The sequence below is a fragment of the Cnephaeus nilssonii genome, assembly GCF_951640355.1.
Source record: "Cnephaeus nilssonii genome assembly, chromosome: 1".
NCBI classification, from domain to species: Eukaryota; Metazoa; Chordata; class Mammalia; order Chiroptera; family Vespertilionidae; genus Cnephaeus; species Cnephaeus nilssonii.
Window position 1 is genome coordinate 10488384 of NC_137072.1, and position 288358 is coordinate 10776741.

Consider the following 288358-nt stretch of genomic DNA (forward strand, 5'->3'; position numbering starts at 1 on the left):
TAAAGCCTAGTCAGCCTATAATCTCCATTTACAAAGATATCTCTATTAGGAACCACTATGCTTGGAATGTATTAGCCTCTGAATCAGCTGCAAAGCCCTTTTCTTTGTAGTTAATTGCCAATACCCAGTCTACATAATTCTAATTTTAGACTAAAATTATTGGGAACGAGAAGCAATTTTATCCTATTTACCTTAACTTCTTCAACAGAATCCCACCAAATGCAAAACTCATTTTTGAAGTGGAGTTAGTGGATATTGATTGAGAAATAGCAATGCTTCTGATCTAAAGACAGCAATAGCCTTGAAGAAAGTTACATAACTAATTACAGCTGGTTACTATTGTAATGGAAGTGAACTGGAAAATTCAAGGAGTTATGTTAGAACTTGTTTAATTTCTCCCAAAAATTAAGAAATGTAATCTGTTATAAATCCCTGAAGTTTAAAATATTTTACTACAGTTGTGTAAAATACTGGTTAAGAACTTTTCCTTTTACCTCATGTTGTAAACTAAAAGGCTCAATAAAAATGTACCCAATGTCTTGATTTGTTTGGTGTTAATATTAATGTTCTGATTAGGTTAACCAGGACTAAGACCATCAAATCAGGGAGCAGCAGTCCAATTGTCTAGACAGCTTTGCCAGACATATTCATTTAAAATATTTAAGTATTTCTGTATAGTGAGAAGATAAAAAGCAGAGATTGAGAGGAATGAAAAAGATAAAAAGTCTAAGAAATTCTGACAAGAAGATTAATAGCTTTATATAAAGTTAATACTAGGTGATCCCCTAAATAAATTCATAACAATTGGTGGATGAGTCTTCAGTTTTATTACAAAAATGTAGATGATCAGTTTGATCAAAATGAAAGCTTGTTCACAAATTTACATGAATATTGTAAATACAAAGTCTTCTGAAACATAAGTTTTGATACAATTTTCATTTTTTAAAGGGATGCAAACATTCGATTTTCTGATTTATAATCTCTATGCCATGACATACTATTTTAATAGTGTATCTTTTCTGCAGTTAAATCTAAATTCATAGGGATAACTGAAACACGCAGACCAAGCCTGGTCAGTAAAGGTTAAAAATCCATTTTTGGTGGGGTTTGTTTTTTCTCCTTTTACAGAGAGGTAAATCTTTAATAACCAGCCCTTTACGTATTTTCAGAATCTTGTACTACACTGACATGATTTGCAGTCAGTTTTTTTCCTACCCTTAAGGCTACAAAACTCTGTTGCAAATGCATTGCAAAAGAATTCTAGACCACTTAATGCAAAAATCAAAAAAATAGTTCTCCAATAAAAAGTAAACTTTATAAATGGTAGGAAATAGTATCTGTGGTAAGCTACTAAGTGACATTTTCCCTAATACTAAACAAATCATAATGTTACACAGAAACAGGGAAGACAAATTGTCAAATATGACAAGCTTATGTTTACATCTCTCGTTGAAAAAAAATAACTTTAAACTTTCCACACACTCCATCTGATATTTATATTTTCCCATCAAGTTGGAGGGGGAGGATAATACTGTCCATAATTCCAAGGATTCTGGTAATTGTACTGAAAGGAAAAAGCAAACATGTTAGCATACCAGAATTATGGCTGAGCTCGTACAAAATTAAAGCAGATATGTGTAAGAAAACAGACACGTATTCACTGTTGAAATTCTAAGACTTAACCACAAAGGATAAATTATACCATCTGAAACAGAAGACCTGTTTTTTTCTAAAATAAAAAAGACTGCCCTAATTTATGCTTTTCTAATAACATGAACAAAAAATTCATTTATAATTATGTAAACTCACTTGATACCAGGCACTATAATTATATGCAGCTTGATTTGCTTGTAAATCACCATCAATCAACTGCGTAGAGGATGAAGTTGTATCTTCTGTGTGTGCTTTTTTTTCCTCTGGTTCTTCTGATCTGTATAAAAGGTCAAACTGGAACTTTCAACAGCTCTTACAATAAGTAACAAATAGATAAATGTCACCTGTGTACATTTATTTTACTGAAGTTCTCAACCACTCAGTTGTATACAATTTTTTCAAATCATGAAAGTAAAGTATAAATTACCACAACATAGAGGAAACTGTTTTAAAATATATATATTTATTGATTTCAGAGAGGGAGAAAGAGAAACATCAATGATCTGCTGCCTCCTACATGCCCCATACTGGGGAATGAGCCCACAAGCTGGGCATGTGCCCTGACTGCGAATTGAACCATGACCTCCTGGTTCATAGGTCAACGTTCAACCACTGAGCCACGCTGGCCTGGCAAAGGTAACATTTAAAAATATTTGTCTTCTCTCTCTGTTCTTTTCTCTCTAAAAAATCAAACATATCCTTGGGTGAGGATAAATTATAAATATTTTTCTTTAAAGGCATTTCCACAATGAAAAATGTCTTTTAAACATCCTTTCCTGACTCAACAAATATGTACATACCCATTTTCTGCTTTCCTTTTCAAAGAATCCTGTTCTTTTAGGAGTGTTTGATGCTCATCATAAGCATTCAGAAGCCTGAGAAGGAATTTAAAAAATCCATTGAAATATATAAAACCCAAAACGTTAATTTTTAAAAGTTATTTATTTCTACTTAGGAAAACAAAATATGTTGCAATGGACTTTATTTAATTTTAAAAAGCCAGCAGCTAAATCTGTCCTCAACTACCTTTTTTTAGCTATTTCCTTTGGGAAACCATTGCCCTGTACTTTCCTTTTCACTCTATGTGGTTCAAAGATATAGGCCTGGCTAATAACATTATACCCCTGGACCAACTAATGGTTTAGAGGTCAGAATATGACCCAAAGAAGGAGTCCCAAAATTTTTTAAGAGCTACTGGAAAAGTGTTTTCTCTACTACAGTTGTCTAAGCTGATGGGATGCTGGCCAAGTTTATCATTTCTAATACATGGGGAGAACCTGCTTTCGAATCTACGACACAACTAAGACAAGGATCTTGATGTTTTTGTCCAGTGCAACACGAGACCTGACAATTCTACAATCTGTATACTTTAGGATAAAATGCTTTTTAAAATTTGGCCATGTGATAAACTGAATTAGAACTAATATAAAATTACTGTATAACTGGTTACCATTGATTAAAAAGAGAAGTTTTAACAAAATTCTGATGTGACATGTAAAATTGTTAATACCAGTAATCTCAGGTCAAATGTTTACTCATTTTCAAGCACTTTTAATGGACTAATTTCTTAAGGCCTTTAACAACCTGTGGGTTAGGCGATACAGAGACTCAACCTCCATATGAAAAAGTTTGAAAATAGAAATACACAAATCAGTAAATAACAGGACTAGGATTTAAGCCTGTATTTGTCAGACTGCAATATTAATTCTTACCAATTCATTATACTCTACCTAAATTTTTAAATGGCTCCTTTACTTTTCACATTATACCTTTTTAAAAATTTCAACAACATACTACCCAATACTAAAGGTCCTCCTTAACTGTATTTGCAAGGACCTAATTGGCATATTTGTATTGAGCTTCCGATTTGTCTGCATATTATTGCCAAATTAAAATGTCATTTAATCTCAATAAAACCGCTAATAGTTTTCTACTGTCAATTGTGTACTCCATGTTCTCTGAACTCAGGCTAGCTTTCAAAGCACAAAACAATATCACTTCTACTACTTCAGAAAACCCTCCAATCAATCTGATGTTATTTGAATATGAATTTTAACTTGCTTTTACATTTTATCCTCTCCTCCACTTTATCAGTATCCAGTAGTTAACTAAATGAAGCCCTACCTTCCCTATGAAGGATGATAAATCCATTCTGATTCAGAGCCTTAAAAGTTATGTTACCTCATACACATGTATATACTCTGATCACCATCCCATCCAACTAGACTAAAAGCTAGAATTACATATTCCATTTCTTTTATTTAATTTTTTTCAATGCAAAACAAACAAGACATTAAATATACAGGACATGAGGTGCTTAAGAACACAGACTATAAAGTACGTTCTAAATCCAGCTGGCACAATATTAATAACTAATCCCAGATGCACTATGTAATAGCTAAGTGACCTTGGAAAAATTCCCTAATCTTTCTTTAAACCCCTTTTCATCCACTGAAAGAATAACAGTACCTATACCCCTCATCAGATTGCTATGTATTTTACATTAGATAATTCTTATAAAACATTTAATTGAAGCCAAGCACATATATACCAATGTATTAAAATGTTAACTCATGTTAAATGATTTAGTTTAAAATTTTACTAAGCCATCAAGAATGTATACACACACGTGTAAATACACAGACACAAAACTAATTATTATTTTATCAACAGCTGTTTCAATGGAAATAACTCTAAATTAGAATAATTAGAGAAGGCACATGTCTAACAGGAACTGGGATATTTCCTTACTAGAATCATGTAAGAATGGAATCACAGCAATACTCTAATAAATTTCTACTCTTTTATTTTGCAAGTTTAAATCTTAAACTTGTCCTTTTCCCAAATCCCCTAGAGTGAATCCCTGTACCATCCTCAACTTTCAGCCTTTTACAATGCACAAAGATGAGGCCATTAGGTATCATCTGCAGAACCATGTCCATCCTCTTTTCCAATCTGAAATACAATGGCATTCTTCCTGATTAATCCATCCACCTTTAGTGGCCTATATACCAAATGTTTCTGTGTTTCAAGGTTCAATCCTTAATCCATTTCCTTTCTCATGGCATTGCTGCTTCCTGCCTTCCCTCATCCACTCGTTTAAATTACCATGCTAAAATTCTAAGAATAGTTTGGAAGGAAATAAAAACCGTATGTCCTATGATTAAGCACATACATACATTTGCAAAACTGAATTTACCCCAGATGTACCTGATGAAAAAGTAACCTAGGCAAACATTTTAAATTTGATAATATATTAATTTGTACTAATCATCAAATTCCCAACCAAAACTATCAATGCTCATTTACTATTCAAATAAATAATATATGATTAAGATCTTACTTATTAACATCTGAACCAAAATCTTCAAGAAATTCCACTTTTCTTTGAGAAAATGTAATTCTCATTTTAACAGGTAATGAACCATGTATAGCTTTGTCAAAACAATTTAGGATATTTTCTTCATTTTGTTTGAGGTCACCACTATATTCCATTTCAAGCAAATTGAGGTATAACTTTGTGTTCTCCTGTGTAAAAAGTAGTATCGTTAATAATATTTTTAAGATATTTTTATTAGACCACAGATATTTAAAATGCCCTAATTTTGATGTCTCAATTTGAAAAATTCAATACTGAAAATTGCGTATTAAAATGTAACTCGTGTTAAATGTTTTCAGCATTCACTGAATAAATAAAAACTAATTAGCATATTGATAGCACATCATCTTAGTATTTCCTATACAATATGTTAAATTGTTCAATGGCAATAAATTAAAGTCCTATATCCTATCTTGAGTTTAATGTGGCTTGACTTACCATAACAAATATAAACTAAAACATGAAAAAAATGATCTCTGTACTTCTCAGTAAATTAAATCTTTACAACTGTAGATAATTACCTTAAACAGCAGGAAGCAAACAGTTATAAAACCTGTCTTATACAGACCTGGGATCAGCTAAAAAATGTAAAATATGAGCTATTTCCCATACCCTGCCTCCTATCAACTGTTATATAAAAAGAAATACTTTGGAAAAGGAGAATAATCTCACTGCCACATTTCCTGTAGGATAGGTAACTGCCATGCTTTTGTTCTCCCAAGATCCTCTACTCTACTTAATAATCAGTAAATCTGCTATACAATTTCAAATAGTGGAGAAAATATAATGTAACAATGTCTGCAACCTTTTAATTGATAATTTAAAAATTTTTTTTAAAGAATGGCAACATCAGTTTAGAGGGACTGTTGTCTTCATTTAGTAATTAAATATATTACATACAGACCAAATCTTTCATCATAGTTGCCAAAATGAAAATTAAAAAAACAGAACAAAAAAATGACCACTGGTTTTTCATGGAAGATATTCCAAAAACACAAATACATACTTTGTCTCTTTCAATTGCTTCCAAAAGCACCTTTTTTGATTTTGCCAAGTTTTTTTGTATTTTGAAAAGATGCCGGGCTAGTTTAATAGCATAAAACGATGATTCATTATTCGATTTGGCATTCTTAATAGCATCTTGAAGCAAATGTTCAGCTTCTTCCATATTTCCATGTCGTCGTTCTAAACTTACTCTTCTCAAACGAACCATTGCCAATCCTAGAACACATTCTTCAAATGTTCTCAAGATATTCCTGGCTTCATTAATATTACCTAGAAATAGTAATTATATGTTTATGCTTTTGTTTAAACTTTTGAAATATCCTTTAAGCCAGGTATTGCCAAGTAACAGCCCACAGGCTAAATCCAGCCTTCTGCCTGTTTTCCTAATGTTTCTTTTTTTAATTGAAAAAAAAACTTTTTTTTTTCTTTTGAGAAAGAGAAAGGGAGAGATAGAAACATCTATGATGACAGAATCATTGTTGGCTGCCTCCTGCACACCACCTACTGGGAATGGAACCTGAAACCAGGAATTGAACTGGGACCTGATTCACAGGTTGATGCTCAATCACTGAACCACACCAGCTGGGCTGCCTGTTTGTTTTTAATTTTTAAAAACTGGAACAGACTCTTTTGTTTATGTATTACCTATGGCTGCTTCTGGGCTACAATGGCAGAGTTTTGAGGGAAAAAGCCATACAGCCTGCAAAGCCTACAGTATTTAGTATCTGGCCCTTTACAGAAAAATTTTACTGACATTTGCTTTACAATATCCCTTAACATTCATTTCCTGTATCTTTATCCAGAAGTAAAATCCCCCAAAATTCAACTATTTCCTCATTCTTACCCTGCTGTTCCTCAAAAGCTGCCCAAAGCATATGCACCACAGGTTTCTTTGGGAGATGAATAGTGCAAGCTCTGCTGAAGACATGCCTCACTCCTTCAATGCTATGGTTTTCCATGTACTTGGCATACTACATATAGAACAGAGGAAATACTGAATAATTTACAGTTGAACCAGCCATTAAATATGTGACAGAACGATAAAATTCTATTTTTAAACCCATTCAGCACCTTTATTGAACCACTAGACTAGTTTCTGTAAGGAAGGACGAAGAGAGGCAACGAGGTTGGCATATGCAGCAGTCAAATCTGGTTGCAAGCAGACCATCTCCTAATGCAACAGATATAGTTATATGAACAACATTCAACAGAAGTACAAAAAAGGTTAGTCACTAGTCAATGTTTATAATATATTCAAGTTTCAGAGCATATAATTTTCTTACCTTAATCCAAAACTCCTCATAGAGGGCACATGATATGACACATCTTTCAAAGAGAACCACAACTCGTTCATGAGTCCCATTTTCAATTTCAAATTCTAAGTATTCTTTCCAGTTTTTTAGTTGTGCCTTTTCCAATGGTTTCACATGAAAATAAGGTCTTTTAATCTGCAATAAAGTGACATAGCAATTAAACAAACACCAAAATATGTATGACTACAGTAACAATGTTATTTTTGTGTGTTAAATTATAAATATAATTACTGATATACCAAAAGTTTAATAATCATATCTCATGATTTTTTAAAAAAACACATTTTAAATTAAAAGCCTTTAAATTCCTTAGGCTTTACAAACAGAAGAAATAGACTGTATTTTCCATTTATTTAGTTACTAGAGGCCCGATGCACGAAATTCGTGCATGGGTAGGGTCCCTAGGCCTGGCCAGCGATCACAGCCAATCTGTGGGGTGACCAGAGGGGCGATCGAGGCCCCCACTGGCACCTGCCTTGGCCGGCCTGGTCCCGCCCACTCACCGGCCCTGGCCCCGGCTGCCGCCAAGGGTCGCCTCCTGCAGTGGGAGGCTACTAGCAGGGTGATCTGGGGGCCCCACCGCTGGCACCCGCCTTGGCTAGCCTGACACCTGCGGGCTGGGGGCAGCTCCTGCATTGAGCGTCTGCCCCCTGGTGGTCAGTGTGTGTCATAGCGACTTCTCGTTCTGTAGGTTGGTCATTTGCATATTAGGCTTTTATTATACAGGATTTTAACAGAACTACACAATTTTTTTTATATTCAGAAAATCTTATTCTTTGATTATTTTTTGTTTTGTTTTGTTTTTAAATATATTTTGATTTTTCACAGAAAGGAAGGGAGAGGGATAGAGAGCTAGAAACATCGATGAGAGAGAATCATCGACCAGCTGCCTCCTGCACAGCCCCCACCAGGGATGTGCCTGCAGCCAATGTATATGCCCTTGACCGGAATCAAACCTGGGACCCTTCAGTCCGCAGACCGACGCTCTATCCATTGAGCCAAACCGGTTTCGGCTCTTTGATTATTTTTAAATTGAACAATTACTCCTTCAGAACAGAAAGAAAATCAGTGGCTGCCTGGGCCTAGGAGTGGGATGGTGGTTACTGCCTGGAAAGTGGCCAACAGGATCTTTGGGATGACAGAAGAGTTCTATATCCTGATTTTGTGGTGACTGTAATGCACAGACATTTGACAAAAATCATTTTACTAGCCAGTCACAAAAAAACATACAGTTGGCCCTCCACATCCAAAGATTTGCATCCATGGATTTATCCAACCACGGATCGAAAGTATTTAAAAAAAAAAAAAATCCTAGAAAGTCCCAAAAAAGTAAAACTTGAATTTGCCACTCCAAGCACTATGGTGAATCCACATGAACAAAGTGATATGTAGGCATACCCTGCTGTATCCTATATGGAAATACTGTACCACTTTATATAAAAACTTGAGCATCCAAGGATTTGGATACCTGCAGGGGTCCTGGAACCAATCCTCTGAGGATATGGATACTGTACTATATGATTTCATTCATATAAAAGGCCAGAACAGAGAAATCTATAAGAACAGAAAGCAGATTAATAGTACTTTAAGGCTGGGCTGAGGTTAGGTGCTGTCAAGTGAGTAAAGGAATAGGGGGTTGAGAGCTAAGGGTAAAAAGTGTTTCTTTTTGAGGTGAAAAAAAGTTCTAAAATTAACTGTAGTGCCTTGGTTCGTGTGGCTTAGTTGGTTGGAGCATCATCCCATACACAGAAAGGGTCATGTTCGGGAGGCAACCAATCGATGTTTCTCTCTCACACTGATGTCTGTCTGTCTGTCTCTTAAATCAATTTTTAAAAATTTTAAAAACTGACCCTAGTGACAGTTGTTTTCTGTGAATATATTATGAACTATTAAATTATATACTTTAAATGGAAGAACTATATAATATGGGAATTATCCTAATAAAGAGGGAATATGCTAATTGACCATAACTCCATCACAAAGATGGCTGCACCCACAGCTGAAGCCAAGATCCCATAAGGAGCCTTAAAAAGCAATCAGCAGGGACCTGAGGCTACGCCCTCCCCCGCCACCAAAGGGCTTGACAGGGGACCTCAGGCTACATCCCCCACCCAGCAGGGCTTGACAGGGGACCTCAGGCCATGCCCCCCGCCCCGGCACCAGGCCAGGGGACCTGAGGCCATGCCCCCAAGGTGCACCCCCAGTGCTGGGTCGGGGACCTCAGGCCATACCCGCCACCCTGGCACCAGGCTGGGGAACCTCAGGCCACACCCCCTGCCCAGCACTGGGCCAGGGGACCTGAGGCTGCGCCCCCCTGCCTGGCAGGACTTGACAGAGGACCTCAGGGTACAGCCCCAGTGCTGGGTTGGGGGAACTCAGACCGCGCCCACCGTCCAGTGAGGCTTGACAGGGGACCTGAGGCTGCACCTCCCTGCCGTTGGGGCTTGATGGGGGACCTGAGGCTGGGCCCCCCCGCCTGGTGAGGCTTGACAGGGGACCTCAGGCCATGCCCCCCACCCAGCGGGGCTTGACAGGGGATCTCAAGCCATGTCCCCAACCTGGCGGGGCTTGACAGGGGCCCTCAAGGCACCTCCCCCGCCCTGGTCTGGGCTGGGGGACCTCAGGCTACGGCCCCCGTCCTGGCGCCGGGCCAGGGGACCTAAGGCTATGTTCCCTGCCCGGCAGGGCTTGACAAGAGTGGGACTGGCCAGGTCTGGATCTAGCCCAATGGGGGCGGGGGCCAGCCAGGTCTGGGTCTCATGCGATTTTGAGGTGCATGTGGGTGGGCATGGACTTGACTCTGGGTCCCATGGTGCGCCCCAAACTCTTGACAGGAGGAAGGTTTTCATATACATTTTACTAATTTTCTTTCATCTCTGACACTTCTATTATAGAGAAAGGGCAAATAAGCAATATTAAATTATTTCCTCTAATTAATCCCCTTTTAATGTGCACGAATTTCATGCACCGGGCCACTAGTGTATTAATAAAGCTGTTAAAAAACAAAAAAAATAAGATTTTGAAAAAAACCCTCATTTCACTGTACACCTAAAATGGGTGTATTCTGCTACATGTGAAATGTAACTCAGAGTGTTGTCTTGTACACTGAAAGGTCACACAGATATGATTCCCTGTCAGGGAACATACGCAGGTTGCAGGTTCAATCCCTGGTAGGGTTCATATGGGAGGCAACGGATTCATGTTTCTCTCCCTTCCTCTCTATAGAAAAATCAATAAAAACATCCTTGGGTAAGGATTGAAAAAAATGGAACAATTCTCAAAAGTATGATTCAGATTAAAGAAATATCTTATAAGCCTAAATTTAATAAGATTCTAAAATTGATAATGGAAAAATGATAAAATTGATAATGGTAGCAACAAATGGGAAGAACGCCTTGTTATTAAGCAAATATAAAGAAAAAGTAGCAGTGTAGACATTATTTGAAACTGAAAAATACATTATTATTATTATTGCTATACTTTTAAGACAATTACAAAGAAAAAACACTTACACCTTCTTCAAATGTCCACCTTTTACTAACTTCATGCTCATTATAATTAAACATTTCTTGATGAATTTCAATGATTCTGTGCCTCATGTTTTCTATTTCAGTAATTAGCTTGGGAAGAAAAAGAAAAAAATTTAAAATTACACAAGTTATATAATGAAATTTTAAAATATCACTACTTACATTTAGTATTATCCACACATACTTAGTCTTAGAATACTGTTGGGTTTAAACTGTCACTCAATTTTGTGCAAGTACAATGAACACTACTAAAATTTATAACTATTTCCTAACAAACCATTTCCTATTATGTTTTTTAAACAGAGGCCCAGTGCACAAAATTAGTGCACAGGGGGGTGGGGGGGTGGAGGGGAAGAGGGATTCTCAGCCTGGCCTGCACCCTCTCCAATCCGGGACCCCTCTGGGGATGTCCGATTGCCGGTTTAGGCCCCATCCCAAACCGGCAGTCAGACATCCCTCCCGCAATCCGGGACCGCTGGCTCCTAACCGCTCACCTGCCTGCCTGCCTGGTCGCCCCCAACTGCCCCCCTGCCAGCCTGGTCGTCCCCTAACTGTCCCGGTCAACCCAGTCTAATTAGCATATTACCCTTTTATTAGTATAGATATGGCTAGTACATCACAATGTAGGCAAAATATTCCTTCTAAGCTATTTCCAGATGTCTCATAGTAAACCATACCATCTAAAGAATTCCAGTTGTCTTAATCAGAAATTAACTTTATATGAGCTACAAGTCATACAACACATACAGTTAAGGGATAGTAAAGTTTATTTTCTCATACTTAAAAGGATTTTTAAGCCTAATTACCTTTGCTGGATCAGTTATGTCTTCAATTCCCGACGGCAGATCATCACCAGGAGGACCATCATCACCACTGTGCCCATTTACAGAAGCTAATTCCCTTCGCAGCTGAATAAACTGTTCACCAGTTAGAAGATCTCTAGGCAAGTTATTCTGTACATGCTCTTTAAATCTAAAGAAAGACAATAAAAATATATTGTTAATTCCTATCACACATTACTCTTTCAAAGGACCTCTGACTTAAAGAAACCAAAACACAAAACCCTTTCTTCCTATAGTAAAAACCTACTATTTGATAAAACAGTCTATAAACATCTTCATTTTCTCCCTGCCTTTGCAATGGAACAGAGAAGGCATGCACAGGCATAAATTCAAATCCTGGTTCTGTCCATTGTTTGTTGCTTGACTTAAGGAAAGTTTTCTTCTTCTCTAAATCTTGGTTTTCTCATCTGTAAAATGGCACAATACATATCTTGCAAAGTTACTGTAAAATCAAATATAGTTTTCCATATTTAAATTATAAATGACCATTAATAAATGACCAACAAATGTTTGTCTTTCCTTGCCCATCTGCCAATTGTTCCTGAATCCAAGTGTTTGGATCAAACACTCCAATAAAACTGCTCTCAAGTCATGAAGAACATCTTACATGCAAAATTAAATGGACACCGTTACATACCTCGATCCTAATGATGTCTTCAGTATTTAAGGTTGATAACCACACCTTCCTTTTAGAACCTCCTTCACCTTGGCTCTCTGGCTTTCCTCCAAGTCTCCGACTGCCCTTTGAGGGTTCCCCCTTACTATCTGTGCCTAAGTGCTATGTATTCCCAAGGATTCCACTCTGCATTTTCTTCTATTTTTTATATTTCTCTGGCTGATCTTATGAATACAGTTTAAATATATTTCTCTGGCCAATATTGTTTGAAATAATAAGCATACTATGACTCAAAACTGTAACTCAAGCCCAAACCTTTCTCCTAAATTCCACATTACTATATCCAATTGCCAACACTCTACACATAGAAATATAGATTAATTTTAAGCAAAGAGTGTTTTGAAAAAAAACTTTATTTCATTTTATTCCCATACACTAATTTACATACATACAAATTTTAATAAAAAACACCCATTTGAGGAGCTAAATATCTATACTATCTCATTTTGGAAACTTATGTCATCTTCATCCAAAAATCAACACGCTTGACATTTCTAATCGTGATTAAAGGTAACGCCAACAAATCAGTTCCCCATTTGGAATTTCCCACCTAACTTAATACTTAGATTCCACTGAATATCAGGTCTTAATGATTCTACCTTCTAAATACATCTTCATAACTTGCTCACTTTTCATCTAGATAAACATAAACTGGTCTTCTAGCCCCTAGTCTCACAATTCTCATACCCAAACCAATACTATTATCAAAACCATTATCAAAAAGTACAAATAAATTCTGGCCAGATAGCTCAGTTGGTTAGAGCACTATCCCCATATGCCAAGTTTCGGGTTCGATTCCCAATCAGGTCACATAAAAAAACAACCAATGAATGTGTAAGCAAATGGATGTTTCTCTCTTCCTTCTCTCTCTCACCAATGAACAAAATTTTTTTCAAACAAAATAGTAAATATGATAAGCCCCTCCTGCCAAAATCATTTCAGTAGGTTTAGTCTGTTGTCAAGCTAAAAATCTAACCCCTTAGATAAAAGTCTTTCCGATTCTTATCCAGCCTTTGACCCAAACCTACCTCTTCAATGTAATTATTAGATATGGCTTTACATGTGGTTGTCCATGTATCACATATTCCAACATTATGAATTTTTCCCCAAGTTTCTAAAAATTGATTTAGGCTATTGGCACCTGTATTTTTAAACTTTCACAAATGTATGTAAATGACACTGAAACTAATTTAAATTACGCAAAGTCAATAGATACAAAGCTCAACTTGACCCAGTTCACTAATGGAAGGAAAAAATGTAGAGTGTCTTATTTTTATTATATATTTACCTTTTAATTAATTTTAGAGAGGAAGGGAGAGAGAAAGAAAGACACATCAATGTGAGAGAGAAACATTTACCAGCTGGCTGCCTCCTATATGAACCCCATCAAACCTGTAACCTGGGAATGTGCCCTGACCTCCTCACATCAATGTTTCTCTTTCTCACTCCTTTCCCTCTAAGATCAATAAAAACATATCCTCAGGTGAGGATTAAAGAAAAAGAGAAGAATGGCTGAGTGTTTAATAAACATTGAGCCCTATTCCTAGGTATTAAGAATAAAAAGTATTTGTAGGCCTCAGAAACTGACAGACATGTAAAGGACACAGGAGACAGAAATGTTATTAGTGCTAAGAAAAATATAAATAAATAGGTAGAGTGGTGGCACAAATGACAAAAGATACTTTCTGTTTAGGTGAATTGAAAAAGTTTCCCCAAAGAAAACATTAAGCTGTAAGTGCTTAAGAAAGATGAATTCACCAGACAAATAGGAAGTGAAAAATGTATGATTACAGTCCGAAAAGTATAAAATACCACCTTGTAGGAAATTATCAGTACATAGGTATGTCTAGAGCTTAGGACTACCAAAAATTAGGTCTGGGAAGTTAGATAACGTCATGAAGTCCTCATTCTAAGGAAGATTTTAAATTAGATATTTTCTTAAATGGAAAATCACAGTAGAAAACTGAAATAAAATTATTTTGATTATTTGAATATATGCAGGGCTTACTACATAAAATACATACATTGCTATTTTGGAACTTAGTTGTTACACGAATCACAAGAATATACTTTTAGTGAGTCATTACGTTTTAAATAAGCATCCATTATGTGCCATGTACAGTGCTAGTTTAGTACTGCAATGAATAATTAAACTAAAGATTCTATTTTCTCATTCTTTCATTACTCCGAAATACCTCAGACAAAAGATAGGAATCTTCTTGTATGAATAAGGAGAACCTAAAGTCTAAAAACAGTAACATTCCTAAACATTTCATAAGATATATGGGAAAATATCTACACTTAAAAGTGTATAAAATATGATTATCGTGCAAGAAAATATATTCCTAAATATTAGGAATTAATTACCTGAGTAATCAAAGGTGTTTTAACTGATTTTTCCACCTACCTCTGAAAATGATGACTATATAGCTGTGTTGGAATACCAAGAATACGATCATATATAGCTGTAACTTCTCTCAGGTTTCCCTGTTCATTCTCCCAGTTTATATACATTTCCCACAGTCTGTCAGATCGGAAATCTGTTCCTGCAGCTAGAACAGCGTGCTCAAAAGTTCTGAAAAATTAAATTACCTTTAAATTATTTTTCTAAGATAAATGCACTTTCAAAATATGTCTATACTTTGCAATATATACAAATATCAAATCATTACGTTGTACACCTCAAAATGATATACAGTAGTTTCCCCTTATCCGCAGGGAATTAGATCCAAGACCCCCATTAGATGACTAAAACCACACAGTACCAATCCCTATCTATAATCTTTTTTTCTATACATACATACATACCTCTAATAAAAGTTTAACTTATACATTAGTCACAAAAATTAATAAAAAAATACAACAATTATAATATATTGTAATAAAATTATGTAAATGTGGTCTCTCAGCAAATTAGCACATATTTCTTTTTCCTTCTTCATAATTTCATGGATAGAAAATTTGCTCTTACCGTAGATTTTAGTGACCTCAGCATACGACATTGTTTTCTTTCCTTATTAAGTCGACAACTTTCACCTTTCACTTAAAGGAAGCACTTTACAGCTTCTCCTTGGCATACCTGAATCACCAGAATCACTACTCTTGCGCTTTGGGGCCAATATTAGGTAAAATAAGGGTTACTTGAACACAAGCACTGGATACTGCGACAGTCAATCTAATAACCTAGACAGCTACTAAAGTACACAGTGTGGATGCGATGGACAAAGGAATGATTGCCATCCTGGGCACACAAGAGCAGGAAGACACAAGATTTCATCACACTGCTCAGAACAGCGCACAATTTAAAACTTATGAATTGTTTACTTCTGGAATTTTCCAATTAATATATTCAGACTGTAGTTGACTGCAGGAAACTGTGACAGTTGAAATCATGAATAGGAGGGCTACTACTGCAACATGTCAATAAAACTTCAATTTTTAAAAAATTTAAAAATCAAATAGATAATGCTAAATTCAAAATTATATTCAATTGCTTCCTATACAAATAGAGATTAAAAGATAGAAGGAATTGCCCAGCTGGTGTGGAGTTCAGTGGCTGAGCGTCAACCTATGAACCAGGAAGTCAGGGTTTGATTCCCAGTCAGAGCACAAGCCTGGGTTGCAGGCTCATCCTCAGTAGGGGCCGTGCAGGAGGCAGCCAATAGATGATTCTCATCTATGATGTTACTATCCCTCTCTCCCTTCCTCTGAAATCAATAAAAACTTATTAAAAAAAAAAAAAGATAAAAGTAGTAATAAAGAAGTGTATGAGAACAGCTTTAAGAAAGTGAGAAAAGCCCAGCCGGCGTGGTTAAGTGGTTGAGCATCAACCTGTGAACCGGGAGGTTACTGTTTGATTCCCAGTTGGGCACATGCCAGTGTTGCAGGCTTGATCCCCAGTGTGGGGCATGTAGGAGGCAGCCAATTGATGATTCTTTCTCATCATTGATGTTTCTATCTCTTTCTCCCTCTCCCTTCCTCACTGAAATCAATAAAATAAAAGTGAGAAAACATAAAGTGAGAAACATAAAGGGAATAGATAAATGTACTTTTATGTAATTTACCTTATGTAAAATTACAATGCAAAATATACACACTGTAAACATATATTTGTTAAACTTGAAATGCTTGTTGAATGGATTCATTTAGGGCAGAAGACAGACACAATTATTATTAGTTTAAATAATAATTTTCTGGGAAAATAACTCCCAACAAGGGATCCAGCTGCCTTACGTGGTAATGAGAAGTATACATATATTTTAAAACTATCAAAAGTCTCTCCTGATTCTAAAATTCCACAATTATAGTTTATTACAAAAACATATTTTTAAGTACCTAATTCATGTCAAGAGATTTCTGCAAGCAATGTTAAATCATTAGATGTGAAATTCAAATGAGATAAAACCATTAAATACATTTTCAATATAAATATTTTAGAATCAAGAGGGATTTTTAACAATATAAAACTATACTACCTAAATTAATCTATAACTTTAACAAAATCCCAATAAAAGCTCTAACAAATTTTGGGTGAAAAGGAAAAACAAATTCTAGCATTCATCTGGAATACAAAAATGTAAAATATTTTGTGAAAGGACAATGCAGTTTTCCTGAAAGATATCAAAAGAAACTAACTAGGAAGCTATAGTAATTATCAAAGTATATTTGAGAATTTAGTCCATGATAAAGTATTTTTAGAATTAATGCAGAAAAGTTGGACTATTCAATAATTGAAAAAATAAAGGGTTAATCTCTTTTTCACAAAGGACACAAACTAAAAATGCCAGATGAGTGATTTTTTAAAAACTATTTTAAAAATCAGGAGAAAATACAAGGTTTATATATTCCTGGCAAGATAGGCACAAAAGTCAGAAACTAATAAAAGATTGAATACTGAACATTAAGAAAAAAAAGCCTCTATATGATAAAGATACCCTACACAAATTAAAAGTTATACCAAAACTGCAGGAAATATGTTTAAATATATATAGATAAAGGGTTAAAAGTATGTGTGTATGGGTACACACACACACACACACACACACACACACACACACACACAAGGCCCGCTGCACGATATTCATGCAAGAATAGGCCTTCCTTCCCTTGGTTTCACTCCCAGGCGCCCGGGAGCCCTAAAGTCCTAGCTTCTGCTGGAGCACCACTCCTGTACCTCCCTCCGCTGCCCCGCTTCCCCTCATAGCAGGCTTCACGCTGCTCTGCGCCTGCATATGCAAATTAACCTCCATCTTTGTTGGGTTAATTTGCATACTCACTCTGATTGGCTGTGGGCATAGCGGAGTGATGGTTAATTTGCATGTTTCTCTTGGTATTTGTGTGTGAAGTTTCCGAGACAGTGAAATACATGTAATTGTCCCTGCAGAAACTCAAAATGATCCAGTAAATCAATGCATCAGACACTAAGAAAGTGGAGGGAGTTGGGAGAGGAAGATGACAAAAAGGTAACAAAATAAAGACAGAAAGTTTAGAAGGTCTGATTAATAAATGGTAAGACACCTTAAATCTTGTTTCCTGATCAGCTATGGGAATTCAAAAACTAGGTATATTTCCCCTGGAAGTTCAGGTTATCCTTCAATGAAAAAACTGCTTCACATAGAAATCCTATCTAATAAAGAGGGAATATGCTAATTGACCATCACTCCATCACAAAGATGGATGCACTCACAGCTGAGGCCAAGTTCCCTTAAGGAGGAGCCTTAACGAGCAATCAGCAGGGACCTGAGGCTACGCCTTCCCCCGCCCCCGCGGGGTTTGACAGGGGACCTCAGGCTGTGCCCCCAACCAGCAGGGAAAGACGGGGATCTCAGGCCTCGCCCCCTGCCCCGGCACCAGGCTGGGGGACCTCAGGCCGCAACCCCCGCCCCGGCGCCAGGCCAGGGGACCTGAGGCCATGCCCCCACCCGGCGGGGCTTGACAAGGGACCTCAAGGTATGCTTCCTGTCCTGGTGCTGAGCTAGGGGACCTCAGGCTGCTCCCCCTGCCACAGCATCAGGCCGGGGGACCTCAGGCTTCGCCCCCCCACCAGTTGGGGCTTGACAGGGGACTTCAGGCCGCGCCCTCCACCCCGGTACCAGGCCGGGGAACCTCAGGCTACACCCCACACGCCCTAGCACCAGGCCAGGAGACCTGAGGCTGCACCCCCCTGCCTGGCAGGGCTTGACAGGGGACCTCAGGCCATGCTCCCCACCCAGCGGGGCTTCACGGGGTCTTCAAGGTGCACCCCCAGTGCTGGGTCGGGGGAACTCAGGCTGCGCCCCCCACCAGGTAGGGCTTGACAGGGGAACCTGAGGCTGCGCCGCCCTCCCGGTGCCGGGCTGGGGGACCTGAGGCTGCGCCGCCCCCGCCTGGTGGGGCTTCATGGGGGAACTCAGGCCACGCCCCCCATCCTGGAACCGGGCCAGGGGACCTGAGGCTAGCCCCCTGTTCGGCAGGGCTTGACAATGTTGGGACTGGCCAGATTTGGGTCTCACACGATTTTGAGGCACATGTGGGTGGGTGGGGACTTGACTCTGGGTCCCCCTTTTAATGTGCACAAATTTCGTGCACCGGGCCACTAGTAAGAAGATATCAAGATACTGCCCTGGCCAGTGTGTTCAGTGGTTAGAGCATCAGCTCTGCACCAAAGGGTCACGGGTTTGATTCCATCAAGGGCAACCCAGGTTCAATCCCCAACCCAAGTCAGTTCAGGTGCAGGAGGCAACCAATTGATGTGTCTATCACACTGATGTGTTTTTTTCTTTTCTTCTTCTTCTCTCTCTCCTCCTCCCTCCATTCCTCTCACTCTCTGTAAAAATCAATGGAAAAAGTACGCTCAAGTGAGGATTAACCACAACAACAAGATATAAAGATACCAACACTGGGAGTCCAACAAAAATTGGGTGGCCACCTGATCATTTTACTGTGAAGCCCTCCAGGCCAGCTAAAACTGGACCCCAATACAAAATACACAGAGCTTCTATTCTAAATTTATTAAAATCTAATGTTCAACATAAGCAAAAATCCAGAAATTAGACATGACAGAGATTAAAAACAAACAAAAAAAACTTCAGAGGAAACAGTGCTAGGAGCAGACTTCAACTATCCTAATACTCTCAAAGAAATGATAAAGATATGCAGCCATATAACAATAGGAGGATGTGAGACAAAGAACAAAGGGGGTGTTGAGGAGGTGGCTGATCAATGTTTCTCTCTCATGGATGTTTCTCTCTCTCTCTATCCCTTCTCTCTCTCAAAAAAACAACAACAAACAAACATTTTTTAAATAAGTAAATAAAAGTTTCCATGAGGCCCAGTTGGTATTGCTCAGTGGTGGAGCATTGACCCATGAACCAGGAGGTCACAGTTTGATTCCCTGTCAGAGCATATGCCCGGGTTGCGGGCTCAATCCCCAGTAGGGCGCATACAGGAGGCAGTTAATAAATGTTCTCTCACTGATGTTTCTATCTCTCTATCCCTCTCCCTTCCTGTCTCTCTAAAGTCAACAAAAACATATGAAAAAAAACAAAAAAGCTTGTTTGAGGAAAAACATATCATATAAATATGAGAAGAATGGTATCATACTTATCAATAGCAACACGAGAAGCTGTAAGTGGATCAAGAGATGCCTTCAAAGCCCTAAGGAAAAATTACTTTCAACTCTATACCCCAATGGACCATTAATTTGGGTGTTTCAGACATAAAAAACGGTTATTTTTTTTTTTAAATCCCAAGCATCCTTTATCGAGTGATAGGATGCTTTTCTATAAAATGTGGGCACATAAACCAAGAAAGAGCAGGATCAAATAAACTTTTTTAAAAAATATATTTTTACTAGAGGCCCAGTGCACGGATTCATGCACCAGTGGGGTGGGTCCCTCAGCCTGGCCTGTGTCCTCTCGCAATCCGGGATCCCTTGGGGGATGTCGGATAGCTGGTTTCGGCCCGATCCAGACAGGAGGGAGCCCAATCCTTTGAGTTGAGCATCTGTCCCCTAGTAGTCAGTGCGCATCATAGCGACCAGTTGTTTGGTTGCTTAGGCTTATATATATATAGATTGATTTCAGAGAGCAAGGGAGAGGGAGAGAGAGATAGAAACATCAATGATGAGAGAGAATCACTGATTGGCTGCCTCCTGCATGCCCCCCACTGGGGATTGAGCCCACAACCCAGGCATGTGTCCTTGACTGGAATCTAACCCAGGACCCTTCAGTCCCCAGGTTGACGCTCTATCCACTGAGCAAAAACCAGCTAAGGCTCTAATAATCTCTTAAATAGAGCTAGAAACCCAGGAATGAGGTAAAGACATATTCTAGAATCAGGATGATAAAGAAATTCCAAAATAACATCTGTATAACAAAAACAGAATAGAACAACCAGTCCACATTACAGAAGAGAAGATCCGAGGTGGGATAGCTTAAAGAGGGAAGGGAAAAAATGGAATTTACAGATTTCCGAGTGTAATTCTCTTTTACAATTTTCACACTAAGTAGAATATTTTGTTAAATATATTTTTATTGATTTCAGAGAAGAAGGAAGAGGGAGAGATAGAAACATCAATGATGAGAATCACTGATCGGCTGCCTCCTGCACGCCCCCACTGGGATCGAGCCCGCAACCTGGACATGTGCCCTTGACCGGAATCGAACCCGGGACCCTTCAGTCTGCAGGCTGACGCTCTATCCACTGAGCCAAACCAGCAAGGGCTAAGTAGAATATTTTTAACTCCCAAAAATAACTTACAAAGTATTTGTACATTATGTAAAGTAGTATTTAGTACTGACTACTGAAAGTAGCTGTTGGAAGGGGTGAAAATTTTTAAATGTGCAAAGAAAACCAGGCAAGTTGAATAATGGGGAGGAAGCAGTAATTAATCCAGGAAAAACAAAAGGCTATGAAACCTAGCCATTTGGAAAGATGAAGAATGAAAAAATAATATAGAAGTGAACTAAAATTTTTAGTTAACATTAGAAAATTATGTCTTCAGCAAATGAAGAAAGCAATACTATATCATACATGTTAAAAAATACCAGAAGAAACAGCTAAAATATTTGAAAAGGGGTGGTAAGACTGCTTTTTATTATAAGCAGTTTAATACTGACTTTTTAAACATTTAAAAGTTGCTGTAATTAATAAGAAAAACATAATCCAAAAGTAAAAGGAGTAAATGATATGAAGAGGCAATGTGAAAATGGCTTATCTATAATAATAAAAGCGTAATATGCAAATCGACCGAACGAAACAGCAGAATGACCATCTGGATGACCACTCTATGACACCTACTAGCGCCAAGCCAACCAAGGCGGGTGCGATGCAATTTGTCGGGGGCCCGGTCATTGCCCCATGATCGCCCTACAGAGGGAGCCCCAGGCCACCAGCCGGCAAGGTGACCGATCAATTGGGGGGCTCGACGATCACCCCCAAGAGGGAGGCCCAGGCCATTGACTGGAGGCCTGGTGAGCAGGGCCTCCCTCTGCAGGGCGTAATTGGTCTCCCCAAAGAGGGGATTGATGGAGTAGGCAAGGCCTACCTCTTTGGGGGGATTGATCACAGGGCTCCTGGAGTGAGAGGGCTGAGGGGACACACACACACACACACACACACACACACACACACACACACACGTATGCGTGTGTATGTATGTATGTGTGTGTATACACCCCCAGTGCACAAATTTCATGCACCAGACCTCTAGTATAAGGATATGAAAGATGGCAAACCAGGATAAATAATCTGGAGATATATAAACTAAAATAATGTGATATCACCTAAGGATAAAGAAAAATATGGTCTACTATGAGAAAATAACTACTCTCATACACTGTGGGAGTTTAAAATATCACTTCTGAAGAAACATTTGATGGAATTTAGCTGTGTGTTCCCTTTGATAGAGTTCCAATTCCAGCATGCTCTACATAAATACTGACTTGTATAGAGACATTAACTGAAGCACTGGTTATTTCCTATGCATAAGAATTTGGTGAAATAAAATATAACACCTGGATACTGTAAAATACTTTGCAATAGGTAAAAAATTATGGCAGAGATTCCAAAACATACTGTTAAAAAAAAAAAATCAAAGGATAATATGAACAAACATGTATAGCTGTGTGTATCTAAAAGAACACACACCAAACTATTAACCACAAGGGGAGTGGAACTGGGAACGTAAGAAAAGGGAGGTACAAAACAGAGGGGGAGCCCAGCCAGCATGGCCATGGTTGAGCATCTATGAACCAGAAGGTCATGGTTCAATTCCCAGTAGAAACACATTTCCAGGCTGCAGGCTCGATCCCCAGTAGGTGATGTACAGGAAGCAGCCGATCAATGGTGCTCTCTCATCATTGATGTTTCTGTTTCTCTCTCCCTCCCTCTCCCTTCCTCTCTGACATCAATAAAAATATACCTTAAATAAATAAGTAAATGGAAAGGGAATTATGTTTTTTTATATAATCATGCATACATTTATTACATGTATTCTTTTTAAATAGAGAAATTATATGGAATTTAAACTTTCGGTTTAGCATTCACAAACAGTTCTATTATCAACATAAGAAAAACTGATTTATAATTTATATCTTTGAACACATGTGATTAACAGAGTTTCACATACCCTCTTATTGTACTGTTTGTCTCAGAATCCCCGGGATCCAATGTTTCTTTTAAGAAGTTTATATAATGTATCCAAAGGTCAACACTAAGAGGTATTGCCTGAAGCCCCCGTCGATACACCTAAGAAGAAAACAACAAAACTGTACTTCAAATATTTAATTATTTCTTAACAGAGAGGTAACACTGTGTTATCCGGTGAACCTTAGAAATACTAATTACTGGAATTTTGTTTAAATAATCTACCATTACCATTTGGGTGGAGGTTGGATAGAACATGGCAATGTTCTGATCCCCACGTGCAGAGTCTTGATCTTCAAAGCGCAGCAGTCCCTGCATTCTGACCGGGTTGTGTGGGCAGGCTTTGGGTTACAGACCATAGGGCACAGACCCATTAGAGCACCAATGACAGCGTCTGACCAAAAATGCAATAAGACGTAGCAAATGTGACTAGCAAACCAACTATATTGTTTGGAAAATGAGAAATAAATGTAAGTGAGAGAAAAGCCCTGCCCTACTTGTTAAGCTGCAGTGTAATACAGAGGCTTGCACTGCAAAGCTTGACAAACTGTAGAGGTTTAACGCACCTGCCAACAAAGAGAGAAAATATTAGCTACAAATGCCACAAGAGTGACAAATGCAAATAAAATACCCTATAAAATTGTTTGACCACAAATCGTAGGTACTGCCAGCCAAAGAAAAAAGAAAAGTCTTTGTTTTGTTATTTGGCTTACAGTACCTAATGGAAATTATTTTATTCAGTGATGTACGCACCTCATCTGATTGTTTAATGTTGTCATGCCGCTTTTCAAGGTCTGCATACTTTTTCCAGTAACCATAGCAATACGGATAGTGTATGAAAAATTTGTCAAATGCTTTCCTGGCAGCCATCAAGTGATTCTGATGAAAATAAAATGAGGTGTTTAAATATCTTGGAAGTTTTTGTCACAACAATATTTATTATTCCTTTCAAATGTATTATCTCAAATAAAAGAAATGGCAGGTTTAAAAAGACCTCACACAGCAGTTCTTTTCCCTACAAATGCAATCTTATTCTTTGAAACAGAGGAACTAATTTTGTTAAACTACAGGGTAACCTTTTATTCACAGATTTTATCCAGATACACATGCACAGCACTTATTACGAACATTCGACTTTGACTCTACTGACTTTTCACAACACACCAATGTGATTTTTTTTTTAAGTTAAAAAAGTGTATATATCCAGTGATGCAACTTAATCTGAAAATTATAAAAAAGGCAACTTTAATTTCAAAACATTAAGACCCCGTCTAATAATGACTTGATTAATCTGTTCCTTTAGTCCCATTTAAAAGTTACTAACCTCCTGTTCTACATACTGAAGTAAATATACCCAGCCTGTAAAATCCTGAGGATTATTTTCTACAGTTTTCCAAAACTTTTCATATTCTGGAGGGAAATTTGCTTCCGTTTCTGCCACTGGAAGGTCCACAGCATTGGCTATTTCATTTTCTTCTGTAGTTGCATTCACATTAGGAGATCCATCAGGTGACTGTTCCATTTCCGTAACATTCATAATTTCAGTACTGAAATCAGCAGACTGTTCTACCACTACCTCCGAACTGTTGCCTGTGCTGCCATTACTAGAATTTCTGAACTCATCCATGTGAGAATTTTGCATAGCTGTTTATTTTGTCTTCAGTTAATGATCTGTAGAAACAAGAATAAAGAAAAACATTTTCCAAATGTTTATTTAGCATCATCAAAACCACCCCTTTTTAAAAATTATTTTTAGAGAGGAAAAAACAGAAGCATCAATGTGAGAGCAAAACAACAATCAGCAACCTCCTGCATGCCCTTACCAGGGATCAAACCTGCAACAGAGCATTTGCCCTGACCAGGAATTGAACCAGCAACCTTTCAGTGCATGGGATGACAACCAACCAGCTGAGAAGCACCAGTCAGGGAAAAACCACATTTTTATAAAACACAAGCTCTCATTAGCTATTAAAGAAATATAATAATTTGATTCTTGATATCTCTTATAACTCTTAATTAGGTTTATTAGTTTCTATATTATAAATGAAATTCTAGAACATAAATTTTCCAAAAATCTATTTTATTATTGGGTGTTTGAGTAACACTAAATAACTAAGGACTTAGTTCCTTCATCCATAAAGCAAGTGAGGGTTTGTGCCTGCTCCCTAAAGAAGCAATCATATCTGAATTCAATGTTTCTTAGCTAAAATTATAAAATTCAATGTCTGAATACCATCTTGCTATGGTATTAACCCTGGAAAACAGCAGTATCTTTAATATCTGATTTGAAGGCTAAAGGGAAAATAGCAAAAATTCTGGTCATGGATATAAATGTTTTAGAGGGAAATTTATCACTTAGCTCAGAATAAAGTTTTAGAAAAGGTTGAAATTTTTTAAACATATTAATATATTTGAAATATATTAATACATTTACAATAAAATTTAAATTCTAGCACCAAGGTTTGATTTTACTTTAGAAGTCATAAATGAAGGTATTAAAAAATTGCAAGAGCCCTGGCTGGAGTAGCTCAGTTGGTTAGGCATCATTTGTGCACCGCAAGGTTACTGATTCGATTCCTGGTCAGGGCACATGCCTGGGTTATGGGCTCAATCCCCGGTAGGGGGTGTGCATGAGTCAGCAGATTGATGTTCCTCTCTCAAATAGATGTTTCTCCCTCTTCCTTCTTCTCTCTCTAAAAATCATTAAAAAAATACATATATTTTTTTAATCACAAGAGTGACTTCTACAGTGAATATTATTAAAAACATATTTGTGTAAGTTCTATCATCTGGATAGTAATTATATAAAATTGTTCAAATTAAGTCATCTCATTGTTAAGGCCATAAAATAATAAAGGATTATATTTTTATGCTATAAGGTAGTCCCACAATATATTTTCATAATTCACCTCATCTCTTCTAACAGTTTAAATGGAAAATGAATCATTAAAGTATAGGGCATGTCTCTTTTATTTTTTAAGTGAGGGATTATCATCAAAATTAAACAATAAAATTGGTTCACTCTTTTTCTTTTAATATATTTTTATTGATTTCAGAGAGGAAGGGAGGAGAGAGAGATAGAAACATAATGATGAGAGAGAATCACTGATCAGCTGCCTCCTGCATGCTTCCTACTGGGGATCGAGCCCACAACCCAGGCATGTGCCCTGACTGCAATTGAATTGTGACCTGCTGGTTCATAGGTCAACTCAACCACTGAGCCATGACGGCAGGGCAAGATTGGTTTACTCTTAAAACATACTCAGAATATACAATTACTTAACATAGTACAATGTGACTAAAAAGATGATTAAGACTTTAAACAGAGTAATTCAAAGAAATGCAAGTGACCAATAAGCATATGAAAGGATCACATCTTTTACTAACAAAGATGTAAATTAAGATATCAAATTGGCAATAATTAAAGATATCTTTCTAGAAGACAGTCAAGCAAAATGTAACAAATGGCAATTTTACATATTTTATGTATGAAAATAAACAAAAACATTTATTTTTTAAGAACATTCACTACAACACAGTATTACCGCAAAAAAGAGGGAAGTATGGCCAAAACCGGTTTGGCTCAGTGGATAGAGCATTGGCCTGCGGACTCAAGGGTCCCAGGTTCGATTCCAGTCAAGGGCATGTACCTTGGTTGTGGGCACATCCCCAGTGGAGCGTGTGCAGGAGGCAGCTGATCGATGTTTCTCTCTCATCAATGTTTCTAACTCTCTATCCCTCTCTCTTCCTCTCTGTAAAAAATCAATAAAATATATTTTAAAAAAAAAAAGAGGGAAGTATGAAGAGGACTGCTTTAGTATATTTATATAATAGAATAATCCTATCCTATATAATAAAAGCCCAGTGACCATAACTGCATAACAACCATAACGACTGCTCCAGTCGCCATGAGGTGCATTGACCACCTCTCAGTCTCTCCCCCACTCCCAGCCTGCAGGCTCCTATTGCTGGATGGCGAACAGGGAACCGGGGTGGGTGGCGGCAGGGCGAGACTGGGGACTGGCAAGCAGGCAGAAGATGGCCCTGATCACAGGCTAGGCCTAGGGACCCTACCCACGCACAATTTCGTGGGCTGGGCCTCTAGTCTATAATAAAAGCGTAATATGCTAATTAGACCAGACAGCCAGACGACTTTCTGGATGAAGCCAGGGCTGCGAGGGTCAAGCCTCTTGCACGAATTTTGTGCATCAGGCCTCTAGTAAACAATAATTAAAAAGGAAATATGTATATCTGTGTTCATATAGAAAGATATCCACTATGTGTATATTATCCTATCTAATAAAGAGGGAATATGCTAATTGACCATCACTCCATCACAAAGATGGCTGCACCCACAGCTGAGGCCAAGTTCCCATAAGGAGCCTTAACGAGCAATCAGCAGGGACCTGAGGCTATGCCCTCCCCCGCCCCCGTGGGGCTTGACAGGGAACCTCGACTGTGCCCCCACCCGGCGGGGCTTGACAGGGGACCTCAAGGCACGCTCCCCGTCCTGGCACCAGGCCAGGGGACCTGAGACTATGCCCCCTGCCCGGCAGGGCTTGACAAGGGTGGGAGTGGCTGGGTCTGGATCTAGCCCAATGTGGGGGGGCTGGCTGGGTCTGAGTTTCACGTGATTTTGAGGCGCATGTGGGTAGGCGGGAACTTGACTCTGGGTCCTGTGGTGCGCCCCAGACTCTGACAGGAGGAAGGTTTTCATATACATTTTACTACTTTTCTTTCATCCCTGATACTTCTATTATAGAGAAAGGGCAATATTAAATTATTTCCTCTAATTAATCCCCTTTTAATGTGCACGAATTTTGTGCACCGGACCACTAGAGTGTGTGTGTGTGTGTGTGTGTGTGTGTGTGTGTGTGTATGCAACACATGTATCTGTAAGGATTTATACCTAATAAAATAAAACACAATAAAAATAATGGTGTTAATAGTTCTCCCTAAATAACTGGGCTGACGCTTTTTTCTTTAGGCTTATCTAGAATTATTTAACAGAAGTGAATGGGGGGAAAAAGGAGGGTTTTGTTTTGTTTTAAGAAAAGCTAGCTGAAGCATACCAATGTCCAGCAGGCAACTTTTGTGTGTGTGTGTGTGGGGGGGGGGGGGGGGGGGTGCGTTGTTTTTTGGTTTTTTGGCAATTTTATGCCTACTTTAAAAATCTGGGTTTCACTATAGTCTATACAGAAATTCTTAAACACAGCTCCACACAATAGTCCCCTAGTAAGCTATTTCTTAAAAATACAGATTCCTTAGCCCCAAAGTCAATGATCTTGAGGTGTAGGCTTAGGCTCAGAAAGCTGTTCTTCTATCAAGTTCTCTAAATAATTCAGAGGAACAGAAACTTATTCATGGGTAAACTCTGAACAATAAAACTGTTGAATACATGTAAATTAAATTTGGGGTGATGCTGAGAATTTATCTCTAGAAAAGTTGCATTAACCATTTGACAAGACACTTTTAGATGTCCATCCAATATCCTCCTCTCACTATCTTCCTAATAAAACATTGTTTTTGTTCTAGAGAGGCAAGATACCTAACCCTTTGTAAGAGATCATGATACTGAACAGATGTCTGCTGCAGAGCCCTGAAGAAAACTTTGCTTTTCTGATTTGAAAAAAAAGAGAGATATCCACAAGCAGTATATGTTCTACCACATTTTCTTACTTTGAATGTGAACATATGTGAAACAACTTATGTACATAAAGGCAGTGGCCAGAAAAATTAAGAAATCAAGATGTTAATAACTGTGCCAGGTTCATACTATGTGAGAAAAATAAATCCCTAGTTGTTTTAACTACTAGCAATTGACAGGTTTTCCATTACTTTCAGACAGATGCATTCCTAACTGATTAACCCACTCACAATGCATGAGAATGTCCATTTCTCCTTCTTCCCTTCTCAGCACTAGGTACCATGAAACTTAATTTTTGCTCATTTGATTTAAAAATATAAATAAATAAGAGCAGAACCTCATTTTGATTTGCATTTCTTTAACTATGAGGAGGTTGAATTTCTTTTTCTGTATTTTTTTTCTTAAATGCCTTTTCACATTCTTTGTCCATATTTTCTATTGCATTACTAATTTTTATTCTCACTTGTTTATATAAGCTTTTTATAAGCCAAGGTGTATAAGCTTTTTGTAAACCAAGGAAGTCAGATCTTTATGACATACATTGTAAAACATTTTTGTTAGCCCTAACCGGTTTGGTTCAGTGGATAGAGCGTCAGCCTGGGGACTTATGGGTCCCAGGTTCGATTCCGATCAAGGGCATGTACCTTGGTTGCGGGCACATTCCCAGTAAGGGGTGTGCAGGAGGCAGCTGATCGATGTTTCTCTCTCATTAATATTTCTAACTCTCTATCCCTCTCCCTTCCTCTCTGTAAAAAATAAATAAAATATATTTTTAAAAAAACAAAACTTTTGTTAGTTTTTCTTATTATTGGTTTAAGTTTTGTTGTGTGTGTGTGTGTGTGCGCGCGCGCGCATGCATGCGTGCAGAGGGCATCTTTTAAATTGTCATGTGCACATGAAATCCAGATTTTAAATGTTATTATTTCAAAGTAGTAGTATGAAGCAAACCTTTTCCCAACAAAAGATAAATTTAAAATGTTAAATCAGCCCAGCCAGCTTAGCTCAGTGGTTGAGTGTTGACCTATGAAACAAGAGGTGACAGTTCAATTCCCAGTCAGGACACATGCCTGGGTTGCGGGCTCAATCCCCAGTAGGAGGTGTGCAGGAGGCAGCCGATCATTGATTCTCTCTCGTCACTGATGTTTCTCTCTCCTCTCTTCTTCTGAGATCAATAAAAATAAACATTAAAATAATATTAATAATAAAATGTTAAATCAAGAGGCCTTCTGAGACTGGATGCCACTGGAAGAATTAGTTATAACCAGGTAAATCTAGGGAATAATAATTTTTAAAAAAGAACAAGGAAAATAAGGTAAGTGCAGGAAGGTCAGGTGGGGACAAAAGTTGTTTTTTTTTAAAAATATATTTTTATTGATTTCAGAGAGGAAGGGAGAGGGAGAGAGAAATAGTAACATCAATGATGAGAGAGAATCACTGATCAGCTGCCTCCTGCACGCCCCCTACTGGGGATCGAGCCTGCAACCCGGGCACGTGCCCTTAACTGGAATCGAACCCAGGACCCTTCAGTCCACAGGCTGACGCTCAATCCACTGAGCCAAACCAGCCAGGGCGACAAAAGTTTTTGATACGTGATATATAGCACTCTACTACATTCCTTGCAGAAAATATGTAGTATAAGATAAGTCGACACTCTATAAGGCTTATTAACTAGTCAGATAGAGGGAGAGGGGATAAAAAGGAAATAATGCGAGAAAGAGAATTTCAAATGAACAAAAAAAAATTAAAGAAGTCAAATGAAAATTATAGCCATCTAGAAATGCTTCATGAAATACAGAACTTTGAAAATTATAGGTTTTGAAATAAAAATATATTGTTCCAGAATAGGAAACAGCTTAAACTTTACAGAACAAACTTTCTTGACAGTACACAAGAAGATAGAAATTAGGACTGGTTCAAAGACAAGAAGACACACTGACCAGCATGAAGAGGGTTTATATTAGGGAAGTGGAAAGATAAGCAGCAGAATAAGCAAGGTAAAGCCAGGGAGATTGGAGAAGAAATGATAATAGAAGAAAATTTACAGAGAGATTCGAGAAGAAATTACAGAAGAAATTCTAGCCCTGCTGTGTGGCTCTGTGGTTGAGCATCAACCTATGAACCAGGAGGTCACGGTTTGATTCCAGGCCAGGACACATGCCCAAGTTGTGGGCTCAATCCCCAGTAGGGGGCATGCAGGAGGCAGCCAATCAATGATTCTCTCATCATTGATGTTTCTCTCTCTCTATCCCTTCCCCTTTTCTCTCTCTCTAAAATCAATAAAAACATTTAAAAATAATAAAGTAAAACATAAATCAGACAATGTCACTCCACTGCTTCTTCTTAGAGTAAAAGTCAATGTCCTTCTATGGCCCAGTGCTCCCTCTCACCATTTACTTCTTTGTCTCAATCTTCTACTAATCTTAACATCTCTCACTCAGCCCCAGACACACTGACAGCTTGCTGTCTCTCAAAAATCTACACTCTCCAGCTGTACAGCCTTGGCACTGCACTGGCTATTCCCTCTACCCAGAGTGATCTTCCAGATACCCACATGACTGCCTTCCACACCTTCTCCTTTGCTGAAATGTCACCCTCAATAAGACCTACCTGGACCATACTATTTAAAATTGTAACTTGCGCCCTAACCGGTTTGGCTCAGTGGATAGAGTGTCTGCCTGCAGACTGAAGGATCCCAGGTTAGATTCCTATCAAGGGCACATGCCCGTGTTTTCGGCTCAATCTTCAGTGGGGGGCCTGCAGGCGGCAGCTGATCAATGATTCTCTCTCATCATTGATGTTTCTAACTCTCTCCCTCTCTGAAATAAAAATACATTTTTTAAAATTATCAATTTTAAAATTAGCCTGCTAGGATCCTCCCCGACCCAGACCATGGTCAGGGTTCGTGCAGGAAGCAACTAAGTTATGTGTTTCTCTCACATCCATATTTCTGTCTTTCCCTCTTTCTTTCTTTTTTAAAATATATTTTTATTGATTCAGAGAGGAAGAGAGAGACAGAGACATCAGTGATGAGAGAGAATCATTGATTGGCTGTCTCCTGCACGCCCTACACTGGGGATTGAGCCCACAACCTAGGCATGTGCCCTGGACCTGAATCAAACCCAGGACCTTTCAGTCTGCAGGTCGACAATCTACGCACTGAGCCAAACTGGCTAGGGCTGTCTTTCCCTCTTTCTTACGCTCTCTCTAAAAATCAATGGAAAAATATCCTTGAGTGAGGATTAAAAAATAAATAACTTAAAAAATAGTAAAATAAAATTAGCCTGCTATATTTGGTCAAACATCTAATTAACTCAGCCCTAATGCCTTAGCAGGGCCAGACCAAATGATTTCGCAGACCTTATATGGCCCGCAGGCTGGACGTTCCCCACCCCTGCTGTATATTATCTTCGTCCTTTTTGTAAATGAAAAATAGAATTTAAAAACTTTTATCAGAATACGTTGCACATAGTAAAGGTATATTGTTTGGTCACATTTGTTACAATTAGATACACACATGCAATTCAACTATACATCAGTTTTAAATTAAAGATCTGGCCCAGTTACTCATTAGGGAACATTGGGCAATTACTATCATTAAACCTCATCGACAAAATAATCACACTAACTTGCTATAAAAATTAACTGTCCTGCCCTAACCAGTTTGGCTCAAAAGATAGAGCGTTGGCCTGTGGACTGAAGGGTCCCAGGTTCAATTCCGGTCAAGGGCATGTACCTTGGTTGTGGGCACATCCCCAGTAGGGGGTGTGCAGGAGGCAGCTGATCGATGTTTCTAACTCTCTATGCCTCTCCCTTCCTCTCTGTAACAAAATCAAAATATATTTTTATCAAAATATATTTTTAACAAAAATGAACTGTCCTCTTCTTTTCATTCACACTGCTATTGTTACAATTTGAATAATTAACATCCCTCCTGACTATTTTTCAAACTTCAGACTGCTTCAAACCAGCTTCCCTTTTTAAAAAAATGAAAACATGCCAAGCCATTGTAGCTCAGTGGTTGAGCATCGACCTATGAACCAGGAGGTCACAGTTTGATTCCTGCACATGCCTGGGGTTTCAGGCTTGACCCCCAGAAGGGGATGTGCAGGAGGCAACCAATCAATGATTCTCATCACTGATGTTTCCATCTCTCCCTCTACCTTCCTGTCTGAAATCAATAAAAAATATATATTATTTAAAAATGAAAACATATAGAAAAAAAATTATCAGGTTAACACACACATTAAGAGCATATTGTTGAAATAATTCAACTACCTTTTATTGGGCTGCAATGTTACATGCACATAATACAAGGTGGGGCAAAGTAGGTTTACAGTTGTGAGTACTCCAAACAGTTTATTTTCCATAGGAAATTATAAACTTACTTTTACCCCACCCTGTACAATGGGTTGCAGTCAAAATATTTGAAAAACACTGCTACACTATTACTATGATAAATTAATATTACTAAAATATTAAATTCAGTGAGAACAGAGACCTTAGTTTTGTTTATACCTTTAACTTTTAGTTATGACATATACTTTTGACTAACATTATACTTTATACATTATACTTTTGACTAACAATTCTACCTACCAACGTAAAATTTGGAGGATGACTTAAATAATCCACACATAATTAAAGATGGCAAGTTTGCCCTGACTGGGTGGCTTGGAGCATAGTCCATACACCAAAAAGGTTGCAGGTTCGATCCCCAGTCTGGGCACATGTGAGAGGAAACTGACTGATGTTTCTCTACTTCTCTCTCTCTCTCTCTCAAAAAAAAATAAAAATAGAAATAAATGATGTATCCTTAGGTGAGGGGAAAAAAAGGCAACTGTTAATTTTAAAAATACAGTAAGTTTGATCTAATACCTTTTTTTAAACTATATTTACGCCTATAGAGGTAAGTGATTATTCTTTTCATAAACAGCAACACATAAAAAACTGAAGATGTTACTAAGGACTGAAAGTCAGGAGTTTGAGCAGAACAAATTAACTTTGCAATCAACAAGTTACTCTGTGCTTCATCCACAGATAAGCTAATTTTAAGGCTCAGGATGTTAGGAAAAGATACTATCAAAACCACTGGTTTTAGCAACTGTTTTCAGAGACTAAATAGAATGGTCACAGATTATGTTCCAGAAATTGGAACGAACACACACACATCTGTACCACTCAGGTGTTGTTTTTTAATCCTCATCTGAAGATATGTGGTTGTTTTTTTTTTCCCCATTGATTTTAGAGAGATGAAGGAAGAAGGAGAGAAACATTGATGTGAGAGAAACATTAATTGATTGTCTCCCTAATGCGCCCTGATCAGGGATCAAATCCAAAACCCAGGTATGTGCCCTAACTGGGAATTGAACCCTTGACCTTTCCGTGTGTACACACGATGCTCCAACCAACTGAGCCACACAAGCCAGAGCAATGACTCATTTTTTAGGGGAAAACAATCATCATTTGGCTAGAACTACCACTTTCTCCTTTGGCTATTTAAAAAAAAAAAAAAAATCCTGCTTAATGCAGAATTGTTAACATACCATAGAAGGTTCTGTTCTTTTGCTTGAAAAGCACAAACACAGGTTTTATCATTTGATTTATAAAATTATTTTTCTTATTCAAATGTAAGTAAAAACAGTAGCACATAGTGACACTGAAAAATTTCTGCTTTTCAATTAGCCATCTTTGGTCAACCTCTAATTATTTTAGAGTTCGCAATCTAAGAAAGAAGTCTTCAGTAGAATTCCTTTTGTTCACCTTTTCCCCACCAAAGACTGTAGAATGGGAAGTTCCAACTTTTGCAACTCCAGAGTGTAGTTATAAATACGGGGGGGATACCCAACAGTAGTTGTTCTTTTTTTTTTTTTTCAAGCCACTTAAGCTCCTATACAGCCCAAAACACTCAAGTTCCAAAGTGAACTTCATATTCATAATTCCATCATAAAACTTGCTTCCTTAAGTTTCAACCTTCCTTATAGAAAAGTTTCAAGTATTCCTAAACAGATTGGATCAGTTGCCAAATAACTTGAAATCCTCAAAGAGGAGGTACCGTGAATATCAAACTAAAAAGTAACAATCTCATGACATAAAATAATCAGCAGTCACACATTAAGAGCAGCACTTATTAAGGAAGACATCGCTCTTAAACAGATTTCTTCAAAAGATCTTTAATGTCGCCCCAGCCGGTTTGGCTCAGTGGATAGAGCCTCGGCCTGCGGACCGAAGGGTCCCGGGTTCCATTCTGGTCAAGGGCACATGCCCGGGTTGCAGGCTCCATCCCCAGTAGGGAGCGTGCAAGAGGCAGGCGATCCATGATTCTCTCTCATCATTGATGTTTCTCTCTCTCTCTCTTCCTCTCTGAAATCAATAAAAATATTTTTTTTAAAAAGGACTTTAATGTCTAGTTTTTCTGCTTCTATCCTGCCAAAAGCTCTCACTTAATTTTGGGGTGCTGTGACTCAGAGCCCAAGGATTTAGCTTATGCGGTCAGAATACGGAACGCGTCCTACAAGGCGCCCAAATTAAGCTTTATTCACAGAATCTGTGTCTTCCCAATGTTCTGGCGTCAGCTATGGAGCCCTTCCAGTTCCAGGCGTCCCAGCCACACCGGTTTCCGGCTCCGGGGGGAGCAAGGGCTCCAGCCTTACCCCCAAATCGCTTCCTCAGTCACGTGGAGGCCCACATTTCCAGGCCGGTCTGAGACACGGTTAGTCTAAGAAAAGAAACCTCGCCCTGCCCCACCCAACAGGTGGGGAGGCCAGAGGACTGGACAGCTGGGCGCCCAGGCCGGGCCAGGCCGCGACCCGGCGGGAGGGAGGCCCGGCCCGGCGCGGCCTGAAGGCAGGCAGGCCCCCGCCAGCCCAGCCTACCGCCCCCCCCCCCCCCGCCAATTCCGAGGCGCCCACCCCAGCTGACCTGACGGTGGAGGCGACTCAATGCCATGAGCCGCAAACTGGGCGACGACGGCACTTCCACGGTCTCAGTGCCCGCAGCCACCGCCGCACCGCCACCAGCGCCACAACACCTTCTCCAGAGAGAGCGCGCCGCGCATGCGCCGAGTGTTTGGGACGTGAGGGGGTCACGTGACCGCACTGCGTGCGTCCCGGCTTCACTCGGCACCCAAGAGGCCCCGCCCCGCCCCGCCCCGCCCCGCCCCGCCCCGCCCGGGCTCCAGGGGCCGAGGCTGCTGCTCCTCAGTTTCCCCCCTCAGTGGGTTCTTCCCCAACTGAAAGGGTGTTGAGGTCCTTTCACACCCGTCATCTTAAACAGCCAGCGCTCAGCCCTTCCCCTACCCCCCAAGGAAAGAGATTGTTTTTCTTTTTGGGCAAATCTAATGTTTCCCAACAATTGTTCAGGTTTTACCTCTCTACCTAAAAATGGACAGGAATTAAGACTGAAAAACCCCTGTGGCCCTGCCAGAGTGCCTCAATGGTTGAGCCTCCACCCGTAAACCAAGAGGTCTCGCGTTCAATTCCCGGTCCGGGTCCGTGCCCAGGTTCTGGGCTCAGTCCACAGTAGGGGTGTGCAGCAGGCAGCCAACAATTATTCTCTCCCGTCATGGATGTTTCTACCTCTTCCTCTCCCTTCCTCTCTCTCTCCAAAATCAATGTTTAAGAAAATCCTGTTGGCCCTAGCCGGTTTGGCTCAATGGACAGAGCGTTGGCCTGTGGACTGAAGGGTCTCAGGTTCAATTCCCCGTCAGGGCACACGCCGGGGTTTTGGGCTCAATCCCCATAAGGTGTTTCTATCTCTCCCTCTCCCTTCCTCTCTCTCTAAAATCCATAAAAACATGTTAGAAAAAAGTAAATGTTTCTGTTTTGCTCTGTGGACAAAAGGGGCCACATACTAACCTGACAAGTTCAGGGAAGGCCTGCATGGCAGTCTTGCAAACTCAAAGACCAAAAGGAACCCCAAAGGATAGACTGAAATTAAACTTCAACTAAAAGCACTTACGGTGGGTAGTCACCTCCTAGGCCAGTATCTTCCCTGACAAAGATCAGCCTTTACCTTAACTGATCTGTCTTTTTGCATCTACGAAAACTTATCCTTGAAATGTCAGGGTAGCTAGTAACTTCCCTTTTTTCCGGATCTCTCAGGGCACAACAAATGGCACCTGGGAGGAAACCACAAATTCCCTCATTGTTATTATTATCATGTTAATTATCGACTGTTAACTATCCTGTACCCACCTAAGTAAAAGAAGTACCTGTCTATCATTTTACTCTTTATCCAATCCCAAAGGTCCCCCTCCCACTTTGCTTTCTCCTGCTTTTCTACTCTATCACCAATGGATTTCCTGTAAACAACCTACATCTCCTCCTTTGATTGCAATGTATAAAAATAGATGAAAAACCGCCATTCTCTAGGCAGTGGTTTTCAACCTTTCTAATGCCTCGACCCTTTAATACAGTTCCTCACATTGTGGTGACCCCCAACCATAAAATTATTTTCGTTGCTACTTCATAACTGTAATTTTGCTACTGTTATGAATCGTAATGTAAATATCTGTGTTTTCCGATGGTCTTAGGCGACCCTGCTAGCGGTTCTCAACCTGTGGGCTGCTGTAGAACCGCTAGAACCGCTAGCAGGGTCGCCTAAGATCATCGGAAAACACAGATATTTACATTACGATTCATAACAGTAGCAAAATTACAGTTATGAAGTAGCAACGAAAATAATTTTATGGTTGGGGGGTCACCACAACATGAGGAACTGTATTACAGGGTCGTGGCATTAGAAAGGTTGAGAACCACTGCTCTAGAGCATTATCCCAATCTGTTGAGATTCTGCTTCCCAGCAATTGTCGACAGTTTGGCTCAAATAAACTCACAAAAATTCTTTACAGGTTTGAATGTTTTTACCTTAACAACTCTTTATCCAATCTCAGATTTCCCAACTTTGCTTTCTCCTGCCTCCCTAGGATCTACCACCAATGAATTTCATGTAACCCCCTTTATGTCTCTTCCTTTAATTCTAATGTATATAATAAACTGTAAAACTGCCCATCTCCAGAACATTTTCTCAACCCATTGAGATTTTGCTTCCTGGCAATTGTCATCTGTTTGACACAAATAAATTCATAAAAATTATCTACAGGTTTGGACATTTCTTATGTTGACACTCTCAAATCTATGTAGTCTGAGTCCTAGTTACCTGAAGAGGAAACAATCCTATATAATAAAAGGCTAATATGCAAATGGTCCCCTCGGGAGTTTGACCGCTCTCTATGACGTGCGCTGACCACCAGGGAGTGGTGTGGAACAAAGGAAGGCTCTGGCGGGCAGCTGGGGGAAGGAAGGCCCTGATCGGCCCTGATCGCCGGCCAGGCCTAGGGACCCTACCTGTGCATGGATTTTGTGGGCCTCTAGTAGGATATATAAAATTTCCTCTGGAAAAATGGAGATTAAAAGTTGTGTTGACAATCTTAGCAGTTCTCTTCAGTTCTACTCTTTTTTGTTGTTGTTGTTGTTAATCCTCACCAGAGGATATTTTTTTCCATTGATTTTTAGACAGAGTAGAAGAGAGGGGGAGAGACAGAGAGAGAGAAACATGGATGTGAAAGAGACACATTATCTGGCTGCCTTCTGCACATACCCAGACCAGGGCAAGGGATGGAGCCTGCAACCAAGGTACATGCCCTTGAATGGGAATTGAACCCAAGACCCTTCAGTCTCAAGGTCAATGCTCTAACCACTGAGTTAACTGGCTAAGGCTAAAAAAACTTTTTAAAAATTGATTTAGGCTTAGTTGACTTGTTTTTCCATCTTTATTGTTGAGAGTATTACAGATACCCCCCTTTTTCCTACCATTGCCCCCCTCCACCTGGTTCCTGCCCTGGCCCAGGCCTTCACCACCCTATTGTCTGTGTCCATAAGTAATGCATATCTATATATATATAAAAGCCTAATATGCTAAGTGACTCAACCAGTTGCTATGATGTGCACTGACCACCAGAGGGCAGATGCTCTGACCAGTAGGCTAGCTTGCTGCTGGGGTTCGGAGGATGGGGACTGGGTGAAACAAGCCAGACACACCCTGGAGCCCTCCCACCAGTCCCTCCCCAGAGGCTAACCTCCCACGGTCCCACCCCAGCCCGCTGGCCCCCATCAGCCCTGATTGGCCTCGATTGGGACTGGGTGAGATGGCCTCTATCGGTCCCAATCACTGGCTAGGCCAAGGAACCCCACCCAAGCACGAATTCATGTACCAGGTCTCTAGTATGCATATAAGATCTTTGGTTAATCTCTTTCCTTCTCCCCTCCCCACTTTCCCCTGAGATTCTTCAGTCTGTTCCATGTTTCTATGCCTCTGGTTCTATTATATTCATTTATTTTGTTCATTAGATTTCTTGGTCATTTATTTTGATTTTTAGATTCAATTGTTGACAGATATGTATTTATTGCCATTTTATTGTTCATATTTTTCTCCTTCTCCTTCTTCTTCTTCTTCTTCTTCTTCTTCTTCTTCTTATTCTTATTCTTATTCTTATTCTTATTCTTATTCTTATTCTTATTCTTATTCTTCCTCTGCTTGAAGAATACCCTTCAATTGAATTGTTCATGTAATACTGATTTGGTGGTGATGAACTCCTTTAGCTCTTTCTTGTCTGTGAACCTCTTTATCTGCCCTTCAATTCTAAATGATAGCTTTGCTGGGTAATCTTGGTTGTAGGTTCTTGCAATTCATCACTTTGAATATTTCTTGCCACTCCCTTCCTGCCTACAAAGTTTCTGTTGAGAAATCAGCTGACAGTCATATGGATGCTCCCTTGTAGGTAACTAACTGCTTTTCTCTTGCTGCTTTTAAGATTCTCACTTTGGCCCTAGCTGTTTGGCTCAGTGGATAGAGTGTCGGCCTGTGAACTAAAGGGTCCTGGGTTCAGTTCCAGTCAAGGTCACATGCCGGAGTTGTGGGCTCAATCCTCAGTAAGGGGCGTGCAGGAGGCAGCCAATCAATGATTCTCTCTCATCACTGATGTTTCTCTCTCTCCCTCTCCCTTCCTCTGAAATCAATAAAAATATATATATTAAAAACAAACAAGCAACAACAACAAAAAGATTCTCTTTGTCTTTAATCCTTGCCATTTAATTATGATGTGTCTTGGTGTGGCCTCTTTGGATTCCTCTTATTTGGGACTCTTTGTGCTTCCTGGACTTAAAAGTCTATTTCTCTCACCAGATAAGGAAACTTTTCTGTTATAATTTCTTTTTAATTTTTGAAAAGTATTGTTGAAAGTATTACATATGTATCCTTTTTCCCCTATTGACCCAGTCTAGCCCACCCCCGCCCCCACCCCAGGCCTTCACCACCCTATTGTCTTTGTTCCTGGGTTGTGCATATACATATGCATGCAAGTTATTTGGTGGATAACTTCCCACTCACCCTCCCCTGCCTTGCCTCTGAGGTTCCACAGTCTATTCTATGCTTCTACATCTCTGGATCTATTTTGTTGTTCAGTTTATTTTGTTCATTAGATTCCACATATTATTGAAACCATGTGATACTTGTCTTTCTCTGACTGGCTTATGTCGCATAGCATAAAACTTTCCAGGTCCATCCATGCTATCTCAAAGGGTAAGAGATCCTTCTTTTTAACTACTGCATAGTATTCCAGGACAAAAATTTACCACAGCTTTTTTATCCACTCCTCTACTGATGGGCATTTGGGCTGTTTCCAGATTTTAGCTATTATAAATTGCCCTGCTATGAACATAGGGTTGCATACATTTCTTCTGGTTGGTGCTTCGGGTTTCTTAGGATATATTCCTAGAAGTGGGATCACTAGGTCTAATGGCAGTTCCATATTTAATTTTTTGAGGAAACACCAAACTATTTCCCATAATGGCAGCACCAGTCTGCATTCCCACCAGGAGTATAGTAGGATTCCCTTTTCTCCACATCCTCACCAGCACTTGTCATTTGTTGATTTGTTAATGGTAGCCATTCTGATAGATGTGAAATGACACCTCATTGTCATTTTAATTTGCATCTCTCTGATGATCAGTGACTTTGAGCATTTTTTCATATGTCTCTTGGCCTTCTGTATGTCCACTTTGGAGAACTGTGTATTTATGTCCTTTGCCCATTTTTTAGTTGGGTTGTTTGTCTTCCTTTTGTTAAGTTGTATGAGTTCCTTATATATTTTGGATATTAACCCTTTATCAGTTATATCATTGCCAAATATGTTCCCCATACAGTGGGCTCCCTTTTCATTTTGTTGATGGTTTCTTTTGCTGTGCAGAAGATTTTACTTTGATGTAGATCCATTTGTTTATTTTTCTCCTTGTTTATTTTATTTTTCTGTCAGTTAGAGGGTGTGTCAAGTTCTAAAACACAGTACAATCAGATGACCTCAGAACCAGAGAACAAAAAGATAAGACAGATGGGGAAAGATGTTATTAATGTAATGAATTTCTTCCATTTGCCTCTCTAGATCAACTATCCACCCTTCTCCAAAGATTGACCTTAATGAATTATATTCCTTTCTTCCTGGCTACTAGTTGTGTCTAGCTAACAAAGAGTCCTGGCAGAATGGATGGGAAAAGTGAGGTCAGAATGTTTATTTCCCAAGCTCTCTCCATGTGGGTATCTCAGCTCTGATCAAGGTGGCCCTCTCCATATCACTTGCTTCTTCCAGATTTCCCTAAACCCTGCCATTATAAATAGTCCCTTATTAACCACTTCTCAAATTACACTAATTTTGATATGCCATCTATTTCCTTCTTGGATCCTGACTGATAAAAAGAGCAAAGAGCTTCTTGTGATATCCAGTGTTAATCACAACATCTGAGCTATTCAGTATAAGATTCCTGTTTATTTCTTCCAAATGTAACATGCAATGAAAAAGTGCATAAAACACCATATGGCTCACTTAATTTACAGAATATATTTGCTCTGGGGAATGAAATATGTTCATTTATATTATGCATTTACCACTAAATTGTGGTGGCTCTTGTATTAGTTAGAAACATTTAGACACCTGTATTCAGTGTAACTCACCTATAACCATAGATACTTAGAGTGCTAGGTACATTCCCTTCACCAATAATTTTTTTAAAACATTTTATTTATTTACTAGAGGCCCAGTGCACGAGATCCGTGCACCGAAGGAGGGAGCCTAAGCTGTCAGTTGGACATCCTTAGCACTGCCATGGAGGCGGAGGTGGGAGAGGCTCCCGTCACCACCGCTGTGCTCACCAGCCGTGAACAGTGAGCCTGGCTTCTGGCTGAGTGGTGCTCCCCTAGTGGGAGCACACTGTTCACCAGGGAGCAGCTCCTGCATTGAGCATCTGCCCCCTGGTGGTCAGTGCACATCATAGTGACGGGTTGTTCCACCATTCGGTCAATTTGCATGTAACCCTTTATTATATACGATTTTTTGTTGTTGTTGTTAATCCTCACCTGGAGATATTTTTTAATTGATTTTTATAGAGAGTGGAAGAGAGAGGGAAAGACAGAAACAAACATTGATGTGAGAGAAATACATCATTGGTTGCCTCCTGAACAAGCCCTGACCAGGCCCTGGGCCTGGGAGGAGCCTGCAACCGAGGTACATGCCCTTGACCAGAATCGAACTCAGGACCCTTTGGTCCCCAGGCCGAGGCCCTATCCACTGAGCCAAACTGGCTAGGGCTAAGCAATACACAGGTGAAGGGAGAATTAGCATCTTTTTTATTTATTTAATATATTTTATTGATTTTTTACAGAGAGGAAGAGAGAGGGATAGAGAGTTAGAAACATCGATGAGAGAGAAACATCGATCAGCTGCCTCTTGCACACCCACTACCGGGGATGCGCCCGCAACCAAGGTACATGCCCTTGACCAGAATCGAACCTGGGACCCTTGAGTCCGCAGGCCAACACTCTATCCACTGAGCCAAACCGGTTTCGGCAGAATTAGCATCTTTGAAAAGTACTTGTGATTTTTCTCTTTGGCTGAGGATGCTACAGTTGATATAGGTGTCATGATTTCAACGGTGATACAGATTTCTAGATGGCAGAGAACTCAATTATTAGAGGCAAAAGAGGCATGATTAGGAATAGGGAGCAGGACCTTGTGGTAATTGGGTGGTGTGACCAGCAGGAATATTTAGTAATACCTAATTGATCATAGTTCTAAACCAGATGAGTAAAATACTAAAGTCTTTGTTGTTTTTTATTTTAAACTAGGGGCCTAGTGCACGAACTGTGGGCCGTGAGGCTGTGATGGGCACGGGGCAGTGGGGGGTGTCTCGGCCCATCTTCCACGCCCCAGCTGGGCCCCTCCAGCCGTGGCCCCAGTTCCCTGTCTGCCAGCAGCGCCGCACCCGCCACTGTTGCTCCCACATGCTGAGGGTAATGGTGTGGAGCCATTGGGGCCGGCACCAGCAACAGATGTGAGTGGGGCCAGAGCCATTAGCAGGTGTGAGCGGTGACTGCTGCCCCAATCGCCCCTCAGAAGCAGGGGGAGGTGGAGAAGCCCTCAGGGGTGATCAGGGCTGGCAGCTGCCACTTGCACCCGCTGACGGCACTGAGCAATCGGGCCCGGCGCCAGGAACTGGCAGCGGTGCAAGCAGTGGCTCTGGTGCTGGCTGCGGGTGTGAGTGGGGCCGGCGCCAGCGCCAGCAGTGGGTGTGAGCGGCAGGCGGACTGTGGCACATGGGAACAAAGAATATTCAGTAACCACCAGAGGCTCGCCCCGATGACAGCGACCAGCAACCCCGCCTTGGTCTGGTGCCCCCGCTCACCTGTTCCACCATCCCACCACAGCCGAAGCCTGTGTGCACCCCCTGGTTGTTTGGTTGTTCTGCCGTTCAGTCTATTTGCATATTAGCCTTTTATTATAATGGATATCCCTCCATTCTAGTGAAGGAAACCACAATCTCTCAGTTACTTCCTAGGACATCTTGAAATAAGATGAGGGCAAATAACCCTAGAGAAGGACTCTATAGTACTATCACTATGACTATTTCTCCTATTCCTCCAAAGAGACCTTTAGACATTTATTTATGTATGTATGCATGTATGTATGTATGTATGTATTTACTAGAGGCCCAGTGCACAAATTTGTGCATGGGCAGGGTCCTTAGGCCTGGCCTGCAATCAGGGCCGATCTTCCCCGGCTGCCAGTAGCCAGCACTGCCCTCCACCGCTGCCACTGCCACTGGTCACCCTCTGTGTGTGGGACAACTGGCGGGGACATCGGGGACCCTCTCGCTCGCACCTGCCTTGGCCTGGCACTGCCCACGTCCGCCGCCACCTACCCCGGGTTCCCTGTTCCCCATCAGGTGATTGAAGCATGTGGGCTGAGGGGAGGGACCGAGAGTTTGGCCAGCAGGCCCAGATCGGCTGATCAGGGCCTGCGGGCTGGGGGAAGCTTCTGTGTTGAGCGTCTGACCCTAGTGGTTAGTGCATGTCATAACGACCAGTCATTCCACCATCTGGTTGATTTCCATATTATGCATATATATATATATATATATATATATATATATATATACACACACACACACACACACACACTAGAGGCCTGGTGCATAAATTTGTGCATGGGGGGGGGTGTCCCTCAGCCCAGCCTGCACCCTCTCCAATCTGGGACCCCTCGAGGGATGTCCGACTGCCCGTTTAGGCCCGATCCCACCAGGCAGTCAGAAATCCCTCTCACAATCCAGGACTGCTGGCTCCCAACTGCTCGCCTGACTGCCTTCCTGATTGCCCCTAACCTCTTCTGCCTGTCAGCCTGATCACCCCCTAACCACTCCCCTGACAGCCTGTTTGCCCCTAACTGCCCTCCCCTGCAGGCCTGGTCCCCCCCAACTGCTCTCCCCTGCAGGCCTGGGTCCCTCCCAACTGCCCTTCCCTGCAGGCCTGGTCGCCCCCAACTTCCCTCCTCTGCTGGCTTGGTCACCCCTAACTGCCCTCCCCTGCAGGCTTGATTGCCCCCAACTGCCCTCCCTTGCAGGCCTTGAACCTCCCAGTTGCCCTCCCGTGCTGGCCATCTTGTGGCAGCCATCTTGTGTCCACATGGGGCAGCCATCTTTGACCACGTGGGGGCAGCCATCTTGTGTGTTGGAGTGATGGTCAATCTGCATATTACTCTTTTATTAGATAGGATAGAGGCCTGGGGCACGGGTGGGAGCCGGCTGGTTTGCCCTGAAGGATGTCCCGGATCAGGGTGGGAGTTCCCTTGGGGTGTGGGGCGGCCTGGGTGAGGGGCCTGTGGTGGTTTGCAGGCTGGCCACACCCCCTGGCGACCCAAGTGGAGGCCCTGGTATCTGGAATTTATTTTCCTTCTACAATTGAAACTTTGTAGCCTGGAGCGGAGCCAAGCCTGGGGCTCCCTCTGTGGCAGCAGCCATTTCTGTCGGGATTCATGTATCTTCTATAATTGAAACTTTTTAGCCTTAAGCGGAGGCCTGGGCAAGCCAAGGTGTGCAGAAAGCTTGGCTTCTTCCATCGCCGGGAGCAACCCTAGCCTCCTGCTCTTTCCAGCTCCATGGCTGCCGCCATTTCTGTTTTGTTTTTTTTTTAAATAAATCTTTATTGTTCCGATTATTACAATTGTTTCTCCTTTTTCCCCCATATCTCCCCATCACCCGGTTCCCTCCCCCCTCCATTGTCCTTATCCATAGGTGTATGATTTTTGTCCAGTCTCTTCCCATACCCCCCACACAGATACCCCTTTCCCCCTGAGAATTATCAATCCACTCCTATTCTATGCCTCTGATTCTATTATGTTCACCAGTTTACTCTGTTCCTCAGATTTTGAATTCACTTGATTTTTAGAATCACTTGTTGATAGATATTTGTTGTTCATAATTTTTATCTTTACTTTTTTCTTCTTTTTCCTCTTTTTAAAGAATACCTTTCAGCATTTCATATAATACTGGTTTGGTGGTGATGAACTCCTTTAGCTTTTGCTTATCTGTGAAGCTCTTTATCTGCCCTTCAATTCTGAATAACTTTGCTGGGTAGAGTAGTCTTGGTTGTAGGTTCTTGCTATTCATCACTTTGAATATTTCTTGCCATTCCCGTCTGGCCTGCATAGTTTCTGTTGAGAAATCAGCTGACAATCGTATGGGTGCTCCCTTGTAGGTAACTAACTTTTTCTCTTGCTGCTTGTAAGATTCTCTCTTTGTCTTTTGCCCTTTTTTTTCTTTCTTTTTTTAATTTCTTTATTGATTAAGGTGTCACATTGGTGTGGTCCTCTTTGGATTCCTCTTGTTTGGGGTTCTGTGCGCTTCCTGAACCTGTAAGTCTATTTCTTTCACCAGGTGGGGGAAGTTTTCTGTCATTATTTCTTCAAATAGGTTTTCAGTATCTTGCTCTCTCTCTTCTGGCACCCCAAAAATTCGCATATTGGTATGCTTAAAGCCATCCCGGAGGCTCCTTATGCTATCCTCACACTTTTGGATTCTTCTTTCTTTCCGCCTCTCTGGTTGGGTGTTTTTTTCTTCCTCATATTCCAGATCTTTGGTTTGACTCTTCGGGTGCGGTGGTCTACTCTGTATATTCTTTATTTCAGACAGTGTATGCATTATTTCTGACTGGTCCTTTTCCATTTTTTTGGTATTCTCATTAAGGTCCTTGAAGGTCTCTTCAAGTTTCTCAGCGGTTTTTAGAAGATTCTTGAGTAACCTTATAAATATGGTTCTGAACACTGTGTCATCCATTAGTTTGCTTTCATCTATCTCTCCTACTTGTGACATACTGTGATGTCTCCACATTTTGGCTGCCTCCCTGTGTTGATGGAGTGGCTTTGTGTGGTCAGTGACCTATAGGGGCTGGTAGCTCAGCTTCCCCAATCACCCTAGTTGGTCGCTCTTGGTACTCCCCTTTGTGGGCTGAGTGGAAAGTCTTGGTGTAGTTAAAAGCCCTGATTGCTGTTGGTACACTGGGAGGAATTGACCTCCAGGCCAATTGGTTGTGAGGGCCTGCTGTGTCTATAACAGAAGAATTGCTGTGCTGGAGACACAGTAGGGCTTTGGTGCTCACTGAGTCTGCCTCTTGAATGTGTCCCTTATGAGAGTGGTTGAAATCTGGTGTCGTCTACACCGACAGAAAAGTCACTCTCACTCTCTGACCGATGGCCGAGAGTCCCATAGGCGTCTGGGTCCCCCACGTGTCCCCAGAAACTGGAGTTCAGAGTGGTTGGGATTGTTGGTGTCACTGGCGGGAATTGATCTCCAAGCCAGTTGGCTGTGAGGATCAGCAGTGTCTCTACTGGGAGAGCTTCTGTGCTCAGCTTGGATGGGGCGGCGTCTCAGGGTGGCGCAGACAAGCTTTGGTTTCCCGTCTGCTCCGCCCTAAGAGGGGCGGTTTCTCCGTGCCCGAATTAATGGCTGCGCACCTCTGAGAGAAGGCAGCTTTTGAGCCTCTCCCGCTGCCTAACAGACCAGTTTCTCCCCAGCTGTGGCTGGATTTCAGTGCAGACCGGAGGTTTTGTTTTTCTCCCGAACGAGAAATCCAGTCACTGGGAGGGCTGTGCTCAGCTTGGATGGGGCGGAGTCTCAGAATGGTGCAGACAAACTTGATTTCCGTCCACGCTGCCCTAAGAGGGCTGGTTTCTCCGTGCCCTAATCAATGGCTGCGCGCCTCTGAGAGAAGGCAGCTTTGGAGCCTTGTCCGCTTCCAAACAGACCAGTTTCTCCCCGACCGCAGCTGGATCTCAGTGCAGTCGGGAGGTTTTGTTTTTCTCCCAAACGAGAAAGCTAGCCATGCAGCGTCTGCTGCCCTCCCTCTCTGCGCGCTGCGAGCAAGCCTGCCGCGTATTCAGCCGCCCGCCCTTTCCGCGCTCACAGATCTCCGCACCTCCACAGCTCCTGAGGTTCAGCGTCCCCCTCTCTTTTTTTCTCTAGTTGTAGATTTTCCACTCTGCCAGCTTTCCGGTGGTTCTGAATGGTGTGCGCTCTGTTTTCCAGTTGTAGTTTCAAAATTGTTGTGGTAGGCAACAGTTAGGTGTTTACCTTATGCCGCCATCTTGGTTTCTCCAGGGTCCCCCGCCATTTCTGTTTGGATATATGTATCTTCTATGATTGAAACTTTGTAGCCTTGAATGGAAGCCTAGGCCAGCAAGGGCAGGCAGAAAGCTTGGCTTCCTTCACTGCTGGGGAAACCCAAACCTCCTTCCTGCTCTCTGTGGCCGTAGCCATCTCAGTTGGGTTTATTTGCATATTCACTCCTGATTGGCTTGTGGGCGTGGTTTGTGGGCATGGCTTGTGGGTGTAGCATAGTGATGGTTAATTTGCATATTACTCTTTTATTAGATAGGATAGATTTATTTATTTTACTTATTTATTTTTTTCATGAGACCTTTAGACCTTTAAAAGCTATTTCTTAAAGTAACTTTTCACTGGGAAAAATGTGCTTACTTTTGCGAATTTATTGGACACTGGTTCTAAACTAATATCAAGTCTTCAAGGCATGGAATGCCATCAGACAGAGTGGAGTTTTAGAATATGACATATTGTAGGTTGGATCACTCACATCCATTCCTACGACCTTTCTATTATCTTCCTCTACTATTAAGACTAGGAATTAAATACTCTATTTCCCAGCCTCCCTTGAATCTAAGTATGTCCCAAGAAATGTAGGCAGAAGTACACAGAAATGGCCTTCTTTCCTAAATGAAGAACAAAATCTCACTAGAGAAACTCACTAGTGTTACAAACTTAAATGTTGACTCCTTTATCCTCCTTATCTAAGTGTGTCATCAATTCAGTTTAGTCCTACCACAAGAATACCTTCCAGGTCCATTCTTTTAATTCCCACTGCTTTTATAGTTTAGTCCTTACTATATAGAGTTTAGCTCATAGCCCTAGCTATTAAATCACTACACTCCTCTAGGAATTTGATGTAACCTCACAATCTTTTTCAACACATTGCACAGACAGACCCTATCCACCCTTTAGGCTAGAACCTTTGATGAAATCCATTTGTACAGGTAGGCTTTTGATCTGTTTCCAGATTGATTTACCTGCCTACATCTTTTCCTACTTCCATCCATCCAACTATCCCTCTGCTACTGGTTATTTTAAGTATACCACTTCCAATCTTGAAAACATTTTTTTTCCTATCTCCAGAATAAATTTCAAAATTATATATCATTCACCATTTTATTCAAGTACTATTTATTTAGTTCCCAATATAGACCATATTCCAGGCATAGTGGTGAAGAAGAAAAAAAAACACATTGAAAATTGGTCATAGTTGGGTACCAACAGATCATTCTGCCTTCAATTTTAAATAATGATGTCTCACACCTTCCATGCTCTAGTATTTTTTTAACCAGTACTTTGCTAAATCTGTAATTTACTTCAATGCCCTTTTAAATCTTGACTTGCCCATTGTTCTGCCCAGAGAAGTTTGAGTTAAGAGTATAAGTTCTCTTTTACAGTACACATTATGAGACCAAAAATTACTAATAATACTACAGTGCTTAATTGATTTTGCCTTCACTTGATATATTCAACCAGATAACTAGCAATGAAATAAGTAGGCTTAGCTTATCCTAGCACTAAAGATTTCTATAAGGTTTCTGCTCATCTTTCACCTTCATTTGCTGCTGGGAATAAATGACCTTTGTAGGAATTCGAGGTTTACAAATATTTTCTTATACATAATCCCATTTTAATTCAGTATGCCATAATAACTCCAGGATCCTATCTAATAAAAGAGTAATATGCAAATTGACCATCACTCCAAGACACAAGATGGCTGCCCCCATGTGGTCAAAGATGGCCGCCCCCATGTGGACACAAGATGGCCACCACAAGATGGCCAGCAGGGGAGGGCAGTTGTGGCCAGTTAGGGGTGACCAGGCCATCAGAGGAGGGCAGTTGGGGGGGGGGAACCAGGCCTGCAGTAGAGGACAGTTGGGGGGGTGCCTAGGCCAGCAGAGGAAGGCAGTTGGGAGATACCAGGCCAGCAGGGGAGAGCAGTTGGGAGAGGGACCAGGCCTGAAGGGGAGGGCAGTTAGGGGTGACCGGGCCAGCAAGGGAGGGCAGTTGGGGGCGACCAGGCCCGCAGGTGAGGACAGTTAGGGGTATGGCAGTTAGGGGTAACCAGGGGATGGCAGTTAGGGGCAATCGGGCTAGCCGGGGAGTAGTTAGGCGTTGATCAACTTGGCAGGGGAGTGGTTAGGGGGTGATCAGGCTGGCAGGCAGAAGCGGTTAGGGGCAATCAGGCAGAGGCAGGCAAGCGGTTGGGAGCCAGCAGTCCGGGATTGTGAGAGGGATGTCTGACTTCCCGTTTAGGCCCAATCCTACCTGGATCGGGCCTAAATGGGCAGTCGGACATCCCTCGAGGGGTCCCAGATTGGAGAGGGTACAGGCTGGGCTGAGGGACACCCCCCCTCCCGTGCACGAATTTCGTGCACTGGGCCTCTAGTATATATATAAGATTTGGCAGATAATAATAAAATTGGTTTCTAAATCCATGCTTTCTGAATCAAAGTCTTATGCTCTTTACCTTTATAATTACTTGCTTCCATCACTCATCTCCCTTCTGGCCATATCACTGTCTACCTCCTTTAGCACTTTAGATATTCACTACTGTCTCTCTTTTGGGTCATATTTTTTCTCTTCATATTCTTTATTTTCAGATTACCTTCATTTACTGTAATTTAAATTTTTACATAAGCAATACATGTTGCTTATTTCTGAAAAAATTAGAAATTTCAATATAGTACACTGGAAAAAACTTATTCACCAATTGTTTACCACCATTAATATGTTGGTGTATATAACTCCAGCTTTATTTTCTGGGTGCATATATATTTGATGGAGACACTGTACTTATTTTTTAGTAAGGCTCCCCCCCCCCTTTAACACATTATGAACATTATCCTGTGATTTCACATATTAACCTTTTGCACTCGGATGTCGAATGTGACTCAACAGGGTTAGCATTAGAATAAAGGAATCGAGAAAAAAGCAAGTGAGTGCAAAGGGTTAATGACTAAATGATATGATTTCAATTGAAATGCTTTTCATCCCCCTCTTTTTAGTTGCAGTGTTAGTGGGGTTAGATTTTTATAATTATCACTGCTTGTAAAAAAAACCCAATCTTTTAGCCCTGGCTGGTGTGGTTGGGTGTTGCCCTGTGCACCAGAAGGTTGCTGGTTCAATTCCTGGTCAGGGCACATGCCTTGGTTGCCAGCTCCATCCCTTGTCAGGCATGCAGAAGACACCGATTTTTGCTCTGACATGGACGTTTCTCTTTCTCTCCCCCTATCTCCCTTCTTCTCTCTCTAAAAATGAATTAAAAATATTTTTTAAAAACAACAAACAAAAAATCCCATCCTTTTATTCCAATTTATTCAGGCCTTCAGCTTTTCTATAGTTCTTTCAATCAGTCTTCAATTCTTTTTAAAAAGTATTTTTATTGATTTCACAGAGGAAGGAAGGGAAAGGAAGAGAGAGATAGAAAGTTCAATGATGAGAATCATTGATTGGCTGCCTCCGACATGCCCCACTAGGGACTGAGCCTGCAACCTGGGCATGTGCCCTGACCAGGAATTGAACAGTGGACTTCCTGCTTCATGGGTCGATGCTCAACCACTGAGCCATGCTAGCTGGGCTTCAATTCCTTGTAGATTTCCAAATTGATAATAGTTCTTGATAATAGAGTGCAAGACTTCTAAGTACTCAATATCAAGAAGTTACTTAAAATAGAGAACTCTTTTAGGCCTGGGACTCTATTACATTATTACTATCCTATCTAATAAAGAGGGAATATGCTAATTGACTGTCCCGCCATAGCCAAGATGGCAGCGCCCACAGCCACAAGATGGTGGCGCCCAGTCCCCGCAGCCCTGCTGGGGCCTTGCTGCGCGCCTGCCTCCGGAGTCCCCCAGTCCCCTCAGCCCCCAGGTGCCCAGGGCTGGCCCGAGGCACAGGCAAGGCTCAGATAGCGGCTGCCCAGCCGCCCAGGGCCACCCGAGGCTCAGGTAACCAGGGCTGGCCAAGGCTTGTACTGCCGGCAGGGGCAGCACCAGAGGTGGGATGGGGGCGTCGCCTTCGCCTTCCCCTGATCGCCTGGTCGCCTCCTGCCCCTGAGGGCTCCTGGACTGAGAGAAGGGGCAGGCTGAGCTGAGGGACCCCCCTTCAGTGCATAAATTTTCATGCATTGGGCCTCTATTCCTATATAATAATCCTATATAATAAAAGGGTAATATGCAAATTGACCCTAACAGAGGAACAACCGATCTCTATGATGCGCACTGACCACCAGGGGGTAGATGCTCAATGCAGGAGCTGCCCACTGGTGGTCAGTGCGCTCCCACAGGGGGAGCTTCGCTCAGCCACAAGCCGGGCTGAGGGCTGTGAGGGCAGCGGCGGTGGCGGGAGCCTCTCCTGCCCACCCCCCCCCCCAGCAGGTGGACATCCCCTGAGGGCTTCCAGGCTGCCAGAGGGATGTCTGACTACCAGTTTAGGCCCGATCCCCTGGGGAACGGGCCTAAGCTGGCAGGTGGACATCCTCTGAGGTGTCCTGGACTGTGAGAGGGCACAGGCCAGGGTGAGGGACCATCCCCCTCCCCAAATGCATGAATTTTCGTGCACTGGGCCTCTAGTTTTCTTTAAAATAAGAGAAAACAGTGGCACTCAATTGGTTAGAGCATCGTCCTGATACACCAAAGTCATGGGTTCACTCTCTGGTCAGGGACATACAAGAATCAACCAATGAATGCATAAAAATGTGGAACAACAAATTGATGCTTCTCTGTCTCTCTCCTATCCTTTCTATCTCTAAAAATCAATAAATTAAAAAAAGAGAGAAAACACATAGATTATGTAAAGTCTTCATTTCCCAGTAGTGATTATATTTACTGTAGTTTCTTCCATAAAAGTTCAAACTGTATCTATTTAAAATAACAGGTCAGCCCTAGCCAGTTTGGCTCAGTGGATAGAGTGCCAACCTGCGGGCTGAAGAGTCCCAGGTTCAATTCCAGTCAAGGGCATATACCTTGGTTGCAGGCTCAATCCCTGTGTGTGCAGGAGGCAACAATTGATGTTTCTTTCTCTCTGTCTCTCCCTCTCCCTCCACTCTCTCTAAAAACCAATGGAAAAATACCCTCAGGTGAGGATTAACAACAAAAAATAATAAAGTGGCTCCATGTATTTTAAAAAATAAAACAATGGGTCTGCTTATAGAGAAATGGTCTTTTGCCTTTAAAATTTAAACTTTACCTTATCAGCAACAATCAATGTAAACTTAGTAGACACATTTGCCATGACAGAGGCTAGTATTCAAAATTAATAAAGTCTGGAATCTGTAATTATGGTGTCAATGACACATATCATAAAGGGTTGAAGCAAATTTAATGACGCATTCAGATTTATAACTTAAGTTATACGAGTCTAAGCCAGGTGTTGCAAACTATGCCAGAGGCCTGTTTTTGTTTGTTCTGAGTTAAAATTGTGTTTTATACTTTTCAAAGGGTTATAAAAAAAACAAAAACAAAGAATATGCTACAATTTGTCCATGGCTTACAAAGCCAAAATTATTTACTTTCTGGTCCCTTTCAGAAAAAGTTTGCCAACTTCAAACCTGAATTATAGGAACATAATATACACTTAAAGAAAAGATAAAGTATTTTAAAAGTATGTTTGTAAATATAAAACAGTGCATATAAATAAAGTAAGTCTTTACTCTCCTTTCAGCTTAGCTTCAGATGGCATTAAAAACATTTTTTTTTAACTTTTAAGTCATGGATTAATAATAAAAAAAAGCAAACCCATTTTAAAATAATCTTTACCCAAGGATATTTTTTCAATTGGTTTTTAGGGAGAGTGGAAAGGAGGGAGGGAGAGAGAGAGACAAACATTGATGCGAGAGAGTCACACATCGATTGGTTGCCTCCTGCATGCGCCCTGACCAGGGCTGGGATCGAACCTGCAACCCAGGTATATGCTCTTGACGGGCAATCAAATCTGTGATCCTTTGGTCCAAGGGCCGATGCTGTAACCACTGAGAACACCGACCAGGGCAAAACAAACAAACGAACAAACAAACACAATTTAAAAAGCAGACAAATACATTTAAAAACTGGTCAGTGACATAAGAAGTAAAAGAGAATGAAGTTAGTTCACAACTGTAATAAAGTGATCATAGAGTAAACTACAACCCAGAATCATAGAATTGTAGAACAAAGTGGAACCTTAAAGATCATCTAGTCCAACCCTCACATTTTAGAAATGAGAAATCTGAGTTTTAACCCTTTGCACTCACTTGCTTTTTTCTCGATTCCTTTATTCTAATGCTAACCGTGTCGAGTCACACTCGACATCCGAGTGCAAAAGGCTAGATTTGGTGACTTACTCAAGGTCACACAGCTACTTTCCTGTAAAGGTACTATAACCCAGGTCAGTAGAAATAGGTCAACATTATAATATACACTGAGTAGTCAGATTATTATGACCTCTAAACGCATAATAATCTGGCCACTCAGTGTATATCCTCTTTAATAAAAGAGTAATATGCAAATTAACCATCACCCTGCTACATAAGCCATGCCCACCAGCCAAGCCACACCCACCAGCCAATCAGGGCGAGTATGCAAATTAACCCCAACCAAGATGGCTACCAGAAGGGAGGCTTGGGTGTCCCCGGCAACAGAGGAAGCCAAGCTTTCCACACACTCTGGTGGGCCCAGGCCTACGCTCCAGGCTACAAAGTTTCAACTATAGAAGGTGAATTAACCTCAACATAAATGGCTGCCAGCCACGGAGCGAGCAGGAGGCTTGGCTCCACTCCAGGCTACAGTTTAAATTGTAGAAGGTAAATAAATTCCAGATACCAGGGCCTCCTCTTGGGTTGCCAGGGGGCGTGGCTGGCCTGCAAACCACCACAGGCCCCTCGCCCAGGCCACCTCATGCCCCAAGGGAACCCCCACCCTGATCCGGGACACCCTTCAGGGCAAACCAGCTGGCCCCCACCCATGCACCAGGCCTCTATCCTATCTAATAAAAGAGTAATATGCAGATTGACCATCACTCCAACACACAAGATCAAGATAGCTGCCCCTATGTGGTCAAAGATGGCTGCCCCCATGTGGACACAAGATGGCCACCACAAGATGGCCAGCAGGGGAAGGCAGTTGGGAGGGACCAGGCCTTCAAGGGAAGGCAGTTGAGAGGGACCAGGCCTGCAAGGGAGGGCAGTTGGAGGCGATCAACCCTGCAGAGGAGGGAAGTTGGGGGCAAACAGGCTGGCAGGGGAGCAGTTAGACATCAATCAGGCTGGCATGGGAGTGGTTAGGGGGTGATCAGGCTGGCAGGCAGAAGCGGTTAGGGGCAGTCAGGAAGGCAGGCAGGCGAGCAGTTGGGAGCCAGCAGTCCTGGATTGTCAGAGGGATGTCCAGTGGGATCGGGCCTAAACGGGCAGTCGGACATCCCTCAAGGGGTCCCAGATTGGAGAGGGTGCAGGCTGGGCTGAGTGACACCCCCCCCCCAACCCCGTGCACGAATTTCATGCACCAGGCCTCTAGTCCTATATAATAAAAGGCTAATATGTAAATTGTCCCCTTGACCAGGAGTTCGACCAGCAGGCAGGCCGGCCAACCACCCATGTCCCCTCCCCCTGGCCAGGCTGGCCGGACCCCACCCATGCACGAATTCATGCACCAGGCCTCATACACATACACACACACACACACACACACACACACACACACACACTCACACACACTCACTGAGTGACCAGATTATTATGCATTCAGAGATCATAATAATCTGGCCACTCAGTGTATATATATTGCCATTTTAACATATATTGGAGTTGGAAAAATAGGACACTTTTCACACACCTACAGAAATAAATCCTTTTATTTTATAACAATCCTTTTCTTTTTTAAGATGCATACAGTACTTGTAGTCCAAGAATTCTGAGAAAAGCTACAGACAACCTGGCACTATTTTTGAGAATTATACAACTGGACAGCAAATTAACACCTTTATAAATGTTAGGACATATAGAAATATAATTTAGTGTTTGCACAAAAAATAGGGAAGTTACATTCAACACGTTTTCTTAAATGTGCATTTAAAATGTTTAAATGTTTTCTAAAACTTTGGTCATCATGCTTTATTATAAATTGTTAAATTTCACAATTATGTAGATGATTAAACCCAAGTGGTAAGCAAATATATCACATTAACACAAAACAGCAAAAACAAGCTAATACTGAACAATCATATTAGCAGACTGATTTGAGAATACACATTTTTCACAAATAGTACACAAAACTTTGTGATAACATAGTTCAATGACTTTTCTTCCACTTCATAAAATAAGCTTGAGTAAAGAGACATAGCAGAACATGATTACATAATAAAAGTATATTTTTAATTACAAATCTAATTGTACATATAGGGCAACAAATTGCGATTTCTATAGAATAGTGCAAATGAGCAGGACTTTTCTCAAAAATATTAAAATTGGATTCACTTCATGTTCCTCATATTTCATGAATATTAAGTTATATTATTTTAGGTTTTTGTGTGATGGGACAAGTGATAGGGTTGATATAGGTCAGATGTGTACTCATAGGCTGCAAATAAAAATAGCCATTGACTTAATTTACTGAATTAGAAGTGCAGGCACTGAAAATGTAACTTTAAAAAAGCTCCACTTGTCATCATGTAAACACTTTTGTTCATCATACCATATTTCATGAAAGATTTATAATTCATTTCAAATTGTCATATTGAGCAATTCCTCTAAACTCTTTTTAATATGTGGTGGTTGAGATGCAGCCTGATTTAACAGATTCTGGCCCATCTGTGCAAAAAGTGCTTTTGATAATTTAGCTGTGGCTACTCGTATATTTCCTCCAGCTCCAGGCAGAGAGCCACTATTTGTCATGTTACCTAAGAGGTGCCATAAAACAACCAACACTTTCTGTTCTGTGGCAAAGGGCTTCCTTTGATAGAGTTCCATAACAATATCTGAAATACAAAAATATGATAAGTCGTAAGGTTTAAAAAAAATAAATTCAAGTTCTGCTAATTAAAAAGCATCCTATCTAATAAAGAGGGAATATGCTAATCGACCCTCACACCATTGCAAAGATGGTGGCGCCTACAGCCAATAAGGAGGGAATATGCTAATTGACTGCCCCACCCTCAAAGATGGCGGCACCCACAATCAATAAGGAGGGAATATGCTAATTGACTGTCACGCCCTCAAAGATGGTGGTGCCCACAGCCACAAGATGGCGGTACCCAGTCCCTTCAGCCCTGCTGGGGTGTCTGCCTCCGGAGCCCCCCTGTCCCCTTACCCCCCCAGCCACCCAGGACCAGCCCGAGGCGCAGGCAAGCCTCGGATGGCTACTGCCCAGCCAACGCCTAAGGCAGAGACAAGCCTCGGATGGCATCTGCCCAGCCGCCCAGGGCCAGCCATAGGTGCAGGCAAGCCTCGGATGGCCGATGCTCAGCCTCCCAGTTCTGCCCGAGGCGCAGGTAACCAGGGCCAGCCAAGGTTTGCAGGGGTGTGATAGAGGCGTCGCCTTCCCCTGATCGCCGGGTCACCTCCTGCCCCTGAGGGCTCCTGGATTGTGAGAGGGGGCAGGCCAGGCTGAGGGACTCGCCCTCCAGTGCATGAATTTTCATGCACCGGGCCTTTAGTATATACATAACTTCTTCCCAATGCCACTTTTCTAAAATGTTAGGTATCTTAAAAGGAGGTCAGAAACTTCCCTCCTAAAGATTGGAATCTTCAAGTACTAGAATTCCATATATGATGATTAGTTCAGGTAAAAGTAGTAAAGATGGGAATGATATCCAAATTTCATCTCCATGTTTTCTAAATGCAGTTAATTAAAAAATCCTACACTTTCCACTCATGGACCTTTTAGCAAACACATAATTTGAAATAGCAGTTTTTATGAAACCAATATTTGATTTTAATTATTTTTATTCATTCTGTTTATTTCTACTAACAGGAAGACTAAACACTTACTGGGGAAAAATAATAAAATTCTTTTAAAGAAAATTTTTGTGTAAATGTCTTGTGAATCATGATATAATTTATTTCTACTTCATGGGTAATGATATTGAATTTGGCAGCTTTCCTTAAATTAAAATGAAATAATGAAATACCCATCAGTTTATCCTTAATTAATAAAATATTTCTTTATTCCTGACCAAATAGTTCATTGGTTAGAGTGTCGTTCCCACGCCAAGGTTGCATGTTTGATTCCCTGTCAGGGTACTTACAAGAATTAACCAATGAATGCATAAATGAGTGGAACAACAAATTGATGTCTCTTTCTCTTTCTATCTCCTACCCCTTTCTCTCTAAAGTAATAAAATAAAATTAACAAAAAGTATTTACCAGCAAGCTTTTCAGTCATATCCTGTTTTGCTTTTCCATTTAAAAACTGAGCTTTTGTGCAAAATGGCTGTAGAAGTAAGTAATTGTCTGAACAAAAAGAACAGAGACATGTTTAAAGAGTTATGACATCTTAGTTATTTTCAATTACATAGCATTGAAAACAAAAAATATGCAAATGATTGCAAATGCATTAGAAAGATTTTTTTAATCTTCCTAGATGACCACTATTTAAAATTCTCTATAAAACCTTAACAGAGTAACATTCTTAGAGCAAATGAAACACAAAAATACATCACAAAACATTAAAGGAGCTATTGTATGGTGTATATGTATAAAGAATTGTCTACATCCTAGATATCTTATTCTAAATGATACTATATATGTTTATAAAAAAAACAGAAAAATAATTGTTTTGGGTTTTTGTTTTTTTTTACCTTTACTGACTTTTCCAGTTTTTATTTTGAAATAATTATAGATTAATAGGAAGTTGTAAAGACAGTACAGAGCAGTCTTATGTACCTTTCACCCAAAGGTTATAGCTTACATAATTACAGGTGTTCTCTGCTTTCTGAAAGTACATTTTTCAACACCTTGCTTTTAAAAAAGACGTACATTATATCTGTTTTTACTAACCAAAAGAAAGCCCTAGACAAAGTCCAAAGACCAAAAGAAAGACCAAGTGATCATAGTCTTAATTTGCATTTGCATTTCCCTCGTAATTAGTGAAGTTGAAATCTTTTCATGTGTTTATTTACCATCCATATATCCTCTTTGGTAAAAAGTATTTTCATGTCTTTTGCTCATTTTCTAGTTGAAATGCTATTTTTAATTTTAATGTTGAGTTTTGAGAGTTCTATATATATTCTAGATATGTTTTTTGTCATATATGTGGTTTGCAGTATTTTGCCCCAATCTGTAGTTTATCTTTATATCAGTTAACAGGGACTTTTACAGAGCAAATGTTTTTAATTTTGATGATGTCCAATATATAAACTTTTATGGATTATGCACTTAGTGTCATGCTAATAATTCTTCACCAAGCCTTAAGGTCCTGAGGATTTTTTCCTATGTTGTCTTGTAAAAGTTTTATAGTTATGTTTTTCATTTAAATCTATGATCCATTTTGAATTAATTTTTATAAAGATGTGAGGTTGAGGTAGGAAAAAAATCGAAAAGTCAACGATAAGGGAAGAGAAAGTCAATTTCATATGATAACATTTAATTACTAATAGTAATTTAAAATATACTAATGAAGAAATTTTTTAACATTAAATGATAAAAAATTGGTTGGATTTTTAGCATTATAAAAATATGCAAAATAAGAAAGTACAAAAGTTAAGTCCAAGTAACTGGAATACCAAAGTAAGATTTCTTACCTACATGCTGACTCAGTGCCTGAACAACATTTGTGGCAGCAGTATAAATGCCTGGATTCTTGGAATTCAGATTGTTATCTACTATTGCTGGAATTAGCATGTTGATGATAGGAGATAAGTTGTCTCTAAGCAAAGGAATCATTTTGTGCATTGTTTCAAGAGCCACCAGATTTACTTTACTATTAGAATCATGAAGTCGAGATTTAAAAGCATCAAAAATCTGAAAGTAAAGTGGTAAATTATTTAAAATGAAATACTGTTTATAGCTCTTATATTGAAATTTCTTTTGGCATTTCATAGTATTTCTCCTTTAGCATACTGTTTAAAAACACATGCACATTTCATTTAACCTAAATTTAGAAAATAAAAATTTATAAAAACTTGGATGATAAATCTAAGTGTCAAATTTTCTAATAGCAAAAAGAGAAGGCTTAAAAAATCACTCCAAAAGACATCTTAATAAATTAAGCTTGAGAAATCTGGATCAGTAGGCAATGACTGATATGCTATAAATGTGATAAAAGTGATGTTTTCTGGAAGGTGCAGGTTAGCTTAGCTAACTCTAAGGAATTAAGGTTAAGTTTCTATTTTTATCTATTCATAACAAAAGTAGACATGTAAGTTTTATTATAAAAATTTCAGTTTAGGCAGCAAAAAAAACCATCAACAAAACAACAAGAAAACCCACTGCATGGGAAAACATATTTGCCAATGTTATCTCTGATAAGTGTTTAATCTCCAACATTTACAGGGAACTCATAAAACTTAACAAAAGGAAGATAATCCAATAAAAAAATGGGCAAAGGAACTAAATAGACACTTTTCAAAAAAGGGCATACAGAAGGCCAAGAGACATATGAAAACAGCCTCAAAGTCACTAATCATCCAAATCAAACAACAATGAGGTACCATCTCACACTCTCAGAATGGTTATCATCAACAAATCAACAAATAAGTGCTGGTGAAGATGCGGAGAAAAAGGAACCCTCGTGCACTGCTGGTGGGAATGCAGACTGGTGCAGCCTCTGTGGAAAACACTACGGAGTTTCCTCAAAAAGTTAAAAATGAAACTCCCATTTGACCAAGTACTCCCACTTCTAGGAACATATCCCAAGAAATCATAAACACCAATCAGAAAGAACATATGCACCCCTATGTTTATAGCAGCACAATTTACAATAGCTAAGATTTGGAAACAGCCTAAGTGCCCATCAGCAGTGAGTGGATTAAAAACTGGTTCATCTGCACAATGGAATACCATCTATACTAATAAAAGGGTAATATGCTAATTAGACCAGACATTTTCCAGATGTCCTTCCGGACAAAGCCATGGTGGCGGGGCCGAGGCAGAGGTAATTAGGGGCGATCAGGCCAGCAGGGGAGAGCAGTTAGGGGGATCAGGCTGGCAGGGGAGAGCAGTTAGGGGGATCAGGCAGGCAGGGGAGAGCAGTTAGAAGGATCAGGCCGGCAGGGGAGAGCTAGGGGAATCAGGCCGGCAGGGGGGGAACAGTTAAAGGTATCAAGTCGGCAGGGGAGAGCAGTTAGGGATCAGGCTGGCAGGGGAGAGCAATTAGGAGATCAGGCCAGCAGGCAGGTGAGCGGTTAGGAGCCAACGGCCCCGGATTGCTAGAGGGATGTCCGACTGCTGCTGTAGGCTCCATCCTGCAAGGATCGGGCCTAAACCGGCAGTCAGAAATCCCAAGGGGTCCCGAATTGGAGAGGGTGCGGGCCGGGCCGAGGGACTCCCACCGTGCACGAATTTCATGCACTGGACTTCTAGTCCTATTTAATAATCCTATATAATAAAAGGGCAATATGCAAATTGACCCTAACAGCAGAACGACTGGTTGCTATGACATGCACTGATCACCAGGGGGCAGACGCTCAACGCAGGAGCTGCCCCCTGGTGGTCAGTGTGCTTCCACAGGGGGAGCGCTGCTCAGCCAGAAACCGGCTCATGGCTGGCCTCCGCAGCAGCGTTAAGGATGTCAGACTAACAGCTTAGGCCCACTCCCCGGGGAGAGGACCTAAGCCATCAGTTGGACATCCCCCGAGGGGTCTTGGAATGTGAGAGGGCGCAGGCTGGGCTGAGGGACCCCTTCCCCCCGAGTGTATGAATTTTCATGCACTGGGCCTCTAGTGCTGCTATAAAAAAAGAAGGAACTTTTACCATTTGCAACAGCATGGATGGAACTGGAGAGCATTATGCTAAGCAAAATAAGCCAGTCGGAGAAAGATAAATATCACATGATCTTACTCATTTGTGGAATATAATGAACAACATAAACTGATGAACAAAAATAGATCCAGAGTCATAGAAACACCAAACAGACTGTCAAACCTCAGAGGGAAGGCGGAGGGGGGAGGGGAGTAAGAGATTAACCAAAGGACTTGTATGCATGCATATTAGCATAACCAATGGACATGGACACTGGGGCAGTGGGGACTTGTCCTGGGGAGTGGGAGTGGCTGGAGAGGGGTCAAGGGCGGAAAAAAGAGACATACATAATACTTTAAACAATAAAAAAAATTTCAGTTTAGGTTTCTTATAAAAATTTTAGCTGCAATTTCAGTTAAATTTTATTATTACCTTTTAACCTGATTACTTTAACAATTATTCCTTGCTTTTCAGAATTTTATAAATTTCATAAATTAAATATATAATACAGTGAATGGTAAGCAATTCTTAAGTCATGTTAGATGAGTGAAGAGTTATTCTGTGAGGCTGAGACTCTCACTAATAATTCCTGATATATATATCTATATACTAATAAAAGGGTAAAATAATATGCTAATTAAACCAGGAGACCTTACAGGAGACTTCCTGGATGTCCTTCCGGACAAAGCCATGGTAGCGGGGCCAAGGCAGAGACAGTTAGGGGCGATCAGGCCAGGAGGGAAGGGCAGTTAGGGGTGAGCAGGCTGGCAGGGGTGGCCAGTTGGGGGCAGCAGGCCGGTGGTGGTGGGGGGACAGTTGGGGGTGAGCAGGCCAGCAGTGGGGGGCATTTGGGGGCAAGCAGACAAGCAGGGTGGGGGGCAGTTGGGGTGATCAGGCCGGCAGGGGGGCAGTTGGGGGCAAGCAGGCCAGCAGGGGGATGCAGTTGGGGGCGAGCAGGCCAGTAGGCAGAGTGGTTAGGGGGCGATCAGGCAGGCAGGCAGGTGAGCAGTTAGGAGCCAGCGGTCCCGGATTGCTAGAGGGATGTCCGACTGCCGGTTTAGGCCCCATCCTGCAAGGATGGGGCCTAAACCGGCAGTCGGACATCCCCCGAGGGGTCCCAGATTGGAGAGGGTGCAGGCCGGGCTGAGGGACACCCCCACCCCATGCACGAATTTCATGCACTGGGCCACTAGTTATATATATAAATCTCTTCATGGTAAGAATAGTCTTCCCAAGACATTTTTTATTTTTTATTTTTAAAAAAATATATTTTATTGATTTTTTACAGAGAGGAAGGGAGAGGGATAGAGAGTTAGAAACATCGATGAGAGAGAAACATCGATCAGCTGCCTCTTGCACACTCCCTACTGGGTATGTGCCCGTAAGAAAGGTACATGCCCTTGACCGGAATCGAACCTGGGACCCTTGAGTCCCCAGGCCAATGCTCTATCCGCTGAGCCAAACCGGCTAGGGCAAGACATTTATTTTTACTCAACAGAAATAGAAAATCTTACTTTCTGGTTTACATGATAGGATAATGTGGTACTTTTCTTCTGAAAATTAAGAGGTAACACTACTGGAACTAAAAGAGTATAATACACTGAGTGGCCAGATTATTATGATCTCTGAACGCATAATAATCTGGCCAGTGTGTGTGTGTGTGTGTGTGTGTGTGTATATGTATGTGTATATATATATATATATATATATATATATATATATATATACTAAAGGCCCAGTGCATGATTGAATCATGCACGTGTAGGGTCCCCTACACGCTTTCGCTTTCGATCACGGGGAGCTGGATGCTTGAGTGGACAGGCACCCAGCTCCCATGCTTTTGCTTTTGATCGCTGGTGCCTGAGTGGACAGGCACCCAGCTCCCACACTTTTGCTTTCTTGCCGCCAGAGGCTTCTGAAAGGCCTGGTGCCTGAGCGGACAGGCACCCAGCTCCCCCGCTTTTGATGGTCCGCGGCAGCACAGCCATGGCGCAGACGCTGAGCTCGAGCCGCTGCTGGCGATGCGAGCTCAGCGTCCTGCCAGCCCAATCGGCCACCCTGGCCACCCCAAGTTCTGCTCCCCCGCGCCTCCTGGCCAATTGCGGGCATAGCGAAGGTATGGTCAATTTGCTTATTTGTCTATTATTAGGTAGGATGAGGCCAGTGCATGAATTCGTGCATGGGTGGGGTCTGGCCAGCCTGGACAGGGGGAGGGGACATGGGCGGTTGGCCAGCCTGCCTGCTGGTCGAACTCCTGGTTGAGGTGACAATTTACATTTTAGCCTTTTATTATATAGGATATACACTGAGTGGCCAGATTATTATATGTTCAGAGATCATAATAATCTGGCCACTCAGTGTATATTTGCCAAGTTTAATAAATAATACTAATTTTTAATGAAGTTTAATTAATAAATTACTAATAAAATTAAGTAAACTAAACTCTGATGAAGCATAAGTAACTTACGCTTTAATACCACTAACATTTATTACTATCTCTCTTTCTATGCTTTTTGTTTTCCTAAAGGTAGGTAGTTAAGCTGGCATATTTAATCTCTACCCTATATATGAAAAATGTTAATATATCCAATTCTAAAGTGATATCAAATCCCCTAAATTCTCTGGCTTTAAAAATATTTATTAATTCACTCAACGTATATTTACTGATTGTCAGGTTCCAAGAACTTTCAAGGAGTTACCATCTAGTGAGAAGATTCATACAAATAAGCAGCCATTTTGTTACTTATTTTTTAAATAATTACTTTGAATTGTTCTAGAATGCTCTTTAAAGAGCAAAACCTAAGTAATCCACCCTTTTCACTAAGGTTATTTTAACATTAAAAAATAATATATATAAAATACTAACATTTAGGGAAACGTTTTATACTAATAAACTTTATTAGCAACAGATTGAAAATGAAAATTAATTTTGATGTGTCCTTACCTTCACAATGTTTCCAACAACAAGGTCTTGATTGTTTTCAGTATCTGATAAAAGCTGCTTAATCCCATTAATACGATCACGAAAGTCTTTTGCGTTTAATAAACCTGTTATGACTTTGATATACTCAGCACTTTCTAAGGAATTACGGGGAACTGACTTTCTGGAGACTTCACGAATTTCAGTTACCTCTCTAAAGTAAAAGAAAGGTAAATTTGATTTTATTATTAATGTCCTATATAAAACACAAACCTAAAACATAATTCTCATTGTATATTTATTTTCTAAAAATTCACAAAGTGACCTGTCTTGGTCGGTGTGGCTCAGTTGGTGGAGCCTCATCCCGTGCACCAAGAGGTCAAAGGTTCGATTCCTGATCAGGGCACATGTCCAAGTTGTGGACTTGATCCCCAGTACGAGGTGCACAGGAGGCAGCCAACCGATGTTTCTCTCACTCCCTCTCCCTTACTCTCTCTCTAAAAATCAATAAAAACATACTTAAAATAATGTTTTTATTGGTTTCAGAGAGGAAGGGAGAGGGAGAGATAGAAACATCAATGATGAGAGAGAATCATTGATTGGCTGCCTCCTGCATGTCCCACACTGGAGATCAAGCCTGAAACCAGGGTATATGGCCTGACCGGAATCGAACCATGACCTCCTGATTTACAGGTCGCGAAGCTCAACCACTGAGCCATGGTGGCTGGGCAAAAACATATTACAAAAAAAATAAACATAAAAATGTGTGAGGCTTTAGAAAAACACAACAGGATGCATTTGATAGTAAAATAACACTAATACACCTTTAGGGGGAAAAGATAAAGTGACATCAAGGAACTCACTAGGTATATTAACAATAATAAAATTTATTTAAAAAAGAGAAGACATTAAGAATGATAACAGAACAGATACAAACATCCTCAACAAAAATATTAGTAAACCAAATTCAATAAATTAAAAGAACCATACACAATGACCAAGTGGGATTTATTCCAGGGATACAAGGATGGTTTAACATCCACAAATCAATCAATGTGATGCACCACATTAACAAAAATGAAGGATAAAAAGTCATGTGACCATCGCAATAGATGCAGAAAAAGCATTTGATAAAAATCAACATCCACTCATGATAAAAATACTCAACAAATTGGATATAGAGGAAACGTACCTCAACATATTAAAGGCCATATGTGATAAGCCCACAGCTGATATCACAATCAACAATGAAAAGTTGAAAGTATTTTCTCTAATATTAGGAATAAGAAAAGGATGACTCTTCTTACCACTTTTAGTCAACATACTATTGAAAATCCCAGCTGAAGCAGTTAGGCAAGAAAAAGAAATAAAAGGTATTTGAATGGAAAAAGAGGAAGTTGCCCTAGGTAGTTTTCTCAGTGGTTAGAGCATTAGCCTGTGGACTGAAGAGTCCTGGGTTCAATTCTGGTCAAGGGCAGGTACATTGGTTGCAGGCTCCATCCTCAGTCCAGGTCAGTCATGTGTGGGAGGCAACCAATTGATGTGTCTCTCTCACAACAATGCTTCTCTCTCTCTGTCTATCCCCTTCCCTTCCACTCTCTCTAAAAATCAATGGAAAAAATATCCTCGGATGAGGATTAAACAAAACAAAACAAAACAAAACAAAACAAAACAAAACAACAACAACAAAAGAAACAGAGGAAATAAAACAGTCTCTATGTGCAAAATGATATATTACATACAGAAAACCCTAAAGACTCCACCAAAACACCTTTAGAACTAATCATTAAATTCAGTAAAGTTGCAGGATACAAAATCAATATGCAAAATTCAGTTGTATTTGTTAACACAAATAATAAACTATCAGACAGAAAAATTAAAAAAAAATCCCAATTACTTAAGAATAAAATACCTAGGAATAAATTTAACCAGGAAAGTGAAAGACTTTGTACACTGAAAACTATAAGACAATGATAAAAAAATTGAAGACACAAATAAATGAAAGATATTTTGTGCTCGTGAACAAAAAGAATTAATATTGTTAAAATGTCCATAGTATCCAAAGCAATGTATAGATTCAGTATAATGCCTATAAAAATTCCAGTGGTATTTTCCACAACCCTAATATTTATATGAAACCATAAAAGACCCAGAATAACCAAAGCAATCTCCCCCCTCCCTTTCATTGCTTTTTTACTCAAAAAAGCTTCATTTTTAAAATTTAGCTTTCTGACTCTGTGCTTGTGCCTTCAATATTTTCACAACTATTTTCTGCTCCTCAATAAGGAAAGCACACTTTGATCCTGTCATGGAAGCATTTAGCACACATGGATCTAACATAAGCTCTGCTGACATATTTTTTCATTTTAGGCAACCTCATTAGAACTTTAGGTCTCATAGCACGAACTCCATGGAGTCAGCCTGGGCACAAGCCACATGCAGATTTTGGTGCTTTTCCAACCTTTTTGGTAAAAAGGTAAATAATTCTATTACCAGGGGTTTGGGACAGTGTAGTTTTTTTCTTTTAATCTTTATTGTTGAAAATATTACCTATGTCCCCCTGGTAATATTACCATTGTTCTCTTTCAGTCTGCCCCTTAAGGGAAAGCCTAGTTTTGTTAGAGGTTGTATTTTAGATAAGCCTTTGATGGTATGTTAAATGCTGGACTACTGTGAGTACCTGAAGTCACTGTCCCAAAAGAGGACCAACAAATTTTGAGAAAGAAAAACAAAGCTGGAAGCATCACACTTCCTGATTTCAAACTATATTGCAAAACTACAATAATTGAAACAGTATGGTATTAGCATAAAAACAAACACATAAATCAATGGAACAGAATAAAGAGCTCAGAGATAAACCCACACATACATGGTCAATTAATTTATGACAAAAGAGGAAGGAAAATTTCTTCAATAAATGGTATTGGAAAAACCAAACACTTCACATGCAAAAGAGTGAAAATGGGCCCCTATCTTACACTATACACCAAAAATCAACTCAAAATTAATTAAAGCCCAGCTGGTGTGGCTCAGAAGTTGAGTGGTTCAATTCCTGGTCAGGGCACATGCCTGGGTTGCGAGCTCGCTCCCCAGTAGGGGGCAGGCAGGAGGCAGCCGAATGATGATGTTTCTCATCAGTGTTTCTATCTCTCTATTCTTCTCCCTTCCTCTCTCCCTAAAAATCAATAAAAACATATTAAGAAAATTAATTAAAGACTTAAATGTAAGAACTGAAACCATAAAACTTATATAACAAAAAACAGGTATAAGCTCCTTTATGTTGGTATTTGCAATGATTTTTTTGGATCTGACACCAAAAACAAAGGCAACAAAAGAGAAAATAAAGAAGTAGAACTATATCAAACTAAAAAGCTTCTGCACAGTAAAGAAAACCATAAGCGAAGTGAAAAAGCAATCCATGGAATGGGAGAAAATCTTTGCAAATGATATATCTAATAAGAGGTTAATATCCAAAATTATAAAGAACTCATACGGCCCTAACCAATTGTCTCAGTGGATAAAGCGTCGGCCTGCGGACTGAAGGGTCCCGGGTTCGATTCTGGTCAAGGGCATGTGCCTTGGTTGTGGGTGCATCCCCAGTGGGAGGTGTGCAGGAGGCAGCTGATCGATGTTTCTCTCCCATCGATGTTTCTAACTCTCTATCCCTCTCCCTTCCTCTCTGTAAAAAATCAATAAACTATATTAAAAAAATAAAATAAAATAAAAAAAGAACTCATACGACTTGCCCTGGCCAGTGTGGCTCAGTTGGTTGAGTGTCATCTCATGAACCTGAAGGTTGCCAGTTTGATTCTGGTCAGGGCACATCAGGTTGCAGGTTCAGTCTCCAGTTGTTGTGCGTACAGGAGGCAACCCATCGATGTTTCTCTCTCTTCCTCTCCATGCCTCTCTCTAAAAAAATCAATAAAAACAACTCATATGACTCAATAGCAAAAATGCCAATCTGATTAAAAAATGAGTAGAGGAACAAAATAGACATTTTTCCAAAGAAGACATACAAACGGTCAACAGATAACATGAAAAGGTGCTCAACATCACTAATCCTCAAAGGGAAAAATCACAATGAAGCATCACCTCATTGTGATAGTCTTTTATAATAGCCTGTCAGAATGGCTATTACAAAAAAAGACAAGAGTCCTAGCTGGTTTGGCATTGGCCTATGGACTGAAGGGTCCTAGGTTCAATTCCAATCAAGGGCACATGCCCCGGTTGTGGGCTCGATCCCCAATAGAGGGCATGCAGGAGGCAGCCAATCAATGATTCTCTCTCATCATTGATGTTTCTATCTCTCCCTCTCCCTTCCTCTCTGAAATAAAAAAAACCCCATATATATATATATATATATATATATATATATATATATATATATATATATACACACACACACACACACACACACACACTAGCGTTCCCGTTGCAGGAAAAATCCTGCAATAGGATTTCCTGCTGCACTCTACCCGCCTCCGCTCCTCCCTTGTCGCCTGCCCCGCCTTCTCGGCCAGCCCGCCTGCTTTTCCCTTCACCCCCGGCCCTGCCTTCGCTCCTCCCTTCTCCTCCCCCCAGCTTGCTTGCTTCTCCGAAGCTTTACTCCCCTCTGCAGCTCTTGGGTTCTTTGACACTGTCTTGATACGCAAATTAGCCGCCATCTTTGTTGGGGTAATTTGCATACTCGTCCTGATTGGTTGGTGGGCATGGCTTGGCTGGTGGGCGTGGCTTGGGTGTAGCGAAGGTGCGGTCAATTTGCATATTTGTCTATTATTAGATTAGATGTGTGTGTATACACACACACACACACACACACACATATATGAGACAAGAAATCACAAGTGTTGGCAAGAGTGTGGTGAACCCTTGTGTACTCTTAGTGAGAATATAATCTGATACAGTATGGAGTTTACTAAAAAAAAAAAATTTAAAAATAGAACTATCGCCCTGGCTGGTGTGGCTCAGTTGGCTGGAGCATTGTCCTGTGCACTGGAAGATTGAGGGTTCAATTCCAGATCAGGGCACATACCTGGGTTGAGGTTCAATCCCTGGTTGGGGTAGATACTGGAGGCAACCGATCATTGTATCTCTCTAACCTCTCTCTCTCTCCCCGCCTTCCTCCCTCTCTAAAATCAATAATAAAAAAACAACAAACAAACAAACAAACAAAACAACCAGAACTATCATATGATCCAGCAATTCCATTTCTGGTTTTATATCTAAAAAAAATAATAAAGTCACTATCTTGAAAAGATATATGTAATACCATGTTCATTGCAGCATTAGATACAATAACCAAGACATAGAAACCATGTAAGTGTCCATTGAGAGATGAATGGATAAAGGAAATGTAGTATCTATATACACAATGAAATATTATTCAGCCATAAAAGGAAGGAAATCCTGCCATTTGGGACAATATGAATAGACCTTGATGGCATTAGGCTAAGTGAAATGTCAGGGAGACAAATATTGTATGATCTCACTTCTATGTGGAATCTAAGAAAAAATCAAACTCATAGATACAAAAACAGATTAGTAGTTGCCAGAGGCAGAGAGTGAGGGCAAATGGGTGAAGGTGGTCAAAAGGAACACATTTCCAGTTATAAGTAAATTCTGGTAACTCTAGTTAACAATACCGGGCTGTATCTTTGAAAGTAGCCAAGAAAATAAATCTTAAAAGGTCTCATCACACAAAAAAATGATGTGAGGTGATGGATATTAACTAAGCTTATTGTGGTAATCATTTCACAATATAAACATATATCAAATCATTATGTTGTATACCTTAAAGTAATATAACATTATATATCAATTATAGCTCAGTAAAATTGGGGGGAGGGATTGAACATAGTCATGCAACATTTATACACTACATTGACTGTTCAAAGTAAATATAACAAGAATGTATTGTGGAGACAAAAATAACATAAAAGATGAAAAGAAGGTATGAAAGTATACTGTTATATGTTTTTCACATTATACCTAAATTGGTCTAATATTATTTGAAAGTAGACCATGAGAAGACAAAAATATATACTGTAAAGTATGTATATTACAAAGTCTAGATCAATCACTTAAAAAAAAAGGATGAGGAGTTAATAAAATAAAACAAGAAACACATCAATCAATTCAAAAGAAGGGAGGAAAAGAGAAAAAAAGAAACAAAAACATAGGACTGACTGAACAATAATATCAAGATGTAGGCTTACACCAAACATCCTAGCTAATAAAAGGGTAATATGCAAATTGACCATCACTCCAACACACAAGATGGCCACCCCCATGTGGACACAAGATGGCTGCCACAAGATGGCCAGCAGGGGAGGGCAGTTGTGGGTGATCAGGCCAGCAGGGGACGGCAGTTAGGGGCAACCAGGTCTGCAGGGGAGGGCAGTTGGGGGGGGACCAGGCCTGCAAGGGAGGGCAGTTGGGGCGACCAGGCTGGCAGGGGAGTACAGTTGGGGGGGGACCAGGCCTGCAGGGATGGGCAGTTGGGAGGGACCAGGCCAGCAGGGGAGGGCAATTAGGGCCAATTGGGCCAGCAGGGGAGCAGTTAGGGGTCGATCAGGCTGGCAGGGGAGTGGTTAGGGGGTGATCAGGCTGGCAGGCAGAAGCGGTTAGGGGCAATCAGGTAGGCAGGCAGGCGAGCAGTTGGGAGCCAGCAATCCTGGATTGTGAGAGGGATGTCCAACTGCCCATTTAGGACATGTTGGACATCCCTTGAGGGGTCCCAGATTCGAGAGGGTGCAGGCTGGGCTGAGGGACAAACCACCCCCCCACCCCGTGCACAAATTTCGTGCACCGGGCCTCTAGTTATGAATAATTAATATCAAATATAAGTGGTCAAATACCCCATGCCCAGCTGGTGTGGCTCAGTTGGTTGAGCGTCATCCCATGCACCAGAAGGTTGCTGGTTCAAATCCTGGTCAGGGCACATGCCCAGGTTTCAGGCTTGATCCCCAGTAGAGGGCGTGCAGGGGCAGCCAATCAATGTTTCTCTCTCATTGATGTTTCTATCTCTGCCCCTCTCCCTTCCTCACTGAAATCAATAAAAATATATTTAAAAATTTAAAATAAAAAATAAATGGGCAAATACTCCAATCAAAAGGCACAGATTGTTACATTGAATAAAAAAAAGCAAGGCTTAATTATATACTGTCTACAAAATAAAAACATTTTAAAAAATACATACTAGGATATATAAGCCAAAACCACAATATGTTAAAAAAAATTATTCTGACTCCTGTAAAATGATTAAGAAAACATTATTCAAGACTACTGCAATAGGGATCATGACTATTGTAACAGGGGAGAAAAAGTGTGTTCAACTTTGAATACAGCAGAGACAAATGGGATTTATAGCCAACATACATAGTGAGGGGGTCAGTGGACAAAAAATTATTAAGAGGAGACATCAGGGTAGAGTTTCTTGCTAAAGTGGCTGAATAAGAATTTGCTAAAGGCAGGCTAGGTAGTTATATTTCAAAGGTGGAGGATAAGGAACCGTCTCAGATAACAAGGGGGCGGGAGGGAATGACAGCAGAATTCTTTGCTAAGCCTGCCTTATGTAGGACAAGAACAGTGCAAAAGAGGGCTCAAAGGAGTCTGTCTAAAGTTTGGTCAAAGAGAGAGTCTGTAAAATGAGATATCAGTTTATACCCAATTGGATAACTACAAGTGTTGATGAGGATGTGGAGCAATTGGAACCTTCTTCATTGTTGGTGGGATGTGCCCTTGACCGGAATCGAACCTGGGACCTTTCAGTCTGCAGGCTGACGCTCTATCCACTGAACCAAACCAGCTAGGGCAACAGTTATTTTTTTTTAAATATATTTTATTGATTTTTTACAGAGAGGAAAGGAGAGGGATAGAGAGTTAGAAACATTGATCAGCTGCCTCCTGCACACCCCCTACTGGGTATGTGCCCGCAACCAACGTACCTGCCCCTGACTGGAATCGAACCTGGGACCCTTGAGTCCGCAGGCCGATGCTCTATCCACTGAGCCAAACCGGTTAGGGCAACAGTTATTTTTTTTTAAAAAAGACATACCGAAATAAAAAAGACATATCATACAAACATTACAAAACTAGACATGTAGACTTTAAGAAAAGAAATAGTCTAAGAGGGGAAGAGAGAGAGAGAGACTTAATAAATGATAAAAAGGTCGATTTATCAAAAAGTCACAAGTATCCCAAATATATGTGAATTTAATCACATTAATCACATTGCATCAGTATACATAAAGCAAAAAGTGATAGAACTTAAAGTATAAGGAAACAATTTCACAAATATGGCTGGAGATATCAATACTTCTATCTCAGCAGTTGATAGAGAGTAGATAGAAAATCAGTAAGGATATAGAAGAGCTTATTTAAAAAATCAATCAACTTAACCTAACTGACATTTTATAGAACATTACACCCAATCACAATATAAATACACCTTCTTTCAAGTAGATACAAAAATATTCTCTAACAAACTATATGCTGGGCCATAAAACAGTAATTTTAAAAGAATTGAAATCATATGGAGTACAATTAATGACACAACAGAACTATTCAGAATTATTAACTAAAAGGTATTTGAAAAATCTCCAAATATTTGGAAATTAAACACATTTCTAAATAGCCCCTATATTAAAGAAGACGTTCCTGTATTAAAGAAGAAACCACAATGATATTAACCAGCATTATTTCAATACCAGGAGAAACCACCATTACATTATCAATAATAAGATAATAACAACATCCACCTCATGAAATGATGCACTAAGAAGGGCAAAATATCATTTTTGTGGTATTCCTGCCTCACCTAACTGTGAGAAAATATTAGATAAACCCAAATTGAGAAACATCTACAAAATAAGTAACTCACTAGTAACACACAGTACACTGTCAATAAATGTTAAAAAATAATTTTTGTTGGGTGTGAAAAAACATTTTTGACCAAAATATCTGATATAGGATCTTATGCGACTGTATCTCAATGTGGAAAAACAAGAGATTCTGATTTAGTAGGCCTGGGGGGAGTACAAGATTTTGCATTTTTAAATAAACTCTAGGTGATGCCAATGCAGCTGTTCTGTTGACTGTATACTTTCAATAACAAGGTCCCCAAAGCATATATTGTCACATGAATTTTTATTTTTAATAAACCATTATTTTAGCTTATAAAATATTTCAAAGATATACAAATACAGAAAACATAAAATATACCTATGTATTTACTCATATAGTTTTTTAAAAAAATATTTTTATTGACTTTTTACAGAGAGGAAGGGAGAGGGATAGAGAGTCAGAAACATCAATGAGAGAGAAACATCGATCAGCTGCCTCTTGCACGCCTCTCACTGGGGATCGAGCCTGCAATCAGTACATGTCCTCAACTGGAATCGAACCCGGGACCCTTCAGTCCACAGCCCGACACTCTATCCACTGAGCCAAACCGGTCAGGGCTACTCATATAGTTTTAAATGTTTAAAATATATCAGAACAATCATAATACTTTTGAAAGATTTTAAAAAATGAAATAAAAAAAAATGAAATAATCAACCTACTAAATGCTGTTAAAAGAATTAAAACAGATAAGACAACTACATATATAATTAGTTTTATAAAATGTTTACGAGCAGTTTTTTACTGGTTATTGGTATTACTGATTAAATTCTTCTTTTAATGTTTGTATTTCCTAAAGTTGTTTTTTTCTTTAACCATAATTATGTATTACTTTGATAATTAAGGAAAAAAAGTAAAGGCTATATATTAAAAAAAATTAATCACAGCTATCCAACACAAGCATAATATTGCTAAGTTCAATAACACTAAAGCTTTACTAATGTTTAATACATGTAAAAGCAAGTTGTTGTAAGTATATGCATAATTGCCTTATTAAATCTAATTACATCACACTTTCTAAGTCCTTAACAACTTTTAGAGTTCTGTTAAATTTTGGCAAATACCTCTGGGATAGCTTATGGAAACATCCAAATGAGACTACTATCACTAGAGAGTAATTCCTCTAATGATGTGGACTATCAAATGATTCTACCTTTCAGCTGAATTTAAAACATCTCTGGAAACAGATGATGACCTTGCATTTCCAACACTGCCAGTATGAGATCGTCTTCCTTTTGCTGAAGAAGTATCTAATGGTAAATCTCCCAAGCCCTGTAAGTCATATAAAGAAAGGCACTGTAATGAAAGTCTTAACACTAGTAAATTGAAATAACTCATAAAATGTAATTTTCATAGCAACCATTATTAATCTGTTTTTATGATTGAAAACATTTTTATTTTGGGGGGTTTGGCAATGACATTTATTTATTTTTAAAATATATTTTTATTAATTTCAGAGAGGAAGGGAGAGGGAGAGAGAGTGAAACATCAATGATGAGAGAGAATCATTGACCAGCTGCCTCCTGCATGCCCCTACTGGGGATCTAGCCTACAACCTGACCCTGTGCCCTGACCATAATCAAACCATGACCTCCTGATTCATAGGTCAACACTCAACCACTAAGCCACACCAGCCGGGCATGATTCAAAATATTTTAATAATCTGCTATGTTTATGCTTTAAAAATTATCAAGTATTAGATATATATAAAGTACCTTGTAATTAGTAGTAAATTAACAAAATATGTGAACAATTAATAGGAAATTATACTGGCTTGGTAAAGTATTTAAAATTTTGTAAATGAATATGTGAAAATTTTAAAAATGAATATGCTATATTTTATATAAGTACTCTTCTTTTTTAATATATTTTATTGATTTTTTACAGAAAGGAAGGGAGAGGGATAGAAACATCGATGAGAGAGAAACATCAACCAGCTGCCTCCTGCACACTCCCTACTGGGTATGTGCCCACAACCAAGGTACATGCCCTTGACCAGAATCGAACCTGGGACCCTTGAGTCCACAGGCCGATACTCTATCCACTGAGCCAAACCAGCTAGGGCTATAAGTACTCTTCTTAAACCTAACCTCTATATAGAAAACTAGTGGCCTGGTGCACGAAATTCGTGCATGGATGGGGGGGGGGGGGTTTCCTCAGCCCAGCCTGCACCTTCTCCAATCGGACATCCCTCTCGCAATCTGGGACCACTGGCTCCTAACCGCTCACCTGTCTGCCTGCCTGCCTGATCGCCCCTAACTGCCCTCCCATGCCTGCCTGATCTCGCCCCCAACTGCCTTCCTCTGCCGGCCTGATCTCGCCCCCAACTGCCCTCCCCTGCTGGCCTGATCTCGCCCCCAACTGCCCTCCTCTGCTGGCCTGATCTCGCCCCCAACTGCCCTCCCCTGCAGGCCTGGTTGCCCCCAACTGCCCTGCCCTGCCGGCCTGATCTTGACCCCAACGACCCTCCCCTGCAGGCCTGATCTTGTCCCCAACTGCCCTCCCCTGCAGGCCTGATCTTGCCCCCAACTGCCCGCCTCTGCTGGCCTGATCTCACCCCCAACTGCCCTGCCCTGCAGGCCTTGTTGCCCCCAACTGCCCTCCCATGCCTGCCTGATCTAGCCCCCAACGGCCCTCCCCTGCCGGCCTGATCTCTTCCATAACTGCCCTCCCCTTGCTGGCCTGGATGTCCCCAAATGCCCTCCCCTGCCGTCCTGATCTTGCTCCCAACTGCCCTCCCCTGCAGGCCTGGTTGCCCCCAACTGCCCTCCTGTATCTGCCTGATCTCACCCCCAACGGCCCTCCCCTGCTGGCCTGATCTCTTCCCTAACTGCCCTCCCCTTGCCAGCCTGGATGCCCCCAAATGCCCTCCCCTGCCGGCCTGATCTCTTCCCTAACTGTCCTCCCCTTGCCAGCCTGGATGCCCCCAACTGCCCTCCCCTGCCAGCCTGATCTCGCCAACGGCCCTCCCATGCTGGCCTGATCTTGTCCACAACTGCCCTCCCCTGCCGGCCTGATCTCACCCCCAATGGCCCTCCCCTGCTAGCCTGATCTTGCCCCCAACTGCCCTCCCCTGCAGGACTGATCTCGCCCCCAACGGCCCTCCCCTGCCTGCCTGATCTAGCCCCCAACGGCCCTCCCCTGCCGGCCTGATCTCTTCCATAACTGCCCTCCCCTTGCCGGCCTGGATGTCCCCAAATGCCCTCCCCTGCCAGCCTGATCTCGCCCCCAATGGCCCTCCCATGCTGGCCTGATCTTGTCCCCAACTGCCCTCCCCTGCCGGCCTGATCTCTTCCATAACTGCCCTCCCCTTGCCAGCCTGGATGCCCCCAACTGCCCTCCCCTGCCAGCCTGATCTCGCCCCCAACGGCCCTCCCATGCTGGCCTGATCTTGTCCCCAACTGCCCTCCCCTGCCGGCCTGATCTCACCCCCAATGACCCTCCCCTGCTAGCCTGATCTTGCCCCCAACTGCCCTCCCCTGCAGGACTGATCTCGCCCCCAACTGCCCTCCTCTGCCAGCCAACTTGGTTTTGATTGGTCAGTTTCTATGCCAGTCAGCATCAATAGCTCCGCCTCCTAGGCAGCCATTGGCTCTTCATAGTTGACCCAGATTTGGTTCTGACTGATCCAGTTTCTATGCCAGTCAGCATCAAAAGCTCTGCCTCCTAGGCAGCCATTGGCTCCACACACTTTACCCAGATTTGGTTCTGATTGGTCGGTTTCTATGCCAGTCAGCATCTCAGGGCCTATCAACGGGGCCTGATCAGAAAGGCAGGGCTGATCAGCAGCCCTGGTGGAGGCCTGGAGAGAAATGGAGGTGCGCTGCTGGCCAGACTGGGTGAGAAAGAGAGAGAGAAGTGCTGATCAAAAGCTGCCACAGAGGCAACGGATCAGTTCCTGCTTTTCTCTTCAGGCCTCTCTCTGGCCCTGATTTGCAGACCCCTCAGCAGTCAGTGCTGGGGCACGGTGCCTGCAGCGGAAGCAGTCAGCGCTGGCCCAGTGCTGACTGCAGGAATGACTTCCAGTTGGTTGAGCCTCGGTCGTTACTGGTCGTTACAACCCAGCGTTTTTATATATTAGAATAAGAACACATTACATAAACAATGAATTCCTATGAAACACCAGTGTGAGAATAAACCTTTTGATAATAACTATTTGAAACCTTTTCTATCCCCCTGACACTTGTATGTGAAATAATTCACAAATATAAAATGCATCATTTGAGTAAGATAATTTTTTCATGGTTATTTTAATAAGTTCTATGGGAATGAAGCTGAAGTCTTTAACATCAATAGGCAGAAAAAATGTTCTAAAATGTACATTACGCCCTAGTAGGTTTGGTTCAGTGGATAGAGCACTGGCCTGCGAACTGAAAGGTCCCAGGTTCGATTCCGGTAAAGGGCACATGCCTGGGTTATGGACTTGATCCCCAGTGGGGGACGTGCAGGAGGCAGCCGATCCATGATTTTCTCTCATCATGGATGTTTCCATCTCTCTCTCCCTCTTCCTTCCTCTCTGAAATCAATATAAAAATATCAATAAAAAAATAAAATGTATATTATCATATATCTTTGAAATATCCTTTCATAAATTAATCCTTTGCCCAAGGTTATCAGAGAGAAATAACATAAATTACTATATAAAAATTTTACATTATTAAACATACTTTTACAAAAACTAATATGTGAATGGAATACTTCTCTACAAGACAATTTCACATTTTAATTTACTTGGTATTCCTTGAGCCACTCATTTCATAGACATTTCTAAATCCCATTACTTATCAGGAGAAAGAGCTTACTCTCAAGGAGCTCCTTATCAATGCTCTGCAGTGTGGTGGGAGCTCTAATAGTGAAACATACAAGGTAAATAAAGCAGGCACCCAGAATAATAAACATTGTTATCCTCATTTTATAAAAATAAAAATTCTGGTTAAAGAAAAAATGTGCCTGCCCTGGCTGATGTGGCTCAGTTGGTTAAGCACCATCCCATGCACCGAGAAGGCACCAGTTCAATTCCTGGTCAGGGCACATACTCAGGTTGCGGGTTTGAGGTGCATGCAGAAGGCAACTGATTTTTCTCTCTCATGTCAATGTTTCTCTCTCTCTCTAAAATCAATAAAAAAATATTTTTAAAAATGATGTGCCTAAAATTATATTTTTTAATTTGCTAAATTCTCATAGTTGATTCAAACCCAAGTCTTGTAACTCCAATAAACCACCAAGTATCAAGCTTCTGTTCAATAAACATTTATTGACACTATGGTTGTCTACTTAACATTGTAGGTGCTGAAATGCCACTGTAGTTATATCCTAAATGATCAACAAAGACAATTGAAAAAGTAATTACTTCTATCCTTTACTTTCCTGGGCAAATAAACTTTGCTTTGAAAGTTGTTTATAATAAACTTTTTCTACATACCTTGTGTCGTAAGCTTTTAACAGATTCCTTAATATATGGCAAATCTTTAGATGGGACATACTTTTCAAGCATTTTGTCAAAATTAGGATGACACATCATGAGGAAAAGCATCTTTCGACCATAATACCTATAGATATTTGAGAAATACGTAAATAGTTTTACGTCTTAAACAAGCTCAATGTCTGTCCTTAGATATGAGGATCCAAAAGCTTTAAGTCTATTTTTCAGGCACTCTAGGATCCATTTCAAGGATGGCCTTTGGCAAAACTATGAATTAGGATAATTCTTATCTTTTTTTCTGGGCTCCTTGTCCAGTGTCCTTTTGCTGCTCATCTGCTTGTTAGATGTTTTGACCTGAGTCAACCTCCCCTTGGTTCTGTATTTCTGACTCTCTCTATTTTTTCCTAGTTACAACTTACCTGGGATCCAATTTGTCAAAAACCTATTCTCTGCTACCTAAAATACACCCAAAGTTAGTTGATAAATTGTGGTTGGTATATTAATGAATGTGTAATGCTCTCCAAACTAGAATTTTTATGATATATGAATTTAAACTAATTCTTTTAGGATAATACCTTAAGCCAAGATATCAGTCTAATGGTAGAAACTCAAATATCATGGAAGTGCATATTGGAAATATTTTTGGATAGAGAGATCATACAGTATCTCATAACATACCATATTTTATTTTTCAAGGAAGTTTGGCCCCCAAATAAATTACAGTTATAATTTTGCCTATAACTTAGGATATGTATATGGGACTAGAAGAACCAGAGAAGGCAGTGCTTTTGAGGGGGAGGGGTATAGGATGATCTCAAAATCATATATATCAACAGATTCTCAAAGATAATGAAATTACAGACAGGGTATGTAAGAGAATAAAAATTACCTTTTCTCTCCTCACAACCAGAATTAGGTCTATATCCATATAGGCAGCTCCTAATCAGTTAGTTTCAAAAAACAATTCTAATGAACTTTTGGCCCAGAACATTAAAGACAAGAGGTCTACCAGAGGACCTAATTTGGGAATGGCTAAAACAACCAAGTAAGCAGGCAATAGGAACACAAAACGTGAGAAATAGTAAAACTGGAAATTTGTAACCATTTTATAATTTTAAATTTTCAAATAAGAATCTAGGAAGTGACAAATGGATTATAAGAATTACTATGCCATCAAGAAAAAGTTATGACACAAAACAACCATTATCTTTTTTTGTTCCTAAATAGTCTATTAGGATCCAACCCTCCTAAACGGTTTTGCACATTAATGGGGTATGTAGAACTTACAAAATGGTTCCCCCAGGATGTCCTGTTCTTTCAGGATTATGTTATACTGGAGGCCCGGTGCATGAAAATTCATGCATTGGAGGGAGGGTCCCTCAGCCCGGCCTGCCCCCTCTCACAGTCGGGGAGCCCTCAGGGACAGGAGGCAACCCGGTGATCAGGGGAAGGCGACACCCCATCACACCTTCACTGCTGCCACTGTTGGCAGCGCAAGCCTTGGGCGGTCCTGGGTGGCTAGGCAGCCACCATCCGAGGCTTGCCTGTGCCTTGGGTGTAGGCTGGGCAGCCGCCATCTGAGGCTTGCCTGCACTTTGGGCTGGCTCTCGGGAGCTGGAGGGCTGAGGAGACTGGGGGACTCCAGAGGCAGGCGTGCCTGCCGCCCCCGCGGGGCTGAGGAGACTGGGCGCTGCCATCTTGTGGCTGTGGACGCCTAACTGACTGCCATCTTTGAGGGCGTGACAGTCAATTAGCATATTCTCTCCTTATTGGCTGTGGGTACTGCCAACTTTGTGATGGCGTGAGGGTCAATCAGCATGTTCCCCCTTTATTAGATAGGGTGGTACCAATGATTTTAGGATAGGGAAATTATCTAGATCTAATCTAATCACATGGGCCCTTAAAAGCAGAGAGCTTTCTGTGCTTACAGCGGAAGTCAGGTTCTTATCTTTATGGAACTGAGAGAGAACCCTGACTGACAGCCAGCAAAGAAATGGTTACTCATTCCTATAACCACAAGGAACTAAATTTGGCCAACTGTAGGAAGCGGTTATAGGGTTAAGCCTCGGACTGACCTGCTGGCAAAGTCGCAAACAAGTCCCAGCTTGGAGGGCACAGCCCTGTAAGCATAATTAAGCTTGATCTTGTAACTGCTCCCTAGATCTTTCCTGGGTAGCTAGTGGGCTGTGGGAGGGGCAGCAAGTGCTGCCAAAACAAGTGAAACTTACAACAACATTGTAGATTACCTTGTTTGTTCCTGACTATAAATAAAGCCTCAACTTTGCAGTCTGGATCTGTTCTGTGGCCACAGCCAGGCACAGAAGATCTACCTAGACCCAGCTTTTTCTCTTTGTCTATCATTTCTCCATCCTTCGTCGCCCCCGCTCAGGCTCGCCGAACCCTTGGCTATGCTGGTGCGGCACAGCCAACAAGTGGAATGAATCTGTAACCAGATTCTTCTATAGACCTCTAGGTAAGGGTCCAGCACTGTGGTCACCTTGATTTCCACCTTCTGAGACCCTAAGTGGAAGCAGTTGAGTCATGTCAGACTTCTAACCTAAAGAACAGTAAGTTAAAAAAAAAAATGTGTTGACTTAAACCACTATATTTATGGTAATTTGTTATGCAGCAGTAGAAAATTAATATAGTTACCTTCTATATTATTAGCTTTTGATATAATGACCCCCACAAGATTAACTCATTACCTCAAGTAATGGGCATCTTAAAATATTAAGAATTTGATATCCTTTTTTACTTTAGTCTCTATGAACTCAGTAGTCTCCCTCTCCCCTTTTAATCTAACTTCATATATAACTGCCATACATTTTTAGATTTTGTGTGGGGCATTATCAATCTCCAGTCTAACTTTCCTAATTTTATAGACAAGGAAACAAAGGCTAACAGAGGTTGAGTAACTTGCTTCAGGGCAAACAGTGATTGGAGCTAGGAATTGAACCTAGGCTTCTGAGTACATCCAAAATTTCTGTCACCACTACACCCACTGTACCATACACATCTTAATTATTTTTCCATCTTTCTTTGACAGTTCTTAACCTTCACAAAATTGTTCTTCAAGTACAGATAGCAATTAAAAATTTATGTAATTTTCTAAGTGCAGATATCCCATATTTCTGGAGTTAGTATGCCATCTTTGAGGGCGTGACAGTCAATTAGCTATCCATTTTTTATGTGCACCTATTTTCTTGATTTTACCTGGCTGCTTGGAAAATATATCATTTCTCCCTAAATACACTACCTTACATTTCCCACAATAAAGTTCTTTTGCCATTTTCTGCCCATTCATACAGTCTTGTGACATTTTCATGCAGTTCATCTATGTAGCATGGCATCTAACTACACAGAATTATTGTAGCGCCATCTGTAAATCTGGAGGATTCACTGTGCACTCCCCAAAGATCATTTACAAATTGGTTAAATAAAACCATTCCCCCCAGCACCAATCCCTGAGTACACCACTTGTACATTTAAAAACATGTTCATTCTTTTTTAAACATTTGTTTCTTTATATTAAGCCCTTATACTAAGAGATTCAACAAATATTAGCAACCATTCACCTGGTTTCTTGTGAGCTGTCCTGAGCAAACTTAGCAGCGGCTGGTAATATACGTTCAGCCATATCTTTTGTTCCAGATAAAATACGCTCCACTTCCATAAGTTCAACTACATCTGAAAGGTGCTGGGCTGTACATCTTCTTACTGCAATGTGTAAATGGCTATAAGGAAACATGGTGAATTAAAACAAAGTTGATGTATAAACTATTTTCCAAATATATACCTTTAAAGTTAAATGATTAAACTACTCCTAACCTTCATCACCCTTGAAAGCTAAAATGACAAATTATTTGCATTACCTATCCCTCCCCAAGATGTTAAAAATAAATGAATAAAAACTCAATCACTAGATTGAGAAACCAAGATGGCGGCATAGGTAAACACCTAAACTGCTGCCTCGCACAACAATTTCAAAACTACAACTAAAAGACAAAACGGACATCATCCAGAACCACAGGAAGGCTGGCTGAGTGGAAATTATATAACTATAAGGAAAGAGAAGAGCACACTGAGACTCAGAAGAGCTGCAGAAGGCAGAGGTACGGAGGCATGCTTGTGCGCAGAGAGGGCTGGCAACTGAGTATGCGACTGGCTTTCTCAATCGTGCGGGAGACAAAAGATCCCGACTGCTCTGAACTCCAGTTCCAGGTGAGACTCTGGAAACCCAGACTCATACGGGGAGAAACTGGACTGTCCGGCACTGGGCAAAACTCGAGGGCGGCTTTCTCTTAGAGGTGCTTGCAGCGATTACCACGGGACACTGAGACCCAGGGGCCCCTTTGGGCAGGGCTGACGGGAAGCCACTGCTGTCTGCTCCGCCCTGAGACTCCGCCCCATCCAAGCTGAGCACAGAGGCTTTTGCAAGTCTTGTCTCATAAGAGTGTCTCCAGCACAGAAGTTCTCCCAGCGTAGACACAGCTGATCCTCACAGCCAATTGGCCTGGAGGTCAATTCCTCCCAGTGATACCAACAACAATCAAGGCTTAACTACAACAAGACTGTGCACACAGCCCACAAAGGGGTGCACCAAGAATGTCCACCTCAGGTAACTGGGGAGGCTGAGCCACTGGGCCCTAATAAGACACCTAGCACACAAAGCCACTCTATCAACTCAGGGAAGCAGCCAAAATGTGGAGACAAAGAAACAGGTCACAAATGAAAGAAATGGAGGAAAGCAAATGACTGGATACAGAGTTCAAAACCACGGTTATAAGGTTTTTCAAGAATATTCTAGAAAAGGCCGATAAATTTAGCGAGACCCTCGAGGATATGAAAAAGGACCAACTAGAAATTAAGCATACACTGACTGAAATAAAAAATAATATACAGAGCCAAAACTGGTTTGGCTTGGTGGATGGAGCATCGGCCTGCGGACTGAAGAGTCCCAGGTTCGATTCCGGTCAGGGGCATGTACCTTGGTTGTGGGCACATCCCCAGTGGGAAGTGTGCAGGAGGCAGCTGATCAATGTTTCTAACTCTCTATCTCTCTCCCTTCCTCTCTGTAAAAAATCAATAAAATATATTTTAAAAAAAGAGAGAAAAAAATAATATACAGAGATCCAATATATAGAGGATCACAAGAATCAAGTCAAATATTTGAAATACAAAGAAGCAAAAAACAGCCAACCGGAAAAGCAAAAAGCAAAAAGAATCCAAAAATATGAAGATAGTGTAAGGAGCCTCTGGGACAACTTCAAGCGTACCAACATCCGAATTATGGGGGTGCCAGAAGAAGAGAGAGAGCAAGATACTGAAAACCTATTTGAAGAAATAATGACAGAAAACCTCCCCCACCTGGTGAAAGAAATAGACTTAAAAGTCCAGGAAGTGCACAGAACCCCAAACAAAAGGAATCCAAAGAGGACTACACCAAGACACATCATAATTAAAATGCCAAGAGCAAAAGACAAAGAGAGAATATTAAAAGCAGCACGAGAAAAACAGTTAGTTACCTACAAGGGAGCACCCATACGATTGTCAGCTGATTTCTCAACAGAAACTATGCAGGCCAGACGGGAGTGGCAAGAAACATTCAAAGTGATGGACAGCAAGAACCTACAACCAAGATTACTCTACCCAGCAAAGCTATCATTCAGAATTGAAGGTCAGACGAAGAGCTTCACAGACAAGAAAAAGCTAAAGGAGTTCATCACCACCAAACCAGTATTATATAAAATGCTGAAAGGTATTCTTTAAGAAGAGGAGGAAGAAGAAAAAGGTAAAGATAAAAATTATGAACAACAAATACATATCTATCAACAAGTGAATCTAAAAATCAAGTGAGTAAAAAATCTGATGAACAGAATAAACTGGTGAATAAGGGGCATAGAAAGGGAGTGGGCTGACAATTCTCGGGGGGGAAGGGGTGTGTGGGGTGCGGGAAGAGACTGGACAAGAATCGTACACCTATGGATGAGGATGTGAGCGGGGGTAAGGGCAGAGGGTGGGGTGGGAACCAGGTGGAGGGGAGCTATGTGAGGAAAAAAGAGAAACAATTGTAATAATCTGAACAATGAAGATTTATTAAAAACAAAACAAAACTCCATCACTAACATTTATTTAGTGCTAGATCTACAATAGTAGATAATATTATTAGAAAAATAATATTATTCTTTGTATGTTCGGCACCTAATATAGTGTTTATGACAAACAGATTATTTAATAAATGTTTTTCAACTGAAATAATACTGGAATCTGCTAGTTTTTCTCTATACCTCAAATTACAAACAACTGCATTTTTAGTTTAAGGACATATCAAGATTATTTTGAACATTACCTTTGTCCTCCATTGATAAGAGAAACAACTGCACGTGCAGGAGTTACATTACTGACCATAGCTCTCAAGGCTTTGTCAACATCTTCTCTTATAAATGTATTTGATTCTCCTGCCTTCTGCAACAAAACTTTTACTGTAGTATCTAGTTCTTGATCCATGCTCTTTTTCAGGTAAGTGAAAAGATCACTTAAACAGACCACAGCAGCACGAGAAACTCCAGAGCGTAAATTTTTCACCTAAAAAAAATTTCTAAAATGTACATTTTGCTGATATTCTGAAAGAAAATCAGTAATAATAACTCTGAAACCAAATTCACTATTAAAATACCATGTTTTAACATGTATTACCTTATGTACTAAAAATAAACATTTAATAATTTTTTTAAATGTTGCAAAGTAAGGCATGAGTTACTTTAACTATATACAAGCCTACTAACATCATTTAGAACAGTTTTTTTTAGAGGTAAAATAAATGTGGCATATTTATTCTTTATTATTCAAACAATCCTTAACTCAGTTGAAAATAAGTTTACCTCTTGAACTACTGCAAAATTTGTTTCATGCAACTTTGTGTTCAATATTTCAGAATGAAAAGCAGCTAAGCATCTAATAAAATTCAGTCCCTCAATTTTCTTCTCCCTATGGGAAAAAGAAACAAATGACAAAATCACTTATTAAAATGGGGCTCAACTGGAACAGGATGTCTTCTTTTGTGTATGAAATACTGCCAATGAGGACACCTTGCCTATTTTCCCTTATCATGTAGGAACTAGAAGCCCGGTGCACGAAATTCGTGCACGGCAGGGGGTTGTCCCTCAACCCAGCCTGTACCCTCTCCAATCTGGGACTCCTGGAGGGATGTCCGACTGCCCGTTTAGGCCCGATCCTAGTGGGATCGGGCCTAAACGGGCAGTCGGACATCCCTCTCACAATCCAGGACTACTGGCTCCCAACTGCTTGCCTGCCTGCCTTCCTGATTGCCCCTAACTGCTTCTGCCTGCCAGCCTGATCACCCCCTAACCACTCTGCTGCCAGCCTGGTTGATGCTTAACTGCTCCCCTGCCAGCCTGTTTGCCCCCAACTTCCCTCCTCTGCCAGCCTGGTCACCCCTAACTGCCCTCTCCTGCAGGGTTGATCACCTCCAACTGCCCTCCCTTGCAAGCCTGGTCCCTCTCAACTGCCCTCCCTTGCAGGCCTGGTCCCTCACAACTGCCCTCCCTTGCAGGCCGGGTGCCTCCCAACTGCCCTCCCCTGCTGGCCATCTTGTAGTGGCCATCTTGTGTCCACATGGGGGCAGGATCTTTGACCACATGTGGGCAGCTATATTGTGTGTTGCAGTGATGATCAATCTGTATATTACTCTTTTATTAGATAAGATAGAGGCCTGGTGCACGGGTGGGGGCCAGCTGGTTTGCCCTGAAGGGTGTCCCAGATCAGGGTGGGGTTCCCTTGGGGCGTGGGGTGGCCTGAGCGAGGGGCCTGTGGTGGTTTGCAGGCGGGCCACGCCCCCTGGCAACCTAAGCGGAGGCCCTGGTATCTGGGATTTGTTTTCCTTCTACAATTGAAACTTTGTAGCCTGGAGCAGAGCCAAGCCTGCTGTTCCCTCCGGGGCGGCAGCCATCTCTGTGGCAGTTAATTCACCTTCTACAGTTGAAACTTTGTTGCCTTAAGCGGGTGGGCCCGGCCAGGGTGTGCTTTAAAGCTTTGCTTCCCCTGTTGCCGCCGGCAACACTGGCCTGCTCTCTCAAGCTCCATTCTGTTGCCATTTGTTTGAATTTGTTTACCTTCTATAATTGAAACTTTGTAGCTTGAGTGGAGGCTTAGGCCTGCAATGGCTATGGAAAGCTTGGCTTACTCTGTTACCTGGGAAACCTTGTTCTCTGTGGCTGTAGCCATCTTGGTTTGGGTTAATTTGCATACTCGCCCTGATTGGCTGGTGGGCGTGGCTTGGCTGGTGGGCGTGGCTTATGTAGCGGAGTGATGGTTAATTTGCATATTACCATTTTATTAGAGAAGATTCCAAATTAAAAAAAATATGTAACGTGTTATTTGCTCTAATAGTTCCCTTTCATGATTCAAAATCACTATTGACAAACTAAGATCATGCTTTGTAAATAAAAAGGAAAATGTTTGTCCCCTAGTAAGAGTGCCATATTCTTTCTAAAAAAGAGGGAAAGGAAGGTAAACAAAAGGTGAGGGAAACAGTAAAACAAAAATAGGAAAAAAATAACTACCTGTTACCTTGTTGTTGAATAAATACAGTAATTCAAGAACAGAAAACCACCAAGAGGTGGTTCTATAACTTGTATTTCTTTTCATTATCTAATGTAATGAGCCAGATGAAGGGTAGGTGAATACTAACACCAACAGGGTGGATTCAATTGGATTTTAGATACAACATTTCAAATTTGATGGTTTTCATCTTGTGGGTTTGATAATGTGAACTAAGGTGAGTTTCCTAAGTTGGTAATATTAAGTTAATGGTTATTTTTTTAAGCAGTTAAATTCTCTGAATAAATTATGTAAAACAGAGAGAAAAGACCTAAGATTCTAAGGTGGTAAAAACAAACCTACTTAATAACTGTCTGGTTCAAAAATTTCATTTTATACATAAGCATAAAACAGTTTACAGTAACAATTTAGATGTAGAAGCAACCCAATTCTATACACATAAAAGTAAATAGAAAGTGGAGTTGAGAGAAGTATAAAAAAGAAATTAAAAAACAGTGGCTGAATTTTTCCAAATTTGATCAAAATTATAAACTCTCAGATCCAAGAATAAGCCCCAAAAAGGATAACCACAAAAAACAAACAAACACCCCCCCCCCCACCAGCACCACAATATGGGAAATCAGAATCAAATTGCTAAAAAGAGTGTTAAAGTGAATATTCTTAAAGGTAGCTATAGAAAAAGACACATAACATACAGAAGAACAAAGATAAGAATTACAGAAGACTTCAGGTCAGAAATATAAAAGCCAGAAATCAACTGAACAAAATCTAAGTGCTAAAAGGAATAAAATAACAACAACAAAAATAAACTTAACAAATCTTCAATTATAGTTGGAGATTTCAAAAGCCCTTTCCTAGTAATTGATAAAACAGAAAATCAGTAAGAACACAGAAAACTTAAACATTAGCAACCATTATCAACCAACTTGATCTACTTGACATTTATAGAACACTACAATCAATAACAGCAGAATGCAGATTCCTTCCAACTTCATGTGAAATGTTCATCTGAAAAAGAGAAAACATCTCTATCCTCATGGATCTTATAATGAGGAAAAAAATATATAAGGTCAGGTCACAAAATGGAATATTAAAAATAAAGCAGCAGCCCTAGCTGGTTTGGCTCAGTGGATAGAGTGTCAGCCTGTGGACTTAAGGGTCCCAGGTTCGATTCCAGCCAAGGGCACATGCCAGGGTTGCAGGCTCAATCCCCAGTAGGGGGGGTGGGTGCAGGAGGCAGCCAATCAATGATTCTCTCTCATTGTTGATGTTTCTATCTCTCTCTCCCCCTCCCTTCCTCTCTGAAATAAATAAAAATATATTTTAAAAAATAAAGCAGCATAAGACGATGGGGGAAAAACACTATTTTAGTGAGGGTCATGAAAGAAAGCTTTTCTGAGGAGGTGACATTTGACAGTTATCTGAATGAAGTGAGAGAGAAAGCCATTGGGAAACTGTTCAAAGAATGAAGTACAAAGATCTTGAGGTAGAAATGAGCTTGGGTGTACAGAAAGAAAACAGCCAGGTAGCTAGAGTGGATAAGTAAGGCAGAGCATGGTAGGGAATGAGGCTACAAAAAGATACAAGGGAGAGAACCAAGACAGAGGTGTAGGTAAATGCCAGTACTCACCACCTCCCATAACCACATCAAAATTACAACTAAATACTGAACAACCATCATTCACAACCACCTGAAAGTTGGCTAAATGGAAGTCCTACAACTAGAGAAGTAAAGAAAGTACATCAAGATTGGTAGGAGGAATGGAACGGGCTGGTCAGACACTCAGGTGTGGTTTTTGTTTTTTTAAATTGGGAGGGATAGCTTGGCTGCGGAGGCCGCCCATGAAAAGCAAGGGGTCCCAGCCCCACATCAGCCCCCCAGCCCAGGGTTCTGGAGCCAAGATGAGAATTCCCTGTAACTTCGAGCAGTAAAATCCAGTGGGGATTGTGGCTGAATGATACCAAGGCTGCTAGAGCCCCAGGCAGTTCCGCTTAAAGGGCCAGCACATGAACTTACACGTCCTGCTTCCTCTGAGCTTCAGCGTCTGGCAGTGAATTTGGGGAACCCAGGGACATAAAGGGAGGAACTGAATAGTCTGGCATTGGGGCAGGAACTCGGGGCAGCTCTCCCATGCTGGGGGAGGGTGTGCTCACAAGGGTCACTGTTCTTGTGCTGGGACTCCTCCTCCCCGCACCACCCTCCCCCCAAGCAGGGCAGACTGGCAGCCATATCTGAGTCTCCTTCTGGGTGACCCACACTGTTTGTTCTGCTTTGGTGATTCCCTGAGACCTGGCCCCATCCAATTTGCCAGCCCCACCCAAGCTGTTCGCAGTGGCTTTTCCATATGAATGGCCTGTCCTGGCTCAGGCTTCAGACTTTTTGAAAATCTCTCAAACAAGCAGCAGCTGGTGTCACCATGCCCCAAACCTATCAATAAGAGGCCCAAGAACCAGCACCAGCAGCAGCCTGCTTTGCTTCAGAGGTGGGCCTTGCCTGGGCTCTTCCAAGCCCAATACAAATAGCAGTCATCTGCAGATCTCTCTGTGGCTCCTGCCAGGTGGCCTCAGGCAGTGGCTGACTTTGCACCTCCCTGGGGGCCCCAGAGCCAGTGCACCTGGTGGACAGCTTCAGACCATACCAGACTAGAACTCTACACATCCGTAAGCAACACATTCAAGGGGCAGACTCAGTGAGCAGCAAAGCCTCATGGAAGCAAGTCCTGATCCATAGGGGTTTCTCCTGCATAGCAGCTCTCCCACTGTACTAGCAACTGGTCCTCACAGCCAACTTACCTGGAGGTCAGTTCCTCCCAGTGACACCAAAAGCAATCGAGGCTCAACTACAACAAGACTGCCCACACAGCCCTCACAGGGGTGGACCTAGCAAGCTCAGACAGCTCAGGTGACTGGGGAGGCTGAGCCAATGGGCTCTACAGGATGCCTATTACACAAGGCCACTCTACCAACTCCAGGAGACATAGCAGCTCTACCTAATACATAGAAACACAGGGAAGCAGCTATAATGCAGAGACAAAGAAACATGTCACAAATGAAAGAAATGGAAGCAGGCAAGCTAATGGATGCAGAATTCAAAACAATGGTTCTAAGGTTACTACTCAAGGATCTTAATGAGAACTTGCTCAAGGGATTTAGTGAGACTTTCAAGGATCTTAGTGAGAATTTCAAAGACATGAAAAAGGACAAGTCATAAATTATGCATACACTAACTGAAATGAAAAATAATTTACAGGAATTCAACAGTAGAGTAGAGGATTCTGAGAGTAAAATCAACAATTTGGAATATGAGGAAGCAAAAAACACCCATCCAGAAGAGCAAAAAGGAAAAGGAATCTAAAAATATGAAGAGAGTGTAAGGAGCCTCTAGGACAACTTTAAGCTTACCAACATTCACATTGGGGGTGGGGGAGTGGGGGAAGGGGAGGATGCCAGAAGGAGAAGAGAAAGAGCAAAATATTGAAACCTATTTGAATAAATAATGACAGAAAACTTCCCCTACCTGGTGAAAGAAATAAACTTACAAGTCCAGGAAGCACAGAGTCCCAAACAAGAGGAAGCCCAAGAGGCCCACACCAAGACACATCATAATTAAAATGCCAAGGGTTAAAGACAAAATATTAAAAGCAGCAAGAGAAAAGCAGTTACTTACCTACAAGAGAGCACCCATACAACTGTCAGGTGATTTCTCAACAGAAACTTGGCAGGCCAGAAGGGAGTGGCAAGAAATATTCAAAGTGATGAATAGCAAGGACCTACAACCAAGATTACTCTACCCAGCAAAGCTATCATTTAAAATTGAAGGTCAGATAAAGAGCTTCACAGACAAGAAAAAGCTAAAGGAGTTCATCACCACCAAACCAGTATTATATGAAACTAGTGGCCCAGTGCACGAAATTCATGCACATTAAAAGGGAATTAATTAGAGGAATTATTTTAATATTGCTATTTGCCCTTTCTCTATAATAGAAATGTCAGAGATGAAAGAAAATTAGTAAAATGTATATGAAAATCTCTCTCCTGTCAAATCCCTGCCCATCACCTGCATAAGCTTCAAAAATGCAGGAGACCCAGACCCGGCCGGCCCCACCCCATCAAGCCCCTCCGGGCAGGGGGCGCAGCCTCAGGTCCCCCAGCCCGGCGCTAAGTGGGGGGCGCAGCCTCAGGTCCCCTAGCCTGGCACTGGGGCGGGGTGGGGGGGGGAGGACGGCCTGAGGTCCCCCGTCAAGCCCTATGGGGTGGGGGGCGCGGCCTGAGGTCCCTTGTCAAACCCTGCTGGGCAGGGGGTCGCAGCGAGGCCCCCTGGTCCGGCACTGGGGTGGGTGGTGTGGCCTGAGGTTTCCCATCAAGTCCCGCCATGCAAGGGGTGCGGCCTGAGGTCCCCCATCAAGCCCTGCAGGGTGGGGGGCGTGGCCTGAGGTCCCTCGTCCCCCACAGGCGCCATGCAGCCTCAGGTCCCTGCTCTTCAGTCGTGATGTTGCGGCGTCCCGGCTAATTTGCATATTCCTCTATTATATAGATAGAAGATAGATGTTGAAGGGTATTCTTTAAGAAGAGTAAGAGGAAGAAGAAAAATATGAACAATAAAATGGCAATAAATACATGTGTATCAACAATTGAATCTAAAAATAAAAATAAGTGAACAAGAAATCTAATGAACAAAATAAACTGATGAATAAAATAGAACCAGAGGCATGGAAACATGGGACAGACTGACAAATTTCAGAGGAAAGGGGGGTAGGAGCGGTGCGAAGAGATTAACTAAAGATCTTATATGCATACATGCATTACCTATGGACACAGACAATAGGGTGGTTAAGGCCTGGAGTGTGGCAGAAACCAGGTGAAGGGGGGCATTGGGGAAAAAAAGGGGGAAATCTGTAATGCTCTCAACAATAAAGTTTACCAAAAAAAAAAAAAAAAAAGAGGCAAGGTTCAGATAATGAAGCACCCTGAAAGTTATAGTAAGCAGTTAAAGGACCCTGTAAACCAGTGATGGCAAACCTATGACATGCGTGTCAGCACTGACACGCGTAGCTATTTCTGATGACACGCGGCTGCTGAGGCGGCCGCATGCTGAGGATGAAACATTTGCTGCTCCTGAGGATGAAACATTTGCGAAATAATGTTTTTTCCTCAAAGTGACACACTACCCGAGTTATGCTCAGTTTTTTGGCGAAGTTTGACACACCAAGCTCAAAAGGTTGCCCATCCCTGCTGTAAACTATAGTGAACAGTTAAAAAATTTTTTGTGTGTGTTTTAGAGGGCCACTGGAGGGTTTTTTCATGAGGGAATCTGATTTATGTTTTAAAAGCATCTCTCTGGTTGTTATATGAGGTGGGCAAATAATGGATGCATGGAAACTAGTGATCACACTGCTATAGCCAGGTGAGAGGCAATTGTGGCTTAGATTAGAAGAACAGTAGCAGAGATTGCAGTATGTGAAAATTTACAGTTTTATAAACAGTAAAACTGGTGAAATGGGAAGATATGAGAAAAAGTTAACACTCACTTAGTACGAACAAATAAATGTCCATGGCAGGGGCATTAAGTAAGATGGTAAATACTGGTGGAGAAGCAGATTTGGGACTAGGAGAAGGGGAAATAAAAAGTTCTGTTTTAAGGATTTTTGCATCTATATTTATGAGATATATTGGGTATAATTCTGTAGTTTTCTCTCTTTTTTTTTTGTATGGCTTTGATATCAGGGTAATACTGGATTCAAAGAATTAGATGGAGAGTACTCTAACATCTTCAATGTTCTAGAATATTGTGTAGAGTTGATTTCTTCCTTAAATATTTGGGATAATGCACTAATGAAATTATCTGAGCCTGGAGTTTTCTTTGTGGGAAAGTTTTAAACTCAATTTCCTTAATAGATATTGAGTTATACAGATTATCTAATTTCTTTTTTATTTTTGTTAGTTTGTATATTTCAAGGAATTTGTCCATTTCACTAAGTTGTCAAATTTATGGGCATAAAGCTGTTTATTACATTCCTTTTATTATTTGTTTAATAGCTATATGGTCAGTAGTGATGTTCCTTCTTTCATTTCTGATGTGGTAATTTGTTTCTTCTTTTTTTCTTCATGTCTCACTTGAGGTTTATCAATTTTACTGATCTTTCCTAAGAACACACTTACGCTTTCACTGATTTGTTAAAAATTTCATTGATTCTGTTTTGCATGTCATTGATTTCAATTCTATATTTATTATTTCCTTTATTTGCTTATTTTGGGCTTCATTTGCTCCTTTGTTTCTAGTTTAAGGTGAAAGCTGAGGTCATTGATATAAAGCTTTTCTTCTTTTCTGATATAGGTGCTACAGTGCTATAAATTCCCGCTTTACTTAGCTGCATCCCACAATTTTTTTTTAATGTTTCATTCTTAATTCCTAATTTCTTATTTAATTCCACTGTGATCAAAGAACAAAATTGGTATAATCTGAATCCTTTAATAAAATTTGTTTTGTTCTAGAATACGCTCTTTCTTGATAAATGTTCCCTGTGGACTTAAAAATAATATGAATTCTGTTGTTTTAGATGGAGTGTTCTATAAATCTCAATTAGTTTTATAGTGTTCAAGTTTAATATATAATCACTGATTTCCTTTCTACTAGTTCTGTCAATTAATGACAGAGGGTTATTGAAGTTCCAACTATAATGTAGATTTGTTTATTTCTCCTTGTAGGTCTACCAGTTTTTGCTTAATGTATTTTGAAGCTCTGTTATATGGTAAATAAAAGTTTAGGATTACTATGAACTCTTGATGAATTACCCTTTTTCATTATAAAATGACTCTCTTTATTCCTGATGTTATAAGCATAATTTTAAAATGGCACCACATGATTCCTCCCCTGATGTACACATCTGTATAAGACCCTTTCCTTGATGGCAAATAGGATGGGATATCACTTCCCTTAACCATGTTACATTATATGGCTAAAGGAATTTTGCAAGTTTTCCTACAGCTCACTCTTTCTCTGTTCATCTTTCTTTTAGCTTCTTTAATTTTTAAAAAATTTATTGATGTTAGAGGAAGAGAGGAAGGGAGGGTAAGAGAAAGAAAGAAACATCAATTTGTTGTTCCACTTATTTACGCATTCATTGGTTGCTTCTTGTATGTTCCCTGATTGGAGATCAAACCTGCAACCTCGGCATATGGGGACACTTTAAGTAATTGAGCTATCTGGCCAGGGCTTCTTCTAGTTTCTTTAACACATGGATTAGAACTATAACTATTGTTATAATGTCCTTGTCTATGACTTTTTCTATCTGTATCCTTTTGGCATTAGTTTCAATTGTTTAATTTTTTTCTTCTCATTATAGGTCGTATTTTCCTACTTCTTTGCATGCCTGGCAATTTTTGTTGATCCTGACTGGAGGATATTATTTTTCCTCATTGATTTTTAGAGAGAATGTAAAAAAAGGGAGAGAGAGAGAGAGAGAGAGAGAGAGAGAGAGAGAGAGAGAGAGAGAGAGAGAGAAACATTGATGTGAGAGAGAGACATCAATCAGCTGTCTCCTGCATGAGTCCCAACCAGAGTGGGGTGTCATGCCTGCAACCGAGTTATGTGCCCTTGGCGGGAATCGAACCCGAGACTCTTCAGTCCACGGGCCGACACTCCAACCACTGAGCCAAGCCAGCCAGGGATGCCTGGCAATTTTTAAAAATATATATTTTTTACAGAGAGGAAGAGAGAGGGACAGAGAGTCAGAAACATCGATGAGAAACATCGATCAGCCGCCTCCTGTACACCTCCTACTGGGGATGTGCCCGCAACCAAGGTACATGCCCTTGACTGGAATCGAACCTGGGACCTTTCAGTCCACAGGCCGACGCTCTATCCACTGAGCCAAACCAGTTAGGGCCTGTCTGGCAATTTCTTATTGGATGCCAGACATTGTGAATTTTACCTCGGATATTGTATTCCTATAAATATTTTTGAACTTTGTACTGGGATGTAGTTATTTGGAAAATGTGATCATCTCAGGCCTTGCTTTGTTTGGTGGGACCAATCCAGTCTTTACCTTAGAGTTTATTCATTCCATAGATGAAGCAAAATTCTTCTGAATGTTCGATCCAAAGCCTTGTGAATTATGAAGTTTTCCACTCTGCTGGTAGGAACAGGAGGTATTCTTGGTATTGTATATGCTCTAGGGATTATTGCCTATACTTTTTTGAATGGCCCTTGTTCTGGCATCAGGTAATTTACTTACATGCATGCCCTGACCAGTTCTCAGATAAACATTTGAGAAGATTTCTCTCATGGCTTCTGAAGTTCCTTGTGGAGCTCTATTCTTTCTGGCATTCTGCCCTGCAAACTCTAGCTACCATGGACTCCCCAAACTCCCATCTCCATCTCCATCTCTGCTGATATCGAGATGATGTCTCCCTCCTTGAGCTGTGACCTGCAGATTGCGGTTCAATTCCTGGTTAGGGCACATGCCTGGGTTGCAGGCTAGATCCCTGGTTGGGGTGCGCAGGAGGAAGCAGAGAGATGTTCCATTCTCACAGTGATGTTTCTCTCTCCCTCTCCTTCTCCCAGTCCCTTCCTCTCTTTCTAAAAATCAATTAAAAATCTAAAAAAAAAAAAAAAACTTGTTAAAAAGAAAAGAATGGTGAACTTACCAATCCTCATCAGCTAAAAGCTTCAGGGCTTCTATCAGAGCTATATCTGGTTTAGAAAATGGCCGTAGTTCTGATGAATCCATTATTTCTGGACTATGAGTGACAGAAGACATCCTTTCTCTATACTGTGGAATGGCTCCAGGAGATGCTTCACCTAAAAGAAAAAACATTAAATCAAGAATCAATTGGAAATCGAGGAAGACGGTGGTGTAGGTAAACACATGTACTTGCCGCCTCCCACAACCACATCAAAATTACAACTAAAATAGAACAACCATCATCCAGAACCGCTGGAAAGCTGGTTGAATGGAAGTCCTACAACCTGAGAAGTAAAGAAGAAAACACATTGAGGCTGGTATGAGGTGCGGGACAGGCTGGTCTGGCACCCATGGGCTTTTGCACCATGTGTGCTGCATTTTTAATTGGGAGGCTACCAGTAAGAAGCAAGGGGTTCCAGCCCTACACCAGACCCCCAGCCCAGGGGTCCCAAGGCTGGAAAAAGAAGTTCCTATGGGCATTAAGAACTATGGGCTATAAAAACCAGTGTGAATTAGGGCTCAGTAACACAGAGGCTGCTGGAGACCCAGCTGTTCCTCTTAAAAGGCCGGCACCAGGAACTGATCTTACAAGGTCCCACTTCCTCTGAGCTCCCACATCATAGACACATACAAGGAACTGGATTGTCTGGCATCAGGGCAGGAACTTGGGGACGGCTTTCTCCCAGATGGAGGTCCTCAAAGGGATCATTGTTCCTATGCTGGGCTGACTGGCAGCCATTCCTGTTTCCTCCACTCTAGTGATTCCTTAAGACCTTGCCTCATCCAACTTATAACCCAACCCAAGCTGTGTGCAGCAGCTTTTGCATATGAATGGCCTGTCCTTGCTCAGGCTAAAATCTGTCAAACAAGCTGCAGCTGGGTCAGGGAGCCCCAAACCTATCAATAAAAGGCCTAAGACCTGGAACCAGCACCTGCCTGCCTTTCTTCATAGCTGGGCCTCATCTTGGCATTTCCAAACCTGATACAAAGAGGAGGAATATGCAGATCTCTCTGTAGTTCCTGCTGGGAGGCCCCAGGCAGTGGCTGACTTTGCACCTCCCTGAAGACCTAAGAGCCTTGTACCCAGAGGTGTCAGACCATACCAGATTACACCTCTACACATCCATAAGTGACACACTCAAGGGGCAGACTCAGTGAGCAGGAAAGCACAGTCTTGTGCACTGGGGGGGGCGGGGGGTGGGGGGGGGTGTCCCTCAGGCCAGCCTGCACCCTCTCCAATCTGGGACCCGTTGGGGGATGTCCAACTGCTGGTTTAGGCCTGATTACTGTGGGATCGGGCTGAAACCGGCAGTCGGACATCCCTCTCACAATCCGGGACTGCTGGCTCCCAACCTCTCGCCTGCCTGCCTGCCTGATTGACCCTAACCGCTTCTGCCTGTCAGCCTGATCACCCCCTAACTGCCCTCCCCTGCTGGCCTGGTCACCCCCAACTGCCCTCCCCTGCTGGCCTGATCGCAAACAACTGCCCTCTCCTGCTGGCCATCTTGTGGCGGCCATCTTGTGACTACATGAGGGCAGCCATCTTGTGCAAGGGCGTGACATTCAATTTGCATATTACCTATTTATTATATAGGATTATTATATAGGATTTTGTAAAAATGTGTGAATATATACCTGTTTTACTATACAAATGATAAAAGGCATTTAGAATTCTAGTTGAATTATAAAAATATCAATTTTTGCTATTGGCATAGAATCAGTAGTATATCATAAATCTTAAGCCTATGTGTAGTACTAAAACAATGTTTTTTCATAATCAATGACTTCCAGATATAAGGTATTTCCTTATATCACCCCTGAGTGCTCAGGATAATGTCCTGAGGGTATTGCACAATGTAAATTTTGCAGGGAGGTGTTAGAAATGTGTAATGGCTTTTATAAATGGATAAAGATTTATTAGCTATTTTTCATGTTAATATTACTCTTAAAATAATATTAGGTACTAGAAAATGACTAGCATAAAAGTATTTATCGATCATGCTATTTGTAAGAAAATGTTACATAAAATATATGAGATACACAAATATAAGAAATTTCACTTGATGCTACCCCCTAATTATGTATTCAGATGCATTTAAAATTCAAAGGAAACAAGGTATTAACAATATTAGTTAACTTTTAAAAAATATTTTGTGCTACAACTTATGATATCTGCTTTTACAATATTTACTACATTTAATTTTCTCAAAAAGCTGAGATAGATACTATCATCTCTATTTTGTGACTGAGAAGATAATTGAGTTTTACAGAGGCTAAAAAACTTATTCAAGGTCTCAATGATAATGAGTGGCAAAGGCAGAATTTAGATCTAAGTCCACTATTACCTTTGATTTTATATAAAGAGGTCTAAGACAAAATTCCTATTTTCAAGAAATTTACCACATACCTGACAAGAGATATTCAAATAGATAAATATGATATTTTGGATTACTACAGTAATAAATTAGTAACAGTTTTTATCAGAGTAAATCATACATGAGGAATATGATGTAGCAATTAAAGAATATAATAAGTAACCCTGGCCAGTGTGGCTCAGGCTGGGCATTGTCCATGCATCAAAAGGCTGCCGGTTTGATTCGTGGTCAAGGCACCGGGATTGTGGGATCCATTCCCAGTAGGGGGTGTGCAGGAGGCAGCCAATTGATGTGCGTTCTCACATCAATGTTTCTCTCTCTGTCTCTCCCTCTCCCTTTAAAAAAAAAAATTAAAAAAAACTTGCCAAGGATACCAATGATCTACATGTTGCCAAATCCAATAAACACTTCTCTATATTAATTTCTTTTTTCATATTGATTTCAGAGTGGAAGGAAGAGGGAGAGAGAGAGAGAAACATCAATGATGAGAGAGAATCATTGATCGGCTGCCTCCCACACGTCCCCCTGCTGGGGATCGAGCCCGCAACCTGGGCATGTGCCCTTGACTGGAATTGAACCTAAGACACTTCAGTCCGCAGGCCGATGCTCTATCCCCTGAGCCAAACCAGCTAGGGCTATACTAATTTCTTTAAAAAAAAAGAAAAAAAAAGAAGAAGAGTATAATTAAGTAACTCTGGTCCAGTAGCTCAGTTGGTTAGAGTGTCCTCCTGATAAATCAAGGTTGTATGTTTGATCTCCAGTCAGGGCACATACAAGAAGCAACCAATGAATGCATAAATAAGTGGAAAAACAAATCGCTGGATGGGGCCTGACGGCCAACCCCTTGGTCCCTTCCCCCAGGGGCAGGCTCCAATCTCTCCATTTCTCTCTGTTGATCCATGAGCCAAGAGGTCATTGGTTCCATTCCGATCAGGGCACATGCCTGTGTTGTGGGCTCGATCCCCAGTGGCGGGGGAGGGGACGTGCAGTAGGTGGCCAATCAATGATGCTTCTCTGTCACTCACCAATGTTTCTATCTTTCTCTCTCCCTTCCTCTCTCTCTAAAATAAAAACATATTTAAAACAAACAAATTTTTTTCAAAAGAATGTAATAAATAGACCTCATTTTATTTTTAAAAATTTTTTCAATTACAGTTTATAGTCAATATTATTTTGTATAAAAATATAGAATGCTTCATGAGTTTGTGTGTCATACATGCACAGGGGCAAGGCTAATCTCCTCTGTATTATTCCAATTTTAGTACAAGTGCTGCCAAAGCAAGCACCCTCATTTAAAAAAATTTTTTTTGGGGTATGATTCAGATTATACCCTTATTAGGTTTCATATCTAAGTCTGATATCCTATATAATAAAGAGGTAATATGCAAATTGACCATCACTCCAATGCACAAGATGGCCGCCCCCATGTGGTCAAAGATGGCCACCCCCATGTGGACATAAGCTGGCCACCACAAGATGGCTGGCAGGGGAGGGCAGTTGTGGGCAATCAGGCCAGCAGGGGAGGGGAGTAGAGAGGGACCACGCCTGCAAGGGAGGGCAGTTGGGGGTGACCAGGCCTGCAGGGGAGGGCAGTTACGGGTGACCAGGCTGGCAGGAAAGGGCAGTTAGGGGTGACCAGGCCAGAAGGGAAGGGCAGTTGGGGGCGATCGGGCTGTCAGGGGAGCAGTTAGGCGTTGATTGGGCTGGCAGGGGAGTGGTTAGGGGGTGATCAGGCTGGCAGGCAGAAGTGGTTAGGGGCAACCAGGCAGGCAGGCAGGCAGGAGAACAGTTGGGAGCCAGCAGTCCTGGATTGTGAGAGGGATGTCTGACTGCCGGTTTAGGCCCGATCCCAGGTTTAGGCCTGAAACCGGCAGTCAGACATCCCTTGAGAGGTCCCAGATTGGAGAGGGTGCAGGCTGGGCTGAGGGACACACCCCCCCGTGCACGAATTTTGTGCACCGGGCCTCTAATATATAAACAAAAACTTCCAACTTTGGAATTTCACAACCCCCAAAAAATTACAAATACAAAATACTAGCCATTACTGTATTTTCCGGCATATAAGACAACTGGGCGTATAGAAGATTTTCCTGGGTTAAAAAGTCATCTTATACACCGGAAAATACGGTATTTATTGAGAATTTGCCTGGTATTTTGCTAAGTGCTTCATTTACATGATCTAATTTCATTCATTCAGGAACCCTATCTGATAGTTATATTATTCCTATATTAGAGGCCCAGTGCACGAAATTTGTGCTGGCCCTGCCCCCCCGCCGCCACCCACCCCTGGTTCCCCATTCACCATCGGGTGATTGGAGCCTGCTGCCCGGGGGTGAGGGACCCGGAGGAGATGTTGGCTGCTCCTGCCCACTGGCCGTCCCCGTCCCCTGCCGTGGGTCACCCTCTGTTTGTGGGGAAACCAGTGGGGCAGGGGCCTTGGCCTGGCGCCGCCCATGTCTGCCACCACCCACCCCGGTTCCGTTTGCCATCGGGCGATTGGAGTCTACCCCCAGGGGAAGGGACCGAGAGGTTGGTCAGCAGGCCCCATCCAGCGATAGGGGCCTGTGTGCTGAGGGCAGCTCCTGCGTTGAGCGTCTACCCCCTGCTGTTCATTGAGCATCATAGCAACTGATCGTTCCGCCATTTGGTTGAGTTGCATATTACCCTTTTATTATATAGGACTAGAGGCCCGGTGCATGAAATTTGTGCACGGGGGGGGGGGGTTCCTCAGCTCAGCCTACACCCTCTCTAATCAGGGACCCCTCAGGGGATGTCCGACTGCTGTTTAGGCCTGATTCCGCGGCAGTTGGACATCCGTGTCGCAATCCGGGACCGCTGGCTCCTAACCACTCAGCTGCCTTCCTGCCTGATCGCCCCCTAATTGCCCCCCTGCCAGCCTGGTTGCCCCCCAACTGTCCCCCTGCCGGCCTGGTCGCCCCCTAATTGTCCGGAAGGAAGTCAGACGTCTGGAAGATGTCTGGTCACCCAACCTAATTAGCATATTACCCTTTTATTAGTATAGATTATGAAGAAACTGAAGCTAAAGTTTTAAGGATTCCCTTTTTTTAAAAAGTATATTTTTTTATTGATTTCAGAGAGGAAGGGAGAGGGAAAGACAGGTAGAAACATCAATGATGAGAGAGAATCATTGATTGGCTGCCTCCTGCATGCCCCCCACTGGGGATCGGGCCTGCAACCCGGGCATATGCCCTTGACTGGAATTGAACCTGGGACCCTTCAGTCTGCAGGCAGACGCTCTATCCACTGAGCCAAATCGGCTAGGGGAGGATTCCCTTTCTATACTACACCTAAGTTATAGAGAGAATAACTCATTATGAAAGAGATGTAGATGAATATCAAATTTTCAACCTTGCAGTTATATCAGTATCTTTAGCATTTTCACGTGGGGAAAAAAAAAGAAACAAAACTAAACAAAATTTTATTCTGGAATAGGAGTTGTATAGAATATAAATCTAAAGCAGTAATGCACAAACTAAATTGTATTGTTTTTTAAACTTCCACTATATTGTAGACTGATACTCTTTATAAACTACAATAAAAGTGTCATGGCAACGTCAAATTGTTAAAATTGTTCCTAAAAGTTTGCTTTCAGCCCTGGCTAGTGTGTTAAGTGGTTAGACACGGTTTCCTGGGTTGCAGATTAAATACCTGGCCCTGGTCAGGGCGCCTGCAGGCGGCTACCAATCCATGTGTCTCTCTCACCTCTCCTCTCCTCTTCTCTCCATCTCTCTTTCTCTCCCCCCCCCTCTCTCTCTCTCTCCCCTTCTCCTCCTCCTCCTCTCCCTCCCTGCCTTCCACTCTCCTAAAAATCAATGGAAAAAATATCCTCAGGTGAGGATTAACAAAAAATAAGTAAATAAAAGTTTACTTTCACTTTTTGTATTTATCCTGTAAGCATATTCTTCTGCTCAAATAATACCAGGGTGACTTCAAGGATGCACTCTCCTTATACTTCCTAGAAACACAATCTGTGAAGCCTCCATTATCGGCAAAAATAACAAAATTAGGTGATGTCTCTAACAAGAACGAATACTTAAAAATTTATAATTTGGGTTGAGTGTCAACCCATGAACCAAGAGGTCACCAGTTTGATTCCTAGTCAGGGCACATGCCTGAGTTGTGGGCTCAATCCCAGTAGGGGGCATGCAGGAGGCAGCTAATCGATGTTTCTCTCTATAGATGTTTCTATCTCTCTACCCCTCTCTCTTTCTCTCTCTAAAATCAATAAAGACATATTAAAAAAACTAATTATGATTTATTGCTATTTTGTACTATTTGGTACTGTTAACTACTAGCGTAGGTAAGACGTTTTGTGGGTTTTTCTCCCAATAGCTTGTCTACACTTAACCAGTTCTTAGGGCCATGTTTCCCTAGTAATTCTATAGACCAACATCTCTCATCAGTAATACTTTCAACAATTATTAGTTTTGAGGATACAGGCAGTCCTCGGGTTACGTCAGACTCGACGTTTATCATTTCATGGTTATGTCACCATCTCCCATTTATTTATAAAAAAAAAGTTCTGTCATTTTGACGTATGTACATATGTGCTTTATGTTTATTATTTATTTACCACAAGTAAAGGTCAGGAATTGTTATCTTTCTTTTAATTTGTTTTTACTGTTTCACTTCATTACTGCTGTGTATGTGCTCCATGTGAGTGACATAGGTGGGTTCCGACTTACGGCGAAAACCGCGTTACATCGTGCTGTAGGAATGGATTTCCGACGTAACCTGAGGACCTACTGTACATAATTTTTTCTTTTAAAAAAAAAACAAAGTTTATCTTATTTTTTAATTTAGGTATAATTGACATATAACAATATATTAGTTTCATGAGTATAATATAATGATTCAATATTTGTAGAGACTGCAAAATAATCACCACAGTAAGTCTAGCGACCATTGTCGCCATACATAGTTATAAAAATATTTTTGTTGTAATGAGAACTTTTAAGATTTACTCTTCTAAAACTTTCAAATATACAATATAGTATTATTAACTATAGTCACTACACTGTACATTACATCCCCATTACTTATTTATTTTATAACTGGAAGTTTGTATCTTTTGACTCCTTCACCCATTTCACCCTCCTCTCCTCTTTTGGTAATCATCATTCTGTATTTGAGGATACAGAATTTTAAAAAGTTTTCACAACTTCTTACATTATAAAAGAATTACAAAATAGAAAAAAAACTCAGACATTCATTTAGCTCAAATATGTTTTATATTTATCTTTGAGAAGGTTAAGTATGTTGTCCTAAATCATATTTATATATTTATTTTTTCATACTTCTTGTTTTTTTTGTTGACACCTTGACTTTAGACCCAACATAAATTAAAGAATGTTTATTATAGTTCACAAAGTCTATTCCTTAGAAGTAATTAATAATAAACCTAGCTAATAAGCAATAATCCTTAATGTTTGTTATAGTTCTCACAATATTTCAGTTCAACCTCTGATTTTACTTAGTTGCTACTATACCTAAGACCTTTTCAATATTTTTAAAAACAATATAGGAGCCCAGCATGTATAGCTCAGTGGTTGAGTGTGGATCCATGAACTAGGAGGTCATGGTTTTGGTTTCTGGTCAGGGCACATGCCGGGTTGCGGGCTCAATCCCCAGTAGTGGGCATACAGGGGGCAGCCGATCGGTGAATCTCTCTCATCATTGATGTTTCTATCCCTCTTTCCCTCTCCCTTCCTTTCTCTGAAATCAATGAAATAAAATAAAATAACAAAAACAAAACAAAACAATACAGGAAACATGGAGCCTACGCTTGGCCAGGTATGGAACCGTGTAAGTACTCAATGAGAGGACTGAATAAATGATAAATATACTTTTTTAAAAATCATGACCTAATATAAACCAGCTTCACAATCTCCGTTACCTTACCTATAAAATGGAAAAACTCTATTCAATGAAACAGGAATATTTGCAGGGAGCATGGAAGAAATCTTTGATATAATCTGGATCTTTGAGATAATGTAGATATTTATAAAGACAGAAAATGAGGCCTGTTTCCAGGTCATAAAGCTAATTAAAAGGCAGAACTAATACTTAAAAAGCCAAGTCTGTCTGATGACTCCTACTAGTTTAGTGTTCTCTCCATCACCAATGAGCTGAACCAGATGTGGTCTCGTAAGCTTAACAAGCATTGTGACATTACTCTTTACATTTAAACAGTGACTTACCTGAATCTGAAAACACTAGAGATGGTGACCTTTTTAAACTGGCCCCTCCTTTCAAGGTAATGTTTTCTAAAGAGGAACTCTCATTTTTTGATATCACCACCTCATCTCCAAAAATATTTAAGTCTAAAAAAAGAAAAACAATCAGTCACCCCCTGTTTATGAGTAATAATTATTTATTATAATAAGCTACTGGGTTTTATAAATTTCAGCATTATAGTTCAACATATTCCACTATTAGCCATATATAACCTTAACTTAAAACTAATTACAGCCGAAACCGGTTTGGCTCAATGGATAGAGCGTCGGTCTGCGGACTGAAAGGTCCCAGGTTCGATTCCGGTCAAGGGCATGTACATTGGCTGCGGGCACATCCCTGGTGGGGGGTGTGCAGGAGGCAGCTGGTCGATGATTCTCTCTCATCGATGTTTCTGGCTCTCTATCCCTCTCCCTTCCTCTCTGTAAAAAATCAATAAAATATTAAAAAAAACAAAAACAAAAACAAAAAACTAATTACACTAGCTCTAGAATATTATTGTTAAAAAAACACACCAAAAGCTAAATTCCACTTACTTTCTGATGTCATTTTTTCAGTTCCTGTATGTTTCATTTCCTCCCAGGAATTATGTTCCTTCTTTCCACAATCTTTAATGTCAAAAAGTTCCTTTTCCTCTTTTCTCTTTTGTTTCATCTTGCCAAAAGTAGATTTTGAAACAGAAAGTTTGATCTGCATTAAAAAGTTGAAATATCTGAAAGTATTCAGGGATTGTGACATTTAAAATAACTATCTTAATCTCAGACATCTGTATATAGGCATTAAATGTCTATATACAATATAAACCATACATTTCTTAGTTCTTACTTCAGGAATTATAAAGTAGAATAGAATTACATAGAGCTAATATCCAACTAAATTTTTGCCTGAGGATATTAGTCTGTTATTCATTGAGTATATCCTAGAAAACTGTTATATATATATACATACACATGTACATACATAAAGTAACATACAGGATAAAATACACCAGATGCTATATACCATGGGAAAAAATAATTTATTATTTAAAAAATTAGCATCAGAATTTTCAATTACATTGCAATTAGAAAATTTTTAACTGGAACACTTTCATCAACCCAAATCAGACATATACAAAACAATAATGTATGATAGGCTTAAAGTTATTCTAATAATTAAGCAAATAACCTTACATCTTTTTCATTCTCAACATCAAGATATGATGGAATACTTTGTTGGACTGATCTTCCATAAATCCCTGATGGTGGTTCAAAGCTTTGTTTAACTGAAAATTTATACCCATTTTCCACAGAAGATATCACTGACTGGCTGCAGGTTGCTGGTACTGAATTTGGACTTCCAAATACACCTGAAATTAACCAACAATAGACTGCCATTAAGTATCTATGTGTCCCTCTGAATAACAAAGTTTAAGACAAGGATTTGGCCTTCAAGAAATAATATAGTTAATAAGAGAAACATCTTATCTAATAAAAGAGTAATATGCAAATTAACCATCACTCCACTACATCAACAAGCCACGCCCATCAGCCAATCAGGAACGAGTATGCAAATTAACCCAACAAAGATGGCTGCAGCCATGGAGCAAGCAGGAGGCTTGGGTTTCCCTGGCAATGGAGGAAGCCAAGCTTTCCGCACACCCTGGTCGGCCTAGGCCTCTACTCAAGGCTACAACATTTCAATTATAGAAGATAAATAAATCCCAACAAAAATGGCGGCAGCCATGGAGCTGGAGAGAGCAGGAGGCTTGAATTGCCCCCGGCGATGGAGGAAGCCAAGCTTTCCGCATACCCTGGCCAGCCTACGCCTCCACTCAAGGCTACAAAGTTTCAATTATAGAAGATAAAGAAACCCGAACAAAAATGGCTGCGGCCACGGAGCAAGCAGAAGGCTTGGCTCCGCTCAAGGCTACAAAGTTTCAATTATAGAAGATAAATGAATCCCAGATACCAGGGCTTGCTCTTGGGTCGCCCGGGGGCGTGGTTGGCCTGCAAACCACCAGAGGCCCCTTGCCCAGGCCAACCCACGCCCCAAGGGAACCCCCACCTGATCCGGGACAACCTTCAGGGCAAACCAGCTGGCCCCTACCCGTGCACCAGGCCTCTATCCTCCAATCTAATAAAAGAGTAATATGCAAAATGACTATCACTCCAACACACAAGATGGCTGCCCGCCCCCATGTGGTCAAAGATGGCTGCCCCTATGTGGACACAAGATGGCCACCACAAGATGGCCAGCAGGGGAAGGCAGTTGGGAGGGACCAGGCCTGTAAGGGAGGGCAGTTGTGGGCAATCAGGTCAGCAGGGGAGGGCAGTTGGGGGCGAACAAGCCTGCAGGGGAGGGCAGTTAGGGGTGACCAGGCCTGCAGGGGAGGGCAGTTAGGGGCAAACAGGCTGGCAGGGGAGCAGTTAGGCATCAATCAGGCTGACAGGGGAGTGGTGATCAGGCTGGCAGGCAGAAGTGGTTAGGGGCAATCAGAAAGGAAGGCAGGCGAGCAGTTGGGAGCCAGCAGTCCTGGATTGTGAGAGGGATGTCTGACTGCCCGAGCAGTCGGACATCCCTCAAGGGGTCCCAGATTGGAGAGGGTGCAGGCTGGGCTGAGGGACAGCCCCCCCGCACCCTGTGCACGAATTTCGTGCACCGGGCCTCTAGTGTTAAATAATCATCTCTCTATATAAAAGCCTAAGTGACCATCCAACTGGTAGCTATGATGCGCACTGACCACCGGGGGCAGATGCTCAACGTACAGGCATGGAAACCTGGAACAGGTTGATTAATCTCAGAGGGAAGGGGGAGGGGAAAGGCAGGAAGAGATTAACCAAAGATCTTATATGCATACTAGAGGCCTGGTGCACGGATTCGTGCAAATTGAAAGGAAATTAATTTTAGAAGGTAGCTGGTGGGGCAGAACTGGGTGAGACGGGCTGGACACACCCTGGCGCCAACCTCCTGCAGTCCCTCTCTGGCTGGCCACACTTGGGGTGGCGCCATGGCTCGAAAGGTGTCTGCAGTGTAAGTGGGGTCCTTCTGGCAGGTGGGGACCCTCAGCCTGGCCTATGGGGATCATGCCAAAACCAGCTCTCTGACATCCCGAGGTCCCGGAATGCGAGAGGGTACTCTACAAAGTTGCTGTTGTACAGGGTGTGGAACGCAAACTCAAGTGTGCAGTAAATCAGGTTTGGGGCTGACAGTACCCCAGCAACAACATAACGCAGGGCTGAAGGTGGAATTGTGTGGTCTCACAAGGAATCAGGCTCCCTCCACTCTGGTTTCGGGGTGCGTCACCCGAGAATCACTGCTGCCAAGTCACTGCAGCTCAGCAGCTCCTGCGTTGAGCATCTGTCCCCAGGTAGTCAGTGCACATCATAGCGACTGGTCGGATGGTCAGACACTTAGCATATTAGCCTTTTATTTATACACACACACACACACACACACACACACACACTAGAGGGGGCCGGTGCACGAAATTCATGCATGGGGGGGGGGTGTCCCTCAGCCTGGCCTGCACCCTCTCCAATCCCGGAACCCTTGGGGGCTGTCTGACTGCCTCTCACAATCTGGGACTGCTGGCTCCTAACTGCTCGCCTGCCTGCTTGATTACCCCTAACCACCTCTGCCTGCCTGCCCCTAACCACCTCTGCCTTCCTGCCCGATCGCCCCTAACTGCTCCCCTGCTGGCCTGATCGCCCCTAACTGCCTCTGCCTCACTCTGCATCTGGGACCCAGGCTTCCCTCCTCCAGCCAGTCACAGGCACCCAGGACTGGGGCTTCCCTCCCTCTGGCTGGCTGCAGGCACCCAGGACGTTGGCTGGCTTCCCCCGGGCTGGCTGCAGCCATAGGGACCATGGGTGGGCGGCTTCGCCCGGGCCACAGCTGCAGGCACCCAGGACCACAGGGCGGGCAGCTTGTCCCTCTCCCGGGCCGCAGCCCCAGCTGCTGGTGCCCAAGACCGCAGGGTGGGCGACTTGTCCCTCTCCCAGGCCACAGGCACAGGGGCGGGTGGCTTGTCCCTCTCCTGGACCGTAGCCTGGCTGGTCCCCATTCCTCTTTCATGAGCTCATTTGTGCTTGGCTGGTCCCCCTTCCTCTCTCCCCAGTTTTGAGTGTCTGAGTGGTTATGGCGTGACAACCATTTGCATATTTGCTCTTTATTATATAGGACTAGAGACCCAGCGCACAATTAAATGTGCGTGTGTAGGGTCCCCTAGGCCTAGCCTGAAATCAGGGCCATGCCCGCTGCCCCACGATGCCTTGCATGCTCTGCGGACACTGCCAGCGCCCTGCGACACCCCGGACGCTCTGTGGATGCTGCCGGTGCCCCGCGACGCTCTGCCAATGTTGTCAGCGCCCTGGTGGGGGTAAGGTGGGGGGAAGGCCCAAGAGGTGCTCCATGCACCTCCTGGTACCGGTCCTTTGGTCGTTACGGCCACTGGCCTTTTACAATATAGAGGACCGGTGAATGGATTTGTGCACCTGTGGGGTCCCTCGGCCTGGCCTGTGGGGATTGGGCTAAAACTGGCCCAGTGCATGGATTTGTGCACCAGTGGGGTCACTCGGCCTGGCCTGCGCCCTCTTGCAATATGGGACCCCTTAGGGGATGTCGGACTGCCGGTTTCAACCCGATCCCCACAGGCCAGGCTGAGGGACCCCAGGTGCACAAATCTGTGCACTGGACCTCTAGTATGCATATAATCTTTGGTTAATCTCTTCCCGCCTTCCTCCCTTCCCCCTTCCTTCTGAGATTCATCAGTCTGTTCCATGTTTCCATGCCTGTGCGCTGAGCGTCTTTCCCCTGGTGGTCAGTGCGCATCATAGCTACCGGTCAAATGGTCAGACGGTTGCTTAGGCTTTTATATATATAGAGTAGAGGCCTGGTGCACGCATTCATGCACTGGTGGGTTCCCTCAGCCTGGCCTGTGGGGATTGGGCTGAATCTGTGCACTGGGCCTCCGACATCCCCCGAAGGGTCCCGGATTGTGAGAGGGCACAGGCCATGCCGAGGGACCCCACCAGTGCATGAATACGTGTACTGGGCTTCTAGTAAAGTATAAAAGCAAATGCCCTAATAAGAGTATTACAAGACATAATATCAAATAAGTGCTGAGTTCACAGGAAGGAAAGGCTGATGTGAGTTGGGTGTTAAAGATGGTTTCAAGAAGCAAGGATTTGCCTGGCTGGCATGGCTCAGTGATTGAGCATCTACCCATGAAACAGGAGGTCATGGTTCGATTCCTAGTCAGGGCACATGCCTGGGTTGTGGGCTCAATCCCCAGTAAGGGGCGTGCAGGAGGCAACTGGTCAATGACTCTCTCGTCATTGATGTTTTTCTCTCTCTCTCTTTCCCTCCTTGTTCTCTCTGAAATCAATTAAAAATATTTAAAATAAAAAAATAAAAGAAAATATATATTAAATAAAAAGAAGCAAGGATTTGAGCTGGGGTTGGAAGACACAATGGATTTGGAGACCAGAGGGAGGGAAGGATATCCTATGAAGGTAAGTATGCTTATAAGCAGAGTTGAACAAGTATAAAGCATGAATGTGGAGTGAATAAATTAGTTTGGTTTGGCACAAGGCAAGTAGAAAACTAACAGAAAATAAAGAGTAGGTTGGAGTCAATCTGAGGAGGGCCTTTATATGATTTAATGAGACTCTATCAGGTAAAGAAGTTAGGGAAGCTTTTCAGACATTTCATTCTTTTTACCAAAAAAAGATGTATATCCTCAATGCCTATCATCACATTCTAGTTTTTCAATCAAAACAGAGTCTAGTTGGGATGTGTTAAGTAACTTGATAGGGAATCCCTTCTCAATGTGTATGGATGTCAGCTCATCATGTTTTACACTTTAAATATCTTATAATTTTATTTGTCAATTAAATATCAATAAAGCTGAAAACACTCCATCTAGTTTTAAAGGATATTTGCAAATATGTATTACAAAAGTCCCCTAATCCCCCTAAAATATAACAGGTGTTAATTCTAATTTGGTTAGACACTATATAAGTGGTAATAAATTTATATTAATTTGTACTGATCACTAAGTTCATAAATAAGTACTACCATTTGAATTTAAACTATGGTAAAATTGTCTTAGCTAAAATTGCCTTAGACGTATCCAAACTGTAGTTGTTATGTACATAAAACATCTCTCTGAAAATTACTGACATGAGTTACTGTAGTTTCACTAGAAATGTGAACTATTCACTTCTAATTCTTTCAATTTAATAACTTTTCAAAAAGAAAGTTCTATTCAACACCTGGATCAAACTCTTCTTTATTCAGATAATTTGCTTACGAGTGAAGAACATGAAATACAATTAAAAAGCTAAATAGCTTTGAAATACCTTTTCCAACAACTACTACTGAATCTTCTGATAAGGTATTTGTGGATATGAAGTCAAAACTGGTAATATGTTGTAAATTTGATGATGACCCTGTAAATCCTAAAGAAAAAAACACACACCCACATTAAAAAATACATAGTATTTTGGGATATCATAATATGGTCTTTTAAAACTAAAAATTTATTATATACAAAGAATTTAGAATTTACTTATTCACACATGCTCATTAATTCAATAAGTATTTATAATTTGAATATCTAATATAAACTAGGCACTTGAGAGAAAAGAAACCTTCTTCCCTTAAGAAGTTTATACATGCCAGTGTTAGTGGGAAAGATACACAAGAAAATAATCACATGCCCAGCCAGTGTGGCTCAATGAAAAGACATATATCCAGATGTTATTTATAACGGCCAAGATATGGAAGCAGCCTAAGTGTTCATCAACAGATGAACGGATAAAGAATAAGTGATACATATATACAAGGGAAATGTGACTCAGCCATAAAAAATAATGAAATCTTGCCATCTACAACAACATGGATGAACCTAGAAGGTTTTGTACTGAGTGAAATAAGTCTGACAGAGGAATACAGTGCCATATGATTTCACTTATATGTGGAATCTAAAAAACAAAATAAATGAACAAACAAAACAGAAAGAGACTCATAGATACCAAGAACATTTTGATAATTGCCAAATCGAAGAGAAGGGGGTTGCAGGGATGGGTGAAAAAAGTGAAGAGGTTATGAAGTCCAAATTGATAGTTACAGAATAGTCATGGGGATGTAAAGAACAGCATAGGGAATACAGTCAATAATATTGTAATAACTATGTATGGTGTCAGATGGATACTAGATTTATCAGGGTGATCATTTTAAGCTATATAATGTCTAATCACTGGGCTGTACACCTGAAACTAATATAATATTGTCTGTCAACCATGAGAAGTAAAAAATTATTTAAAGTAAAAAAAGAAGAGAGCAGAACAACATGTATAGTATTTTTCTCTTATTGAAGACCTGTTTATGTATACTCATATCTTTGTATGAACATGAAAAAAGGCAGGAAAAAAATAATTATATATAAGTGAAACTGACAAAAATAGTTAATAAAATGTGAGAGGAAAAAATTAAGCAGATAGATTACTTTGCTAACTTGCTAAAGATGATGACTTGTTTTGCTGTTTTGCTTATGTGCAATTATGACAAAGATTAAAGAAAGAAACCCATGTAGGTTATCATCTATAAATATAAAGAGGTAATATGCAAATTAGGCCAGGACGCCATAACGGGTCACAACCAGCAGGAGGAGGTTGTGTGCGCAGGTGAGGCCCTGAGTGGAGATGGAGACAGAGACAGAGGGACTGAAGCGGATACGGACAGGGTCACGGGGGCTGGCCTGAGCCACCGCGCCACGGCTGGGGCAGGCCCGCCGGAGCGGACATCGACAGGGACAGGGGGGCCGGCCTGCAGCCTCCGTGGCCGATCGCAGGCCCAGAGAGGAAAGGGCAGGCCTGCCCACAGCCTCCGTGGCCGAGTACAGGCCCAGAGTAAAACGTTGACAGCAAGTTCTTTCAGTATAATTGGGGCATTAGAGGCCTACAGAATGATCATTTCCTTTTCTATGAAACACATAACTCTGACACACTATTTACAATTAAATTAGTTCCATATATTTTGATATTTTACAGGCCTGGAAAGTTACATATAATGATGAGCAAAGTGAGACGATGAAAAGAATTTTTAGGCTTTTAAAGATGTAACTAATTTCTGTCTAGAAGACACACCAATTCAAAAAGTGATGGTTTTATTGTCCTATAGGACATTAGCCAGATTGTATCTAATTTAGCAGTTTTACTTCAGGCTTTCATCTTTGGCAATCTTATTTGGACAGCATTATCATCCTGCCAGTCCCTTCACTGAGTTAACAGAACTTTTGCATCTGCTATTATGTATTTGAATAAGAATTATGTATTTAACACATGCAAAATTTTGTTTTGACACAATAAAACAAAAGATCATTTGATTCTTCCCTGGAACACAGAAAAGCACAAACTTGAATCATTGCTGTGGCTTAGGCTAATTTTCCAAATATTGTTAATAAAATTCATGTAGGGATCTTCACAGAGCCAAGAATTCTCTTTCAGGCCTACATATTCAGCATCTCCAAGGAGGAGGCCTGTTATTCTGTGTTTTGTTTTTTAATACTCACTAGAGCAGTGATGGGCAACCTTTTGAGCTTGGTGTGTCAAACTTCACCAAAAAACTGAGCATAACTCGGGTAGTGTGTCACTTTGAGGAAAAAACATTATTTCGCAAATGTTTCATCCTCGGCATGCGGCTGCCTCAGCGGCCGCGTGTCATCAGAAATGGCTACGCGTGTCAGTGCTGACACACGTGTCATAGGTTCGCCATCACTGCACTAGAGGATATTTTTTCACTGCTTTTTAGAGAGTGGACCAGAGGGAGAGGGAGAGGGAGAGGGAAAGGGCCTGCCCACGGCTGACGGCAGGCCCTTGCCAGCAGTCCCACCTCTGCACATGACCTGCAGAGGAAACACCTTTTCTGATTGCTCATTGGCTAAGCTCCCCGTATGCTACTTGCAGTGTTCTTGGTAACTTGCCTAATAAGAATCCAAGAAGGTGATCTAGGGTTTTTCTACCTCACTCCTGGAGGATAAAATGAAGGTCTGCTGCTGGAGGGTCTAAGGAATGTCATATCCTGCCCTAGCTGGTTTGGTGCACTGGATAGAGCCTCGGCCTGCCGACCGCAGGGTCCAGGTTCGATTCTGATCAAGGGCATGTACCTAGGTTGCAGGAGGATAAAATGAAGGTCTGCTGCTGGAGGGTCTAAGGAATGTCATATCCTGCCCTAGCTGGTTTGGTGCACTGGATAGAGCCTCGGCCTGCCGACCGCAGGGTCCAGGTTCGATTCTGATCAAGGGCATGTACCTAGGTTGCAGGCTCCTCCCTGGCCAAGGCCCAGGTCAGGACTCATGCAGGAGGCAACCAATCGCAGTGTCCCTCTCACACTGATGTTTCTCTCTGTCTTTCCCTCTCTCTTCCACGCTCTTTAAAAATCAATGGAAAAATATCCTCAGGTGAGGATAAAAAAGAAAGAAATGTCATATCCTATGAAAGAGACATTTTGAAAATGCCTAAAGAAAGTTGTCATTTTTTTCGTGGTGAAGGGATTGGAATAAGTATTGATGAAAATACCTTGGCAGCTGCGGTGGCCGGCAGTGGCAGCAGCAGTGGGTGATGGGGGTAGCGTCTTCCTCTGATCAGCCATGTTGCCTCCTGCAGAGGGAGGCCTACTGACGACTTAGGCCCGCAGGGAGCGGGCCTAAGCTGTCAGTAGGACATCCCCTGAGGGCTGTCGTACTGTGAGAGGGGGCAGGGTGGGCTGAGGGACCCCTCCCCCAGTACACGAATTTTGTGCACCGGGCCTCTAGTATTTCATATTTTTCTTTAAGTATAGTTTGGAATAATAAAAATTAATGTGCATTGTTTCAGCACATGTCAACTAACAGAAACATCTGATAGCCCCCAAAGATGTTCAGTAACAAAGCGAAGCAAATTTCAGTAAATGAAACAATTTACTCATTAGCCCACAAACATAAAATCTATATAAATTATCAAGAGATGACTAAATAATTAGATAAATCACAGGAAATAGATAAAGAACAAGTTATCTATAAGTAATATAATTTTTGTTATGAGAGGGGCTGACATAACTAATCATTTTTAATGTTACTTTTACTTTTTACACTATATTTTCTTCTAAACAAAGATGTATTGAAAGAAATATTGCTCAAATCTCACTTGTAAAATATAAGAAAAATATTCTTAAAAGATACTTTACATATAAACTATCCTTATAAATCTCTTTTTGCTACTTCTGTCCAATTCATTCAACTAGAGAAAAATATTAATGCGTGGAATCTAGTTTGCTAACACTTCAACCATTCATCATTAATAACTTTCCCAAGTTATTCATTGGGGCTCTAAGTTGTTATTATGTTAGAAAACAGGTTTAAAAGGACAACCAGCAGAGGAGAGGAATGGGAAAAAGACAAAGTTCTGAGATCTTATCCTACAAAAGTCTGAAGTTTCCTGAAATATTAATTCACTCACATATAGAACTCACTGGCATACTTCTTTTGGAAGTCTTTTCATTCCCTGCACTGCACTCAGTATTTACTTTAACCAGATTATTTGAGAATGCAATTTTGAGTGATTATGCCCAAGGCTACACTATTAATTCTGGTTGGCTCATCACCACTCCATTCCTTTAACATGTGGCACTCAGCACCTTCACTCATTCATTCATTTACTCCTCACCCGAGGATTTTTTTGATTTTTAGAGAGAGAGAAAGGGACATGGATGGGGGGGGGGCGGAGGGAGAAGGGAGGGAGGGAGGGAGGAAGGGAGGGAGGGAGGGAGGGGGAGAGAGAGAGAGAGAGAGAGAGAGAGAGAGAGAGAGAGATTGATGGGTTGCCTCTTCTACATGACCCAACAGGGATCGAACCCAAAATCTAGGTATGAACCCTGACCGGGAATCTAACCCACAAACTTTTGGTGTTCGGGACAATGCTCCAACAAACTAAGGCACCCTGCCAGGGCTGAACATCTTTATATAGAAAGTATAAGAGAGATATAAAGATAATAGTATCTTTACTTTTAAGTATCTTGTCCTGCTTCAGGCCGGTAGAGTAGGGAAAGGAGCAGGAGAGTAGGGAAAGCTTTCTAAAGAAACAGCTTTTAAACCGGTATTCTAAAAGCAGACAAGATGTGGACATACTAAGATTGGGAAAAAGAATGTAGGCAGACTATACATACTAAAAATACTACTATTAAAAAATGCTAGAGCACAGGGCATGAGAGAGATATAATAGTAAGAATTAATGCAAAAAGTTAAACTACACAGCCCTGGCCACCGTGACTCACTTGACTGGAGGGTAATTCAGTACAAGGAAAGGTTGCAGGTTTGATTCCCGGTAAGGGCACATACCTGGGTTTCGGGTTTGATCACTGGTCGGGGCACATATGGGAGGCAACCCATTGATGTTTCTGTTTCTTTCTCTCTCTCTTTCATCCTCTGAAAATAAGAGGCAAGATGTTTTATTAGATTCCAGGGTGTGGTAATGAAGGCCCAAATTAAACTGAGAATTACTTGAAGGATGGGTCACTGACTGAACTTGGAGAATAAGGAGAAGATGACTCTAAAGTTTTAAGTCTCCATAACTGGGAAATGCTGATGCTGCTAACAAAAATGGCTAACAAAGGTAGAGGAACAGGTCTGAAAAGAAAAGTAAGTTTGGTTTTGAACATGTATATTCTTATTGACCAGATCTAGTGCATATCTGGTTTAGAATTAGAAGTCTGATCCAACCAGTATGGTTCAGTGATTGAGCTTCGACCCAGGAACCAAGAGGTCGCCTGTTAGATTCCTGGTTGGGCCCGGGTTGTGGCCCGATCCCCAGTGGGGGGCATGCAGGAGGAAGCAGATGGATGTTTTACTCTCACTGATGTTTCTATCTCTCTCCCTTCCTCTCTGAAAATCAATAAAGACAAATTTTTTTTAATTGCAAGTGTTGAGTGTGAAGTAATTTTCTGGAGTAGAATTAACTGCTGGTCAAAAGATACACATATTTTTATGATTTTGCTGTATGAAAAAGAATACCATTAGCAGTGAATGAATATAATTAGCAATTATTTCAAAACAATTATGAAGCACAGACAGTATGGCTTAGTGGTTGAGCGACCTATGAATCAGGTGGTCATGGTTCCATTCCCAGTTAGGGCACATGCCTGGGTTGTGGGCTTGATCCTCAGTGTGGGGTGTGCAGGAGGCAGCTGATGAATTATTCTCTCTCACTGATCTTTCGATTTCTCTCTCCCTGTCCTTTCCTCTCTGAAATCAATAAAAAAAAAAAAAAACAATTATAAAAAGGAAAATTTAAAAATTATATGTTAGGGTAAGGATCGCCTTTGGAAAGAAAAGTATATTTTGTATTTGATTTTCTTTACATGAAAAGTAAAATATGCAAGAAAACATTAAAAAAACCTATCATTCTCTTCTTTAAATGTTTTTATTGATTTTTAGAGAGAAAAAGCGGGAGGGAGAGAAAGATAGAAACATCAGTGATGAAAGAGAATCATTGATTGGCTTCCTCCTGCATACCTGCTACAGGGGTCGAGCCAGCAAACTGATGGGGAATGGAACCATGACCTCATAGTTCATAAGTCAACATTCAATCACTTAGCAACACCTGCCAGGCTCCTGTCATTCTCTTTTATAAAAACAATGAACAACTGATCTCCTTGACAAATAAAATACATAGAATTACATTATGGATTAAATTTTAAGAAATGTACACAAAAAAAGAAAAGTTTCTAATCAATTTCTCTCTTACTCAATTTGAGTTATTTACCGCAAAATTATACATGTCCTGGAATGCCTGCACACATATGACTTAAGATCTCAGAAATAAGAAAAGTTGACCTTATTACAATCCTAGCTGCTATACATAAAAAATGATAGCTCCTTACACTTACCAGATTACAATGCTTAAATACAGGTTACTTCTAATTATCGTATTTAAATATTTATACCCTTAAAAAATCACTTACTCCTTGCCCTGTCTGTGTGGCTCAGTTGGTTGGAGTGTCATCCTGTGCAATGAAATTTGGTTGCCCATTTGATTTTTGGTGAGGTCCCAAACCTAGGTTGTGGCTTCGATTGGTGGGCATACTATTACATATGGGAGGCAACTGATCGATGTTTCTTTCTCATATTGATGTCTCTCTCTCTCTCTCTTCCTCCCTCTTCCTCTCTCTAAAATCAATAAACATATCCTGAGGTGAGGATTAAAAAAAATCACTACCCCTTAACTTAAGGGAAATTTTTTAAATGAAGCTGTACTAAGATCTCTGAAAAAATGGAAAGAGCAGTCACAGAGATGCTACTTACTACTAAGAAAAACAAACAAAGAATGTAAATTGTTAGTGATAATAAAGAAGCCTTCCCAGGTTCTACCACATGGAAATTATATTCCAGTTTCCATAGTTACTCCACTGTTACAACCTATGTAGGTATCTGAGAGTCATTTACTCACATGATTTCTCCACCCATTTTAGTGGTAAAATGTCTTTTTAAAAAAGTGTGTGTGTGTGTGTGTGTGTGTGTGTGTGTGTGTGTGTGTGTGTGTGTGTTCTGGGGGCGGGGGGAAGGCAGTGTAAGTAGGGATTCCCTAGTTTTAACCTATTGGGCAGTTGCTTCCCTGCACTGGCTCCTCAGGCAAGCCTATAAGCCAATACATGAATTATGTGTTCTCCTACTTAGTAAAATTATTTGAGCAACAACATATTAGCAGAAGGGTAAGAGAAAAAATTTCAAAACTGAGAAATTTCAATCAATGTTTCTTTAATGGCAAGCTTAGGGAGGATTCTGATTTAGAGACAATCAATCTTAAAAATTAACTTGCTATGAAATTTACTAACCTTTTGTATGCTTATGTCTTGGGTGTTCCTTATTTTGTATTTTTAAAACACTAGAGGAAATGTCATGTGACCTAACATCTTCAAAATCACCACATTCAAACCCATAGTTCATACGTTGACCAATTATGCTTACGTTGGATGTTGTAATCCCTACAAAATAAAATAACAAAAATATTTATTTGAATGATTAGGTAATATGATAGAGATACATATCTCCCTTCTAAATCTATCTTGCCTTCTACCCTTTAAAAAATGTCAGTAACATAACAATAGAAATTATAACATTATAGTAATTTTAAAAGTTTTACCTTATTTTAAATTTTGTGTTACTTTTTACTTACTAGCAGATAAGAACATTTATTATAAGCCATACTACAACATTTTACAAAACAGGCTTTAAAATGACAATGAAATATAAAATTCAATGTTGAAAGAGATAATAAAATACATATATGTTAAAAATATGACAAGCATTTCATGTTCAAATGACATTTTAAATTTTACAGCAAAAAGAAAAATTTTAAGTCTAAAATGTTTAAACTGTGTCTTGAGACATCCTTTGCATTGAAAGGCTGTTGGTTTGACACTCCATTCTTTTCTTAATATATATTTTTATTGACTTCAGAAGGGAAGGGAGAGGGAGAGATGGAAACATCAATGATGAGAGAATCACTAATTGGTTGCCTCCTGCATGCCCGTCACTGGGGATCAAGCCCACAACCCAGGCATGTGCCCCGACATTGAATTAAACTGTGACCTGGTTAACCATTCACCCACTCAGCCAGGCTATCTTCCATTCTTGTGTAATGGGTCTATACTGGTCTGGCTGGTGAGGCAATAAACTACATCGTGACTAAGAGCTCAGAATCTGGAATCTTACTTCCTGGCTTTATTTTTGGAAAGTATTTCTTTTCTTTTTAAAAAATTTAATTTAGAGAAGGAATAAGGGAGAGAGAAAGAGAGACAGAGAGAGAGAAAGAGACAGAGAGATGGAGAGACATGGGTGTGAGAGGTAAATCAATTGGTTGCTTCCCATATGAGACCCGACCAGGGATCCACCTGCAACCTAGGTATGTGCCCTGATTGGGAATCAAACCTGAGACCTTATGGTGCACAGGAAGACATTCCAAGCAACTGAGCCCCAATGGCCAGGACCCTGGCTTTAAAACATAATACCACCACTTAAAATGCTGACAGAACCTGGGCAACACACTTAACCTTATTTGTAAAATGGATATAACAGTAATACTTCTTCCAGAACTGTTGAGAGGATGAAATGAAGAAAATAGATGTAAAGTGTTTAGCAAAGTGCCTAGCATATTATAAATACCCAAACAAATCAAAACCTTAATGTAGGCCTCCTTTTAACAAATACCAAAAATTTAATCTATATGTTTGGATGTTTAAACTGACCACCCTATGCTAATACTCTGCAGCTGTGAAAACCACTGTGTACTAAATGAAAGTCCTAGGCAATATATATTTGAGTCACCATCCATTTTTATATATAGCTCCTATGGAAACCATTAAGTAGTGATAACAACATATCATGTTTTTAATATTGTTGCGGGTATTTTAATAAAACAATAATGAGGAGAGGAGATGGGTGGTTGCAGGTGGGCTAGAGAGGACTGTAAACGGCACTGGGCCAGTTCATAGAGAATGATTTAAAACTATCTGATAATAGCCTGGCCAGAATGGCTCAGCTAATTAAGTATCATCTTGTGCACTGAAAGGCTGTTGGTTTGATTCCTGGTCAGGGCACATACCTGGATTGCGAATTCAATTCCCAGTCCTGGCATGTATGGAAGGCAACCAATTGATGTTTATCTCTCACATATTTCTCTCTCTCTCTCTCTCTCTCTCTCTCTCTCTAAGCAATGTCCTCAGGTGAGTATTGAAAACAATCTGATAAATGAATTATAGAGAACTTCCAGGAATAAAATGGCTATCTTTCCAAATTCTCCTGAGTTTTGGTATTCATAAAGTAAGCTTCATAAAGATACTGGCTTTGAGTGGAAATGCTTTCTATTAATAGGTGAGACTAATCATTAAAACCAAGAGCTGGTTCTTTAGGGATGTTCTTTTCAAATATATGTATACATTTTAATTGATTTCAGAGAGAAAGAGAAAGGGAGAAAGAGAAACATCAATGATGAGAGAGAATCATTGATCAGCTGCCTCCTGCATGTCCCCTACTGGGGATCCAGCCCATAACCCAGGCATGTGCTCTGACCAGGAATCCAACCGTGACCTCCTGATTCATAAGTTGATGCTCAACACTGAGCCATGCAAGCCGGCTAAGAGATGCTTTTTTATTGTGTGTGTGTGTGTTTTTTAAAAAATATATTTTTATTGATTTCAGAGAGGAAGGGAGCGGGAGAGAGAGACAGAAACATCTATGATGATAGAGAATCACTGATCATCTGCCTCCTGCACAACACCTACTGGGGATTGAGCCCGCAACCCAGGCATGTACCCTTGACCAGAATCAAACCTGGGACCCTTCAGTCCGCAGGCCGACGCTCTATCCACTGAGCCAAACCAGCCAGGGCTAAGAGCTGTTTTTTTAAAAAAGGTAAACAAAAATGACAAACTTTTAGCATCATATGGCACTTTCTGATTTCAAACTATATTACCAAGCTAGTAATTATAGCAGTGTGGTATTGGCATAAAAACACACATAATTATTGAAACAGAACAGAGAGCCCAGAAATAAAACTAGTTATACATGGTGAGTTAATTTACAGCAAAGGAGCCAATAATATACAATAGTGAAAGGACAGTCTCTACAATAAATGGTGTTGGTGTTGGGAAAATTGGACACCACATCTAAAAGAATGAAACTGATTATCTTACAAACTTCACAAAAAAATTAACCCAAATAAATTAGATGATAAGCTCATTGACATCAGTCTTAGAGATAATATTTTGGAACCAACACCAAAACCAAAGGCAACAAAAGCAAAAAATAAGCAAGTGGGATTACATTAAACCAAAAAGCTTCTGCACAGCAAAGCAAACCAACAAAATGAAAAGGCAAATTACAGAATGAGAAAAAATATTTGCAAATCATATAAGGGTTTTAATATCCAAAATATATTTTAAAAACTCATGCAACTCAATCTCAAAAAAAAAAACCCCAAACAATCCAATTTAAAAATGGGCAGAAGATCTGAACAGAAATTTTTCTAAAGAAGATGTAAAAATGGCCAACAGGTACATGAAAAGATGCTCAACATCACTAATCATTAGGTAAATGCAAATAAAAATCACGATATATTACCTCACACCTGTTAAAATGGCTATTATAAAAAGACAAGAAATAACAAGTATTGGTGAGGATGTGGAGAAAAGGGAACACGTGTGCATGGTTGGTGGGAATGTAAGGAAGTGCAGTCACTATGGAAAAGAGTATGGAGGTTCCCCCCAAAAATTAAAAATAGAACTACCATATGATCCAGCAACTTCACTTCTGGGTATATAACCAAAAAAACCCCCACAAAACCACTGCCTTGAAAAAATATCTGCACTTCCATGTTCACTACAGCATACTTTATGATAGCCAAGATACGAAAACAACTTAAGTGTTTACCTATGGTTGAATGGATAAAGATATGATATAGATACATAATGGAATATTATTTAGCCATAAGAATAAAATCTCACCATTTGCAACAATATGGATAAAGCTTGAGGGTAGTATGCTAAGCAAACTCAAGCAGACAGAAAAGGCAAATACCGTATGATCTCCCTTATATGTGGAATAAAAAAACCTCATAGATACAGAGAACAGATTGCTGGTTGCCAGAGGGGAGGGCTGGGGATGGGTCAAATGAGTGAGGGAGTCAAAAGTACAAATTTCCAGTTATAATATAAATAAGTCATGGGGATTTAATTCATAATACTGCACTGCATATTTGAAAGTTGCTAAAAAAAGTAGATCTTAAAAGTTCTTATCCTAAGAAAAACAATTCTATACCTGTGTGGTGACAGATGTTAAATAGATTTGTGGTGATCATTTTGCAATGCATACAAATATTGAATCATTATATTGTATACCTGAAACTAATATAATGTCTTATATCAATTATATCTCAATTTAAAAAAATAGGTGATACTAATATAATGCTACAGGAAAAAAGTTTACTATAATATCATTCAGAAAATTTAGCACTATGTGTTATAATAAATAGTGGCAGAATATATCTGGAAATATTTATTGGAAGTGCTGTGTAAGGACAGATTAGGTTTATAGTTTTTACATAATTATTTTTGTTTTTGTCTTCAGATAGTCTTTATTATTTTTATTTTTAACAATTAAATAATAAACTTGTAGGAATTTTTTGCTTACTGAAAAGAAAACAAACTCCATCCCACATAAGCAAAAAATATAAACTCAAGTTTATAAAACACTAAACCATTAGCAACTTGAAATTTTGACAGCATATGACATTTAACCAAGAATATCCTATACTGAATTCAATAACAGTGTTTCTAAAACTTGATCCTAGAAATACCTAAGTTGTTAAAAATACAGATCACTAACCCTAAAGATTGATTCATTAGGTATGAGGTGAGGCCCTAGAATCTGTATGTCATATGCATTCCTGGTTATTCCTAGGCTTAGGCAAGTTTGAGAACCATTAAATATTAGACAACATTGGGAAACACAGAATATTGCCTTTTGAAGTATGTACTGTTATAAGAATGATCACTCTAACATAACTTAAATGACTCACAAGGTCATACAACTAGGTTCTGAGGGAAACACACTAGGTTTTCTAAGTCTATTCTTTTCTACTTCCAAAGATATTCTTCCAAAAGAGGGTTCCACTTTTATAAACTAGATACAGCCTAGCAATAGCATGTTTCTTCAAATGTATATAAATGTTTGTAAAGGTATAAATAAGTTACTAGGACAATCAGCTTTAAAAAGGATTAAAGAGTAAGTTTATGTATTGTATTTCTTTGTCTTTCCTTTAGGGCCGTGGTCGGCAAACTGCGGCTCGCGAGCCATATGCGGCTCTTTGGCCCCTTGAGTGTGGCTCTTCCACAAAATACCACGGCCTGGACGAGTCTATTTTGAAGAAGTGGCGTTAGAAGAAGTTTAAGTTTAAAAAATTTGGCTCTCAAAAGAAATTTCAATCGTTGTACTGTTGATATTTGGCTCTGTTGACTAATGAGTTTGCCAACCACTGCTTTAGGGGAACAAATGCCAAGTGCCCACTATGCACTAGGTGCTTTATATATGTTATACATTTAAATCTTCAGTACCCTTCTCAAGGTTTACATTATCAGACAAGGAAACTGAGTTTCAAAGTGGTTAAGTAACTTGCACAGTTCATGAATATGGTTATTAAATTGGGATTAAAGCTAGAGTCTTTCAGATTCCAAAGCACATATACATTGTCTTCTTGTGCCTAGTAAAGCTCTTTGTTGAATACTACCTTTGTGAAAGCCAGTATACCAGGAACACATGGTTGAATTGGGCACTCGTGATTATGACAGAAACTTGGTAGATAATCTAGAGGTAAATAATCTCTGGGGTTCAAGAATCAGAGTCCAAAAAAGTAAAACAACCGAAATACCAATATAAAGATGTCAGTGCAAAATTTAATATCACAAAAGAATGAACAATTTTATTTATGAATTGGGAAGGCTTGCCAGAAAGGACAACTGAACTGTTTTCACAGCTGAGTAAGTGATGTGAATTCCAGATTTCATCCAGAAGAAATAGTAGGTACCACTGCAAAGAGATAGGAAAAGGTATTGAAGGTGATCTGATTTAACTGGAACACAAGATACAAAAAGGGAAGTAAAAGATGAAACTGGAGAGGTGGGCAAGGGCCTGATCATGGAAAAATGTCCTGAATAAATTGAGACTGGGCAATACAGTCAGATTTGCACTGTGGGGAATAGATTGAAAGTGAACCAGACTGCAACTGGAGAAAAATCTTAGGAGGCTAAGTAGGCAAGAAATGAATAAGAGTGATAGTGAGAATAAAGCTGAGATGAATTCAAGACATAATTAATAGCAAGATATTAACAATTATAGCAAACAATTAGCAACATATATAGCTTTTTAGGACAGTAAAGTAGCCTTAAAATTTGATAGGAAAGAGCAGCGCAGGAGAAACCAAGATGGCGGCACAGGTAAACACCTGAAATTGCTGCCTCGCATAACCACTTCAAAACCACAACTAAAAGACAAAACGGACATTATCCAAAACCACAGGAAGGCTGGCTGAGTGGAAATTCTACAACTAGAAGGAAAGAGAAAAGCACACTGAGACTCAGAGGAGGTGCGGAAGTAAAGTGCAGAGGTACGGAGGCGCAACTGCGGAGAGGGCTGGCAACTGAGTACGCGGCTGGCTATTTCAATCCACAGGGAGACACAAGCTCCCGACTGCTCTGAACTCCAGTTCCGGGCGAGACTCTGGGAACCCAGACTCATACTGGGAGAAACTTGACTGTCTGGCTTCGGGCAGAACTCAGGGCGGCTTTCTCTAAGAGGTGCTTGCACCGATTACTGAGGGACACTGAGACCTGGGGGCCTCTTAGGGCAGGGCAGAGGATCAGCCATAGCTTTTTGCTCTGCCCGGTTAATTCCCTGAGACCCCACCCCACCCATGCTGTGGGCAGAGGCTTTTGCATGTGAATGGCCTGGCCTTTGCAATCTAAACTTACCTAACAAACTGCAGCTGGGTCAGAGAGTCCCAGAACTTCCAAAAGAAGGCCCAAGGCCCCACAGCAGCTTGCATTGCTTCACAGCTGGGCCTCATCAGGGCACCGCCAAACCCCAAACAAAGAAGAGGAATCTGCAGATCTCTCCGTAGCGCCTGCTGGGTGGCCGCACGCAGAGGATAAATTTGCACCTCCTTGGAGATCCAAGAGCCATTGTACAAGGTGGTCAGAGTGGGACCATCCAGATTACAACTCCTCAGATCCATAAGGGACACAATCAGGTGGCAGACTCAGTGAGCACCAAAGCCCCACTGAAGCAAGTCTTGCCCCATAAGGGTGACACCAGCACAGAAGTTCTCCCCGTGTAGACACAGCTGATCCTCACAGCCAATTGGCCTGGAGGTCAATTCCTCCCAGTGATACCAACAGCAATCAAGGCTTAACTACAACAACACTTTGTACACAGCCCACAAAGGGGTGCACCAAGAGTGTCCACCTCAGGTGATTGGGGAGGCTGAGCCACTGGGCCCTATGACACCTAGCACACAAAGCCACTCTATCAATACAGGGAAGCAGCCAAAATGCGGAGACAAAGAAACAGGTCACAAAGGACAAAAATGGAGGAAAGCAAACTACTGGATAGAGAGTTCAAAACCACGGTTATAAGGTTTTTCAAGAATCTTCTAGAAACCGCCGATAAGTTTAGTGAGACCCTTGAGGATATAAAAAAGGACCAACTAGAAATTAAGCATACACTGACTGAAATAAAGAATAATATACAGAGATCCAACAGCAGACTAGAGGATCGCAAGAATCAAGTTAAAGATTTGAAATATGAAGAAGCAAAAACACCCAACCAGAAAAGCAAAAAGAATCCAAAAATATGAAGATAGTGTAAGGAGCCTCTGGGACAACTTCAAGCGTACCAACATCTGAATTATTGGGGTGCCAGAAGAGTGAGAGAGCAAGATACTGAAAACCTATTTGAAGAAATAATGACAGAAAACTTCCCCCACCTGGTGAAAGTAATAGACTTACAAGTCCAGGAAGCGCACAGAACCCCAAAAAAAAGAATCCAAAGAGGACCACACCAAGACACATCATAATTAAAATGCCAAGGGCAAAAGACAAAGAGAGAATCTTATAAGCAGCAAGAGAAAAACAGTTAGTTACCTATAAGGGAGCACCCATACGATTGTCAGCTGATTTCTCAACAGAAACTATGCAGGCCAGACTGGAGTGGCAAGAAATATTCAAAGTGATGAATAGCAAGAATCTACAACCAAGACTACTCTACCCAGCAAAGCTATCATTCAGAATTGAAGGTCAGATAAAGAGCTTCACAGATAAGAAAAAGCTAAAGGAGTTCATCACCACCAAACCAGTATTATATGAAATGCTGAAAGGTATTCTTTAAGAAGAGGAAGAAGAAGAAAAAGGAAAAGATAAAAACTATGAACAACAAATACATATCTATCAACAAGTGAATCTAAAAATCAAGTGAATAAAAAACCTGATGAACAGAATAAACTGGTGAATATAATAGAATCAGGGGCATAGAAAGGGAGTGGACTGACAATTCTCAGGGAAAGTGGTGTGGGGGGTGCAGGAAGAGACTGGACAAAAATCGTACACCTATGGATGCGGACGTGGGGGGGGGGGTAAGGGCAGAGGGTGGGGTGGGAACCGGGTGGAAGGGAGCTATGGGGGGAGAAAAGAGGAACAACTGTAATAATGTGAACAATAAAGATTTACTTTTTTAAAAAAGTTGATAGGATTTTTATACTGAGATCATGTGAAAATAAGTATTATATCCTACTTTGTTATAATTTATTAATAATTCCATAGTTTACTAATCATAAAAAATCATATGCAGTTCCCATCCTAAATAGATCAGAATACAAATATTTTTCTATTTGATTATTAATAAATTATTTTTTATGAAAAATAATTATAAATTAGAGACTTCCAGATTAGTTCACAAAATGTTTAACATAAGATACACATGAATTCAACTACTAGTTAACTAGTTAATTTTTTTTTAAGAAATTGTCTTTTTCACAATTTAACTAAAAAAAAATTTAACTAGTTAACTAGTAGTTGAGTTTATGTGTATCTTATGTTAAACATTTTGCGAACTAACCTGGAAGTCTCTAATTTATAATAATTTTTCATAAAAAATAATTTATTAGTAATTAATTAGAAAAATATTTGGATTCTGATCTATTTAGGATGGGAGAGCATTATTCTAAGCGAAATAAGCCAGTCAGAGAAAGATAAATACCACCATGATTTCACTCATATGTGGAATATAATGAACAACATAACCTGATGAACAAAAACAGATCCAGAGACAGAGAAGCATCAATCAGACCGTCAAACCTCAGAGGGAAGGTAGGGGAGGGTGGGGGTAAGGCGGGGAGATCAACCAAAGGACTTGTATGGATGCATATAAACCCAACCAATGGACACAGACACCAGGGGGGTGAGGGCATGGGAGGATAAGGACACATATGTAATACCTTAATCAATAAAGAAAAAAAAATAATAAAAAAATCGTCTTTTGTGATGTCCACTGGTTCTCAAACTAAGCTGCATATTAGAGTCACCTAGAAAGCTTTCAAAAACTGATGGCCAGGTCTCTTTCCATACCAATTAAGTCTAAAAATGTCTGGGAGCTATGGGCTTACAGGGAGATCAATTATTCAGGTAAATACTTTTTATAAAAAATATATTTTTATTGATTTCAGAAAGGAAGGGGGAGAGAGAGAGAGAAACATAAATGACAAGAGAGAATCACCGATTGGCTGCCTCCTGCATGCCCCACACTGGGGATCTAGCCTGCAATCTCAGCATGTGCACTGACTGGGAATCAAACTGTAATCTCCTGATTCATAGGTCGATGCTCAAACACTGAGCCATGCCTGCTGGGCCAGGTAAATACATTTTCTTCCAAGAATAATACAATATTTAATCTTGCCAAAATGTCTTTTTAAGGAGTTAAAAGGATTAGTCTTAATTGGTAACTACAGTAGGTCCTTAGGTTACGGAGGTCCATTCCTACGGCGTGACAATTTTCGCTGTAAGTCGGAACCCACCTACATAAGCACCTACGTGACTCACATGGAGCACATACACAGCAGAAATGAAGTGAAACAGTAAAAACAAATTAAAAGAGAGATAACAATTCCTGACCTTTACTTGTGGTAAATAAATAACAAAAAACATAAAGCACATATGTACATATGTCGAAATGAGGGAACTTTTTGTTTTTTATAAATAAATGGGAGATAGCGACATAACCACAAAATGATGTACGTCGAGTCCGATGTAACCCGAGGACTGCCTGCATAAAATTCTAACTCTGAAATGTACCCATTATCATTTCTGACATCATTTAAAAATCATACTTTCTATAAATCACATTTATAAAACAGTCATACAATACCTGTACTGGGGCTTTGTTCAGCTATTTGAGAGATTTTATTCTTTGCAGAAGAAAGATTTGTTAGACAAAGTTTTGATCCAAATGTTGGTAATATGTCTGACCTAAAATGAAACAAAGTAATTTTAATAAACATTTAAGATCTAGAGCTATTCAACACTCTAAAATCAAACATTCTTTATACTTTTTATTAATTCACTAAACAAGCAGCAACAACTATAAAAAACTATGGCTCAGAATGTTTTTAAAAATATATATGTATTTTTGCATTGATTTCAGAGAGGAAGGGAGAGGTAGAGAGAGAAACATCAATGAAGAGAGAGAATCAATGATGGGCTGCTTCCTGCATGCTCCCCACCAGGGATTGAGCTCACAACCTGGGCAGGTGCCCTGACCAGGAATTGAACTATGACCTCCTGGTTCATAAGTTGACACACAATCATTGAACCATACCAGCCGGGCAAGAATGTTTCTTATTGGTATTCCTAGTTTACCTTTTGAATTTCCAATATTTTGAACATATGGTCAATTCTTAATTAATCATGAGAGGATTGCCAAAGGAACTTAAAACTCTCTAACTTGTGCCATACAATCTTTTGTTGGGTCAAAATAACCCAAAAAACCCACACAACTAATTAAAGGAGAGTCCATTCCAAACTAAACCAAATGATTCTAATTATCTAATACTAGAGGCCCAGTGCATGAATTCGTGCATGGTGGGGTCCCTCGGCCTGGCTGGCGATTGGGGCCAATTGGGACTGCAGGAGCGCACTGACCACCAGGGGGCAGCTCCTGTGTTGAGTGCCAGCCCCCTGGTGATCAGTGAGCATCATAGTGACCGGATGACTGGTTGTTAGGTCACTTTGGCTTTTATATATATACTAGAGGCCTGGTGCATGAAATTCATGCATGGGGGGGGGGTGGTTGTCCCTCAGCCCAGCCTTTACCCTCTCCAATCTGGGACCGCTTGAGGGATGTCTGACCACTGGGATCGGGCCTAAACGGGCGGTCGGACATCCCTCTCACAATCCAGGACTGCTGGCTCCTAACTGCTCACTTGCCTCTGCCTGATTGCCCCTAACCACTTCTGCCTGCCAGCCTGATCACCCCCTAATCACTCTACTGCCAGACTGATCGACGCCTAACTCTCCCCTGCCAGCCCGATTGCCCCTAACTGCACTCCCCTGCCAGCTGGTCACCCCTAACTGCCCTCCCCTGCCAGTCTGGTCGCCCCTAACTGTCCTCCCCTGCAGGCCTGGTTACCCCCAACTGCCCTCCCCGGCTGGCCCAGTCACCCCTAACTGCCCTCCCTGCTGGCCTGATCGCCCACAACTGCCCTCCCCTAAAGGCCTGGTCCCCCACAATTGCCCTCCCCAGCAGGCCTGGGTCCTCCCCAACAGCCCTCCACTGCAGGCCTGCCCTCCCCAACTGCCTTCCTCTGCCAGCCTGGTCACCCCGAACTGCCCACTACTGCCCTCCCCTGCCAGCCATCTTGTGGCAGCCATCTTTGACCACATGGGGGCGGCTATCTTGTGTCTTGGAATGATGGTCAATTTGCATATTACTCTTTTATTATATAGGATATAGATAATATCTACCTCATACATAACTAGAGGCCCAGTGCACAAAATTCATGCAATGGGGGGTATCCCTCAGCCCAGCCTTCAACCTCTCCAATCTGGGACCCCTCGAGGGATGTCCGACTGCTGGATGTCCACAGGGATCGGGCCTAAACCGGCAGTCAGACATCCCTCTTACAATCAGGGACTGCTGGCTCCCAACCACTCACCTGGCAGCCTGCCTAATCGCCCCTAACTGCTTCTGCCTGCCAGCCTGATAACCTCCTAACCACTCCCCTGCCAGCCTAATTGATGACTAACTGCTCCTCTGCCGGCCTGATTGCCCTCAATTGCCCTCCCCTGCCAGCCTGGTCTCCCCCAAATGCCCTCCCCTGCAGACCTGGGTCCCCCACAACTGCCCTCCCCTGACGGCCCAATCGCCCCCAACTGCCCTCTGCTGCAGGCCTGGCCGCCCCCAACTACCCTCCCCTGCAGGCTTGGTCTCCCCCAACTGCCCTCCCCTGCAGGCCTGGTCCCCCACAACTACCCCCCTTCCCCTGCAGGCCTGGTCGCCCCCAACTGCCCTCCCCTGCTGACCTGGTTGTCCCTAATGCCCTCCCCTGCTGGCCTGATCACCCACAACTGCCCTTGCCTTCCAGCCATCTTGTGGCGGCCATATTTTGATCACATGGGGGCAGCCAGCTTGTGTAAGGGTGTGATGGTCAATTTGCATATTACCTCTTTATTATATAGGGCAGTGATGGTGAACCTATGACACTCGTGTCAGCACTGACACGCGTAGCCATTTCTGATGACACGCAGCCGCATGCTGAGGATGAAACATTTGCTGCTCCTGAGGATGAAACATTTGCGACTAGAGTCTTGGAATTAGTTTTTTCCTCAAAGTGACACACTACCCGAGTTATGCTCAGTTTTTTGGCGAAGTTTGACACACCAAGCTCAAAAGGTTGCCCATCACTGATATAGGGTAATATAAAAATAGAGATTTAACTATATGATAAATAAGACATCTGCAACAAGTGAGTTTAGTGAATGGCACTTGCTTCTTGGACTACCATTTGTTTATTTTCCTAACTTTATAAAGGCCTATAGGCCTTATTTCACTAAGAAAGCAGCCCTACCTGGTTTGGCTCAGTGGATAGAGTGTTGGCCCTTGAAGGGTCCCTGGTTCCATTCCAGGTCAGGGCACATGCCTGGGTTGTGGGCTTGATCCCCAGTGCGGGGCATGCAGGAGGCAGCCAATGAGTGATTCTCTCTCATCATTGTTCCTATCTCTCTCTCCCTCTCCCCACTTCCTTTCTGGAAAAAAAAAATATATATATATATATCCTATATACTAAAAGACTAATATGCAAATTTACCAAGCAGTCGCTATGACACACACTGACCACCAGGGGGCAGACACTCAATGCAAGAGCTGCCCCCTGGTGGTCAGTGCGCTCCCCCCCCCAGGGGTACTGCCGTTCAGCCAGAAGCCGGGCTTAAGGCTGGCGACTGCAGTGGTGGTGGTGAGAGCCTCTCCTGCCTCCGTGGCAGTCAGACATCCCCCGAGGGCTCCCGGACTGCAAGAGGGCGCAGGCTGGGCTGAGGCACCCCCCAAGTGCATGGATGTCATGCACCGGGCCTCTAGTATATATAAAAGCAAACTGAAGAATGTTAAATCTTACTTTAAAGAAACTTTTTTTAACTAATAAAAGTAATGTCAATAAGTTCAATGATCTATAATAATAAAAGAATAAAAGTATAATATGCTAATTAGACTGGACATCCTTCTGGACAACCTTCCAGACAAAACTGGGGCTGCGAAGGAAGCTGGTGCTGGCAGCTGGGGGAAGAAAGGCCTACTCTTGCACGAATTTTGTGCATCAGGCCTCTAGTAGATATTACAAAAAGAGTTGTTATGAATGAATACAATTCTTTGTAGTTGGGTAGACATATTTGATAATTGGTCTAATGAGAAATCAATGTTAAACATTTTAGAAGAGTAATCCTATATAATAAAAGTCTAATATGCAAATCGACCGAACAGTGGAACGACCAGCAGAATGACCAGTCACTATGACATGCACTGACCACCAGGGGGCAGACGCTCAATGCAGGAGCTGCCCCCAGCCCACAGGCCTCGGGCCAGCCAAGGTGGTTCCCACTGGGGGCCCCCCAATCGCCTCACCAGTTACCCCACAGATCGGCCCAGATCACTGCCATGCCTAGGGACTCTACCCATGCATGAATTTCATGTACGGGGCCTCTAGTTTCTCTATAATAGATTACTGTAAATTTACATTTATACTCAGTATATTTCAATTAGATGAAAGAAAATATTTCAGTCTCTAGAAGAGTGGTTTTCAACAATTTTTCCTCCCCAAACCACTTAAGGATGAAAGCCCTGCATTAAGTAGTAATGGCTTTCTTTGGTCATGATTCTTAAGGTAGAATGAGAGCTGGTTGAGAATAATTGCTCTAAAGCTATTAAACTTAAATGTGGAAATACTGAATTCTTTAAAGATAATTCAGTCCGTAGATGAGGGTATACTGAACTCGCTTCTCACTGAGTTCAATATCTGAAGAAAATAACTCTATGAGACAATATAGGGAATAGTGAGTTCTAAATGTTATAGTATCAAATGAAGTTCTCTTCCCAATTGTGTACCAAATTACTTACAGGACCTTGCGACTGTAGTAGTATATAACATAAAATTTCACATTCATGGACAATAAGGGAAGGACTTTTGGTCTAAACCATAAATATATATTTTAAATGTCTGGTAACTTAATGATAAAATAGTTACATACTGATTCCAAATTCATTTTGTAAACATATAGCATTAGTCTACCTACGTAATTACAACAAGGGAAATTCTAGTAGAAAAAAATTCCAACTGAAAAATAAGCTGCTATTCAAATTAAAAAAAGATAAGGAAATCAAGGAATGAGAAACACATCCCACAACAGGACACAAAAATTCAGTTTACTTCTATAAACTGCTGAAATAAAACACCCTTTTTCATTAAAGTTACTAGAACACTAGCTCTCTTTTGATTACACAATCTGTTTACCTAAATTATTGTGGTTCTAGCTCATTTAAGTGAAAATAATATTAATTTTAAATATTTACTTTAAAAATATTTACTTGTAATAGTTTTATATAAACATGGTTCAGGATGAAATCAAAGGAAAATAAAATTAAAATTAAAAATACTGACAACATTAACTGTTAATAAGTATGTAAAAAAACCTTGAACTCTCATATATTGCTGGTGGGAGTGCAAAATTGCACAAGCAATTTAAAGTTAAATGTACATCAACCCTATGACCAAGCAATTCTACTCTTAGATTTTTGTCTAAAATAAAAAAGAAAGCATGTGACAGGGGGTAGGGGAGGCTGAGGGAAGGTCAATGGGGGGGGGGGGGAAGGAGATATATGTACTACTATATGTAATACTTTAAACAATTAAAAAATAAATAAATAAAATAAAAAAGATAGAACTCCCTAAAATCCTAGAATAGAGTCACAGAGATCTCAGAAATCAAGGTGGGATCACTGTTTAAAACTTAAGAGTTTACTGAGGTAATCTAAAAAATTTGTCAAATTGCTATGCTGAAACATATTTTCTGTCAGTGTGGGATGGCTAGGACTCTAATTCTAACACTATTGCTTTAAGAAGACTTCTAAGAGGGCTGGGAAAGCTATGGCCTAAAATCCTAAGTTTCTACAAAATAATGGAATAACAAAACATAATAGTAGGGTAGCAGCTAAATGGAGTTTATCCATAAATTAAATTGGTACTGAATTTGAAATGAAAGCAGTAATATCAGCTATAGGTCAATTGCCAAAGAGTCAATGATCCAGAGAAAAGCTAAGGAATAAGAAATATTGAGATAAATCTTAGATAGGTAAACAAAAAACTGGAGCTGGGGGAACAGACTTTATACATATTAATTTAGGTGCTCTAGATTAGAGTTGGGGTTGTGTTCTCTCTCTCCACCCCCATCCCAAACCAAAGTCAAGCAAAGTAAGATATGTAAACTTTTCCATTGTCTTTTAAATGTATTTCAACATTTTTAAAATTAGAAAATTGTTTTAAAGGTTTTTATAAAATATGATATTAGGGCTTGAGACTACAAACTACAGATGAGCATTCATTTATCAACTTAAAACATAAAATACATCATTCTATTCCCCTGGGGAGTTGTAGACAGAGAAGAAGTCAATGATTCTTGGCTGTAAACTCCACTTTCACTATAAGAGCTGATGTTTGGAGAGGAAGATCGAGATGGGGAGTCCATAGTCAAGTCGAGCTTAATTGCAGAATCAGGGCTTTCAAGATCTGAAGTACTGCCATTCAGTTTTGCTCTTTTCTTAGCTGCACTGTTACGAAGGGACCTAAGAGAGCTTTGCATCTAAGAAAAAATAAAAACAATCAACTTTACAAAATAATTATATTAGAAGTTATCCTTAGATTTTAAAATCCATTAACTGTATCTATTTCCCCCCATTAACTATATCTAGATAGCCACTCTTCTTCAATCCAGTAGTAACAAGATGGATGTTAACATATCTGCACATAGTGTTTTTTTAATATATATTTTTATTGATTTCAGAGAGGAAGGGAGAGGGAGAGAGAGACAGAAATATCAATGATGAGAGAGAATCATTGATCGGCTGCCACCCATCGGGGATTGAGCCCATGCCCTTGGCCGGAATCGAACTTGGGACTCTTCAGTCCACAGGCCGATGCTCCATCCACTGAGCCAAACCAGCTAGGGCTGCACATAGTATAAATATAGATTTCATCACGTAATTATTTATAAATAACCCACTATTTTATAAACCCTGTAAATACCGTATTTACCATGGTATTTTCAGCACTGGGTGCAAAGATTAATAAATGAATCACTGAATCAGATGGTAGATACCTGAGTGGGTTAAAGTCACAGAGGTCCAGCTAATCTTAAGTCACTTGTGTGCTTATGTGACTATTTACAAGTTTTATGAGAGTAGCAAAAAGTAATGCATTTTATAAAATTTAAAGTTCACATCCAGCCTGCCAGTGTTAGAGTTCAGAAAATAATAATTTTATTTAACTTCTCAAGCCAAGTATTTCTAGAAATGCAGAGTAAAAATCATTATCTGAAACTAATACATTAGGTTGGGAATAGAAATCTGAACAAATTAAGGAACACAGAAATATACATAACTGTGCTTTGTTTATATTTTGATTATAACAATTATAATGGTTGATTCAATAGGATGCCACTTCCCTAGTAAATCTTTGAAAGATTCAGTATCTAAAAAGAGTAGTATCCTCTTACATTTACTAATAATTATATTTTAAAAATTACCCTTTCAATTATCCACTAAAAGAAAAAGGCCTATTTTAAGTTACCGTAAAATCAATACAAAATGTATAATCAGATGAAATTTATAAATTATGTAGGTAAATGCCTTTTCTCTAAGTTTGTTTTTTTTTAAATAAATCCCCTTCCAAGTACCATTGAAATAAAAAAACAAGGAAAGGTTTTTACAAGTATTTAGAATTTGGAATGACTAACTCATTAAGAACCAATTTTGGCACTTTATTAGTTTTACACATGCTTAATGCTAAAAAAATGCTTTGAAAATAAATATGCATTAATATTTATTTTATTGAGCAAATGATCTGTACATAATGCTTACAGCTTTAAAATCAGTTAAAAAAGACCCCATAATATAAACATCTAGTGTTTCAGTTTACTTATTTAATGTAAAACACTTTTTAAACCTAAAATCAGGCAAACAAATGATAAAAAGGAAGATTTATGAAAGTTGTGCTCTGAATCCAAAGTAATATAGCAGCCACTTTCTTTATCTGGCATATTAATATGTACAGAGTTATCATATTGACAATACAGCTATATAATTTAAATGGAATAACCTAGCATTCAAAGATGGGTATTAACTATGATCTTAATTTCATAAAGATAAGTAAACTTGCACATATATGGACAAGGGACATACTCAAGAATGGGGAAGAAACTATACTATGTTTCATTTATTTAAAAATGCAAACAAATATGACAAATTGTTCATTTGGGAGGGGTTAGTGCAAGAGTATATTGCTATATTATTCTTATTTTTAATTTAAAAAGTAATAATATATGCATAGAAAGAATACTTAAAGGAAAACACATTAGTGTTAACAGTAAATTATTCTGGGCATTGGGATTTGGTGTGATGAATTTTCTTCCCAGTACTTCACTCAAGTTTCCATATTTTCTATAATAAACATGAAATATTTTTATAAGCAAGAAAACATGTTATGGGATTAAAAAATACTTGATTTTTCCTTAGATAAAACTATTATATTATAGAAAATCACAAGCATTTAAAAATTAAAAATGGTATTTGGTTCTAACCTCTTCTTGGTCCAAATCTTTGTCCTTGATATTTAATTCTGAAAGATCAATTTTAACACTATCATTTTCACTCTTCCAAATATCATTAGGCTCTTTCTTTTTGGGTCCCACTGTGCTTAAATCGGTTTTATCAGGCAAAAGGCTGATTCCCCTTGGTATGGGAGGGACAGGCTTGGTCCCATTCAGGCCTCGTCGGGAAGATGATGATCTCACCAAGGCAGGTATGAGTTGAACTGGAGGTTTTTCTTGAGAATTTTCTCCTGCATGAAAAATGCATATTTTACTTTAAAAAAAAATTTTTTTAGAGAAGTGGAAGTTTAAATCACAAATGCCTGGAATACAGTGTTTTAAAATTAAAAAGTACAGTATCTTTTATTAGAAATAGATTATTACTTAAAATGAGGTAAAAGTATCATTGGCTCCTAAACAAATATAACAAAAATGAGCCACTTCACCCAGCTGGTGTAGCTCAGTGGTTGAGCGTCGACACATAAAACAGGAGGTCACAGTTTGATTCTTGCTCAGAGCACATGCTCAGATTTCAGGCTCGATCCCTAGTAGGGGGTGTTCAGGAGGCAGCTGATCAATGATCTTTCAGTCATTATTGATGTTTTTATCTCTCTCCTCCCTTTCTCTCTCTGAATAAAAACATATTTTTAAAAATTATTAAAAAATGAGCCAACACAGATATATTTAAACACATATAACAAAAACGAGCCACCACGATTTATTTATAAAAATAAAAATATGACATACCAAGTTAAATTTCTATCTTCATATACATCACCATGGCTAGTACTTTTATGGTAAAGTCCATAATAAGGTAGAAGAGCTAATTTTTTTGCTTGATTTAATTACATAAGCAACATTTGAAGGACTACCATATGCAAAACAGAAATACTGGTCACTGGGGAGAACAGGTTAAATAATGCATCAGCTTTCAATAATATTTGATCTTGTAGGAAAGACAAATTCAGAAAGAAAGTAATACAAGGAAATGAAGGTTTATGGGATTATGGGATTAAAAAATACTTGATTTTTTAATGTGGTAACAGAAAGTGATAAAATTCACTATGAGTTAAAGTGACCTTATGTTATAAACTGGAACATTAGCATGGTGGGATAGTTTAAAGGTGAAATATCTTACCTCAGGCGCTGGGGATAGGAAAGCCTGTGGGATGAGGGGATTGCATTTAACAGACGTTTTATTTTGAGACTGAATCTGTCTTGAATAAACTTATATGCTAATTTCATAATTTAAAAATATTTTAATCCTCATCCAAGGACATGTTTAGAGAGAGGAAGGAGGGGAGAAAAAGGAAAGAGAGAGAGAGAGAGAGAGAGAGAGAGAGAGAGAGAGAGAGAGAGAGAGAAACATGGATGTGAGAGAAAAACACTGATCAGCTGCCTTCTGTATGTGCCCCAACCAGGGAACGAACCAGCAACCCAGGTATGTGTCCTGATCGGTAATCAACAGGCAACCTTTTGATGCACAGGATGATGCTCAACCAACTAAGCCATTCTGGCCAGGCAAGAAAAAAATATTTTGGTTAAAAACAAATAGAAAACCCATCAAAATAATTTTAACATATATTAAATATTCAATAAATGTTGAATGATGAATAGATACTATAGTAAACATATGAATGACATTTTATATTTGTAAAGCCAAAATTTTTAGTAGCTTCTAAGGCTGTTCATGTTCATGTCTATTATAAAGCATATTGTTTGCCTAGTTCTGAAAAGGATTTTGAAGTGGCAATAGAATAAAAAAAGGAATTCACAATTTCAACTGAACTTTATATTACACATTTAATCTAATTAACATGGTTATTTTCTTAAATATTTACTAATGCACAGAAAAATGTAATTTACAAGCTTTTAAAGACCTAACAACATAACTTTAAATACAATCAAACATACAAATGAATTTGAAAAAACATTAATTTTTACCGTCATTTCTTCCTGTTGAGCCAGATGATTTTTGGCTGACAAGCTTTTTTTGAGGACTTGGCTTTGGTAGTCCTTCAAAGCTTTTAAGAGGCCAGGAATTTGAGAAATTAACAGAATTATCTTGAGACTTCTTTGGAGACACAGTAAGAGATGTGTGTTTTGGGCTAGTTCGAGATGAGAGAGGATAGGACGGAAGGATGAAGGCTCCTGGGCTTGGATCTGGACCAGAGTATGATGAAATATGTTCTGTTTGGTTACCAAATGTTTGTTGTATCTTACCGCCAAAATTTAGGCTAGCATACACTGTAATAAAAAAAAAAAGCATATGTTTTTCCCACTAGCTTTGAAACCAATCAAATAAACAAAAATAAATAAAAGAGAATGTTATCTATATATATACAACTTCTAAGAGTTTTAAGATTTTTGCTCTTCACATTAAGGTTTTTATCCCATCTGGCATTTATATTTTTGTATGATGTGAGGTAAAGATCTAATTAACACTTTTCTATATAGATAATGCAATTTTTCCAGTGCCACTTTTTGAGCTATCCATTCTTCCCCTTTCATCTATAAATCTCCTATATATTATTTGGATCTATTCTTAGATGTTTCTTATTGGTTCTATTAATCTATTTATGTACACCTATTACAATATTTTATTTGTAATCAAGCTATCTGATAGGATAAATTCCCTTCCATTTTGGTCTACTTTAGAATTACCTAGGCCATTCTTGACCCTCCATTCTGTCATATGAATTTCAGGATCAGCCTGTCAGTCTCCATAAAAGATTCTGTTGGGACTTTGGTTGAAATGACATTTAATTTACATATTAATCTGGGAATAAGTGTAATTTTCCTGATACTGAGTCTCCTGTTCAAAAATATAGGATCTTTTAGCCCTGGCCATGTAACTCAGTTGATAATAGCATTGTCCTGAACACCAAAAGGTTGTGGGCTTGATGCCTGGTCAGGATGATAAGAGGAAACCAACCAATGTTTCTCTACCACATTGATGTTTCTCTTTCTAAAAAAAAAAAAAATCAATAAGAATATATCCTCGGGTGAGGATTAAAAAAAAATTTATTTACATGTATTAACTAATATATTTATGTAAATAAATAAATATAAATATTTATATATGGGTTCTTTTACTGGTAGTTTATTCAGGTTTTCTTTCATGTCTCTCAAAAAAGTATTTTAGCTATTATAATAAAGGACATGCAAATAATGAGTAAATTACTAAAGGTCATACACTAGGAAATTATAAAACTGAGGTATCAACCCAGGCATTCTGGCTCCCAAGCTTGTGCTCTTAACCATTACATTGTACCATGTATTATCCTATCTAATAAAGAGGAAATATGCTAATTGACCCTCGTGCCGTTGCAAAGATGGCGGTGCCCACAGCCAATAAGGAGGGAATATGCTAATTGACTGCCCTGCCCTCAAAGATGGCGGCACCCACAGCCAATAAGGAAGGAATATGATAATTATTTCCCCGCCCTCAAAGATGGTGGCACCCACAGCCAATAAGGAGGGAATATGCTAATTGCTGCCCCACCCTAAAAGATGGTGGCACCCAGTCCCCTCAGCCCCGCCATGCGCCTGCCTCTGGAGTCCCCCAGTCCCCTCAGCCCCCCAGGGCTGGCCCGAGGCGCAGGCAAGCCTCTGATGGCAGCTGCCCAGCTGCCCAGGGCCGCCTGAGACTCAGGTAACCAGGGCCGGCCGAGGCTTGCATTGCCGGCAGTGGCCGCAGCAGAGGTGTGATGGGGCGTTGCTTTCCCGATCACTGGGTTGCCTCTCGCCCCTGAGGGCTCCTGGACTGTGAGAGGGGGTAGGCTGGGCTGAGGGACCCCCCTCTAGTACATGAATTTTCATGCACCAGGCCTCTGGTCTGTAATAATGACAATTTTTGTTTCTTCCTCTTCAAATTTTATACTTTTAATTTTGAGCTAGGTATTCCCTAGATCAGTGGTTCTCAATCTTTCTAATGCCGCAACCCTTTAATACAGTTCCTCATGTTGTGGTGACCCCCCACCATAAAATTATTTTCGTTGCTAGTTCATAACTGTAATTTTGCTACTGTTAATGAATCGTAATGTAAATATCTGTGTTTTCTGATGGTCTTAGGCTCTACAGCAGCAGTACTCAGCCTGTGGGTCTTGACAAAATTTTTAATGTATAACTTACTAGTAAGTTAAACCTTGACTTTCTTTTTAAAAAATCTTTATTGTTAAGGTTACAGATGTCCCTCTTTTTCTACCTCATTGCCCCCTTCCACCTGGTTCCAACCCTACCCCATGACTTCTCCACCCCATTATCTGTGCCCCTACTAATGCCTATATGCATATAAGATCTTTGTTTAATCTCTTCCTGCACCACCACCGGCCTTCCTTCTGATAATCCTCTGTTCTATTTCCATGCCGCTGATTCTATTTTATTCACCATTTTATTCTGTTCATCAGATTTCTTATTCGTTTATTTTGATTTTTAGATTCAATTGTTGATAGGTATGCATTTGTTGCCATTTTGTTGTTCATATTTTTTATCTTTTTCTTCTTAAAGAATACCTTTCAACATTTCATATAATACTGATTTGTTAGTGATGAACTCCTTTAACCCTTTATTGTCTGTGAAGCTCTTTATCTGACCTTCAATTCTAAATGATGGCTTTGCTGGTTAAGAGTAATCTTGGTTATAGGTCCTTGCTATTCATCACTTTGAATATTTCTTGCCATTCACGTCTGGTCTGCAAAGTTTCTGTTGAGAAATCAGCTGACAGTTGTATGGGCACTCCCTTGTAGGTAAGTAACTGCTTTTCTCTTGCTGCTTTTAAGATTCTCTCTTTGTGTTTAGCCCTTGGTATTTTAATTATGATGTGTCTTGGTGTTGTCCTCTTGGGTTCTTCTTGTTTGGGAATCTCTGTGCTTCCTGGACTTTAAGTCTATTCTTTCACCAGGTAGGGAAAATTTTGTCATTATTTCTTCAAATAGGTTTTCAGTATCTTGCACTCTCTTTTCTCCTTCTGGCACCCCATAATGCAAATGTTGGTATGCTTGAAGTTGCCCCAGAAGCTCCTTACACTATCTTCATATATTTGGATTCTTTTTTCTTTTTGCTCTTCTCATTGGGTGTTTTTTGCTTCCTTATATTTCAAATCATTGATTTGATTCTCAAAATCCTCTACTCTACTATTGAATTTCTGTATATTATTCTTTATTTCAGTCAGTGTATGCTTAATTTCTGACTGGTCCTTTTCCTTTTTTTTTTTTTTTTTGGCATTCTTACTAAGATCCCTGAAAGTCTCACTAAGTTCCTTGGAGGTTTCTAGAAGATTATTGAGTAACCTTATAACTGTGGTTTTGAACTCCATATTCAATAGTTTGCTTTCATTCATTTCTTTCATTTGTGACCAGTTTCTTTGTCTCTGCATTTTGGCTGCTTCCGTGTGTTTATTTCTCTGTATTGGGTAGAGCTGCTATGTCTCCTAGAGATAGTAGAGTGGCCTGGTGTAGTAGGTGTCTTATAGGGCCCAGTGGCTCAGCTTCCCAGTCACCTGAGCTGAGCACTCTAGGTGCACCCCTGTGTGGGCTGTGAGCACAGTCTTGTCGTAGTTGAGACTTGATTGCTGTTGGTGTCACTGGGAGACATTGACCACCAGGCCAATTGGCTGTGAGGACAAGCTGCAACGACAATGGGAGAGCTGCTATGCAGGAGACACCCTTATGGAGCAGGACTTGCTTTAGTGGGGCTTTGTGCTCACTGAGTCTGCCCCTTGAGTGTGTCACTTATGGATGTGTAGAGAGGTGTAATCTGGTATCGTCTGACACTGACCACTGGGTACACTGGCTCTTGGGTCTCCCGGGAGGTGCAAAGTCAGTCACTGCCTGGGGCCACTCAGTAGGAGCTACAGAGAGATCTGCAGATTCCTCCTCTTTGTATCAGGTTTGGCAATGCCCAGATGAGGCCCAGCTATGAAGTAAGGCAGGCTGGTGCTGGTGCCAGGTCTTGGGCCTTTGACCCTTTGTACACCATAAGTGTCTATAGATGCAAGCATGTGTCTATAGACAAAAAAAAAAAAAAAAAAAAAAAAAAAAAAAAGCAGTATTACACTTGGTGATTTCCAGTTACAAGTAATCACGCAATTAATGAAAAAACATAAATTAGCACAACCTGAGAAAAGAAAACGTTATGCCACCGACCTGCCATCCAGATTATATAAATGACTTTTTTTGGGGGAGTATCCGCCGATTGGAAAAAAAAAAATCTATGTGGAAAAGATGTTTGGTATGCTCTTCTACTAGTATTGCTACAAAATAGCAAAAAGAAACCAAGTACTTTTGTAAACAATGTAATGTTCTGTTATGTGTTGTACTGTGTTTCGAACTTTATCATACACTGAAGCAATTTTAATAATAACTAAGTGGAAATAATACTTTTTTCCCACTGCATATGTGCTACATAAAAATAATTAAAAATGTCATTTGGAAGAATTAAAAAAAAAAATCTTTTCCCTATAAGTGACAGCCCTGACCAACTTTAAAATAATTTTTCGTGAGCATTTTCAACTGAAAATATTCAAGAACACCTGAATTGTGAGTTAATATATTTATTTTTATAATATTAATTGCAAATTGATTTCTAAAAATTAAATTAAAAATATCATGGTGTGTGGGGATGGTTTCCATTTTGGACACGTGACAGTTATCTGGCTAACTGACAGGTTTGGCGCTCCCTGACCCAGCTGCAGCTTGTTTGACAGATTTTAGCTTAAGCAAAGACAGGCCATTCATATGCAAAAGCTGCTGCATACAGCTTGGGTAGGGTTGTAAATTGGATGAGGCAGGGTCTTAGGGAATCACCCGGGCGGTGCAAACAGAAATGGCGCCAGTCTGCCCTGCAACCAACCCAGGAGGTCCCAGCATAGGAACAATGATCCCTGCAAGCAACTCCGTCTGAGAGAAAGCTGCCGCCGAGTTCTTGCCCCGATGCTAGACAATCGAGTTCCTCCTGATATGTGTCTGGGTCCCCCAGAGCCTTGCCCTAGTGCTGGAGCTCAGAGGATGTGGGACCTTGTAAGTTCAGTTTGTGGTGTCGGCCTTTTAAGAGGAATAGCTGGGTATCCAGCAGCCTCTGTGTCACTGAGCCCTAAGCTGCACTGGTTTTTACAGCCCGTAGTTACAGGGACTTCTCTTCCCAGCTCTGGGGCCCTGGGGTGGGCATCTGGTGTGGGGCTGGAACCCCTTGCTCCTCACGGGTAGCCTCCACAGAGACGATCTCTCTCCTGATTAAAAAAGTGATACACGTGGGTGCCGGACCAGCCCGTTCCGCACCTTCTCACCTCCCACCAGTCTCAGTGTGCTTCTTCTTTACTTCTCTAGTTGTAGAACTTCCATTCAGCCAGCTTTCCGGTGGTTCAGGATGATGGTTGTTCTGTATTTTAGTTGTGGTTGTGGGAGCCGGCGAGTACAGGCATTTATCTACGCTGCCATCTTGGTTCCTCTCTAAATCTTGACTTTGGAAGAACATGGTATCTCTTTAGCCACTGCTCTAATAGGTATTCTGAGAGGTTATAGAAAATTAGATGCACTACAAAAATCTGATTAAACACTGGGAGTGAAGGTAGACTTCAAAGGTAATGTAACCATTTAGGGATATCCTAAACAGGAACAGGCCAAGCAACACAGAGAATCCTCTCTGCTTCTTTAATTATGAGTCCCAAAAGCATCTAGCCAAGATTTAGGAAATACCTATATTATTAAGAAAGATAAATTATTTTATTAGAAACAACACCTCAAAGAAAAACTTTATGGAATTACATGGCCCTTTGGAGTGGATGGAGGAAAAGGTAGGTAAAATATAAGTGCTATATTAACTAAATCCTCTTTACTAATTTCAAACGGGCATTACTTTTCACCACCAAATACAGAAAGAAGTACATACCTTGGTATCATTAAAAAAAATTTAGTAAGTGTACAACAAAAATGAAAATATCTCTTAGAAATATTTGATTTGTTCCTACCTTTAAATAATAATTAATAAAGCTATTAATTAGCATGGAAGGAAAAAAACACTTTCAAATCCCAAATCCATGACTGACAGCCTAAATCTTCCTTTTGTTCTATATCTTTCAGACATATAAGCGATCTGAAATGAGAGCTAGTCAGGAAGTTATTGTTCCTAACAGGGAACATAATAAATTCTAAATAGCCTCAAATTAAAAACTGTTATGGAAAATAACTCTTCTACTAACACAGTACTCCTTAATGAATAATGTTACTTTCAATTAATTGGTATTAAAGTACTCATTTCCACCATGAGTAGAAACTCTAATTTTAATCAGTCATCCTATGTAATAAAAGAGTAATATGCAAATTGACCGTACCTCAGCCACACCCACAAGCCACGTCTACCAGCCAATCAGGAGTGAGTATGCAAATTAACCCAAACAAGATGGCTGCGGCCACACAGCGAGCAGGAGGCTTGGGTTTCACCGGCAATAGAGGAAACCAAGCTTCCTGCACCCCCTGGCCGGCCCAGGCCTCCGCTGAAGGCTACAAAGTTTCAATTATATAAGATAAATAAATCCCAGATACCAGGGCCTCCGCTTAGGTCACCGGGGGGCGTGGTTGGCCTGCAAACCACCACAGGCCCCTTGCCCAGGCCTCCCCACGCCCCAAGGAAACCCCCACCCTGATCCAGGACAAACCAGCTGGCCCCTACCCATGCACCAGGCCTCTATCCTATCTAATAAAAGAGTAATATGCAGATTGACCATCACTCCAATACACAAGATGGTTGCCCCCATGTGGACACAAGATGGCCGCCACAAGATGGCCAGCAGGGGACGGCAGTTGTGAGCGATCAGGACAGCAGGGGAGAGAAGTTGTGAGGGATCAGGCCAGCAGGGGAGGGCAGTTGGGGGTGACCAGGCTGGCAGAGGAGGGAAGTTGGGGGCGACCGGGCCTGCAGGGAAGGGCAGTTGGGGGGGACCCAGGCCTGTAGGGGAGAGCGGTTGGGAGGGGACCAGGCCTTCAGGGGAGGGCAGTTAGGAGTGACCAGGCCTGCAGGGGAAGGCAGTTAGAGGTGACCAGGACTGAAGTTAGGGGCAATCAGGCTGGCAGGGGAAGGCAGTTAGAGGTGACCAGGACTGAAGTTAGGGGCAATCAGGCTGGCAGGGGAGCAGTTAGGCATTAATCAGGCTGGCAGGGGAGTGGTTAGGGGGTGATCAGGCTGGCAGGCAGAAGTGGTTAGGGGCAATCAGGAAGGCAGGCAGTTGAGCAGTTGGGAGCCAGCAGTCCTGGATTGTGAGAGGGATGTCTGACTGCCCGTTTAGGCCCAATTTTTCTGGGATCGGGACTAAACGGGCAGTCGGACATCCCTCCAAGGGTCCCAGATTGGAGAGGGTGCAGGCTAGGCTGAGGGTCACCCCCCCCGTGCACGAATTTCATGCACCGGACCTCTAGTATTTATATAAAGATTATGGTATTTATCATTTTGGGATAATAGCTATTTAAGTGTTATTAAAATTTTTACTAAAATCTAACTTTTTTGATGCGTATGATTATACAAAATAACATATATGCTAGATTTGGAAACCCCACACAACATTTATATATCATATGTATCTAAATAAATTTGAAATTTAAACCTTTATCTTGATAACTGTTAGTTGTCCCCAAGTACTGTAAGTCAGAATCCACACTTCCAGTTTTACCACATATCTGTGAAAATCCAAGTTGTCCACATTTCCCAGAAGGATTTGTCTGATGAGTTCCAGTAGTGCCTTTGGAAGGAAGAAAAAAGAAAAATATAATAAAAGTTAGCTTTATTTCATGAATATATTTAATTTCATAAATGGTGTCATTTGTGTGGAAATAAATGTAAAAGTACGTGGATAGTGATCACGGCAGTCAAGAAAGGGATAAAACTTTTGCTACTGGCATATCTGATTAGTGGCAGGGATTAAAGGACAGAAAACAGACAGGTAAAGTACAGAGAAAAGCATATTGAAAAATGCAGACAAAGGCATTTTCTTCCTACATGTTCCCTTCTCTTACCATGGAATGTTCCTTCAGATCTAGTTTTCCTTCTTTCTAGTATTTGTAGTATACTCTCTACCCAAAAAGTTCTACTGCAGAACACATCTACCTTCTTTCCTAACATATAACACAGCATTCACATAGCTTCCAAGATTATCCAGGTATACTTCCCAGATTGCTTTCCCTCTCCTATGGCTAATTAAGGTTAATTTTGAGCAGAGGAATAAGCCTGAATTAAAGAAGGTAATAATGGCCTCTCTGGGATTCATCCTATATTATAAAAGAGGTAATAAGCAAATTGACCATCACTCCAACACACAAGATGGCTGCCACAAGATGGCCAGCAGGGGAGGGCAGTTGTGGGCGATCAGGCCAGGGGAGGGCAGTTGGGAGGGACCAGGCCTGCAAGGGAGGGCAGTTGAGGGCGATCAGGCCTGTAGGGGTGGACAGTTGAAGGGGACCCAGGCCTGCAGGGGAAGGCAGTTGGGGGGGACCAGGCCTGCAGGGGAGGGCAGTTGGGGGCAACCAGGCCGGCAGGGGAGGGCAGTTGGGGGTTACCGGGCCGGCAGGGGAGCAGTTAGGCGTCGATCAGGCTGGCAGGCGGAAGCGGTTAGGGGCAATCAGGCAGGCAGGCAGGCGAGAAGTTAGGAGCCAGCAGTCCTGGATTGTGAGAGGGATCCCAGATTGGAGAGGGTGCAGGCTGGGCTGAAGGACACACACGGCCCCCATGCACGAGTTAAGTGCACTGGGCCTCTAGTTTATCTATAATAATAAAAGCATAATATGCTAATTAGACTGGACGTCCTTCCGGACGACCTTCTGGATGAAGCCGGGGTTGCGAGGGAAGCCCAGGTCCCGGGTGTCAGAGGGAAGCTGGTGCCAGCAGCCGGGGGAAGAAAGGTCTATTCTTGCACGAATTTCATGCATCAGACCTCTAGTTTATATATAAAATGAGCTGATCACTTGCAGTTCTGAAACGATTTTAAAAATTCTCTTCTTATAATTTCAAGTCCCTTTTTCCTTCATGTACTGGACATCTTCTAAGTTAATTCTCACATTTATGCTTTTGTTATTCTCCCTATCTGCAATAGTCCCTTTTGCCTCATTGCCAATCACAGACCCTTCGTTCTTTAAAGTCCAGACTCTTTCTTGGTATTTTTGTGAATCACTTCAATACCTATTATCTTTTCCTTTCTTGAATTCCTATATACTTATAATCTGTAACATCCAATCTAGAATTGGGTTATATGTTGTCTTATAATTCAGTTATTTAAAATCTGTGCTACTAGGCCCTAGCAGGTTTGGTTCAGTGAATAGAACAGTGGCCCCCGGACTGAAGGGTCCTGGGTTCAACTCTGGACAATGGCACATGCCTCAATTGCAGGCCCAAAAATAAACATTAAACTATACAATCATTATGACACTTCATTTTTATATGAAAATACCATAAAATATTACTGCATAAAGATCTATAAACTCTACTAGGGTAACAATGTTTTCTAAATATTGTGTCCAAACTCATAGCCAACAAATTTCAGTAACTGATATCATTTGGATACTAAATAAATGTTAACATCTATGACAAACTCCATCTTTACATTATAAAATATTTTTCCTTTCCACCGGATTTTGTTCTGTTAACATATACATGATCATTTTTCTAATTAGTCAGGTGTTAAGTTTTGACATCTTTCTCTACTCCCCTAGTCCCGTGGTCGGCAAAACTACAGCTCGCGAGCCACATGCGGCTCTTTGGCCCCTTGAGTGTGGCTCTTCCACAAAATACCACGGCCTGGGCGAGTCTATTTTGACGAAGTGGCATTAGAAGAAGTTTAAGTTTAAAAAATTTGGCTCTCAAAAGAAATTTCAATCGTTGTACTGTTGATATTTGGCTCTGTTGACTAATGAGTTTGCCGACCATTGCCCTAGTCATCAAATTTTCCTGATTATTCCTTTTATTCCATTTGTAAATAACTTTATCACCTGGCTTTTTTCCTTTACTACAACAACAACAAATCTCCACTAGCTCCCTATGGCTTACCAGTATGAGCTCAAAATTTTAAACCTAGCTACAGGGATCCCTATATCCAAATTTATCTTTGACCTTCTACAATGAATCTTGCCTTTATACAGCTCCCAGAATATCTCAAGCCGTTTCTTAATTTAAGCCTTTGAGCCCAGCTGGTGTGGCTCAGTGGTTGAGCACTGATCGACCCAAGAACTCAGAGGTCATTGGTTCGATTCCCAGTCAGGGCACATGCTGTTTGTGGGCTTGATCCCCAGTAGGGGGTGTGCAAGAGGCAGCCAATGGATGATATTTCTCTCTCATCAATGTTTCTATCTCTCTATCCCTTCTCCCTTCCTCTCTCTCTTTAAAAAAAAAAATTCAATAATGTAAGTCTTTGCTCTTCTCATACTTCCCATCTAATTACTTGTATCATATACATCCCAAAAAGATGAAATTCAAATACTATCTCTCTTCAATGTCTTTTCTAACTGATATGGCCCATGCCAATGCCAATGTACTCTGAACTACTATAATACTTACTTTCTGTAACACTTACTTAGGCAATTAAACATCTTTCTAGTTGCTCTAACCAAGAAAACCTTATGTCACTCTTGATTTTTCCTTCCCTCCCTCCATGCCTCCCTCCCTCAATACCCAATCCGTCATCAAATCATATCAACTCTACCTTTGACATATAATCAGAATCTAATCACTTTCATTATATTCACTGCTACTCTGGACAAAGTCCCCATCAATTCTAGCCTGGATTACTACAATAGACTCCCTATTTTCACCCTTGCCCTCCTTAAGTCTATTTTAAATATAATGTTCAAGCCCTAGCTGGTTTGGCTCAGTAGACAGAACGTCGGCCTAGGGCCTGAAGGGTCCCGGGTTCGATTCTGGTCAAGGGCACATGCCTGGGTTGCAGGCTCAATCCCCAGTAGTGGGCGTGCAGAAAGCAGCCGATCAATAATTCTCTCATCATTGATGTTTCTATTTCTCTCTCTCTCTTCCTCTCTGTAATCAATAAAAATATATTAAAAACAAACAAGCAAACAATCCTATACAATAAAAGGCTAATATGCAAATTGTCCCCTGCACTGGGAGTTCGACAGGGAGTTCAACCGGGAGCTCCACCAGGGGGCGGGGCCCCCACCTGTGCGCAAATTTGTGCACTGGGCCTCTAGTCCTAAATAATAAAAGGGTAACATGCAAATTGACCGCACCTTCGCTATGCCTAAGCCACGCCCACCAGCCAATCAGGGCGAGTATGCAAATCAACCCAACCAAGATGGTGGCTAATTTGCATACACTGAGGGAGGGAAGAGTGAAGACTGAAGACACCATAGAAGGAAGAGGGAGGCAAAGTAGAAAGCAAGGCGGCTGCTGGAGGGAAAGCGCGGGCGGCACGTGCGGCCACAGAGGCGGGCAGCGGCGGGTGGTAGCGGCAGGTGCAGCGGGTCGGGGGAGCGGGGTGCAGGGTGCACCACGGAGGCAGCGGCGGCAGCGGCGGCAGCGGCGCGCGTGGCCACGGAGGTGGCGGCGGTGGTGGCCATGGGGTCAGGGCGCTCAGCGGCGTGCGGGACCGTGGAAGTGGCGGCGGCAGGCGCGGCGGGTCGGGGGAGCAGGGGGCGCGAGGCGCGCCGCGGAGGGAGCGGTGGTAGTGGCGCGCGTGGCCACAGAGGTGGCGGTGGTGGTGGCCACGGGGGCGGGGTGCGCAGCGGTGGCAGCGGAGCGCGGGGCTGCGGAAGCGGCAGGCGCGGGCGCAGTGAGGCGGGCGGGGCACGCCCCACCCACCCCAGCGCAGAGGTGGGGGGGTGGGAGAGGTGCTGGTGGCGGGAGGGAAGCCCGCAGGAAGTCTTGCAGGATTTTTCCTTCAAAACTGGCCCCTAGTAAATAACTATAATGTTCAAAACAAAACAATTGATTTTATTTCTTTCCTTAAATGTCCCTCATTCAGAGTAAATGTCAAGTTCATTCAATAGCCCATTAGGTCTTATAAATAAGAACATGTAACATTTCTTTAAAAATATGTATTTTTATTGATTTCAGAGATGAAGGGAGAGAGATAAAAACATCAATGATGAGAGAATCATTGATCAGCTGCCTCCTGCATGCCCCCTACTGGGGACTGAGCCAGCAACCTGGCCATGTGCCCTTGACCAGAATTGAACCCGGGACCCTTTAGTCTGCAGACCAATGCTCTATTCACTGAGACAAATGGACTAGGGTCCTAATAACTTTTTTTTAAAATATATTTTATTCATTTTTTTACAGAGAGGAAGGGAGAGGGATAGAGAGTTAGAAACATCGATGGGAGAGAAACATCAATCAGCCGCCTCCTGCACACCCCCCACTGGGGATGTGCCCGCAACCAAGGTACATGCCCTCGACCGGAATCGAACCCGGGACCTTTCAGTCCACAGGCCGACGCTCTTTCCACTGAGCCAAACCGGTTTCGGCCTAATAACTCTTGAATTTCATTTTCTACTTCTCTTCCTCTTACTCATTTCAGTCCAGACTTAATAGCCTCTTTGATCTTTTGTTCCATACTCTGCACTTACTATTCCCTCTTCCTGGAATTATTTGCTTTTCTCTCTTGATATCTATGTAGTTTGTTTCAAGTATTTTTATCTGAATATGGCCTTCTTTCAATACGTTATTTAACATAGGACTTCCTTTATATTCATCTTCTCTGCTTATTTTTTTCCATAGCATTTATCACCATCTAATCTGTTTTACATTAATTTAATGTCTGCTTCATTCCAAACAGACTGCAAGATCTATTAGGCACAAAGCTTTTCCTCTTTGTTGATAGCTATATGCCCAGTACTTAGGAAAGTACGTGACACGTAGGAGATACTCAATAATATTGACTTATATTATGACTTAAAGGGTTTCAATGAGAAGCCCCTCCAGGGTCTTATGAGACAATTTATGTCTAAGTGTCCACTCTTATCAGATCTTTAACAAATATTTACTGAAACTAAATTATCTACTCGATTGTAAGTTCTAGGAGCCCTTAATAAACCATAAAGTTTACAGACATCTTTCATTTAGTTAAACATGTCAATTACCTGCACCTATTACTTACCAGCAGCACATACAGGAAGTGAATCTGAGTTAAAATCCAGACTATTCTGAAATAAGTTTCTTGATACTCTTTTTCTGCTAAAACATAAATCATCATTGACTGACATTCCTTGGGAGGGCTTTAATTTTGACGAAGGGATGAAATCATATGCTGAAAACTATAGAAATAGAATAATAAGTTAGCAAATTTGTATTAAGGCTACTTGTGCAATAACTGAGACAATAATTTAGACCCAATTATGAAATTCAGATTAAAAGAAAAATCAAATTTATCAAATATACAATGATACCAAGTAAGCATCCATATTTAGTACGGTAAAATAACAGTATTTTTCATTCTATGGTAGAAAAAACAAGTTTTTCCCTCTCTTTTACTACTTCACCCCAAATCTTTTCTATATCTTACCTTCCTATAGTACACATCTAACAGCTAGGAAAGAAAGATTGTAATAACAAAAAGAGTAAAATAGCAACTTGAATAGAAAAAAAGAACCTTTTTTTTTTTTTGTTAATCCTTACCTGAGGATATTTTTCCATAGATTTTTTTTTTAGGGAGAGTGGAAGAGAGAGTGAAAGACAGAGAGAAACATCGATGTGAGAGAAACACATTGATTGGTTGCCACCAGCGAGAGCCCCGACCAGGACCTGGGCTGGGGAGGAGCCTGCAACCAAGGTATGTGCCCTTGAATGGAATCAAACCCAGGACCCTTTGGTCCGCAGGCTGACGCTCTATCCACTGAGCCAAACAGGCTAGGGTGAGAAAAGAACATTTTTTATTCAGCAGCATAGCCTGTCACACTAAAACCATCTGTGTTTCAACATCCTATCTAATAAAGAGGGAATATGTTAATTGACTGCCATGCCCTCAAAGATGGTGGCACCCACAGCCACAAGATAGCAGCGCCCAGTCCCCTCAGCCCTGCCTCTGGAGTCCCCCAGTCCCCTTAGGCCCCCAACCGCTCAGAGCTGACCCAAGGCGCAGGCAAGCCTTGGATGGCGGCTGCCTAGCCGCCCAGGTCCGGCCCGAGGCACAGGCAAGCCTCAGATGTCGGCTGCCCGGCCGCCCAGGGCCAGCCCAAGGCACAGGTAAGCCTCGGATGGCAGCCAGGGCTGCCCGAGGCTCAGGTAACCAGGGCCGGCCGAGGCTTGCGCTGCCGGCAGTGGCAGCAGCAGCGGTGTGATGGGGCGTCGCTTTCCCCTGATCGCTGGGTCCCCTCCAGCCCCTGAGGGCTCCCGGACTGTGAGAGGGGGCAGGTTGGGCTGAGGAATGGCCCCCTCCAGTGCATGAATTTTCATGCACCGGGCCTCTAGTTAGACAATAAATTGCAGCTGAAGGCCACTGAACCACTCAACTATGACTGAAGCAAGTTTCTTCTTCCTAATCTGCAGCCCAAATGTAAATGAATACATGGTCATGGTTCCCTTAAAATATATTCTTTAATTTTATTCCAATAAAATTGTATTTTCAGATACTTAAATTTCATATCATTTTCACCTGTCACAGAACATTCTTCTTTTGATTTTTTCAACTATTAAAAAAATGTAAAAACCATTCTAGCTCACAGGCTTTACAAAAAAAAAAGGTGGTGGGCCAGATTTGGCGAGCAGCTGCAGTTTGCAGACTCCAGTTCTAGAAGGGTAAACAGAGAGCTTAGTGACTAGAGCTACTGCCCACACATTAAGATAGACAGACAGGATCAAAAGTGTGAGTCCCTGATTCCATGCTGGCAGGTGTGGTCAGGGAACTGAGAAGTCATCATTTTTCTCATTCCAGTTACATACAGAAATGGTCTCTCGAGTTACAAGACGAGGAGATAGGACAGACCCCAGGGAAAGGAGAAGGGGATGGAGACTGTGTAGGGCTGCAAGAAGTCATCCTTAGCCTGGCAGGACAGGGCCACCCAGCTGGGGCCAAGCAGACGGCTGCCCCTGCCCCTCCGGTCAGCCGCTGCCAGCCACAGCCTCTCACAGGCCTACGCCCTCCATCCTCCCGCTGGTCACAAGTCTAAAATATATTCTAAAGAAGATGGGTCTTTTATTTAAAACAAAGTATATAACCCTTTACATATGTCTAGTACTTTGTTTCCAATTCCTTTTCCACATACCTCCTTTGATCCTTAAGATACAGAAGTGCCAGGATAGAATTTTGAAGTTCTACCTAATCATAGTTAAAGAACTAAATGAGAACATGATCCAAGTGTTCAGAATTCTTCACCAATGACAACCTCAATTATTCTGGATCACTTCATATTCAACATGGCTATAGAACATTTTAAAAATGGAGTAAACAGACAAGAAATTATACATACTGTCTATATAGTTTCTTGAGGTTTACTGACACAATAAAATCTAGACATGTGGTGAACTATAAGCCTTCTCAGTAATACTTCTTTGTAAACTTTGCCTATTATCAAATAGTGTTGAAATAAAACAAAATTGAAGTAATGTAGCTCTGGCTGGTGTGGCTCAATTCCCTATCAGGCACATACCTTGTTCCCTCCCTTCCTCTCTCTCTATATATACTCAGGTGAGGATTAAAAAAATTAAAGCAATGTCTATTTGAAAACTTTTTAGCTACTTGTCAATTAAAATATAAAACTATAAACTGCTAAATATACCTTAGGGACATGTTACTCCTCATCAAATTTTATGAAAAACCTATTAACTCCTTCAAAAATTAACCCAGAAAATATCAATGAGAAAAAAAAAAAAAAGAATGTCTAAAAGGCCTGACTTTACTTTCTTGAAATCTCATATTATAATTTCTATGACTGATTATATATAGTAGTCAGAATTAAAGGGACACAATGGAATAAAAATGAGGCCAATTACAGTCAACTTCTTATTAGATACATTTAAAGACATATCCAGTTGAAAGAGTAATCCAGAAAAAATACTCTAGTATGGAATACATTTTATATTAAATTTATTCTGCAATTAATTTCTGCTTAGAGAACAGAGCATTCATATGTATGCCAGATACAACAGCTAGTGGTGGTGGTGGTGGTAGTGATGGGGATAAAGAGGGCAGTGGTCAAAGTGGAAAATGTGTGTAGGAGTATAGGATTTTCAAGAATCTAGAAGTCAGTCAGGAATTAAACTTTGCTATAGAAAATTCTGCAAATATTTAAAAGCAGACTCTAGGACACACAATCATTATTAACACGACAGGCCCTTTTTGGTCTCTCTTAAAATCAGTCAAATTATTTTTCATCAGGATAAGCTTTGACGACACTAAACAATGAATAAAGGGAAAGGGAAATGACAGTAAGTGAGAAAAGTACAGATATATTTTGAAAGAGTTATGAGCTAAATTTACAGAATGTGAAGCAGTCTGTTTAGAGCACCTTAGGAAGATGGCACTGAGTTTTTGGTCTTTGAAGTTAATATCTAAAATTTTAATTTGTTTAATTCCTTTGAGTTATAGTACATAAAAATATTATAAAAGGCAAGTTTCACACTTAATATTTTATTTTATTTTATTTTTTAAAATATATTTTATTGATTTTTTAACAGAGAGGAAGAGAGAGGGATAGAGAGTTAGAAACATCGATGAGAGAGAAACATCGATCAGCTGCCTCTTACATACCCCCCACTGGGGATGTGCCCGCAACCAAGGTACATGCCCTTGACCAGAATCGAACCTGGGACCCTTGAGTCCGCAGGCCGACGCTCTATCCACTGAGCCAAACCGGTTTCGGCCACACTTAATATTTTAACAATGACTTAATTCACATAGTTTTATGTACTTTTTTTTTTTTTTTTTTAATTTCAGAGGAGGGAGGAGAGGGACAGAAATATCAATGATGAGAGAGAATCATCAACAGGCTCCCTCCCGCACACCCCACACTGGAGATTGAGTCCGCAAACCAGGCATATGCCCCGACCGGGAATCTAACTGTGACCTCTTGGTTCTTAGGTTCATAGGTTGACGCTCAATTACTGAGCCACACCAGCTGGGCTTATGTACTATTTTAATCTTGCATTTGCTTTCCTATATATTTTTCATTAAAAGATTCTTTGACCTAACAATGCATTTTATTTAATCTTCTGGCAAAGGGTATAAAAAACATAAAGATAGTTTTATTCTATTTTGGTATAGCAGCAAATTGTCAGAAAAAGGCCTTTTAATAGCGAATGCTCTCAGAAACTACCTATATTCCTGCATTTATTGAACTCGTACTAAAATGTATCTTGATTTCCAGATTGGTGAGCTTTTCATCTTCTACCAGTTCTTTCTGGTTTTACCTCGATTCCAACCTTGCCCGTTAATGGTGGTCATTTAAAAAGTTTATTCCAGCAGTGGAACGCAGGGAATTTCAATAATGTCCTGACTAGGAAACAGGTGTGTCAAACAGAACAGTAGAGGAAGTGAATGACCTTCACTACTGTTATTTTTTATTAGTTTTTCATCTTTTACTTAAGAAACTAAATTTTTTTTCTTTTTTTCTCACTTGATTTTGCCTTTTTAATTATTACGTTTTTATTTTCAATCAGTATCATTACTACTACTATTTTACCTTTTTAAAAAAAGTGTCATTTTAATTTCTCTATTTTACTTTGGGATTAGTGTTCTACATTCTATTTTCATCTTTCTTTTAGCATCATTTTACTCTATCTCAACTTTACCTTTATGCCAACACTCTCTTCCTCACTTTTCCCCTTTTGTTGTCCTCTTTCTCTTACCCTAGTCCTGCTTTAGATTTTCTCTATTCCTTCCTTTTACACCCTGTTAAATTTCACCCTACTTATATATCTAATTTCCAATCCCTTGCTCCAAGTCCATACACAAATTCTCTCTTTCTTCACTATCCAAATGTTTTTTCTCTCTGTCCCTTTGTTGTTGTTTGCTTGATTATTGATTATATTGGGGGGTTTTTATGCTTGTTTGTACAATTGTTTCACTTTTTTTTTTTATGTTTTGTTTCGTTTTTGTTTGTTTTTTGCTTCTGTTTTCCCTTGCCTCGCTTGATATTAGTTGTTGTTTGTAGTTTGCATTCATCTCTAGGTATTTCTTGCTGGCATTTGCTGGGATTAGTGGCTGTTCTATTGGAGTTTTCTCCACATATATATAGTTTTTCCCCCTCTTCTTTCTTATTCTCTTTCTTTTCTCTCTTATTTTTTTTTCCTTTTCCCAATTTCATTTTTGCACTCCTCTTTTTTTCTCTTCTTCTTTCTTTCTTATCCTCTAATTCGCTTTTCTCTGGTGGTCACCTTTATTTGGGGTTATTAGTATCGAGAAAACATTTGTGTTCAGTGCCTTGTGCATTGTACTTTATTGTGTTGTATTGTGTGCCTTTAAATCAATGCAGGAGAGAGAGAACTACATAACCAGACAACAGGAGAAGAGAGATCATGGGGAGACAAAGAAACAGCCCACATATGAAAGAAAAGCAGGCATCACCAGAAAAGTAAACGAAATGGAGGCAAGCAACCTGTCAGAGAAAGAATTCAGAGAAATGGTCATAAGGTGGATGAAAAGAATGGAAGACAAATTCGACAATATGTGTAAGAACCAAGAGGAAATGAAGAAGAACCAAAAAGAAATGAAAAATGACATCGCTGCTATAAAGAACTCAATAAAAAGCATCACCAGTAGACTAGAAGAAGCAGAGGACCGCATCAGTGAGCTAGAAGACAAGGTAGGAAAAAATACCCAAGTAGAGCAGCTTCTAGAAAAAAAATTTAAAAAGCAGGAGGAGAGCCTAAGGGAACTTTGGACAACACGAAACAAAACAACATCCGCATAATAGGGGTGCCAGAAGGAGAGGAAAATGAGCAAGGAATAGAAAACCTGTTTAAAGAAATAATGACAGAAAACTTCCCTGATATAGGGAAGACAAAACCCACACAAATCCAAGTGGCTCACAGAGTCCCAAACAAAATGAACCCCAAAAGACTGACGCCAAGGCACATCATAATTAAATTGGAAAACACCAACGACAAAGAATCTTAACCCTTTGCACTCGCTTGCTTTTTCATCGAGCTGCTACTGATGCTAACGGTGTCGAGTCACACTCGACATCCGAGTGCAAAAGGTTAAAAGCGGCCAGAGAGAGAGAGAGAGAGAAAGTTACCTACAAAGGATCCCCCATCAGACTAGTGACTGATTTCTCAACAGAAACACATCAGGCCAGAAGGGAATGGAATGAAATATACAAAGTCATGCAAAGGAAGGGTCTGAATCCAAGAATCCTGTACCCAGCAAGGCTATCAATCAAAATTGAGGGTGAAATCAGGAGCTTCACAGACAAAAAAGGACTAAGGGAGTTTTTTACCACCAAACCAGCACTGCAAGAAATGCTAAAGGGTCTGCTGTAAAAAAAAGAAATAGAAAGCGAAGAAGGAATGTAGGGGTAAAGAATAAAAATGGTGACAAACAAGTACCTATCAATAATAACTTTAAATGTAAATGGATTAAATGCCCCAATCAAAAGACATAGGGTAACTGACTGGATAAGAAAACATGACCCATATATCTGCTGTCTACAGGAAACCCACCTCAGAAAAAATGACGCACATAGACTGAGGGTGAAGGGATGGAAAAAGGTTTTTCAGGCAAATGGAAATGAAAAAAAAGTTGGGGTAGCAATACTTATATCTGACAAATTAGATCTCAAAGTGAAGGACGTAAAAAGAGATAAGGAAGGTCACTTCATAATACTAAAGGGAGCAATCCAACAAGAAGAAATAACTCTAGTAAACATATACACACTCAATACAGGACCACCCAAATACATAAAAACACTCCTGGAGGAAATCAAGGGAGAGATTGACAGCAAGACAATCATAGTAGGGGACGTTAATACCCCAATATCACCACTGGACAAATCCTCTAAATAAAAAATCAGCGAAGAAACATCAACCCTAAATGACTCACTAGACCAGATGAAATTAATTGACATCTTCAGAACATTTCACCCCAAAGCCTCAGAATATACATTCTTCTCAAGTGCACATGGGTCATTTTCAAAGATAGACCATATGTTGGGTCACAGGCAAAGTCTCTTCAAATTCAAGATGATAGAAATCATATCAAGCATCTTCTCAGATCACAGTGGCATGAAACAGGAAATCAACTACAATAAAAACAATCCAAAAAAATCAAACACATGGAGACTAAATAGCATGCTATTAAATAATGACTGGGTTAACAGAGACACAGCGAAAGCAGTCTTGATAGGGAAGATCATAGCTCTACAAGCCTACTGCAAAAAACAAGAAACAATGGTAATAAATTACCTAACCCTAGAACTCAAAGAGTTAGAAAGAGAGCAACAAGAAAAGTCCAGTGTAAGCAGAAGGAAGGAAATAATAAAGATGAGAGCGGAGATAAACGACATAGAGACCAAAAAAACAATACAAAAGATCAACAAAACCAAGAGCTGGTTCTTTGAAAGGATAAACAAGATTGATGAACCTCTAGCCAGGCTCACCAAGAAACAAAGAGAGAGGACCCAAATAAACAAAATCAGAAATGAAAGAGGAGAAATAACAACAGACCCCACCGAAATACAAAGGATTGTTAAAAAATACTATGAACAACTCTACTCCAAACAACTGGACAACCTGGAGGAAATGGACATATTCCTAGAAAAATACAACCTTCCAAAACTCAATCAGGAAGAATCTAAACATCTCAATAGGCCAATAACTATGGAAGAAATGGAAACAGTCATCAAAAAGCTCCCAGCAAACAAAAGCCCGGGGCCAGAAGGCTTCACAGGGGAGTTTTACCAAACATTCAAGGAAGAACTAAAACCTATCCTCCTCAGACTATTCCAAAAAATTCAAGAGGAAGGAACACTTCCAAGCTCCTTGTATGAAGCCAGCATCACCCTAATACCAAAACCAGATAAAGACAATACAATGAAAGAGAATTACAGGCCAATATCCCTCATGAACATAGATGCCAAAATCCTCAACAAAATTCTAGCAAATCGGATCCAGCAGTACATCAGAAAGATCATACACCATGACCAAGCAGGATTTATCCCGGGGATGCAAGGATGGTAAAATATCCACAAATCAATAAACGTGATACATCACAAAAACAAATTGAGAGATAAAAATCACATAATATTATCAATTGACGCAGAAAAAGCATTTGACAAAATCCAACACCCATTTTTGATAAAAACTCTCAGCAAGGTGGGAATAGAAGGATCATACCTCAACATAATAAAAGCCATATATGACAAACCCACAGCCAACATCATACTCAATGGGCAAAAACTAAAACCATTTCTCCTAAGAACAGGAACAAGACAGGGATGTCCACTCTCACCACTCCTGTTCGACATAGTACTGGAAGTATTAGCCATTTCATTTAGACAAGAAGAAGAAATAAAAGGCATCCAAATTGGAAAGGAAAAAGTAAAACTGTCCTCATTTGCAGATGACATGATATTGTACATAAAAAACCCTCAAGACTCCATAAAAAACCTATTAGACTTAATAAATGAATTCGGCAATGTAGCAGGGTACAAAATTAACGCCAAGAAATCTATGGCATTTCTATAAACCAATAGAGAACTTACAGAAAGAGAGACTAAAAAAGCAATCCCATTTACCATAGCACCACAAAAATTAAGATACCTAGGAATAAACTTAACTAAGGAGGTAAAAGACCTATATGCGGAAAACTACAGGACACTGAAAAAAGAGATAAAGACATAAACGGATGAAAGAACAAACCATGTTCATGGATTGGTAGAATCAACATCATTAAAATGTCAATACTACCCAAAGAAATCTATAGATTCAATGCACTTAGTATTAGCCATTTCATTTAGACAAGAAGAAGAAATAAAAGGCATCCAAATTGGAAAGGAAAAAGTAAAACTGTCCTCATTTGCAGATGACATGATATTGTACATAAAAAACCCTCAAGACTCCATAAAAAACCTATTAGACTTAATAAATGAATTCGGCAATGTAGCAGGGTACAAAATTAACGCCAAGAAATCTATGGCATTTCTATAAACCAATAGAGAACTTACAGAAAGAGAGACTAAAAAAGCAATCCCATTTACCATAGCACCACAAAAATTAAGATACCTAGGAATAAACTTAACTAAGGAGGTAAAAGACCTATATGCGGAAAACTACAGGACACTGAAAAAAGAGATAAAGACATAAACGGATGAAAGAACAAACCATGTTCATGGATTGGTAGAATCAACATCATTAAAATGTCAATACTACCCAAAGAAATCTATAGATTCAATGCACTTCCCATTAAAATACCAACGGCATATTTCACAGACCTAGAAAAAACTCTCCAGAAATTCATCTGGAATAAAAAAAGACCCCGAATAGCTGCAGCAATCCTGAGAAAGAAGAACAAAGTAGGTGGCATCTCAATACCAGATTTCAAGCTGTATTACAAAGCCACTTGTTCTCAAAACAGCGTGGTACTGGCACAAGAACAGTCATATAGACCAATGGAATAGAATAGATAACCCAGATATCGACCCAAACCACTATGCTCAATTAATATTTGACAAAGGAGGCATGAACATATAATGGAGCCAAGACAGTCTCTTCAATAAATGGTGTTGGAAAAATTGGACAGATAGATGCAAAAAAATGAAACTAGACCACCAACTCACACCATACACAAAAATAACGTCAAAATGGATAAAGGACTTAAACATAAAACGGGAAACCATAAAAATGCTAGAGGAATCCACAGGCAGCGAAATCTCAGACATATGCCAAAAGAACTTCTTCACTGATACTGCTCCTAGGACAATGGAAACTAAAGAGAAAATAAACAAATGGGACTACATCAAAATAAAAAGCTTTTGCACAGCAAAAGAAACCATCAACAAAACAACAAGAAAGCCCACTGTATGGGAGAACATATTTGCAAATGTTATCACTGATAAATGTTTAATATCCAACATTTACAGGGAACTCATACAACTTAATAAAAAGAAGATAAATGATCCAATAAAAAAATGGGCAACGGACCTAAATAGAAACTTTTCAAAAGAAGACAGAAGGAAGGCCAAGAGACATATGAAAACATGCTCAAAGTCACTAATTATCCGAGAGATGCAAATCAAAACGACAATGTGGTACCATCTCTCACCTGTCAGAATGGCAATCATCAAAAAACCAACAAACGACAAGTGCTGGCGAGGATGCGGAGAAAAAGGAACCCTCGTGCACTGCTGGTGGGAATGCAGACTGGTGTAGCCACTGTGGAGAACAGTATGGAGTTTCCTCAAAAAACTAAAAATGGAACTACCATTTGACCCAGTAATCCCACTTCTAGGAATATATCCCAAGAAACTAGGATATATGCACCCCTATGTTCATAGCAGCACAATTCACCATAGCTAAAATTTGGAAACAGCCTAAATGCCCATCAGCAGATGAGTGGATTAGAAAAATGTGGTACTTCTACACAGTGGAATACTACGCTGCTATAAAAAAGAAGGAATTCTTACCATTTGCAGCAGCATGGATGGAACTGGAGAGCATTATGTTAAGTGAAATAAGCCAGGCAATGAAAGAAAAATACCACATGATTTCACTCATTTATGGAAAATAAAGAACATTATAACCTGATGAACAAAAAGATAGATACAGAGGCAGTAAAGCATTGAACAGACTGTCACATTACAGCAGGAAGGCTGGGGAGTGTTGGGAGGGGGACTGGGAAGAGATCAACTGAAGGACTTGTATGCATGCATATAAGCACAACCAATGGACACAAGACACTGGCGGGTTGAGATGAGGGCATACGACAGGGGGTAGGAGAGGCTGGGGTAATGTCAATGGGGAAAAAAAAGGAGATATATATACTACTATATGTAATACTTTAAACAATTAAAAAAGTTTATTCCAATTACCCAAAGTATCCTTCTGGAACATTGTTGTGTATTTTTTCAAATTACTTTAAAAACATTTTTATTTTTACTTTAGAGAAAGGAGGGAAGAGGAGGCGGGGAGAGGGAGAAGGAAAAGCAGAGAGTGGGAGAGAAATATTGATTGGTCACCTCACACACGAGCCTTAACTGGGGATCGAACAGACACCTGGGTATGTGGCCTGACCGGGAATCCAACCACTATCTTCTGGGCCATGCTCCAATCAACTGAACCACACCAGCCAGTGCTGAAATCACTTATTGCTAAAAATATACATATACATCTATATATATAAAACCCTAATATGCAAATAGACCGAATGGCGGAACAACCCAACAACCAGTCGCTATGACGTGCGCCAACCACCAGGGGGTGTGCGCGGGCGTCGGCCATGGTGGGATGGTGGAGCAGGTGAGTGGGGGTGCCTGACCAAGGTGGGGCGCTGGGCGCTGTCATTGGGGCGAGCCTCTGGTGGTTACTGAAAATTCTTTGCTCCCATGTGCTGCGGTCCCGTCTGGTGCTTGCACCTGCTGCTGGCGCCAGCCCCGCTCACACCTGCTGCTGGCGCCTGGCATAGGCCCCGATCCTTGGCGCTGTCAGTGGGTGCAAGTTGTGGCTGCTGGCCCGATTGCCCCTCAGGGCTTCTCCACCTGCCCCTGCTCCTGAGGGGCGATTGGGGCCGGCAGCCACCTCTCGCATCTGTTGTTGGGGATGGCCCTGCTTGCACTTGCTGCTGGCGCCGGCCCCAATCACTCTGCGCCATCAGCGGGTGTGAGTGGGGCCGGTGCCATGAGCACATGGGAGAGCCAGTGGGAGCAGGGCTGCCGGCAGACAGGCGACCAGGGCCGCAGCAGGAGGGGCCAGGCGGGGGCGCAGAGGATGGGCTGAGACCCGCCCCTGTGCCCACTGCAGTCTCGCGGCCCACAGTTCCTTTCAAGGTGCATGAATTCATGTACTGGGCCCCTATAAGATATAAAATGAAATTCTTCTTTGGCATCCCTTCACTAGAATCCTATTGATAAACTGTTAACTTGTCTTTTTCTATATATAAACATTCTCTAATAAGCTATTTTTAAAAATAAAAATAGATCAAATAATACTCTGGCACCTAGAAAGTACTCAGCATATTGTAGCTACCCTTTCATGTTAATCCATACATATCTGCTTATTCTTTATAATGGTTGTCTAGTGTTCCACATTATGGTTGGACTCAGTTCCCTACTGATGCTCATTTTCTTTGTCACAACTTTCCACTATTATAATTTTTAAAAAAATATATATTTTATTGATTTTTTAAAGAGAGGAAGGGAGAGGGATAGAGAGCTAGAAACATCAATGAGAGAGAAACATCGATCAGCTGCCTCCTGCACACCTCCTACTGGGGATGTGCTCGCAACCAAGGTACATGCCCTTGACCGGAATCGAACCTGGGACCCTTCAGTCCACAGGCCGATGCTCTATCCACTGAGTCAAACCGGTTAGGGCTCCACTATTATAATCTTGTAGCCAACATTGTTATGCATATATCCTTGTATGTATGTATGCATCCTATTAGTATTTCTGTAGAACAGAAATTTAGTAGAACAGAAATACTAAAAATAAAATTGTTAGGTCTAAGGACATAAACTATTTTTAAAGGCTGCATAATATTCTATTGACTAGATATGCCATTCTCCTATTATGGAACATTTATTTGGCTTACTTCTATTTTTTTTAAAATATTGATGAGGGAGAAATTTCAGTGAGGGAAATGGCACATACTTGACTCAAGATAAAAGTGCTGATAGGAGATTGGAAGACCTTAGAAGGATTACCACATATATTACACAGCTAAAATGTATTTCTTAAACAACTAAAATGTTTTCTTTGCTATTGTTAGGCTTCCTACACAAGGGCAGAATACTCCGATTAAACTCTGTAGTTGTCAGCTAACCAGTTTACCCATAAAATGTGCAAATAAGACTTACTATGTCCAGTCTGCAATTTTTTTTCTCTTTTCTCATTTCTAGTTTTTCCTTGATTTAGACTATTAGTTGACTCGCTTATATGAAAGAAAATAAATTGCAAAATAACAAAATGTTTCTGACTCCTTGATTGATGTTTATTTCTGAAGGTTTCACTAATATATTCTGGGTCCTAACATGAGAATCAAACACATGGCCTGAAAGTATACCTTTTCTGAGACTTGGACCCTTTCCTCATATAACTGCCTGAACAATATGGCTCTTACACAGTAAATCTGATTCTGGGCAAAGCCTATTTCTGGCTCTGATTTTGACTGAGCACATGGACAATAGTTTCCACACAGATGGCAGTGTGGTGGAAATGGGTTTTGATTTTATAGTCTATTTGGTGATTTCTACTGGATGACAGTATTCTGGTCAGGTAGCAGCTGACAGGGAATCTGGAATTTTGTTTCCTTATTGGTATGTTCTGTTTTTAAATGTACTGGTCTCAACTCCTTTACTCTAATAACCAGAGATTACTTCCTCCATCTAAAAGTTAAGATTTTTTTCATGTTTACTTATTTTGGGCCCAATACCTGTCAACACCTACAAAAATCAAAATTCCTATACCAAAGATGAAAGGGAATAAAATCCTTAACATTCAAAAGGCAGCTTTCTTAAATTTCTCTAAATAAGTAACTAAAAATTAACATTACTTTAGAATTCTAAAGCCAAAGACAGTAAAGAAACTTAATTATTAATTAGACAAACTCAGAAAAATGATGGTTTCCCTAAGCCAAACAAAACAATAGTTTCCCAAACCTTAAGCAAGTCCAGCCTTTTAAAAACTAAGAAAATTCAATGCCATTGTTGTAGAGGATGTGGACACTGAAAACACAGGACGCCTCTCCAAATTCCTGGGAATCACAATTTCAAACTATTAGTTATTTACTGCTGTGTAATTATCCCAAAATATAATAGCTTAAGACAACAAACATTATCTTTCTGGGGAACAGGAATTTGGAAGTGGCTTACTGGATGGTTCAGGTATTTCTGAGGCTACAATCAAGATTTGTCTAGGCTGCTGTCCACTGAAGGATCACTTAAGTTCACTCAGGTGGCGACTGGCAGGAGGCTTCAGTTCCTTGCCATTTAGGCCTTTCCAGAAGGTTGCTCATGACAAAACAACTGGCTTCCTCCAGGGCAAGTTATCCAAGAAAGAGAGCAAACAAGACAGAAGGCATGTGCCTTTATATGACCTAGTTTCTTGAGCCACAAACCATTAATTTTATTTGTTTGAAGTAATTAAGTCCAGACACATTCAAGAAGGGATATTGAACTTCAACTCTTCAAAGGAAGAATCTCAAAGATATTGAAGAAATATATTTAAAGCCAATATATTCAACAATGATGGTTCCTTGATGAACCTAAAGAAACCAATGGTGCTTAATTATGTTTTTGTTTTTTTAGCTGGTCAATATTTTTTTCCTTTTAATTCATATGTATTTGTCACAACCTTTTAAAGCAGAATGTGACTTGAACACTACATTTCCATTCGCAAAACTTACTCTGAGTTACTTTCGAACAGTTTTACACCATGCCTACGTTGGTTTATAATTTTGCTACTCTAAACAATACTTTTCTTTGGAAAACAAGGTCTATGGATAGTTACGCCCATCATGTTGGTTCACCTTAGCATACTACTTTCTGGAGACTATGTGCAGTTGATAGTCTAGGGCAGTGGTCGGTCGGCAAACTCATTAGTCAACAGAGCCAAATATCAACAGTATAACGATTGAAATTTCTTTTGAGAGCCAAATTTTTTAAACTTAAACTTCTTCTAATGCCACTTCTTCAAAATAGACTCGCCCAGGCCGTGGTATTTTGTGGAAGAGCCACACTCAAGGGGCCAAAGAGCCGCATGTGGCTCGCGAGCCGCAGTTTGCCAACCACGGGTATAGGGGATGGAAGGATTAAAAATAGATCCTGGGATGAAATTGGTGGGTTTTTCTGTTTTTGTTTTTCTAATATATATATTTTTTATTGTTGATAGTATTACAGTTATCTCCCATTCCGCCCCCCCCCCCCCACACCCATTCCCCCTTTTATCTCTCACTGCCTAGACCCTACCCACACACCCTGGTCTTTCTTCACCACCCTATTGTCCATGCCCACCACCTATGCATATAAGTATATAAGGTCTCTGGTTTATCTCTCCTCGTCCCCCCAACCTCCACATTGAGGTATGTCAGTCTGTTCCATGCCTCCATACTTCAGGTATTATTCTGTTGATCAATACATTTTGTTCATTAGATTCCACAAATAAGTGAGATCATGTGATCTTTGTCTTTCTCAGATAGGCTTATTTCATTTAGCCTAATAGTTTCCAGGTCTCTCCATGCTGTCCCAAAGGGTAAGAGATCCCACTTTTTATAGCTGCACAGTATTCCATTGTGTAAAAGTCCCACAGCTTTTTTGGTCCCACAGCTATTTTATACATTCATCTACTGATGGGCAATTGGGCTCTTTTCAAATATTAGCTATTGTAAATAACTTAAGGGTCCATATAGTCTTTCTAATTGGTGTTTTTGTGTTTTTAGGATATACTAGGTGTACTGGTTAACAATGGCGGATTTTGTAATCAAAGAAAACACGATAATTTCAAGAGAAACATCAAAAGTGCTTTATTCAAAGTAATGTCAATCGCTTGCTACACATTTCCCCATCTTTCAGGTAATTTGTGGATATCGTCCCAATAGAACTTTTCTTGTTTTGAGGCAAACCATTCAGAGACCCAATTTTCCACTTCTTCGTACATTTTGAAGTGCTGCTCAGAAAGTGCGTGTGCCATCGATCGGAACAAGTGGTATACATCTGAAGGAGCAAGGTCTGGTGAATACGGCGGGTGGGTTAATATTTCCTAGGCAAGATCTTTTAACGTTGTCTTTAACTGGTTTTGAAGTGTGTGATGGTGCGTTATCATGAAGCAAAATTACTTTGCCATGTCTTCTGGCCCATTCTGGTCATTTCACGATCAAAGTGTGGTTCAACCTGATTATTTGTTGTCGGTAGCAATCAGTATTATCGGTTTCACCTGGTTTTAGAAGCTCATAATACACCACACTTTCCTAATCCCACCAAACGCAGAGCATTGTGTTCTTTCCAAGCGATTTGGCCTTGCAGTCGATGTTAATGGTTGATCTGGATCAGCCCATGATTTTGTGCATTTGGGATTCTCAAAATAAATCCACTTTTCATCACCAGTCACAATTCGATGCAAAAAAGACTTTCTTTCGTGCCGTTGAAGCAACATTTTACTGATGACTTTTCGGTTTTCTATTTGTCTTTCGTTCAGTTGATGTGGCACCCATTTTCCTTCCTTTAAAATCTTTCCCATTGCTTGTAAATGATCGGAAATTGTTTGCTGAGCAACGTTTAATCTTTTGTAAGTTGTTTTTGAGTTTGACACGCATCTTCATCCAATAATGCTTGTAATTGTTGGTCTTCGAACTTTTTCTGTTGACCTGGACGTTCTTTGTCTTTCACATAGAAATCATCACTTTTAAAGCATTTAAACCAGTGTTCACAAGTATCTTGAGATGGAGCATGTTCACCATAAGCTTCCCAAGGTATATGATAACTTTTTCTTCAAAATAATGAATTAAAACTTCCCGCAAATGCTTTTTTTTGGCACGAATTTCGACATTTTTAAGTGTAAAAATATCTGATGTTAACACCTTCAGCAAGTTTGACATATGAAGTTTTGAAGCTTGCTGTCAATACAACAAAATAGCATACATATCAAATAGAATATATATCAACAGGTGTGTAACTCCATCCATTGAAAAAAATCCGCATTATTAACTGGTACACCTAGTATTCCCAGAAGTGGGATCACTGGGTCTAAGGGCAGTTCCATTTTTCATTTTCTGAGGAAACTCTATACCAGTGATGGGTAATCTTTGAGCTTGGTGTGTCAAACTTCGCCAAAAAACTGAGCATAACTTGGGTAGTGTGTCACTTTGAGGAAAAAACATTATTTCGCAAATGTTTCATCCTCGGCAGGCAGCCGCCTCAGCGACCGCGTGTCATCAGAAATGGCTACGCGTGTCATAGGTTCGCCATCACTGCTCTATGTTTTCCATAGTGGCTGCACCTTCTGCATTCCCACCAGCATTGAACTCGTGTTCCCTTTTCTTCATGTCCTCACCAGCACTTGTTGCTTGTTGATTTATTGATGATAGCCATTCTGACAGGTATGAGGTGATATCTCACTGTGGTTTTAATTTGCATTTCTCTGATGATCAGTGACATTGAGCATTTTTTCATATGTCTCTTGGCTATTTGTAGGTCTTCTTTGGAGAAGTGTCTATTCAGGTCCTCTGCACATTTTTATTTATTTATTTTAAAAATTATTTATTGTTTACTAGGTGTACTGGTTAATAATGTGAATTTTTTTCAACAGATGGAGTTACGATTTGATATGTATGCTATTTTGTTGTATTGACAACAAGCTTCAAAACGTCATGTCAAATTTTCTGAAGGTGTTAACATCATAGATATTTTTACGCTTAAAAATGTTGAATTTTGTGCCAAAAAAAAGAGCTGCTGAAAGTTATCATATACTACGGGAAACTTATGGTGAACATGCTCCATCTCAAGATACTTGTGAACGCTGGTTTAAATGCTTTAAAAGGGATGATTTTGATGTGAAAGACAAAGAACGTCAAGGTCAATTTGAACCACGCTTTGACTGTAAAATGACCAGAATGGGCCAGAAGACATGGCAAAGTAATTTTTCTTCATGATAATGCACCAGTTAAAGACACGTTAAAAGACCTTGCCTGGGAACCCACCCGCAGTATTCACCAGACCTTGCTCCTTCAGATTACCACTTGTTCTGATCGATGGCACATGCACTTTATGAGCAGCACTTCAAAACATACAAAGAAGTGGAAAATTGGGTTTCGGAATGGTTTGCCTCAAAACAAGAGAAATTCTATTGGGATGGTATCCACAAATTACCTGAAAGATGGGGGAAATGTGTAGCTAGTGATGGACATTACTTTGAATAAAGCACTTTTGATGTTTCTCTTGAAATTATCGTGTTTTCTTTGATTACAAAATCCGCATTATTAACTGGTACACCTAGTAAAGTATTACATATGTCTCCTTTGTCTCCCATTGAGCTATCCCCGGCCACCCCTACCCCCCAACACATGCCCTCACACCCCTAATGTCTGTGTCCATTGGTTATGCTTATATGCATGCATATAAGTCCTTTAGTTGATCTCTTACATGTCCCTCCCTCCCAAAACCCTCCCCCGCCTTCCCTCCGAGGTTTGACAGTCTGTCCGATGCTTCTCTGTCTCTGGATCTATTTTTGTTCATCAGTTTATGGTGTTCATTATATTCCACAAATGAGTGAGATCATGTTATATTTATCTTTGTCTGGCTGGATTATTTTGCTTAGCATAATGCTCTCCATGTCCATCCATGCTGTTACGAATGGTAAGAGTTCTTTCTTTTTTACAGCAGCATAGTATTCCATGGTATAGATGTACTACAGTTTTTTCATCCATTCATCTGATGATGGGCACTTAGGCTGTTTCCAAATCTTAGCTATTGTAAATTGTACTGCTATGAACATAGGGGTGCATATGTCCTTTCTGATTGGTGTTTCTGTTTTCTTGGGATATATTCCTAGAAGTGGTATTATTGGGTAAAATGGGAGTTCCATTTTTAATTTTTTGAGGAAATTCCATACTGTTTTCCACAGTGGATGCACCAGTTAGTATTCCCACCAGCAGCGCATGAGGGTTCCTTTTTCTCTGCATTCTCTTCAGCACTTGTCATTTGTTGATTTGTTGATAGTAGCCATTCTAACAGGTGTGAGAGGCTACCTCTTTGTTGTTTTAATTTGCATCTCTGGGATGATTAGTGACTTTGAGCATGTTTTCATACGTCTCTTGGCCTTCTGTATGTCCACTTTCAAACAGTGTCTATTTAAGTCCTTTGCCCATTTTTTAATTGGATTGCTTATTTTCTTTTTGTTAAGTTGTATAAGTTCCCCATAAATTTTGGAGATTAGGCCCTTATCGGATATAACATTGGCAAATATGTTCTCCCATGCAGTGGGCTTTCTTATTGCTTTGTTGATGGTTTCATTTGCTGTGCAAAGTTTTTTATTTTGATGTAGTCCCATTTGTTTATTTTCTCCTTAGTTTCCATTGCCCTAGGAGCTGTATCAGTAAAGATATTGGTACGACATTTTGCTGCCTATGGAGTCTTCTAAGATTGTTATGGTTTCCTATCTTATGTTTAAGTACTTTGCGCATTTTGAGTTTATTTTTGTGTATGGTGTAAATTGGTGGTCTAGTTTCATTTTTTTGCATGTATCTGTTCCAATTTTCTCAATACCATTTATTAAAGAGACTGTCTTGACTCCATTGTATGCTCTTGCTTCCTTTGTCAGATATTAATTGAGCATAATGGCTTGGGTTGATCTCTGGGTTCTCTGTTCTGTTCCATTGGTCTATATGTCTGTTCTTGTGCCAGTACCAGGCAGTTTTGAGAACAGTAGCTTTGTAATATAGCTTAATATCTGGTATTGTGATCCCTCCAACTTTTTTCTTCTCACGATTGCTGTGGAATTCGGGGTCATTTTTGATTCCATACTAGAGGTGCAATACACAAAATTCATGCAAGAGTAGGCCTTCCTTATCCTGGCTGCCAGCACCGGCTTCCCTCTGGCACCTGGGACCTGGGCTTCCCTCACAGCCCCGGCTTCATCCAGAAGGTTGTCCCTGTTCTGAGCTGTCCCTGTTCTGAGCTGTTCTCCTTCCTCCCATGGATCTGGGCTCTATGGGGGTGTCCTGGTCTTGGCTGGGATGGTTTGATTAGACTTGTGTTGAGGGTGGTGCCAGTAACTTGTAGGATGGGGCACCAGGCCGTTCCTCTCCTTCCAATGCCTCAGCTGTGCCTCACTTGCCGGCCCCTCCTAGCTGCCACCTGTAGGGACACAGATTTCCAGCTCTGTTCCCTCTTGCTTCAGGTCACTGCAGTACAGATCAGAAGCAGATGTTTTGCAGGGGGGGAAAAGAGCACATCCCTTGTGCTCCAGGTGTGCAGGCTGATTCTCCTTCCTGGTCCTATTGTCTAGCCACACTATGATCACCAGCACTAGTTACTCCAAGAAATAAAGGGTCCCTTAGATGCAATGCTGGGTTTGTCCTTCATAGCCCTCCATTGGAGGCTAGTCCTGAGCTCCAGGCTGCATGATGGTAGGGTGCTAGCACTACTCTAACCAGGGACTTTCGCCCCAGGCTTCCACTGCTGCATCCACTCTGCAGTTTCCACAGCCAGCGCCCTCTGGGCCACCTCTCTCAGTCCCAGGTGCTCCCATCTCACCCACAGATCTGCAGCTCTTCAGTCTCCTCAGTTCTAGTAGGTCCAGGGCAGGGGAAGCTATATCCATTGACCTCCCTGGCATTCAGTGCAGTTCCTGCCTCCCAGGGTCCTGGCATTAGAGTTGAGCAGTTGGGCTCTAGGGTAGCGGTGGGAAGATAGTAGTGGTGGTACCATAATAGTGGTGGCGTTAGGTAAGTCCACAGCGTGGACAAGAGTTCTGCTGGGTCAGTGGCAGTCACACAGTGGTTGCATGGAGTCCTGCTGATGAGTTCGTTGCATGTGCAGGGGGTTTGGGCAGGGAGCACTCATGCGTAGGTTTGGGCCTGGGCCTCCATGAGTCTGGGTGGTGGCCGTGTTGGGTGCCTAGCTACTACCACTCCCCGCAGCTTCCTCCTAAGGAGGACCTTGTAAATTAAGGTGGTAAGGTTTCCAAGCATAAGCCTTACCCGGGGAGTAGTTGTGGTAGTAGCAGCTGCTCCCGGGCCAGGAGAGCCCATATTGCCCGCCCCCAAGACTCCTACATGCAATGAGACTGACCCTCACACACACACACGCACATGCACACGCACACTCATTCACTCACCCTCACTCAGATCCTACTGGCCACCATGTTGGAATCCTCAGGATTCATGAAAATTGTTTTAACCACACTTGTCTTAGAACACTTCAGGGACAGAAGATTGGTCTACTAAGGAATCTGCTTGATTGCTAAATACTTTAGACCATGAAGTTAAAAATTAGGTTACATACACCTTACAATAAACATAACCTCATTCTGTTAAAATAAGCCAACATAGCCCTGGCTGGGTGGCTAAGTTGACTGGAGCATTGTTCCATACATTAAAAGGTTGCAGATTCAATTCCTGGTCAGAGCAGTTTGATCCCCAGTCCAAGGGAAGGCAGTTGGGGGTACAGGAGACAACCAATAATTATAGCTGTTTCTCTCCCCCCACCCACCCGCCCATATTTTCCCTCTCTCTAAAATCAATATAAACATATCCCCAGAGGGAGGTTTAAAAAATAATAAGCCAACATAAAGCTAGAAAAGAAAAACTAGCTCTGCTTTAGTGCCTCAAGTATCACAGTATCATACACTTAGAAATTAAAAAAAAAAACCTTAAATTTTTTTTAATTTATTGATTTGAGAGAAAAAGGGAGAGAAAGAGAGAGAGAGAGAGGGAGATAAATATCCATTTGTTGTTCCAGTTATTCGTGCATTCATTGGTTGCTTCTTGTATGTGCCTTGACCAGGGATCAAAACTGCAACCTTGGTGAGTAGGGACCACACAAAGGCCATGAAGTAGAAAAAACTCTTATCTTTCCTTTAAATAGTTATTATCATGCCATATATTTTTTAAATGTTAAAATAAAGAAAAAAAATCCTTGAAAATATGGTCAACGTTTTAAATAGACTAGCACCTCCTTCTACCTTAAATTATGCTGCTTTATCATTGTTAGGTCCTCTTAAATTACATAGAACAGTGATGGGCAACCTTTTGAGCTTGGTGTGTCAAACTTTGCCAAAACACTGAGCATAACTCGGGTAGTGTGTCACTTTGAGGAAAAAACATTATTTCGCAAATGTTTCATCCTCAGGAGCAGCAAATGTTTCATCCTCGGCATGCGGCCGCCTCAGTGGCCGCGTGTCATCAGAAATGGCTACGCGTGTGAGTGCTGACAGGCGTGTCATAGGTTCGCCATCAGTGACATAGAAGGTAAAAACTTTCCATTTTATGAATATAAAGTATTTTTTGAGCAAACAAATTGGTATATCTTGTCTATTTATAGAGAGTATTAATCAATCAGGATAAAATACAGCAAACTAGAACAAGTTCCTGTTCCAATTGGCTTGTAAAAATCACTATTACGAGGTTAACTAAGTAAAGCCCACAAATTTGTAACATTTCTTTTATTTTTTATTAGTAGCCCATTGAACGAAGATTCCTACAATAGGACTTCCTGCTGCGCTCTCCCCTGGCCTGCCTGTTTTCCTCCCTTCTCTCGCTGTCCCGCCTGCTTTCCTCCCTTCTCCCTGCCCTGCCTGCTTGCTTCTCCACAGCTTCGCTCCCTTCTGCAGTGCTTGGCTTCTTTCTACTCTGTCTTGATATGCAAATTAACCTCCATCTTGGTTGGGTTAATTTGCATACTCGCCCTGATTGGCTGGTGGGCGTGGTATGGGCATAGTGAAGGCGCGGTCAATTTGCATATTACTCTTTTATTAGGTAGGATGATTTAAATGTACTGTCTCTTTTTTTAAAAAAATATATATTTTATTGATTTTTTCCAGAGAGGAAGGGAGAGAGATAGAGAGTTAGAAACATCGATGAGAGAGAAACATCGATCAGCTGCCTCGTGCACGCCCCCTACTGGGGATGTGCCCGCAACCAATGTACGTGCCCTTGACCGGAATCGAACCTGGGACCCTTCAGTCCGCAGGCTGACACTCTATCCACTGAGCCAAACCGGTTTCGGCTGTACTGTATCTTTAAGGGAAAAAAAATGGTATTGCCAAAAGCTGTACATTCAAGGGAAAACAGACTAGCTCTGAATTTAATTAATGACCTTGGTCACTAGAACAAGAAAATAAAAATGTTCTTAAGCAAACAAAAGGTTTCACATCCTATCTAATAAAGCGGGAATATGCTAATTGACCATCACTCCATCACAAAGATGGCTGTACCCACAGCTGAGTCCAAGTTCCCATACGGAGCCTTAACGAGCAATCAGCAGAGATCTGAGGCTACGCCCTCCCCTGCCCCCGTGGGGCTTGAGGGGGGACCTCGGACTCCACCGCCTGCCCAGCGGGGCTTGATGGGGGACCTCAGGCAGTGCCCCCCACTCAGCGGGGCTTGAGAGGGGACCTCAAGGTGCACCCCCAGTGCTGGGTCGGGGGAACTCAGGCCACATCCCCTGCCCAGTGGGGATTGACGGGGGACCTGAGGCTGCGCCCCCCCCCCCGCCAGCCTGATCACCTGCTAACCACTCCCCTGCCAGACCAATTGACATGTAACTGCTCCCCTGCCGGCACGGTTGCCTCTAATCGCCCTCCCCTGCCAGCCTGGTAGCCCCTAACTGCCCTCCCCTGCCGGCCTGGTCGCCCCTAACTGCCCTCCCCAGCAGGCTTGGTCACCCCAAATTGCCCTCCCCTGCTGGCACAGTTACCCCAAACTGCCCTCCACTGCAGGCCTGGTCACCCCCAACTGTCCTCCCCTGCTGGCCCGGTCACCACTATCTGTCCTCTCGTGCCGGCCTGGTCGCCCCTAACTGCCCTGCCCTGCCAGCTTGGTCGCCCCTAACTGCCCTCCTCTGCTGGCCCAGTCACCCCTAACTGCCCTCCCCTGCAGGCCTGATCTCCCCCAACTGCCCTTCCTTGCAGGCCTTGTCCCTCCCATCTGCCCTCCCCTGCTGGCCTGATCACCCACAACTGCCATCCCCTGCCGGCCATCTTTGATCACATGGGGGCGGCTATCTTGTGTGTTGGAGTGGTGGTCAATTTGCATATTACCTCTTTATTGTATAGGATGGCTCTTTGGACAACCTACACTCATTTAAAAAGAACTATTTGTCGCTCTCGCTGCTCAGTGGTTAAGAGCATTGGTCCGCCACAAGTTCAATTCCTACTCCATGGGGCTTTGTGCAGGAGGCAATCAATTGATGTGTCTCTCTCACACTGATGTCTTCTCTCTCTCTCCCTCCCCTACTCTTCCGCTGTCTCTAAAAAGTAATTGGAAAAATATCCTTGGTGAGGATTAACCAAAAACAAAAACAAAAAAAACGATAACGAAAACACTACACAAGCAGCTCTTTGTCTTTGTCCAGATTTTATCACCATCTGAAAATGATAATAGTAAGATATAACTGCTTGTGTAAACTTTGATTTTATTCTCAGGAAATGACTAATTAACTTAAATTTCTTTTTTAAAAATCCTCACTAGAGGATATGTTTTTTTATTTTATTTTAGAGAGAGAGTAAGGGGGGGGAGAGAGAAAAACATCCATGTGAAAGAGAAACATCAATTGGTTGCCCCCCACAGGGGACTGAGACCCACAAACTAGGTATATACCCTGACTGGGCATTGACACTGTAACCTTTTGGTGTATGGGACAATGTTCCAAGCAACTGAGCCACCCAGTCAGAGCAAATTTCTTAAATTTTCTACACTAGTTTCACATTTACCATCAATCTTTTGCAAACTATCCTATCTAATAAAAGAGAAACATGCAAATTGACCGTACCTCTGCTATGCCCACAAGCCAATCAGGAGTGAGTATGCAAATTAACCCAACCAAGATGGCGGTGGCCAAGGAGCTGGATCGAGCAAGCGGCTTGGGTTGCCCCCAGCGATGGAGGAAGCCAAGCTTCCTGCCCGCCCTGGCCGGCCCTGGCCTCCGCTCAAAGCTACAAAGTTTCAATTATAGAAGATAAATAAATCCCAGATACCTGCTTCCAGCTGGCCCTGGCCTCTGCTCAAGGAGGCGCTGAAAAAAAAAAGAAAAAAAAAAAAAAAAAAAGGAGAGGCTGGAAGCTTCAGTTGCCCGGGGCCGAGGCCAGCCTGAAAACAGTCATCAGCCCTCACCCAGGCTGGCCAGGCACCCCAGTGGGGACCCCCACCCTAAAGGGGCGTGGCCAGCCTGCAAACAGCCATCAGCCCCTCACCCAGGCTGGCCAGGCACCCCAGCGGGACCCCCACACTGAAGGGGGTGTGGCCAGCCTGAAAACGGCCCTCAGCCTCTCACCCAGGCTGGCCAGGCACTCCAGTGGGACCCCCACCCTGATCCGGGACACCCTTCAGGGCAAACTAGCCAGCCCCTACCTGTGCACCAGGCCTCTATCTATACTAATAAAAGGGTAATAAGCTAATTAGACTGGGAGACCTTCCAGGAGACCTTCCGGATGTTCTCCTGGACAAAGCCATGGTGGTGGGGCCAAGGTAGAGGTGGTTAAAGGCCAAGAGGCGAGGGCAGTTGTGGGTGATCAGGCCAGGATGGGAAGGCAGGTGTGGGTGATCAGGCTGGTGGGGGAGGGGCTGATGGGGGTAAGCGGACCAGCAGGGGGCCAGTTGGGGGCAAGCAGGCCATCAGTGGGGGTCAGTTGGAGGTGGTCAGGACAGCGGGGGGGGCAGTTTGGAGTGAGTAGGCCAGCAGGGGGGCAGTTGGGGACAAGCACACTGGCACAGGGGGCAATTGGGGGCGAGCAGGCCGCTGGCAGAGTGATTAGGGGCAATCAGGCAGGCAGGCAGGAAGGTGAGTGGTTAGGAGCCAGCAGTCCCAGATTGCGAGAAGGATGTCCGACTGCTGGTTTAGGCCCGATTCCTGTAAACCGGCAGTAGGACATCCTTCGAGGGGTCCCAGATTGGAAAGGGTGCAGGCCGGACTGAGGAATACACACCCCCATCCCCGTGCATGAATTTCGTGCACCGGGCCACTAGTAAAATTATGTGTTCCATTAAATTTTATATAGATAGTATCTTTATTAAAAGGGATTAATTCTTATAATAACACAAGTTTTATAATGCTTTATATATTAACTTATGTTGTAAGTTTCAAACCCTAAAGTTAACTTTAAGATTTTAAACTACTGTACTTTCCAGCGTATAAGACGACTGGGCGTATAATATTTTCCTGGGTTAAAAAGTTGTTTTATACGCCGGAAAATACGGTATATTGGACTATATAGATGGGATTAGATATATTGGACTACTGTATTTTCCGGCGTATAAAACGACTTTTTAACCCAGGAAAATCTTATACGCCCAGTTGTCTTATACGCCGGAAAGTAGGGTAATCTTATATAATAAAGAGCTAATATGCTAATTAGACTGAACAGCCGAACGACTTCCCAGACAAAGAAGCTGGGGCTGCAAGGGCCGGCCGAGGCTGCGAGGGCTGAGCCCCTTGCATGAATATCGTGCATCGGGCCTCTAGTCTATCTATATTAATAAAAGGGTAATATGCTAATTAGAACGGACGTCTTCCGGATGACCGTCCGAACGTCCTTCCTGACAAAACCGGGTCCGGGTGCCTGTGGCTGCAGCTGGGCCTGGGAGAAGTCGCCTGTGGTCCCGGGCAAAGAAGCCACCCCGCCTGCATTCCTGGGGCAAAGAGGCCGCCCTGCTCCGGGGCGAAGAGGCCAAGCCACCCATGGTCCCAGGGCGAAGAGGCTGCCCCGTCTGTGGCCCTGGGGCGAAGAAGCCAAGTCGTCCATGGTCCCTGGGTGAAGAAGCTGCCCCACCCGCGGTCCTGGGATAAAGAAGACAAGCTGCCGGCCGTCTCGGGGCGAAGAAGCCAAGCCACCCGCGGTTCCCGGGGCGAAGCTGCCCGCAGTTCTGGGCGCCAGCTTAGCAAAATCTTGTAGGAGAAGAATTCTGTCTGGGTTTCCCAAAATTCCCTCAGCCCTACTCACCCTTCTGTAAAGGCACAGAACAAGTGAGGTCCCCTAAATAAAAAGCAGAGGTCTCCAGCAACTGATCCAGTGGGCCTCTCTCATCACAGTCATTTGGACTGGATGGCATTTGAGTATTTATCTAAGCACCATGACAGAAACACAAGCTCAAGTCATGATCTCTGCCCTTAAATAATTCACAATCTTATTAGAGCGAGTGGATGATAAAAGCGCAGTGATGACATCAGAATATAAGGCAACAATACAGAGAAGAACAGAGGCAACTGCTAGGGTGATTTTCCAACAAGTAGTACAAAGGTATGTGCTATGAATTAAATTTTAAAAAATGTGTGGAAGTACCTGCTTCATGGGTATGGCATCCCTTCCTATTTTAAAGGAAGCTGAGTTCCATGTGAACTGTGTCCTATGCTATGATATTTGAGGCACAGAACAAGGGAGGCCCTAAGTGTACTATGCTTTGATATTTGAGACATTCTTTATTGTTCAATGTGATTTATTTCTGTATGCCTCAGTTTTGTAATAGTTAAATTACTAGAGTAGTACATATTGCTATAAAATATTACTAGAAGATCAAATGATCAGGTGACAATTATTATTATTTTCTATAAATGAACACAATCTCTGGTATGCTAAAGTGATAGGTATTATAGAAATATTCAGATAGGGAGACCTACAGTCTTGATTACAAGTGAGTTTTACTATCACAACCCAAATTTATTGCTTAAAAAAAAAAGCAGGGAGCCAACTAGAAACTGAACCAAATATAAGCCCTTGAAGGGCAAATGTAAATTGGATAAGCTTCACTATTACAAGAGAAACAAGAAAGAATTCAGAGGCAAGAATGAGAAGCAGACTGCATCCACTCTAAGTTGCTACTAAAGAAAAAGAATGGTATACTATGAAAATACTTAATAGAGATTGTAAAGAGATTTGTTCAAAGAGCATTTCATAGAGTAGGTGGTATTTGTCACTTTTTAATGTGAAGAGGTTAGCTAGATAAGAAAAAGGTCTAGGGGTCCCAGATTGGAGAGGGTGCAGGCTGGGCTGAGGGACCTCCCACAAATGTTGTGCAATGGGCCTCTAGTGTGTGTGTGTGTGTGTGTATATATATATATATATATATATATATATATATATATATATATATATAAAAGCCCAGCGACCTGAATGGTGGAACGACCAGAATGACCAGTGGCTATGACAGTGACGGGCAACCTTTTGAGCTTGGTGTGTCAAACTTCGCCAAAAAACTGAGCATAACTCGGGTAGTGTGTCACTTTGAGGAAAAAACTAACTCCAAGACTCTAGTCGCAAATGTTTCATCCTCAGGAGCAGCAAATGTTTCATCCTCAGGCGGCCGCCTGTCATCAGAAATGGCTACGCGTGTCAGTGCTGACACGTGTGTCATAGGTTCGCCATCACTGGGCTATGACATGCACTGTGGCAGCCAACCAGCCTGATCTGGGACCCAATCGGCCCCCGCCCCCTGGCCGGCCCTGGCCCAACACCCCGATGGGCCCCCATTGGGGTAGGCTGGCTGGACCCCACCGGTGCACAAATTTGTGTACCGGGCCTCTAGTATAAAATGAAATGAAAAATCTTTAGCCCTTGAACAATTTCTAATTAAGAAAAATGCAAATCACTGGTCACCAGATGTTTTTAATATATTCTTGTGTCTTATACATTGTAGAATAACCACTAAACAAACAGGTTATATAAGTGCCTTTGAATGATGTTAATGTTAATTATGTTTATTTTGCCACTTAAAATCATTATAAAAATGATATCAAATGTGTATTGATGAAGAGAATGAAAAAACAGTTCTTGGTTACATGACTTAGTTTTTTCTGTATCTGCATGAAAACAACAGTTGTTTTCTTTGGGTAAGGTTGTATGTAATAAGTATAACTGATACTACATAGCTAAAATAAAGTTATAGGGAAATAAAAATATGTATACAAAATAATATGTTTTCTCCATTTATCAAGGAAATAGTTATAGCTTTTTATTTTATTTATTTAAAAAATTTAAATTGATTTTAATTGATTCAGGAAAGGAGAGGGAGAGAAAAAGAAACATCGATATGAGAAACATCAATTAGCTGTCTCCTACATTATTGGGGACCAAGCCCACAACCCAGTTATATGACGTGACCAGGAGTCAAACCAGCTACCTTTTGGTACATGGGACAATGCTCAAACAAGGAGCCACACCAGCCAGGGCTGTTATAGCTTTTTAAAGATGGTAAAATCAGCCCTGGCTGGTGTGGCTCCATTGGCTGAGTGTCATCCCGTGTCTCAAAAGGTGGCGGGTTTGATTCCAGGTCAGGGCACATACCCAGTTTACAGGTTTGATCCTACTCAGAGCAAATGTGGGAGGCAATGGAGTGATGTTTCTCTCTCTCCCTCTCCCTTCTTCTTCTCTAAAATCAATAAAAACATATTTTTAAAAAAGATAGTAAAATCAGTATACGTTGTTTTATTTAATATGCTTTTAAGATTTATTTTTTAAGTTTATCTAAAAAGTATTTAAAAATTTTTAAATATATCATTTATACTGAGAATAGATATGATTTTTTATTGTTCATGATTTTGACAAGCATTAAAAATAAAAGTTTTTCAAATTCTTCAGACAACACAATAAAATTTTAAAAAGGAAATTAATGACTAGTTATTTGGAACAACCCAACAACTATGCTGATATTAGATATGCTTTTAGAGTTGATTATGATTTAACAATTTTTTTTTTTTTACTTATTGGTCTGAGAAAGAGAGGAAAGAAGAGAGAGAGAGAGCAAGTGCGAAAAAGAAATATCAATTTGCTGTTCCACTCATCTATGCATTCACTGGTTGACTTATGTATGTGCCCTGACCCTGGAGTACTGGTATGATGCTCTAACCAACTAAGTCATCCAGGCAGGGCAAGAGTTGATCATGATTTTGACAAACTTTAAAACTAAGGTTTTTTCTTATTCAGAAAGTCCAATATTTTTTTTAACTTTTTTTTTTTTTAAACCTTGGCTAGTTTTTAAAAATCTTACATAATAAAAAGGTAATATTTAAATTACCATCACTCCGCTACGCCCACGATTGGGCCAGCGGGAGACACAGGGGGCGGGACTCGGGGTGGCTGGGGTGGTGATTGGGCCAGCAGGACGCTGAGCTCGCGTTGCCAGCGGCGACACGAGCTCAGCGTCGGCACCATGGCTGTGCTGCAGCACAGACGGGCCTCTGGGGCAGCGAGCCGGCGTTTTGGAGGTTTGGAGGCAGCGGGGGGTGGGCGGGCGGCGTGGCTCCCCAGGGAGGAGTCTGGCGGCAGTTGGGCCGCAGGAGCACGTGGCGGTGGCCCTAGCCTTCCTGGGCGGGAGGCAAAGGCAAGACCCTGGCCTGGGCTCCAGCCGCAGGAGGACCACGCCCCCGCCCCGCCTCGCCCTAGGGGCCCAGGGACTTCGGAGCTGCCGACCAGCGGACAGACAGCTTACACGTGCATGATTAAATCATGCACTGGGCTTCTAGTATATATATATTTCTTTACTGATTTCAGAGAGGAAGAGACAGAAACATCAATGATGAGAGAGAATCATTGATTGGCTGCCTCCTGCATGCCCTGTACTGGGGATCGAGCTCACAACCCAGGCATGTGCCCTTGGCCGGAATCAAATCTGGGACCCTTCAGTCCGCAGGCCAAAGCTCTAGCCACTGAGCCAAAATGGCTAGGGCCAGAAAGTCCAATATTTTAAAAAGAAAAATAAAGACTACTTATTGGAAACAATCCAACACCCAAGGAAAATACTAATTTTTAGGATTAAGTTAAAACACATTAGTGTAAATTAATAATTTTAGATTTTCTATTACTCTAAATTTGTCATATTGAGTATTCTAAATATTTCCCACATTCTTCAAATATCTGATCTTCTATTTTCCATTCTCAGTTTGCCTGTTAGTTTACTAGAATATGGAAGCTTAGTCTTAGTTCCCTGCTCTCAAAATGTGGTTCATAAATCAGCAACAACCAGCAGCTGATTAGACATGTAGTCTCAGACCTCATTCCAGACAAACTGAATCAGAATCTGTATTTTAACAAGATTCTGAGATAATTCATATGCACATTAAAGGTTGATAGGCACTGTTCTAGAGCTCATATCTTCTTTCTTTTGACTTACACACACACACACACACACACACACACACACACACACACACACACACACACTGCTTGCTATCGCAAAACTTTTCTGTATCTTAAGTCATCTTACTGATGTTTAACCTTCAATTCTAGAGGAAAACACTTCCTTTTCTGTTCCAAAGCTATCCTCTTTCTACACCTGTCTTCTAGACTCATTCAGTCTTTATTTAGGGACATTAATTTCTTGCCTTTTTCTCTCAAATGTGATTCTCAAATATGATAACAGGGAATGAACTATACATGTCTAACATTTATCACAGTGCAAGACACAGAACAGACATGTTAAATTCATAGGTGTTTCTTTTCTCTGCCAAATCAGATGTTTCCTATTGAAAAACACAGTAATAACTCATCCTGCTGCTACATCCTGGTCCTTTCTTTCAAACTGTCAAACCATTAGATACTGTATTTTCTCTTAACAGATATTTGTTGATATTGATTGTGGATGCAGCACCATGGTTAGTACTGTTACAAAAACAAACAAAAAACCCAGTCTCTATTATCACAGTGTTTACCATCATTGAAGAGAAAAAAAGATATGGTTCACATGTGCTAAATACCAAAAGAGGAAAAAATACTAGGTAGTGCTTTAAAGAGTAGTCTACAAGCACATACTTGGCTTTGCACATAGTGGATAATAAACAAGATGTTGAGTAAATGCTTACTGTCTATATTTCCTTATCAACTCACCTCATAAACTTTTAAATTTGGTCTTTGTCAACAATATTCTTCCAAAACTACTCTTTTCCATGTCCCAACAATCTTGCAATAACCAAATCCTCTATCCTGAAGCAAATATGCTCCTTATTTTTCAGTCTAGGCTACTGACTACTATGACTCTTACTGTGTTATAGAGAAATCTGTTAGGAAAAATGTAGTTCATATGGTAGCTAGCTAGTTATGCCTGATTACTTGACCCCACTAAGCCATTGCACACTCATAAAAACCTAGAAAGAGGTGCAAAGTTAGAACATGACAGGAATCTGGTTATCAGTCTATGATATATCAGGACACAAAAATAATCAACTACATGGTGTAAACAAAAACATAATTAAAAGGTCTAAATATTCAAAAGAAAGAACAGTTAAACAGACCAACCCTCGCTGGTGTGGCTTAGTTGGTTAAGCGTCGTCCCATGCACTGAAAGGTTACTGATTCCATTCCCGATCACGGCAGAGCACATACCCAGGTTTTGGTTTTGATCCCTGGTCCGGTGTGTGCAGGAGGCAACAGACTGATGTTTGGTGTTTGTCTCTTTCTCTCTCTCTCCCTCTCCTTTTCTCTCTCTCAAATAAATAAATAAATAAATTTTAAGAAGAAAAAAGAATCTATACCTATACACATAAATTGAAATACTTGAAGTACAGCAAAAAAAAATTTACTGCAGGCCTCTCTGAGTAATGAGACTGCTGAAAATTTAAATTTCTTGTTTTTTTTTAAAAAATATTTTCCGCCGAAACCAGTTTGGCTCAGTGGATAGAGCATCGACCTGTGGACTGAAGGGTCCCAGGTTCAATTCCGGTCAAGGGCATGTACCTTGGTTGCGGGCACATCCCCAGTGGGGGGTGTGCAGGAGGCAGCTGGTTGGATGTTTCTCTCTCATCGATGTTTCTAGCTCTCTGTCCCTCTCCCTTCCTCTCTGTGAAAAATCAATAAAATATATTTAAAAATATATATATATATTTTCCAAGTTTTCTATAATGAGAACATATAACATTTTTACAATTAAAAGAATTATTAGAGAAGAGAAACCAAGATAGGTAAACACCTGAACTTGCTGCCGCGCACAACCACTTCAAAACTACAGCTAAAAGACAAAATGAACATCATCCAGAACCACAGGAAGGCTGGCTAAGTGGAAATTCTACAACTAGAAGGGAAGAGAAAAGCACAATGAGACTCAGAGGAGCTGCGGAAGTAAAGTGCAGAGTTACGGATGCACGCACGCAGTGAGGGCTGGCAACTGAGTACGTGGCTGGCTTTTTCAATCAGCAGGGAGACACAAGCTCCGGACTGCTCTGAACTCTAGTTCCGGGCGAGACTCTGGGGGCCCAGACTCATTTGGGGAGAAACTGGACTCTCTGGCAGTGGGCGGAACTTGAGGGTGGCTTTCTCTCAGAGGTGCTTGCAGCGACTACCAAGGTACACTGTAACCCAGGGGCCTCTTGGGGCAGGGCTGATGGGAAGCCATTGCTGTGTGCTCTGTCCTGAGACTCCGCCCCATCCAAGCTGTGCGCAGAGGCTTTTGCATATGAATGGCCTGGTCCTTTGAAATCTAAAATTACCTAACAAACTGCAGCTGAGTTAGAAAGACCAGGAACATCCAAAAGAAGGCCCAAGGCCCCACAGCAGCTTGCATTGCTTCACAGCTGGGCCTCATCTGGGCACCTCCAAACCCCAAACAAAGAGGAGGAATCTGCAGATCTCTCCGTAGCTCCTGCTGGGTGGCCTCAGGCAGAGGCTAAATTTGCACCTCCTTGGAGATGGAAGAGCCAGTGTACCCAATGGTCAGAGTGAGACCATCCAGATTACAAGTCTTCACATCCATAAGAGACACACTCAGGGGGCAGACTCAGTGAGCACCAAAGCCCCACTGAAGCAAGTCTTGCCCCATAGGGTGTCTCCAGCACAGAAGTTCTCCCATTTTAGACACAACTGGTCCTCACAGCCAATTGGCCTGGAGGTCAATTCCTCCCAGTGATACCAACAACAATCAAGGCTTAACTACAACAAGACTGTGCACACAACCCACAAAGGGGTGCACCAAGAGTGTCCACCTCAGGTAACTGGGGAGGCTGAGCCATTGGGCCTTATCGGACAGCTAGCACACAAAGCCACTCTATCAATACAGGGAAGCAGCAAAAATGCGGAGACAAAGAAACAGATCACAAATGAAAGAAATGAAGGAAAGCAAATGACTGGGTATAGAGTTCAAAACCACGGTTATAAGGTTTTTCAAGAATTTTCTAGAAACCGCTGATAAATTTAGTGAGACCCTCGAGGATATGAAAAAGGACCAACTAGAAATTAAGCATACACTGACTGAAATAAAGAATAATATACAGAGATCCAACAGCAGACTAGAGGACTGCAAGAATCAAGTCAAAGATTTGAAATACAAAGAAGCAAAAAACACCCAACTAGAAAAGCAAAAAGAATCCAAAAATAGGAAGATAGCGTAAGGAGCCTCTGGGACAACTTCAAGCGTACCAACATAAGGAGTTCATCACCGCCAAACCAGTATTATATGAAATGCTGAAAGGTATTCTTTAAGAAGACGAAGAAGAAAAAGGTAAAGATAAAAATTATGAACAACAAATACATATCTATCAACAAGTGAATCTAAAAATCAAGTGAATAAAAAATCTGATGAACAGAATAATCTGGTGAATATAATAGAATCAGGGGTATAGAAAGGGAGTGAACTGACAATCCTTGAGGGGAAAGGGGTGTGGGTGGTGCGGGAAGAGACTGGACAAAAGTCATACACCTATGGATGAGGACAGTTGGGGGGGGGGGCGGGGGTGGTAAGGCCATGATGTGGGGGGGACCGGGTGGAGGGGAGCTATGGGGGGAAAAAAGAGGAACAACTGTAATAATCTGAACAATAAAGATTAAAAAAAATTATTAGAGGAATTTAATAAAGAGAAAATTACCATAAAAATTATCCTACAAGTGGCAGGCTGAATATTTAAGAACAAATCATGCTTTTCAGTTTTCATTCTCCCTAATCTCTCCTGAATATAACAGTACTGATATACTTCCTGAAACTCTACTTCACTTCTAAAACCTTGCTGTTTCTTGTTCTCTTCTAACTCTTAGGCATCCTTTCTCTTCGCCAGGTTTGGTTCTATCCCCTACTGCTATTCACTAAATGGGGCTGAATGTCAAGATTGAGTCTTAAGCACTCTGCTCTTGCTCCTACATGCCCTTCAACAGAAAGACCATTCAGCAATTACTTCTCAGTACATGACTTCCAAGTTTTACATCTCCAATTCTTTCCTTCTTTCTTGAACAGCATAGTGTTTAAACTCAACTGGAATATTCTATCTTCTTTCACCTAAAATTCAATTCCCCCAAATTAATTTCCTCTTTTTGGACCTTTCTATGTGTATTCACAGATCTATTATGCATTTTGTCACCTCATTCAAATTTTAGAGTTTCCCCTCTTTCTCTTCAACTCTTAGTCATGGAATCCTTCGAAATACCTTTTACAGCAATGATTTTCTTTCCAGTCGAATCCTCACACCTAAAGTAGTCCAATAAGCGTAAGTCTAACTGATCTTCTAAGTGCCCTTAGTCTCTAAGTGTCTAGCTTCTCTGAAAAAAAGGAACACCCCCACACACACACACACAAAACTTACATATTGCTCCTGTTGTGATTAATTTTCCTAAAACATTCCTAAAAAAAATGAAAAAACAAAAACAAAAATCTAAACCCTAGTCTTAAATCACTGTCAAAATTAGAGGCTAAATTCTAGTTTCCAATCTAGTCCCTACCTCCCTCTTGTAACCTTACTTCCTACACTATGAAAATCATCCTTCCAACAAACTAGTCTATTTAGCTTCAAAATGAGTTATAGAAATTTGTAACTGAAACATTCTTGAGTTTGATGAGTTATAGAAATGAGTTATAGAAATTTGTAACGGAAACATTCTTGAGTTTTTCTGGAAGCTTTGCTATTTGACGTCACTAACCAATGATGCTACACATGGATAAGACAGAAATACTGGCAAGGAGGGGGTGTCCCTTAAAGTAGGTTTTCCAAATGTAAATGTTAAAAAGTTGACAAATTAGTTAATTTACCTGTTTTTACTTATGTAGACACATTTGTATAATTGAAGTTAAGTATTTATGAAAAGCTTAATTTCACAGAAAAGTTTTCTATATGTATTACAGTAATTTTAGATTTATACTGAACAGATCTAGTAAATGTGTGCATCGACAGTCACCTCCAATAAACAAATGCACACAGCTGGGTCATGGCTTAGCACATGTCAGAATACCTGCGGCTGGCTCGGGTTAAAACTGCTGCACAGCCCTGGCTGGTTTGGCTCAGTGGATAGAGCGTCGACCTGCAGATTGAAGGGTTCCAGGTTCAATTCTGGTCAGCACATGCCTGGATTGCTGGCTCGATCCCCAGTAGGGAGCGTGCAGGAAGCAGGCGATCAATGGTTCTCTCTCATTGTTGATGTTTCTCTCTCTCTTTCCCTCTCCCCTCCTCTCTGAAATCAATAAAAATACATTTAAAAACAAACAAACTGCTGCACAGCCCTGCCAGTGTGGTTCAGTGGTTGAGTGTCAACCTATGAACCAGGAGGTCAAGGTTCAATTCTAGTTAGGGCACATGCCCAGGTTGGTTGCAGGCTTGATCCTAGCAGGGGGCATGCAGAAGGCAGCCGATAAAGGATTCTCTCTCATCACTGATGTTGCTCTCTCTCGCTCCCTCTCCCTTCCTCTCTGATATTAATAAAAATATATTTAAAAAAACCAAAAAAAAACCCACAAAACTGCTGCACAAAGTCGCACCATACATCAACAGAACCAATTACCACCCGAGATATAGTGTGATAACATGCTAATTATTCCCTGAACATTGTTTAGGAGTGGTGCCTCTTGGGTTTAAATATGTAGACTATAGTTGTAGATATGTAATATTTATTTATGTGGGTAAAATTACTACAGTGTTTTTTCCAACATATAAACTATTTGTTAAAATAACAGTGAATTAATAACAAAAGAAATAACCTGTTAATTTAATTATAAGTAAATCTTGGTTAAAAGCATTTAAAATTAACAGGGTATTAACTTTTCACATACAACATACAGACCAGAAATTTTGTCCATTAAATCCGAAGTTTGTTAAATCAAGGTCTGCAAAATCGAGTACTTACTGTAACAGGTTAACAGTAGACTGTAAATATTAAGGCAGAGCTGGGTAAGAACCAGTACAAATCAGACCAGGGGCCATGACATTCTGGAAAAAGCAAACTATGGAGTAAAAAGATCAGTGGTTGCTAGGAGTTAGAGAGGGAATGAGGGAGGAGTAAATAGGTAGAGTACAGAGGATTTTTATGGCAATGAAACTATTCTGTATACTACAATGGTAGATAATGGACATGGATATATGTGTCCAAATCCACAGAATATACAACATCATGAGTAAATCCTAAAGTAAAGCTATGGACTTTGGGTAATAATGATGTGTCAGTGTAGGTTCAGCAATTGTAACAAACATACCGCTGTAGAGTTTGATGTAGTAGTGTGGGAAGTTGTGCATGTGTGGGGCAGGAGTATATGGGAAATCTCTGTACTTTCTGTTCAATTTTACTGTGAACCTAAAACTGCTCTAAAAATTGTTTACTATAAAAAACTGCACATATAAAAATATTTAAAAATTTAACCCCTGTCCTCTATTAAGATAATTTCCAATGTAGTTCTTTTATAGATCATTTCTGAGTAAGTAAGTATAACTTCTTAGGTAAGTTTTAACTTCACCAAAATCTTTCAAAAGCAACAAATGTCTACACTGGAATTCCAGAAAGGCACTTATTTTCAGATTCTTGGTGCTTTGGCCAGGACCATAATCTTAATACATTAACATTTCAGACTTGAAGCATAACAAGCAGTGTTACCGTCAATGCTTCCAGAAAATCATCCACTGCCAGGTAATGTTTACAATACATGAGTATAACCGTATAACTACATTATGCAAATCTAAAAATCATTTTTAAAAACTATGAACTTTGGAACTGGAAGGAATGAAAGAGAACACTTAGTTCATCTTAATCCCTCTGAGGTCAAACACAAAAAGTATGAATTCCTTATTTGCAAAAATGATTTCCATACTCTGCCCCTGCCTACATTCTACTATCATCTTCCGCTACTCCCACCGAAATGCCTTATTCAGCTATGCAGAAACTCACCATTTATTAATTTGCTAAGTCTTTTCATAACTCAGTATCTCTGAACATACATTCTTTTGTTCTGAAATTCACCAGGACCCATGCACACTTGGCAAACTCCTATTCATCTTCTATTACACTACGTATTTGAGTCATAATCACCCAGAAAACAATTTAAGAAAAGTTTGAACATAGAATTTTAACTGTGGGATATTTCTAAGCAGAAAAAATACTGCAAAGAAATCTTGAACTTTATTTAATAGGTAGGTAGTTGTGTTACTGGCATAGTAATTATTTTTTGTGTATTGTAGGATACAGCATATGAATAAATATGACAAGTGTTGGGAACCAGAATTTTATTGTGAGAGATACAAATATGGACTAAAATTAGATGAGGAAGTATCCTGTAGTGCTGAATTTGAAGGTATCAGCATGAATTCATTAAAAAAAAAAAAAAAAGGTACTCTCTGGTTCTGGCAGGTGAAAAGGCCAATATGCAATAGTAGGCAATAGTAATGAGTACACCTATACCCAAACTTTGGCTTTTAAATTCCATTCTTCACTAAAAAAGCAATTCTAGAACCCTTGAAGAAAAAAAAAAGGTTGATTCAATGTCTGGAGCAACAAAAGTGTGAGGTAAGCCTGGACATCATGTTATGTTTAAGTTAAGGAAGTGTTCACAGACTAAAAGAGCCATGTCAAAGATATAGAAGCCAAATCTTTGAGACAATTTTAGCATCAAAAGGAATACTGATGTAATTATTTACATATAGATTTAAAAAGAATGCCAGGTAACAAATATAGGAGAAATATTAGAATTTTTAAAAGAGTTACCCCTTTTTTGTAGCCCCTAATGTACTAAGTGATACAGGTAAGGATCATTAAGAAATGCTAAGAAAAGTGGGTGAAAGGTTGTCGAGGTATTATTAATAGGATCACAAAAATATCCTACAGATCATGTGCTAATTATACAGAGGAAAATAAACCTCTACAATGGTGTGATCTGGCTATCACCACCTTAAGCAAATGATAAAATTTAGCATCACCAATAGTGGGCCAACCTAGTATTATATGCCTTGTGGTGTGATGTAATGTTAAGTTCACAACATCTCTCCTATGGAGTATTTCCGCTGTTTATGTTTAATGTACTCATAAGGAAACAATAAGATAAATTAAGAATAAGTAAACAATCAGATAAATTAAGAATGTGGGAAATTCTACAAAACACTACCCCAAACTCTTCAAATAAACTCAATGCCATGAATAAAGAAACAAACAGGTGGGCATATTCTAGATAAGAGATATATATTAACCACATTACCTTGATTGGATCCTGGATGACAAAAGTAAAACAAATACTATGAAACGCACTTTGGGGACAACTAGAGAAATTTAAATACAGGCTATATGTTAGATATTACTGAATTACTATTGCTATTCTGAGGAGTGATAATGGTATGATGGTTACAAAGGAGAATGTCATTCTTAGGAGATATATGTAGAAATATTTATGAGTGAAATGTTAAGATATCTGCACTTTCAATTGGTTTGGCAAATAGAGACTACATATGGCAAGAGGATAACAAAGGTGTATATATAGATGAAGTATATGAATATCCATTGTACTGTTAAGCTATCTGTAGATTTGAAATTTTCAAAATAAAAACTTTGGGAGGGACGTGGGGGAGAATTTCAATTCAGATGTCACCTCTTCTCTAAAGGCGTTTTTGACTTCTCTAGTGGAATTATTTTTCCTGTTTTCAGTATTCCCACAAGACTATTTCTATTTTAGCACTTAACAAATTTGTAACTGCCTGTTTACAGGTCTGACTTGGTGGAATTGGTCTCATTTTCATTCCCAGAACTTAGCTCTTTAACTGGTACTTACTAGATAATTAGTGCTTGTTGTTTGAATGAGATCATTGATAAGCCAAAGTGACAGGTTAAAACTGAAATCCAGCTATTGTCTATATCACATTGTGCCTAGAATTTAATCAAATCCATCAAACAAAAAGCCTATTAAACACTCCTATGTGACCTATACCATTGTAATAGATACCCACATCAGCATTCAAATTAATTTAAAAAATAAAGCATAACAACTCTAAAGCAGCATAACCCTTAAATTATTATAGGCATACTTTCATTTTAAATTATTTTAGTATCAATACAAGGAAATTAGGGATGCATACCTGTTCTGTATCCTTCAGATTGGAGGTCTGGTTTTCTCCCATGACTCCAGGCTGCTCATTTTCCCACGGTAATTTATTTTTTCCTTTTCCTGCACTTAATACCCTCCGGGTACAGATAGTTGGACTGTAAGATCCATAAATTTGCATGCTATCCCGTGTGTGGTCACCACAGTGACAGTATGCACTCTGAGTTCTGTTACCAGTCAAAAGCCAATCTGTATCTGCTCCATGTGCCAAATGGCTTGACCTACCCTGGGCAGATGATGGCATGAGTATGGCATACTCCACAAATCCCTGTTCCGTTAACCTGGGGAGGGTTTTTCTAGCCAATCTGGCCTGCACAGCATTCATCACCCCATCTCCGTTATCTTGTAGTTCAACAGTATCCACAGCTTTGAAAAGGATGCTGGTTTTACCTGAGCCCATTGATGATGCCAACACAGCGAAGGCTTCCAGAGCTGCTTGTCGAACTCTGCGTTTGCTATCCACAAGAGCTGGGGCAAGATCAAATGACAATTTGGGTAAGTCAAAATCCTCACTGGGATAAGTCAAGAGGGAGCAAATGCAAATGTTCACTACCTCTTCTCGAACTCTGGAATGCTTATGTTTGAGATGTTCCAGGAGTAAACAAAGCACCTGTTGAGGACCTACTTCCTTCATGAGCTTGAGGAAGATTTTCATGTATTCTTGTTTGATCACCAACTTGTTGTCTGCCAGCACTTTGACAGAAGCTGCTATAACTGGTCCCAAGAAGTGTTGTACCTGCTCTCCAAGGCGAATAACCAGTAAATGCAGAACCTGAAGTGTGCCATGGACCACTCTGAAGTTAGAATCGTCTAACAAATTATACAGCAAGCTGATAAAACTGACAAGACTTGAATGAGGGTTAGAACTAGGATTAAACCGTCCCATCACCTGTTTTAGTTCCTCAACAGCCTGAGTCCGGTTCTTATAGTCTTCCTGATCTAACAATCTTGAATGCAGCTCCTGAGGAATAATCCCAAATTTAAGATTGCTGTTGGAAACGGTCACTGCACAGGGAAGGGGGTCTTCGGGAAATCCAGAAGCTTCAAGTTCCAAATAATAAGGAATCTGACTGCCAAACTGGGACTCCAGGCGGCGATTGTAGTGTCTCCTCAGGGCAGATGGCAGGCGAGAGATATAGGATTGAAACTTCTCTTGGCCAAGCCGCTCCCCGATTTGCTGAAGTGCGGAGAAAGCTGTCTCAGATTCTTCTTCGATCTCCTGATCGCCAAGCTTTCGGGCCAAGGATATTATCACTTCGGTAAGATCGAGGCCGAGCAACAAATCCTCAGGAGTAAGCAAGATAGGGAACAGCAGTGCTGTTGACGCTCTGAGCCGAGCATCGGTACTTTCCAGTCCTTGCTGTATCAGCGTTCGTAGCACCTGTCCAGAACTACGTTTCAGACATATGTGTAGGATCTGCAGCGCATCTTTCCGCAGGGCCGGATTCTCTTCTCGCAGAGAGACAACTAGTTGGGGCAGAAGTGCTAAGCTAAAGGCCTCTTCCAGCTGGCCTGCCTCCCCCTGACCTCGAAGAACGTCCAAGAGGAGTTGCAAGCAGAGTCGCTTCTCATCTCTACCTCCTTCCACCAGCACCCGGCCCAGGGCTCGATACAACGCTTCCTTCCGTCTGGGGAAGCCAAGTCGACCGCCACGCCGCGGCAAAACAGCCTGCAAAGCCTGAAAGGCCTCCGAAGGGTCTGGCGCGGTCCGCAGGAGCTGAAGGAGCCGAGTCTCCTCTTCATCTCCTCCCGACAAACCGCCTCCAGACCCTGACCAACTACTGGAGATAGCCGCCGCGGGCATCAGGAAGGTCGAGGCCAGAGGCGAAGGTGTGGAGGGGCAGGAACCGTGATCTCCCGCAGCCCCACGGCAGCAGTTTTTCTCGCCTCTCATGGTGCCCGCACCTCGACTTTCATCAGTCTCTGGGGCGGAAGGACGGCTGTGGCTCTCGGGGCGATAGGAACATTTGGCTGGAAGAGGAAGCAGCAGGAGCAGCGCGGAGGGCGCAGCCGCCATGGTGGGTCGTTAGGTGGCAGAGGCTGGAGGAAACCATCGTCTCCGAAGGGTCTGATGGAGCCCAGCCTTCTCGTTCCTCTCCGAGCCCCAAGCTGCAGAGGAGAAAACACAGCTTCAGTCAGCTTCCTGGCCACCCCCAACTCCGGAAGCCCTCGGCAAAATGGCCCCCGTCAAAGCCCCAGACCCCGCAGCTACCACCGGGCGTAACCAGGGGCGCCACGTGACCAAACCCACCGCTTCCATGGTGATGTATCCAGCGCGGACCTTTTGACCCGGAAGTCAACCTGCGGTGGTGAATGCTGGGTCATGTAGTCCACGTCAGGTGTTGCTGGGTCATGTAGTCCACGTCAGGTGTTCAGACCAGGCCGTGGTCTCTGGGAAAAGGAAGTGAGAACAAGGCGAACACAGCGAACTTAGAGAATGCCTCTAGAGCGGAGCAGTCGAGGAAGGTGTGTTGGGGGAGCCGCGGGGGAGGAGGCATTAGGCGGAAGTGACGGTCTCCAGGTTCAGGGCGGAAGTTCCCTGCCCCACCCGTAAGAGTTGAGGTTTGACTGAGGCCAGCGAGGATCCTGCCCGGACTCCAGCGGTCCCCGGCTCCTCCTCCCGTCGTTGCCTGCGCGATCCCTGGGACTCAGGTATTTTCCTTTTGCTGTCCACCTGCGGCGCGGGCAGTGGCCGAGCTGTGCCGGAGCGCCGCTGGTGCTGGAGAGAGGTAAAGAGGTAAACGGGAGTAAGCGAGGAGACAGGAGACATCTTCTGGTGCAGGACTAGTTAGCGTGGAGAACGCGTTGCTCTCTACAGCCCCGAGGCAGTGCGAGCCTCTCCCCCTGCCGTCCGTCCGCCTAAGAGACGAAAGATCCGGATCCAGACCAGGCTCAGACCTTGCCTTCTTTGTTCAAATCCGGGTTTTAGGCCCTTCCACTCCCCGCCCTCTCCCCGACCCCCCTTTTCCTACTTTGCTTATCCTCCCTCCGGCCGTGGAGGGTCCAAGGTTTTATGTCATTTTCCCTGACCACCATCACTTTTCTCTTTGAAAACATACTTAAATGTATTATTAATAGTAATAAATCTATTTTTCCCTAAAGCTAACCGCCTCCCCCGTGTTCTCGAAGTCTCCCCGTGCAGTTCCTCTGTGGGACTGACCTCTCCACCCCGCCCGCTCCCTGCGCCGCCCCAGACTCTCCGGGATCCTCATGCATCTCTGCAGCCTTTCAGTCTCCTGGAAGCGGAGATTGCAGAGAAAATCTCAGTTGAGGTAGATTTCTTGGCATCCTGGTCCTAAGAGAAATCTGCCCTGCAGATTTAAGGCTGAGACTAGACGTTTCTTTGTTTTAGGTGAACTGTGGATTTGGTGAACATTTTAACCGAAGTGTGGAAGAGAATTTGTTGTTGTTGAGGGAATAACACAATTTCTTTTGAATGATCCAGTGAGCAGCGTTTGAATTTTCATTTGAAGTCTCCAATTTATGCATTTCTGATGCAAGTGTACCTACCCTGCTCTGTGCCACAGGGGATGTTTCCTAAGTACATTTTTAAGCCTTAGAATAATTGAGTCACATGTGCCAAACCACTTTATAAATAATGTTGATGAATAATTTAAGTTTAAGAATAATTTCTGTTGTTGTCTGAAAGCACAATTTGAATATCATAGGTTTCTTTTTTTCTTTTGGGGCTAGAATAAATGTAAATGAATCTTGTGTAAACCATGCATCCTTGTTTTGCTTTTAAGTTCTGGATTGTTCCTTTAAAATTACTCATTTTGATGGGTAAGTGAATCTGCCTAAATTTGGTTTCGCTGTTTCAGTAGACTAAAGAAAAACCATTCTCTCTCTCTCTCTCTCTCTCTCTCTCTCTCTCTCTCTCTCTCTCCTTGTACGAGCAGAGGAAGGGCAGGGAGAGAAAACCAAGAGATGATTGTAACAGTTGTCAATGAGACATTATGTCTGGTTCTCTTATTTCCAATGTATACTTTTTACTCAAGTTTTCTCAGACTTCAGGAACCCAATTCAAACTAATCTAAATAAGGGAATGATTACACATTAGAATGTACACATTAGAATGCCAGTTTATGTTGGAATAGAAGATTACCCTTTCCAGTGATTAGAATTTTCAGGTTGAAGATCCAGTGAACTCTTTCATGTATCTGAGAACTTGGGAATAGTAAGTAGAGGTTGTGTGTAATCATAGAATTAAAGAAAAGGAGCTTGGAAAGTCTTGAATGGTATTCATCTTCAAAGTTATGGTAGAAGCTTAAGAATTATCCCTTATCTCTATAGAGCAGGGGTGGGGAAGGTCAAGCTGGAGGGCCGTATAAGGTTCTCGAAATCATTTGGCCTGGCCCTGTCAGGGCATTAGGGGTAAGTTAATTAAATGTTTGACCGAATACAGAAGGCTAATTTTTAAGTTGATAATTTTGTATGGCCCTTGATGTCATAAATATCCAAATGCCCCTTGGCAGAAAAAAGTTTCCCCACCCCTGCTATAGAGAATTCTTCACAAGCGGATTGGATACCCAATCCAACCAGTTTTGTCCTTTTCCTTGGAACAAAGCGAGATGAAGTTTGATTTTGACTACTTTTCTCAGGGCCTTGTGGATAGATCACTGTGTTATAGATTGCAATTTATTTTATATCTGATGAAGATTTGAAAGATGCATTAGTCTCCATGGTAGATATTTAGGAAATGGGATCTTAACAGCATCACATTATCTTACTAATTATCTTTTAGGGTTATTCTGTGGAAGATAAATCTCATCCATTTAATGTGTATTGTTTATTTCTATTACCAAGATTTTTTTAATCTTACTTTTGAATTCTACGAATCCAGGAAATTCTAGGAATTGTGTATGGACTAGAAAAGCCTTTTATATTGAACTATAAATAGAGGTAGGATAAGAAAATTAATCAAATTCTAGAAGAGTGGAATTCTCCGTTAGGTGTATTAATAGTACACCTCTGAAAGTTGAAAGCGGATAATTAAAGATACATTGAAAATAGCAAATTCAAGTAAAACAACTTAAAAATATCAATAATTTCAAAAAAGCTTAGTTGAAATAATGGATTACAAGAGTGTTTGTGATATATACCTTAATTTTTTGAACTGAATTTATTAAGCAAGTTAAATACAATTGCCCTAAAAACATCCTTTATTTCCTTCATCAGTGATAAGATATTAATTGGTTGCATGAACCACTACAGTTTTTTCTGTGTTCTTACTCAAATTTTACAGACATCCAGGAATATTGAAAATCACTGTGAGTTCTATAAACTATTATGACTTTTAAGGTTAATTTTTGTAGGTTAAGAAGTTATTGTGAAGAAATACTATGCAAATGAAAGGTGTTATTAATGTTAACAGGTAATTATAATAACACTACCATATATTGAGTGTTTGCTATGTGCCATACACTGTGTTATGTACTTAATGAATTTTAATTCATTTAATCCCGGCAACAAATTTTTGAGGTTACATTTTCTACATTTGTAATTTGGCAATTTTTATGGATGTTTCCATTGGAAAGTAATTGGACAGAGAAAAAAAGTAAAATTTAAATTAGTCATTTAGCTACTTGCTTGGAGCTTTGGGAAAGTTTTGGTGGGGGAGAGTGTTAAACTATAGGATAAAATTAGATTCTTCCATTATTATTCATTCATATCTTTTATTATATATTTGATTATATATATTTTAATATTTTTTGTTCCTGTTATGAATCTTTTTAGTTTCTTTTTTTTTATAATAAATCTTTATTGTTCAGATTATTACAGGTGTTCCTCTTCCCCCCCCCATAGCTCCCCTTCCCCTGATTCCCCACTCCACCCCATACCCTTACCCCCCGCCACTGTCTTCATCCATAGGTGTAAGATTTTTGTCCAATCTCTTCCTGCACCCCTCAGACTCCCTACCCCCTGAGAATTGTCCATCCCCTCCCTTTCTATGTCCCTGATTCTATTATATTCAGCAGTCCATTCTGTTCTTCAGATTTTTTATTCACTTGATTTTTAGATTCACTTGTTGGTAGGTATGTATTTGATGTCTTTTTGTTGTTCATAATTTTTACCTTTACCTTTTTTTTTCTTCTTCCTCTTCTTAAAGAATACCCTTCAACATTTCATGTAATCCTGGTTTGGTGGTGATGAACTCCTTTAGCTTTTTCTTGTCTGTGAAGCTCTTCGTCTGACCTTCAATTCTGAATGATAGCTTTGCTGGGTAGAGTAATCTTGGTTGTAGGTTCTTGCTGTCCATCACTTTGAATATTTCTTGCCACTCCCATCTGGCCTGCATAGTTTCTGTTGAGAAATCAGCTGGTAATCGTATAGGTACTCCCTTGTAGGTAACTAACTGTTTTTCTCTTGCTGCTTGTAAGATTCTCTCTTTGTCTTTTGCCCTTGGCATTTTAATTATGATGTGTCTTGGTGTGGTCCTCTTTGGATTCCTCTTGTTTGGGGTTCTGTGTGCTTCCTGAACTTGTAAGTCTATTTCTTTCACCAGGTGGGGGAAGTTTTCTGTCATTATTTCTTCAAATAGGTTTTCAGTATCTTGCTCTCTCTCTTCTTCTGGCACCCCAAAAATTCGGATGTTGGTACGCTTAAAGCCGTCCCAGAGGCTCCTTATGCTATCCTCACACTTTTGGATTCTTCTTTATTTCCGCCTCTCTGGTTGGGTGTTTTTTGCTTCCTCATATTCCAGATCTTTGGTTTGACTCTTGGGGTACGGTGATCTACAGTTGAGTTTCTGTATATTCTTTATTTCAGACAGTGTATGCTTAATTTCTGACTGGTCCTTTTCCATTTTTTTGGTATTCTCATTAAGGTCCTTGAAGGTCTCTTCAAGTTTCTCAGCGGTTTTTAGAAGATTCTTGAGTAATCTTATAAATGTGGTTCTGAACACTGTGTCGTCCAGTAGTTTACTTTCCTCCATCTCTCCTATTCGTGACATGCTTCGGTGTCTCTGCATTTTGGCTGCCTCCCTGTGTTGATGGAGTGGCTTTGTGTGGTCAGTGACCTATAGGGGCTGGTAGCTCAGCTTCCCCAATCACCCTAGGTGGTCGCTCTTGGTACACCCCTTTGTGGGCTGAGTGCAAAGTCTTGGTGTAGTTAAAAGCCTTGATTGCTGTTGGTGTCACTGGGAGGGATTGACCTCCAGGCCAATTGGCTGTGAGGACCCGCTGTGTCTATAATGGAAGCACTGCTGCGCTGGAGACACGCTTGTGGTACAGGGCTCGTTTGAGTGGGGCTTTGGTGCTCACTGAGTCCGCCTCCCGAATGTGTCACTTATGGATGTGAGGAGTTGAAATCTGGTGCCTCACACTGACCACTAGGTACACAGGCTTCTGGAACTCCAATGGGGTGCAGTTCAGCTGCTGTCTGAGGCCACCCTGTAGGAGCTACAGCAAGAACTGCCGTCCTCTCCTCCCTGCTTGGAGCTTGGAGGCTTTGGAGCTGTCTGTACCGGGTTGCAAGTTTACTAGTTTAAACTGCAATAGAGAAGGCCATTCATATGCAAAAGCCACTGCTAGGAGCTTGGGTGTGTTTGTAGATTGTGCGGGGCAGAGTCTCAGGGCGTCACTAGGCTAGGGCGTGGCAAACAGCGATGGCTGGCAGTGAGCTGCCTCCAACCGCGTCCCTGCGTCTAGCAGCGCCGCCAACAATTCTACCACCATGCAGCTCTGCTAGCAAGCCACCCTCACTCTCCGATCCGATGGCAGACAGCCCAGTCTCTCCCCAGAAACTGGATTTCAGAGAGATTGGGGGCTTGTCTCTCTTTGGATTGAAGAAAGCAACGCCCGCCTCCAGCTGGGCTCCGCCGCCAGCCCATTTCGCGCGCGCTCCCCTGTACCTCAGTTTTTCAGCGTTTGTGCCCTGATTGCTCCCGTCTCTTTCGGTCTAGGTGTAGAGGTTCCGCTCAGCCAGCTTTCCCGTGGTTCTGGGTGATAGACATTCTGTCTTTTAGTTGTAGTTTTGGAAATTGTTGTGGACAGCAGCAGCCCAGATGTTTATCTACGCTGCCATCTTGGATCTCTCGACTCTTTTTAGTTTCTTGAGACAAAATTTTAGGAAGGTTTAAGATATTATGAGCTTATTTTTACACATGTGGGATTAAACAGGTGCTCTTGATTTAAATCAGTGATAATGTTTTAAATTACTTAGGTTTATGTTCCAAAGCCATTGTACATTTCTGCCTGAGTCAAAACTATGATTTTACACAGAAATCCAATTTTTGTTGCATTTTAAGCAATAATTTGAATAAGTTAACAGGATTTCATATCCATTGCAACCAGTTTTTCAGTGGATGGGTTAATTATGTAACTTTTAGTTTTCAGTAATGCCTTTCTTCTGTTTTTCCTGATTCTGTGATGTAATGATTCATATGATATAATATACTCTAATTTTACTATTGTTTCTCCAGAGATAATGAAAGTCAATCTCAGAGAAAAGGCAAATATGTCAATTTGTGCCATAGGTTCACTCATAAAATTCTATGCCATCATTAGTTGAATTCTTCTGTGAGGAGTTGAACTGTAGGAAAGAAATTTAAGAAAAGAGCTGATATGATAAAATATTCTCTTAAATTCACAAATTACACTTTTACAGAAAGGTACATGTGTGTTGGGATTTTTTTCAACAATCTTCGTTTCCCTTCATCATTTATTTGCTTTTGTTGTAGCAGATAATTGCCTCCCAACTGATTTCAGCACCACTGTTTTGTAGTTTAGATGTCAATTAAGCAGTTACTAAACACACAGCTTGACCTTTATTAACTTTGTTTCAGAACCTAAAATTGTGAAGCTGCTGTAGACTCTGGAAAGTTTAATTTTATCTAACATTGTATTTATGTTGTGCATATTTATTACATATAAAATATGTAATAAGAGAGATGAATGTGATTAGAAGTGAAGTACAATACTCTTACCTTTTTAAACACTTTTCAAATGGGTGCTATTTATTCAATCTTGACTGATCCAGTTATTTGGATTTAGAGTATCCTAAATATTTGTTTATGGTATCAAAATTAAAAACAAAATAAGTATGGCAAAGATGTGGGGGAAGAAGAATCAATTCTTCTATGATATAAATAAAAGGAAATGAATGTTCCATGATCCCTCTTTATTTCCTTTTGAATCCTTTATGTATTTTTGTATCTGATCTGCATAGTGTTTGTTTATATTTTATGTGTGTGTGTGTGTGTGTGTGTGTGTGTGTGTGTGATCTATATTTTTTTTGGTTTCTACTTTGCACTTTTTTATTTTCTTGTTTGAATTAAAACTTTAATATTAAGAAATTATGAGCTCATAAGTGAGGCAGAATAACATACTATTTTATTTTAGAACTCTGGAGACAGTGTGCCAAGGTTTAACTCTTCCCTTGGACTTAATTTCTTCATGCTTCAATTTCCTCATCTGTAAAATGGGAATAATAACAGTGCCTATCTCATGGTGTTACTCTGAGGATGAAAGGTGTTAATACATGCAAAAAGCTTACTACATTATTACAATAGATGCTCTTTGTTGAATAATTTAGTCTTGTCAGGAGTGGCAACAATTATAAATAGACTCAGTAAATATTTTAAGCAGGTCAACACTGTACTACATATGTCTCCTTTTTCCCCCATTGACCTCTCCCCACCCCCTCACACCCCCCAACACATGCCCTCACCCCCTACTGTCTGTGTCCATTGGTTATGCTCATATGCATGCATACAAGTCCTTTGGTTGATCTATTACCCCACCTTCACCCTCCCCTGCCTTCCCTCTTAGGTTGGATGGTCTGTTCAATGCTTCTATGACTCTAGGTCTATTTTTGTTCATCAGTTTATGTTATTAGATTTCACATATGAGTGAGATCATGTGATACTTCGTTTTCTCTCACTTGCTTATTTTGCTTAGCATAATGCTCTCCAAGTCCATCCATGCTGTTTCAAATGGTAAGAATTCCTTCTTTTTTACAGCAGCGTAGTATTCCGTTGTGTAGATATACCACAGTTTTTTTTGTTGTTTTTTTAAGAGTATAGAGAGGTTTATTCAGAATAGCATAAACCTGTAAGGATATTTATCCATTCCGTAAAAAGTTCATCCTCCATACAAGTGATTATGGGAATCTCCTTATATGTACTTTATTAAAGTATGCATACATGCATATAAGATCTTTGTCTAATCTCTTTTCGCACCCCTCCACACCCCCTTCCCTCTGAGAATCGTCAGTCTTGTTCCATTTCCATGCCCCTGATTCTATCCCATTCACCAGTTTATTCTGTTCAGATTTTTTATTCATTTGATTTTTAGATTCACTTGTTGATAGATATGTATTTGTTGTCAGTTTGTTGTTCATATTTTTACAGCAGTTCATATATAAGAAGCCTATTTAATTGTAAAAGAAAAGTATAACTCACAAGCTAAGTTAAAATAAGACCCATATTGTTTTAACCCTTTGCACTCGCTTGCTTTTTCCCCCATTCCTTTATTCAAATGCTAACCGTGTCGAGTCACACTCGACATCCGAGTGCAAAAAGTTAAAAACTGTGTCCTTTTCATGAACTCTTCAGATGTCACTTTTCCTTAGAATGAAGGTTTGCAGATAGAAGTTGTTTCCTCACTAAGTGGTCTTCCACTATGCTAGGCACAAAGTAGGTGTGGGAGCCCCTTTCATGTCCCGCGTGTTCCCGTTCAGGTCCGGTTTCTGGAGAAGGCCGCAATCAAAATGAAAAGAGACTGGAAAAGAGTTAATTTGGGTAAATAGGGGGCCAGGCGGGAGTCTACTTCTAGGGGGAGGACTACTCCTGCTCTGGCCTTACTATCCCTTTTATTGAGGTTCTGAGATACACCTGTATCCTTTAGGCAGGAAATTCCAAAAATAGACAATCAGCAAAAGTTTACATATGGCTAACCGGTGAAAGTTGCTTTAACTACCAATGTCTCAGCTAAACAATGAGTGAATAGCTCTGACCATTCAGAGCAATTAAGGTTGACCAGCCTTCCGGATTCCCTTTTCACATTTAACTACCAATGTCTCAGTGTTCGGTTTCCGGCAAGTAGGAACTCAAAAGAGACTGTGAAATAAGCAAATTGTTGACTAATTATGAGACAGGAGTAAGAAGGCATAGTATTTAGAAAATACCCACTATTTTCTCTATGAGACAGTTTGTAACATATCTGGACAACCACCCTGTTGTATTTGCATGTACTTTAAATGTGGTAGTATATAAACTAAGGCCCTGGTTAAAGATACAAGATTGTTAAAACACTTAAAAACACAAACTTCACATTATGTAAGACTAGAGGCCCGGTGCACGAAATTCGTGCGCGGGGGGCGGGGTGTCCCTCAGCCCAGCCTGCACCCTCTCCAATCTGGGATCCCTCTCACAATCCAGGACTGCTGGCTCCCAACTGCTTTCCTGCCTGCCTTCCTGATTGCCCCTAACCGCTTCTGCCTGCCAGCCTGATCACCCCCTAATCACTCCACTGCCAGCCTGATAGATGCCTAACTGCTCCCCTGCCAGCCTGTTTGCCCCTAACTGCCCTCCCCTGCAGGCCTGGTCCCTCACAACTGCCCTCCCCTGCAGGCCTGGGTCCCCCCCAACTGCCCTTCCCTGTAGGCCCGGTCACCCCCAACTTCCCTCCTCTGCCGGCCTGGTCACCCCTAACTGCCCTCCCCTGCAGGCTTGATTGCCCCCAACTGCCCTCCCTTGCAGGCCTGGTCCCTCCCAACTGCCCTCCCCTGCTGGCCTGATTGCCCACAACTGCCCTCCCTTGCAGGCCTGGTTCCTCCCAACTTCCCTCCCCTGCTGGCCATCTTGTGTCCACATGGGGGCAGCCATCTTGTGTGTTGGAGTGATGGTCAATTTGCATATTACTCTTTTATTAGATAGGATGGCACTATATAACATATATACTCTGCTTTAAATTCAGGTAAGACAGAACCACATAATATTCCAGAGAGGTGATTTGACAAGCATCTTGGCATAAATTGTGTTAGGCCTTTCAATGTCCTTATCATAAGCAGAGAAAAAACTCTGTTTATTCTTCATGCTCAAGGGAATCAAGGACAATGATCAACAGGTGATCTTTGGCTATGCCATTTCTCAAATTTACTTATAAAAAGTAAATACATGTGGATCACTTAGAAAAAGTCCCAGATGTCTGATAGTTAATATTTTTAATTAATCTTGATTGTTGAGATTATTACAGATGTCTCTCTTTTTTCCTTCCATAGCTCCCCTCCACCCAGTTCCCACCTCACCCCAGGCCCTCGCCACCCTATTGTCTGTGTCCATAGGTAATGCATACATGCATATAAGATCTTTGTCTAATCTCTTCCTGCACCCCCCAACACACACCCTTCCCTCTGAGACTCATCAGTCTGTTCCATTTCCATGCCCCTGATTCTATTCCATTCACCAGTTTATTCTTTTCATCAGATATTTTACTCATTTGATTTTTAGATTCACTTGTTGATAGATATGTATTTGTTGTCAGTTTGTTGTTCATATTTTTTTAAAAAAATATTTCTTTATTGATTTCAGAGAGAAAGGGAGAAGGAGAGAGAGATAGAAACATCAATGATGAGAGAGAATCATTGATTGGCTGCCTCCTGCACGCCCCCCACTGGGGATCAAGCCCGCAACCCAGGCATGTGCCCTTGGCCGGAATCGAACCTGGGACCCTTCAGTCCACAGGCTGACGCTCTATCCACTGAGCCAAGCCAGCCAGGGCCATATTTTTTATCTTTACCTTTTTCTTCTTCCTCTTCTTAAAGAATGCCCTTCAGCATTTCATATAATACTGGCTTGCCGGTGATGAACTCCTTTACCTTTTTCTTGTCTTTGAAACTCTTTATCTGACCTTCAATTCTGAATAATAGCTTTGCTGGGTAGATTATTCTCGGTTGTAGCTTTTTGCTATTCACCACTATGAATATTTCTTGCCACTCCCTTCTGGCCTGCATACTTGCTGTTGAGAAATCAGCTGACAGTTGTATGGGCACTCCCTCGTAGGTAACTAAATGTTTTTTTTCTTACTGCTTTTAAGATTCTCTCTTTGCCTTTTGCCCTTGGCATTTTAATTATGATGTGTCTTGGTGTGGTCCTCTTTGGGGTTCTCTGTAGTTCCTGGACTTGTAAGTCTATTTCTTTCACCAGGTAGGGGAAGTTTCCTATCATTATTTCTTCAAATAGGTTTTCAGTATCTTACTCTCGCTCTTTCTTCTGGCACCCCCATAATTCTGATGTTGGTACGCTTAAAGTTGTCCCAGAGGATCCTTACACTATCTTCATATTTTTGGATTCTTTTTTCTTTTTGCCCTTCTGGTTGGGTGTTTTTTGCTTTCTCGTATTTCAAATCATTGATTTGATTCTGGGGATCCTCTAATCTACTGTTGAATCCCTGTATATTATTCTTTATTTCAGTCAGTGTATGCTTAACTTCAGACTGGTCCTTTCCCTTATTATTATTATTATTTTTTTTTTTTTGGCATTCTCACTAAGATCCCTGAAAGTCTCACTAAGTCCCTTGGAGGTTTCTAGAAGATTCTTTTTTTATATATATAATAAATGTTTATTGTTCAGATTATTACAGTTGTTCCTCTTTTTTTCCCCCCATAGCTCCACTCCACCCGGTTCCCACCCCACCCCATGCCCTTACCCCCCCTCCGTCCTCATCCATAGGTGTATGATTTTTGTCCAGTCTCTTCCCGCCCCCTCCACACCCCCTTTCCCCTAAGGATTGTCAGTCCACTCCCTTTCTATGCCCCTGATTCTGTTATATTCATCAGTTTATTCTGTTCATCAGATTTTTTATTCACTTGATTTTTAGATTCACTTGTTGATAGATATGTATTTGTTGTTCATAATTTTTTATCTTTACCTTTTTCTTCTTCCTCTTTTTAAAGAATAGCTTTCAGCATTTCATATAATACTGGCTTGGCGGTGATGAACTCCTTTACCTTTTTCTTATCTGTGAAGCTCTTTATCTGACCTTCAATTCTGAATGATAGCTTTGCTGGGTAGAGTAATCTTGGTTGTAGGCTCTTGCTATTCATCACTTTGAATATTTCTTGCCACTCCCATCTGGCCTGCATAGTTTCTGTTGATAAATCAGCTGACAATCGTATGGGTAACTCCCTTTTAGGTAACTAACTGTTTTTCTCTTGCTGCTTTTAATATTCTCTCTTTGTCTTTTGCCCTTGGCATTTTAATTATGATGTGTCTTGGTGTGGTCCTCTTTGGATTCCTTTTGTTTGGGGTTCTGTGCGCTTCCTGGACTTGGAAATCTATTTCTTTCACCAGGTGGGGGAGGTTTTCTGACATTATTTCTTCAAATAGGTTTTCAGTATCTTGCTCTCGCTCTTCTTCTGGCACCCCCATAATTTGGATGTTGGTATGCTTGAAGTTGTCCCAGAGGCTCCTTACACTATCTTCATATTTTTGGATTCTTTTTTTCTTTTTGCTTTTCCGGTTGGGTGTTTTTTGCTTCTTTGTATTTCAAATCTTTGACTTGATTCCTGCGATCCTCTAGTCTGCTGTTGGATCTCTGTATATTATTCTTTATTTCAGTCAGTGTATGCTTAATTTCTAGTTGGTCCTTTTTCATATCCTCGAGGGTCTCACTAAATTTATCGGCAGTTTCTAGAAGATTCTAGAAAAACCTTATAACCGTGGTGTTGAACTCTATATCCAGTCGTTTGCTTTCCTCCATTTCTTTCATTTGTGACCTGTTTCTTTGTCTCTGCAGTTTGGCTGCTTCCCTGAGTTGGTAGTGTGGCTTTGTGTGCTAGGTATCCCTATAGGGCCCAATGGCTCAGCCTCCCCAGTTACCTGAGGTGGACACTCTTGGTGCACCCCTTTGTGGGCTGTGTGCACAGTCTTGTTGTAGTTAAGCCTTGATTGTTGTTGGTATCACTGGAAGGAATTGATCTCCAGGCCAATTGGCTGTGAGGATCAGCTGTGTCTACGTTGGGAGAACTTCTGTGCTGGAGACACCCTTATGGGGCAAGACTTGCTTCAGTGGGGCTTTGGTGCCCACTGAGTCTGCCCTTTGAGTGTGTCCGTTATGGATCTGAGGAGTTGTAATCTGGATGGTCCCACTCTGACTACTGTGTACACTGGCTCTTGGATCTCCAAGGAGGTGCTAATTTAGACTCTGCCTGAGGCCACCCAGCAGGAGCTACAGAGAGATCTGCAGATTCCTCTTCTTTGTTTGGGGTTTGGAGGTGCCCAGATGAGGCCCTTCTGTGAAGCAATGCAGGCTGCTGTGGGGCCTTGGGCCTTCTTTTGGATGTTCTGGGTCTCTCAGCCTTAGCTGCAGTTTGTTAGATAATTTTAGATTTCAAAGGACCAGGCCATTCATATGCAAAAGCCTCTGTGCACAGCTTAGGTGGGGCGGGGTCTCAGGGCATAGCAAACAGCAATGGCTTCCCATCAGCACTGCCCCAAGAGGCCCCCAGGTCTCAGTGTTCCTCGGTAATCGCTAAAGGCACATCTGAGAGAAAGCCGCCCTGAGTTCTGCCCGAAGCCAGACAGTCCATCCTCTTCCCGTATGAGTCTGGGTCCCCAGAGTCTCACCCAGAACTGGAGTTCAGAGCAGTCGGGAGCTTGTGTCTCCCTCCTGATTGAGAAAGCCAGCCGCATACTCAGTTGCCAGCCCTCTCTGTGCGCGCGCATCCGTAACTCTGGACTTTACTTCCGCACCTCCTCTGAGTCTCAGTGTGCTTTTCTCTTCCCTTCTAGTTGTAGAATTTCCACTTAGCCAGCCTTCCTGTGGTTCTGGAAGATGTCCGTTTTGTCTTTTAGCTGTAGTTTTGAAGTGGTTGTGCGGGGCAGCAAGTTCAAGTGTTTACCTGTGCTGCCATCTTGGTTTGTCCTCTAGAAGATTCTTGAGTAACCTTATAACCGTGGTTTTGAACTCTATATCTAGTAGTTTGCTTTCTTCCTTTTCTTTCATTTGTGACATGTTTCTGTGTCTCCGCATTTTGGCTGCCTCCCTGTGTTTGTTTCTATGTATTGGGTAGCTGCTAAATCTCCTTGAGTGGATAGAGTGGCCTTGTGTAGTAGGTGTCCTATAGGGCGCAGTGGCTCAGCCTCTCCAGTCAACTGAGGTGGACGCTCTTGGTGCACCCCTTTGTGGGCTGTGTGCACAGTCTTGTTGTAGTTAAGTCTTGATTGTTGTTGGTTTCACTGGGAAGAATTGACCTCCAGGCCAATTGGTTGTGGGGACCACCTGCGACTACAGTGGGAGAGCTGCTATGCAGGAGACACCCTTATGGAGCCCCCCTTGCTTCAGTGGGGCTTTGGTGCTCACTGAGTCTGCCCCTTGAGTGTGTTGCTTGTGGCTGTGAAGAGTTGTAATCTGGTATGGTCTCACACTGACCACTGGGTACACTGGCTCTTGGGTCTCCAGGGAGGTGCAAAGTCAGCCACTGCCTGGGTCCACTCAGTAGGAGCTACAGAGAGATCTGCAGATTCCTCCTCTTTGTGTTGGGTTTGGATGTGCCCAGACAAGGCTCAGCTGTGAAGCAAGGTAGGCTGCTTCTGGTGCAGGGTCTTGGGCCTTTTATTGATAGGTTTGGGGCTCCCTGTCTCAGCTGCAGCTTGATTAAGAGAGTTTTTGCCTGAGAAAGGACAGACCATTCATATGCAAAAGCCGCCGTGCACAGCTAGGGTGGAGTTGTAAATTGGGTGGGAGGGGTCTCAGGGAATCACCAGGGTGGAGCAAACAGAAATGGCTGTCAGTCAGCCTACACCGGGAAGGTCCCAGCACGGGAACAATGACCGCTGAGAGCACCTCCCTCTGGAAGAAAGCCATCCTGCATTCCTGTCCCGATGCCAGACAGTCCAGTTTCTCCCCGCATGTGTCTGGGTCCCCTAGAGCCTCGCCCGACATTGGAGCTTAGAGGAAGCAGGAGTTTGTAAATTCATTTTGTGGTGTTGGCCTTTTAAGAGGGGCAGCTGGGTTTCCAGCAGCCTGTGGGTCACTGAGCCCCAATCCGCACTGGTTTTTACAGTCCTAGTTCTTACTGCCCGTAGGGACTTCTTTCCCCAGCTCTGGGACCCTGGGCTGGGGGTCTGGTGTGGGGCTGGGACTCCTTTCTCCTCCAGGCGGCCTCCGCAGAGGCGATCTTCCTCCTGATTAAAAAAGCGGCACACCCGGGTGCTGGACCAGCCCATTCTGCACCTCTGCATCTCCTACCAGTCTCAGTGTGCTTTCTTCTTTACCTCTCTAGTTGCAGTACTTCCACTCAGCCAGCTTTCTCGTGGTTCTGGGTGATAGTTGTTCTGTATTTTAATTGTAATTTTGATGTGGTGGTGGGAGGCAGCAAGTACAGGCATGTACCTATGCCGCCATCTTGGTTCTCTGTACCATAGTTTTTTAATCCACTCATCTGCTGATGAGCACTTAGGCTGTTTCCAAATCTTAGCTATGGTGAATTGTGCTGCTATGAATATAGGGGTGCATATATCCTTTCTGATGGGTGTTTCTGCTTTCTTGGGATATATTCCTAGAAGTGGGATTACTGGGTCAAATGGGAGTTCCATTTTTAATTTTTTGAGTAAACTCCATACTGTTTTCCACAGTGGCTGCACCAGTCTGCATTCCCACCAGCAGTGCACGAGGGTTCCTTTTTCTCTGCGTCCTCGCCAGCACTTGTCGTTTGTTGATTTGTTGATGATAGCCATTCTGACAGGTGTGAGATGGTATCTCAAAAACATGTACGTGTGTTTATGAGTTTGTGTACATATGTGTGTGTGTATGTGTGTGTGTGTGTGTGTGTGTGTGTGTTTACAAATCAATATTATATTATGCTCTCACTAGAGGTCCAGTGCATGAAACTAGTGCCTGGGTGCGGTCCCTAGGACTGGCCGGTGATTGAAGCACGAGCGTCTGGTGTGGAAGGGCAGGTCCCCGCTGACCTCTGGGCCCTGGACGGCACCTGGGCTCCCGGCCCCTGCGCACCCCCGTCTGCCTGAGTCATGGCGGCTGAGTCCCCACGCTGAGATGCAGTGAGCGCGGCTGGATGATGCGGGCCAGGGTGCAGCATGGGCCTCTGGGCTGCCCAGCAGTGCTGCCCGGAAGCCAGGTGGGCAGTGCACTCTCTCCCAGCTGGCCTCGCAGACCAGCTCCTGCGTGGATCCACGAGGAGCCTGACCGGCCTCTGCAGTCCCGGCGGCTGTGGCCTGGCTCACCCGGAAGAGGCCGCACAGGTGCAGGGCGGGCTCCTTGCAGACACCTGTCACCTGAGACCGGGGCCTCCCTGGTGCACGAGCCCTGGTGTCCTGGGAGAGGTTAGCAAGGGGGAGTGAGAGCGAGCTCGGCAAACACCCCACATTCTTACTGCACCTCCGTCCCCATCACTCCCACCCCCAGGTAGCCAGCGAGAGGTTGCAGCCACCCGCCTGGGCACTGCAGGAGGTTGGTCGCCACCACCCACCCCCAGTTCCCTGTCCTAGCCCAGGACCTGGCCCCAGTCAGGCGGATCAGGGCCTGCCGCTGCTGGTTGCTGTCTGTGTGGCGATTGGTCGGGGCCGGGTCCCCCGCCCAGCTCCCTCAGTGCCTGGGAGCCAGGTGGTGGCCCCGCCCCCCCCCCACTCTTGCCACTTGTCGCCCACCATCGGTGGGGAGATCAGGCCCCTGCTCGTACCCGCCTTGGCCTGGCACCACCCGCTCACCTGCTCCACCATCCCGCCACAGTCCCCCTCTTTTCGGGGTCCATTGGGGCCAGCAGTGCCTCCAATGCCGCCCGCTGCCCTCACCGTGCCGCTCCCTGGTGGTCAGCACGTCATAGTGAGTGGTCGAACTCCCAGTCGAGGGGACAATTTGCATATTTGGCTTTTATTATATAGGATATCCTATATTAATGGCAATTTACCAGTCTTGAACTGGATACACAAAAATCTATTTAAGGATCTATCACTATGTTTCCTATTTATATGAAAAATGAATCTAACCAATAACTCATTAACTTCATGTAAGAATCACCAATTTTGCAATATTTTGTGTGGCCTAGAATGTCAATGGTACAAGGTGGATTTCTTTTCTGGTAATGAAAGATGATACAACATAGAAAGCAGAATACCTTTTAAGCAGTAACTTAAAAAATTTCCTAGTAATAAGGTAACTTATTGGTAAATAAGATAATATTTATCAAGAGCTTACTAAGTGATAAGGCTCTATTTCTATTATATTATTATTATTAACTTTTAATCCCTTGGTTTTTCACATGACATCCTCAGTTATCCTTTTTTTTCAGACTTAGTGTCCTCAGTTTCATTACCCATTACACATAATTTGAATTTTTTCTCCTCATCAGGTATTAGACTTTGTTTAGCTTCCTCTTAAAGGATGGTACCCCAAATCTGTACTCTAGATATGTTCTGATATATTCAGAGCAAAGTAAGAATGTGCTAAGTCTGTATATTATAATTCTGTTGATGCAGCTTAAACTTACATAAACTTTGTGTACTAAAGTAGTACTAAAATTAAAATCCTTAAGCCCTCTAAACACATCCTACAGATGAGTTTTTTCTCTCTCTTATTCTATACTTGTATAGCTGTTTTGGAATCCACTATAGAATCTTAGCATTTATTCCTATGAAACTTTTTCTTATTAGATGTCAGTTCTTTTGGATCCTTGTTTTATTATCCATTGTTTTCACTGTACTTTGCAGCTGCATGTCATCTGCAAAACTAGGACAAATTTCTTTCTCCTTTGTTAAAATATCACAGATAGAAGATTTGTTCTTACTGTAGATCTTAGCAACCTTACATATGATTGTTTTCCCCTTATTAAGTTGAAATTCTCATCTTTTCACTTAAAGAAAGCACTTTATGGCTTTCTTGGCATATCTGAATTGCCAGCATCACTACTCTTACAGTTTGGGGCCATTATTAAGTAAAATAAATGTTACTTGACCACAAGTATTACAGTACCATGACAGCTGATTATACCTGAGACAGCTACTAAGTGGCCAATGGGCAGGCAGTGTATACAGTGTGGGTACACGGGAGAGAGGAATGACTCATGTTCCAGGTGGGCTGGAGCAGGACAGCCCCAGATTTTATCATGCTACTCAGAACAGCAAGCCATTTAAAACTTTTTTTTTCTGGAATTTTCCATTTAGTATTTTCACACCATTGGTTGATCAGGGGTAACTGGTTGGGGCATGTATAGGAGGCAACTGACCAATGTTTTTCTCAAACAGTAATGTTTCTTTATCTCTCTCTTTTTCTCTCTCCCTTTCTCTCTCTCTCAAATCAATAAACATATCCTCAGTTGAGGATAAAAAAATGCACAGGAATGAAGTGCTGTACTCCCTCCTACCAATATTTATATTATTTAATAGTGTTGGGAATTTTAATTTATTGATAATACTTTAAAAATAGGAACTAAATCTTATACTTTTTTATTTTCATAACTTGTGTTTGAGATGTGAATGAGACAGAAAGGAAACAGTTTATATTGTATAGGTGTGTTATGTTTTATGCATTCTAAGCAGCTATGATCTAGTTTGAAGTATTTATGTATTAATTTTTAAAATATTTTTATTGATTTCAAAGAGGAAGAGAGAGGGAGAGATAGAAACATCAGTGACGAGAGAGAATCGTTGATTGGCTGCCCCCTGCATGCCCTCCACTGGGAAAAGAGCCCGAACACTGGGCATGTGCCCAGTTGTCCTGACTGGGAATCAACCCGTGACTTCGTGGTTCATAGGTCAATGCTCAACCACTGAGCCACACCAGCCCAGCTAATTTTCTATTTTAATCCTCACCCAAGGACATGCTCAGAGAGAGAAAGAGAGGAAGAGAGGGAGAGTGTGAGAAAGAGAGACATCAATGTGAGAGAAAGAGAAACATCAATTGTTGCCTTCTGTACATGCTCTGACCAGAGATCGAACCTGCAACCCAGATATGTGCCCTGACCCGGAATCAAACCAGCAACTTTTTTTTTTTAATATATTTTATTTTTTACAGAGAGGAAGAGAGAGGGATAGAGAGTTAGAAACATCGATGAGACAGAAACATCGATCAGCTGCCTCTTGCACACCCCCTACTGGGGACGTGCCCGCAACCAAGGTACATGCCCTTGACCAGAATCGAACCCGGGACCCCTGAGTCTGCAGGCCGACGCTCTATCCACTGAGCCAAATCATCTAGGACTAATTTCTTTTTTTAAAAAACAATTCTTTCTCTCCCCCCCCCCCTCTTTTAAAAAATTATTTATTGATTGAATTGAGAGAGAGAGAGAGAAGAGAAACATCAATTTGTTGTCCTACTTATTTATGCATTCATTAGTTGTTTCTTGTATGTGCCCTGACTGGGATTGAATCCGTAACCTTGGCTCTGGGGACAATGCTCTAACCAAATGAGCTATCTTAGTAGCTATATATTAATTTGTTATGTCTGATGTAACAAACTCAGTAGCTTAAAAAATCAGAAATTTATTCTCTTACAGTTCTAAAGGCCAAACATCTGAAATTAATATTTCTGGGCTGCAATTAAGGTGTTGGCAGGGCTGTACACCCTCTGGAGGCTCTAGGGGAGAATTTGTTCCTTGCTTCTTCCAGCTTCTGGTGGCTGCCAGTATTACTTGGTTTGTGGCTTCATCACTGTAATCTCTGTCTCTGTGGCCACATTACCTTCTTCTCTTTTGCCTGTGTCAAATCTTCTTATAATAAGCCTGTGATTATATTTAGGGCCCACTAGGATAATCTTCCCTTCTTAGAATCCTTAATCATACCTGCAAAGCCTTTAATTGCCATGTAAAGTAACTCCAAAGTTCCAGGGATTAGGATATAGATATCTTTTTAGGGAGCCATTATTTAGCCTACCACAGTCCTTACTGCCTTTCACTTTTTCTTCTTATTTTTTCTCATCTCTTTTCTTCTCTCCTATTTTTATTTCATCTTTCAGAAGCACATAGTGCTAAGTAGATTGAGTGAGAATGATCTGAAGTTGTGATCAAGAGTTGAGTAGCCCTGGCTGGTGTTTCTCAGTGATAGCTCAGACTTTAATTTAATGAAGGTAAATAGAAGAGTTGGCAGAATTGTGATCCAAAAGTCAATTGTCAAGAGACCTTTGTGGTCTGGGGCATAAACTCGTAATCTTTGGGCCTCTGTTTCTTTTTCTTTTTAAATTGATTTCAGAGAGGAAGAGAGAGAGATAGAAACATCAATGATGAAAGAGAATCATTGATTGGCTGCCTCCTGCACACGCCCTACTGGGGATTGAGCCCGCAACCCTGGCATGTGCCCTTGACCAGAATCGAACCTCGAACCCTTCAGTCCGTAGGCTTACGCTCTATCCAGTGAGCCAAACTGGCTAGGGCGGGCCTCTGTTTCTCAATATGTATATTGAAGGAGTTGAATTATATGACTGGTTATATCCCTTTTAACTTTAAAAGCCCCTGTTGCCTGGCTGGTGTAGCTCAGTGGTTGAGCATCAATCTATGAACCAGGAGGTCATAGTTCGATTCCTGGTCAGGGTGCATGTCCAAATTGCAGGCTTGATCCCCAGTAGAGGGTGTGCAGGAGGCAGCCAATCAATGATTCTCTCATCATTGACATTTCTCTCTCTTTCTCCCTCTACTTCCTCTCTGAAATTAATAAAAATATATTTTTTAAAAAGCCTCTGTCTGGTATTTAGCATAATGTATTTAAAACACAACAAACAATGAATTTTATTTATTTTGTACTATTAGGAAAAGATATCATATTGGCAAGATTATTTTGAATTAACTGTTTGTGCTTTTTGTTTTTCTGTAGATGGACCATACATCCCCGACCTACATGCTTGCTAACTTAACACACTTACATTCTGAACAACTTCTGCAGGGTCTGAATCTTCTTCGTCAACATCATGAACTCTGTGACATCATTCTTCGAGTAGGTGATGTTAAAATTCATGCTCACAAAGTGGTACTTGCCAGCATCAGCCCATATTTCAAAGCTATGTTTACTGGAAATCTTTCTGAAAAAGAGAACAGTGAGGTTGAGTTTCAGTGCATTGATGAAACTGCTCTCCAGGCTATTGTGGAATATGCCTACACAGGAACTATTTTTATTTCACAGGACACAGTAGAATCTCTCCTTCCAGCAGCAAACCTACTCCAGATAAAGCTTGTCCTGAAAGAATGTTGTGCATTTCTTGAAAGCCAACTTGATCCTGGTAATTGTATTGGAATTTCTCGTTTTGCAGAGACGTATGGTTGTCATGACCTTTATTTGGCAGCCACTAAATATATATGCCAGAATTTTGAAGCTGTTTGCCAGACTGAAGAGTTTTTTGAGCTTACACATGCTGATTTGGATGAAATTGTTTCCAATGACTGTTTGAATGTAGCTACCGAAGAGACTGTTTTTTATGCACTTGAATCTTGGATCAATTATGATGTACAAGAACGCCAGAAATACTTAGCACAGCTACTTAACAGTGTGCGATTACCATTGCTAAGTGTTAAGTTTCTCACTAGGTTATATGAAGCAAATCATCTTATTCGTGATGACCGTACTTGTAAACATCTTTTGAATGAAGCCCTAAAGTACCACTTTATGCCTGAACATAGACTCTCCCATCAGACAGTCTTGATGACACGACCGCGCTGTGCTCCCAAAGTACTTTGTGCAGTAGGAGGAAAGTCTGGACTGTTTGCCACTTTGGATAGGTAAATAGAAGGGTTGATATTAATAGATTTTATACTTTCTAAATGTGCTTTCCATAATTTAAAAATAGTTTGATTTTCTTATTTTTTTAAAATTTGCTTCTTTTTTCCCTTCTTCCTAAACAATTACCTGATTGTTTTAATGACATTATCATCCATTCTCTACAACACTCTCAATTATTAACACCCCACTTGCAGTGTACAAACGTCATCTCTTCTGGGTACTTACTAACTTTTCTATTTTATGTCTTTTTTCTTTGTGAAACCATTTGCATCTTTATTAGAGTCACAGCAGGTCAGAGGGATTTATTATTGCTAGCTATATCAGAAGGTGCTAAAGAGGAGAGCTAGAAATCTGATGAGGGAGACTTAGGTCCAAGATTGGGTTTGAATGAATTCAGTTAATTAGAAGAACCACCAAAGAAATAAGAAAAAGTAGGATATTGATACAAATTGTAGACTTTATATGCAGTTTATTTTGTTCAATGTAAGTTTTTGTAGTGACAGTAGTAAAAAGTGCTTTCTTTTCTAATAACTTGGAGTTGTCAGACTATTTCTATGAAGAGCCAAATAATAAATATTTTAGACTTTGTGGCTATATGGTCTCTGTTATAACTACTCAACTGCCATGTGTGAGAGAAGTCATAAACAGTGCATAAATGAATTAGCATAGCTAGGTTCCAATAAAACTTTATTTACAAAAGTATTGATGAGCTGAATTTGGCCCATAACTGTATTTGCCAATCCCTGATTTAGAGCATTATACAAATAACTTTTATATATTGAAAATATAACTGGATGTTATCTTTGTTTTTCCCTTGAAGGGAATTGCTTTATGAAAACTTTTGTGTTTGATATATTTCTTCAATACTGTGGATTTCTTTCTGGCTATTTCCAAAAATGTGGTAGATTGCTTTTCCCGCCTCAATGGTAGGCTATTTTATCAATGTCAACTGATATATTCTGTATCTTTTTTAAATATCTTTTTATTGATTTTAGAGAGAGAGGAAAGAAGAGAGAGAGAGAGAGAGAGAGAGAGAGAGAGAGAGAGAGAGAGAAACATTGATGTGAGAAAGAAACATCAACCAGTTGCCTTCCGTACGTGTCCCAACCTGGGACCAAACCCACAACCCAGGCTGATTAGAAATCAAACCAGCAACTTTTCGGTGCACAGGGATGCACAGGATGACGTTCAATCAACTGAAGCACTACTCTGAATTTTCTGTGCATTATTCCTTTGTGTATAAGTTTGCGGTATTTTTTATGTGCCCCAATATATTGTTAGGTTTTACACCTTTTTTTCTTCTTCTTTTTTTAAACAATAGTTTATTGATTTTTAGGGAGAGAGGAAAAGAGAGGGAGAGAGAAACATCGATGTGAGAGTGCAACATTGATTGGCTGCCTCTTGCATCCCCCTACCAGGGATCGAGCCCACAACCCAGGCATGTGCCCTTGACCGGGAATCCAACTGGCAAACTCCTGGTGCACAGGATGACACCCAGCCAACTGAGCCATCATACCGGTCAGGGCTATACATTTTTATATAAATGAAGTACTATATATATTTTTCAGATATGTGTTTTCTTGCTCAGCAGTAAGTTTATTAAATCCATCTGAGAGACTACATGAGGAAATAGTTTATGTAGTTTCATTGGTGCACGGTATTATGTGGACATAATACAGTACTTTCTACAATGAACATGTTAATTATAAAAATAAATTGAAATGCTACACACATGCAGAAAATTTCACAAATTCTAACTGTACAGCTTGGAATTATCACAAAGTGAACCTTACAAACCAGATTAAGAAATAGGAAACATTACTAACACAGAGAAACCATCCTTGAGTTCCCTGCCTGTCTTCCCCAAAGGTCACCACTATCCTCATTTTTAATCCAGAGGTTAGAAATGTTTTTGAACTTCATATGAATGAAACTACAGGCAGTCCTCGGGTTACGTCGGACTCGACATAAGTCGTTTGGTAGTTACGTCACCATCTCCCATGTATTTATATAAAAAAAAAAAGTTCCGTCATTTCGACGTATGTACATGTGTTCTTTATTTTTTTTATTATTTATTTACCACAACTAAAGGTCAGGAATTGTTATCTTTTTAAAAAAATTTTTTTTGCTGTGTCACTTCATTACTGCTGTGTGTGAGTGACGTAGGTGCTTATGTAGGTGGGTTCCGACTTAACGGTGAAAATCGTGTTATGTCGCACTGTAGGAATGGATCTCCGACATAACCTGAGGATCTACTGTATACAGAATATAATTTTCTCAATTTTGGCTTCTTTCCCTCAATGTTATGTGTGTAAGATTCATTCCTGTTGCATGTAGCTATAGTTTGTTCATTTTCATTGCTGTGTACTATTCTCTAGTATAATATGGCACAATTTATCCATTTTTTTGTTGTTGATGAACATGTGGAACATTTAAAAACATCCAGTTTTTAACTATTATAAATAACGCATCTGTGAACATCCTTGTACATGTATATATGTGTACATTTCTCTTGGGTATACTAGTATATCTTAGGAATGGAATTGCTCAGTCATAGGGTGGATATACCATCTTATTTATTCACTAGAGGCCCGGTGCACAAAATTCATGCACTAGGAAGGGGGTTGTCCCTCAGCCTGGCCTGTGCCCTCTCGCAGCCTGGGAGCTCTCACGCCTTACCACTGCTCCTTACCACTCGGCTTGCTGCTCCTTACCTCTGCCGCAGAGGCAGGAGAGGCTCCCGCCACCGCCACTGCACTCGCCAGCTGTGAGCCCGGCTTCTGGCTGAGCGGTGTTCCCCCTGTGGGAGCACACTGACCACCTGGGGGCAGCTCCTGCATTGAGCATCAGCCCCCTGGTGGTCAGTGCGCATCATAGCAACCAGTCGTTCTGGTCATTCCGCCGTAACGGTCACTTAGGCTTTTATTATATAGATTCTTCTTTTGATGGATGATTGTGTTGTGCTGCCATGAACATTTCTATATATGTGGCCTGGTGTAAAACTCTAATATGCATTCATAGAATACATATACAGGAATGAAATTGCTGTCAGGCTTGTATATATCTTCAAATTTACCAGAAAATATGAAATCATTTTCCAGGGTAGTTTTGCAGTTTACACTCTCACCAGCAGAGTGTTTATTCCTTGCTCCACATCCTTGCCAGTCTGGAAAGTGTGTCATGGTTTATTGTGGTTTTAATTTCATGTCCTTGATTACTAATGAGATTAAACATTTTTGTTGATGGACCATTTTGATTTTTAAAATTTAATGTTTTCTGCTTATTCTTTAGTGTGGAGATGTACTTTCCTCAGAATGACTCTTGGATTGGTTTGGCACCCCTAAACATGCCTCGCTATGAATTTGGAATATGCGTTTTAGACCAAAAAGTGTATGTTATAGGTGGTATTGAAACTGATGTGCGTCCTGATTTCACTATCAGAAATCATGAAAATTCAGTAGAATGCTGGAATCCTGATACAAATACCTGGACTTCTCTCGAGAGAATGAATGAGCACCGAAGTACCCTTGGAGTAGTAGTCCTTGCAGGAGAACTTTATGCCCTAGGTGGCTATGATGGACAGTCTTATTTACAGTCTGTAGAGAAGTACATTCCCAAATTGAGAAAATGGGAACCTGTGGCACCAATGACTACCACACGGAGTTGTTTTGCTGCAGCTGTGCTGGATGGAATGATATATGCCATTGGTGGTTATGGTCCCGCCCACATGAACAGGTATTTAACTTAATCAAGCTGTAGATTTTTAAAGTATTACTAGCAATGATTTCTGGCTTTTAAACCATTTGTGTGTATAAATTAACTTCCCCTTTTAATTTTTAAAGTAATATTAATAGACATTTTGGAAATTTAATCTGCCCTATGAGTATAATTGTTTACATGGGGATTTAATACAAACCTGAGTCAAATGCCTCTTACTAAATTTTATATTCATTCAATCAATATAATTGGATAGATTTTAAAATTCAGAAATCTGAAAATAAGGTTAAGTTAGACAACTAGATTTTGGGTGGTGTGTGTGTGTGTGTAAATGGCCTGTTATTGCATTGCTTTTATTAATAGAATAAAAAAGTGAAAAATGCAATTCCTATATGCTTACACTATGTGTATATATATATGTATATTTATTTATTTTAAAATATATATTTACTTATTTAAAAATATCCTCACTTGAGGATAAAAATCTATTGATTTTTAGAGAGTGGAAGGAAGGGGAGAGACAAAGAAACATCCATGTGAGAGAGACGTGTTAATTGGTTGCCTCTGCACCCAACCAATACACACCCTTGACTGGAATTGAATCTGGGACCCTTCAGTCTGAGGGCCAGTGTTCTTTCCACTGAGCCAAACTGGCTAGGGCCCAGGCATACATTTCTACTCTTTGAAAAGTTGCTGGCAGAGATTTATAAGATGAAAGGTTAAGTATTTTAGTTTTGAGATACTCTTGAAATTTTAAGTTTTTGCTACAGTTTATTGACTCTTACCCAGTGATTTTGCCCTAAAGGTTTTTATTGTGGTGTCCTTTCAAAAAGTTATAATTTAGTGTATATTCTAGTCTAGTCTACAGTCTAGTCTTTATCGTAAATCCAGAATTAAGTTACTGACATTCAAATGCTTTAGGATCTTTTGAGAGATTAGATTAAGGCCAGAACAAGCTTTAGAAGCTTGCCTTTGTGCTGCTTCAAGGCAAAGCATAGGCTACATGGCTTTCTGGAATGTTCTAGGGAAGTTCTTTTAGAAATTCAGATTTCCATAGGCTAGCTTGAAAATGCCAAGTGTTCTCTGAAATGCAGATTTGACTTATATCCTTGAATTTTCCTAAATTACTCTGAGATTATTATGGTTAGCCAATTTATGCTATGAAATCTGCAGTGTTTGCTTTGCAATAAACCACTGTGAATTCTCCTGTAAGAAAAAATTCCTATTCTTTCCCTCTTTTCCTTTTTTCTTGGCTGTGTAGAAGAAGACTCTTAATATCCTTAGAATACATCTATATTCAGTTTGTGATTTTCAAAGTTCTTTCCCATGCATACTCATTTGACTATTCTTCTATAGATCCTTTGAAGTTGTATTATTGCCATTTTTGCAGCTGAGAGGAAATATGACTTACCCAGCATTACACAAATCCAAAGCGGTAGGACTATGGTTCATTCAGCTCTAAATATGGTGCATTAAGCACTTGAACCCAGGTTTTCTGGCTCCAAAAGTTCTATAACATTAATATACCTTGCTGCTTACACAACATAATGGGATAACATATGGCTATTTTTGCACCCATTCCACAAAGTAAACTTTTATCCTTGCAATCTCACCAGCAAAATCAAAACATTTGGGACAAACTACTCTGGTTTTATATCTATCTATTTAACTTTTAAAAGTTCAAATGTGGGGTTAAGTATTGCTTTAGTAGGAAGAGTAATACAAAGAATATATGAATTAATTCTTTCTTTTGTGAATATTTGCAGTGTGGAGCGTTATGATCCAAGTAAGAATTCCTGGGAGATGGTTGCATCTATGGCAGATAAAAGGATCCACTTTGGTGTGGGTGTCATGCTGGGCTTTATTTTTGTGGTAGGTGGACATAACGGTGTCTCACATTTGTCAAGCATTGAAAGATATGACCCTCATCAAAATCAGTGGACTGTGTGTAGACCAATGAAAGAACCCAGAACAGGTAATAATAATTTACTGATTTTGAACATATAGGACAATATTTTTATAGTGATGTTCTTGGAATATAATAATAAAGAGTATTGTTCAGAAAAAACATACTTTTGTGGTAAACTTGCAAGAGGAGATTAGACAAAACCACATAGATTTCTTTACTGTGGTTTTAATATGCCAGTGTGCATATTATCATTTCTTAAACTTGGAGAACACATTTTGAGATATGCTGGTAATAGAATGTATCTTATTGAGATATGCTGGTAATAGACTGTATCTTATACAAACTCTTTTTGTCCATATAACAAATGTCATCTTTTTATATGTTAGACACATACACACACAGACACAGAATCCTCGGATGTTCTATTTTGTTTTTTATTGCACATCAGCACCTATATGTTCACTTTCAAATGTCCTCTCCTCCTCAAGGGGTATAGTTAAGAAAATTCTGAATTTCAGGGTCCCTAGAGAAAAACAATTACATTAAGGAAAAGAAGAAATTTGAGTTCTACTAAGTAACATCATTTTAAGGGGAAAGTTTTAAGTTACTGATGGAATATGTTAGTATTCTTTGCATTTGTGACTTAAGAAACTTGTGAAACAAACATGCAAAGGAAACTGAAAGGAAAAATGGAATGAACTATTAGTTGTTTACTATAGTTTGTGTAGCATCATTGCGAGAGAAAGCCATAAAAAAAGAGAATGTAAAACATTTAGGCAGCCTTGTTCTTTTTAAAACTATAAAATACAAAGTAAAATTTTTAGAGCATAAATTATGTAGCTCAATAGATACTTTTGAATATTTTAATATATAGGTTTCCCCTGCTCCTCAAAAAAAATAGCATTATTATGAAACCTTTTCTAAACCCAAGTGGCTAAAGCCTAGAAGTAGTTACGTTAGGTGGCGTGATACTGAGATGCTGAGGGTAGTTCCCAGGGAAAGAGTGTGGCAGTGTCACTCTCGCTGCTTGGTGCATGCTGCCTCTATAACAATTTGCTGCAAAAAAACAAATGCTGAATGCTAGTTTTGCTTTTCTGTTTCTTGGGATATATTCCTAGAAGTGGGATCACTGGGTCAAATGGGAGTTCCATTTTTAGTTTTTTGAGGAAACTCCATACTGCTCTCCACAGTGGCTGCACCAGTCTGCATTCCCACCAGCAGTGCAAAAGAGTTCCTTTTTATCTGCATCCTCGCCAACACTTGTCGTTTGTTGATGATAGCCATTCTCACAGGTGTGAGATGATACCGCATTGTTGTTTTGATTTGCATATCTTGGATAATTAGTGACTTTGAACATGTTTTCATTTGTCTCTTAGCCTTCCTTCTGTCCTCCTTCGAAAATTGTCTATTTAGGTACATTGCCCATTTTTTGATTGGATTGTTTATCTTCCTTTTGTTAAGTTGTATGAGATCCCTGTAAATGTTGGAGATTAAACCCTTATCGGTGATGTCATTGGCAAATATGTTCTCCCATGCAGTGGTCTTTCTTGTTTTGTTGATGGTTTCTTTTGCTGTGAAAAGCTTTTTATTTTGATGTAGTCCCATTTGTTTATTTTCTCTTTAGCTTCCATTGCCCTAGGAGCAGTATCAGTGAAGAAGTTCTTTTGGCATATGTCTGAGATTTTTCTGCCTGTGGATTCCTCTAGTATTTTTATGGTATCCCGTCTTATGTTTAAGTCCTTTATCCATTTTGAGTTTATTTTTGTGTATGGTGTAAGTTGGTGGTCTAGTTTCATTTTTTTGCATGTATCTGTCCAATTTTCCCAACACCATTTGTTGAAGAGACTATCTTGACTCCATTTTATGTTCATGCCTCCTTTGTCAAATATTAATTGGGCATAGTGGTTTGGGTCGATTTCTGGGTTCTCTATTCTATTCCATTGATCTATATGTCTGTTCTTGTGCCAGTACAAGGCTGTTTTAAGAACAGTGACTTTGTAATACAGCTTGAGATCTGGTATTGAGATCCCACCTACTTTGTTCTTCTTTCTCAGGATTGCTGCAGCTATTCGGGGTCTTTTTTTATTCCAGATGAATTTTTGGAAAGTTCGTTGTAGGTCTGTGAAATATGCCATTGGTATTTAAAAATATATATATATTTTATTGGGTTTTTTTTTACATAGAGAAAGGGAGAGGGATAGAGAGCCAGAAACATTGATGAGAGAGAAACATGGATCAGCTGCCTCCTGCACACCCTCCACTGGGGATGTGCCCGCAACCAATGTACATGCCCCTGACCGGAATCGAACCTGGGACCCTTCAGTCCGCAGACCGACACTCTATCCACTGAGTCAAACCGGTTTTGGCGCCATTGGTATTTTAATTGGGAGTGCATTGAATCTGTAGATTGCTTTGGGTAGTATGGACATTTTGATTATGTTGATTCTACCAATCCATGAACATGGTATGTTCTTCCCTCTGTTTACATCTTCCTCTATCTCTTTTTTCAGTGTCCTGTAGTTTTTTGCATATAGGTCTTTTACCTCCTTAGTTAAGTTTATTCCTAGGTATCTTAATTTTTTTGGTGCGATGGTAAATGGGATTGCTTTTTTAGTCTCTCTTTCTATAAGTTCACTATTGGTGTAAAGAAATGCCATAGATTTCTTGGCATTAATTTTGTATCCTGCTACATTGCCAAATTTATTTATTAAGTCTAATAATTTTTTCATGGAGTCTTTAGGATTTTCTATGTACAATATCATGTCATCGGCAAATAAGGACAATTTTACTTCTTCTTTTCCCATTTGGATGCCTTTTATTTCTTCTTCTTGTCTGATCACAATGGCTAGTACTTCCAGTACTATGTTGAACAGGAGTGGTGAGAGTGGGCATCCCTGTCTTGTTCCTGTTCTTAGGGGAAATGGTTTTAGTTTTTGTCCATTGAGTATGATGTTGGCTGTGGGTTTGTCATATATGGCTTTTATTATGTTGAGGTATGATCCTTCTATTCCCACCTTGCTGAGAGTTTTTATCAAAAATGGGTGTTGGATTTTGTCAAATGCTTTTTCTGCGTCAATTGATAATATTATGTGATTTTTATCTCTCAATTTGTTTATGTGATGTATCATGTTTATAGATTTGCGGATATTGTACCATCCTTGCATCCCTGGGATAAATCCTACTTGGTCATGGTGTATGATCTTTCTGATGTATTGCTGGATCCGGTTTGCTAGAATTTTGTTGAGGATTTTGGCATCTATGTTCATGAGGGATATTGGCCTGTAATTCTCTTTCATTGTGTTGTCTTTATCTGGTTTTGGTAGTAGGGTGATGCTGGCTTCATAGAATGAGCTTGGAAGTGTTCCTTCTTCTTGAATTTTTTGGAATAGTCTGAGGAGGATAGGTTTTAGTTCTTCCTTGAATGTTGGGTAAAACTCCCCTGTGAAGCCTTCTGGCCCCGGGCTTTTGTTTGCTGGCAGCTTTTTGATGACTGTTTCAATTTCTTCCATAGTTCTTGGCCTATTGAGATTTTTAGAATCTTCCCGATTGAGTTTTGGAAGGTTGTATTTTTCTAGGAATATGTCTATTTCCTCTAGGTTATCTAGTTTGTAGGAGTAGACTTGTTCATAGTATTTTTTAACAATCCTTTGTGTTTCTGTGGGGTCTGTTGTTATTTCGCCTCTCTCATTTCTGATTTTGTTTATTTGAGTCCTCTCTCTTTGCTTTTTGGTGAGCCGGCTAGAGGTTCATCAATCTTGTTTATCCTTTCAAAGAACCAGCTCTTGGTTTCATTGATCTTTTGTATTTTTTTTTTTATCTCTATGTTATTTATTTCTGCTCTGATCTTTATTATCTCCTTCCTTCTGCTCACTCTGGGCTTTTCTTATTGCTCTCTTTCTAATTCTTTGAGTTGTAGAGTTAGATGATTTACTACCATTTTTTCTTGTTTTTTGAAATAGGCTTGAAGAGCTATAAACTTCCCTCTCAGGACTGCTTTCATTGTGTCCCATAGATTTTGTATTGTTGTGTTTTTGTTGTCATTAGTTTCCAGGATGCTTTTAATTTCTTCTTTGATCTCTTTGGTAACCCAGTCATTATTTAATAGCATGCTATTCAGCTTCCAAATGTTTGAGAGTTTTGGATTGTTTTTATTGTAGTTTACTTCTAATTTTATGGCATTGTGGTCTCAGAAGATGCTTGGTATGATTTCAATCTTCTTGAATTTGGGGAGACTTTGCTTGTGACCCAATATGTGGTCTATTTTTGAAAATGTCCCATGTGCACTTGAGAAGAATGTATATTCCGCGGCTTTGGGGTGAAATGTTCTGAAGATGTCAGTTAAGTCCATCTGATCTAGTGAGTCATTTAGGATTGCTGTGTCTTTGCTGATTTTTTGTCTAGAGGATTTATCCAGTGATGTCAGTGGTGTATTAAAGTCCCCTACGATGATTGTATTGTTGTCGATCTCTCCCTTGATATCTTCCAGGAGTTTTGTTACGTATTTGGGTGCTCCTGCGTTGGGTGCATATATGTTTATCAGGGTTATATCCTCTTGTTGTATCGATCCCTTTAGTATTATGAAGTGGCCTTCCTTATCTCTTGTTATTGCATTTACTTTGAGGTCTATTTTTTAAAAAAAATATATTTTATTGATTTTTTACAGAGAGGAAGAGAGAGGGATAGAGAGTTAGAAACATCGATGAGAGAGAAACATTGATCAGCTGCCTCCTGCACACCACCCACTGGGGACGTGCCCGCAACCAAGGCACATGCCCTTGACTGGAATCGAACCCGGGACCCCTGAGTCCGCAGGCCGACGCTCTATCCACTGAGCCAAACCGGTTTCGGCTACTTTGAGGTCTATTTTGTCAGATATAAGTATTGCTACCCCAGGTTTTTTTTCATTTCCATTTGCCTGAAAGATATTTTTCCATCCCTTCACTTTCAATCTGTGTGAGTTTCTTGTTTTGAGGTGGGTCTCTTGTAGATAGCATATATATGGGTCATGTTTTTTTATCCATTCAGCCACTTGATGTCTTTTGTTTGGAGCATTTAGTCCGTTGACGTTTAAAGTTATTACTGAAAGGTATTTGTTTGCAATCATATCCATTTTTGTGTCTGTGTTCCTTCTTACCTGTTTATCTCTTCTTTTTACAGTATTCCCTTTAGCATCTCTTGCATTGCTGGTTTGGTGGTGATAAAATCCCTTAGCCTTTTTTTGTCTGCGAAGCTCCTGATTTCCCCTTCAGTTTTGATTGATAGTCTTGCTGGATAGAGTATTCTTAGATTCAGTCCTTTGCTTTGCAACACTTTGTATACCTCCTTCCATTCCTTTCTAGCTTGATGTGTTTCTGTTGAGAAATCATTTGATAATCTGATGGGTGTTCCTTTGTAGGTAACTCTCTGTCTCTGTCTTGCCGCCTTTAAGATTCTCTCTTTGTTGTTGATATTTGCCATTGAAATTATGACATGTCTTGGTGTGGGTCTTTTGGGGTTGATCCTGCTTGGGACTCTCTGTACTTGTGTAACTTTTTTCTTCCCATATCCGGGAAGTTTTCTGTCATTATTTCTTCAAATAGATTTTCTAATCCTTGCTGCTCTTCTTGTCCTTCTGGCAGCCCTATTATAAGTATATTACTTCGTTTCATGTTGTCCCAAAGCTCCCTTAGGTTTTCCTCCTGCTTTTTAATTTTTTTCTCCAATTGCTGTTCAGATTGAGCTTGTTTCTGTACCTGATCTTCTAACTCACTAATTCGGTCCTCTGCTTCTTCTAGTCTACTGTTGAAACTTTCCATGGTGTTTTTGATTGTAGCTATATCACTTTTCATTTCTTCCTGATTCTTGCATAGGTTGTTGATTTTCTCATTCATCCGATGTATAAATTCCACGACCATTACTCTGAACTCTTTCGGTCATGTTGCATGCTTCAATTTCACTAATTTCCTTTCTTGGCGACTCCTCATTTTCTTTCCTCTGGGGATTGTGTGGTCTCCCCATTCTGACTGTCACCAGAAGGTTCAAGCTTCAAGTTGTGTGGACCTGGCCCGTGTGCCGTGGGAACTTCACACCACCCGAGTTTCACTGAAGTGCTCCCACACTAGGACGTGTGGCTGCCGTGGGTTGGTGGGAACCAGGCTTGCCCAGGTTCAGTGTTCCCAGCATTCAGTGTGGTCTCGTGTGCGCACTTAGAGAGTCAGTTATCCTGCCTACTCCACACTGTTGGCATGTGCCGAAAATGAGTCCCCTAGCGCGTGCCAGGAGTCAGAGTTTCCCTGTGTCTGCACCAAGAATTGAGTATCAGAGTCTCTGTTGTCTCGTGCGGCTTCTCATTGAGAATCAGGGTCCCCGTGTGTGCATGTACCAAGAATTGGAGTTACTGACTCTTAGTATGAATGCTCTGTGAGTCAGGGATCCCAGGTGCACACGGTAAGAAACAGTCAAGTCAGTGGTGCTCAGTGCTGCCTCTTGCCGGGAGAATTTGGGTCCCGGTCACCATGGGGGACTGGGATGCACAATAGCTCTGTGGCGTGCCTGCGCTGCGCAAAACTGACTTCCGTGTGCGCTTGCCCAGAATCAAAGTCAGGTGGCCCCCGTAGGGGAGCTGTGTCCTGCAGCACTCTCCAGCTCGAATTTCCCGTAGGGGAGGTGTGTCCTGCGCGAGTCCTCAAGCTCGAATTCCCCGTGGGGGAGCTGTGGCTCGAGTGAGGGGCGGGTCTATCAGTTACTATGGCGCTGCCCATGAGCCTGCGGGGAGGGGGATAGGCTCTTTGACTCACAGAAATCTGCTGCCAGGAAGTCTAGATTCTTGTTGTGTGTTGGTCTGAAGCTGTGGTCGCAGTTCTCTGTCCCCAGTGGCTGCAGGGTCCTGGTTTGTGTCTGAGACCAGGATCCTAGTCTCAAGCAGCTCTGTTTCTCAAGATGGCGTGGTCTCCATGCCCGCACTGGCCGCCCAGAAGTGTCTGCTTTGTGCGCGGCTCCGCCGTCTAAGACTGCCCGGGTGGGCAGCCCCTTGGAGGACCTGCAGAATCTAACTGTCCCTAGCTCATACACACACACACACGTCTACACTCTCCTCTATGGGTTCCTCACTCTCTCACACTCTCTCCCTCCCTACCTTCCTGCCGGTCACCATCTTCCCTCCTCTCATGATTTTCTTAATATTTTTTCTCTAGGTTATTTAATTGTAAGAATACAGTATATAATACATGTAATTACAAAATATGGGTTAATCAACTGTTTATGTTATTGGTAAGGCTTCCAGTCAGTAGTAAGCTCTTAAGTTTTGGGGGAATCAAGAGTTCTACTCAGATTTTTTACTGTGCAGGTGTTGGCACCCATAACCCCTTCATTGTTCAAGGGTCAACTGTAATATAGGTCTTTTGTAAAGCAAAATGGTGTAACACGAACTTTCGAAAAATGGGATACTTGTATTTGAAAACTTGATGAAAATGAATAATTTCTTGAAAAAATATGTAGATTTCAAATGAGAAGAAAACATATGAAAAGATATATACTGCATTCTTCTTTTAAATGTTCGTTCATTATTCATTAAAAACGTTGAGGCCCTGGCTGGTTTGACTCAGTGGTTGGAGCATTGGCCCAGCCCATGCACTGAAGGGTCACAGGTTTGATTCCGGTCAAGATCACATACCTCAGTTACAATCTCTATTCCCAGTCCTGGTCTGGCACGTGTGGGAGGCAACCAATCAATGTGCCTCTCTTACCTCAATGCTTCTTTCTCTCTGTCTCTCCTCCTCCCTTCTACTTTCTCTAGAGGTTAATGGAGAAAATATCCTTGGGTGAGGGTTAAAAACACACACATTGTGTTACAAACATTCCGATTCATAAACAGTTAAGGTGGGTGGTGTAGTATACTGCATTCCTTTTTTTTTTTTTACTCATCCAAGTCTTTATTAAGTACTTACCATATGCACAATTCAGTGCAAATATTAAAGGAATACAAAGATGAATTTTTAAATAGTGCCAACTCTCAAGGAGTTTGCAATCTAATAATAGTGATAGATAGCTTAACACAAACTATAGGAAAGGAATTACTGCATTTATTTATTTATTCATTCATCCATTTATTTATTTGTGTGTGTGTGTGTGAGTTGATCTTCACCAAAAAATACTTTTTTTTCCATTCATTATTTTCGTTTTTTTTTACAAAAAGTGGAAGAGGATGAGGGGGAGGGAGGGAGGGAGAGAGGGAGGGAGAGAGAGAGAGAGAGAGAGAGAGAGAGAGAGAGAGAGAGAGAGAAATATAGATGTGAGAGAGAGACATCAATTGGTTGCCTCCTGCACACGCTCCAACCCGGGCAGAGATGGAACCTGCAACCAAGGTACGTGCCCTTGACTGGACTCAAGCCTGAGACCCTGTGGTGTGTGGGCTGATGCTCTAACCACTGAGTCAGCCTGGCCAGAGCTACATTTTTAAAGGAAAATGTTTTATTGATTTTAGAGAGAGAGGAAGGGAGAGGGAGAGAGTGATAGAAACATCGATTGGCGGCCTCCTGCATGTCCCTACTGGGGATCAAGCCTGTAACCCAGGCAAGTGCCCTGACTGGGAATTCAACTGGTGTCCTCTTGATTCACGGGTGGATGCTCAACTACTGAGCCACACCCACCGGGACAGGGCTGCATTTTTAATATTTTTCTGTGGTGTAGGAGAGAGTACGATTGGAGAACAGAGGTGAAGGAAGCCTTCAACTGTTACTTTACTTTTATATTCAGGGATATTTTCCCAGTGAGCTCATGCTATAAAATAAAACCCTAATATGAAAATAGACCAAACAGCAGAACGACCAGTCGCTATGACGCGCAATGACCACCAGGGGGCAGACGCTCAACGCAGGAGCTGCCTCCTGGTGGTCACTGCACTCCCACAGGGGGAGCCCCGCTCAGCCAGAAGCCAGGCTGGCTAGCACAGCAGCAGTGGTGGGAGCCTCTCCCGCCTCTGCTGCAGGCAGGCGGTAAGAAGCGAGGGGTCCTGGACTGCGAGAGCCCTGGACTGCGAGAGGGATGTCTGACTGCTGGCTTGGGCCCAATTCCCGGGGGTATCGGGCCTAAGCCAGCAGGTGAACATCCCCCGAGGGGTTTCGGACTGCGAGAGGGCACGAATGTGCATCGGGCCTCTAGTATTACTATATTGCTTGTATAATTAATAATAGATTATTGAAATGTATTTTAAGAAAACATTAAAATACAAATTTACTTATTTTTAGTGAGAAGTCTATTAGATGCTTAACATGTTTTTTTCCCCATTTTTATTCACCTTTCCTAGGAGTTGGTGCTGCAGTAATCGATAACTACCTTTATGTGGTCGGTGGTCACTCAGGGTCTTCCTATCTGAACACCGTGCAGAAATATGACCCTATCTCAGATACATGGCTGGATTCAGCTGGCATGATATACTGTCGCTGCAATTTTGGGTTAACTGCACTTTGACAAGTGTGGACTCATGGAAATAGTGAGGTGAAGAACTTCGTGCCGCATGAAAGGATGCCCAATTTTCTGAAACCCCAAAGCTGCATTGCTTTGTTTTTAACTTGAAATGTCATGAAGACTCAACATTTTGTTGGGTACTTTGAACTGACAAGTAGCTTTGGTTGCTCTTGATTACACAGTGAATCAATAATCAAAAAAAAAAAAAAAAGGGAAGATCTTGCCAATTGAATTGTGCACTTTTTCCTCTAATACTGGCATAAAGTAGTTTCTTTTAGTGTTATTTATTGATTTTAGAGAAAGAGGAAGGGAGAGGAATAGAAATAGAAATATCGATTGGCTGCCTCCTGCATGCCCTGCACTGGGGATTGAGCCTGAAACCCAAGCATGTGCCCTGACCAGGAATTGAACCAGTGACCTCCTGGTTAATGGATTGATGCTCAACCACTGAGCCACACCAGCTGGGCTGACATAAAGTAGTTTTATGTTCATAAGTGTACATGTGAAAAACTTGCTTTTTAAAAAAAATTTTAGCTCTCTTCCTCCTTAATATGCACCATGATTACTAGGATGAATGATGTTTAGATGCTGGAGTGTAGTGAATGTCTGGACAGAGTGCTGATACTGTCTTTTGGATATAAGTTCATATGCTTCACGTTTTAAATAAAGGGCTGCTTTTTTTGGTACTTTTAAGGGGTATAAATTATATGCTCTAGCGAATCACCTGGACATTCTTCCTGCTAAATGGCTTTAGGGCTGGGGCTGTAATAACTTTGCAAGACAAATGTTTTTACTATCATGATATTTGGGGGCCTGTTAAAAGATATTTACTGTTTATATCTTTTTTACGTGGACAGGTTAATGCTGGAAGAATTTACTTATCCAGTTCTGCTATGCTAAGCATGGATAGAGTTAAGCACATCAGTTTATTTTTTTAGTAGTACAGCAAGCTTCCCAGTGTTGATGCACATAAATGACAAATATTTAGTATTGCCCTTAGTGCATATTGATTTTTTTCACATATCTTTTTAATAATTTCAGTTTTTAAGACATTTGTTTGCTTTTTCAAAGTGTTTTTAGATATAAAAATGGTGCTAACGTAGGAGCTATAACAAGGCTATAACGATGTTCTTTTGGATGTTCAGTATGAAATTTGCATGACATGTTTTGATAGTATTTTTCATTTTGACCGGCTTGATTTGTGCTTATTAAAAATGTTAGTGAATATACTAATGTTAACATCCAAAAATTACCTAAATGCCTGTTATGCTTTCCATGGTTCCTGAATAATGATTTAAAGAAAGATACATTTTTTATCTTCTTTCTTCTTGTGCTAGATATTACATGTCCTCCTATAAAAACAAAAATATATGCATTAAATATAAAGCACTAGGCAGTTATGCATTACTCTACATTTCTTGGTAACTGAATATTTTCAAGTCATTGAGGAAAACTGGAACTCATTGTTTACTTGAGTAATGGTTCTAAATTTGGTTCTACTTTGACTAAAATGATCTTTTAAAGCAAAATGGTTTGCTATTGCCAAGTGACAGCTTATTTAAAAGAAGTGGTTGATTGATTTTGTTTTAGCATGTTTTACTAAATCTCCATTAGACTTGAACACATTACCTTGCATTTTATTAGGATGTCGGTACTTTTATTTTTGTTACTATAGTAATTTCATTTTCTTTTCCATGATTTTTTTTTTTACTTGTCCACCATCTCTTTATAGATGAAAATTTGTAAGAAAAATTATACTGCGTTCTTAAGTGCCATAAGGTTCTAAACTATTGTTAAGAAGCCATTTGTAATTATAAAACGTAAGTTAATTTGTTAGCATACATGTTATTTCTTAAAAACTGGAGCTGGCAATTTGCTGTTTTCCTTGTTCTTCCATAAACTGCCAGTTGTAGATTTAAATATGTAATACCAAATTATTTAAAAATCATCTTTAAACACAAGTAGTATCATGCTTTATGAATATTTGCACAGATTATAAAACCTTGCAAGTGATTTTTAATCTCTTGTAAGTAAGAACTCAACAGGAACTACTAATAAACTTCACAGGCTATTTTCTATGTTGCTTGTTTAAATCACAATGATATATAGCAATAACTTTTTAATTGATTTGAATAAATCTTTTGGATAGAAACAAGGTGCATTATTGTGATTGGCTTAGACTTTATTTAAAGAAAAGCAATTTAAAATAGATTCCATCACATGTTTGGTTTAAATTTCCCAACTCAATTTTCTTTCTATTTATATCAATAAAGTTGTTAAATACATCCTGTTATTCTATATTTAATCCTTTCTCCCTAGAAGGGAATTTGAGAGACTAGAAAATTATTTTAATTGTAAACAGCACTATACTACACATTTTATTTTAATTATGTTTTACTCGATGTATCATTGCCACTCTCAAATTAATATAAAATATATAAATCATTTGGTAAATTAGATCAAAGGCATCTCTTGATCGTTGTTTTGGAAAAAATTTGAATTTTATGTTGAAGAAGACTAAATGTGAAATATTTGGGGCAATAATAGAAGCCATATACCAGAGAAAAAATTATGAAAACCTGTAAAATGAAGAGAAAAAAGAAAAATTTAGAAATATTTATTTCAGGTTTGCTAAAGCTGCTCTACTATTCATAACAACCATAGATATTAATGTGATTTGACAACTAATAACTTTACAGTAGAAGCTTCTTGTACAGATTTGTGAGAAGTTTCATTTTAATACTCTGCTGATAAATTGTGAATTTAAAGTCACATGTTTCTTATGCTAAAGAGGATAAAGATATTTGATTATAAATTCACAGGGTTAAAGATGCTAGACATAATCCTATCTAATAAAAGAGTAATATGCAAATTGACTGTCATTCCAAGACACAAGATGGCCGCCCCCATGTGGACACAAGATGGCCTGCAGGGGAGGGCAGTTGTGGGCAGTTGGGGGTGACCAGGCCGGCAGAGGAGGGCAGTTGGGGGTGACCAGGCCAGCAGAGGAGGGCAGTTGGGAGTGACCAGGCTGGCAGAAGAGGGCAGTTGGGGGAGACCAGGCCTGCAGGGGAGGGCAGTTGGGGGGGACCAGGCCTGCAGGGAAGGGCAGTTGTGGGCAATCAAGCCAGCAGGGAGGGCAGTTAGGGGGGACCAGGCCAGCAGAGGAGGACAGTTGGGGGCGGACCCAGGCCTACAGGGGAGGGCAGTTAGGGAGGACCAGGCCAGCAGGCAAGGGCAGTTGGGGGGACCAGGTCTGCAGGGGTGGGAAGTTGTGGGCGATCAGGCCAGCAGGGAAGGCAGTTAGGGGTGACTGGGCCGGCAGAGGAGGGCAGTTAGGGGAGACCAGGTCTGCAGGGGTGGGCAGTTGTGGGCGATCAGGCCAGCAGGGAGGGCAGTTGGGGGAGGGTAGTTGTGGGGGACCAGGCCTGCAGGGGAGGACAGTTAGGGGCAATCGGCCCTGCCAGGGAGCAGTTAGGCATTGATCAGGCTGGCAGGGGAGTGGTTAGGAGGTGATCAGGCTAGAAGCGGTTAGGGGCAATCGGGCAGAGACAGGCGAGTGGTTGGGAGCCAGCAGTCCTGGATAGTGGGATTGGGCCTAAATGGGCGGTCGGACATCCCTGAAGGGGTCCCAGATTGGAGAGGGTGCAGACTGGGCTGAGGGACCCCTCCCACCCGCCATGCACCAGGCCTCTAGTTTTATATAATCAAGGAGGAGACAGCTAATTAAGATTGCCCACAAATATTTTTTTTTAAATGGCAGTGAGATTATCTAATCAGTTGGAAGATAATTGCCTTTTATGATTACTTTATGAGGACATAATCAGTTAGGAATGTTGGGCTATTTAGTATTTGTTGAATATAGTAATAGAAGTTAAATGATTTTTAAAGTAGACCAAAGGATATTTATGTAAGTTCTATATGTTATTGCTAATATTGTTTTAGATATGAATGAATATAAAATTATAGGAAGTGGTATCAAGTGATAGAAAAATGGCATTCATTAGGTTTTGAAAATTATTTTGATAGCTTGACAAAAATGGAGGGTCTACTATCTGTATGAGATACTGTGTTAGATGCTATAGAGGCTAGAAATATAAATAAGATATAGTCTTTTCACTCAAAGAATAAAATATAGTGAGGGAGACCTATACCCAAATAACTATAGTGATAAAGTGTGAATCTAATTCCTTATCTCCAACATCATGAGTAATTAGAGACCCAGTTTATGTATAAACATTTGTATCCTTTTGTGTTCAATTCGGTTTTATTGGCATGAAAAAGATTTATAAAAGAAACCTAACATCTATAGAATTCCAAATTCCCTGGAATTTGATAATACATTTTCGAGTAGGTAACAAAATCATAGAAGCTTAAAAAAATACTATATTATCAATGCTCTGGCTGATATTGAAGGAAATATATGTACATATAATGTTGTGTTTGTTTTTAGTTTCGGTGTTGGATTTCTGGTATTGTCACCTAAGTGCTCATTTTCAGGAAAATCAGATTCCACCATAAATATACTGCTTAAAGTTCAATAAACTAGTGATAACCTCGAAAACCTCTGTAGTTTGAAAGTTAAAAATGATAAGTTATCACCTGTCAAGTTAACATCCAGTTCTACCTTTTAACCTTTTTTTTTTCTTTGTAAAACAGCACTTTAATTAGACATTTAATTAGATGCAGTTATTCTGTGGCTGGATAGATATTGGATTTTCACTTACAATATATTGATTCAGTGTTGATACATATTTGAAAAGAGTGAGAACTACAGTAAGTTTTAAAACTATAGGTTTACAAGTTTTCTTATGGGTGTGAATATGGAGTCAAATAAAAATCCAGTTTACATCTCTGCAGAGAGAAAAATTGTTATCCATATGTCTTTTATATTACACATATTTAAGTAGGGATATTTATTGTTACTTTTGTCAGGTTATCATGTGTAAGTCCCATTTATTTTAAAATACCAAGCAAAAAGTTCCAAGTTTGCCTTAAAATACAAGTGAAATTAAAGAACTGGATAATAATGCCTATATTTTTGCCTTATGAATTGTGCTGTATCATAAACCAGAAATGGTTTTGATTTTAACAGAATTTTGAAATTTTATAGAGGTAGAGTACTATATATGTACTCTCTTGCAAAGAATGTGATCTAGTGTGGATTATGTTAATATTTAAATGTTTTTGTATCTGTATTTTACCTCTGAATAGTTATCTTTTTAGCATCAGGGTTTCATTTTAATTTTGTTTACATAGTAAAGTGGCATTAACTTGTTGAAGGTTGTATTCTTTTGTCTTATTTTAAAAGTTCTTTGTATGTACTATTGTGGTAATGCTAATGACTATGTTTAAAATAAATTTGAAAAACATGACTTTGTATGTGTCAATTGTTGTGAACTGACCTAAACTAACTTCTTTATGCTCAACTCTTAGGTGCTTCTTGGTAGATAGGTAGTAGTCACAAAAGTTGAGGTAGATGTAGGATAGCCATTCATTCACACACTTATTAAAGAAACATTTACATTTATTAGCAAAGCAGGCACAAGAGTTCAGTGGGTAAGTTCAATGTTGTCCCTGCTTTCTATCCTTTAGATTCTCTAACCCAGTGGTTGGCAAACTAATTAGTCAACAGAGCCAAATATCAACAGTACAATGATTGAAATTTCTTTTGAGAGCCAAATTTTTTAAACTTAAACTATATAAGTAGGTACATTGTTATTAACTTAATTAGGGTACGTGGTATTTTGTGGAAGAGCCACACTCAAGGGGCCAAAGAGCTGCATGTGGCTCGCGAGCTGCAGTTTGCCGACCACTGCTCTAACCAGTCTTTAAGAAGGTTTACTTGAGGCAGACAAGGTAGCAGTCCAGAAGATTTTGTTACCTTATGGCCAGCGTCAGGTAACCAGCAGCCCTCCTTAAAGGGAGGCTGAGCTCCAGGTGCCATCTTTAAGTGAGTTGTAAACTATAGATTTGAATGGATTCAGATAACCTGTCCCTGCAAGGATTGGAAATGTCTCAGATTTTTAGATAACCCACAGTCTTGAAAAGGGGCTTTTATTTTCATTCTTGTTTTTTTTTTTTAGACTGGAGGGGAGGGGGAGAGATACAGAGAGAGAAACATCACATAGATTGGTTGCCTCCTGCACAGGCCCCAACCAGGGCCAGGGATTGAGCTTTCAACCAAGATATATTCCCTAATCCAGAATCGAACCTGGGACCCTTCAGTCCGCAGGCCAACGCTCTATTCACTGAGCCAAACTGGCCAGGACTCATTCTTGGATTTTAATGTGGTTTTTTTTCCCCTTAGCCTAAAGGTCTTGGTTTCTATCAAGATGGCAGGGAGTAGGTGGATGTTACACTCACCTCGTAGGACCAAACTGTCATCACTGTGCTCCATATCTATCAATAAGAGCCCAAGACCCAGCACTAGCACCAACCAGCCTTGCTTCACAGCTGGGCCTCACCTGGGCAATTCCAAGCCCAATACAAATATCAGCCATCTGCAGATTGCTCTGTAGCTCCTGCCAGGTGGCCCCAGGCAGTGGCTGACTTTTCCATTCCTGGGAGGACCCAGAGCCAGTGCACTCGGTGAACAGCTTCAGACCATACCAGATTAGAACTCTATACATCCACAAGCAACATACTCAAGAGGCAGACTCAGTGAGCACCAAAGTCCCACTGAAGCAAGTCCTGCTCCATAGGGGTGTCTCCTGCACAGCAGCTCTTTCACTGTAGTCGAAGCTGGTCCTCACAGCCAATTAGCCTGGAGGTCAGTTCCTCCCAGTGATACCAACAGCAATCAAGGCTCCACTACAAGACTGTGCACCCAGCCCACAAATGGCACACCTAGAGCCCAGCTCAGGTGAATGGGGAGGCTGAGCCACTGGGCCTTACAGGACCCCTACTACACAAGGCTACTCTACCAATTCCAGGAGACACAGAAGCTCTACCTAATAAATAGAAACAAACACAGGGAAGCAGTCAAAATGTGGAGACAAAGAAACATGTCACCATGGTTATAAGGTTGCTCAAGGATCTTAATGAGAGCTTGCTTCAAGGGACTAAGTGAGACTTTCAAGGATCTTAGTGAGAATTTCAAAGACATGAAAAAGGACAAGTCAGAAGTTAAGCATACACTAACTGAAAAAATAATTTACAGGGAATCAATAGTAGAGTGGTGGATCTGAGAATATGAGGAAGCAAAAAACACCCAATCAAAAGATAAAAACACACACCCACAAACAAGTAAAAATATGAAGATAGTGTAAGAAGCCTCTGGGACAACTTAAAATGTACCAACATTTGCATTATGGGGATGTCAGAAGGAGAAAAGAGAGAGCAAGATATTGAAAACCTATTTGAATAAAATGACAGAAAACTTCCCCTACCTGGTGAAGGAAATAGGTTTAAAGTCCAGGAAGTGCAGAGTCCCAAGCCAGATGAACCCAAAGAGACCCACACCAAAACACATCATAATTAAATGCCAAATGTTGAAGTCAAAGAGAGAATCTTAAAAGCAAGAGAAAAGCAGTTACCTCCAGGGGAGTGCCCGTAGAACTGTCAGTTGATTTCTCAACAGAAACTATGCAGGCCAGACAGGAGTGGCAAGAAATATTCAAAGTGATGAATAGCAAGAATCTACAACCAAGATTACTCTACCCAGCAAAGCTATCATTCAGAATTGAAGATCAGATAAAGAGCTTCACAGATAAGAAAAAGCTAAAGGAGTTCATCACCACCAAACCAGTATGACATGAAATGTTGAAGGGTATTCTTTAAGATGAATAAGGAAGGAGGAGGAGGAAGAAAATCATATCTATCAACAATTGAATCTAAAAATCAAAATAAATGAACAAATAAAACGATGAATAAAATAGAACCAGAGGCATGGAACAGACTGACAAATCTCAGAGGGAAGGGAGAAGGGGCACAGGAAGAAATTAACCAAAGATCTTATAGGCATATATGCATTTTCTATGGACACAGACAATAGGGTGGTGAAGGCCTGGGGCAGAGCTGGAACCAGGTGGAGGAGGGTAATGGGGGAAAAGAGGGACATCTGGAATACTCTCAATAATAGAGATTTAAAAACTAAACAAATGAAAACAAACTTATATCCAGACTCATCAAGAAAAAGAGAGTTCCTTAGCTGGTTTGGCTCAGTGAGTAGAGCATCAGCCTGTGGACTGAAGGGCCTCGGGTTCAATTCCGGTCAAGGACACATACCTCTCCCTGGCCCTGGTGTCTGCAGGAGGCAACCAATGGATGTTTTTCTCTGTCTCTCCCCCTCCCTTCCACTATCTAAAAAGCAATGGAAAAATATCCTTGAGTGAGGATTAAAAATAGATAACCCTTTAAAAAAAGAAAAAAAGCAAAGACCAAAATAAATAAAACCAGAAACGAAGGAGAAGTTACAACTGATTCCATAGAAGTGCAAAGGGTTGTAAGAAAATATTATGAACAATTATACTATAGGTCAACAAATAGGACAGTCTGTACAAAATGGATAAATTATTAGAAATAGGATAAATTAATAGAAATACTCTTCCAAAACTGAATAGGAAGATTCAGAAAATCTGAATAGACAGATCACAACTAATGAAATTAAAGCAGTAATAATAATAATAAAAAAAAAACTCCCAACAAACAAAAGTCCTGGACCTAATGGATTCCCAGGTGAATTTACCAAATATTAAGAGAATAACACCAATCTTTTTCAAACTATTCCAAAAAATTCAAGAGGAAGAAAGACTCCCAAGTTAATTTTATGTGGCCAGCATTATCCTAATTCCAAAACCAGATAAAGACAATACAAAAAAATAAAATTCTAGACCTATATCCCTGATGAACATAGATGTTAAAATTCTCAACAAATTATTAGCAAACCAGCCATGGCCAGGTAGCTCAGTTGGTTAGAGCATTGTCCTCATATGCCAGGGTTGCCGGTTCGATCCCTGGTCAGGGCACATACATTAATCAACCAATGAATGCATAAATTTGTGGAGTAACAAGTTGATTTCTCTGTCTCTGTCTCTCTCTCTTTCCCCACCCCTTCCTCTTTCTCTAAAAAATAAAAATAACATATATAATAGTATATGCATTAAAAAAATACTAGCAAATCATATCCAGCAATACATTAAAAACATAATACACCATGATCAAGTGGGTTTTATTCTGGGGATTCAACATTGGCTCAATATCCGCAAAACAATGAATGTGATACATCACATAAACCAAAAGGAAGTATAAGAATCATACAATCATATTGCCGAAACCGGTTTGGCTCAGTGGATAGAGCGTCGGTCTGCGGACTGAGGGGTCCCAGGTTCGATTCCGGTCAAGGGCATGTACATTGGTTGCGGGCACATCCCCGGTGGGGGGTGTGCAGGAGGCAGCTGGTCGATGTATCTCTCTCATCGATGTTTCTAGCTCTCTATCCCTCTCCCTTTCTCTCTGCGAAAAATCAATAAAATATATATATATATATATATATATATATAAAATCATACAATCATATCAATAGATGCAGAAAAAACATTTGATAAAGTCCAGCACCTATTTAAGATAAAAACTCTCAGCCAAATCGGAATAGAGGGAACATATCTGAACACAATAAAGGCCATAGATGACAACCCACAGCCAACATTATACTCAATGGGCAAAAACTATAAGCATTTTTCTTAACATCAGGGACAAGACAGAGATATCTGCTTTCACCACTCTTTTATTTTGAGAGAGAGAGAGAGAGAGAGAGAGAGAGAGAGAGGAAGGGAGAGAGAGAAAGAGAAACATAGATTTGTTGTTCCACTTATTTATGCATTCAGTGGTTGATTCTGGTATGTGCTCTTATTGGGGATCAAACTTGCTAACTGACGTATTGGGACAATGCTCTAACCAACTAAGCTGCCTGGCTAGTGTTTTTTTATTTTTCTGCTTTCACCAATCTTACTCAGCATAGTACTCAAAGTCCTAGCCACAGCAATCAACAAGAAGAAGAAATAAAAGGCATCAAAATTAGAAAAAAGTAAAACTGTCATTATTTGCAGATGACATGATACTGTATATAAAAACACAAACGTTTCCACCAAAAAAAATACTAGAACTGATAAACAAATTCAGCAAAGTAACAGGATACAAAATAAATATCCAGATATCAGTTGCATTTTTATACACCTACTAGAGGCCTGGTGCACAAATTCATGCATGGGTGGGGTCCCTCAGCCTGGCTGGCGATCAGGCCAATTTGGGCTGTCTTGCCCAATCCCAATCGGGGCTTCTTGCCCAGTCCCAAATGGGGCCGATCTGGGCCAGCTGGCCAGAGGGAGGGACTGCGGGAGGTTGGCTGGCCAGAGGGAGGGACTGTGGGAGGTTGGCTGGCCATGGGAGGTTGGCTGTGGGAGCACACTGACCACCAGGGGGCAGCTCCTGCTTTGAGCATCTGACCCCTGGTGGTCAGTGTGCATCATAGCTACCGGCCGGTCATTCAGTTGTAACAGTCGCTTAGGCTTTTAAATATATAGATAATGAACCATCAGAAAGGGAAACTAAAAAACAGACACATTCACAATTGCTTCAAAAAGAATAAGATACCCAGGAATAAATTTAACCTAGGATGTAAAAGGTCTGTACTTGGAAAATTATAAGACACCCAGAAAGAAATGGAAAAAGATACAAATAAGTGGAAGCATACTGGTATATCGTGTTCATGGGTAGGAAGAATTAACATCATTTTTTAAATATATTTTATTGATTTTTACAGAGAGGAAGGAAGAGGGGTAGAGAGTTAGAAACATTGATGAGAAAGAAACATCAATCAGCTGCCTCCTGCACACCCCCTACTGGGGATGTGCCCACAACCAAGGTACATGCCCTTGACTGGAATAGAACCTGGGACCTTTCAGTCCGCAGGCCGACGCTTTATCCACTGAGCCAAACCAGTTAGGGCAGAATTAACATCATTAAAATGTCTGTACCAGCCATAGCAATTGATAGATTCAATGCAATTCCTATCAAGATACCAATGGACTAGAACAAATATTCCAAAAATTTATATGGAACCAAAAAACAAACAAACACAGAATAGCCACAACAATCTTGAGAAAGAAGAACAAAGTTGAAGAAGTCACACTACCTGATATCAAACTATACTATAAGGCCATAGTAATCACAACAGCATAGTACTGGCATAAAAAACAGACATATATAGATTAACTAGAGGCCCAGTGCACGAAATTCGTGCACTCTGGGGTGGGGGGGGGTCCCTCAGCTGGGCCTGTGCCCTCTCGCAGTCCGGGAGCCCTCAGGGGATGTCTGACCACTTAGTGCTGCCTCAGAGGCAGGAGAGGCTCCTGTCACTGCTGCTGCACTCACCAGCCATGAGCCCGGCTTCTAGCTGAGCAGTGCTCCCCATATGGGAGCGCACTGACCACCAGGGGGCAGCTCTTGCATTGAGCATCTGCCCCCTGGTGGTCAGTGTGTGTCATAGTGACTGGTTGTTCCACTGTTGGGCCAACACCGGCTCTCTGACATTCCCCGAGGGGTCCCAGATTGCAAGAGCGTGCAGGCCAGACTGAGGGTCCCCACTGGTGCATGATTGGGGCTGGGGAGGGATGCAGGAGGTTGGCCATCCAGGGAGGGACTACAGGAGGGCTCTGTGGCGTGTCCGGCCCGTCTCGCTCAGTACTGATCAGTCGGACCCCAGCAGCAAGCTAACCTACTGGTCAGAGCGTCTGCCACCCTGGTGGTCAGTGCATGTCATAGCGACTGGTCAACCAATCGACTATCTTCCCCCTAGTGGTCAGTGCACATCATAGCGAGCAGTTGAACAGCCTTAGCATATCATTAGCATATTATGCTATGATTGGTTGAACCACTGAATGGACGACTGGACACTTAGCATATTAGGCTTTTATTATATAGGATGGAATAGAACACACAGCCCAGAAATAAACCCACACCTTTATGGTCAAATAATATTTGATAAATGATGCAAGAACATACAATGGATTAAAATAGTATCTTCAATAAATGGTATTGGGAAAATTGGGCAGATACATGCAAACAAATAAAACTAGACTACCTTATTACACCATACACAAGAATAAAATCAAAATGGATTGAAGACTTAGATGTTAGACTCAAAACCCTAAAAAGTCTAGAAGAAACAGGTAGTAAAATCTCAGAATTTCTTGTAGCAATATTTTTTCTAATATATGTCCTCGTGCAAGGGAAAGAAAAGAAAAACTAAACTAACAAGACTACAGAGTAGGAAACTATCAACAAAATGAAATGACAACTCACTGAATGGGAGAACATATTCACCAATGATACATCTGCTAAGGGGTTAACATCCACAATTTATAAAGAACTTATAAAACTCAACACCAAAAAAAAAAAAAAATGGGCAAAGACATGAATAGACACTTCTCCAAAGAAGACATACAGATGGCCAATAGACATATGAAAGATGCTCAATGTCCCTAATCATCAGAGAAATCCAAATTAAAACCAAAATCAGATATCTCACACCTGTGAGAATGTCTATCATTAATAAATCACTAAACAACAAGTGCTGGTGAGGATGTGGAGAAAAGGGAACATTTGTGCACAGTGCTGGTGGGAATACAGAATGGTACAACCATGTGTAAAGCAGTATAGAGTTACCTCAAAAACTTAACAATGGAACTGGCTTATGATCCAGCAATTCCACTTCTGGGAATATAGATTATACAAGGAAATCCAAAACACTAATTTTAAAAATATATGTAAAAAACCAAGGATCTACAATCAAGGCTACTTTACCCAGCAAGGCTATCATTTAAAATTGAAGGAGAAATAAAGAGCTTCCCACACACACACAAAAAAAAGCTAAAGGAGTTTTTACCACCAAATGTTACAAGAAATGTTAAAGGGATTGCTTTAAGAAGCAAAAGAAGCGGGGAGGAAACCAAACAAACAGGAACATAGTTAAAAAATAATATGGCAATAGATACATAACCTATCAATAATCACTTTAAATATAAATGGCTTAAGTGCTCCAATAAAAAGACATAAGGCAGCTGAATGGATAAGAACACATGTATATGCTATCTTCAAGAGACCCACCTCAGAATGAAAGATACACATAGAATAAAAGTAAAGGGATGGAAAAAGATGCAAATGAAACGAAAATAAAGGTTGGGGTAGTAATACTTATATCTGATAAAATATAACCAATGCTATAATAAGAGACAAAAAAAGCACACTACAAAATGATAAAGAAAGCAATCCCACAAGAGGATATAACCCTTGTAAACATTTATGCACACAATATAGGAGCACCTAAATATGTAAAGCAAATTTGATGGACATAAAGGGAGAGATTCACAGTAATTCAGTTATAGTAGGAGATTTTAACACCCCATTGACATCAATGGATAGATTTTCCAGACAGAAAACCAACAAGGAGACAGTAGCCTTAAATGACACACTAGATCAAATGGATTTAATTGATATCTTCAGGGCATTCCACCCAAAACAGTAGAATATACATTCATTTCAAGTGCACATAGAACAATTTCTAGGATAGACCATATGTTATGACACAACACTAGTGTCAATAAATTTAAGAAGATTTAAATCATATCAAGCATCTTCTCTGACCATACTGTTATGAAGCTTGAAACCAATCACAAGAAGAAAATGGAAAAACTTACCAAGACATATATATGAAATAACGTGTTAAATAATGAATGGGTTAACAATGAAATCAAGGAAGAAATCAAAAGATACCTTGAAACAAATTGAAATGAGAACACAAAAACCCCAAATCTGTGTGACACAGGGAAAGCAATCCTAAGAGGGAAATTCATAGTATTATAGACCTATCTCAGGAAACAAGAAAAAGCTCTAATAAACAATCTAACCTTACACTTAAATAAACTTAAAAATGAACAACAAAGTCCAGAGTGAGTATAAGAAATGAAATAATAAAGATCAGAGCAGGAATAAGTGAAATAGTCTAAAAAACCAATACAAATGATTAATGAAATCAAAAGCTGATTTGTTGAAAAGATAAACAAGATTGGCAAACCTTTAACCAGACTGATGAGGAAAAGAATAGAGAGGACCCCAATAAATAAAATAAAAAGTGAAAACAGAGAAGTAACAATGGATACTAAAGAAATATAAAGATTTGTAAGAAAATATTATGAACAACTATATGACAATAAGTTGGACAATCTGGAGGAAATGGATAGATTTCTAGAAACATACAACTTTCCAAAACTAAAACAGGAAGAATCAGAGAATCTGAAGAGACAGAGTACAACCAGTGAAATTGAAGCAGTAATCAAAATACTCCCAACAAAGTAAAGCCTTGGACCAGATGGCTTTAAAGGTAAATTTCCCCAAACATTCAAAGAAGAACTAACACTTATCCTTTTCAAAAGATTCCAAAAAATTCAAGAGGAGGTAAGAATCCCAAGCCTTCTTTATGAGGCCAGCATGAGCCTAATTCCAAAACCAGATAAAGAAACTACAAAGAAAGAAAATTACAGGCCAATCTCCCTGATGAACATATATGCTAACATCCTCAACAAAATATTAGCAAATTGCCTGACCAGCATGGCTCAGTGGTTGAGCATCAACCTATGAACCAGAAGGTCATGGTTTGATTCCTGGTCAGGGCATATGCCCAGGGTGTGGGCTCAGGGGACCTGGTGTGTGTGTGTGTGTGTGTGTGTGTGTGTGTGTGTGTGTGTGTGTGTGTAGGAGGCAGCCAATGAATGATTCGCTCTCTTTATTGATGTGTCTATCTCTCCCTCTCCCTTACTCTCTAAAATCAATAAAAATAAATTTTAAAAGATTAGCAAATTGAATCCAGCAATATATTAAAATGATCATACACCATCACATTATTCCAGGGATGCAAGGATGGTACAATATTAGCAAATCAATAAACATGATACATCACATAAACAAAGTGAAAGACAAAAATAACATGACCATATCAATAGATGCAGAAAAAGCATTTGACAAAATCCAACACCCTTTTCTGATAAAAACTTTCAGCAAAGTGGGAATTGAGGGGTCATATCTTAACATAATAAAAGCCTTATATGACAAACCTACAGCCAACATCATACTCAATGGGCAAAAACTAAAAACATTTCACCTAAGAACAGGAACAAGACAGGGAGGCCCACTTTCACCACTCCTATTCAATATAGTTCTGGAAGTGCTAGCCATAGCAATTAGACAAGAAGAATAAATAAAAGGTATCCAAATTGGAAAAGAAGACATAAAACTGTCATTATTTGTAGATGACATGATACTGTACATAAAAAACCCTAAAGACTCCATTAAAAATTTATTAGACTCAATAAATGAATTCGGCAATGTAGCAGGATACAAAATTAATGCCAAGAAATATATGGCATTTCTATACACCAATAGTGAACTTACAGAAAAAGACTAAAAAAAACAATCCCATTTACCATCGCACCAAAAAAATTAAGATACCTAGGAATAAACTTAACTAAGGAGGTAAAAGACCTATACACAGAAAACTACAGGACACTGAAAAAAGAGATAGAGGAAGACATAAACAGATGAAAGAACATACCATGCTCATGGATTGGTAGAAACAAAATCATTAAAATGTCCATACTACCCAAGGCAATCTATAGATTCAATGCACTCCCATTAAAATACCAATGGCATATTGCACAGACCTAGAATGAACTCTCCCAAAATTCATCTGGAATAAAAAAAAAAAAGACCCCTAATAGCTGCAGCAATCCTGAGAAAGAAGAACAAAGTAGAAGGGATCTCAATACCAGATATCAAGCTGTATTACAAAGCCACTGTTCTCAAAACTGCCTGGTACTGGCATAAGTACAGACATATAGACCAATGGAATAGAATAGATAACCCAGAAACCAACCCAAACCACTATGCTCAATTAATATTTGACAAAGGAGACAAGAACATACAATGCAGTCAAGACAGTCTCTTCAACAAATGGTGTTGGGAAAATTGGACAGATACATGCAAAAAAATGAAATTAGACCACCAACTTACACCATACACAAAAATAAACTCAAAATGGATAAAGGACTTAAACATAAGATGGGAAACCATAAAAATATTAGAGAAATCCACAGGCAGCAAAATCTCAGACATAAGCCAAAGCAATTTCTTCACCGATACAGCTCCTAGGGCAATGGAAACTAAAGAGAAAATAAACAAATGGAACTACATCAAAATAAAAAGCTTTTTCACAGCAAAAGAAACATCAACAAAACAACAAGAAAGCCCACTGCATGGGAGAACATATTTGCCAATGTTATCACCGATAAGGGTTTAATCTCCAACATTTACAGGGAACTCATACAATTAAACAAAAGGAAGATAAACAACTCAATAAAAAAACGGACAACGGACTTAAATAGATACTTTTTGAAAGAAGACATAAGGAAGGCCAAGAGACATATGAAAACATGCTCAAAGTCACTAATCATTCGAGAATTTCAAATCAAAACGATAATGCGGTACCATCTCACACCTGTCAGAATGGCAATCATCAACAAATCAACAAACGACAAGTGCTGGTGAGGATGCAGAGAAAAAGGAACCCTCAGGCGCTGCTGGTGGGAATACAGACTGGTGCAGCCACTGTGTAGAATAGTATGGAGTTTCCTCAAAAAACTAAAAATGGAACTCCCATTTGACCCAGTAATCCCACTTCTAGGAATATATCCCAAGAAACTAGAAACACTAATCCGAAAGGATATATGCACCCCTATGTTCGTAGCTATAATTTAACATAGCTAAGATTTGGAAACAGCCTAAGTGCTCATCAGCAGATGAATGGATGAAAAAACTGTGGTACACCTACACAATGGAATACTACACTGCAGTAAAAAAGAAGGAATTCTTACCATTTGCAACAGCATGGATGGAATTGGAGAGCATTATGCTAAGTAAAATAAGCCAGTCAGAGAAAGATAAATATCACATGGTATCACTCATATGTGCAATATAATGAACAACATAAACTGATGAACAAAAATAGAGACAGAGGAGCATCGATCACACTGTCAAACCTCAGAGGGAAGGTAGGGGAGGGTGGGGGTAAGGGGGAGAGATCAACCAAAGGACTTGTATGCATGCATATAAGCCTAACCAATGGACACAGACACCAGGGGGGTGAGGGCATGATACTTAGAAATAAACTTATTCAAGGAGGTAAAAACTTGTACTTGGAAAACTACAGGATGTTGAAAAAAGAGATAGAAGAAGATATAAACAAGTGGAAAAATGTACAGTGTTCATGGGTTGGTAGAATTAATATTATTAAAATGTCTATACTACCCAAAACAATCTATAGATTCAATGTAATCAGTTGCTTTTTTATACACCAACTAGAGGCCTGGTGCACAAAATTTGTGCATGGGGGGTCCCCTCAGCCCAGCCTCCACCCTCGGGTGATGTCCGACTGCCAGTTTAGGCCCGGGGATTGGGCCTAAACTGGCAGTCGGACATCCCTCTCACAATCCAGGACCACTGGCTCCTAACTGCTCACCTGCCTGCCTGCCTGATCACCCCTAACTGACCCCCTGCTGGCCTGGTTACCCCCATCTTCCCCCCCTGCTGGCCTGGTTGCCCCCAACTGCCCCCCCCCCGCCAGCCTGGTCACCCCTAACTGCCCCCCACTGCTGGCCTGGTCGTCCCTTACTGCCCCCTCCTGCCGGCCTGGTCGCCCCCAACTCCCCCCCCCACCACCATCCTGGTTGCCCCTCACTGCCTTCCTCTGCCGGCCTGGTCACCCCTCATTACCCCCCCCACCCGCCAGCCTGGTTGCCCCCAACTGCCCCCCCTGCTGGCCTGGTCGCCCCATGCAGCCTGCTGTTCAGTCGTTTGGTCACCCCTCACTGCCCCCCCTGCCGGCCTGGTTGCCCCACACACCTGCTGTTCAGTCATTTGGTTGCCCTCACTGCCCCCCCTGCCGGCCTGGTTGCCACACACACCTGCTGTTCAGTTGTTTGGTTGTGCCTCACTAACTCCCCTGCCAGCCTGGTTGCCCCACGCAGCCCACTGCTCAGTCATTTGGTCGTCCCTCACTAACCCCTCTGCCAGCCTGGTCTCCCGATGCAGCCTGTTTGTTCAGTCATTTGGTTGTCCCTCACTAACCCCCTTGCTGGCTGGTTGCCCCACGCAGCCTGTTCGGTCGTCCGTTTGGTTGTTTCGGTTGCGACAGTCGCTTAGGCTTTTATATAGATAATTTATTATCAAAAAGGGAAACTAGAAAAACAATTCCAGAGGAGGACAACCAAGATGGTGGCATAGGTAAACACCTGTACTTGCTGCCTCCCAGAACCACATCAAAACTACAACTAAAAGACAAAACAAATATCATCCAGAACCATGGGAAAGCTGGCTGAGTGGAAGTTCTACAACAAGAAGGAAAGAAAAAAGTGCATTGAGACTGGTAGGAAGTATGGAGCTGTGGAGGTGCACAGGCATGTGCAAAATGGGCTGGCAATTGGGTGCACTGTTGTTTTTTTCAATTGGGAGGGAGATACAAGCTCCTGATTGCTCTGAACTTCAGTTCCGGGCGAGACTCTGGGGATCCAGACTCATACGGGGAGAAATTGGACTATCTGGCATCAGGCTGGAATGCAAGGGCGGCTTTCTCTCAGAGGTGCTCGCAGTGATCATTGTTCCTGCACGGGACCACAGGACACAGAGATCTGGGAAACTCTCTGGTGCAGGGCTGACTGGAAGCCATTGCTGTTTGCTCCGCTGTGGTGATTCCATGAGACCCTGCCCCACCCAATTTATAACCCCACCCAAGCTGTGCTCAGCAGCTTTTGCATATGAATGGCCTGTCCTTTTGCAGCCTAAAACCTAACAAACTGCAGCTGAATCAGAGAGCTCCAAAGCTTCCAAAAGAAGGCCCAAGGCCCAGCAGCAGCAGCCTACCTTGCTTCACAGCTGGGCCTCATCTGGGCACTTCCAAACCCCAAACAAAGAGGAGGAATCTGCATATCTCTCTGTAGCTCCTGCTGGGTGGCCTCAGTCAGTGGCTGACTTTGCACCTCCTTGGAGATCCAAGAGCAAGTGTACTCAGTGGTCAGTGTGAGACCATACCAGATTATAAATTTTCACATCCATAAGAGACACACTCAAGGGGCCAACTTGGTGAGCACCAAAGCTGCACTGAAGCAAGTCCTGCCCCATAAGGGTGTCTCCAGCACAGCAGTTCTTCCATTGTAGACACAGCTGATCCTCACAGCCAATTGGCCTGGAGGTCAATTTCTCCCAGTGATACCAATAGCAATCAAGGCTTCACTACAACAAGACTGTGCACACAGCCCACAAAGGGGTGCACCAAGAGGGTCCACCTCAGGGGATTGGAGAGGCTGAGCCATTGGGCCTATAGGACACCTAGCACACAAAGCCACTCTATCAATACAGGGAAGCAGCCAAAATGCGGAGACAAAGAAACATGTCACAAATGAAAGAAATGGAGGAAAGCAAACTACAGGATATAAGTTCAAAACCATGGTTATAAGGTTACTCAAGAATCTTCTAGAAACCTCTGAGAATTTTAGTGAGACCCTCAAGGATATGAAAAAGGACCAATCAGAAATTAAGCATACACTGACTGAAATAAAGAATAATATACAGAGATCTAACAGCAGACTAGAGATCCCAAGAATCAAGTCAAAGATTTGAAATACAAAGAAGCAATAAACACCCAACCAGAAAAGCAAAAAGAAAAAGAATCCAAAAATATGAAGATAGTGTAAGGAGCCTCTGGGACAACTTCAAGCGTACCAATATCTGAATTATGGAGGTGCCAGAAGAAGAGAGAGAGCAAGATATTGAAAACCTATTTGAAGAAATAATGACAGAAAACTTCCCCCACCTGGTGAAAGAAATAGACTTACAAGTCCAGGAAGTGCAGAGAACCCCAAACAAGAGGAATCTAAAGAGGACCACACCAAGACACATCATAATTAAAATGCCAAGGGCAAAAGACAAAGAGAGAATCTTAAAAGAGCAAGAGAAAAACAGTTAGTTACCTACAAGGGAGTACCCATACAACTGTCAGCTGATTTCTCAATAGCAACTATGCAGGCCAGAAGGGAGTGGCAAGAAATATTCAAAGTGATGAATAGCAAGAACCTACAATCAAGATTACTCTACCCAGCAAAGCTATTACTTAGAATTGAATGTCAGATAAAGAGTTTCAAAGACAAGAAAAAGCTAAAGGAGTTCATCACCATCAAACCAGTATTATATGAAATGCTGAAGGTTATTCTTTAAGAAGAGGAAGAAGAATAAAAAGGTAAAGATAACAATTATGAACAACAAAGTGATAACAAATACTTATCTATCAACAAGTGAATCTAAAAATCAAGTGAATAAAAAATCTGATGAACAGAATAAACTGGTGAATATAATAGAATCAGGGGCATAGAAAGGGAGTGGACTGATAATTCTCGGGGGGAAGTTGGGTGTGAGTGGTGCCGGAAGAGATTGGACAAAAATCTTACACCTATGGATGAGGACAGTGGGAGGGGGCGGGGGTAAGGGCATGGGGTGGGGTGGGAACCGGGTGGAGGGGAGCTATGGGGGGAAAAAGAGGGACAACTGTAATAATCTGGACAATAAAGCTTTATTAAAATGACTTCAAAAAGAATAAAATACCTCAGAATAAATTTAACCAAGGGTTTAAAAGACCTGTATTTGAAATTTATGAGACACTTAAGAAAGAAATTTAGGAAGAAACAAATAAGTAGAAGCATACACTGTGTTCATGAATAGAAAGAATTAACATAATTAAAATGTCCATACTACCCAAAGCAATATACAGATTCATCATAATTCCTATCAAAATACCAATGTAGTATTTCACAAAACCAGAACAAATGTTTCAAAAATTTATATGGAACCACAAAAGACCCCGGATAACAACAGCTATCTTGAAAAAGAACAAAGTTGAAGAAATCATGCTGCCTGATATCAAATTATACTACAAGGCCATAGTAATCAAAACAGCATGGTACTGGCATAAAAACAAACATATAGCTCAATGGAACAGAATAGAGAGCCCAGAAATAAATCCACACCTTTATAGTCAATTAATACTTGACAAAGGAGGCAAAAAATACAATGGACTAAAATAGTCTATTTAATAAATGATATTGGGGAAATTGGACAGACACATGCAAGAAAATGATCTAGACCACCTTCTTACGCCACACACAAGAATAAACTCAAAATGGATTAAAGATTTAAATCTTAGATTTGAAACCATAAAAATCCTAGAAGAAAATATAGATAGTAAGATCTCAAACATTTCTCATAGCAATATTTTTTTCTGATGTATCTCCTCAGGCAGTGGAAACAAAAGAACAAATAGGACTATATCAAACTAAAGAATTATTGCACAGAAAAGGAAACCATCAACAAAATGAAAAGATAAACCACTGAATGGGAGAACATATTCACGAATGATACATCTGATAAAGGGTTAATATCCAAAATTTATAAAGAACTTATAAAACTCAACACCAACCCCCCCACAATCCAATTAAAAATTGGCAAAAGACCTGAAAAATTTCTCAAAAGAGAACATACAGATGGCCGACATATGAAAAGATGTTCAACGTCACTATTTATCAGATAAGTGCCAATTAAAACCACAACCAGATATCACTTGGCACCTGTCACAATGGCTATCATCAATAAATCAACAAACAAGTGCTGGTGAGGATGTGGAGAAAAGGGAACCCTTGTGCACTGTTGGTGGGAATGCAGATTAGTGCAGCCACTATGGAAAGCAGTATGGAGTTACCTCAAGAAATTAATAATGGAACTGCCTTATGACCCAACTATTCCACTCTGGGAATTTATCCAAAGAAACCTAAAACACTAATTTGAAAGAATATATGCACCTTTATGTCCATTGCCACGTTATTTACAATAGCCAAGATTTGCAAACAGCCCAAGTGTCCATCAGTAGGTGAGTGGATAAAAAAGGTGTGGTACATTTACATAATTTACTCTGCCATAAAAAGGAAGAAAAATTTTTACTTTGTGCAACAGCATGGATGGACCTGGAGAACATTATGCTAAGTGAAATAAGCCAGCCAGAGAAAGATGAGTACCATATGACTTTACTCATATGTGGACTTTTAATGAACAAACTGAACTACCAAGCAAAATAGAGACAGACTCATAGCATGCAGACAGCTCATGTGTATGGGTGTGGGGTGTTGGTGTGTGTGTGTGTGTAGGGATTGAGCAAAAAAGAAAAAGGACATGGACAACAGTGTGGTGATGACAAGGGGCGGAAGGGGGTTGGTTGAGGTGGAAGAGAGCATAGAGGGGATAAATGGTGATGGGAAAAAATATGTACCCCTATGTTCATTGCAGCATTATTTACAATAACCAAGACTTGGAAGCAGCCCAGGTGCCTGTCAATAGATGAGGAGATAAAAAAAAAAAAAGATATATTTACACAATGGAATACTACTTGGCTTAACAACAACAAAATAATAATAATAATAATAATAATAATAATAATAATAATAATAATAATAATGAAAGAAAAAAAAAGAGAGAGAGAAAAGGAATCTTACCTTTTGGGATAGCAAGGATGGACCTGGAGAGTATTATCATGAGTGAAATAAACCAGTTAGAAAAGACAAGTGCCATATGATTTTACTTACATGTGGAATCTAATGAACAAAATAAACAAACAAACAAAATAGAAACTGACTCATAGATACAAAGAACAGACTGACATCAGTCAGAGGGGATGGACATTGTGGGGCTGGGTGAAAAAGCAAAGCAAAACGAAACAAAATAAAAAACTCATAGACACAGACAACAGTATGGTGATTACCAGAGGGAATGTGGGTAGGGGGAGGTAGAAGAGGCAAAAGTAGTTTAGGGTAAAGGGAGGATAAATGGTGATGGAAGGAGACTTGGCTTGGGGTGGTGAACACACACTACTATATACAGAGGATGTATTATAGAATTATACCCAGAAAAACCTATATAAATTCAATAAAAAAAATGAAAAGTTTATAATTTTTAGTGTACTTGAATCCTTTATTGAGTAAAGCAGAATCTAAATAAGGATGGACTAATCACTTTTGTTATTGTGATCAGAAAGAAAGTCTTGGAAGGTATATTCTTGTGTGTGTTCTGAGGAGACTTATGAGTTTAAATAGCAGTGGTCCTAGAATCTATTTGAGTAGGTGGTTCCCACTGTATAGAGGGCTACATGTCAAAAAAGTTTTAGAGCCTGATTTTAAAAGATTTTGAATAAATGATTTTTGAGCAGGAACAAGGTAGGTTATTTCATTATTATTTGGTATCAAGAGAAATTTAAGCTGTTACATTTTTTCCAACATTTTAACTTTTGCTTTATTTGTTCTTGCATTTCAAACTAATTAATGAATTTAACATTTTTTTCCAGTTTAATATCATAATTTGTTCTGTGAACTTAATTGCCCACAGAAAGGCCAGCCAATAAACTCAAAATATTCCCAGAGCATTTAGTTTATTTTCTACAGCAGTGCTACGCACCTACTAATTTCATTTCTTAACAAAATATTAAAAGAGAAATCAACAATAACAGTAGCTAACATTTTCATGGCTCATACTATGTGCCACACACTAGATGCTATACATAATTCACTTAATCCTCACCACAAGCTTATGAGATATATTCTATTATCTCCATTTTACAGTAGAAACAGAACAGAGATGTTAAATAATAGACTCAAAGCACACAATCCGTGATCGTGTTAGAATCTGAACCCAGGCAACCTGGCTTTAGATTGCCATCCTCTTACCTCTCCCTTTGGGCATAAAATTCAGTAGTTTAGGACCGATGATAGTAAAGATAAATCAGTGGTAGAGTGGTCGCATCTCACGACTCACCTCAAAAATGCAGTTCCTTTATCTTTTTTCCTGAGTAAAAAATGTCAATCCTGAATCAGGTCTTCTGGCATTTCCATAAGATCTCCAGGAACAGAGTTTCCTTTCTTCAAAAGAAGAAAGAAAGCATAGAGGAGTCCAGAAACCATGAGAGTTGGAGAAGCAGATGAAGAAACAAACCAGAGTCAACTGACAAGTGTTATTTGAACTGGGGTGTTGTTGGCAGAGAGCATAGCTAACCTCACCAAAGACATCACCACCGAATGTTATCCCCAAACTATGAGTGTGTATAGTGTCATAGAACAGAAGGAAAATTGGACTTGCCTCACCCAAATCATAAAGTAGATTTATACTTTAAGGATGGAAAGTTCCTTTACATTCCACACTGAGGAGCGTCTGCCACCTATTGTTCATGTAGAAGACTACAGGAGTTGGAAATCCAGTCCTGCCCCTCCACAAGTGAACTCATTCACCAAGTATTCAAAGAGGACCCATCCCAATGGCCCGCCACGTTCCTCTCAAGTCTCTTTCCTCTTATTAAAAATAAAAAATATTTGAGATTATGAATCTTTGTGAATTACTTTAACTATAATAAACATCTTTCTAAATGTGCTGGTGTTTGAAAATTCTTTTAATTTTAAGATTTATATAGCTTTCTAACAGAAATTAAAGGTGGTTAGGCTTTGTAGAGGCAATAGCACTGACAGTTGCCCTTGAAATCACAAACTGGACCATCTTTCCTCCCCAAACCTCTTTGCCGGAATGCTAGGCAGCAACTGTGAAGGGCTTATTTTAAGGACTTTAACACAGATGTCTGCTGACCTCCTCTGTACTATCAAAGCCTCAGGTGCTTACCCTGCCATAGTCCCTCACTTCGTACAATCATTGATTGATGCATCTTTCCCTTTTTCTAGATGTGTACACCTTCAGGGCAGAAATCACATCTAGTTCAACTAGCAAACAGATAGTAGATAGTAAATATGTATTAAGTGAATGCTACAGAGAAAGTATGTCTGATATTAATTTGTTCTAGCTTGCAGCTCCCAAATCAAGCTTAGCTGGCTTGGGTAAAGATCTTCCTAGCCAGCAATTTCCTCTAAGCCTTAAGCATGGGGCTTCTTGACCTGAGCCCAGGTCAGCTCTCCTGTTTCCTGTCATCTTCTCTACTCCTCCCCATTTCCTTCTGCTCTAAAATTCTTATATGTTGAATGTACAGGTATTTATTGTCTCCTTCCCTTCTCTTCACAAACTCCCTCAGATAGCTTTTACCTACTCTATGTTTAAAGCAAGCTAATCATGCTCAGTATATTTTATTTTATTGATTTTTTAGAGAGAGAGAGAGAGGAAGGTAAGGTAAGGGAAGAGAGAGATGCCCATCTGTTGTTCCACCCATTCATGCATTCATTGATTTCTTCCTGTTGGTGCCCCAACCAAGGAATCAAACCACAATCTGCCACATTGGAACCACCTTCCAACCAACTGAGCTACCTAGCCAGGGCCTTAAACTTCTGTTACTTCTTTATTAGGTTAACAGGGAAACACAAAGTCTATTTCATTTTATCTTTTTGGGGACAATGTATACCATAGGGTCTTGCTTCCCAACTCTGGCAACTGGAATACTAGTTTTGAGATGTAGGTAGAGGAACATAAAGGAATGATATACTTCATAAAATAAAATAACGAGTTCGTGAAGGTTTGAGAAGAGAAAGCTTCTGAAGGGAAGAGTCTGAACAGGTGGCCACAGCTGTTTTCTTCAGTCTCACTTCTCTCTCCAAGTTGTCTCATGCTGATTATTTCCATCACCACTACGCCAGACCCCAGGAGTATACATTTCTTATTTCAAAGCCCTAACTCCTTGATTCTTGGTCCTCTTCGGTACTAGGCAGCCATGCTGGATGTTTCAAAATGGCTTTACCAGTATGAACCAATGATTTTCACTGGGTGGAGAAATCATGGATGATCATTTTTTTCTTTACACTTTTTTTCGGACTTACTGATTTTTAAAAAACAATTGATATGTTATTTTTATAATTATATTAAAAAGTAACACTACAGCCCAGTTGGAGTGGCTCAGTTGGTTGAGCATTGTCTTGTGCACCCAAAAGTTGCCAGTTCGATTCTTGGTCAGTGCACATACATGGGTTGAGGGTTTGATCTCCACTCGGGGAGTGTACAGGAGGCAACTGATCCATGTCTCTCTCTCTCTCTCTCCCGCCACCTCCCTCCCTCCCTCCTTCTCCCTCTCCCTCTCTCTAAGTCCTCAAGCTAGGATTAAAACAGGCCGCCCTAACCGGTTTGGCTCAGTGGATATAGCATTGGCCTGCAGACTGAAAGGTCCCAGGTTGTATTCCGGTCAAGGGCATGTACCTTGGTTGCTGGCACATCCCCAGTAGGAGGTGTGCAGGAGGCAGCTGATCAATGTTTCTCTCTTATTGATGTTTCTAACTCTATCCCTCTCCCTTCCTCTCTGTAAAAAATCAATAACATATATTTTAACAGAAAGAGGAAAACAAAAAGCCTGGCCAATGCGGTTTAGTGGTTCAGCGTCTACCCATGCACCAAGTGGTCCTTGGTTAGATTCCCGGTCAGGGCACATGCCCGGATTGTAGGCTCAATCTCTAGTAGGGGCATGCAGCTGATTGTTTCTCTCTCATTGAGGTTTCTATCTCTCTGTCACTCTCCTTTCCTCTCTCTATAAGGTCAATAAAAACATATTTTAAAGAAAGAAGAAAAATAAAACTACAGAATTCAAAGGGAAAACAAGGAAGTAATAGAACTAAGAACAGATTTCTTTTTTTTTAATCCCTTCCCTCCTCCCCCCTCCTGTCCCTCCCCCCCCCCCCCCCCCCGCCCAATACTTTCTTCTACCTCCCCTGCTTCTCCTTTCCCTCTGGTAATTACCATACAGTTGTCTGTCTATGAGTTGTTTTTTCTTAATTTCTTTACCTTTTTCACCCAGCCTCTCAACCTCTCTCTCCTCTGACAGTCAGTCTGTTCTCTATTAGTCATTTTCTATTTTGTTAGTTTATTTTGTTCATTAGATTCCACACGAGTGAAATAATTTGGTTCTTACCTTTCTCTGATTGGCTTATTTCACTTAGTATAATGCTTACCAGGTCTATTCATCATTTTTTATTATTTTACTAGAGGCCCAGTGCATGAAATTTGTGTGTGTGTGTCGGGGGGTGGTCCTCCAGCCTGGCCTGAACCCTCTCCAATCCAGGATCCCTCTCACAATCCAGAACCACTGGCTCCTGACCGCTCACCTGCCTGCCTGTCTGATACCCCTAACAGCTCTCCTGCTGGCTTGATGGCTCTAACTGCTCTCCCCTGCTGGCCTGATCGCCCTAACTGCTTCCCCCTGCCAGCCTGATCCCCCTATATGCGCTCCCCTCCTGGCCTGATCCCCCTGCCTATCTGCTCTCCCTTCTTCTCCACGCCCTTTGGACCCCCAGAGCAGGCGTGCTGAGAGCTCTCTGCCGCGGCCCCGCCGCCATCCTGATTGGTCGTTACATGACAGCATCCGGGCACATTTGCATATTTCTCTATTATTAGTATAGATATTTCTGTGTCCGAGTAGTATTCCATTGTGTACCATAGCTTTTTATCCACTGATTTCTAGAGAGTGGAAGGGATGGAGGATGTGGGAGTGAGAAACAGCTAGATGAGAAAGACACATAGATTGGTTGCCTCCCATACTCACCCCCGCTGGGGAACCTGCAACCGAGCTATGTGCCTTTGACCGAGAATTGAACCTGGGATCCTTCAGTGCATGGGCTGACACTCTAACCACTGAGAAAACTGGCCAGGGCTGAACTACAGCTTGGGCTGCTTCCAAATCTTGGCTATTGTAAAAAATGTTGCAATGAACATGTATATATTCTTTCAAATGAGTGTTTTGGGTCCCTTTGGATATTTCCCAGAAGTGGAATCACTGGGTCATAAGGCAGTTCCATTTTTAATTTTTTGAGGAAACTCCACACTGCTTTCCACAGTGGCTGCACCAATCTGCATTCCCACCAAAGGTGCATGAGGGCTCCCTTATTTCTATATCCTCACCAACACTTGTTTGTTAATTCACTGATGACCTTCTGACAGGTGTGAGGTGGTATGTCATTGTGGTGAACAGATTTTTTTTGGTTAATCCTCACCCAAGGGTATTTTTCCATTGATTTTTAGGGAGAGTGGAAGAGAGAGGGAAAGACAGAGAGAAACATCGATGTGAGAGAAACACATTGATTGGTTGCTTCCTGCATGTGCCCCAACCAGGCCTGGGCTGGAGAGGAGCCTGCAACCAAGGTGTGTGCCCTTGACTGGAATCAAACCCGGGACCTTTTGGTCCATGCTGATGTTCTACCCACTGAGCCAAACCAGCTAGGACGGATTTCTTTCTTTTTATAAAAAATATATATATTCATTGATTTCAGAGAGGAAAGGAGAGGCAGATAGAAACATCAATGATGAGAGAGAATCATTGATTGGCTGCCTCCTGCACGCCCCCTACTGGGGATCGAGCCTGCAACCCTGGCATGTGCCCTGACCAGGAATAGAACTGTGACCTCCTGGTTCATAGGTTGACACTCAACCACTGAGCCAGGCTGGCTGGGAGGAACAGATTTCTAATTCTACCATGGCTAACTTGTATGCACAGATCATTTGCTCCCAAGCTCCTGTTCCAGTCCATATCACTTTTAAGGGCCCTACAGAGCTGCTCACTTTTTCATTTTCAAGATAATTCTTCTTGGGAGAAACCAAGATGGCGGCATAGGTAAACACCTAAACTGCTGCCTCGCACAACAATTTCTTTCTTTTTTTTTTTTTAAATTTCTTTATTGATTAAGGTGTCACATATTTGTCCTCATCCCCCCATTCCCATCCCACTCCCCTCCCCACACATGCCCCCACGCCACTGTTGTCCTTAACCATTGGTTAGGCTCGTATGCATGCACACAAGTCCCTTGGTTGATCTCTCCCCTCTACCCCCACCCTCTCCTACCCTCCCTCTGAGGCCCGACAGTCCGATCGATGCCTCCTTGTTTCTGGGTCTGTTCTTGTTCATCAGTCTATGTTGTTCATCATTTCCCCTAGATGAGTGAGATCATGTGTTATTAGAAATATACTTATAAGAACCGAATGTGAGACTAGCAATAATAGTTATGCTGACAGGCAAATGAATCAGTCTGTAGTAAGTTTCTTTCTGGACCAACAGTTCTTTTGAGACCCAATTTCAATATCCACCAGTTCCTTATGTGTACATGTCGGCACTGACTTTTCAGCTCTGGATGGTGGACAAATGGTGGTAATGCAGGTCCGACTCCCTCTGGTTTGGTCTCGCCCGGACGCAGGGGCGCGGCTTCACCTGGACTCAGGGGCGCGCGGCCTCACCCGGACCTGGGACCCAGCATCACCCAGGCCCCGGGGCCCGTGGCCTCACCCGGACCCAGGGGCGCGTGGCCTCTCCTGGACCCAGGGGTGCGGCCTCACCCGGACCCGGGATCCAGCTACACCCGGACCCAGAGTCGCGTGGCCTCACCCGGACCCAGGGGCGCGGCCTCACCCGGACCTGGGACCCATCCTCACCCGGATCCAGGGGCGCACGGCCTCACCCGGACCCGGGACCCAGCCTCACCCGGATCCAGGGGCGCACGGTCTCACCCGGACCCAGGGGCGCGTGGCCTCACCCGGACCCAGGTGTGTGCGGCCTCACCTGGTCCCAGGATCCAGCCTCACCCGAACCCAGGAGCGCGTGGCCTCTCCCGGACCCGGGACCCAGCCTCACCCGGATCCAGGGGCGCACGGCCTCACCCAGACCCGGGACCCAGCCTCACCCGGATCCAGGGGTGCACGGCCTCACCCGGACTGGGATCCAGCTTCACCCGGACCCAGGGGCGCGTGGCCTCACCCGGACCCAGGTGTGTGTGGCCTCTCCCGGACCCAGGGGCGCGGCCTCACCCGGACCCGGGAACAATTTCAAAATTACAACTAAAAGACAAAACAAACACCATCCAGAACCACAGGAAAGCTGGCCGAGTGGAAATTCTACAACTAGAAGAAAAGAGGAAGGCACATTGAGACTCAGAGGAGCTGCAGGAGGCAGAGGTACAGAGACTCACACGCGGAGAGGATGGGTGGCTGTGTGCACGGGCGGCTGGCTTTCTAAAGCAGGAGGGAGAAGGAAGCTCCCGACTGCACTGAACTCTAGTCCCAGGCGAGACGCTGGGAAACCAGACTCATTTGGGGGGAATCTGGACTGTCAGGGAAAGAGAAAGCACACTGAGACTCGGAAGCTGCGGAAGGCAGAGGTCTGGAGGCGCGCGCACAGAGAGGACTGACTGCTGAATGCACGGGAGGCTGAGTGCGCGGCTGGCTTTCTAAAGTGGCTAGCTTTCTAAAGCGGGGGGGAGAAGGAAACTCCTGACTGAGCTGAACTACAGTTCTGGGCATTTCTGGGAACCCCGACTGATTCGGGGAGAAACTGGACTGTCTGGCAGCGGGCGAAACTCGAGGGCGGCTTTCTCCTAGAGGTGCTTGCAGCGATTACCGAGGGACACTGAGACCCAGGGGCCTCATAGGGCAGGGTTGACAGGAAACCAAGGCTGTCTGCTCCACCCTGAAACCCCGCCCCATCCAAGCTGAACACAGAGGCTTTTGTAATTTTGCAAGTATTGTCTCATAAGAGTGTCTCCAGCACTGAAGTTCTCGCAGTGTAGACACAGCTGATCCTCACAGCCAATTGGCCTGGAGGTCAATTTCTCCCAGTGATACCAACAACAATCAAGACTTAACTACAACAAGGCTGAGCACACAGTCCACAAAGGTGTGCACCAAGTGTGTCCACCTCAGGTAACTGGGGAGGCTGAGCCACTGTGCCCTAGAGGACACCTAGCACACAAAGCTACTCTACCAACTCAGGGAAGCAGTGAAAATGAGGAGACAAAGAAACAGATCACAAATGAAAGAAATGGAAGAAAACAAACAACTGGATATAGAGTTCAAAACCACGGTTATCAGGTTTTTCAAGAATTTCCTAGAAAAGGCCGATAAATTTAGCGAGACCCTCGAGGATATGAAAAAGGACCAACTAGAAATTAAACATACACTGACTGAAATAAAAAATATTATACAGAGACCTAACAGCAGACTAGAGGACCACAAGAATCAAGTCAAAGATTTGAAATACAAAGAAGCAAAAAACACTCAACTGGAAAAGCAAAAAGAATCCAAAAATTTGAATATAGTGTAATTTGGGACAACTTCAAGTGTACCAACATCCGAATTATGGGGGTGCCAGAAGAAGAGAGAGAGCAAGATATTGAAAACCTATTTGAAGAAATAATGACCGAAAACTTCTCCCACCTGGTGAAAGAAATACTTACAAGTCCAGGAAGTGCACAGAACCCCAAACAAAAGGAATCCAAAGAGGACCACACCAAGACACATCATAATTAAAATGCTAAGAGCAAAAGACAAAGAGAGAATATTAAAAGCAGCAAGAGAAAAACAGTTAATTACCTACAAGGGAGCACCCATATGATTGTCAGCTGATTTCTCAACAGGAACTATGCAGGCCAGATGGAAGTGGCAAGAAATATTCAAAGTGATGAATAGCAAGAGCCTACAACCAAGACTACTCTACCCAGCAAAACTATCATTCAGAATTGAAGGTCAGATAAAGAGCTTCACAGATAAGAAAAAGCTAAAGGAGTTCATCACCGCCAAACCAGTATTATATGAAATGCTGAAAGGTATTCTTTAAGAAGAGAAGGAAGAAAAAAATGTAAAGATAAAAATTATGAACAACAAATACATGTCTAGCAACAAGTGAATCTAAAAATCAAGTGAAGAAATAAATCTGATGAACAGAATAAACTGGTGAATATAATAGGATCAGGGGCATAGAAAGGGAGTGGACTGACAATTCTTGGGGTAAAGGGGTGTGGGGGGTGCGGGAAGAGACTGGACAAGAAGCATACACTTTATGGATGAGGACAGTGGCGGGGGGGAAGGTAAGGGCAGAGGGTGGGGTGGGAACCGGGTGGAGGGGAGGTATGGGGGGAAAAAAGAGGAACAATTGTAATAATCTGAACAATAAAGATTTATTAAATAAAAAAAAAATAAAGATAATTCCTCTTGATAGCTTCCAGTAGACCTCATTGAGGAAAGAATGGAGGTCTATAGAACTGATTGCTCATTGAGGGCAAATAACCTAATATATCCCCTCAGGTAGATATCAGCATATAAAGAAATTATTTCGCTACAGAGACTCCCCTCTTCTTTCTCAATTTCTCAGAGATAGAGTAAAAGTTTATGTTTTCCCTGGAATCAAATTAAAATTTGAAGTTAAAGGCTGTCCAGGTGACCCTAGTGAACCCAGGGTCAGCTGGGTGGGTTGGAACCTGTTAGTAAGACATCATTAAGATGCACTTCAAAAGCTATGTTAGTTTAGCTTTTAATGCAGAAACATTTGATGCTGATTTTAAATGTTGGAGCATTAACAAAGGATGATGAGAATACAGGGTGAGGCAAAAGTAGGTTTATAGTTGTGAGTAGGCGAGACAGAGTTTATTCTTATATTATTTTCCATACAAACAACTGTAAACCTACTTTTGCCGCTCTGTGTATACATGTTTGCTTTGGCTATAGTTTAATACTTGTTGCAGTCATTTTTACGTGAACTGCTTACCATTTCTTGGTATCCAGTGTATTAAAATTATTTTCAAACAAGTGTCATGAATTCATTTAATTATAAAACTAAACTGTTGATATGCTTAACAAGTACAGCTTTTTGTTTATGTCATAGTAGTTATCTGCTTATATAGCTTAGTTGTTTGTTCATGATCTGAGAATGTAATAAGATATAGAATTTACCCTAGTAAGCATGCAAAGCTTGCCTGTGGTCAGTTATCTTTAGTTTTTTTATTCTTTGATAGGATCAGATGCAGTGAGAAGGCCTCAGATATTAAATAAAGTCTAATAATTAATAATGAAAAGTCACCTGAAGAATACATCTAAGTAAGATCATCTGCTAAATTGGGAGGGAAAGGTTTCTTTTTCTCAAGAGAAATTGGAACTTCCTCCTTAAATTGGCTGTATTTATTCTTTATACCTCTCTGAGGCCAGGGTTTAAAAATCATTTTTGCTTTCCCCATAGGTATAGTTATGATTTGTGGCATTTTGATTAAAAATATATTCTGATGATTCCCTCAGATCTTTGCCTCCTCACCCCAATTTCTCCAAGGGTGTTTAAGGTTATAAAGAATGTTCCATGCCCTCACCTTAACATTCTGCCAATAATCTAATTTATTCTTTTTCACCCCTTTTCTACTATTTGATCACAGGGAATAATTTTTTCTTTCTACCAATCAACCATTACCATAAAAATAAACTACCTATTATCTTAAACCCAGCCATCTGGGGTCCAGAAGACATACTTAAATTCCATTACACATTAAATCCATTACTCAAGGAGCTACTGTCTAAATAATAAAAGATCTGAAAAGTTCATTAGTCTATGGCCAGACCACCCTGAATGCGCCCCATCTCGTCTGAAAAGTTCATTAGTAAGAATCTGGGAGACTTTCCTGTACATGAAAGAGGTAGAAAAAATATGTTTATTAGCATGTTCAAGGTAGTCAAGTTTTTAACAAATATTTAATTCCTCACAACAACCCTGTGAGGTAGGTAAGTCACTGTTTTGTGATAAACTAACATCATTCCAAATAAAGTGCAATTCCTAAAAAAATAAATCTGCAGTAGGAATAATTTTGTTAATGATACCATTTATGTATATGCTAGAATTTGTGTTTCTGTATACTTTGATTCATGCAATAAGGTGTCCCCAGAAAAGTTTACTGTAAATCAAATCCTATTTAAATACACCTGGGGAACTATTTAAATAAACTCTGGGGTGAAGTTTTTTTGTAAAATAAATCAGTATGTTTAATCTTATGTAAAAAAGGAATTTTCATAGTATTTGCTCAAAATGAGGCATTCTCAGCAAAGTTTCACACACATTTATCCATTCTTCCACAAATTCTCTCAACATGGCACTATGCCAATTTAAGACTTAATTTACTAAATTAAAACTTAGCAATTTGGTATATGGCAGTGACCTGGGTTATCATATAGAAATCTCCAATATGTTGCGCTCAATCTCAACCCAAAACCTAAGGTAGAAATGAAATGTAAATACAAAAAAATTGTTATTAATTTCAAAAAGTATTTTTCCTTAAGAACATTACTTATTTTTTTCCTTTACATCACAAAAGAGGGAGAGATCTTAGGGTCTTTGAAGAGAAACACAATATTCTGTTATCTATACAATTCTAGTGATTTCTATTGCAAATCAAAGGCTGATCTTACCAATTTACTATTTATAAGGGAGCTAGCAGATATTACTACAAAAATTTAAGTTTTTTTTCCCTGTGCCAATATGACTTACTAGGAAAAGAAATATTCCCAAGCACCCATTTTTTTTCTTAAGTATATATTTAAAGTACATTTCTACTGTCAATCCAACATTAGTAAACATCCAGTTGCCTAATTTTTTTTATGGTTGTCTTATCTGCAAAATACATTTCTACTGGAGAATTTCCATTACATTTAATTATGAAATAAATGTTTAGATTAGTTATATAATTTATTTTGAACAATAACTCCAATTACGCTCAGGAACTTAGTTAACATTTAAAATTCACTGGCAGGTTTATAATACTTTAGCAAGTGGTTAAAGGAATTTGCTATTGTAAAGAAATTATTCAAGCCCAGAAAAATCATTCTCGCCAAAAATTTTAAAAATTAGGCAAGACAACAGGTATAATAGACTAAGCCATCTATAACTTGTACATTCAAATACATACTAATCCAATAGTGCACTTTGGATTATAGTGAGGTAGGGCAAAGAAATAAAGTCAGATACACCTTGAACTGTGAAATTTATATAAACTGAAACAGTGACTTGTATCCAGGTTTTAGTTGAATATAAACAAAAACTTTGATAATTCAATGACAAAGTATTTTCTTAGATTCAAGGACAGAATTGTAAAAAAAACCTTTGAGGTACATATAAATTAAAAATACAAAGATATATTTTCTCTCAACATAAAATATGCTTGTATAAAAATAACCCACGATATAGAAAAAAGAAATACAAACATTTTTTGCATAGATTCTCCATATAAAATATTTACCAGGGGCTATACACTGGAAAAGACACCTCTGAAACTAATATAGTTGAACTATTTTTCTTGGATACCAAGTACATACAAAATAAAAGCCCTTCATCTTAGGGAGCAATGGGCAGGAGGGAAAACAATTAAATTTAGCATCAGTCTATATTTATTTCTCTGCTGCTCGAATATAAACCAATGATGACAAGAGGAGAAACTCTGGGGGTTTATTTAACAAAATTAAATTCACATTTCTGAGGCCATCATAATGCATCCAATGTCCATCAATTTGGAAAGCTGCAGAATAATGATGTTCCTCTTTGTTAAATAATGTGGCACCTTCCAACAAATACCTGTAAATTCAATGACAAAGTATAGCAGAAAATTACAATACTTTGTTCTTAAGAGAAACATTCCTTAAATTCTTCACTAAGGAAAAAAAAAAGAGATATCCATCTATAAAACTAATCCTATATAATAAAAAGCTAATATGCAAATTATCCCCTCAACCAGGAGTTCGACTGGGAGTTTTAACCAGGGGGTGGGGCTGGCCGGCCAACTGCCTGCGGCCCCTTCCCCCGGCCAGCCCTGCCCCTGATCAGTCCCCCTCAACCCCACTCTGATCAGGGGCAGGGCCAGCTGGCCAATCTCTTGTATCCCCTCCCCATAGTCAGCCTGGCCTGATCAGCCCCAATTGGGGCAGGCTGGCCGGGCCCCACCCATGCACGAATTTGTGCTCTGGGCCTCTAGTGTACTATAATAGGTAATTTGGAATAAAACATTTAGGAATTTAAAAAATTGATGTAATTTAAGAATTTAAAAAAAATATCTTAATTCATAACCTGTATGGTTCTATTAAGTAAAAGAAAACACACAAAAAACTTTTAAAGCAAAGAGTTAAAGGAACCCTGTATGTTCCAATTTGTATGCTGATATTTTAATCTATAATAATGATGGTAACATTTTATTTAAAAATTTTTTTAAAGGTGCCCTGATTGGGGATTGAATCCTGCAAACTTGGCGCATTGAGACAATGCTCCAACCAACTGAGGTACCCAGCCAGAGCCAGTAACATTTTATTTTTAAATGATGACTTCATACTATACACTACTTTAACTTGAAATACCAGTAATAATCAGAATTTACTGTTTACTATATACACTGAGTGGCCAGATTATTATGATCTCCGAACGCATAATAATCTGGCCACTCAGTGTACATCCTATATAATAAAAGGCTAATATGCAAATTGTCCCCTTGACCAGGAGTTCGACCAGCAGGCAGAACGGCCAACCACCCATGTCCCCTCCCCCTGGCCAGGCTGGCCAGACCCCCACCCATGCATGAATTCATGCACCGGGCTTCTAATATACCGTACTTTCCGTCGTATAAGACGACTGGGAGTATAAGATTTTCCTGGGTTAAAAAGTCGTTTTTTTTTAGTTTTTTTTAAAGTCGTTTTATATGCCGGAAAATACAGTATATTGGACTATACTGATGGGATTAGATATAATGGATTAGATATATTGGACTACTGTATTTTCCGGCGTATAAAACGACTTTTTAACCCAGGAAAATCTTATACGCCCAGTCATCTTATACGCTGGAAAATACGGTAAATATATATACTGAGTGGCCAGATTATTATGTGTTCAGAGATCATAATAATCTGGCCACTCAGTGTATAGATACTATCCTATACATTTTCGTGTGCTATGTAAATTAAATCCTCACAGTAATGGAACCCCAGATAGATATTGTCATTTCTGCTTTATAGATAAGAAAGCTGATAAGTAAACTGGTTTTATAAGCTATGTGACCTTACTGGTCCAAGGTCACATAGCTTATAAACGGCGGGGCTGGGTTTGAACCCAATTCTTTCTATTCCATAATTCAAGCACCTAACCAATATGCACCCTGTCAGCAACTAACTTCCTGTAGTAGATGTTGATTCTATTCAGTATACACAAATTTAAAGATAGCTATGATCTAAATAATATTTCCTTTCGGGCTAGAAAAAGTCATACCAGAATAGCAGAAAAACATTAAATTTATTTTTCACTAATTTTATAAAACCAACAAAAAAACCACCTACTTGTGATCAGATAAATCCAAATAATAGGGTACATATGCCAGATCTTCAGATTTCCAATGCTGCATATTTAAGACAACAAAAGGAGGTGCCCCATGGCAGAAAACTCGTTGGGAGAATTCTCTTAAGCCACCACACCTAAAATTGAAAGTAGGCATGAACTTTATTAAACTTGGAATAAAGCTGCCTTTTATCACTTTTGGGTTGTCTTTATTACTTCATGTCATAATAAGCATAAATATCTATTTTAGGAATGGGTAATAATAGTGTAGCCATATTAATAGCTTATACAAGGTGGGCAAAAGTAGGTTTACAGTTGTGAGTACATGAAACACAGTTTATTCTTCCATTATTATTTAGTGCTAGAGGTCTGGTGCACAAAATTCATGCACTGGGGGGATAGGGTCCCCTCAGCCGGGTCTGCGCCCTCTCACAGTCCAGTCCGGGAGCCTTCACTCCTTACCACCCGCCTGCTTGCTGCTCCTTACCACTCGGCTCACTGCTCCTTAGCACTGCTGTGGAGGCGGGAGAGGCTCCTGCCACCACCGCTGCACTCACCAGCCATGAGCCTGGCTTCTGGCTGAGGGCACTGACCACCAGGGGGCAGCTCCTGTGTTGAGCATCTGCCCCCTGGTGGTCAGTGTGCATTATAGTGACCGGTCATTCTGGTCGTTCCACTGTAATGGTTGCTTAGGCTTTTATTATACAGACTGGAGGCCTGGTGCATGAAAATTCATGCACTGGTGGGGGGGGGAGTCCCTCAGCCTGGCCTGCCCCCTCTCACAGTCCAGGAGCCCTCAGGGGTGGGAGGCGACCCGGCGATCAGGGGAAGGCGACGCCCCATCATACCTCTGCCGGCAGCACAAGCCTCGGCTGGCCCTGGCTACCTGAGCCTTGGGTGGCCCTGGCTGGCTGGGCAGCCGACATCTGAGGCTTGCCTGTGCCTCGGGCATAGGCTGGGAAGCCACCATCCAAGGTTTGCCTGCACCTCGGGCCAGCCCTGGGTGGCTGGGCAGCTGCCATCTGAGGCCTGCCTGCACCTCGGACCGGACATCTGAGGCTTGCCTGCGCCTCGGGCGTCGGCTGGGCAGCCACCATCTGAGGTTTGCCCATGCCTCGGGCTGGCCCTGGGCGGCTGGGCAGCCACCATTCGAGGCTTGCCTGCACCTCGTGCCAGCCCTGGGTGGCTGGGCAGCTGCCATCCGAGGTTTGCCTGCGCCTTGGGCCGGCCCTGGGTGGCTGGGGGCTGAGGAGACTGGGCGCTGCCATCTTTGAGGGCATGGCATTCAACTAGCATATTCCCTCCTTATTGGCTCTGGGTGCCGCCATCTTTGAGGGCGGGGCAGGCAATTAGCATATTCCCTCCTTATTGGCTGTGGGCGCCACCATCTTTGCGATGGCGTGAGGGTCAATTAGCATATTCCCTCTTTATTAGATAGATTGTATTATTTATTTGTATTCAAACTGTAAATCTACTTTTGCACATCCTTGTATATCTATTTCCAGAAGTTCACAAGTTCTGAGATTCTATATGCAAGAAATGATACTTTTAAAACTCCAGGAAAAGCTAGCTGTTTTATCTAGGCTTATAAAAGTGAGTAGCTTTTATTTTTAGATACATTTTTCTTTATCTAAGATGGTTTCAAAGGGAAATAATGACAGAAATGGGAAAATAGGATTCTTACAGGCCTCTTTAGACTGGATATAATTCCCTAATTGCTTCCTTTTGCTATTGAATGAAGCAAATTCTGTTTTCTTAGCAGCATCAGGTATTAAGCATATGGATTAGAATTCAACAAATACAGTTATACAGTAAAATCTCGATTAACCGGAATGTTCAGGGTATAGTATTTTGGTTAACAAACATCACTGACTAAACTAAATTAACAGGAAAACCATTTTGCTTTAGTATTGGTTGCTAAAATGCATTAATTCACTCTCTGAACTTAAGTACAATTAACTGAAAATATTTTATTCTTTCCTTTTTCAGTGATTAATTAGCTGTAAGATCATCATTCTCAATATTTATTCTCATTGTATAATAATGTAGATACAGAAATTAAGAGGTTGGGATGAATATATTCTTTCTGCCCCTTTGGATTTCTATTTTTTAAACATTTTATTGTGTTAAATTTTTTGGTTACAATTTACCTTTCTCCTAAATGAGGAGTGCAGAAAAAATCCAGTTAATTGAGGGTGCCGACTATCTGGGTTCCGGTTAAGCAAGGTTTTATTGTACCTACTCAGCAGTGGGGAAAAAAGAAAAGGCATTTGCTTTGTATTCATCATTAACTATCCTATATAACAAAAGGCCAGCGACCATGATGGCGTAACGAACAGAACGACCAATCGACCAGTTGCCATGAGGTGCACCGACCACCTCTTGGTCCCTCCCCCCATCCCGCAGGCTCTGATCGCCGGATGGCGAATGGGGAACCACAGGGAACCGGGGTGGGTGTTGGCAGCGGGGCTGGACTGGGGACTGGTGAGCAGGCGGAAAGGCCGACCTCTTAGTCCCTCCCCGAGGCCCACAGGCTCTGATCATGGCGATGGGAAACCACGGGGAACCGGGGTGAGTGGTGGCTCTGATCGTGGCAATGGGAAACCACGGGGAACCGGGGTGAGTGGTGGCAGGGTGGAACTGGAGATTGGCAAGCAGGTGGAAGGCAGACTTCTTGGTCCTTCCCCCCAGGCTGCAGGCTCCGATCGCTGGATGGCAAACGGGGAACCAGGGTGGGTGGCAGCAGTGCGGGACTGGGGACTGGTGAGTAGGCGGAAGATGGCCCTGATCGCAGGCTAGGCCTAGGGACCCTGCCCGTGCATGATTTTGTGCACTGGGCCTCTAGTAGTATTATATTCTACTTGGTAATGACAATGCAGAATAAGTATAGGAAACTTGAAGGTGTTAAGATTTTAAAAATGTCAGACTTCCTAAATACTTATGAGTAGCTATTTCATATAGCATTAACATCAAAAAGATATCAGTCCAGGTTTCTTTATAAAAAACAAAGAATACTTTCATCTTAAATGTCTATCATATACTCACCCCTGCTCTTCACACAGTTCAATCCTGGAACAGAATAACTCATCCACAGCCAGTCGTATCAAGTTTCCATGTGGAATTTCTTGGGGAGGACTACAAGAATTGCAAAATGCATGTAAGAACTGCTTCAACATTTTACAGGCAAATACATTATTAGGATTACAAAATTTACAGGTCATTTCATTATTAGCAAACCCAATAAAAGTATAACCTCTGTTACTCATCTTTGTACTTCTTGTAAATAGTAGAGAAACCAGTTAAATGTAATAAATGTCAATGCATGAAGCTTTCCAAGAAATATTAAATCTTTCTGTAAACTAATGCTGAAATATGCAGTTGTTGTTACTTTAAAAAAATTTCCAGCCGAAACTGGTTTGGCTCAGTGGATAGAGTGTCGGCCTGCGGACTCAAGGGTCCCGGGTTTGATTCTGGTTAAGGGCATATGCCTTGGTTGCGGGCACATCCCCGGTGGGGGGTGTGCAGGAGGCGGCTGAAAGATGTTTCTCTCTCATCGATGTTTCTGACTCTCTATCCCTCTCTCTTCCTCTCTGTAAAAAATCAATAAAATATATTAAAAAAAAAATTTCCAGAGGATTCAACAGAAGAGGGAAGAAATTAGGACCCAGAATCAGGAAAGCAGCTGATTAGTTATTAAAATTGCTAGCCTAAGTTGCAGCCACTGTTGGCCTCACTTACCTGATTTGTTAAAAAACTTTTTCCCACATATTTCAAAAGTTGTTTTAAATATAGGATTAAATAAAATATGCAAAAGCTTAAAAAAGTAGAGTATGATAAAAATATTTTATTGAGAAACACAAAATTTAGCATTAATATAGTACTATAAGTATTTCATTATAGTTCTAAAACATATACAGATTAAAATATTCGTTTTTTTAAAAAAGACAAATTCCTGAAATGCTTTAAATTGTGGTTTAAAGTAACAAAACTTTTTTGCCTGATAGATTTGAAAATCAACATCCTTATATCAGCAATACAGGAAAATGGACAAAGCATATTTCAGAAAAAGAGAGACACTGACTCTAAAAAGAATAAAATATCTTCAGTGTTCCATGATCTATACTAATAAAAGCCTAGGTGGCCCTCACACCCTCACAAGATGGCCGCCCCACATCGTCACAAGATGGCCACCTCAAGATGGCTGGCAGGGGAGGGCAGTTGTGGGCAATCAGGCTGGCAGGGGAGAGCAGTTAGGAGTGATTGGGCCAGCAGGGGAGGGCAGTTCGGGGCGATTGGGCCGGCAGGCGAGGGCAGTTGAGGGCGATCGGGCTGGCAGGGGAGTGGTTAGGGGGCAATCAGGCTGGCGGGCAGAAGCGGTTAGGAACAATCAGGCAGGCAGGCAGAAGCGGTTAGGGACAATCAGGCAGGCAGGCAGGCAGGCAGGAGGGTGGTTATGAGCCAGCAGTCCCGGATTGTGAGAGGGATGTCCGACTACTGGTTTAGGCCCGATCCCATAGGGTCCCAAATTGGAGAGGGTGCAGGCTGGGCTAAGGGACACCCCTGCAGTGCACAAATTTTGTGTACCGGGCCTCTAGTATTATAATATTAAAGTAAATGTGTAATAAAGAAATATGAACTTAATAAGTTATTGTTTGTGAGATACAGCCTTCAAAGAGAACAATCTATTAGGCTGTTTTTCTGGACCATAGGACCAAATACAATTTCTGTCAACAATGTGTTTGGGTTTGCTTTTTGGTCTTGTTTTTTTCCACTGACAATTATCCTTTTCCAGCTCATGTCCCTTGGGGGCTTTAATGTTTCCTGACACTCCACTAGGGCTTGCCAGTTTGGCCTTCCTCCCTGTCATTTTCTAGCCTGGAGGTCTGCCTTCATTCTGAAAGCCAAAAATACTTAGGCTACCAGCACCGTTCCTAATCAGTGAAAATGCTCCTTATAGCCACATCTCCAGGTGTTAAGGTTCCAAGTTTGTGGTTTCTGTCTATAATTATTGAAAGTACATGGAGTACGTTCAATCTTTTTTTTTTTTTTAATTGGTTTTATAGGAAGAGAGGGAGGGAGGGAGGGAGGAAGAGAGAGATCAGTTGCTCCCATATGTGCCCCCATGGGGGATTGGACCCACAACCTGGGTATATGCCCTGACCTGGAATCAAACCCGCCACCAACCAACTGAGCCACACTGGCCGTGGCTCAATCCTCTTATTCATGTAGAACTAGCCCACTCAACATAGATCTATTTAAAAGGTGAAACATTATATTGGAAACATATTGGATAGTGTTCTTCAAGAGGTTACATTTGTGATGCAGAAATTCATTATCTACAAAATCACATTAGTAAATCAAAGCAAGGGCAATGTATTTTGCACTTGGAATAATTCATTACTTTGCAAGCGAAATGGTTATCAGTTGGTTTTCTAAAGCAAATTCTAAAATGCTTGGATATTTCTGTCATGGGACTAAAGAATCTTGAATTTGTGTGGTTGATTTATGTGTAAGTAATTACAGTGTTGTACTTTAAGAAGTACTTTGACTATATATTTACATTTATAGCACTTCATTAAAAAAGTTGTAACTGTTTCTAAAAGTGACAAAACATCCCTGGTTGGCTTGGCTCAGTGGAAAGAGCATTGGCCTGTGGACCAAAGGGTCTCAAGTTTGATTCTGGTCAAAGGCATGAACTTTGGTTGCAGGCTCCTCCCCGGCCTGGCCCCTGGTTGTGAAGCCTGCAGGAAGCAACCAATTGATGTGTTTCTCTCACATCGATGTTTCTCTCTGTCTTCCCCTCTCTTCCACTCTCTCTGAAAGATCAATGGAAAAATTATCCTCAAGTGAGGATTAACAAAAAAAAAAAAAACAAGAAAAATTAAATTGGCTAGTTGAAACAAGCGAATATTCTAGAAAAATTAATTGTACTGGACAAAAAGTGTTCCTAAAGTGTCAACTAAAATTTTTATTGGTACTTCATCTCATGATAAAATTGTGCACTATGTAATGAACCTAAAACAGTAATACTATAGAGCAAAAAATTAAAATGTAAAAGCCATCAAGACTACATTATAAAATTTTCAAAAGCCTCCTAACATTTAAATCAAAAAAGGAGGGTATAGTAGAAGAATATCACGTAAGGAAAAATAACCTGTAAGTAAATTACTTCTGGAAAATTAATACTTTAGAAAATTAATTGTAAGGCTAAAAGCAAGACACCCATGAAAAACACACAAGGTGTCAAAACAAGCCAGAGGAAAATCATTTGGGCAAAAAATGAAATAGGATCCCAAGTCAAATTTATAGAAAATATTCCTTTATTAACTTTTGGTCGAGAATATGTTTGTATATTTTCAGAAAACAACTCCGAGACCATGTGGATTCCAGCAACAGAGAGGAATCGACAGGACTACTCCAGCCACGAAGACAGAAGAGAAGCAGTTCAGAGATGGAAGACGCTGACTTGGTCTTCCCATACTAGCAGTTAGCAGCTGTGCATCACTGCAGGTTGCCCAGGACCAAACCAGAGAGAGTCGGACCTGCATTACCACCATTTCTCCACCATCCAGAACTGTAATGTCAGTGCTGACATGTACACATAAGGAACTGGTGGACATTGTAATTGGTTCTCAAAAGAACTGTTGGCCCAGAAAGAAACTCACTACAGACTGATTCATTTCCTGTCACCATAACCATTATTGCTTGTCTCATTTTCGCTTCTTATAAGTGTATTTCTAATAGCACATGATCTCACTCATCTCCTGGAAATAATGAACAACATAGACTGATGAACAAGAACAGACCCAGAAACAAGGAGGCATGGATCAGACTGTAGGGCCTCAAGAGGGAGGGTAGGGGAGGATGGGGGTAAAGGGGAGAGATCAACCAAAGGACTTGTGTGCAAGCATATGCGCCTAACCAGCGGTTGGGGACAACTGGGGGGTGGGGGCATGTGTGGGGAGGGGTTTGGGATGGGAATGGGGGCATGAGGACAAATATGTGATACCTTAATCAATAAAGAAATTTAAAAAAAATAAAAAATAAAAAATAAAAGTGACAAAACAAACTTTGGAGCAGATAAAAGACTTTTAGAGGAACTTACTTTATATTAATTGTACGCTGCTGATCTTCCTGCACTCGAATTGGGCATCGCCAATTGGAACAGTAACTCTCTTGTATGGTAGACATGAGATTTTCGAGATTTTTTGTAAAATTATCATGTTCATTCCCAAACAAATCGATTATTAATGAAGCTTTATGAACTTCAGATTTATATTGCTGTTTTTCCATCTTGTCCCAAATCCAAAGTAGCTTCACAGTTGTAAAACTGTAGGTGTCCATTAAATAAAGAAAACAGTCTACAAACTCTCTACCTAAATGAAGAGAGAGTTCCCTGGGAAAATTTTCATTTTCATGAAGAATGACATATAATAACATCAAGAATCCATCTATGGTGCAGGTATTTTTCAGTCTTATTTCAACATAGAGTGGTGTACAGGATACTGCTTTGCGGCCAGCTTTGATAGTAAAAACACCTCCCCAAGGAAGAACAGGCCTCCAAAATGAGCGATCTTGATTATAGTTATTTTTAATTGATGCTTTGATCTCTTCAAACAGTGTCTTCATCCTGCATTTTAAAAATTAAAAGTAGAACATGTATGTGATTACATATGATATGTTTAAATGAAAATAAAGCTATCTAAAGATTTAAATTAAATTTGGTTAGATGGCCTCTCAATGCAACAAAAATATCTTAAGACAATTCTAGCTATGTCATTTTGGGGGCAATATACATGGTCTTTGAAAAGACCACTTAAGAAGTTGCAACCTTTTTTTTTGAGGTGCTGAATGGCTATTTGATAGGCTTTTATATTAATTATACTGAAGATTTTTATTTGTGATATAGGAAAACCCACTTCTAGGATATATTCTAAGAATTCCAAAACACCAACCAGAAAGAATATATTCACCCCTATGGTTCATAGCAGCATAATTTACAACAGCTATGATGTGGAAACAGCCTAAGTGCCCATCAGTAGATGAGTGGATAAAAAAGCTGTGGTATATTTAAGCCATGGAATACTATGCAGCTTTAAAAAAGAAGGATCTCTTACCCTTTGAGACATCATGGAAGGACATGGAGACTATTAGTCTAAGTGAAATAAGCCAGTCAGAAAGATAAATATCACATAATCTCACTTATATATGGAATCTAATGAACTGATGAATAAAATAAAACCAGAGGCATGAAAACATGTAACAGACTGGCAAATCTCAGAGGTAATCTTGGAGGTAAGGAGTCTGGGGGAGTGGGCAGGAAGAGACTAACCAAAGAATTTATATGCATGTATGCATTGCCCATGGACATAGACAACAGGGTGGTGAAGGCCTGGGGTGGGTGGAAACTGGGTAGAGGGGGGCAATGGGGGGAAAAAGCGGGGAGGACATCTGTAATACTCTCAACAATAAAGATGGAAAAAAAAGAAACTGCAACCTTTTTTTTGAGAGGCCTTTATATTATACCACAGATTTTTTTCGATGATATAGGAAAACCCTGTAATAAGCAATCTTAAATGAAGGTAAAACTATTTAATGATACAATCTAAATTTGGTTTTGTGTATTCCTAATGTAAACTTCTTCCACCCTCCAAAATACAAGCTGTGCTTCATTTTCTTGTTAATATGTGTGATTTTACTTATAAAATGAACTGTAATGGAACCCTTATTTGGGCTACAGAATGATGACCAATTAGCTATGAAAGATAACATAGGAAGAGTAATTGTGAGAACTTAATTGAATAGTAGCACAGCTAATACAAATATTATTTATATGTACTTTGGGATTTTTACTTACAATCTAGGACCATGCTATATATCCTACAATTTGAGGCCATGCTGTGAAGACTTTTTTTCCCCTTTTTTTTTCATGCTGTGAAGATTTGATTCAGAACTTGGTCAGTATCCTGATTCCCTTCTCTGCACAATTTGGGAATGAAATGAGGTGTCCTCTCTGTTTAAATTGGTACATATCCTTTCCCCAACTTTGAGGGTAGCTAAGTATTCTGTTTTTAAAGTCAATGACAGTATTCTAACAAACATGTTCATGTCACATGTATGATATATAGGACAAAATTTTAAAAAATTAAAGAATGATGTCTTAATAAAACTGAATAGAAAACTGCTTTACTTGGGATAAAAAAATGTCAACTGAAAACATCATAGTACTTTCCAATATATTATTTTTATGGAAAAGTATATTTTTCATGAAAAAAGGGAAGCATTTGAGGAATAGGAAAAGAGAAGTGAGTGACTGAGGCCAGTGTCTTATTTTGACCATCTTTTCAAGTGCCACACCCTCCCAAGCATAACATGAATCCAACACTCAATACTTTGGACCTGTATATTTTATTTGCGTGAAAAATTTAGTTGAAGTTGATTTTACAACAGTAGTAGACTAAAAATTCAGTTATATGATATATAAACACACGGTATTTTTGGCTTGAAGAAAGATATCCTCCACTCTAAAGTATTCAATACTATATTTAGTCTGAAATGTAGATGTTTATATATAGTCAGTAACAGGTTGGCTCTAGTCAACCAATTAGGAATAAGAGGGCGTGGTAAACCTGGAACCTAAGAAAACACAAACATATCCAGAACAGATTTGAAAAAAATCATAAGGCATTCAAATACTTTAAAAATGAAAATAAATTTCTTCATGGTTTGATTTATTTCTGTTGAATTTTAAAGAACTTTGTAGCAAAGACATAGGATCAAGAGCTTGAGTTCACACTCCTACATACTATATTGGAAAGGAATGGTAAATCTCTAGTACTTTTTTTCAAATTATCTTTTGGGCATGACCAAATGAAGAGTAACTACAGCTCTACAAAGCAACCTTTATACTTTAAGAGAATTAAATTACAATTTTATATATTTGCAATGAAACTTCTTTAGCCTTTTTCAGGGAAAAAAAAAAAAAGAGGGGGGTAGAGAGGACTGGAAGAACAAGACGGCACTTAATCTAGTATCAACACTAATGTGGTGATGTGTCCCAAAGAACTAAAAATTACTTAAAAAGATGAAGAAATGCCTTCAAAGCCCTGACCTGTTTTCGCCACACCTTCTAAGATTGTTCATTAGGCATCGTGTTAGAAATCCTGGAGGCGTTATCCTGCTGTCTGTATTTTCCTGCCTCCACAGGCCCTCCAGTTTGAATAAACCTGCGGAACTGCTCTGATCTCTTACGCTATTTCCTTGGCACAGCACCACCTTTTTTTTTTTTTTTTTTGCGGTCATTTCCAAGGGTGACAATCTGTACTCCACATTGGTCGTGCAAACCAGACCATTTCCCCAAGGTCCTGAATACCGGGCTCCCTAAAAGCTCGGAGTCCTAAAGGTCCCGCCTGGAATCAGCGCTCTGAAATAATATGAAAAACAGCCACGCGCCCCACCGCCAAGGGCGCGGGGCTCGGGGGGGGGGGGGGGGGGGGGAGGAGGGGGGAGAGCGCGGCACCCGCCGGGAGCGCGGCGGGCACCCAGCTCAGCCCCCGGCCGCGCCCACCCTGCCCCTGCCCCTGCCCCTGCCCCCCGCACCCTGGAAGGCCTGGCGCCGAGCACTGGCTCCGCAATGCGGGCGGGTCCCCGAAACAGAAGCCGGTGTCAAAGGCTGGACGCGGGCAGCGGCCCCGCAGAGCGCCTGGGACAGCTGGCCGGGGGCTAGAGGACTGGGCCGCGGATGGCGTTTCCGCACCCGGCAGCCTCCGTCCACCAGGAAGCCGAATCCTCGTACCTCCTCGGGGACCGAAAACCGCCGGTGCCACCGCACCCGTCGCCGCCGCCGCTCGCTCATGGAGAGCCCGGGCTGCCGCCGCCGCCGCCGCCGACTCATGTACTAGAACCGCCGGCTGTCTCGGCCTCCCCCGGCGAGAGTGGTGGGCTCCGGCACGGCCTCCATCGCACCCGCCGCGGCGGGAGCCACAGCAGCTCCGGCGCCCAGGCCCGACCCGACCGGATCCACGGAGCCAGGACCGCGGGACGCGTTGCTTATTACGGAGGAAGATTCGGCCTGACCTCCGCCTCCCTTCCCCCAGCCCCCAGTTCCCAGACGCCCGACGGCGCTGCTGCGCAGGCGCGAAGACGCCCCCGTCAAACGTGCGCGTGTCGGGGGCGTACACAGCATTCAGCTTTACCCAATGGGAGCGAACATCAGGTGCGGGGGGCGGGACCTCGTGGAGAGGGGCGTGGTTCCAGTGCCGGCGGAAAAGTGGAGCAGTCAAAGTGGGCAGGGTTTGCACGGAGGTGGAGCTTAGCGCCAAGCCCGTTAGGCTTTTTGAGGTTTGTACCATTTTTGGACCTTCCTTGATTTGTTTGATTCTAGATCTTGCCTTCTCAAATTCTTAACTTAGAGGGGGAAAGCTTTGTTTCTCAGTTTGTTTTAATTATTCAAGCTTTTGACTTAAGTATCTGTTTAGGAAAATTTTGAATTAGTGTATTAAATGCTGTCTATAGTGTTGAAGGTAATGCTTGGTCAAAATGCTGTAATTTATAATAGAAGTTAACACCATCTAAATAAATTAGATAGCTTTAATTCCTGATGAAAAATTTTTGGTTTGGATATGATAAGGCTCTACACATGAAGTGACAGCTAGAAATTTAAGCTCGAGTTGCTTAATGCTGTAGTCTGTGGGCTCAACCATCATAGCTGTTCAGTAGGCCTTGGTTCTTGTATTCTTCCTTAAAGAGTCAAAGCCCACATGGCTTTGCTTCTGTAGAACACAGACCACCCTGGAAAACGACCTCCACCTACAAGTAGAAATGGGATAATGTTGAGATTTTCCCTATCTAGTCATTCAACAGATGATTGTCTGGAAAGTGAAGTGCAACGCTTAGAACACACAATTCAGAGAGCTCAGTGTCAGCCCAGCACATCATTGTGGTCCTTAGTCACAGCTGAGTCTGGTGGAGGTAGAATGCCATCTTGACCAATGTGATGGTCAGCCAGACTGTGGACCTCAGACCTCTCTCAAGGAGTCTCGTGATGGGAGGATGAAGGCTGGGAGAGAAGCTTGACTTACTGAACTTAATTCCTGCTGGTGGAGATGGGAATACATGGATATCTCTCAGAGCAGAGGGGGAAGAAAGATGGCTCTGCCCCAACTAAAGGAATTCATAACTGTGTCAAAGTCTGCTCTTCTCTGCTTTTTCTTATTATGGTATTTCACAAATGAGGAAACTGAGGCTCATTAAATAACTAGTGTGTATTGGAATTCACATGCATTAAAGTTCACTCTCAATATTAAAACCATTCTGCAAGTAGAAAGTTCTTTAAAATGTTTATAAATTGGATTGTATGTTTCATTGACAATCTCTCATAAGACATGGAATTCATTTTATACTGTTTGGGTCATTCTCTTCCAGAAAACAGACCCGATAATGGGGGTTGTTACCATTTCTGGAGAATAGCAGGGCCCGTTAAATTCAGTTGAGTCTTGGCTAGGGAGGGGAATCATGAATTCCTTGCATACTTGGATAACTCACAAACCTCACTGAAGCCTTTAACCCAGATTTTCATTCTGCTTCTTTTCTGCTCCCCTTAAAGTCTGATACCTGAGTTGCAGTTTTTGAAAAGACAGTTTTATTCAGGTATAATTGACAAATATATGGAGCATATTTAAAGTATATAATTTGATAAGTTTTGACATATGTATACTCTCTTGAAACCATCACTACAATCAAGTGAATAGATCCATCATCCTCAAGTTTTCTCAGGTCCCTTTAAACTTTTTCCCCATCCCTCTTTGCCTCCACACCTAAGCAACCACTGATCCATTTTCTGTCATGAGAGATTCATTTGCATTTTCTAAAGTTTTATATAAGTAGAATCAGACAGTATGTATTATTTTTTGGGGGGTGTCTAGTTTCTTATACTTAGCATCATTATCTTGACATTCATCCACATTGTTCTGTGTATCAATAGTTCATTCCTTTTAGTTTTTTTTAAATACATTTTTATTGATTTCTTTACAGAGAGGAAGGGAGAGAGATAGAGAGCTAGAAACATCGATGAGAGAGAAACATCGATCAGCTGCCCCCCGCACCCCCCCGCACTGGGAATGTGCCCGCAACCAAGGCACATGCCCTTGACCGGAATCGAACCTGGGACCCTTCAGTCCATAGGCCGACGCTCTATCCACTGAGCCAAACCGGTTAGGGCCCTTTTAGTTTTTTTGCTGTATTCCATTATGTAGATGTACTGTAATTTATTTATTCACTTACCTGTTGATGGCCATTTGCATTGCATCTACTTTTGGGCTGTTACCAATAAAGCTACTATGAACAGTGTATATAACTGTTTATATGGACATAAAGGAATGGGCAAAAATAGACTTACAGTTGTTTGTATGTAAAATAAAGACATGCAGGTTGTGATTATTGCAGTAGCTTTATTGGAATGTTACAATGCAACTGTAAGCCTACTTTTGCCAACCCTGTATATTTCCATTTTTTTCTGGGGTAAACATCTAGAGGTGGAATGATTGTATCTCATGGTAGATGTATGTTTAACTTTGTAAGAAACTGCTGAATTGCTTTCCAGAGTGGTTGTACTATTTTACATTCCCATTAGGAGGGTGTTCAAGTTTCATTTCCTCCATAACCTCACCAGCACTTGGTATGTCAATCGTTTTTAATTTAAGCTGTCCTAATAGGTATATAGTCATATCTTGTTGTGGGTTGAATTTTCCTAGTGATTAATGAAGTTGAGCATCATTTTATGTGCTTATTTGCCATCTGTATATCTTTTTTTGGTGAGGTGTCTGTTCAGATCTTTGTTCCATTAAAAAAAAATTGGGTTGTGCCTGTCCAGAGTGGCTCAGTTGGTTGAGTGTCTACCCGTGCACCAAAGGGCTGCTGGTTTCATTCCCAGTCAGGGCACATACCTGAGTTGTGGGTTCGATCCCAGGTTGAGGCACATACAGAAGGCAACCAATCAATGTTTCTTTCCCTCCCTCCTTCCCTCCCTCCCTCCCTCCCTCCCTCCCTCTCTACCTTCCTCTTTCTAAGCATGTCCTAGGGTAAGGATAAAAAAAAAAGTTGGGTTGTTTGTTTTCAGAGTTCTATATATTTTCTGGAAACAAGTTCTTTATCAGATATAGGCTTTACAAAGATTTTCTTCCAGTATGTGGTTTCCCACACCCCCATTCTCTTAACAGTACATTTTTTAAGAATGTAAGTTTTAAATTTTAATAAAGTTCAAACTATTTTTTTATGGTTGTGCTTTTATTTTTTTTTTTATTTTTTTTAAAAGTAGCACATTCTATTTTATTAATTAAAATAGATCTCAAAAATTTTCCTACAAAAAGATTTTTAACTTCTTTTTATTTTTTTTATTTTTTTTAATTTTTTTATTGATTAAGGTGTCACATATTTGTCCTCATCCCCCCATTCCCATCCCACACCCCTCCCCATGGATGCCCCAACCCCCTGTTGAACTTAACCATTGGTTAGGCTCTTATGCATGCACACAAGACCTTTGGTTGATCTCTCCCTTCTCCCCCCACCCTCCCCTATCCTCCCTCTGAGGCCCGATAGTCCGATCGGTGCCTCCTTGTTTCTGGTTCTGTTCTTGTTCATCAGTCCATGTTGTTCATCATTTCCCCTAGATGAGCGAAATCATGTGTCACTAGAGATGTACTTATAAGAATTGAATGTGCGACGGGCAATAATAGTTATGCTGACAGGCAAAAAATCAGTCTGTAGTGAGTTTCTTTCTGGACCAACAGTTCTTTTGAGACCCAATATCAATGTCCACCAGTTCCTTATGGGTACATGTCGGCACTGACCCCTCAGCTCTGGATGGTGGACAAATGGTGATAATGCAGGTCCGACTCCCTCTGGTTTGGTCTCGGCCGGACCCAGGGGGGGCACGGCTTCACCCGGACCCGGGACCCAGGCTCACCCGGATCCAGGGGCCCGCGGCCTCGCCCGGACCCGGGGCCCAGGCTCACCCGGATCCAGGGGCCCGCGGCCTCGCCCGGACCCGGGGCCCAGGCTCACCCGGATCCAGGGGCCCGCGGCCTCGCCCGGACCCGGGGCCCAGGCTCACCCGGATCCAGGGGCCCGCGGGCTCGCCCGGACCCGGGGCCCAGGCTCACCCGGATCCAGGGGCCCGCGGGCTCGCCCGGACCCGGGGCCCAGGCTCACCCGGATCCAGGGGCCCGCGGCCTCGCCCGGACCTGGGGCCAGGCTCACCCGGATCCAGGGGTCCACGGCCTCGCCCGGACCCGGGACCCAGACTCACCCTGACCCAGTTCCCAGCCTCACCCGGACCCAGGGGCGCGCAGCTTCACCCGGATCCGGGACCCAGCGGGGTTTCGTCTTCTTGATCCCATTTCCTGTTGGTCAATTCCATCTCAGTAATTCCTTCGGCCATTTTCTCAGAGCTCCAGGGCAGCCGCCGCAGAACTCGTTGGGCGGCGGGCTCGGCGAAGCTCCGGTGTGCCCGGTGCGCGGCAGCGGGCTGGTCCGGGGTGGCTGCGTCGGCCCTTGGGTCTGCAGCGGTGGCCAGTCACCGAGCGTGCGCACCTGGCCGCTTCCGGGGCGTTGAGATTCTTGAAGGACTCGGAGGTCAGCAAGCGCGGAGTCTCCCACCCCATGTCTCCCAGGGGCTCGTCTGTCCGTGCTCGGCAGCGAGTGGGGCCTTCCCCTCAGCCGGAGACCGCCGGGGGAACTGCGCCAAGCACGTTCCAGGCCGCCACTGTGTCGTCTGAGCCGTAGTTCTTAAAGTGTGATCTTTGGGTCGCCGGCATCAGCATCATCCCGAGTACCCCTCTCTTTTATTCTAGTTGTAGAGCATCTGCTCAGTCAGCCCTCCGGTGGTTCTGGATGGTGTCTGCTCCGCTCTCCCGTCGTAGACTCAAAATTGTTGTGGTAGGCAGCAATCAGGCTTCCGCCCTATGCCTCCATCTTGGTCTTCCTTTGTATAGTTAAGTCTTGATTGTTGTTGGTGTCGCTGGGAGGAATTGTCCTCCAGGCCAATTGGCCGTGCAGATCCTCTGTGTCTATAAAGGAAGAGTTGCTGTGTAGGAGACAGATTTATGGGCCGGGTCTTGGTGCAGCAAGGCTTTGGCGCTCATTGATTCTGCCTCTGGAATGTGTCCTTTATGCGAGTGGTTGAAATCTGGTGTCATCTCACACCGACCACTAGATGCCCTCGTTTCTGGGTCTCCAATGGTGTGTAGGTCAGCTACTACCTGAGACCACTCAGCAGGACTTACGGCAAAAACTGCAGTTTCCTCCTCCTGTCTGAGCGTCCCTAGAGCAGTCCGACTAGAACCGCAGTTTATCTGGTCAAGCTGCCATAGGGCAGGCCACCCACATGCAAAAGCCGTTGCTTGGAGCCCAGGTGTGCCTGCAAGACGTGCGGGGCGGACCTGCAAAACGAGCGGGGCGGGTCCCAGGGCGGGGCGGGTCTCAGGGCGGGGCGGGGCCTCAGGGCGCCACCAGGCCATGGCGAGGCGAACCGCACTGGCTGCAAGTCTGCTTTTTCTGTTTTCCACGTTTCCAAGCCCCCTCATTCCGCACTCCAGAGCAGCAAACACTGATTGCTGGGCGCACCTCCACACGGAAGTCACTCCCACTCTCCGACAGGAAGGCCGAGAGTCCAGCCTCTTCCCGCAGGCGTCTGGGGAGCTAATCTCCCCTAGGGTTGGAACAAAAGCCACAGGTCCCTTCCCCCGACCCACGCGCCTCCGCACCTCAGCTTCTCCAGAGTTCGCTCTTTCCTCTTCTCTCTTAGCTGTAAATCCACCATTCAGCCAGCTCTCCTGTGGTTCTGGGTGGCAGACGCTCTGTGCGCGGCGAAGTTCCTTTGTTTAACTTTGAAATTGCTGTGCGCGAAGTTCCTTTGTTTGACTTTGCTGCCTTCTTGGTCCTCCTCTCTCAAAATGGCTAGAGGACTTGAGTGTAAGACAGGAAGTCTTAAGAATCCTCTAAGTCGGTGTTGGCGGTCTCCGGGGCCCCGAGGATCTCAGTGGGGAGCTGGGCCAGGTCGGTGACGCAGGTGGGCCCATCTCGCAGAAAGATGGTCTCTTCCTTCACCGAGAGCCGCTGCGCCGAGTCCGCGGCCGCCGCCACAGCAGCTGCCGCGGCGCCCACGAGCTCATGGCCCCGGCTGCGGTGCTGGCTGAGAGGAGCCGCCGCCCGGTCTGGGGAGACGCGAGCAGGAGTCGCCGCGCTCACCAGTCCATCTTTTAGTTGTTTTTCCAAAACTGCCATGCGAGGCAGCAGATCAGCCGTTCACCTCCGCCGCCATCTTCAAGATTTTTTCTATGGTTGTGCTTTTAGTATAATTTATAAGAAATCTTTACCTACTCTAGGCTCACAAAGACCTTTTCCTGTGTTCTTCTAGAATTTTTCTTGTTTAGGCTGTATATTTAGGTCTATGATACATTTTGAGTTAATTTTTAAAAAATTTACCATATCCATAATTTAAAAATTTTTAAAAATTTTTAAAAATTTATTGATTTGAGAGAGAGAGAGAGAGCGCAAAACATCAATTTGTTGTTCCACTTATTTATGCATTCATTGGTTGATTCTTATATGTGCCCTGACCTGGTTTCAAACCCTCAACATTGGCATATCAGGATGATACTCTAAACAGCTGAGCTACCCGGCCAAGGCTTGAATTTATTTTTTAAATATATATTTTTTATTGATTTCAGAGAAGAAAGGAGAGGGAGAGAGAGATCAAAGCATCAATGATAAGAATCATTGATCGGCTGCCTCCTGCACACCCCTTACTGGGGATCGAGCCTGCAACCTGGGCATGTGCCCTTGACTGGAATCGAACCCGGGACCCTTCAGTCCCCAGGTTGACTTTCTATCCAATGAGCCAAACTGGCTAGGGCTAATTTTTATTTATGGTTTGCGACATTCATATTTATGGTTTGCGACATTCAAGTTCATATTTGTTACATATGAATAATCAATTGTTCAGAAACATTTGTTGAAAGGCTATTCTTTTCCACTGTGTTGCCTTTGTGCTTTTGTCCATAAATCAGTTGTGCAATGTCATTTATAAACATTTTACTTAATATTTATTTGTTCTCAATTGTATGTTACACAGTGTTCTACCATTGGAGATATACACTAAGTGGCCAGATTATTATGATCTCTGAATGCATAATAATCTGGCCACTCAGTGTATATCCTGTATAATAAAAGGCTAATATGCAAATTTTCCCCTTGACCAGGAGTTCGACAAGCAGGCAGGCTGGCCAACCGCCCATGTCCCCTCCCCCTGGCCAGGCTGGCTGGACCCCACCCATGCACGAATTCATGCACTGGGCCTCTAATATATATATATATATATATATATATATATATATATATATATATATATATATATATATAAATACATACACACACACACACTGAGTGGCCAGATTATTATGCCTTCAGAGATCATAATAATCTGGCCACTCAGTGTATATCAGTAAGTGTTAGGTTGCAAAGACTAGAGACCAGATGTTACTAACTTAAAATAAGAAATTCATTAGAAGGATGCAAGGTATAACAGAATTAAAGAAAAAACCAAAAGCCTGGCCAGTGTGGCTGAGTCATTGAGCATCAACCTATGAACCAGGAGGTCACAGTTTGATTCCCGGTCAGGGCACATACCCGGCTTGCGGGCTCAATCCCTAGTGTGGGGCGTGCAGGAGGCAGCTGATCAATGATTCTCTCTCATCATTGATGATTCTATCTGTCCTTCTCCTTTCCTCTTTGAAATCAATAAAAATATATTAAGAAAACAAAAAGAAAAACCTGAAAATCAGGTTTCCGTTACCTTGGTTGATCAGAAGTGAGGTAGTTCTCCAATAGGCAATGGAACCCTATTGACAGAAGAAGAGGGAATGATGCTGGGCAGCTATTGCATAAGAGTGCTTCCCAACTTTTTTTACATCCACACATAATAAATAGTCAGAATTGAGCAGTGTGTGAGGGCATACTGATGGAGATTATGAGTTGTCTCTATAGAGTGTGGTGAAAAATATTGTTATATTTTTTTATATTATATAATTATAAAAAAAGGCAAAGTATGAGGGAGATATGAAATATTGAATTTATATAAAATCTATTAAAAATTTGATGAGAAATTTGAGCTCATTTTCATGATATGATTTTTATTTCAAAATTTTATTCAAATCTGCCTAATATATACAGTGTCCCAAAATGTATACACATTTTTATTTTATTTATTTATTTAAAAATATATTTTTATTGACTTCAGAGAAGAAGGGAGAGAGCTAGAAACATCAATTATGAGAGAGAATCATTTATTGCCTCCTGCACGCAACTTGGGCATGTCCCCTGACCAGGAATCGAACCATGACCTCCTGTTTCATAGGTTGATGCTCAACCGCTGAGCCACACCAGCTGGGCTGTATACATATTTTTAATAATTATTAATTCCAATGGGTTAAATATGAAAAGAAAGAAACATCAATTGAGCTATCGGCTGTTAAAGTGTATATACATTTTTTGGGGACACCATGTATATAAGGAAAAGTGTATCTATATAAAAGACTAAGTGACCGAATGACCAGTCGACTGGTCGCTATGATACACACTGACCACCAGGGGGCAGACGCTCAATGCAGAAGCTGCCCGCTGGTGGTCAGTGTGCTCCCACACTGGGAGCATCGCTTAGCTGACTGATGGGTGCCAGATGCTAGGCTCACAGCTGGGGAGCGCAGCTGAGGAGCGGCAGTGAGCCGGCACAGCGGGGTGGCACCTGGCCAGGGCCTGGGCTGGGCTCCTCCCCGGCTGCCTGCCATTTTGTGCACTACCACATCCCTCGGGGGATGTTGGACTGCCGGTTTCAGCCGATCCCCACAGGCCACACCGAGGGACCCCACCGGTGCACGAATCCGTGCACCAGGCCTGTAGTATATAATAATTATGCATGTATCTTGATGAATTTTCACAAAATTTCACTTGTGTGTTCCAGTTATGTATATTTGCATAACAAATCACCCTTAAACTTAGTGGCTTAAAATAGCAATATTTATTTTGCTTATGAATTTGCAATTTGGTCAGAGCTTGGCTGGAATAATTTGAAGGCTGGAGGCTGGAATCATTGGAAGGCTCCTTCACTTACATGTTTTCTTATTGATGCTACCTGTTGACTGGACCTTAGCTGCCTATGTGACCAGAATACCTTCATGTGATTCCTTGACTTTCTCATAGCATGGTGTTTGGGTACCAAGGGTGAGTATCCAAAGAAAGAGAGCCAGTAGAAGCTCTAGTGCCTTTTCTTTTCTTTTTTTAAAAAAATATTTTTATTGATTTCAGAGAGGAAGGGAGAGGGAGAGAGAAACATCAATGATGAGAGAAAATCATCAATTCGCTGCCTCCTGCTCACCCCACCCTGGGGATTGAGCCTGCAACCTGGGCATATGCCCCGACCAGGAATCGAACCGTGACCTCCTGGTTCATAGGTTGGCACTCAGCCACTGAGCCACACTGGCTGGGCTCTAAGGCCTTTTCTAATCTAGCATTGGGAATCATGTAGTGTCAGTTCCAGTGCTTTCTGTCTAATGGAGGTTAGCCACTAAGGCTAGCCAGTATTCAAGGGGAAGGAATTTGACTTCACCTTCTGATGGGAGAAGTGTCAAAGGATCTGTGGACATGTTTTTAAACTACCACACCTATGTAACCAGCTCTGTTCAAGAAGCAGAACATTACCAA

General features: G+C 41.2%; 5 protein-coding genes across 14 annotated transcripts in view; 2 read left to right on the forward strand and 3 right to left on the reverse strand.

The window, feature by feature from the left end:
• The window catches only part of FKBP3 (FKBP prolyl isomerase 3), a 21315-nt gene extending 20776 nt beyond the window's left edge, over window positions 1–539 (forward strand). The window contains exon 7 of the mRNA XM_079795043.1: window positions 209–539. Within this exon, the coding sequence (XP_079651169.1) occupies window positions 209–263 (55 nt within the window). The 3' untranslated portion in view covers window positions 264–539. The remainder of the gene's footprint in view (window positions 1–208) is intronic.
• A 271-nt stretch (window positions 540–810) lies between these two features.
• Window positions 811–35726, reverse strand: PRPF39 (pre-mRNA processing factor 39). 5 transcript variants are annotated; one of them, XM_079794588.1, is made up of 14 exons: window positions 35590–35726; window positions 24349–24695; window positions 23778–23903; window positions 23008–23126; window positions 14806–14973; window positions 11687–11852; window positions 10863–10970; window positions 7321–7485; window positions 6882–7008; window positions 6039–6307; window positions 4997–5181; window positions 2454–2528; window positions 1810–1930; window positions 811–1564 (listed from the first exon to the last, which is right to left on the reverse strand). In XM_079794588.1, the coding sequence occupies exons 2-14, from the start codon at window positions 24664–24666 to the stop codon at window positions 1508–1510; spliced, it is 2004 nt and encodes a 667-aa protein (XP_079650714.1). In that variant the 5' UTR covers window positions 24667–24695; window positions 35590–35726; the 3' UTR covers window positions 811–1507. The 5 variants fall into 5 exon arrangements, with proteins under 5 accessions (XP_079650714.1, XP_079650717.1, XP_079650715.1 ...); XM_079794591.1 differs by lacking the exons at window positions 24349–24695; window positions 35590–35726 and adding exons at window positions 23256–23418; window positions 23522–23590 and having other exon boundaries at window positions 23778–23905; XM_079794589.1 differs by lacking the exon at window positions 35590–35726 and having other exon boundaries at window positions 23256–23903; window positions 24349–24369.
• Window positions 35727–55466: 19740 nt separating this feature from the next.
• TOGARAM1 (TOG array regulator of axonemal microtubules 1) lies at window positions 55467–193877 on the reverse strand. Of its 6 annotated transcripts, none has more exons than XM_079793443.1 (23): window positions 191637–193877; window positions 151715–151871; window positions 146288–146356; window positions 138571–138873; window positions 136618–136877; window positions 134390–134622; window positions 128645–128745; window positions 118510–118659; window positions 116018–116104; window positions 111003–111101; window positions 105831–106006; window positions 105195–105348; window positions 104625–104747; window positions 95991–96144; window positions 85646–85751; window positions 85114–85349; window positions 82340–82498; window positions 78765–78891; window positions 74496–74614; window positions 64466–64655; window positions 59364–59583; window positions 57988–58074; window positions 55467–56600 (listed from the first exon to the last, which is right to left on the reverse strand). In XM_079793443.1, exons 1-23 carry the CDS (start codon window positions 193677–193679, stop codon window positions 56347–56349), a joined length of 5607 nt encoding a protein of 1868 aa, XP_079649569.1. In that variant the 5' UTR covers window positions 193680–193877; the 3' UTR covers window positions 55467–56346. The 6 variants fall into 6 exon arrangements, with proteins under 6 accessions (XP_079649569.1, XP_079649568.1, XP_079649570.1 ...); XM_079793442.1 differs by having other exon boundaries at window positions 146222–146356; XM_079793444.1 differs by lacking the exon at window positions 116018–116104 and having other exon boundaries at window positions 146222–146356.
• Window positions 193878–193941: 64 nt separating this feature from the next.
• KLHL28 (kelch like family member 28) lies at window positions 193942–233674 on the forward strand. The gene is made up of 5 exons (XM_079769074.1): window positions 193942–194314; window positions 214425–215323; window positions 218616–219059; window positions 220808–221016; window positions 230234–233674. Exons 2-5 carry the CDS (start codon window positions 214425–214427, stop codon window positions 230395–230397), a joined length of 1716 nt encoding a protein of 571 aa, XP_079625200.1. The 5' UTR covers window positions 193942–194314; the 3' UTR covers window positions 230398–233674.
• Window positions 233675–263769: 30095 nt separating this feature from the next.
• Window positions 263770–278706, reverse strand: DORIP1 (dopamine receptor interacting protein 1). Its single transcript, XM_079778994.1, has 5 exons — window positions 278400–278706; window positions 274710–275234; window positions 270650–270739; window positions 267607–267741; window positions 263770–265864 (listed from the first exon to the last, which is right to left on the reverse strand). The coding sequence occupies exons 2-5, from the start codon at window positions 275231–275233 to the stop codon at window positions 265681–265683; spliced, it is 933 nt and encodes a 310-aa protein (XP_079635120.1). The 5' UTR covers window position 275234; window positions 278400–278706; the 3' UTR covers window positions 263770–265680.
• Window positions 278707–288358: the final 9652 nt, after the last annotated feature.

Coding starts and splice junctions, on each gene's coding strand:
- PRPF39 (XM_079794588.1), bottom strand. CDS start 24,666: ATGCAAAATTCTCACATGGATGAGTTCAGAAATTCTAGTAATGGCAGC. Junction 23,904..24,348: donor TTCAGTATGTAGAACAGGAG/GTTAGTAACTTT, acceptor TATTTTCATCAG/AATCACTTGATGGCTGCCAG. Junction 11,853..14,805: donor TATAGTCATCATTTTCAGAG/GTAGGTGGAAAA, acceptor GTCTTTCTTTAG/ATTTAAAGAGCATGTACAGA.
- TOGARAM1 (XM_079793442.1), bottom strand. CDS start 193,679: ATGGCGGCTGCGCCCTCCGCGCTGCTCCTGCTGCTTCCTCTTCCAGCC. Junction 104,748..105,194: donor TGAAAAAATGACATCAGAAA/GTAAGTGGAATT, acceptor TTCTTTTTTTAG/ACTTAAATATTTTTGGAGAT. Junction 64,656..74,495: donor GTTTTAAATTCAGCTGAAAG/GTAGAATCATTT, acceptor CTTTTACTTTAG/AGAGGTAACTGAAATTCGTG.
- KLHL28 (XM_079769074.1), top strand. CDS start 214,425: ATGGACCATACATCCCCGACCTACATGCTTGCTAACTTAACACACTTA. Junction 215,324..218,615: donor CTGTTTGCCACTTTGGATAG/GTAAATAGAAGG, acceptor CTTATTCTTTAG/TGTGGAGATGTACTTTCCTC. Junction 221,017..230,233: donor AATGAAAGAACCCAGAACAG/GTAATAATAATT, acceptor CACCTTTCCTAG/GAGTTGGTGCTGCAGTAATC.
- DORIP1 (XM_079778994.1), bottom strand. CDS start 275,233: ATGAAGACACTGTTTGAAGAGATCAAAGCATCAATTAAAAATAACTAT. Junction 270,740..274,709: donor CAGCGTACAATTAATATAAA/GTAAGTTCCTCT, acceptor CAATTCTTGTAG/TCCTCCCCAAGAAATTCCAC. Junction 267,742..270,649: donor GAACTGTGTGAAGAGCAGGG/GTGAGTATATGA, acceptor TTTCAATTTTAG/GTGTGGTGGCTTAAGAGAAT.